The 217,389-nt window shown below is 39.9% G+C and overlaps 6 protein-coding genes across 11 annotated transcripts in view; 2 read left to right on the forward strand and 4 right to left on the reverse strand.

The window, feature by feature from the left end:
- Window positions 1-28,369: 28,369 nt before the first annotated feature.
- chst11 (carbohydrate (chondroitin 4) sulfotransferase 11) lies at window positions 28,370-120,113 on the reverse strand. 2 transcript variants are annotated; one of them, XM_062443954.1, is made up of 4 exons: window positions 119,953-120,113; window positions 51,743-51,828; window positions 29,664-29,893; window positions 28,370-29,502 (listed from the first exon to the last, which is right to left on the reverse strand). In XM_062443954.1, the coding sequence occupies exons 1-4, from the start codon at window positions 120,053-120,055 to the stop codon at window positions 28,878-28,880; spliced, it is 1,044 nt and encodes a 347-aa protein (XP_062299938.1). In that variant the 5' UTR covers window positions 120,056-120,113; the 3' UTR covers window positions 28,370-28,877. The 2 variants fall into 2 exon arrangements, with proteins under 2 accessions (XP_062299938.1, XP_062299937.1); XM_062443953.1 differs by having other exon boundaries at window positions 119,938-120,113.
- A 1,407-nt stretch (window positions 120,114-121,520) lies between these two features.
- LOC134004758 (thioredoxin reductase 1, cytoplasmic-like) lies at window positions 121,521-134,329 on the reverse strand. 2 transcript variants are annotated; one of them, XM_062444139.1, is made up of 14 exons: window positions 134,173-134,329; window positions 131,839-131,911; window positions 131,511-131,639; window positions 131,184-131,326; window positions 129,546-129,661; window positions 129,227-129,452; window positions 129,104-129,143; window positions 128,137-128,225; window positions 127,795-127,871; window positions 127,505-127,658; window positions 127,212-127,319; window positions 126,990-127,085; window positions 124,547-124,681; window positions 121,521-123,172 (listed from the first exon to the last, which is right to left on the reverse strand). In XM_062444139.1, exons 1-14 carry the CDS (start codon window positions 134,260-134,262, stop codon window positions 123,107-123,109), a joined length of 1,542 nt encoding a protein of 513 aa, XP_062300123.1. In that variant the 5' UTR covers window positions 134,263-134,329; the 3' UTR covers window positions 121,521-123,106. The 2 variants fall into 2 exon arrangements, with proteins under 2 accessions (XP_062300123.1, XP_062300125.1); XM_062444141.1 differs by having other exon boundaries at window positions 121,522-123,172; window positions 131,523-131,639.
- Window positions 134,330-135,829: 1,500 nt separating this feature from the next.
- Window positions 135,830-143,032, forward strand: nfyba (nuclear transcription factor Y, beta a). Of its 3 annotated transcripts, none has more exons than XM_062444142.1 (7): window positions 135,830-135,903; window positions 138,140-138,233; window positions 138,340-138,470; window positions 139,742-139,939; window positions 140,071-140,149; window positions 140,243-140,322; window positions 142,437-143,032. In XM_062444142.1, exons 2-7 carry the CDS (start codon window positions 138,140-138,142, stop codon window positions 142,467-142,469), a joined length of 615 nt encoding a protein of 204 aa, XP_062300126.1. In that variant the 5' UTR covers window positions 135,830-135,903; the 3' UTR covers window positions 142,470-143,032. The 3 variants fall into 3 exon arrangements, with proteins under 3 accessions (XP_062300126.1, XP_062300128.1, XP_062300127.1); XM_062444144.1 differs by having other exon boundaries at window positions 140,080-140,149; XM_062444143.1 differs by lacking the exon at window positions 135,830-135,903 and adding an exon at window positions 135,996-136,208.
- A 48-nt stretch (window positions 143,033-143,080) lies between these two features.
- Window positions 143,081-155,646, reverse strand: LOC134004760 (histidine ammonia-lyase-like). The gene is made up of 20 exons (XM_062444146.1): window positions 155,405-155,646; window positions 154,766-154,817; window positions 153,378-153,405; window positions 153,186-153,260; window positions 153,023-153,095; window positions 152,860-152,926; window positions 152,660-152,697; window positions 151,695-151,820; window positions 150,816-150,955; window positions 150,498-150,545; window positions 149,230-149,377; window positions 148,625-148,720; window positions 148,304-148,362; window positions 147,780-147,860; window positions 146,191-146,256; window positions 145,667-145,832; window positions 145,315-145,449; window positions 145,111-145,219; window positions 143,701-143,770; window positions 143,081-143,604 (listed from the first exon to the last, which is right to left on the reverse strand). Exons 1-20 carry the CDS (start codon window positions 155,640-155,642, stop codon window positions 143,545-143,547), a joined length of 1,875 nt encoding a protein of 624 aa, XP_062300130.1. The 5' UTR covers window positions 155,643-155,646; the 3' UTR covers window positions 143,081-143,544.
- A 30,528-nt stretch (window positions 155,647-186,174) lies between these two features.
- On the forward strand, window positions 186,175-207,077 carry podxl (podocalyxin-like). The gene is made up of 8 exons (XM_062444032.1): window positions 186,175-186,675; window positions 200,427-200,903; window positions 202,692-203,059; window positions 203,197-203,220; window positions 204,192-204,333; window positions 204,423-204,466; window positions 204,559-204,681; window positions 205,043-207,077. Exons 1-8 carry the CDS (start codon window positions 186,630-186,632, stop codon window positions 205,235-205,237), a joined length of 1,419 nt encoding a protein of 472 aa, XP_062300016.1. The 5' UTR covers window positions 186,175-186,629; the 3' UTR covers window positions 205,238-207,077.
- Window positions 207,078-210,180: 3,103 nt separating this feature from the next.
- mkln1 (muskelin 1, intracellular mediator containing kelch motifs) overlaps window positions 210,181-217,389 on the reverse strand; it is a 31,917-nt gene continuing 24,708 nt past the window's right edge. For both annotated transcript variants that reach the window (XM_062443606.1, XM_062443605.1), the window contains exons 15-18: window positions 216,472-216,611; window positions 215,082-215,184; window positions 214,830-214,884; window positions 210,181-213,753 (exon numbers count right to left, since the gene is read on the reverse strand). In XM_062443606.1, coding sequence (XP_062299590.1) covers window positions 213,632-213,753; window positions 214,830-214,884; window positions 215,082-215,184; window positions 216,472-216,611 — 420 coding nt within the window. In that variant the 3' untranslated portion in view covers window positions 210,181-213,631. The remainder of the gene's footprint in view (window positions 213,754-214,829; window positions 214,885-215,081; window positions 215,185-216,471; window positions 216,612-217,389) is intronic.

Genomic DNA, 217,389 nt, shown 5'->3' on the forward strand with positions numbered 1-217,389 from the left:
CAGTGTTGCACCAGTTATCTCCTATTTTGCAGGGTTAGGAAAGTTACTTTGGAAATGTAATAGGTTACAGATTACTAGTTACTCTATTTACAGTTTTTTCCAATTGCTAACACACTAAAATGACATGCATAGCACAATTATTTAAACTGGCACACAGAGAGCAAAACCTCTGCTTTACACACATTTTGCAATTCAAAATGACACTTTTTAAATGCACTGAACACGGTTCTCTGCATAAAACACAACAATCTGACATAAAGTCACATATTTGCCATTTCAAAACACTGCCATTCAAAATGACACTACATGAGCTAATTGGCCAATGTATGAGCCACCTAGCCACCACCTCAATGCTTAATTGTTACCACTTCAATCAGGAAGTAAGTTTTTTTTAAACAACAATGGAAAACGTTGCAGAGATAAGAAGAGGAAGAGGGAGGGTGAGAATGAGAGGGGGAGGAAGAGTGAAGGCGTTGTGTTCAGACCTAGCTATGCAGCAAGATGCTTGTGTATTTTGATAAATCCAGACTAGTTTGCCAAATTGTGTTTTAGCACAATTCGAGATCATTCTCTCTCTCTCTCTCTCTCTCTCTCTCTCTCTCTCTCTCTCTATCTCTCTCTCTCTCTCTCTTTCTCTCTCTCTTTCTCTCAAGATCTCTCTCTCTCTCTCTCTCTCTTTCTCTCAAGATCTCTCTCTCTCTCTCTCTCTCTCTCTCTCTCTCTCTCTCTCTCTCTCTCTCTCTCTCTCTCTCTCTCTCTCTCTCTCTCTCTCTCTATGAATGAATGACTTAGAGGGCGTGGCCAGGGAAGGTGTTGAAGCCAGGCATCGGTGATTTCAACAGCCTACCCAATCTGATAGAGTACCTTTATTCAGATTTTCAGCATATCTAACTGAATATAAGAACATGATTCTTATGAAGGAACGTAGTGAAACACAGATCATCTGTGGCTGGTGAGGGCTCCGCGATACAGGGTGCTGAACTTTGGGACCCAGCAGTCTGCACAGAAAGCTCCTCTCAGTATTAGAGCTTCTTCATCTAACAGGTTAACATCCAAACAAGGGCAAGCCGTTGTGAAGAAAGAAACATGTGAATGGGAATTTTGATGCAGGGCATATGAGGCGTAAAGCAACCTTTCCCACCTGTTAAAAAGACAAACGTGCTTTCGTCCAATCAGCAATGATCCTTGTCATAGCAGGTACGTACCCTTTCCGTTAGGAGTTAATGTCGTTGTGTTTTTCTTTTTCTAGTTGTCGTTTGCCCTTCAGGGCCACCGTAGAGTGTTCTCATTAAGCACCAAAATCTAAGTTCAGCTGTTTTTCATGGATACTGACATGATTTATAAGAGAGATCATTTCTTATAAAGCAACATTTATCTCTCATTTGAAAATGTATTCATTAGTTCATGTAGATTTGATGAATAAGTCAAAAGTCTGGCATGAGCTTAATTGATACTGTGACTCCATTTCAGCCCATGTGTGCTCCAAATTAAGCTCACATCATGATTTATTTACAAAATATTTTTAAAAATATTGATTTCAAAGAATTAAAAACAGCAATATATGTATTCAGTAACATGTAAAATATTTAAAAATGAGGAAAAAACCCTCCTGAGTAAAATCTTAAAGGTGTGACTTCAGATGTAACTTCCTTTGTAATCATCAACATTTTCATCAGAAAATCTAATTTAATTCCACATTTTCTCTCAGTAACTGTAATGGATTACACTTACATTTTTTGTAATTAAATGAATTAACATCATTCACCATTTGGAGCCTGCAAAGACAGACCAAGTTCTTAGAAAGACAGAGGCAGTGTGATGCATTAAAGAGACTATGACTGACTTTTCACCTCATCCTCCAATGATGCCATTCAGAGTATAAACACTTTAGACATGGTTGGAGGCCTGGGGCGAGGCTCCAACAGCTAATTTTGATTGTAGTAGTATGACCTACATCAATGTTTCTCAAAGCCATCTGAATAGTTAATAAAAAAACGAACTAAAAGAACTTTATCAGTTTTTACACACAAAACACTCAAGGCTGACCTGCTATGTTAATCAACCTGATATCTAGATATGCTTTGGTGTTGACCTGTCACAATCTGTCTCAAAATTGATTCCGACAACAAAACAGCATGGATGTTGATAGTCTTGCTATCACAGAGGCACTCTTGTTTGTTTGTGCTTTCCAAATGAATCAAAATCATTTCACTTAAACTTCTGCTTGCCAGTTTCCCCAGAGGTCACCTTACTGGCTCTAATACCCCCCAAAGCATGTCACCCCACAGCCTGAAAATCACTAACCTAAATTACATCAGTTAATTCAGATTACAGGCAGCCTTCTGGCTTCATCACCAATGTGACTTCATTAGTTTTAGAACATCTTGCCAAAGGGGCTGCAGTTGAAAATTAGCCGGCCGGCTAACACTGGCACATTTTACAGAAATGTTGACTTCTGTGCTTTGCCCTAATAGATAAAAATGAAAATGACATTTTCTTGTTGTAAATATTAAGTGGAGCTTACCCTGGTCTCATCAGCTGTGGACCAGAGGTCTAATAGTGTCAAAACTTGTTATAATTGAAAACTTACAGTCCCCCTTTGCTCAAAAATGTGATCTTGTTCTTGATCATTCTTGTTGGATGTTTTAGTGTCACTGTGCAGAATTATATATGTACAGAGTTTGTTTTCACAAATACTTGCTGAAAGTGGAGAGTTTCTGTGAGCTCACAAAAAATCTGATTTTAAGGGAGGGGGGGGCTCCAGTACAAGCAGGATTTGTGTACCCCTGGAATGTTCCAACTATTCTATATGTTCTAAACTATTCCATAAAGGTTCATGCGGCTGCAGGTTTTCATTCCGACCAAGCAGGAGCACACCAGGCTTGACTCATTTAATCAACTGATCTCAGTCTTCAGACAGTTGATTGGTCGAATCGTGTGTTCTTGATTGGGTTGGAACAAAAACCTGCAAGCAGAAAGCCCTTAATGGAATAGTTTGGACATGCCTGGTGTAGCTGATTATGGTCCAGTATGCAACTTATACTTATATTGGTGTGATGTGGAAACTTTGAAAGCCAGCAGTGCAAAAACACTGAGAATGGACTTTACAGTGAATCAGGAGACATCTTGTGTCCAGCAGTCAAACTTTTGAAATGAATATATTTACATATTTATAGATTCTGGAAATTTTAATGAGGGCGAAGGAGTAGATGCTATTTTTTCCAAGATGTAATGTGGTAATTTTTTTTTTTCACTTTAAAAACCATAATAGACACACATTATTGTTCCAAGTAGATGTTTAAAGGTACCCTGTGGTCTTGTGTGTTTTGATAAACACTGAGTGTAAATATAACTTTTGTTTGTCTAAAAGAAAATTCCAATGAGCTCAGTGGGATGCTGTATGGGATCAACACTGATATGGTCTGATGATTTCCCCTGGGTACATGTACATCCTGTCATGGAACTAAATGTCCACTGACCAGAGCATCTATGCATTCTTATTGGGTAAACAGGGTACATTCCTGACACCTTGGGGTGACATTCCTCTGGTGTCAGACTGTACATACTCGGAATGTTTCTTTGTTGAATTTATTGAGTTCTCATGTTGATCTGCATTGACCTGCTGTTCCATGTCCTTTTCAAACGGTTGTTACTCAAACAGGCAACATCCCGCTGTCTCAGAGTCAGAGTCAGAGTCATTTCTTTGAAAAAACCCGCAGACAGCTGGTAGTTGGCCTGGATGTGACACTGTGACCTCTGCACCCCCATCACTGTGTCCTCTATCTTTTATACTGACAGTAACTGTACTTTCGACAATGGAAGATCGATAGCGCTGTTGGCGAGGACAGATGACTCAGCCTGTAGTGGGTGCTCAGTGCTCTTAGAGTGAAACACTGGTCGATTTGTCTTTATTTAGGTGGTTATCAATCTCATTTGGCACCAAACCCAAACTGAGACAGCAGGAGGAGGCTGACAGCCATTACTCTGTGGGGAAGATTCACAACTGTGCCACCCTGTGAACGTTGTAATTGCCAGCCGCCGGAGATGGACACCGAAGTGAGGACACATTTCAGGCTGAGTGATAACTTTCCTCTGATCTCCATGTGTCATCGCTAGACTTCACTCTGAAGAAGCAGCCTGTAACTGTCCTTCACCCTCCACCCAACCATGATTGAGTTTAACCTCAAATGACACCGTCCTACCCATGGGACATTTCAGCCTTGGCAGCACTATTTTCAGAATCGCTTCTACTCATTATGACTTTTTGGGAGCTTTTTTTTTTAGGAGTGTAATCAAAAGAGTTCAGATGGATCAACACATATGCAAGCTGTCACAGCTAATTCTTCATGACACATCACACATATCTATTCAACAGCGCGTATTGAAAAAAAGTGACGTCTTTACATTTTTTGGAATGATTACAGCACTGTGTAGCATCACTGTCTGCCACAGTGTCATTCTTAATACTGGATGGTATCAAAGAAAGGATTCCATTCCCACAGACAGCAGCATTAAAGCTTCACTGGTCACAGCACCCCGGTAACTGAGTGGTTACACACCACACGTTTGATTTGATGTCTGGTTTGATTAAAGCCAGGCACCTTTGTTGCATGTCATACCCATCTGTCTCTCCCTTTATATTCTGTCTGTCTATTTACTCCCTGCTGTCCAATAAAGGCAAAAATGCCCAAAAAATAATTATTAAAAAAAAGAAGCTATGTGTGATATGAGAGGTGTCACTAGTAGTGACAACCTCACAAAGAATTATCACATGACTTCAGTTCCAGTCAGCTGTATGGAGAATTTTAACATCATCTTTTTGGTTTTCAGCTGGAATTCTGCTGTTTGGGCTCAGTCTCCTTGACCTTGTGTCATGAAAAGTGGAGTAGGTGCATCAAAATGCAAAGACTGAATGCAGGGCTGAAAGTCAAGGTCTGTATTTTAGAACTGATGAAAACTTGACAAAGGATCCAACAATGACCGAGCAGAAAATTGAGACTTAACTATAGGTCTGTCACGATAACTACTAGTGTAGGACAAGATTGTGATAAACCATATTATTTTACACCACTGATGTAATGATAATAGCATAATAATGCAAGGGGGGATGGGGGGTGGGATTGGAGAGTGGGCGCTACACTTCAGTAAAAACACAGACTGTCATTATGTTTGGGGACAGAGTTATTTACCTTTAATTCTTCTACAGTCTCCACTCAGGACGTACACAGTGAGGAATGGAGGACACTACTTGTTTAACCAATGTGACATGAATAGTCTCTTAGCTGCTAATGTGAAGTGTGGCAATACTGAGGTCAAACAAATGATCAAGGTAATGTCCATGTATCATATGATAGGTTGATATATAAATATGATGCTGTCGAGAATTACGTAAGTATACGATAAGTCGATAACGTAATTATATTACTGAAATACTAACAGAGCTAATGAGGGGAATGAAAAACAGGTGACTAGACTCAACTGCAGGATGGGAGTGATTGGCTGGGAACAGGGCTGACGAACAGGAGTAAAACTCAAGTATGCAACACCACAAGTAAATCAAGAAAGCAAGAACGTTCAGAGATAGTCAAGTAGTATAAACGAGGAAAACCAAATAGTCCAAAACCCTGGGCAACATAAGAGTAACACAGTTAAACCAAAAGAACAAAACACTGAGTTCCAATACCATCAAACAACACCTAACCTCAACCCTAACCCTAACCCTTAAATATGTGGAGTTGGTGGAGACCAAAACAGAGCTAAAAGGAGAATTCATATATTCATCAGGTTTTCAGAAACATGACTGCAGATGAGTGCTAATGTAACTCTATGTCTGCCGGGCAACTGTTTGCTGACACATTCACCATATTCATTTTAATATATGTTTACAACTTTTCGAGCTGCCTCCAGGGTGCCAAAAGAATTTATTACTGCAGCTTATATAACTGTTCTCATGCCTTCCAGTGATGTAGCAACTGTGGTGCATCAACTTCAAGTCAAAAACACAAGTGAAAACCACAACAGTAAAGGCAAACGTCCTGTGCTTCCTTCTATATATCGTCTTAAGTGAAGATTGGCTGCTCTCACCATCTGTATGTCCAGCGCCTGTGGTGTCTGTAGCTCAGCCTCAAGCTGGAAACTGCCTCGGCTCCGACGGCTCATCAGGATGAGTAGCATATACAGTGCAGCCCGAAGGTGACAAGTTGCATATTATAGCTTCTATAGTAATTATTCATGCTGAGTTTGTAGCTGTCCACCCTCATATCCAGTCTGGCAAACAGCTTGTAATTGCAGATCTGCTGCTCTGGGATTCTGTCACCTGTCTGAAGTTTAATTCATGGGAAGCAAAGCGCCATAAAAGGAAGTCTAGTCCAACATCACCATTCTGTGACCGTCCATAAATGTATTACACCAATATATGAGTTGTCCTTACTGTAAGGAAAATGTCATTTGCTAAACTTTGTGGTAGAGTGGTTTTATTACTCTCTCCTTTCTAGTCCTCCTATAATTTTCGGCTCAATTTGATCTCACTCAATGTTTAAACCTGCAGTGCGGAACCTTTACATATAAATGTCCATTACATTCAAGTCCTTGCCAAACAAGTTCACACAATGCTGATGTGATTTTGTATTACTCTTCTAAACTTTCCAAATGTTATCGAAACACATGCAGCAAATTCTGATAGTGTCACGGGTCATTCGGTTGGGGTTGTGTGATGCTCAAAACAATTTATCCACTTTTACAGCTGCAACTGCTGGTTATGACAAGTGGTGTATTCGCCATCGAGCATAATGGGACAAATCCTGGTGGGGCCAATGGAACATCAAAACATATCAATTTAGACAGGATATCTCTATTTGCCTGTCATTCAGGGTACACATAAGAGTGCATTGCATGTGGAGCGCTGGTTGTCCAGTGGTTAGAGCGCATGCCACATAATCGCAGTGTATTGCTGTGTCAGCCAATCACAGCTGAGTCCACCTTTATTCTTACTGCCAGAAGGGGGAGACAAAAGTACTGCAGTCCAGTTTTAATCTCTCTAAATAAATTGTTTCTTATTTTTTTTGGTTCATATTTAACAGTGTTTCCTTATTTAATAGGGAAAACTGCATAAAGATGAATTAACATATATGGATATGTTAATATGTTGTCTTGTCTTGCCTCCAGGCTGTTTTAGCTGTATAAAACATATAAAAAAATAACAACATTTTACACACATTTGTCTTGTTTTGGATGATACTGAAGTCACTTTATACAATATAACAATAGCAATCTTATAATCTTTATAAACTTCCCTCTGCTTCAGAACCCTAACCTAACATAACCATACCTGTAGCAGTGTGAGAACCACTGACAGCTCACATGAGATGGGGGAAGGGGAAACATAATTCCCATGAGAACTTTAATATTTCCTGTGCCATGGGAGCGGGGAAATTGATAGTTCACACAACATAGAGGCGGAGAAAACACATAAAAGCTTCCACAGTAGCCTTCTAAACCATTTCTCTTAGTGCTCTGTGGGCTCTCTCTGTTCATGCTTTAACTTAATTGAAAAAGGGCTCTAAGCAGAGGATTTCTGCCAGTGAGATTTGGTCACAGCTCTTTGACAGTGAAAGTGACATAGCCGAGAATGTGTCTGAGACGGAGGATAATGTTGAGGAGGACTCTGATTATGAGACATCCTTCCTCTGCTGAGAATGAGACCTTTAGAGTTGAACCTCCAGTTGTCTCTCAAACACCAGCAGACATGTTACCTTACAAAAATGGAAAGTTACTACTTGAACGACAGGAAGGACTTAGTGCTGCTAATGTCTTAAAAATGGTTCCAGGGCCCCCCTAGATACACTCTCAGCCATGTCTAAGACCTAAAACCAGCATTTGAGCTCTTTGTAACGCCATCAGTTGGAAGGGATACACTTGAGATGACAAATTGAGAGGGGATATGCGTATGTGGGGACAGTCCGTAACACTTGAATGTGACCCACTTCCTAGCCTATATTGAGTTGCTCGTTTTGGCAGGAGTGTACAAGTCAAAAGGCGAAGCAACAGCAAGCCTTTGGAATGCTGACACTGGAAGGACAATATTTCTAGAAACCCTGTCTCTAAAGACAATCCATGTTTTCTCCCATGTCATACGCTTTGATGACAGAGAATCAAGGCAGAGCCGACAAGAGCGTGACAAACTCGCGGCAGTACGTTATGTATGGGACAAGTGGGTTCAGAGATAACCCTTTCTTTACAATCCATGCCCCCACTTGACTGTGGATGAATGTCTGGTCCCTACAGACAATGCATACCAAGCATACTGAACAAATACAGTATCTAAATATGGACAGCATGTGATGCACAGTCCAGCTATGCCAGGAATATGCAAGTGTAAACTGGTAAATCCCTGGGGAAGTACCATAGAAGATCAGTGCACAAGGGTGGTAGTAGACATGGCTGAAAGGCTGTGGTTCTAATGATGAAGAGCAGGAAGGTGCTTTCACTGACAGAGCCACGGTTGTCTCCTATTGCCTAAGAAAGGGGAAAAAATGTCCTCCTGATGAGTACTAGCACAAAGGTGTTCTGTGCTTCAGGTGTGCTTTTAAATAATCCTCAACACAGAAGCACAGTCAACAATAATAGACAAAAGCACATATAAATCTACTGTATAAATTTACATCAATCAATCAATCAATATTAATATAGCGCCAAATCACAACAAAAGTTATCTCAAGGCACTTTACACGTAGAGAAGATCTAGACTGTACTGTTCAATTTAATTTAAAGACACTCAATATACCCCCATGAGCAGAGCTTGGAGAAAGCAGCAAAGAAAAACTCCCCTTTAACAGGAAGGAACCTAAAAAATATTACATTTGCATTTCCCATAAGATAATGAGTTACAGTTGATGTTAGAGTGCAGAATATATATAGTCTGGCTATTCAATCTCTAAAACTACAGAGGGTGAGTGATCCAGAGTGCATACATTTCCATAAGATAAATATCATAGAGTACAAAGTTCATGCATTTCTTCATTTATAGTTGACTTTTTGAGGTGCATTTGTATTGGGGAATGTGAAAGACACACCTGATGATTTGCCCCTTTTTGCTCTTTTTAAAAAATATAATCTTCTAATGAAGAGTATCAATCAGTATCCTGGTGTACAATGCAATATTGATTTTTTTGGTTTACCCTGGACAGAAGCTGGCACCCAGGACAGAAGCCCTGAGGTGCATGGTGTACCTACCTTCAATTTCTTGGACAATATGTGGAAATATTTTGATGAACTTGTCTGAGTATTAAAATACCAGTGGGTTACTGTGAGAGTGATACAAGGTTCTGGTCCTGTGATTTCTATTGGTTGGTTGTACTTTTTATATCTGTGCCTTTAATTAAAAATAATCAAACACATGTGTGCTAATGGTTTAACATAACCTAAGCTCTATCTGGCTCTTCATCAAGTAACCAATTAGTCAACATCTACAGCGCAGATGTTAATTTGCTGAAGTGGAACTATTGTGTTATTAAAAATAATGACAGGGTTAATTAGAATAATGATAATCCTCTGTGAACAGTGTACTGTACTTTATGCCAATATACATCCACCAACTGTATGTTTCTGTGTGAGTGTGTATGTGTGTTATAGACATGAGTTCTACCACATTGACTCAACAATCAGACCCATCAGAGTATGTGGACTTACACATTTTCTGACATTTTCAGTGTCAGATAAGGCCCAATGTAGTGTCATGTCCATACTTATGTAAAATACTGAGTAAAATCTCATGAATTGAGTGACGTACTTCAACATAAAGGCACCTGATCTCTTGTTTGTTCCTTAGATTGCACTGGTGGCTGAAATGTTAAGAAAACATCCCACCTGCTGTGACTGCTAAAAACATGAGAGACCTGCTGCTGGTGGAGAGCAAGAACACATTGAGATTGATGTGAGTTACTGAGACACACACACACACACACACACACACACACACACACATATACACACAGTCCAGCACTACACCGTACCTGAACTCTGCTCATGTCACACCAATCTGTCTCTAATGAGGAAGAGAGGAACAGTAATGATGAAGTTTTTCTTTCTGTTTGAAGGCTCTGGAGGATTTTGACCCTGATGTCGAGCCTCTTCTCAAGCTGGTGAGACTAGAATCCTGAAAAGTCTTTACAGTAGTAGTTTGGAGTTAAATATATTAAATCTGCTCATCGCATTTCATTTTTCATTTTAGGCATTTCGAGGTGAATTCTTGCATAAAGATGCGAGATTGCAGCCAGAAGGCTCCTCAATTCTCCAGAGAGTGTCCCCTTCTCAGTTAAATGAGTCATATTTTACACACATTTATTATCAGTTACAGTACAGTGGTCATGATTTCTCTGTGGTGTCCTGAAGTGTTTTTGAAACAAACTTTAAATGATTTTAATCTACAGACATCCCAAGATCATCAGCCAGGCGCATTAGTATGCCAGAAAGCTGATAGAGAAGCAGCAGGAAGCCCTCAGCTCCAAACTGTTCCACCAACAGGATGGAAATGGTCCCAAAAGTCAAGTTAAGAGAGATGTCATGGTCCTGTCTATTGAGGAGAAGTTTAGACAGGGTCACATTCCAGGTGTCTTGGAGCTAGAGCTAAAGCTCCAGGAGCTTCAGTCCTGGAGGATGGTAAAATGAATGACAACCCCACCAGAGAACCAGACTCTGCTGAGTATTCCCCTCCACCTCATCTGACACCTCCAGCTGGAGCTCCTTCAGTGCTGGATGGTGAGACTATGAACAAAGAGCTCATACCCCAGACACTTCTTGAGCTGGTTCAAAATAACTTTCAGCCGCTGCAGCCTGAAGAGGACTGAAACTATTCCTGGCATCCATATTGTTAATATTACTGTTGAAAACCATATATTCATTGATAGATTGAAGTTATTTTATTTTTTTTGTAAACGAATGTAAGATAAGATAAAGAAATCAAACAGGAGGTGTAAGTTGGATTCACTGTATTTTACAGTACAGCTTGCTCTTTATAAGGTGTAAGTTATAATTTAAGCCAGCTTTTTTAAAGGTTACAGTACAGAAGCATTGGAGTAGAAAGTACAATATTTCCCTCTGAAATGTGGTGGAGTGGAAATATAAAGTATCATCACATGGAAATGCTCAAGTAAAGTACGAACACCTCAAAATTGTACTTAACTACAGTACTTGGGTGAATGTACTTAGTTACTTTCCGTAACTGCTATGAACAAACCACAAAACAATAGTGGAAAGTTCTGAAAAGAAACTAAACTAATAAACTTCTTCTCTTCTGTTTTGATATTTATGAAAGTACTGTAGATTATCCAGTGTTACCATGTTTAGTTAAGTTTACATTTTACAGAACTGGCAGTTCTCAGGTAGAATTTCCCCCTCTTCAGCCTGCTGAAATATACAGGCAAGCATATGAACAACTGCACTTGTATTGCAGCAACTGATCCACAAGTATAAACTGTTAAAAGTATATCAGTATTTAATAAACCTTTATGTTTAGTATCAAGAAACGTTTAGTTGCAGCTAGTATGGCTTTTGCAAGTTAACACGATTATTTCAAGGGAATATACAGTATTTGTACCATCCACTGTGTCTCATGACTGACAAGCTTTCTTTATGTCATCTAAGTCAATCAAGCTATCAATCTTTATTTGTATAGTGCCAAATCACAACAAAGTTATCTCAAGGCATTTTACACATAGAGCAGGTCTAAACTGTACTCTTCAGGTTTGTAGAGCACTTTACACTCCAGCCAAGCAGAGCTATTGTATGACAGCTGATTTCCATCCAAGTTTAGATAAAATTTGATCCAAATTTCCAGAAAATACCAATTCATGAGCAAGGACCACACCACCAATGAGATACTTTTGACAAATTTATTAACAATATTTGAATGAATCGTTTGTGTTCTTGATGCGGTGTGGGGAGGCTGTATGAAGGTTCCGCTGCAGCGCCCGGGCAGCGAGGACCCCCAAAAACCTCCACCAAGACTGAGTGGATCTTAAGAATGGTGCGATGATGATACGTGGAGAAAGTAATAGCATTGGAATAGGAATGATTAGGCACTTGTCTGAATTCGGAGATGAAGAGAGGCTCTAAGAGGCATCGATAATGAAATAGTTATGGTGACGAGATAGGATAACATGTAGGTTACGTTGAACGTGTGAAAGGGGTGTTGATAATGAAATGGTTGAAGTGACAAGATAGAATGACAGGTAGGTTGCGTGGAACGTGTGAAAGGGACTTTGATAATGAAATGGTCAATGTGATGAGATAGAATGACAGGTAGCTTGCGTTGAATGTGTGAAAGGGGCATTGATAATGAAATGGTCGTAGTGACGGGATAGAACAACAGGTAGGTTACGTTAAATGTGTGAAAGTGGGTGGTCTCAGCTGGCCATTTGGTGGAGAATGATGATCCACCATGGAACCCCCAAAATTGGCTTGCATGGTTCTGTCTGCTGAAGTTTCGGCAGTGGTGCTTGGGGGCAATGACATCCCTGTGTCACTGCCCGGGAGTAATGAGCTGCAGGGATCAGTGTAGTCGAATATGGGTGATCCTGGTACCTCGATGAGGAGACAGCGGGGGCGCTGGCATCCCAGTGGCGGCTGTCCCGGCTGAAGCAGAGTGCTGGCAGCACTCAGTGCCAGAAGCCTCGACTAGAGCAGGCTGCTGTGGCAACTAGAGCCGGATATCCCCGATAAAAGCAGCATGCTGTCGAACTGGGCGTGGAGCCAAGGTTGGATTGAGTAAATGGCGTCGCTGACATCAAACATCCTGGTTGAATTGAAGTTGTGCGGATGGAGTGAAGAAACGTCAGGGGTCATTGGAATCCTGGTGCCAATGTTCTGGTCTAAGCGAAGTGCTGTGATTGGAGTGAGGAGACGGCAGGGGTTGCGGGCATCCCGGGGCCCGATGTTCCGGTTGGAACGAAGTGCTGTGGTTGTACAGATAGACAGCATGGGTTGCAGGCATCCCGGTGCCTGATGTCCATGACAAAGCGAAGCGCTGCTGTTGGATTTACGAATAAAAACAGCATGGGTCGCAGGTATCCAGGTGCCTGATGTTCCTGTCTAAGCAAGGTGTTGCGCTGCGGTTTGAGTGAGGAAACGGCATGGATTGCTTGCATCCTGGACCCGATGTCCATGACTAAGCAAAATGCTCCGGCTGGAGTAAGGAAACCGTATGGGTTGCTTGTATCACAGTGTCTGATGTCCCTGTCTAAGCGAAGCGCTGCGGTTGTAGTGAGGAAACGGCATTGGGTTGCTGGTATCACGGTTTCTGATGTCCCTGTCCAAGCGAAGCGCTGCGGTTGTAGTGAGGAAACGGCATTGGAGATGGATAACGTATGATGCAGAACTGATATATACTACTATCATACTACCTGGCCCCCGCCAGGTGGGGCTGTGGCCGTGGGGCTACGGCGCTCTGTGACGTCATGCGTGCCGAACCGGGCGATGATTGGCTTTGGGGAAAACCCGGAAGCGCGGGAGACCCAGTGGCTGTTTTTGTCGCTGGACTGTTGAAGCAGCTGAGGAAAGGAGGGTTGAGGCTGCTGCTCCAGTGGCTATGCCCGTTGCTTCCCTGGTTTTTGCCCTCGCTGGTGGAGGAGAGGACGCCGCAGATCTACCGGGAGTGTCACATCAGGGGAGCGTGAGTTGAAGAGCCTGCGAGGCCGGTATGTGCACCGCTGAGCGCAGCGACTCCGCCGGGACGCTTTACAAGCTTCGATAAATGCGTCTTCCCATCCTCTGCTATTATAAGAATATTAGAAGTTTATTTCATCAAGACAAACAGTTGGTGCTGTTGATTCTCTAGTCTGGGGACATGAAACCATTGCAGAAGAAGACTGTGCAACTTAAAGTGTAGTCTCTTTGACCACCAGGCCAACATAATACTATAAATTCTTCCTCTTGTTGACTGATGACATTTAGGAAGCAAAATGCCTGAGATCCGAGTGGAGCGATCTGCCTCTGTTCTGTTCATTTAGCCCTCAAACTCAAATGTCATCATTTGCATGAATCAGTGGGTGATTTATCATCACATCAGATAATCCATTCAGCCTGGATATTCTGCCAACAGTTTTCTCCTTTTATAGACAAAAAATTGACTAATCGTATAATATTTTAGAGCAAAAGCCTTCCTCACACTTGTGCACTGACAGTTCTTTAAGGAAGTAAGTGCCTTGCTCACAGGCAAGTTAGAGAAATGGAGTTGTGACTGTAACGTTCCTGGTTTAAAACTAGAATAGATTGGAAGGTGTAGGGGGTAGAGGCCCTTGAGCCATGATTCTCACACAGAATACATGACCTTTAACTGGAATAAAATGTTGAAATAAATCCATATTTTTCAGCCATTCTGATGTTTGAACCTTTATCATTCTGGTCACGAGTCTGCTTTTCCCAGTCGCGGGAAACTCAAATCAGAGACCTCAGTAAATCTGATGTTATCTGTGATCTGTCATAACACAGCGTGAAAAACCATCTTATCGCGTTTTATTTACAGCAGTGTGTCAGTTCAAGTTTCACACTTGTGTTCATACCAGAGGAACTCTTTCCATCTTTGTACAGTACATGTTTTGGTAGGATTATATGAGGACACAGAGTGATTTATGTCTGATCTTGAATCAGGCCTTATCTGAACTTTACAGTTTGCCAAATGAAGGCAATATGCTTGGGGGATTAAGCCTAGTTTCAGAATAAAGTAGTTGTAGTTGTGAATTAAAAGGAGTAATTCAACATTTTGGGAAATACATTTATCAGCTGTCTTTGTCATGGCCTGTGTAACCCAGGTTACTAGGCCCTTATTAGACATCCAGTTATTAGTGAAATGAATAAATTCATACTTTTATGTGACAGATGAATAAATAGGATTTATGATTTAAAATCTTAAAATGTGTCAATAAATAGGAAAAATAATGATGTACACACATTCATTTACATCTGTCAAAAAGGGTGTTTTATTTAATTTCAAAGTGTGGTGAATGTGCTTTTCTTAAAGTGTAGACTACATGATTCAGGTGACATGAGGGAGTTCACATGATGTAATGTAGCCAATCAGACGCCGTTACGTGTCACCGTGTGTTTTTTTCTCTGGCTCTCTCTGCTGGACTGTCGTAGAGGTGACCGCATGCCGATTTCGTTGCTGCAAATCATTTAATATTTGTGCAAGAGAGCAAGATATTCTGGTTTATTCCTGCTTTAGTCGGTGCAGAGAGCCAAATCCTTATTTTTTCCTTGCCGTGGATTGATAGCGGACCGTGCATTCTGCAAAGAAAAACGTGAGTTGTTTATTAGCAGCCATGGCGCTAGCTTAAACTATTAGCCACATGTGAACCTTGCTAAATTTCATTTGTAAAAGAAATACACATTGCTGAACTCCCGTGTCCCTTCTTCTTCTAAAGTGATATCTGGACAGATGAGAGCTGTGTGATCTGCAGAGGATGTGTGTGTATATATATGATTGAGCCTCTGGTGAGTAAACTGTACTGACATTAGTTACATTAATGGAGTAAAATGTGCATTTGCTAGTGCTAATATGGATTAACAGGACATTAAATTCATGTATGTTGTGTTTTAAAAAGAAAAGAAAAATTGGTTGTATGGCAGTGTTTTATTTACATTACTCTTACTCTATGGTTTCTGTGGGAGTGAGTGGCGGTAAAAGAAAGATGAACAGAGAAGAAATGTTAGCCATTTTGTTTCATGTTAATATTAAAAGTATGTTCAGTTAAATTGATGGACAGTAAGAATAGTTATAATGATCATTAAGAAACAATATTATGATGTACATGTGTTATATATGTGTTTATATGCATATATTTTTATGTAAAGGTATATTTTGTGTATGAGAATACTATAGTAGCCTATTTCTTGGTTCCTTCCTTTGAATGGTCCCCTGGTTTGAAGATTTGTATGAAGACTTCTTCTACTGGGATTCTTCCTGTTTTGTAAGGTAGAGGGGAATCTCAGTATCACCAAAGAACTGTGATACTTTCACTGATCTGGGATTTATTTGTGTAAACTGTAATCTCATGTGTCATTGACATTGTCACTAAATGCAAATTGCTAATACCCCTTTCTCCTATAGCGGGTCTAGACTTTTGATTTTGCTGGTCCACAAGGTAATTGGTGCACTGACGAAATCTATCTGTATCACCCAGTCTTTACCACTAACAGTAGGAGCTGAGGTGGGTTACACCTGGTTTTTGGACTTTTTGTGTTTGTTCTCTTGGTTTTCCAGTGTTGTAGTTATGTTTAGGTTGTGTACGTGTTTTCTAGGTTTTGATTTTCAGTTTGCTTTCATGTTCCTGCATTCCTCTCCAGCCCATTTATTTTTGCATACACATCCCAGCAATAAATACATTTATTTGCAACCATTCTTTTGGCCTTTGCAATTGGTTCCACCTACTCCACTTTCCATTACGCTCTTGCAGAGATATGAAGCTGTAGCCAATTAGCCTAGCTTAGCATAAAACAGCTAGCCTTGCTCTGTCCAAAGGTTTAAAAAATGTGCCTTCCACTATCTTTAGCTCACTAATGAACAAGTTATATCTCAGTTATTTAATCTGTACAAAAAACAGTGTAAAAACTTCATGTTGTAGTTTTATGGAGCTTATGTCCCACATTGTTTCTTGGACAAGTGTAGTGATGTATTGGTACAATAGCTGATTATACACCATATACTGTACCTGTGTATCCCTGTGTATACGCACAGCTTCACCTCTTGCCGGTAGCAATGATTTCCTACCTTTGGAAAAGGTCTGTTTCTCCCAGCAACAGCTCTTTATGCTAAGCTAGGCTAACCGTCTAGCTTTTAGCCACCTGCTCTGGTGCTGAGCATGTAGTGTACAGTGGATTTTTAGACATTTTACTCCAAAAACAACGCCACGAGAGGGCTGAGAGTGAACCGAAACAGTAATTGTTGTAGCCGGACAGCTAAACAATGAGTTGAAACTCACTACAAAGCTCCATTAAACTGTCACTGATACCCTGTAGGTTCATCAGTACGAGTGACGCCTCTCGCATTGTACATTGTCATTTGACACATCATTATAAAAATGTCAATAGTAGCAACTTAAACGTGGTAATTTAATTAGTCAAGTTCTTGTTTTATTGGGTGTGTTCATTCATTCATCAAATAGAAATAATCTGTAAGTAAATCCGCCGACAGAAAGCTTTCATTTGAAGTTAAACCTGCTCTTTTGGAAGTTTATATCAAGGCCTTAATTCAGTCCTCCGGGAAACCAGATCAATAAACTCAAGATTAGGTTTAACTGGGGACTACTCTAAACCATATGTGACGAAGTCAGATTGAGTTGACCTCATTTGGCAGCACAGTTGTGTCTGTAGAACATGATAAATCCTTGCCCTGGAGTGTTTTAAGAGTAACTTTTTTGGATAGTCTCCTCAAAAATTCCCACAAGTGTGAGAGTGAAGTGGCTGCCTCACATTCAGTTACAAAGATGTCTTTTATAAGCTCCCAATTAAAAAAAGTCACGGAGAAAGGAAAAGTTCAGATTTGTCCCACATAGAATCTGCATCATTGTATTTTTTATTTATTTAAAACATTCATTTTCATCACTAACTTAACATCATTTTAATCATTTCATGTAAATTCAGTTTGAGTTCTTCTGATTTGAAGTATTTTGAGTTGAAATGAAGAGATGGATTCTGAGAGGTTTCTAAAGAAACATTATCAACACGTTAGCAGGCATCCCAGCATGCATTGTTTCGGAGTCAATTTGTAGTTATAAGAAAACATACATGATAGAAACTTGCTGTGTAATACATATTAAAGCAATTCACCATTGTTTTTTTTACATAACAATAAAAACAATGTAAACCATGATGATGTTATATTGAAATCAGTCCCTACGTCCGTACATTCAAATGATGAATACACATTATCATCATCTACATTATCTTTGTCCTTCACAGCAGCAGCAGAAACTACAGCTTTAAGATCTTTGTGTCAAACAAACAAGAGATCTAAATCCACCAAGTGGAAAGTCAAGGGTTTATACAACATGAAATATTTAGACAAGAAAACTTATAACAATAAAGTGTCACATTTTACAGTGTATTTTTTTCTTTCTATTTCGAAATAAATAAATAAAAAATCCAAACACGGCCTTCATTTCTCTCTCAGAGCAGGCCAGAAGCATACAGTCTGTTTAGGAAGCCTCTCTCTCATTCACTTTTTCTCGGTTTGAATATGATGCTGCTTTTCAACCTCCACACACACACACACACACACACACACACACACACACACACACACACACACACACACACACACACCAGTTGCTGCCGGCCTCCCTTTAATGACAGGGTGTGTAGTTAGAGAGGGTAGGAAGGGCAATGTGTATTTCAGGGCCGAGACCACAAGGTCAGCCAGGAAGAGGAACGCTGCCAATTTTGTGTGTGCGTGTGTGTGTGTGTCTGAGTCTCAGTCTGTGCTGATGGGGGGTCAAAGAGGCTGCCCAGCAAAACAACACCACCACTCCCTGTCATTTTAACATGTGCTGTTTACAGCAGGACACATACAGTGTGTTACTGTATGTAGACATGGAAAAAGATGTTGTCACTGGTTCTATTTCAGACCAAGCACTGAAATATAAATGGACCGCATTGATTCGGTCCTTCTTTTCTACCTGACAATGCAGTTTGTGGGTCAGTGTCTTGCTCAAGGACAACATGTGAGCATGGGGAGCTAAAGACTCAACCACCTCCCCCTGTGATTAAATGAATAGTTTGACATTTTGGGAAATATGTTTATTAAAGTTTGAAACTAGAGGGGCATCCTAGTCGTTATGACTCATGTCATATACTGTGATTGCAATGTCCCTGATTTGAATCTGGTTTGAAAACGCTATCCCTTCATTTTCTGTCACCTCTCTGTTTTCCACTTTCCTTTATGTATCTTATGCATTTAATCTGTATACAAAAATGTGGTTTAGTGATAACGACTCCAGAAAGTCACTACACCTGACTACTATTCACCAAGATACACAACATAGCTCCCTGTTAGTAAGCTACAGTAATGTTGGTATGATTCTTTTTAAATTCCTTCCACCCAAAATAAACAACACAATTGGTCCAAATGTCTGTTAACCAAAATTGACAGTTACGTTTAAATAGCTGTAATAATTATGACCCGAAGTAGCGGCGCGATTTGAGATGATGTCTATGTATGTCGATGATGTTGTCTTGTGGAGTGCCACCAATAGGGGGCCACGGTCATGCGGTCTAACAACGTATTTGGACTTTTTACTTAAGCAAGAGCCAGGCTAACTTTCCCCCCCTGTTTCCAGTCTTTGTGCTAAGCTAGGCTAACTGGCTGCTGGTTGTCCCCTTTTTATATATAGCCTACAGACATGAGTTGTATCAATCAACTTTCTGCAAAAAACTAAGATCATGATTGTTTTAATGTGTTATTTTTCAGTGATGTTGGGTGTGCTCACATTTACCAGTTTGCATTGAAAGACTGGACCACTGTGGGAGCACTGTGAGAATACTGTTGTTTTTCATATTAAACTGTCTTTGGCTGACATTCTGTAGAAATATTGATTGTCTAAAAAGTGTCCGGAGTTTTCTGTTTGACCCAGATACATATCAGTGTGTAACCATAGCGCTGAGTTCAAATCTGGCCCGTGGGCTTGGATACACTTGGCTCCTATCCTCTCCCACCTCTTCTCTCTCTGCACTGTTAACTGTCCAGTAATGTTAAATTTGCCAAAGAATCTTTAAAATCTGCAATATTTACATTGATAAGCATCTGAACTCTTTGTAAAGCAGGAAATAATTAGTCGAAGGGTTAAATTTTGGCCTGCACCGTGACACACAGTTGGCTCCGTGGGTCAGTTAGCTCGGGTTGTGTATTTTACTAACAACGCTCCAATCTGTGGTGTTTCACGGATGAGAGCAATCATCTTTTCCCCCCGTTTTTTTTCATGTGGTGTTTTCTCTTTTCTGTTTTTGCTTTAAAGCGGGCCACTTTAAAAGAACCACTGAATGCAGCAGAGCACAGTGTTGGCGTAATGAGAGGGAGCAGGGTCTTTGCATAGAGCCCGCGCAGGCACGGGGACGGACAGACGTGGGCTCAGATACAAACACAGCTGCTGCAGCTTTAATGAGCCGCGGCTTCAAACCTGCAGGTGTAACAGAGGCAGGAACATGATGGGCTGCTGGAAGATCCAATTTATGTTAGAATCTACCTAATTGTGACCTATCAGATACTGTATGAATGCTGGAAAAGCTCCACAAGAATCTACAGTACTACCATTTAATCTTTCTATATCTGCCTACTGGCTCTCTTGCTGAGAGTTGGATGCTCCAGGAAAATCACTGCATCTGGCCGCTGCTCGCCAAAACATCGCACAAGACTCTGATTGTCTCCGAATTAAACAAGGAGATTGAATGCGTTAATTAATGAGCTTTTGAGGTGTTAGGAGGTGTATTTTTTCACCCCAATGCTTCCAGTTTATACTCTAAACTGAGATAATCTCCTCCTGACATGAGAATGGTATCAATTTACTCTTGGCAGGAAAGCTAATAAGCATATTTCCCAAAATGTCAAACCACTCCTTTAGGCTTAATTAAGTCTATACTTTTCAATATATATCATATTATATTTTCCTTTGTCCGCTTAATGCGTCTTGATTACAGTTTAAAACAAGATTTGGCACTTACATTATGAGGCTTTAAATGGATTAGCTCAAAATTATATCTCTGACATAATGTGCAGTTCTTAAGTCAAGACTTGCAGCCACATTTCAACTTTTTAAACTGGATTTTGATTGGCTGACTCTTCTTCTTTTTTCTGCACAGTGATGGTGAAACATTTAACTGTAGGAACAAGACGAAATGAATATTTGTGAGTGTGATGGAGGGCTTTTAATACCTGTATGTGTGGACTGAATACATTTTAAAATCAATTAAACTCAATTATATCATTTAAATCTGAGTCAGGGTCTTGACTTATAGAGGTAGTGTGGTGAAGGGCTGAAGTGGCAAAATTGCAATGGCAGCAGAAATAATATATGGAAATTACAATAATTGTCTCTGCTTGAAATTGCACTAAAAGCTTCATTTCTTACACTCTTCTGTTCTTTCGCCATTATCTTTAACATGGAGCCTTGTTCTAGCGACGGATGGTGCGTTCAAGTGTCGCGTTGTGTGTTCTGCATCCGATGTAGCCATGCTATTTTCTGTTGCATGTTTTGACCCCGGGGGGGGCAACATCCACGCATGAAATAAGCAGTCAGAGGCGTTAGGAGTTTTCAATGTTATTTTATTGTGAAAACATCAGACAGGATGAGCCGCGGGTCACGCTGCTGCAGGATCGACACCGCACTCCCACACTCAGTACACAGTCAATTATTCATGATTCTTCTGTGAATACGGGTTGAAAATGAACCAAGTACAACAGCGCAGCGAGAGGCTGTCCCGGGAGAAAAAAAGGGAAAGAGAGAGAGATATGGAGAGTTTAGGTGTGTTGCCATGGTGATAGCGAGGAAAGGAGTTAGGGTAGTTTTTCTGAGAATAAATAAATAAATAAGTGGCGCCTGTTTTTTTTGAATGAGAGTGTCACCTTCCTCGGGGGACGTACCCTCTAAGGCAGAGCGGGTACAGCACAAAGTGTCCACACATACACACACACACACGCACACACACAAATACCAACCTACACACACTCATGTAGCCATGATCCAGACGCTCCACTTATAGATACAGCACATGAGGCACTCCGATACACCCAGTGGAGAGAAATGCTGATGATATGGTATAAATTCAGTAACAGACACAGTTAATTTAGGAATCATTCCTCAAAAGGTCACACACACACACACACACACACACACACACACACACACACACACATTAATGTACAGCAGAGGGTGTGTGTGACCTCAGCTTACTGAAGGAGGATGTACAAGATGTAAGGGCAACACAGAGACACATGAAATCTGGCAGGCAATCTCAGGGCACGGCCGCGCTAATGTGGGCATAATTGAAAAATTCTGTTTACATGTGAGATGCTGTCAAACTACATCAGCGTCTCCAGATTGTTCTAGAAAAGAAAAATACTTGCGAATTTGTGCGACTGGGCATGTGCAGGACACAACTTGGGTCTTATTTTTGTAGTTCAAGTGTCCAGCTGTCTGAATCCAGATGATAGTAGTTTACAACATGAGATAATCTAGACTAAATGTATATGTTAATTTACAGTTGACATTGTGTAAGTATGTAATTCTCCCAAAATATGCGAGAATTGGACATTAAACAAAGATACGGTTGGATTTCATAGTGAGGTTGATGTGTTCCCACCTGGCAGCTGTTAACTTGGTGAATAAACTACAAAAATTGAAAGACCCAAATTGAAATAACAATAAAAATTGTCCTTTTCTGTGTCATTTCTGCTGTTCTTGAAAAATAGTTGTCAAACAGCTGGAAAACTGATCACATGACACTCGGGAGCCAGAAATCCCACGATGATTACACCTCAGCGTTTATGAAATAGCTCAATTTTCACAACCCGAGGTGGGTTGTCAAATGTATCCACCGTGAATATTTCTTTTTTTCAGTAAGAGAGAGGGGGGGAAAAAAAGATTCATATTCATCCATATTAGTGTGAACGTGACCCGAGAGCCCAGGAGGCAGCAGCAGGAGAATCAGCGCTTCCCTCTGTTCTCTACATGTCTTGGTGCAGTCACATGGGCCTCTGCAGGAGCTTAGCAGAGTGATACTGCAATGTGTGTGTGTGTGTGTAAGTAGCAATGGGTTTAGCATGTGAGAAGTGAATTTTAGGAGTGTGAATGGAGTTCTTCTCTAGTGACAAACATCCTTGGTGGTGTTAAGAGTATTTGTGATTTAATGTTGCAAAGTGGGACCAGAAAAACAGCCAAAAACTGCTTCTCATGTCCAATAATGTTCATCTAAATTGCTATTTTGTGCTGTTTGATTATTGTATTGTATTGTATAATGGGTGATTGTACCGGTGATCCCAAATGAATGTGTTAAGGATCAACTAATGATTGAATCTACAGAACAGAGTGTGAAATAGCTCAGTGAGAAGCAGAACCATCTGTCCTGCTGGCACACACTGGAGTTATGATTTGAGAAAAGTAAAGAATAATTATTACTGACATTACCAGCTCTCTCTTTTTCTCTGTGTGTGTGTGTGTGTGTCAGTATGGAGGAAGGCCCAGGTGACCACAGCGGAGACAACAGAGAGGCAGCTCTGACTCTTTTTTTTCAGCAGCTCTGTGTCGCTGTGAATGAAAGGCACAGAAAAGCAAGAGTGCCATGTGGTGATAAGCTGTGTGTGTGTACGTGTAGGTGTCTGTGTGTGCATGTCTGAGGCAACCGGAGTAATCAATCAATATAACATCCAAAACATGACAGCTCAAAAAAACAACAACAGCAGAAGTCAATGACATCATGTCTACACTGTACAAAAACATCTGCTTGGGGCTTGTAGATATGTCAGGGATGAAACATACAGAGGAGGAGAGGGGGTCGATAAAAAGTTCCTGGCTTTGTCCCTCTGTGCTGATGATGTAAGGTGTGCTGATACTTTTTCATAATTTTGTGGAACCAACATATTAACCCGAAAACTATAGAAATACTTCAAGGTATCTTCTGCCCTTTGAAGGAACAGTTGGGAAATGTTGGGAAAATGTGCTTTGCTGCAGAGTTAGATGAGAAGACTGACATTTGTCACTTTAATTTTGCCCAATACTTCACTTTGCTAATGATATTCATCAGTTTGTGCTTAGCACTAATTAACAAACAAGCTAACCCAGTCACATGATTATGGTGAATGTTTAACCTGCTAAACATGTTAGTGTTGTCATTGCGAGCATGTTAGCATGCTGACGTTAGCATTTGACTCAGAACCTCACTGTGCCTAAATACAAAGAACTCATAGAACTACTAGCATTACCGTAGAGTTTTGTTTAACCTATTGACATAGCCAGGCTAGTTGTTTCCCACTGTTTCCAGTCTTTATGCTAAGCTAATCGACTGCTAGCTCTAGCTCTGTACAAGATATGAGACAGATAATCATGAGTGTTACTAATTTTGCCCAATACTTTACTGCTAATTAGCTTTATTGCTAATGATATTCCCATCAGTTTGTTAGCACTAAATAACAAAAGTTAGCAAGCGAATATTGCAAATGTTTTACCTGCAACAGAAAATAGCATAGCTACATCAGATCATGCTAGTGTTGTCATTGTGAGCATATTGGTATGTTGACATTAGCATTTGACTCAAAACTCCACTGTAACTAAATGCTGCCTCACAGAACTACTAGCATTACTGTAGAGTCTTGTTTATTTATTGACATAGCCAGGCTAGTTGTTTCCCACTGTTTCCAGTCTTTACGCTAAGCTAATCGACTGCTGGCTCTAGCTCTGTACGAGACATAAAACAGATAATGAGTGTTCATTTTTATTTTCGTCTAACTCTCAGCAAAACAACAAGTGTATTCCCCAATGTGTCGAACTCTCCGTTTCATCGGTAATGATACTGGCACGCTATGACACCACTACTATTTACAAGCTGCGTTAATTTGTGCATAAATAAAAATGAAGGTATAAACACAAATCATCCACTCCTCCTCGAGAGAAAAACATTCTCGGATATGTTTAGAAGATTTCCTTTCAGCATAACAGCAAATATTTAATTCAGTCTAATAATAGACGTCGTTCAAAAACAACATAAATATACCCGTTGGCTTGACTTGAATATAAACACTCCTACAGTATAAAACAACTGGGCAGTGAACGGGCCTGGATTCACGCACACTGTGTGGTTAAGAATAGGGGCAAAGAGCGCTCAAAATGCTGCTGTGCTGTTTCCCTGCTGGGATTTGTTTTACCAGCTCTGTTTGTTTAAGCGGGCTGCCCTTTTCCTACCGGGACGGGAGGGATCATTGACACTGACTTGCTTCTGTTTTTTCTTTTTTTTCTCCTTTTCTATAACGGAGGCCACTTTTGGAGCGCGATGGGAGCGAGGAGAAAATAGAGTGAGGCCTCTGTAATGGCTTGTTTGCAGGCTAAGAGGTCCTTTGTGTATCGTTCGTCTTCCATTCTGGGGGCTAAATGAGCAGTTTTAAAACCGAGGCCCAGTCAGCGTGTTAAAGTGGTGAGGTGCAACTTGCTTACAACTGCTAAATAAGATGCTGCGTGGCATCAGCGGGAGCGCTAATTTGCAAGCTGAGTGTGTGTGTATTTTTGTGGGCCTGACCCAGGAGGAGTGCTGCGCTGAGAATACAGGCATTGTTTCTGCAGGAAGATGACAGCTGGGGCCACAGGCCAGCCCAGAGGCTTTTCTCCTCTATTAGAGCCAGATGTCTGTGTGAGGGTAGATCTATATAAAACAAGAAAACTAAAACCGTTCTCTCATTATAACTCTCTCACACACATGTGCATAAATATGTACATTAATAATACTTCAAAAGTTACAAGAGAGGGAGGTCTGGAGCTAAAATATCCACCAAAGTGTTTCCTGTAGGAAGCGTCTGTGCATTTACAGTCTTGTTTCCATAGATTGGGTTATCGTTCATTTTCAGTTATCCTGACATTTTGTTCACCGGCTTCATTTTTAAGATGCATGGACACAGCCAGGCACAATTTTACAGCGGAGTGGAACCGGAATTGCAGTGTGAGCTATCGTGTAAACAGCTACAGTTTACTTAACTATCACTTTAGTTAAAATTACGTTTTAATCACTGGGGGGGAAGGAAACATGATCTGAGCAGCTATCTGTCAGACACACAGCAGAAGAAGATGAACTCCTGTATCCATCTTCTTTATAAACATCACTAGAAAACTCTCAAATTTTGTGGAAAATACACGTCTCTACTCTTATGTTCTGTATGTGTCCCGTGCACTAATGTGTTGTCTCCTACAGTATGAATCCCTTGTGCTTGTTTGCCTGTATACTTTATAGAGAAAGGTGGAATGGAAGAATAAACACCAGCCAAAAATAGTATAAAAATGGGTCCAATATGGTGAAAATCCTTAGGACTTTAAGTACAGCGGTTAAAACTTGAACCGGTAAACAGCTCTAACATTTACAATGGATCGCTTTAGTTAGAATGTAATCCTAATAATGTTCTAATAGTCACATCTTCTATTTTAAAGCTGTCTTGTGGTAGGGCTGGATTCACCTTCTAGGGGGGCCTGAGGAAAAACGGCGTACTTCCTTTTAAACTCCCTCTGTCTCTGTGCTTTATGTACAATATTACAACACATGTCCTCAGGGCTGCTGTGTGGTAATTTGACTAATCACAAATATATTTCAGAATATGCATGGTGCATTAGCTGAAATAATGGATTTCATAGATTTTGATACCCCTCTTAAAGACTCTTTTACTTATCACACTTAATACTGACCATATTGTGATACAATATGGAAAAACAGAATATGTCTGTTCTGTGGATATTTGCATTTTTACAGTTAAAAGGTTTGTTGCTTTTTCGTCGAATGTTCCTTATCTGACAGTCCCAGGATACATGGTGTCTTATTATCTGTTCTATAGACGGCAAAGCCCTCTTAAACAAACTTGTGATATCGGGCTGTACAAATACATTCGACTTGACAGGGCCTCACTAAACAAATGTATTGCTTTGACCATGTGAGCACAAAAATGCAGGTCTTAAAACCTGATTGTGACTGGGACCATCTTCAAGACAAGACTTCAAGACTTCACTTGATATCGTTCTGACACCTTTTTGCAATTTCACTACAACGAATCCGGTGAACCAACTGTAACAATAGTCAAAAGTGTCTAAGACCCCTGATTTGACTTTAAAACCAGAATTTTGTGAAACTCAGGTTGGCAGACAAAGAGAGAAGTACAGTGTGCTCTAATGCATGAGAAAATGATTATTTCTGGTGTAGTCAACCGCAACAATGATATGCAGCTTTTCTCCCAAAAAATGTCTCTTTTTCCTTTGAAGCCGTAGGGGGGTTGAGAATTTACAAAGGTATAAAAAAAACAAAATGACCCTCTTGCTCTTCAGTGTGAGAGAGACAGGTCAGATGTTGTATCTCCCTCTCCATCCCTCCTCCCTCCTGTATAATGCTTACACAACAGCCTGTAATCCAATTCACAGCGTGATGGAGAGTGCAGTTAACCTTGACATTGCTTAGCATCGCTGACATTAATCACATTACAGTATGAGATATAGTATCTGATTCTGTGATGTGGGCAGTAGATTGTTGATATGAGAGCAGTAGCTAGTTCTCATGGTCTGGTTGGGAGCTGGGGGGGGAGGGGGGGGTAGCAATCTTCCCATGAATTTGTGAAACAGGAATGATGTGCGCTGAACACCGACTGTGGATCTCTAAAGCTCTCACAGTCATTTTTGGCACCGAATGTTTTTGACAACAGGAAATGGAAGACAACTCATAAATCTCTGATGAGCTCAGACACAGAAGGACAAAGCCGTGGGCTGAAACGTACCGTGAGTCCTTCGGAAATGAAAATGTTGTATCGGAGGCAAGTTGAGAAGGAAAAAAGCCAGCATGACAAAACAGAACTCTTAACAACAGTTCAACTTTTAAAATGTCCTAAATTGTTCATCAGCCCAGAAAAACAAAATATTAAATCTGTGTCTCTTATTTTAATCAACAAAGCAAATTAAATAATCTTTTGTTATTGCTGCTCGCAGCAATGCTTAATAAGACAATAAAAACAAAAATAAGCATGAAGACAAATGGATCTTAGTTTACAGAAAGACGTATTTGGAGTGGAGACTTTGTGGGTACAGCCCTGGGAGTTTCCACCAAACACCTGGGTGGGGCTTGTTGGGGGGGGGCGAGGCTGGGTGGGGTTATGGGATCCAGTGCCTTTAACCCGTTACAACCACACAGGGTGTCTCTTTTCTTTCAGCTCAGGGAGACTTGTCACTCACAGCTGGTGTGCCCAATCACATGAGTGCATCTGGTACCTTCTTGACCACATCCTGTGGCTCAAAATGTTAAGGATGCTTGGTGTTACAGGCGATGATGTATTTAGCACTTCCATATGTCACTGCTGCAGTAGGACTCTCCGGTTTCACAGGGTCCTTGGGGTGTAAAGCAAGAGAACCCTTCCGTCAACATATAATGACTGAGAACAGTGACAGAACTTATTTCCTTAAACTGTTGGCTGAAGGCCAAAGTTACAGTTGGAGAGGTCTTGAGAGTGAAGTCAGTACCCGACTATTACGGGGCGTCCTCGAGGCATCTATGAGCCGGTTTCCCTCTTTAATGTATGAATCTAAATAGGGCAAGGTTGACAGGTGCTCTCACAGCATACTGTCAAAGCAGAGGAGGATATGAAATGTGTTTTACAATTTGACGGAGTTTCTCTATTGATCAGGGGAAGGGGGAGATAAGCTTAGCTCCCACGATGCATTGGGGTCAGGGCGCGTGCGAGGCCGCTGTTTGCTTTGCAGAATCTGAAGCAGCCTAATTTGTCAGCAGTTTGTTTTAAACATGTAGGGAACATCATCAGAATCCCTCTTCAAGTCCGTCCCGTGAGGAAAAGTTCCTCTTTTAAAACCTTGAAGACCTGCTTCACCCACATCTTTTAGTCTTTGCATGCGTTTGGTCTGTTCACCCACATTCTCATCCAATCATAGCTCTCTGTGCCACCCAGAGTTGATTGGACATTCTTCCCCTTATGCACAGACAAGCACACATTACCTTTTCTCAGCATCTGTTTATATCTTAAATCCAGACCCCACGCCTGCAAGGTACAACAACAGTTTTTTAAATTTGCTTTCGAAAAATTCCACCCATCACTCATTGTTGCCTCTTCTTAAACAAGGCAGCCATTTCCAGAGTCCCAGCTCTGTCCTCCATTAGTCCAGCCGGAGGTAGCTGGGTGTAGAGTAGTTAAACATGAGGAAGTCCAACTTGTAAAGCTGGTAGAGTTGGATCTGCTGCTGAGTGCTGATATTGCTAAAGAACTGGGCTGCCATGGCATCCGTGGTGCGGGTGGACTTGGCGTAGCTCGGGAAACGCAAGGAGTCACCAACACCCACCAGCCGCAATACGTAGTTGGCATCCTCTTCAAGCGTTTCATATTTGCCCACCAGGTCATAATGGATGTGACATGGGTGGCAAAGCTGGTAAACGGTCTGCCAGTGCTCGTTGAGTGGGCCATCGCGCTGCGTGGCTGGATCCACCAGATACTCAGCAAATTCCTTAAATTTAACATCAGCACCATTGAGCAGCGCATCCTGTGTGGCATTCTTGCGGTAGCGCCGGACAATACGAGTGCCGAAGCGCTTGTGGAAGGATGAGTTGTACTTGAGAGTAAACTTGTTGCGGTATGCGGAGACCAGCCTCTCAAAGGGCTCGCGAACAAACAGGAACTTGAGGTAGTTCTTGAGGCGGTGGTTGATCTCAGCAATGCTGTACTGGTTCAGCGTCTTAAGGTTGGAAGGAACATGGGCTTCATTGGATGGGATTTCCATTGGGTCACTGTGGGGAAAAAGGCATGAGAAACATAAGGACCAGTGACAAAACAATGTACATTCACATCTTTCTATGATTATGAAGGTTCTGTGTATTGAGGAGAGGCTGTAGCAACGTAACTCCCTTTCAGTGCCATAAATACATCAGTCTGTCACCGCTAGACTCACCTGTATTTGCCTCGGCCCGTGAGTACCATCATGACACGTTTCCAGTTTGTACAGGCCACCTTGGGGACGTAACAGTAGATAAGCTCATGATCCTCATCCACCACGAGGTGCTTGAGGTCGCCGGGTGTAAGGACTCTCCGCTTACGGCTGGACGCACTGTAGACTCGACAAGCATCCACTACCTGATCCCTTCTGGTCTGGTGGAGGACAGCTGCTCCTGACAACTCTGGCTGCTCAGGGAAAGACAGAAATGGGGAAAGAGAAGGGGACATTGCAATGAATGTCAAAAGAGATGCTTTTCATTTAGATCCGGAGGGTAAGAGACCCTCAGCCTTTGGATGAGTGATTTTAAACAACAACAGCATACTGTGTACCGCTGCTCATTTTTCAATGGCTAATGTTCCTGGCAGAAGATAGAAGGTGCTAGTTCTGCCTTTTGAAGCACTCTTGCAATTTCCCATCTAAGATATTACAAGATGTTACACAGATCCCTGGCCAGAGTTGACCCAAGGATGCTGAGGTCAATTTCTTAAAACCCTAAACTACCAGGACATCAGTAGTTGCACTTGAACTCTGTTACTTTGGTAACCAAAACGTTTCCAAATATATTGACATGATGACAAATGTATTTCAACTGTAGATATGTATTTCAACACTCTATATAACTTTACATGCAAAGCATTAATAATGGTCATTACATTATTATGTAATAAAAGCAAAAAAATATGGATCCACAATATATTGCACATACTGAATATTATATAATATATTAGATCCCCATTGATGAAAACTATATTTTAGGACTCATTTATTGTTTCTTACTTACTTTTTTATTATATCTCTAAATCCATTTGTTGTCTTAACACCTTTTTCTATACGTGTTACTTTTATAATTTTCTTGGCTGGCTAAGAAAATTATAAAGTGCCAATAAAGCACTCTAAAATGAATGAAATTAACCAAGGAAGAAAGAAGGAGGGAGAGATGAAGGGAGAGATAGATGGGAAGACTGGCAGGCAGATAGTGACAGTGTGTTATTAATCTCAGGCGTTATCATAGTACTCATCTCTTTATAGACTCTATCTTTTTTCCCTATCTGAGTCGCTCCACAGACTATGATGGAGATTAGTCCAAGGGTGTGGAGGAAAATAATGATATTGGAGAATATTACAGATATTGAGTGTTCAATATGCACAGATCCAGTCAGCGGCCATTCATCTGAGGCATATTTCATATTCACTATGACGCTGTGATGAAGTGGAATATAGCAGGGAGAGGGGGGGGGAAAGAGTCTGGAGGCAGAGAGCAACCTGAGGGCTTCACATTTGAAAAGCAGGAATGTTTTCATATGCCTCTTGATTATTTTTCCTCTGGGTCTGAATTCCCCTCCAGGGCAGTGCCCCGGTTTCCTTATGGAATTTAAATTGATTGTACTGTGGCCTGCATCTTCACTCACAACAAGTGTGGCCTTTCAGCGCTTGCCCTAGCCACGGCTGAGAGGGAGAGAGAGAGAGTTGCTGACATGAAATGCTGAAATAACTTCAACCCAGGGACCACCACCGTGCACTTTACATGAGGACAGCTTGACTAAAGAAGTTTGTTTGTATATTTCTTTGAAGCCTCTTCAGCCATGTCTCTGAGTGGCCTATTCATCATGTTTGAGCTACAAGAACACGGGAGGAAACCAATCTCTTACAACTTTTTTTTTTACCTGATGACAACATACAAAAGCAGTTCTGTGAAAGGTCCCACACATGTATGTCAATCACTCAGCAAGGAAACACCGTAACTAAGAACTTATGGCAGTTAAACACATGACCTGAAAATCATATTTTAGAATGGTGCCTTTTAAAAATTCACATTTTATAGTCTGGTACTTTCTTAATAAACTCCACTATTGGAGAGTCATGTGGGTATACTCATAGGTCGATGCTTCTCTGTCTGGGTGAAGAGGTGGGTGGAAGGGTTTTTTCCTACTGTGAATTCCCTTTTGAACAATATTTTCAATGCTATTCAACTCAGAAACAGTCTCATAAATAATTTAAAGATGTAATAAAAGAGCTCCAAAGGCCAGTCAACACATGAAGATCTCAAATCCATGCTACAAAATTTTTTTTATGGAACAAAATGTTTATTCCCAAAGAAATATCTTGTTCACACCATATATTCATCTTGCCAGGTCATCATAGAAATAATGTTATTTAAGGTTCTCTTTTGCCTTCATTTTGTTAGACTTTCTTCATCTGTGACTTATTTACCGTAGCATTAAGTTGTTTTGCTCATAGTACAACCAGTGTGTGCAGACTGTGGCCAGTTTTAAATGCAGTTCTGGTTTGTTAAAGGGGACATACTGTGCATGTTTCAAGGTCTATGTTTTTAATTTCCTTCCTAGAGTTTAAAAAAACTCCTTATTTAACACATATTGGTCTTTTATGGAGCCACTCCGTTCAGCCTCTGTCTAAAATAGGCTGTTTTAGCTTCTGTGTCTTTAAGGCCCCCCTCCCAATGAGCCCACTCTGCTCTGATTGGCCGGCTTTTGGAAGTTGGTTTAGGAGGCTACATAAACAAACTATAATAGTATAGGATTTCACTTCTTTTCCTTGTTCCTTACTCAAAATGTCAACTTTTCAATTACATCTGTACATGTTGGAGCTAAAATCTGATCGGAAATATGCGAATGGACAATGAAAAACAACACATGGAAATACCTTAGCAACAACCTTAGCAACCAAATTTACGAAACGGATGGCCATTTATGGGCATGCCCAATGAGCTGACATTAGCTTCATTGGCAAGGTAGAAAAAAACATTGCGAACAATGCGTTACGAGCAGGTTGAAGCCCTGGCTTTTGACTTGCAGGGAGCATTTCTATATACAATCACCACAAGTTGTGGAACTATGACTATGTTTAGCATATCTGATATCTTAACAGTATGTATAAATAACAAAAAAAGTCGCAAAAAGCAAAATATGTCCCCTTTAATCTGAAAAGGAAAAAAGGGAAGGATGTAGATTTGGGTCTTGTTCCCACTAGATCTACACTTGCGTGCATAACAAACAGATTTTATTGCCACAAGACAAGAACTTTGTTTGCCCACAATATGGAACTCAATCCCACCAGAAAACAACTTCACACAGTTTGGCTCTTGTTCCCACCAGATGAAGATGAAATAAACTTTTAGTTTAGAACCTAGGCTGTCTATACAACTTTATTGCTTAATTGGTTGCTTTTATTTCTCGGAAAGAATTAATGCAGCTACTGACTTCCCTTCTCCATCATATTAACTCTGGTACACTCTTTCCATATCGCCTCTGTTCTAACCTTGTTCATTTCCCTGTCATATCAAACAGCCCTTCAAAGCATTTTGAGGGATGTGCAAGTCGACAAGGCATGATGGATTATGAACGTCTCTGCTCGAGGAGAAAGGCCTCATTTTGCACCCCTCCCACTTCTTCTCTCTTTGTGAGCTCCACACTCCTCCCTATTCAAGCTAGCGTCGATACATCAAAGCCTGCTAAGGCGTAACAGCGCAGAGTGAAAAGCAGCTCTTTGTTGATGAAAATCTCTCCTGTTTTATCCACTCTGAGACATCAAACTGCAATTCACGCAAATGTCGCAGCAAGTGTGCGGCCCAAAGGACAAATGCTGTAATTAACATGGGAGAAAAAGACCAGGGGAGGGAATCTTGTCATCTCCTGTTCTGCTTCAGTTTCCCTCTCCTTATCTCACTGCTGTCCATAGGATTACTTTCTGCCATTTTTATCTCCTCTTCAAACTGCTCAGTCAAGTCTCTTGTGCAGTTTGGATGAAGGCGTGAGGATGAGAGGGAGAAAGAGTAGGAGGAGGAGATGAGAGAGGCGATATGTCGATACAATCTGAGGGGAGGCTGTGATGGAGGTCACTGACCTCTCGCCATGTCAAGCGGTTCCCGTGGGAGAGTAGATATCATTACCAGCCTATTTGCTTGCACATTCCCACCCTAATCCCCTGTGGATATGAAATAGTGGGTCAGCATTGTATAAGAGCTGGCAAAAGTCATAAAACCATAGCTATAAAAGTAGTTAGCAGCCTCTCATCATATGGTCAATTTAGTTTGATATCTTCCGATTGGTCAAAGTCCCAGAAGGGCTTCAAACCTGCAGCTCAGCAGTTTCACTGTGCAGCTGCGCTATGTGATGAATTACTCAGCACGATAGCATATACTGTGTATTGATTCAGATGTGAGGGTGTGTGTGTGATTTTGTTTCCATTCTCTCTGGAAAACGTGTCAAAACTGGGAGAAAATTGAAATGGGAGGGGTGGGGGAAAGAAAATCCTTATGCATATATTTAAACCTAATCTCACCGTAAAAAGTCATTATCAATGTTGTATATGCAAATAGAAAAAGCTCAGCGTTTCTTATCTCCAGATGCCAGTTAAAGTTCAGGACAAGCCCATTGTGCATTCATTTCCCTTCTCAGCTCTTGTCCCTGCATTTGTTGTTAAAACGTGTGAGAAACTGATGACAGGGGGAACGTGGAGATCATGTTTCCATATTTCAAGTCTTCATTTCCTCGCCACGGCTGTGTTATTCTCAATGAAAGTTGTTATGAGTTTGAAATATGATCTGAGAATCAGCGCGGAGCGGACTCTTCCAGACACGGCAGCGATAATGAATAGCTTCTTCCTGATCTGCTGATGTTTGCAAAGAAAGAAAAGAAAGAGACAGAGGAAAATAAGCTAGAAAAGGATTAAAGGAGGAGGAAAGGACCATCTATCTTCCAACTTCATACTCAAATGAAAGCCAGCTGGCCAACTTAACCTGCTACCCCACTTCCCCAAGAGCCTCCAAAGTTCATTAAGTGTGCATTAAGTGTTAATTGAGTTTTGGTGCTTTAATTTATTGCAAATTTCTTAGAGATTTGCACCACCTGAGCACAATATTAACTCAAATGTGTGTGTTATTAGTTGCTGTAATCTTTTTAAGGGCATATTATTTTTAGTTTAAACATAATACACATGTGTAAATGTTGTTCAGTTTTATAAACAAGACCTAAATCTGACTAATACACAAAACCTAGAGCCATGTAGAATCAATTATCGGCCGATATTCACTTAAAAATGTAATATCGGGAAATATCGGTATCAGGTTTTTATAGCCGATATTTGTTCTGTAGGCTTCAGCATTTCTGAGCCTGCATGAACGCAGCATGGGACGTTTACCGGCGCGCGCTTGATGACGTATAACAACAACACGCTAGCCTCGTGGGTTGCTAACTGTGGCTAACAAGTTCATAGCGTCCACCGCCATGTACGCAAACACACAAACAGAAGGTTTACCTCCTCGTTGTCATTTTCTCTGTTATGCTTTCGGCGAGCCGCCTCATGTATAGTGTTGTGTGTAATATATTTAAAGGTATCCTGAGGAGTTTTTGACCACTGGTAGTGCTATGGAGCAGTGGTTTTATGAGGAAGTCCCTGTATCATTTGCACACCCACAAGGATGACACCTACACATTCTTAGTAAAGCCTTTATGCTATTCCAGTGATCAATTGGTGTCAGTAAACAGTTCTGAAGAAGCTACTTTCAAAACTGCAGCTAGTGAAGCTACATGCTACTTTTCACTGGCAACAGTTTTGCTACGACACAACACTTTAACCTAAATTAGCAACATACATTACAAGCATACATTACCAGCATGTGATAGCGACGTAAAAGGTTAGTGGAAAAAATTGCAACACTAGCAACTCTACTACTGGGAAATGTATTCAAACTGTAGCTAGTGAAGCTACAAGCAACAGTTTTACACTTACTGAAAGGAGCAAGCTACATTACAAGCATAACATAGCAACATAGCATGTTAGTTGGAAAAAAATAGCTAGCTAGTTGGAATTATTCTGCTGGGAAGCTACTGGGAAATTTAGTTAAACCAGTAAGTATTGTCTCAGGTTGAGTAATGTACAGAGGATTCAAATGACAGATGGGACTGAAGCAAGAGCTAAAAGCTAACAATGTTGGCTCTCTAATCTAGCTAACTGCACAGTATTTTACTTCAATGTAAATATAGCTAGCTAGCTACTCTAACACACTACAGTACATAGCTAACATAGCTAGCTCTCACTCTCCCTCTCTAAAAATATATATCAGCTCAAAGTGTATGATAACAACAAATTCACACACAAACTTGGATCATATACTGTTAAAACTTACATTTCATTTTGGTAGTTAAAGTTTTGAGCCAAAACAAACATGCTAAATTTTTTTTTTGACAATAACTTTTCTTTTTGGCCAACAGGAAATATTAGTCTGGTGAGAAATCTCAGTATCTATTGAGATGATTAATGGACTTATAATTCAATGCTCCGTAACAGTGACCAAAAATCAAGCTGAGATATTTCTGCTGCGTGTTGCAGTCACGGCTTGAATTAGCATACATATGGAAACAGCTTCCTGTTAATCACTTATTTCTCCGTACTTGAAAAATAGCTTTTAAATACTGTTGAGGTGTAAATGGTGAAAATGAGATGAGAATGTGATTTATAGCCCAGGGATTCTGCAGAGTGTCACAAACACTTTGTTTGGAGACACTTCCTGAAACATCTTTCCCTCTAAGACATTAAAAATGCTTCCTCTAGCAGTCTAAATACTGCAGCAGTCAATATTGCTATTTAGTTGTTTCCTCAATTAATTGTGCAGCGCTGTTTATTTTCTGTGAAGCTATTCTGGTGCTGCTTCTCGAGTATTTACGCCCTCCTGTCTCTGAGACGCTTAAAAGTGGCTGGAAACAGGCGGAGGAGACAAAACGACTGTGTAGGGGAATTGGTGAATTTATGTCCAGTGAATACGGTGAAAGCAAAGTGCTGTTGTAAAAGTTCCCCTCGCTTTAGTTTGATGTCACTAATGTTGGAGGAATGCTGTTTTTTTTTTTCCACTTCTGTTTTGTCTCCTATAACCTGATATGTCTGCATGTCTCGTCTTCTGTTTGAGCATCAGCATCTCTCTTTGCTTTCTAGCTGTGAAGCTATCTAAACAAAGATCAATAGGATTCATCAAAGCATCTCTCTTTCTCTCTCTCATACACACACATACATACATAGAGACACACACACACACACACACACACAGACAGAGTACTAAAGGCAGTCTGTCTCTCAGACTCTCTTCTTACAGACTGGCATTCATGAGAGCAGGCAGGAATAAAGCTGCCAGTGTAACACAACTGTACCCAACAAACACACACTCACATACACACACACACACACCTGATTTTCAACTTGTATAAAGCTCTGTGTTTCACCTGAGCCTCTGTAAAAGGCAACAAGGCGAGGCTCTTCTATAAAACACTGACAATGACAGTTTATGAGATGGATTCATCCTTTCCACTGAGGCCGGCGGCACGTTAACTTTCCATAATGTCATTTATGAGAAGTCGCACCAGCAGAGGGAGACGGGGCCCTGTGCGGGACGAGTCGGCTCCCCGAGCACCTGCACCCACCGCGACACGGAAAAGGCCTGAGGAAATGTTTCTTTACCTTTATTTATCCAGGAAGACGACTGAGAACACACACACTCTATTTTTTTCTTCTCTTTTTTTTGGGATGCCCTGCTTCATATTCATGCAGCTCCACACATTCATACCTGGAAAAAGCTCAGGACAACCACAGACGTCTACTGAGCAGCTTTATTGTTCATGTGGGTTCATGTGTTAAAGGAGTAGTCCGCACATTTAGCATCGCACCTGAACACCATTGAACTCATGACTGGCATTTTTCTTTTAAAAAAAAGGGGTCAAAATCATGGCAGCGTAACTACAGACATTGTCATCTTTAATCCACACATTCTTCTTCCTTCAATACCCACAATGCAACTGAACTGCTGACAGTCAGGTCGCAGAATGAGGTGTGTGAGATGCAGATGAGGAGTACGGGACAGAAGTCTGTTAACATCACTTCTTTCTAACTCCGCATGCCCAGATTTTTGTTTACTTTTACAACTTGTAGTCTTCAGCCCCAATCAACACTGACTTGAGTGACATCACTTGAGGCAATTTATCAGATTTCACGCAGCTTAACATAAAGGCTTCATACAAATGTTTTCATATATGCAGTAACACCTGGAAACACATCCTTTTATCAGAGGCACCTCAATGTGATTTAGTCAGAAATAGTAGGAAATTTGGAGTTTTTAATCAAACGTTGAGTCATCTGAACACATTTGACTACGATGCTAAAACTATTTTAGTCACAGGCCAGCTTTGAACCTTTCTTAAAAGCAGTAAAGAAGGAAACTTTAAAGCTGTGAATCTACTGATTCATGATTTTTTGCAGTGATGCCTGTTACGTAAGGGCCCTGCAGGGACGCAGTGAATGGACACAGTGTGTATACAGGGGGCCAGAAGCACCGGGCTTCCCTGCAGGGGTCAACACGGCCAAACACACACACACATACACATACACATACACTTGTGCAGTACAGTATCCATAATGTGATGCTTTTAAATTGCTGCAGGGGGTGTTCTGTTCGATTCCTTATTGATTCTCAGAACCAATTAGTGATAATAGTGATAAAGATGTGATTATTGGTTATAACTCTTGCTATTTACCTTTCAGCAAATATCTGATGTAAGCAGTGTTGCTCATAATAATGTGAAGAGTGTGGATCTTATTTTACTGTAGGCACCTCAGGGGTGGTTGTGTGTAAAAAGCTGTGGTGAAACCCTGAGGCCTTCACCTCCCCTAAAGGAGCTGTTAACAGACCATCGTAAGAATTTCACTAGCAGGGTTTTAATGGAGAGTTTTTAGTGTGTCATAATGGTCTAACTGAGGCTTTTCCAGCTTGACGGGAATAAAACTGGTGGAAGCACTGAAGATTTTTTTTTTGTTTGAGGAAAATGTTAAAAATTGATAAAACTTTGTGTCGTTGTAAACCAATGCTGGTCCATCCGGGAGGTCAAAAGTCAGAGATCTTGCTCACAGACATTTTTGTATTATTTGGACCATACTGGAATATTTGCATCATTTAGATTGATCACTGCAGTATATTATATGACTTGCAGGACACTATGAAGATCTTCTTATAGAAATCGTCATCATCTATCACTGTTAGTGGACGCTTGTGAGCAGGAACTGTTCCATGTTGGTTCAATTAGGGTGTTTCAACCATTTAATGCAATGTCATTTATACTTTGCATATATAATGGAGACCAACTGCAACGTTGGGACAGTTTTTTAACGTTAACCCCATGGCTATTATTGTAACCATGGCGATGATGGTGGCCTAACTTGAAGGAAGTAGTAACTTTAACTCGCACCACATGTGTCTCCAACCTTAATAGGCCGATTATTTTAATCAGAACCATGATCTTTCCCTTAAACCTAACCAAGTGGTTGTTGTGTCTGAACCTAATTAGACCTTAATCACAGCACTGTCACATCATAAAACATCATTATTTTTTTAACAGTGGCAGTTTTGGAAAGCACAGAGAACACATGTTGTCCTGCTGATTACTGCTTATAGAGGCACCAGATTCAGGTCACATGGTCAGATGACGTATTTGGCCCTTTTAATTTGGACTGGTGACCCTGCATAAAGTCTAGTTGCAGATTTAGTAGTTACAATGATAGATAGATGGTATGTTTTAAGCAGATTTGAAGTGAAAAGTGTCTTTTCTCTGAATCTGATTTTCTGGAAAAGTATCTAGTGAATGCATTTTTTTGTCTTTAGTAGCCAAATACCAACATTGGGAAGCTGATGTGTCCTTGAATGCACCATGAGGAAAACTCTAAAAAAAACAATCCCTCTCACACCTGCAGAACCACATATGAAAAATGCTGATATATGCACATAAACACAACATAAAAACATATAAACACAAAACAATGGTCATTTCAGGTTACATCTGCAGGATACGTGACACCTAGGTAACCCTGACTCTCCCTGTCTCACGCTAACATTAAATCCGTAACCTGAGCTCAGAGACGCCGGCTTTCCCGGGAGAAAGTCAGTCGGGCTTGCGAACGCGCCATAAAACCTCCGATAAACAATTACAGTGCTCTCTCTTTGATTCCTGCACGTCACATTCACAGTACCGTGTGAATAAAACATGACAGAGAGAGAAAATGACATTATGAAGACCTGATTATATGTATTTACTATGTGTGAACTTGTGCTGCTGCACGTTTGTAGACCACAAAGAATGTACTGTATATTTGTGTGTGCGTGCGATTACTTGTGTAAAGACCAGTGTGCCTGTTAGTATATATATGTGTGTGTGTGTGTGTGTGTGTGTATATAACTGTATCTCAAAGAGAAAATGGGGGTATAATTATAGCACCACAGACAAGATTATGACAAACTGTTCTGACTTTCCCTCAGAGCTATCAAAGTTTCTCTCTTCTTCTCTCAGGAGCACTTTACCCTTTTTCCCTCTCTGCATGGCGTGTTTTATCCCTCAGGGAGCAAAAACCAAAGAAGAGAGAGGAGGAGGAGGAGGAAGAGAGAAAAAAATGAAATAGAAGGTTTGTCTTAACACTCATAGGCAACTAAACTCCCAAAATATTAGTTTGAATTGTAAAGGCCTCATTACCCTGAAAGGATATGCTATGATGTTAGGAAACTGCTAAAAGGTAAATGTGATTGTTTTTTCTGTTGCTCAACCCAAATACATGACTCGGCGCATTTTCAAATCTATGTTATTTTGTACCGTTGAATGGGGCTGAGGTTGCTTTTTCCTCCTTGGTACTATTAATTTAGGCAGAAACATAGCAAATGTACCATAGCAACCAACACTAAAGACCTTTTAGACCTTGTTGTGGGCGAATGTGACTCAGGGGGTAAAACGGTTATCCGCTAATCGGAAGATCGGTGGTTTGATTCCCCAGATCCTCCGGTTCACATCTGGAAAGCACTAAATACAAGTGTAAACCATCTCCAAGATGCAGGAAGTTTTCTTCTTGATATCAAGCCAGAGAACCTTCTTCAGGACCTTCTTGATGTGTTTTTTACATTCTTGCGTCCACCCCAGAAACATCTGACCAATGAGAGGAGAGAACATTCTCACCTGGCTGTTATCGATGTCTCTTTCCAGACATGCCCTTTTTCATTTAAAGTCCTCCTCCACTCAATAATGTGTTTTTCTTCTTGTTCCTTCAGTTGGATGTTTGAGCTTCACTGTGCAGAATGATGCATGTGCAGAGTTTGTTTTCACATTCATCTGCTGAAAGTGAAAATATTTTAAGAGGCGGGCCTATGAGCATGATGTGTGATATTACAATTAATCTGGAGCCAATCCTGGTCCAGTATTGCAACTTACACAAGTGTGATGTTGCAACTTGAAGCCTCCAGTGCACATGTACTGGGAATGGACTTTACAGTGAAGTAGACATCTTGTGTCCAACCGTTCAACTGGACACAATGAATATGAAAAATATTTGCATATTCATAGATTCTTTCATTTTTAATGAGGGAGAAAGAGTTGATGCCAATGTAAGGGTATTAAAGTGATAATTATCCATTTTGTTGATATGTGATGTCTTAACGCATGTCAGGAGGGCATCTTTAATGATGTTACAGAGATAATTAGATCATATAATTCAATTTATCACCAGTTCATAAAACCTTTTGGTTTGGTAGTGGAGCAGCACATGGCTGAACAGAAAAAGTACTGTTCAAAATGTTTGATTGACAGGCGATCTTTTCAAGCTCTTTTGCAGCAATGACTGCTGAGGACAAAAATATAACAGCTGAGATTTAAAGTTCATTCAAACACAATCTTCCTCAGCAGATGCCAATTCAACGTCAGAACTTTCAATTTCAATTTTTTAAGGTTGACATGGATGAACAGTCCTGAAAGTGATCTGAAAACTAGAAATTCAGTAGAAATAGAGTAGAGGTTTCTGGCACAACTTCATCTATTTCCAAGTTGCATGAAGAAGGGCAAAAAGTCCACAAAAGTCAAAGCTCCAGCAACATTTGTAGTATAATAAATCAACGTGTTTGGGTTTGTGGCCTTCATCAGGGTCATTGTAAAACACATTAGAAGCAGCATTATGGACTAAATATGATGTCATACGTGTCATTTATTGGATACTCCCCTTGCCTCCCTGCCTATCTGGGATAATGATGGGCCTGGAGTCACATGACCATACATCCAACCCATAACCCATTGGCTGATAAATGTCTGAATGCACAAAACTAGAAATTCAAACATCTATAAAAAAACACATTTTCAGCATTGTGTAAATCATTAGAATTTCTCATTTTCTCATTATAACCATTTTATTACATTAGAACTAACTAACTATTCATTTCTTTCGTCCCACAATGTTACACTTTACAGTTTTTGTCATTACTTCACTGTGCTGCCTAATCAGATGTTCATTTGTATATTTTTTTCAAAATCATTTTCTGAACTCTCCCTGTCATGTCAGGACCTATTTTGCTTGAAAATGAGGCGAATAAATCCCCACGCGAAGAGGAAAGCGAGTGTGAATATGAAATCTTGAGGAAAATCTATTTAAACCAAACGTTTAGAGTATTTCAAAAAAATACTTGTGTTTTTCTGTGAAAGAGCAAAGAGCTTTCTGGAGAGAGATATATGAGGATTATAGGGATGCTGCTGTTGCTGAACCAGATTTGAACTGTGTATATTGTGTCGTCCACAATGTAATTACTTCACGATCGTAAGAAAAGATGCTTGTAATGTCAAGATCATAAAACAATTTCCCTTTGATCCTAATGAAAGAAAAGAAAATCGTATTCTCTGCGGCCCCGTGCGCTGTACGGTCTATTCTCTCTGTGCAGTTTATCTTCACAACGGAGCGCTCGACTCCTCTAAATCCTTTTGTCTCTCTCCCTTTCACCTCCTTTATTCAGCTCTGCTCATATGCAGCCTCCAGAGGTAGACGCAGACAAAAAAGACTAAACCCTCCTCCTCTAAATCCCTTTGTCTTTAAACTGGGAATGACTTATCCAGCTTCCCATGTACACGCACACACACACACACATCATCTTAAACTCACAACCGCAGCGTGTGGCTGTGATCTGGTCTGATGGTTTTACAGCAGAGCAACACTCGAGACAGCTGCTTTGGCTTTCTTTGTGGATGAAAGGTACGACGACGCTTTCAAGTCCGTGCCAGTCCCCGCTGCTTCTGTTCCAGCATAATCAGAGAGGGGCGGGAGAGGAAAAGCTGTTGCCATTATATTGTTTAGATGATTCCATATAATTAGTTTACTTTCTCTTAAGCGGAGGTCGTAATCGAGAATTTATTTAAGTTGGATTTGTTATTTGCACATTATTTCATGTAGCAGAAGTAATGTTATGTTGGAGTCTCAGCTCAAAGCTGCTCTGGTGTGAAAAAGACCTCTTAAGCAACACCTGCAAGCAAGCATAACATCTCCATCCATCCATCCATTTTCTGCCACTTATCTGGGGCTGGGTCGTGGTGGCATTAGGCAGAGCAATGAAACCCAGACACCCTTCTCCCCAGCAACGCTCATCAGCCCCAGGACTGGAGGAGCCGGGAATTGAACTGCCAATCTTCCAATTGGTGGACGACTGCTATACCTCCTGAGCCACAGCTGCCCCATAGGTGTGGATTGGAACTTAGATTCCATCCATCCATTTTTTATGCCGCCTATCCGGGGCTGGGTCGTGGTGGTATCAGCTACTCCTTGGGGATCCCAAGGCGTTCCCAGGTCAAGAGAGATATGTAATTGTTCTGGGTCTACCCTGGGATCTCCTCCCAGTTGGACGTGCCTGGAACACCTCTAGAGAGAGGCTTCCAGGAGGCATCCTGACCAGGTGGCCAAACCTTTTGATGCGGAGGAGCAGTGGCTCTACTCTTAGCCTCCCCCACATGTCCGAGCTCCTGACCCTATCTCTAAGGCTGAGCCCAGACACTCTCCGGAGGAAACTCATTGCGGACACTTGTATTGGTCACTACTCAAAGCTCATGACCATAGGTGAGGGTTGCAACGTAGATTGACCGGTAAATTGAGAGCTTTACCTTCAGCCTCAGCTCTTTTTTCACCAGATCCGGTGCTGCTCCTGTATAATCCATCTCCATCCATCTCACGCTCCATCTTACCCTCACTCGTGAATAAGACCCCGACATACTTAAACTCCTCTGTTCGGTGCAGCAACTTCCTCCCAATCCTGAACATCTTATATGCTCTGATGTAAAGTTTTATGCTGGTCACTGCGGACTTGAATTTGATGTGAACTCTTATAAAGAAACCTCTGAAGTCTCCCAGACTATTCCCAACAAAAGTATTTGTTTTGTTTGGGTAAGTTAACATGGTCCTAGATTTTCTCGTCAATATCGTCTGTAGTTTTCACAGAGGATTTGGAAAAAGAACCTTCAAATAAACCAGTAGCACAAAAGCTACTTGTGTCTGCCTGTGCTTCGAGGGAATTACATTGAGAAAACACACACACAAACACACGCACCCACAAGTGAACTGAAGGGATTGTGCGGTTAGCAGGATATTTGCAGCTGGTGAAACATCCTAGACAGGTATTATCTAGTGGCACAGACACACAGAGACACACTTTCCTCCCTTCAGTGAACACATTCATTTATGAGGCACTAAAATTACCCCTCTCTGTGGAACACGATGCATAATCAGAGCGTATTTATTTCAAGCCATTTCCAATGATAGCTGTTGGCTGTTCCCATAAGGACTGATGACATGTTCATCACCCCCGGAACTACTTGATCAAAACCCCTCATGATCATGAGTACAGGGTAATGATTGAAATGTCATAGATGCAGGCTGGTTTGATTTGAGTTTCATTCATTGGGTGTGTTTTATGTACAGGGCAAAGAGGAGACATCATCATCAAGCAGATGTGTCGTAACATCTCAACTATGTCAAACAGAGAGATGGAAAGTAACTAAGTACTGTACTTACATACAATTTTGAGTTGTACTTACCATTCAATGCTACTTTATACTTCCACTCCACTACATGTCAGAGGGAAAAGTTGTACTTTCTACTCCTCTACATTTATTTGACAGCTTTAGTTACTTTTCAGATACAGATTTGATACAATGGATAATATAACAAGCTTTTAAAATACAACACATAGTTAAAGATGAAACCAGTGGTTTCCAACCTTTTTGTCTTTTGAAGTCCTTTTACTGTAATACTGCATACTACATCACTCATAATACTGCAGTACTTTTACTGTAATACTGCATACTACATCGCTCATTATACTGCAGTACTTTTACTGTAATACTGCATACTACATCACTCATAATGTAGTATGCAGTGTTACAACCTCACAATACTGCAGTACTTTTACTGTAATACTGCATACTACATCACTCATATTACTGCAGTACTTTTACTGTAATACTTTAAGCTCATAATACTTATGTAGTTTTACCGTAGTTGGACTTTTCAAGCAGGACTTTTTTTTTGGACGTTTTTACAATGAAGAAAGCCTTTTTAATGACATGCCTCTAAAGAGTGGGAGAGCCAACCACTGTTGTCCTTCAAGTTTTTGTCCTTCGAGTTCTCATAGGTTCTGGTTATGGGAAGTACCAGTTTACAGGTCATTAAATCCTGGTAATGTCTCTTAGGAGAAGCGTTGGAGAGACAAGTGACAAATAAAGAGGAAAAACCCAAATAAATGAGTGTAGAAACAGGACAGATGTAGATACTTCAATACAGGACACAAGGGCTCATTGAACAGTTTGATGAGTGTGAGTCATACAGTATATTACTGCTTTCACAGTCACTGGATCTCAACTACTGTGAATTCAACACCTTTGGGAGATTTGGCAGTTACATAATAGTGAGCGATCAGACTGAAAAAGAAATAAGTGGGGCCTGTGTTGGTGGGGGATGTTGTTTCAGTTACTGTCAAAACACTGACACACAATCCAAAAAAATCAGAGTGGTATATCATATCTTTGGGTTTAAAAGCTTATCAGATAACGCAGCACAGAATGTTATAATACTCTGAGGCAGGACTTTTACAGCTCTGGGTGCCATCAGGCCTGCACTTATTTGATGCATTGGTGCAATGTTTCTGCATTTGGATCCACGCAGTGACTTCATTGAAATGATTTTTTTTTTTTCATGCCTTTAATGAGTTTCAGAATATCGTTTAGCGTTTCATCCCTCCAGACGAATTCCAGAGATTTGGGGAATCTATGACAAGGAGCACTGCAGCACTTCAACACAACACTTTGCATTGGTTTTTCTTTTCAGTTGTCATCCAACTGTATATAATCCAATTTAGACTCAGAGGATTATCAAAAAAAATGGAGAACGCCTGGTTATAATATTAGAGTGACTGTTGATTTGTCAGTTCTGCTTTTTATTGATTTTTTTTCTTACTGTAGTCTCAACCCTCATTTGTCTATGAAATAGGTCTGCCAAGTGTCTCAAATCACTTACTTCTGTTAGTACACCTCTGTGTAGTATACTGTGTACTTACTTGTGTAGTGCGCAAAATTCGACAGGTTAGTGTTGTCTCGAATCGAACACGCCCCTTGAACACTTACCGGAAATGACGATTAGCTAGTTAGCAGACTAGTGTTAGCATTCACGTTATTATTTGCGGTACTGAATCATTACAGACTACTAAATATGCACTCAAAATATGAAGTGACGTACACTTCATATTTTGAGTGCGTAAGTGTAAGATCGAGATTTGAGACACAGCATTGGTGTTGCTATTTCTGACATGTCCAAATCTATTGGTCGATAAGAGTTTTCTGAGAGTTCAGCCACTTACCAAGCAACCAACATACAATCAGTAGCCAGTAGAGTATAATACCCAGCTTCCACCTGCCCAGATTTCTAATTAGCCAGAGTAATTGAATGAGTAATTTGCCCAAAAAGTCACTGTGATCATTTGTAATTTAAACCTAATCTTAGCTATGACCTTAAACCCAAACAGAATCAGATATCCTCAAAATATCTTCACTCTGGAGGGATTTTCCTCACCTCTCTCTCTTCTTATGAAGACATTTGATCCTCGATATGTAACAAGAGAGATACAGACTCTATTTCCATTAGTGCCAGCATTAGCCTTGAGTCATTCCTCCCTGAACAAACCCACAGCAGGACCTTGCGCAAATCTGCACTTTATTTTCACCAGTCCTGATCTCTCAAACGCCGTTTAACTGTGAGCCAGGCTCTGGCTCGGTAATAATGGTGTCTACATGCCTCTGTGAGCCAGCCTGTGATTACTGGTAAGGAAGAGAAAAAAACATTTCCATCAGGAGGAAAGACTAATACCAGAAACAGAAGGGAAAGTGGTTTTCTTCTCTGTATTTAGATGATATCTGACCGTGTGTGTGGCCACATCAAATCACCCCTCCTGCAGGTTTATTGCATTTGGCAAATCACTGATTCTGATTTGGGCATTGGGGACTTCAGCTTCACTGTAATGTAGTGCAAACACACCAGAGGGTAAAAATAGCAAAGAGGATTCTCTGTGAATTTTTTCCAGGCCTCAAAGACACCTTGTCCCTGCCTACTGTAACTTCAGGCTTCAGCAGGTTGGAAGTGAAGCCTTAAACTGAAGACTTCATTCCAAAATGTTGTTTTTTCCCCCTCTCTCTCTCAGTCTGAGTCTGAGGATAGTAATTGTAAGGAAACCACAGAACAAGTATTAATTGAACGTAAAATATTCTAAACGGAGAAAAAGTGTAGAAAAAGGAGGGGTGCAGACTGGAAGGGGGTGAAATATTAATTGGGGGGTGACGGAAAGAGGGTTAGGAAGGGTTTATTTGGGTATTTACTGTAAGACACAATTTTTTAAAAGATTCCACACATTCAGGACAGCATTTGAATGCGGCACATAAGAAAGTTAGTAATCAATAAATGCATGAATGTTTGTCTTGTCCTGTAGTTGTGAGGACTGTGCATTGACTACATTCTTTAGCTTCCTGACACAAAGGTAATACACTATGTTTTCAATGGATGGGGAAACAGTGAAATCATTCACTTTTGTTGTGGTTGTTACAGTGCTGTTCTGTGTGGTGATGAATGAATTAATCTACCCCCTTTTTTAAAAAAAATTTTTATCGGAGCTGCAGCCTCAACATTTGGTCTTCAAATGAGTCTGCTATCACTCAACAGTGTGTATGTTAAAGGAATAGCCTAATTAAGACAATGTATCTTATTAGTTTAACATGCATATGGAAAGAATTGTAATAAAAGAAGTGTGGTTTTACTGGGAGTTAAACAGCCTTGACAAATAACTGTTTTCAAGCCTTCCTTCCAAGTACTTCTCTGCAGTGACTCTGGCTATAGTTGTGGTTTAGCTGCCCGTTGCACCCTTTCTTTGTTCTGTCTCATCAAACCAGTCTGCTGCCTAATTCTCTCCTGAATCAGAAGACAGGGGGATGTGGTGCAGATTTGTAATTATTTCTAAGTTTTTTTTATTCTTCAAGAAAAGAATAAAATAAAGCGATGTAGAGTTCCATCATGCTACCCTGTTTCCTGATGGAAAATCTACAACGGGTGACAAATTTAAAGGAAAAACTGGTACAGGTCCGAATGCTGTGGGGGGCATTTTGCTGGCATGGTTTGGGTCCACTTGTCCCCTTGGAAGGAAGGGTCACTGCAAATCAATACAAAGTAGTTCTAAGTGGTCTACTTTATCCTATGATGAAACATTTCTAACCTGATGGGAATGACCTCTTCCAGGATGGCAATGCCACCATCCATAGGGAACAAGGGATCACTGAATGGTTTGATGAATATGACAATGATGTAAATCATATGCTAAATGACAGAATATCTTTTGGGGAAATGGTGTTCATCCCTCCAGTAGAGTTCAGAGACTGTAGAATCAATGCCAAGTCACACTGAAGCTGTTCTGAAATGTAGTGGCCCAACACCTTACTAAGACCACCTGATTGCTACTGTGAATTGTGGTTGTACTGTAGTTTAACTAGTAGTGTTGCTACATGTAGCATTGCCACTCTCCAGTACTGGCACTCTGTAAAGGAGAAATGGTAACACACTTAGCAATGTCTCGAAATCAACATGACTTGGGTAAGCTTAGGTCTAGCATGTAGGGTACAGTCACCTAAAACCACACATTGTTGTTTTTTACATTACACATTAAACAAAGGAGATACGACATATTACTACAAGTAGCCTTGATGTGGAGCTAGGCTAGCTGTTTCCCGCTGTCTTCATTTTTGGAAAGACCCCAAACTAAGCACACTTTCCAAGATGTTGAACCATTCCTTTAACCATGTCTTTAAAGCACCAAGGCTATTGCAGGTGCACATAAATTACATCTACTGCATGGAGAGTATCTGTTTTTACAACTACATTGACGGTTTTCTGTTCATTCTTTTTTACTTGTACCATTAGTGTTACCGTAGCCCTCAACCCAAGTCTGAAAGCTAAAGTTAAACACTTGAAGTCAAAATGTCCTTGCCAAAATATGGCAAAAATGTCCTGACTCTGAAGGCCTACAATTCAGCCAGTTTCTCACAAGGACAGACGTACAAAACACACACACACGATAACAACTCTCTCTTGACCACTGACCCCAAGCACCCTGCTAAAGTTTGCTCTGGCTGCAGGAACACCCCCCCCCCCCCCCCCCCCCTGTGCACACAGAAATATATCAATGGGACTTCACATGAGTGAGAATGTGTGGAAAAATCCTCCATGAAAAATAAACCTACAGGGACTCCACGTTTACCTGGTCTAATCTTAGCTGTCCAGAAAACCACTTAAAGCCCCCCCCGCGTGCATTTAAAAGGCGCACGATGATAAATGGCCGACGAAGAAAGAGAAACCGATAGAAAGAATGTGAGAAAGAGGGGAAAGCGTAAGCTCCGGGGTGCTGAGAGACAGCAAAGGACAGAACAGGCAAGAACATAGGGAATAAAGGACAGCTGGAAGTGGGAGGAAAGCGACAGGCCAGGGTTAGTTGCAGAAGAAAGAAGCTGGCAGACAGTAAGTGATAGATAGTGAGCAGGACAGTGATGAGGGAACAGAGGAGGAGCAGAAACTATCCAATTCATCACTGTGATAGCATCACCTCCAGCAGTGTCCCCCTGTCTCACGCTTCTTTTCAGCTGCTGCATCACACTACTGATAGACTGTTCAAGAAAGGGTTGAGCTTCAGCTGCCCAAAAATATATGTATATATATATATGCTGGCTTCCCTCCCACAAATGCTCTCTATCTCTATCTAGAGACTATAAACTACAGATTGTGTATACTTTACATCAATGCCAGCCATTTTCGAGAGTTAACTTGTTGAATTGATTTCCGACCTTCAAGGCATCCATTGGTTTCAGTTCACTTGCTTGAGATTCTTAATCAATCACAGTGAACATTAAGTGTGCTTTGCTTTTAGTCAGAATTACATTATCATTGCAAGCAGGGACTGTTTTGGAAAACGCTCCTCATTGAGGCATTCAAGGACACTCTAGAGGTTCATCCCAAAACATTTTTTAATGGAAAACTGTTACAACCTGTTTTTTTTTATATGCATAGCTCCTACCGTGCATGGGTTCCATGAATTATAATGACGCTGTACTTACTGAAGAAAGTCCAGCGACATCACGAGAACAGGTCCAAAGAGGCAACAAGTACAAGCAATTAGACAAAACCCCATATTAGCCACGATTGTTTGAGAGAGAAAGCTTTTCAATCCAAACCGCTCATTGTAATTTCCACTCTAGCTTAATGCCAGACTTCCTGGTTCAACCTACCATACTTACTGTAATTGTGCACACACACAGTATTCCTGTGCAATAATTACTACTGACAGTATTGCTGACAGTGCACCCACTTTCCATTTGGACCTTTTTGAGACTTTTTGGGCTGACAGCATACCACTTATCATTTGCATTTTTCAAATATCAGTGTCTCATTTAGCATTACCTTTTTAAAAAATAATTAGCTTTTTGTCTTAGAATTTGATTTCTTTACATTGTAGCTTATGAATGCAATACCTCTTGACTGCCAAATATTAAAGTGCCAGTGGTTTATTTTGCCCGTAAATCTAATGGCTGCCTGGGAGGTAGGAAGTCATCATGAAAACGCATGGTATGCTTTGGAAAGTGGTCAGCAGCACCGAACATAAAATACACAAGATTTGCATTTAATGAGCTCAGTTGTGCAAAACCGCTAGTGTCGCCCTTGAAGATGATTAAGAAATTTTAAGAACCACAGTGTTGACGGGACACCTTTTTCACACTTTGTGGGCAACTGTTTACATCATAATCTAGCTTCGTGCTGCTTTAATACTAACCATTACCAATGAGTGTCCTGCTTGTTCTGTCTCCTTACTGTAAACTGCCCAATAAAGCTGAAAGCCTATCAAATCTGCAACCCATAATATGCTTTAATTTCATGCTGACAATCAAGTAGTTAAAGCAGGTGTCATGTTCCCAGATGGCTGCCATTCGTGAAGCTCTTTAAATTCAAACTGTGAAATTCAGATGTTAAATGAAGTGATGCTTCACTGGCTGGAACAGACACTGACAGCACAATAATAGTTCTGTTATTCATTGAGACAAGTGAAAAATGCTACCTGCCGATGCTAAACACTTTATTTCAGTCCTCTGCTCTTTCTTTTCCGTCCTTGAGAGAGGTAAGTGTAAAGACTTCAGTTAAAGCCTCTCTTCTTTTTTGTCCCCTGTTGTCCGTTCTCATTCCTGAAAGATTGAAGATGGCTTTATCGCCTAGGGCCTGTAATGTTCCCTGACTACCGGACAGAAGCCATTATGCTAATCCTTTCCCCTGAAAGTTTTCATGGGGAGTCAGTTTGAAGGCGGGAAGGAGGGAGGGGGGCACTCAGATTGTTGTCACTTGTAGGTTGACATTGAGGCACTAATGCAGGTGTAACTTGGTACATGTAGAGGCTGAGCAACAATCTACATTAAGGAATAAGGAGGCTAAAAAAATTTGCACTCAGAGGCATGCACAACACTCTTAAACCTAAAGCCAACTAGGGTCAACACCTTACAGGACCTTGTTGGGTCAGACATCTGACAACTGGGTGAGGAAGAGTACACAAATAGAAACAGATGAGGGTAAAAAGATAGAGAGATACAAAAAGAGAGAGCAGTTATGTAAGCGTTTTACCCTCCTACCTGTGTGGGGTTGTAGAGCTCCTGCAGGGCATTGCGGGACCCTTTCCTACAGCAGCCATCCACCACAAAGGGGTTCCTCCGCATGACTGCAAAACATAGAAGAGACACCAATAAGAACTGAGGACTTTCAAACCAACAGAGTAACACGGAAAACAAAGTAGTAGATCTTTTCTAGGTCAGGAACATTGACTCTTATGGTAAAGAATATCGACTTTTGCTTTTCTTCGTCTACGGCAGAGGAAGACGGAAGATGAACTAGTGAACCTTTTCTTGGTCAGAAACATTGACTCTCACGCTCAAGAATATTGACTTTTGCTTTTTTCGTCTTTAGCAGAGGTACACAGAAGATGAACTACTAGACCTTTTCTCGGTCAGGAACATTGACCCTTACAGTACAGATTATTGACGTTTGCTTTCTTTGCCTTCAGAAAAATCCAAGTATGCAGTCTTCGCCCACTAAAACCTTTCTGTTAAGACTGTATCTCACATTCAGTCTTGTGTTGGCACCAAAGTCCTGGTCAACAAGTCTATTCATGTTACTACATCCGATAAACACAAACAAGTTCAACATATTCATATTGTGGTGACACATGGACTAAGATACTCAAGGTATACCAGCACAGTAGACTTAGATTGATAAGGGTACATTCCTGGAGATTTGTTTTTGTCCTTCTGTAATGGTGGAGTAGAAAGAAACTTATGATCATTAGAGTCAATCCTTCGCTCGGCTCATTTCCCCTGATTGATACCAGAGTGAAATCTAACTACACTTTGTTTTGCTGTGGACCCCCTGGACCCATCCTCAAGGACACCACATCGGGAACCATCGCTTAAAATGACCAAATGCTGCGAGAAGAAGGCAAAAAAAGCTACAGGGATAAATAATGAGAGCAGTGACTATATGCCAAGGGCGAAGCCACAGTTTAGCGTTTGTTTGGCTGGATCTCAGCTCTTTACACAACTCGATACAGAGCAGTAGCTGCTGGCAGCGGCTCAGTGGGAGCAGGCAGCGCAACACTCCGCCCCCGCCAACACACTCTCTCCAATTACTCTGGATGGAAAAGTGCTGAAAGACGGTGCAGGATCGACAGGAAAGAAAATGAACCACTAACTGGAAGGCCCAGGGATTTAATGACAGTTTATTCCACACGTCATCTGCCTCATGTTCATGGATGAACATGTGTTACATCCATCAGGAAACCCGATGATGAGAATAACAAATAATGTACATTCACACTTCTGGATACATTGCCATACACTATCTCCATTAGTAAACTTCACCAGTGGAGTTTCATTGCACACTGATGATTCATATCACAAATGAATGTGGTTATACAACAATATGAGAAACACATTATTCCTATTTATACTTGTTGATGGATTGTTGTAAGCTCTTCCATTAGGAACTTGATCCTTATGAGCTGCATTCAACCAATTATTTGATGAATTGGTTAATTACTAAACATAACAATTGACAGTAATTCAAGTGTTCAATCAAGCAAAAAGACTAAATGAATATTTTCTCCTTTGTTTCTGTTTTATATTATTGTAAACGGAATATACTCTGGGCTGTAGATAGCTGGTCAGACCAACACAACACAATTGAACCACAGCCAAATACCAACCAATTTGGCCTCTTGGGTTTAGGGGAAATTGACTGGACAATTTTCACTATTTTTCAAGTATTGAACAAAATGAACTTTTTTCACCGGATGATGGTGCTAAATGATTTTCAGAGGACCATCAAAGTCATTACAATTGATCTTTATGGGGAACATGGATGTGTGAACCAAATTTTATGAAAATAAGTAATAACTGTGGAGACATTTCACTCAAATCTACAGACACATTATATCGTATATCATATCGTTAAAAATTACGATACCATCACCAATCCAAGTACCCTTAAAGTGATACTGAAACCAATTGAGTATTCATTCGATACCCATTATTCATTCAGTACACTTGCTTTTATCCGGTGTAACAGGCGTGTAGGGTAGACACACTTTAGAGCGTTTGGGTGGCATCTTGGGTGCTGAACTGCTAAGTACGCTAACTCAACTTCACAACTTCAACACCACAGACAGGTTCTAGATGCTGTGGCCGTGGGCCAATCACATGTAGCATTCAATTGAAGAACACTTGTGTTGATTGGCTGTGAGCAAGTCCATATTTCTAGTTCTGGGTGTACAAAGGATTGATTGCAGGTATCGTTTGATGGGAGACATTTCGATACTACTTGGGAACGATTTATTTCAGTTGATACCTTAAAGGTATCGAGTACCGATACCCAGCCCTACCCACTGTTGAAGTTAGAGTCGGGGAATCATCAAAGTCAATAGGATTCATCCTCTGGGGAAGCTGGATCAGATTTCATGGAAATCCCTTTAACATTTATCAAGATATTTCTGCCTGGAGCAAAGTTGGGGGCTGACTGATCAACACTGCCATCTGTGACAGAAATCACGTGATCCAATAATGTCAAAAAGGAGCTAATTATGCAAATATGCACATAATTCTGAATATCTGTATAATATGTTTGCTTCTAGTTAAAAATGTAAAATTAAAGAGTAGGACAGGATTCAAATTTGCACATCTGCTGTGTAAAGCTGATGAATGTCAGAAGCCTCATTTGTTCAATCCGCACACCTGCTCGCGCACTGAACTGTAAATTTACAAATCTGTTGACTACAAACATGTCAATTTATCTCTGCCTCTCTAGCCAAATCACACTCTCACTATCAGCATGATGAGGATGTTATCTGTGAATGTCAGTGTGTTTTCATCTATTACATCCTATTTTTTTTTGCCGCTGCATTGGCCAAATATCCCTTCGAAAATCAATAAGGTTCCGTCTTCGTCTACTCTCATCTCACACGTCAGAAGAACATCGATTCAAAGAAGAGGATCCACTATTCGCAGGAGGCGGGTGGTGTTTTTAAAATCCTGGTTAAAAATTGAAGAATGGAATGTGCTGAGGTTGGCGCTGACCACAGATATACCCAGTATCTCTGTACGTGAACTGTAATCCCTCTATTGGCCCATACCGGATCCATTGACGGAGCCCTGGGGAGCGAGCTGAGCGCTTGTTAGTGTAACAAGCCTCAACAGACAGCCGTGACCTTCAAACGCTAAGGGGAGGACAGAAAGGCGAGGGATGCCTTTACACCCTTGACACACAAACACACACTGTACACGCATGATTAATCATGCACACACACACATACACACATAGAGAGTGATTGATAACCTTGTTGCTAAAGCTGCTGTTTAATAATGCAGTCCAGCACTCCACATCCTACTGTAGACGATGTAACCAGGCAATTACTTCTTCGTTCTTAGAAGACGAGAGTTCTCTGTGCAATAATGCAATCATGGAATATTTGCTTTTTGGGCTCGCACACGCAGTAAAGCCCGTACACAACGTGCAACAGTACAACATCGACTCCCAGCAGGCTGAATCAGCAGAGCAGTGGTGATTACTGATTGCTGTGGACACATCGGCTTGAGGCGGAGTGCAGGGTAATGAGGATTCGGGCCCTGGTGTGAGAGTGTGTGTGTCTGTGTGTGTGTGTATGTGTGTGTGTGAGATTGTGCCGTGTGGCACTGATGGGTCACAGAGCTGTGGTGATATTTATCTGCTAGCACCAGTGAGCCAGCCACTAATGACGACGGATGCCAAAATAAATCAGGTTGAAAGCTCGTCTGTGCTGAGTGTGAGCACCAACCAGCACATTCAGTACTTCCAGTCATCTGTCCTTCCCTCGAGGGACACCCGAGTTAGTCACTGCGGTGAAAAACAGTGTTTTACTATGTGGTGAATGAGACCATGCTGTTATTTGTAATTAATGGCTTTCTTAATGATTGTCACAGCTTTTACTTTACAGTTTTAAATCAGTAAACAGCCAATAATAAAAACAACTCTTGGGTTGCTAGGCTGTGAATAATCCCTGGGGATGATGTCTGTTTTCCTCTAGCATGACAGCTACTTGCTACTGACTTCTTGTTCATCTTGCACACTGGTGTGCACAAAGCTCTTGTGCTCTTTTTATGCGCCGTAATGCGACTGTTTATTTAGTCGAAATTCATTGTTGTCACGATAACTTTCCGGTTGTTGTTGTCTGATGCAAACAAAGCATAAGTCATGGCAATAGTCTAATAAATCACAACAATTAAGAAATGTATGAGTAGAGTGAAGCAATTGTACCAGCAATACAGCAGTAATATATACATATATAATGTCATGTTGTCAGTGCATATCCACACTGGTGGCTGCAGGATATGGAGAATATGTGAAACTGGTATTAATATGTTAGATGCTGTGATGAAATAGAAATAAATATTAATAAGGAATACAGTTTCCCTGTGTATTATGTAGTGAAATCATAATAACACATAACACAATGCAAAAAGCATCCAAAATGTATTTACATTGACTTTAAGAAGTAACAAGTTGTGAGGTGTTTCTGGCCTAACTCAGGCTCTTCAATAAACCAACGCAAAATGACTGCAAATACAGTCACGTATCAAAGTAAATACCCTCAAGTGAAGCCTCCTCACTTTCATGTCTTGCAGATTCCCAGTGTGAGGGAAGGCTGCAAGCATTCACTGAATACTAATTGAAAAAAAAGAGAGAAAGAAATACATTTTCACATACAGCAACCTTTTTCTTTGTTTTTTTTTAGCAGATTCATTTCATTAAGAATAAAATTTGAAGAAACAGCCCTTATCCAAAAATCTGTTTCAATTGCCTGTTTGCGAAAGCATGCATGTTAAAGTTCAACTAATTTGAGAAAAATCAATTGGAAACAATAACTTTACTCATTCTTCTTGGTGTTTTCAATCAATTTCACAGTTAAACTAATTCCTTTGTAGGTTTACGCTGATGGGACCATCACTGGAGGCAGAGAAAAAAAGGGAAAAGCTCATCTGTCTAAATCCCTTTGTCCTCACATGGTGCATCACTTCACACACACACACACACTGACATATAAGTCATTGAAATCCGTGCACACAAGCCTTATCACTGCACTCTGGTCTGCTCTGATGCCCCCAGGTATGTACACAAACACACACACATTATACACACAGACAGCAAGCAGACACTGACTGAACTGTTTAATCTACCAGTAATCCTGCCTGTGGTCTGTCTGGTGTGTGCAATGCTGCCTTCAACTAACTGTTCATCACACACACACACAGACACTGAAACCAGTGGGACCTACGAGACAAAGCTGAGTCTGTAACCAGTGTACGCCCACCAGGTCAACAGGAACATAAGGTCACCCTAAAGTCCCCCGCCAACACCTGGCTCATTGGTTGGTGGGAACTGAGCCGTAACCATGGAAACCACTACCCTTCACCATTCTCTCACCTGCACCTGCTGGCTGGATTCCTCAGGTCTGGAATCAGGTAAGGTCATGGGAAAGTACAAACTTTTTCATTTCCTCTGTGCTGACAGGTATTGACTTTGTGCTACTGCAAAGTGCACACATACACACACAGAGACACAAACAAACACACTGATGATGATGATAATGTGCTAATAACCTCAAGCATAACAATAAATATGAAGCCAGTGCTCTCCTCTCACAGCCTGTCAAATTTGAAAGTTCCCCTCCACTCTACTGGTTTTATTCTGATGAAAATGTACATTTTTTATGCTTCTGCTACCAGAAGTACATATTCAATAATGTAAGAATACATGTCTTTGAAGGAGAAACATGAATAGTGAAATTGAAGAGCAGTGCCCTTTAACTTCCAGAGGAAGCAACTGGAGCCACATAATCCCTGCAAAGGGAGGAAGCCAAGAACTGAGGTGGGACAAATGAGCTTTAGGCTTTTCCCATTCACTTCAATACAGTTTGATGGTAAGGCCAGAGCAAGCGACAAGCTTTCACTTAGCACTTTTTTTTATAAAATTAAATAGCAGATTGAGTTGCCCAGTTGTCATGTTTTTCTGACCACTAACAGGACTTCTTGGTCCATACAGGCTTCGAAGTTAAGGCTGAAAGTTGATTCTCAACCTTAAAAACAGCCATTTATGGAGCGCCCTGGTGGTCGAGTGGATGGAGCGCATGCCATGTAATCACAGCGTCCCTGGTTCGAGTCCAGCTGGGGACCTATGCTACAGGTCATTCCCTCCCTCTCTCTCCCTGTTTAAAGAGTACGGTCTAGACCTACTCTATGTGTAAAGTGCCTTGTGATTTGGCGCTATATAAATAAAGATTGATTGATTGATTTCCTGTCAGCCTCTCTGCCAGTTACTGTATAACTAAAGGTAAAAAAAACCCAAACAAAACTACAAAAAAAAAACATGGCCATTTATAAAACAATCTCACCACAATTTCCATTTAGTCGCTTCTCTAGAGCTTTCTATCATATAACACACTACCAGATGAATTTGTAATTCCATGATTACTGGTCTAACTATAGCATATTTTATTTTTTATTGTTAAGTCGTCCTTATTTATAACATCTTAAATAATATCCAACAGTTGAAGTAAAAGATGCATTTAATAATAAGGAACTCTGTCAGTGTTGGTTTATCACACTGTAACAGATGCATTTAAATCTTCCATTGTTGTTGGTTGTTTTCTTATCTTTTCATTACATTAAATAAGGGAAAGGTGACCTCATGATGGACAAGACAGTATATTTGTCCATCCTTGACATCATTGTTCAGTTTTTCCTCAATGATAAAAACATTTCATTATTTTTTATTTAGTTATTATGCCATATGCTACATTGATAAATAAATGTGGATATTTGCAGATATTTTGTCTTGGACCTTGTTGATAAAAAAAACTGGTTAAACACATTCATGAGGTTTATCATTTTATCGCAGACAATACGCAATTATGACTAAAGTGAGTGGGGAAAAAAAGTTGCAGTAATTATAAAGGAAGCTTCATTAACACTCAACATTTCTTTTCAGCCTTTCTAAATTGGCAAGATTTGCACAGAAGCACTCAACTATTGAAACATAACTTTCAAGAACTCAATTTACCATCCTCTCCCTCTGCCTCACTCTTCACCCTCCCTCCTCCTCCTCCTCCTCTTCCTCCTCCTCCTCCCCTGGCTGTAATGCTGTGCCCATGCCAGCCCAAACACCAGCAGCCCACTGTGTACCTTGGAGGTAATAGACGCTCTGTGTGCTGCACAAACATCCACACACACACCATTCAGCCTTCATACTTGAGTTCCATCAACCTCTGCTTCTGCCTCTCCATCGGCTCCCTGTCACCACCCGCCCCTGCTGAAAATGATCTGAAACGGTTCCATTTCAAATTCATTAATCCTTTTAAAAGCAGGTGGAGAGAAGCTGTGAAATTCCCAGTTCAGTACAACAAGCAGACCTCTCTGTCATCCACTGCAAACCAGAGGGAACACTTACAGCGTGTCCTAGTAAAACTTAATGCCCCCAAGCTGCTTCCAGGAGCACAACTCCTCTAATTTAAGCAGCATTGTGACCAGGAAGGTCAGAAATAGACAGATTTCACAACTCACTTAAAATGTAGAACGAAATGTCTTTCTTGGCTGAGTAAAGAAAAAAGGACAAAACAGTGACATCCCAACGCAATCATCCAAAGCAGCTGCTGCTGCCAAGCAACAAGATACTAGGACGTCGTAAATCAAGAGTGCCATGAGCCGACAATATCAGAGAGCTCGGGATAAAGTGTGTGTCATGCATATCATCCAAACTGCTTTTTATCGTTTTTGGTTGTGACCATTCTGTCTATTGACCCGGGACCATTTTAATCAAATTTTGAAAAAAACAGCCACAACAGTTCTGCAGTAAAAGTGAAAAATAAAACGCATGCATCAAGCAACTGGCAGCACACGAGTAGATGTAGTAGGAGGACATCACATGTTAAACACGTGCACAAATATCCAGTCAGAAATATGATTTACCCTTCATCTGCCTACTGTTCATGCTTTTATAAGCATCACATTTTCTCAGTGAAATTATACTGCATTCAGTTATTTCTGTGGGTGAAATCTTGAATTGTTCCTGTAGCAATTAACATATAGAAGTACCAACAAGTAGGCCTTACATAACAGACTAAACGATAGGAAATTGGCTAAAATGGAAGGAAAAGGAAATCAAACTGGAGCAGAGAGGAGAGAAAATATATAATATGAGGAAACTAGTGTATAAAAGATACATTATTTTAAAAAGCAACGCCAGTTTGCAAAGAAGTGGTATAAAATCCTGATCCTTTGAAATAAGGACCTGGTTAGCTATTAAACTCTAAAACCCTATTCTGAATTGTGAATTTTTGCTCAGCATAGTCAATACTATATTCTAAAACCTCTCTCAAACGTCTGTTTTGCAGACACGAAATACCCAAACAGGCTAGCTACTTTGAACCATTTTAAGAGATTTTCAGAGCTCTCTTAAATAGTGTTTTTAAGTCAAATGAAACAACAACAGTAGGTTTATTCACAAAGATGCACCAATATGTATTTTACTATTAACATTAACATAGGCTCTAATGACTATGTTTAAAACGACAGGTGTTGAGGACAGAGCAGTAGTTCTCCTCAGTTCTACAAACTGTGTTAGCATTTCACAGCTAATTATTTTAGTTTTACAGCCAGAAACTTTACTGTTTGTACTTTACTGTTTAAGTATCAGCATTCGGCCGCTGTTTTCAGTGAAAAGGCTGATAAACCCACTGTAAATTACCTGTCAAGCCCCAAAGATCAGACAAATAATGCTGGCTACTGAACTAGAGCCAAATATTCCCGTTGGCAGTTGGTAGAGAGCAAAAACAGAGCTAAAAGGAGAGTTAATATAGTTCCTATTTCAAGTGGATACAAAAAATGACTCCAAATGCTGCTTTATGCTGTTGTATGTGCTGCTGTATGTGTCAATTGGCAACTGTTTGCTAATGTGTTAGCCGTAAACAAAGTTAGCTAATAGCTAAGTAGACACAGCGGAGCATTTAGCAGCTAAAGGGCCTCATATTCTTAGGAGGTGGTAGAGACCAAAAATAGAACTAAAAGAGAGAGAATATAGTTTATAAATGTGTCAAGTGGACATGAACATGACTCAAAATGAATGCTAATGCTTCTGCTGTAAATAGGTAACTGTTTGCTAACATGTTAACTAATAGCTTAGTGGACACAGCGGAGCATTTAACAGCTAAAGGAGCAGATTTTTTCTCAGTAGGTGGTAGAGACCAAAAACAGAGCTAAAAACTGTTTTAACTGTTTTTGGTCTTTTGTCATGTGGACACAAACATGACTCTGAATGAATACTAATACCTCTACTGTAAATAGGTGTTAGTATGTATTTCTATATATGGTCAAGTGGCTCAAGCTACGAGCCAGACAGTCTAGTATGTCTGTCATCAGAATGACATACATAGGACAAATTTAGTTGGAAATGCCCCAACTGACCGATTAAAGCGGCTCGTACCTTTCTTGCATTTCACACAGCACTTTGAAAAAAACTTGAACAGCAACAACTCCTCCTTACTTCTATGTCCCACCCCCGCACTCCCTTCCTTTTCGGATCGAATGATATGATTGGTCAGAGTTTTCACAGAACATTATGAGAATGGAATAATGATTAGTTTCTATGCCTGGTGGATCTCTCTAACATTTTAGAGTACCATTACCTTATTAATAGCATTTTAACCTAAACAGAAAAATGTGTAAAAATGTAACAAAGGTAAGGGTAGCTTTAATGGTACCCCTCGGAAAATGTCATACCAGTAAGAGTATAAGTGTCTTGCACTTTGGTCAACTCCGACTCTCAATAGGTAACTGTTTGCTAGTGTTAGCCATGTTAGCCAACTTTATAAGGTGATAATATGAACGTGTTGTGTTTATAGCTTCTTCTATTGCCCCCAAGTGGCCAAAAAAGTGAGTTAATGCTTTAAGCTTTTGAGTAGGAGTAAACGTGAAGAATTTTTACTCTTATCTGTAAGTCGTGTCTTACGAAAAGACAGAAAAACAAACTGAAGTGCACTAAATATCAATCTGGTAAACCTTATGATGTCTGTTTTCAAGAGTCGAGACTGTCGGTTGTTTATTCAACTCAGTAGTCAAGTCTCAAAGTTACCTAACGCAAAACTAGCACTGCAGTAAAGACCGCACTGCACTATTTTCTCGGGGTTTGGCTAGACATAAGGCGTCCTGTAAATAGCAGGTCCGGTCCTGCGCATGCTCAGTACAGGCCCGGCAATCACGCATAACATCTGCTGCCATCTATCAGCAAAGGATTATGAGCCGCTGGAGGAGGATTAATTTGTTGCTAATCTTACCTTCACAGTGGGAGAGGGCGGAGATCCACTTCACACTGAGCTGCACACACATCAGCCAACACACACACACACACACACACACACACACACACAAACACACACACAGACTGATTGCATCTAAACACTGACATACACTACGTCTTTAAAGTTTTTGTGTGTGTGAGTGTGTATTACTCTACAGAAAGCTGAAGTGCTGCAGCCTAATTGGGATTTAAATGAACAATGCAAGCAGAGCAGAGAAGTAGAGATACAGGTGATTAGCAATGTTGGCACAACTTCATTAAACAAAGCTCAATAAGAACTCGGAGAAGTGATTTTCTCAATATGTGCGTGTGTGCAAAACCAATCAACTCTCCAATGATGATTGGCTTTGTGTGTCTCTTCCTGGGTGAGAGTGCTCAGTCTAATCCCCTTAATGATGATTAGTAACATGGCGATAGTACACAAGCAATTACGGCTTTGGCAGTCCTCACCTCAGGCTCAGGCAGAATCAGGAAGAGAGAGACGATCAGATACTGCTCTTAACTTCTTTTCTGCTCAGCTTTTATCATCATTCTGTATCATTATAATCCGACAAGCTTTTGATTGACAGCTATGCAGCAGGAGGCGTGAAGTGTCAATCAATGCACCAATATGATAAGTTTTGCAGTAGAGAGGAATATTTGTCACAAAAGATGTATTTTTTTAAAAATTATGCAACATATCATGAAGGGCATCATCCCACTTCAAGGTCTATTTCGTAACTGTTGTAGAGCTTTTGATCATATCACATGATCTTCATCAGCAGAGCATGGCATGGAATTGTAGATGTTCTTCTCGTTCCTTGTTGTCATTAAAAACTCGTTCTTGACCTTTGAAACAGCAGCTGTCTCAAGCTCAAGGTCCATTTAGTAGCTGTTCTGAGGCTTGGCTTGGAAAAGCTCTAGATGTCAAAGTCAAGAATGAAGTTTGACCATGAGTTTTTAAGCCAACATGGACAGCAAGATCAAAAAATGTTCAGAAATTTGAAGAACTATAAATCTATGAAAGCAGATCAAGCAGCATCTGCTGATAAAGAGCATGTAGATTTGCCAAAAAGCTCCAGAACAGCTACCAAATAAACCTCAAAGTTTGTCAACCGCCGTTTCCAAGGCCAAGAATATCACTACAAAACACCACCTGACCTTAAAACTAGCAAATAGGACTACACCTGTAAGTTTAAGTATTTAGTATATCCAACTTATCTAACTTTTTCCTTCTCTTAATTTCGACACCTCAGACATACCCACTTGGAATTTTTCAGTTTATAAATGAGCTTGGTTTCCTTATTTATTTATTTTTTTTTTTAAAGCTTATCATGTCAAGTTTGATGCCTCTTAAGCGTCAGTTTCTAATCAGTATAGCTTTTTCTGTATTGCTAGTGGTCACGATCAGCCCAGGAACAACATTTCATATCATAACTACTCTACCATACACAATATGGATGCAATACCTATCGTCATCATGGTTTGCATTGTTTTAATTTTGACCATGTGATTCCTTTGATACACGACCCCCTTGCATCTTGCACCTTACACTTTTCTCATATTGGGGAAAAAGAAGGATTTCTGCATTTCTGCGAAGTATATGCTAATGTTTCTAAATAAGTTTATTAAGTTAGTTAGAGTCAAGTTAAAGGATTCATTGGACACTCAGTACTCATTTCACTTCAAGACTGAACTCCCTACTATAAGTGTTGAAAGTGAAAACTACACAATTGAAACTAACAAACGTATCTGATCTGCTAATCAAATACAAATGTATTTTATATAACTGATTATGCAAAGCACAGAGTGAACTCTTTAAATTGATTTTCCACAATCAAAGAATGTAACTTACCATGACACTCCCACTTTTGTTGAGCAGGAGACTTGCACTATTTCAATTTTTTTTTGCGTTAAATGCTTATAATTTATTCTTTTGAGTCCTGACAACTTGTAATTGTTATAACCAAAGAATATAAGTGGGCGTTTTTACAGTCCTGCACCAATGTCAACGACAAATCATGCATTGTTTGCAGCTGGCGGATGAAGTGATTCTAACTCGGCGAGTGCTTGTGATAATAGGAGAGGAGAAGAACTGACAGAATGCATAAGCAGCTGAGACAAAGATAGCACCTGACAGCTTGTAAGACGTCTACATCGTACTACAAGAGCAGCAGACCGGGGCTTTTCAGGCCTATTTTAACACATCAGACCCGTCACTGAACACACTGGAGCATAAAACAGCAGCAGACCCAGCAGGTCAGGAGGAGGCTGCCGGAGCTCCTATACAGTTTACTGAGTTTCACACGCAGACAATCTCTGCTCTGCATTGCTCTGCCATTGGCTTTCATTCATTTAACATGAGGGATCCCATTACTGATGCATTACTCCTGTGCATACAGACTGCGTTAACATGTGCTGCATGTATGCTACAGTATAGATAACCGACATTCGACCTGAGCTATATATCCTGCTGAGCCGTGCTCTCTCTGGGTATTTGCAACCCATTTTTCATCATTCATCATACTTCTTTATTTATAGGAGATCATCGCAGGATCAGAATCATTGTCGGGTCTCTGGTGGCAGAACAGAATGTAACCTGGGTTTTCAGCAGTGTTTGGGTAGGTTTTTTACACAGGCAGTTAGATAATTTATGGATCCTGAAAAACACATTTAATGAATTCAGGCATTATTATGTTAGAATCTTTGAGATAAATGTTGTTTCTGAGAAATGATAAATAAAACATTTGCAGCTTCAAGGCTTCTTTCATTAATTAACTTCATAATTAACGCCTGACGAGGGAGAATACATCACTCGGTATTTAATAAAATGATTATGTTGGGAATCAAACAGGTAAAGCTTAAATTTCTGGGGATGGTGATAACTCAGGAGTGCTGGAGAATGACTATTAATAATCTCTTAATACAGAGATATACAGAATTTATATATTTCACACCTTTCTCAAGGTAATGTGAGGACGTTTCATTTGCTAAAGAAGGCCACAGGATATGGTAGCTCTATAAAAAATTAGGATAGACTTTAGTATATTGTACCACAATGTGAATGTCATTTCCTGCATTAATATACGGGTCAATGACGTGCCTATGACATGTTCAGTCTAACTGCATTTTTTTCAGTTAGAAAAAGGTTTAAATCGATTTTAAAAAATACCATATATATGTAGTACCTTTCCTTTATATGAAATCACTTTAACTTTTCAAAAACCACAAGTTATTAGTAATTTTTCTATTATTTAAAGTGACAAAACATCATGTGGTGCGACCAATAAAACCAATAACTGTATTAAATTCAGAGTAAAATATCACTTTTAATATTAATCACTGATACAGTATGCTTAACTGAATTGTATTTTTAAATTTTTTCAATCATTTTTAAGCAATTTATAGGTAAAATAAGTCTTACATACATTTAAGAAGGCAACTGTGACATAATAGAACATAAATATGAGATTATTATTTACAAAAACTTAAAGGACATGCAAATAATTTGTTTCGAAACACTTAAATTCATTTATTTTAAGATAGATCACGGTCGCACCACATGACTTTTTTAAGGTCAGTTCTAATTCATCGAGATGGAAAAACACATAAAACACCTAATTTACTATTTTAATATGTATTTATGTGTACTCAATCTTTCTTAATGTTTGAATTACTGCAATAGATATTCCCATATTTATTATTTTAAATAAATCCTTATACGTCATTGACCCATACATACATAGAAATCTAGAAAATAATACATTATGACAGAATCCCATAAGAATAGTAAAACGTAAAGAGGCGTGATATTTTATAATAGAAAATGTTTGCATACTTACAAAATAGCCCTATCCTTAAAATGTATTTATTTATTTATTACCTGAAATATATTCAAAGGACGTGGCAGCACTTCTTTTTAACCTGAGTAGTGTCTGCAGTGCTTCCTCAGGCTGCACACAGTACTGACCCATCAAAAGTTAGTGCAGGCTATATGTAGCCTCAGAGATAACCAAAAGGCAAAAAAAGGCCAAGAAAGCATCAATGGTACTCTTAAAGTGTATAGCTGGGAATGCAGATACTGAAAGGCAACCTAAATTAACACATAGACATTTTCTAATCTGGATTTTGTCAGCTAGAGAGTAAAAGATAGAAGACTCAAGAGAATTGTATGTCCACCCAAATAACACAAAAAAAATATTTCTAGTAATATCTAGGTGTGCAGTTATGTTTGGTTTTGCTTTTCCAGGCTTTAGATATCTGTCAAAATGCAACTTTTCAAAAATCCACAGAACTCATTGTCAGCAGTTTTCAGAAGAGCTGTTTCTTTGATAGTAGTTCCAATGAAAATGTTCACAGTGAGGTCTGTGGAAAGAAAATCTAATTTTGCACCATTGTTAGCATCACAAACTAAATTCAATGCACCTTCATTGTATTTTGGTGGAGACAGCAGCAACTATCTGTGTGACTTCATACCACTGGACTTATGAGAAAATCTGCTTTCTTATAATTGAGGTGACCTTTTAAACCACTGTCTGCCCCTGTCAATGACATCATATCCCCTTTTTCCTCATCTGCTATACTCCCGATGTCCCAGGACACCTGAGTCATAGCTGTCCTCTCACTGCCTGACTCAGCACTCCCCTCACTAAAAAGGAAAGGAATTCATGTCCGGTAGCCTGAAGATGGGAACCAAGACCACAGATGTTGCTTTAGCTCTTTGTGGTTCCTTTACGACACCAGGAACTCACGTGGCCAATTACACGTCAGTACGGAATCTTTTAGTAAAGCATGAGTCAGACTGATAGTGGAAACATATACAAGCCATAGGTCAGCTGATGGCTTTAAAAGGGAATGTTCGAGCACAGCCTTTACTGACAGTCAGTGTTTCTTCTAAATGTAACTTCTCTACAAGGGAAAGGTTGTTTAAGACCTTCATGTGACTGTAAATGTGACCATTGAATTCCTAAAAATGGAAACTTTAGGGACATTTCATTGGTCAGAAATTCCTGTATATGTTTCTGCCTTCAAATAAGCTTAGTATTATATGAGCAAATAAAAAATGCAAACAAAATTAAGTTCTTTGAGTTTCATATCAGAAGTCTGAAATGCAATAATGACTTCAGTAGATGGAGGGAGACTGAGGCCATGTGGACTTAATGGAGCTCAAGGCTTTGATGGATGGCAGGAAGTCAACAAGTGATGACTGTTTATAGTCCGCCCCTCCTCTGGGGCAGACACACACACACTCTCACATATACAATCCGACTGAGTGGAAATGGAACAGCGGTGAAATGCGGTCAACCATGGGCTAATTCAGTCGGAAGGTGGCCAAGTGTGGAAGAGACCCAGTCACATGAGAGGTGCCTTCCAGGGCAAAGGAGCAGACCCCGCAATAACCACGAGACCATGGGATGCAAACGCTGCAGGGGGAGGGGGGGTCCTGAGGATGTGTTGAGCAAGTGAGACAGAGAAGAAGGAGAGGATAGGAATCTGCCTGGATACAGACGGCTGGACTGGAGGTTCAGTGAGAATGAACTCACTGAACCGCCTCGCACACGCCCCGTGGGAGTCACACACACTCCAACACACTCTTCATGTCATGCTGCTCTGTCAGTAACAGCACCCCTCTCCACCCCCAATAACACTCCACCCTGTAATAAAGACCGAATGGAAATGAACGAGGACTAAGTGAAGGAGAAAAACGTGCTGGGATCAGACGGAGGTATCTGATCCCCGAGGCTCGACGGGCAGCCTGACAAGTCGAGCTGTCATCCGAAAACCATCACAGACCGGCAGGCAAGGCAAGACCAATCATGGCAAAGCAGGCGGACACAAGAGGCATGCTGGAAGAAGAATCAGATGTAGCGCGGCAGCAACAAAGCCACTTAATTCTCAACAAACTACAGAGAAAATTATCTTTGTCTTCCCTGGTTGTCTCTGTCTGCACTCGAGGGTCTTATGCATAAAACATCTAAAGTTGGAGAAATGCTCTCAGTTGACGAGAGGTCATGAGTAATTCATGAGGGTTTTTAGCCGCGAGATTCCTTCAAGAAAGGGACGATATTGAGCAGTAATGATGAGGACATGTGGGGGCTGAGTGTGTTAAAATGATAGGTGTGTTTAAAATCCGTTTGCAGGGTGAGATTTAAAAGCACAATAAACAGATTAACTCGAGCAAAGAAAAGACTATCCAAAAACTGGTGCTGCTTACTAATCTGACATACTCCTAAAATCTTCAAAGACAGTAGTCACTATATGAATGCATAATAATGTGTTTTGATGCCTTTTAAATGTGTAACAAGTCTTCAGTTGATGCATGAATAAAAGTAACTTTTGAGACATTTAAGAGGAAGATCTCTTTGTTTGGCCTACTGCCACACATGCATCCCAGCCTGCTTAATATTACGTGTTTATTAATTATTAATGAGGTCATTAGTAACAACTTAGAAAACAATCATAAGAATAAATATTTTAATTGTAAAATGGTACTAACCATTTCTAGTAACAGCATACATGTAACAAAATAAGAGTGTACAGCCATGCCAACAGCTATGAGACACAATATTGCTTTGACCTACATACTAATCTCACTAACATTATTACTATGATAATACTAACATGCTGACAGGCATAATGTTTATGTTCACCATCTTGGTTTAGTGTGTAAATGTTTGGACAAATTACAACGTATTAGAAAGAAATGATAAAGTAGGGGAAGGGTTTAGGTATCACAAAAGTAATTACAGTTCATGACTCAGTGGAACATATCAATTATTACTAGAACCAAATTTCAAGGCAATCCATTCAACATGTGTAAAGACATTTCACTTAGAGCCGCAAATGGCAATCTTATGGTGGCACTAAAAGAAAAGTCAGCGGATTACCAAAGTCATGAGGATTCATCATGTGGGAACCATGATTGTCTGTACAAAAGTTTGTGACAATCTATCTACAAGATATTGAAATAGTGAAACAAGTGAAAACTTGTGTCGAACAGGAAAAGTCTGAGTACCCAAATTTCATGGTAATCCATCCAACAGTGTTGATGTAATTCAGTCTGGACCAAGGTAGTGGACCACCCAACCAGCCTTGCCATCCATAGAGTCATCTTAACTGATTATTTGAGCTCAAGGTCTTCTTGCTGGTCTTTTTGAGAGCCACAACCTACAATCCCTCTGCCGTGTAGTCAAACATGGCAGAGGGATTGTAACCACTGTCTCTGTTCACTGTCTGTCTCTGGTTGAACCCTCTAAGGTCAAATTATCTCATGCATACTAACCAATATCCAACATCAGAGCAAAGTTGTGCACATGAAGAGGAGGGTAGGGGGAGGAGCAGCATGTATTGGGTAATTCAAGGCCAGAAGGAGATAATACAATTCCACCTCAACTTAAGAAGAGAACAGACAGTGCTAAATCAATAGAGACCCCCCGAAAAACATACCATGTGGGACTCCCTTACAGGTAGTCAGCACCTACCACTAACCATTCAACACATCTCTGCTGGTACCTTGTCTACGAACCCTTTCTTGCAACAGCAGTGGGTAACACTACATTGGTGAACACAGCAAGAACCCCCTGTAAAAGTGACTGAATGAACACTGGAGAAAAAGTAAATCGGCTGCCTGTGAACATCAGACCAAAACCACTCCCAGCATCCACATGTAATTGAGAAGGAGTCAGTGGACGACCAGAAAAAGACTAAGGAAGACATTCATTTTCAACAGCAGAGACAGAGGTTACCATCTGCCCCCAACATATAGTACAACCACGTGTTATCATGGTAACAAAAGTTCCATACTTTGGTCAAATGATGACAACTGTTAGCTGATGTTTGGTAACACAATGATATGAGGTGAATGCATTCTCTTAAGATAGCATTATCTCTGAATCAAACACTTAATGATAACGTTTTTATCTTGGATAATCCCTTTTTACCCTCAGGCTTGCAATCATTTCCTCAAAGCAGGGGTCATATTGTTCAAATAGTAGATATTTAATTGTGGAATGAAACTCTGCAGATCTTCTAATTCTTGTATATATTCAACAGAAGGTCACCTTGAGTTTTCAGATGAGAACGCTGTTCTTCACTCAGAGAATGTTAATGAATAAATTCTGTACTAAAACTCCTGGGAATGATCTCCCCTTCACTAACATTTCGGAAAAACTCTTTTCCCCAAAGTTTGCTGTGAGGCTGGAAGCACAAAGCCTGAGGTAATTATACTGTAGAAACGCAGCTGCTAACACACTCTATAGTGTCTGGGCAGTTTAACAGTAACTGCAATCTTAGAAAAGCCTTCCAATTCTTAAAATCACCAGCCCACATTATAGAGGCCAAGGATCAAAAGCAAAGGAGCCTGATAATAGATATAAGAAATAAATTAGAATATTACAGTCCTTGGTTCCACATGAAGGAAGATGAGTCAGACACAGCAGCTCCATCAGACATAAGAGGGGAGATGGAGGAAGAGTGGACGTGAAGTGATTCTTAAAGAGTTGAGTTATCAATTCAAGCTGAACATAAGGAGTGACTGCAGCCCTGCCTACAGCAATACGCTCAAGAAGAAGAATGAGGCCCGGGTGGGGCAATGCCCCAGATGCTGCAGGCGAGGGAGGGCTCTGCTCAAGCTAAAACCAAGCTCCACAGGGTGGTTTCTGGGCCAAACTACAACTGAGAATGCAAGGTTGCAGCTCACTTAGAGGCACATTGAAGAACCAATGCCTCGCACACTCACGTTGATAGATAATCAATATTTGCTAGTCAACACACCCCATGAGTTCTTCTGGAATGAATTGTTATGATCTACTTTCTCAATAAACCCACTTTCTGTCAACCTACTTTTACTGCAGTTAGTGGTTCCCTACATTTCCTTGAATGCTTTTTTACAATTTAGAAAGAAGTGGAGCAGAAACTGTTGTATTCAGGTAGGTTTTACATGTGGTGCAGAGAACATAGTCAGGGGTTTGATGGCTGAATGACGGCACTGAAGAGTAGAACATGCCAATTCTGTCTTTATGGCTGATATGACCAGTTTGATCTCGGCTGTTGACATGAACAAAGACTCAATCTTTTGACTTCTGGCAAACATCAAGAGGATTCACCCTTTTCTGGCCCAGGTGCTCATCCAGATGCTTGATACTCATTCCTTTGGAGCCCTTGTGTTGACTTGCCTCCAGACCTCCTCAATCGTGCCGCCTGCCTGGTGTTCAACCCCCCAAAAGTTCACCACATAGTTTTCCTGTGCAGCTCACATCCTGTTAAGTACTGTGGTACATGGTCAAAACCCCATTGCCCCTCTGCCTCTGGGTAATTGCTCAATCTGTCACTCCAAGGACCTTGCGGTTGCTCATCATGGTCAAGCCTCAAGGTTTTGGCCCCACAGAGGTGGAATGAAGTCCTTACTGAAGTTAAGATAGTAGAAATCACTGCACATCTATTTCTTAAGGCTGAAAAACCACCTTTTCAATCTGCACCTCCGCCCTCCATAAAAGTACTTACTCACGACCCTAAGCACTTGCTTTGTAGCTGTCTAAACACAGCTGTTTGGGATTGGGGAAGTTGGGAGGGTTGTTCTTCTAATTTTTGATGACATTTTGCTCTTGCTCCAGCAGAGTTGGAATTCACAAGTTGTGTTGGACAAACGTTTATGTAATGTAATGGAAACTAGTCTTTCCCAGTTGCATAAGGTTAAGACTGAAATCAGGACAGTCAAGCCTGTATTATAGGGTTTACTGCCGACCAGCAACTCATCTGATGTTAACCCAAATCACTAATCTAAGCTGTTGTTGGTATCTTATCCTCACTGCAGTGGGAAAAAAGTTGAACCAATTTCCAGCCATTTACAAAAGAAGTGTAGCTCATGTAGATTGAGTAAATCTTTCTTGGGAGGTAAGTCTGCTGCCTCAAAGAAAACCAAGACATATTTATTTAAAGTAGTATATTATCAATTTAAAGCTTCTCTTCCTTGTAATTGGTTTGCTCACTATACTGAAAAGCCATCAAATGACAGGAGCTGCAACGATTAGTCAGTAAATAGAAAATTAATCTGCAACAATTTTCATAATCTTTTCATCAATTCAGCCATTTGTCAAGCAATATTGCCAAGCATTCTTTGGTTAAAGCTTCTTGAGATTTGCTGTTTTTGTTTTTTGTTGTTTTTTTTACATTGTACTTTGACCGTTGGTTGGACAAAAAAAGGTAATTAAAAACATCACAGAGAGCTCTAAGAAATTGTGGCTGGCATTATAAAAAATTCATAGACCAAAAGATTAAGCAATTAATTGAGAAAATGAACTGGTAGCCCTACAACAGTGTGTATTGTGCATGTCTTCTAGTCCTCAGATGGCTGCATTTGATTCTGGTCAATTTGCTGCTCCTGTTTACGTGGAAAACAGCAGCTCTGGACATGGTATTAATGTCACCAAACATCAAAATGGGCCCCAAATAGCTGTTTTTTAACAGCATGGAGTGTTTAGGGTGGGTTCCTCTAACACCAACAACCACAGGAAACCAGTAAGAGAGAGAAGGAGTGACTGCATGGACATAATAAAAATGACTAACCACAAGTAACAGCACAGGCTATTATAAATCACAACAATTTGTCTTGATGATTTACGGAGCATATTTTTTACTGCGCTATTTGTAACATGTATCAACACCCGGACTAGTTTCATTTAAAACATAATTCTGCTGTTGTGAAAGGCGTGTGCAGCACAGCTTAGCACGACACAAACAGCCAGCGTTGGTTAGGTTTGTTCCCATCTGGATAAACTGAAAACATGCAGCACATCCTGATGTAAACCAGGTGCCAGGCAGAAAACATGACATGAAGAGAAAGAGATTCAGTATGCAGAGAGCTATCTCTAAAGCATTTGAATTTATTAGCATGAAATCATGAATAAAAGCACTTAACGGCGTGTGTGGTGACTAATCCTCAGGGCCCTGTTCTTCAGATCATTGGCTCCAGTACATGGATAAATGAGTTGATTTGATTTGAAAAACTACACATAGCATTAAAGATGCTCTAATCATTATTTTTACATTAAGAAATTATTTAATGACCATGTGTGATGTCAAAGGGGCAGCTTTTAGTGAGAATTATCAGTCGAATGCAGTTAGCTGCAGCTAGCAGAGCATTTGAGTGTCTTTCAGCTTTTTGTTTTGGTTTTATGGCGGTAACTTTGCCGTTCTGGTTCAGTCTCACATCTCATCAGCATTTCTAGCAGTAGCAGGTAGCTAGTTTCAGTAAAATATGGTGAATATAGTGGAGGTATTATTATTAGCAGCTAAAAGACTACATAGTTTAGCTAGGTAGCTGGTGGAGACAAAAACAGAATAAAAAGGAAAATTGTGAGCAGAAACACAATGCTAATGTTGCTAAATCTACTGGATATGTAACTAAGTTCAACTTTATAGGTATGAGGTGTCAATATACTGTTTAGCTTGTTGCATTGCTGTTAAGTTGCTTAATTGATTAAATAAACTTTTAGTAAGACTTGCTTTTAATCTGAGGTTTTAGCAGGTTTGGCTGCATAGCTATATTCTAGCTACAAAGCTGGTTTTGTAACTTTAAACAAACTACTGTGCAGCTGTAGTAAACACATGTTTTAATGAATGTAGTGCCATAGCAGCCAAATATGTGTAGCATTCATTTGATTGGCCATCTATTAATGCTTGGCTTTAAAAACAGCAACATTCACAGTTTAAAGGAAGCTGGCCATCAACCAGTTTGGACATCAAGCTTTAACTAATGACAGAAAGAGCGGGCTGAATTTTATTTTTGTTTCTTAGCCTGATGGGCTGAAACAAATTCTTTTTAGACATTCTTTTCACTGTTTAGACCATCAGTCAAAGCCTTTTAAAAGCTCATAGCTTCTTAATATGAAATTTCTAAGGATAGATGTCCTAAGCATCTGCTGTACAGACTCCTTTTCCCCGTGGACAGCAAATTTATGAACATCAATACCTGTGTGATATCTCTAACGCGCTCGTCCTCGTCTGTTTGCTCTGCATTACTTTTGTTATTTCCACTGGGGCCACCCATGCTAAAAATATATAACTCTCTATTATTGAGACACTTTGGATGAAAGTGTTGGTTGAATGCAGCTTGTGTGAAATGTTTCAAAACCGCCTGAAGTATTAATTATTGAATTTTCAAGTGTTGCAAAATGATAGAAGCTTTACCCATGCGGCCCCTGACCACAACCCAGCTGGGGGCCTTGTCATCACACACCACTGCCTGCAATACGCTAGGCAAGGGCTGCATTCATAACACAGCAGGGAGGGACTCGCCTTCCAGCAGGCTGATGCTACTTCTTAATACTAAATGCCGCACTGTTGCTGCTGCTGGATCAGTTCACTGGGTCAGATTAAAGTATGGGGTGAGAGAGGTCACTGCTGCTGAAACACGCGCACACACACACACACACACACACACACACACACACACACACACACACACACACACACACACACACACACACACACACACACAGCTGAGCTAAGAGAAGACAGAATGGAAATAGATAGATAAGCAGTCAGTGAAATGCAGATCTGTTATAAACAAAGATGCCCAAGGGGTAAAACAGTCTACACGCAACAGAGAGTCATTTTAGGTGCCTGGAATCTGAACACACACACACACACACACACACACACACATCCACACGCAAGCACACACACGCACACACGCACTGTGAAACACTTTCATTAAAGTCCTAGATTTGATAGCAGCCAGCTCATCAGCGTAAAGACGACAACACTTGCTGGTTAAAGTCCTTTAAAACCTTCCACAGCACACTGATCTGGAAACGGCTTAGCACAGGAAAGTACACACACACACACACACACACAGACACACACACACACACACACACACACACACACCAGAGTTTACCTTCCTAGTAAGAGCGGAACCAACCTCTCACTGGAACACAACATCACCCCTCAGTAACCCTTAAGACATACACAGAGGTACACAATCCATTCTCCGCATTATCTCAACATCCTTGGAGGGATGGAGAGTGTGGGTGCCATTAACAGTTTGGTTGACAAGTGGGGCGGATTATGGGGAGTGAGCCTTGACTGTGTGAGGTCTACGCTATGTCACCAGTCATTGTGATTCATGGTGATGGGTAGTGTTGGCGATGCTTGCTGCATAAACAAGCTCCAATAGTGTGTATGTACGATTAAAAAATGTTCCAGGTGAAAAGAACAGTGGATGGCAGACACATACACAAAAAAACCTTACTTTTCGCTGTAAAGAAAATATGGTATGATCTAACATATGAGTATTCAAAAAGGTAGCAGAGCTCATAGGGGTGGCCTGTATTCAGTTTGAGGTAGTACAGATTTGGTCACTTGGGTCCAGACTCAAATAGCTAGACAACTAGATTGTCATTGCATTTTGTACAGACATTCATGATCCCCAGAGGATGCACCCTAATGACACCCTATTCTTTTCCTCTAGTGCCACTTTTCCCATGGGTAGATGTCTTTGACAGTTATTACTGTTAATTGCCATGAAAATGTGTGATTTGCTGACTTTGGATCTAGCACCATTATCAGGTCAAAGTTTCAGTTTGTGAACCTAACCCTTCTCATCAGCCTCAACCTTGTCTTTAGTACTAATAAACATTATAGCTGTGAAACAACAGCATATTAGCATGCTGATACTGTTATAGAACTAATTTAACAGTGAAGATCACTGAGTTTTTGTTTAGGGCAGTGGTCTCCAACCCTGCCCCTGGAGAGCTACTGCCCTGCATGTTTTACTCGAACACACCTGATTCTAATTATTAGCTCGTTATCAAGCAGCTGATGCTTGTCAAGGGCTTGTGGCCATTCTTGGTCCCAAGAGGATAGGGCCCACTAGTGCCACTTCAGGACAAAATCTACATTTAGGATTTTTAGTGTAATAAACACTGCAGCCTCTAGGGGTCACTAGTGGGATTTCAGACCTCTATTCTTGTTTTTTGATTCTCTCTTTTTGTTCTCTCTCTCTCTCTCTCTCTCTCTCTCTCTCTCTCTCTCTGTCTCTGTCTCTCTCTCTCTCTCTCTCTCTCTCTCTCTCTCTCTCTCTCCCTCATTAATTGCTGTAATGTAATATTACAGCAATTTATTATATTATAATGTAATATAAATGCAATATTAAACAGAGCTGGATTGTAGCTCTCTGTCCAGATCTGAACTCACTTCCCTGTAGCAATATGCACCCCGCTGTGACTTCTTACACACACACACACACACACACACACACACACACACACACACACACACACACACACACACACACACACACACGGCTCTTCTTTTTTTTCTTTTTTTCTTTTTTGCTGTGATTTCATTCCAGTTCAGTCTCATTCAGTGTGAATTCAGTGCACTTTCTTTATGTGGGTGTTTCAGTGTAAGATGATGTAAGATGTCCAAGAGAGATTACTTCAAATCTGTGGTGCTGTAACACATCCAAGGCAAAGCACAGACTTTCAAAAGCAAGTGCATACGTGCCTCTACATGTACAGCATGCACACACACATTCAGGTTCCAGCAACAGGGCTCTTTGAATCCAATTTTTGTGCCAATGTTCAGTATCTTTAATTTGGACCATTTTCATGGCAACAGATGAATCAAAATCGGACTAAAGAGTTTTCCCCAGAAATTTTCCTCTTGTGAAAAGGCTTCTGAAAAAGCGTTTAAACGATTTTGGGGGAAACTAAAAACCCTTCATTACATCTGAAATCCGTAACTTTCTCAACACTGCTGTCCTCTCTCCACTGAAGTGATGTTGGAAGCGAAGCAAAGACGTTGGATTCATGGTGTGGGGGCCCACTGTTTGAATTAGCCACTGCAACACTTGCAAAATTGCACCAGCGAGCGAAGTGTGATACTGCTGGGGCTCGTGCTATCGATTTATAAGCATGAAAATACAAACACGGTGTGGAGCTCCTCGCTGCCAGGGTGCTGGCTGTGTCCTAAACACAGTTTTTTGATGCTGCCAGCCAGAACAGGTCCGACCTGACCAGCTATGACAATCCAATCAACACTTCTTAACAGCAGAGAGGATATATTCACAGTGCATATGCTTCTTTGTGTGTTGTGGATATATTAAAGGTTTTATTTCTCTATTGGAAATATAAAAATCAGTGTTAGCTGCCCTTAGAGGTAGGCAGTACCAGAACTGACCCTATCGTGAAATTACCTGACCAGACTTGACCTGTTGATATAAGCCCCATGGCCTGGACTCTACCTGCAATCAAATAGGCTTAGAGCGGTGGGATTGCACACAGTAGGTATTATAGGTGAATGCTCAGGGCGCTGGTGTACTTTAGGGCTGCACAAAAGCCATAAAAAATGTATAAAAAGAAATAAAAAAGAACTGCAGTGATTTGTGCAGATTAGCTAAAAGCATCATTTAACACAACTGGAACAGTATTAGTTTGTCTAAATCTTCTGATACAAGATTTAAAGCTGCATTCATTAATTGTTTAGGCCACATGGGGGCAGCGGAACGAGTTGTAAACACAGCATTGACTCAACAGGAATATCGCTTCATAAAGTCGTTTAATAACTGTGCTATGCTGTTAGTAGAGCAATCACAGAGCAACATTAGCATTCATTAAGAGTCGTGCTTCTGGCTCAGCTGTGATATTTACCAACTCCTGCGAAAAATATCTGGCTGCTAAATGCTCCTCTGTGTTCATTGACTAGTTGCTATAATGATTTGCTGTACTGGACAGGTAGTGTACAGTGGATTATTTATTCATTTATTTATTTTTTTTAGCTGAAAAAAAAAGCTGCCTGTTGCTGTTGCAAAGGTGAAATGAGAGCCAGGAGACTCAGCTGAATCAGTAGAGTCACAGGCCAGAAAACCAAAACAATACACTGAAAGATGCTAAAACGCTTCATAAAACTGAATCAAGTGATAATTCTCCGTAGGTTTGTCACTATGAGCAACACCTTTCACAATACACACACGTCATTTGATTCATTGCTAACATAAGAATATTGATTGTGCATGTACATGTTCATACAGTGATACAGTATACAGACACTTCCTGACTATTTCACTGACTCACTGCTGACTTTGTGTGGGTTACTGGTGCTGGACTCATATCTGGGATAAACCATTTAGATGCAAGAATGAATAATATGTGTATTAATGTGAATAATGTGATGTAATATGTGTATCAATAATGAGAAAGTAGAACCTAATTCAACTGGAAGTTTAACAGACTACAAGAAAATACATGGCCATAACGAACACACGCACACACACACACACACACACATACAGGTCCCTGTGGAAGGATGATTAAAGCTCTCTCTGAGCTGAAATGGAGCCTGTTGGAGATACAGCTTTATACCAGGCAACTGAAAACTCACTGATGTACAGACAGATCGAGTAAGAAGTAAAGAGAAAAAGAGAAAGAGGGAGAGAGAAATGGAGGTGTAGCTATAACAGATGCACAAGCGTGTGACTTTCCACCGTTGGCTCAGTTAATTGGCTTTCTCTGTTCTCGTGGCAAACAATGGTGCAACTTGGCAGCTGAGCCCCGTCCCTGCTGTGCCCGAGGGTCCTGCTGCATAACCAGCCACAGCCTCACTCCTCTCTGTATTGTTTAAACACAGTATTTAGTTAATTTTTTTAAATTGCTGTAAGATGTCAGATTCAGGCTTCAAAACACTCACTTGTTTAATTTGGAATCCTACAGAGATTTGCTTGATAGAGGTGATCCATCACAGCATACATCATGTTGTTTTTAGTTTTTTTTATTGAAAACACATTCAACACAAAACATGTTATTCCTGTTAGCGCTCCTGCAAACATGAACTTAGTGAAGTCAGGCTTCTGTCTCTGTCAGTCTGATAGTTATGGCAAAAGATTGATAATTGTCTCATGGAAGAAACAGTGGATCTGGATCTCCACCAACGTTTAATCAATTGTTCTTTGGCCAGCAGCCTAACTGTTCTCCAGCATTCACGGAACCCCATTAATCAGTTTTTGCAAACGCCATGTTGACAGACAAACTAATAAAAACAAACGTGCGCGAATTAAGTAATGAAAGATTAATGTGATTCAGTCAACGCAACTGCAATGTGCCAGTTTTCTGCTGGTAGGTATTAGAGCCCACAAAATACAAGTCAAGGTATAATAAAGTCACACAAATGCCTGTCAAAAGCACTCACAGAGAAGACCACTGGTTTTAACAATGAGATAATTATTTTGTTATTTGCCTATATGTGTGCATCAGAGTAGCAGAGCTCTGACATTTGACCTTCCGTTCTGTTTCAACGTGGCTCATTAGGCACATCGATTACAGGATAATTAAAAAAATCATGCTTGTTAAAACCCAGATGGAGTTTGAATCCTACACAACAGCTTCATCAGGCTGCCGATAAGCCCTTTGTAAGACAGAGGGGGTAAAACACACACATGTGCGGCAAACGTCATTTGTAATTTGAGGTAGGATGAGGGAGGCCAATCCCCTCGTTAGCAAATTGACCAAAATGCAGCCCACTTATTAACCTTTCACCAGAGAGAGTGCAGGGGCAGAGGGGTTATTTAGTTGAATATGTTAGTCTAGTCTAACTGAAGGTTTGTGCAAGTTAGACTCTACGGCTCTGAAATATCAGCAGCCTAACTGTGCTGTGTACTGATAAAACCACAACACTGTAGTATCACCTTTTTCTCTCAGTCCTGCCCTTCTGTCAGTTTCAACAATTGTTATATAATATTATAAGATTGTGTCTGGACTGCAGTAAATACACATCCAGACCAAACCACTTCAGTAACTATATATTTTATGGGATGCGTACAGTTATGTGATACAGTTTTTACTATAGATGTTTGGTGTAAGCTGGGAGTGGAGCAGGTCATGTGACTGAGGAAATGAACCTGCACTGACCACATCATGCTCAGTCGCTACAGTTATATATTTCAAGTTAAAGTTTATATACTGTGTGTTATGAATAATAAGCATTATTACATTGTCCACACCCAGTGAAAGAAAAGACCTACACAAAATAAGCATATAGCCTAATAGCAGTTCTGTTAAATTGAAATTATAATTGCAATTATAGTATCAAGAATATTGCTAGATCTATATGATTATCCTGCAGTCTTAACCCTAACCCCCCTGTTACAAATTAACAAACACACACACATGCACACACACATAACTGTATAATAGCTCAACTGATTTTCAATGACCTAATGGGAAGGGAGCGTGACCGTCACACTGTGGTTAGGAATTCAATTCCCGCTTGGGCGACCTAAGAATAAAATGTATATATTAACTGCGTGCTGATTTGAATTATGTCAAGCTCATAATAACGCAGTGTAGATACATATCATTTAAGATGATGTTCTTTCACTGTGGAAACATTATGTGATAATAGTGTAAAGGTCAGGTAAACAGGTAGGAGAGGTATAATAAGTGTGTTTACAGTCAGGTTTAAAGCTATGTGTAATATGACTCATGCTACTCATAGTGGCAAACACACAGAGAATCAACACCATCTCGACAGTTCCCTTCAGCTCTATGGAACATTATAGAGTCGTCCAGCTCATTGTTTTAGTTTTACAGGCCATAATCTAACGGTTTTGATCCCAGCAGCTGTTTTCATAAAGAAAAAGCTCAGACAGACTACGTTATCAACTAGCTGGTGAAGCCAAAGGCTGAGATATCCTGACTTTGGATCAAGGTCCAAAAATGAAGAATTCTATGTTTCCAATCATGCATCTACCATCATGACATCATCAGGGTTACTGCCTAAGACTTGACAAAGCTCCTCCAGAGCCACATCATACAGACATTACACAACTGTTTCCACAGGCTGAGTAGCACTGTTTTTGACTGATAAATTGACTTTTTAAAAATAGGAAATCAGGGGAATACATCTTCACATGTATTTATTTCCACTTTTGTCTAAATTAATCTCTGTTACTTTATGTGCACCAAACTGTTTATTTGCATTTTCTGAGGTCATGCGTATTTCCCTTCATTCACACGCCCCCCCCACAGAGCTGCTGTGTTTATGACCTGCCTCATGTGGAGATGTGTATTGTCTAACAGACCTCCCATGGTGCTCTGGGGCCCCGAACAAGTCGAAAAGCCATATGCCACGCGGGAGGTCTCCAACAGAACCAGCCCAGCAACATTGATTTTGGGGAAGCAGAGTGGAGTGGTGTGCTGATAAAGCAGCCTAGGTTCAAATCCCAAGCATCCACCCTGCTGAAGTGACCCTGACCTCTGACCCCTTTGAGGAGAGAGCAGTTCAAAAGCAGTTTTTAAGTTAAGTTTTTAATATGTGTTTGGTATAATCTACAACCTTTCATCAGCACCATCCATCATACATCTAAACTAATGATAGCCTGTAAAATGCTCACTGGGGACCATCTAATATAGCACCATGAATAATGGCTTTGAAAAGCAATCAACTTCAATCATATTTAATGGCGAGTCTTATATTCGTGCCAGCCATCATTTCTCGACTGGTGAATTTCTCCTGGTGGCCCACACAGTGAAATCAGTTGAGGATCCAGCTCAGAGGTATTTCTTTACATCATAGCTAAACCACAATTTTTCTGTGTTTGGGAAATTCCAATGTATCGTATCAACTTTAAGCATCCATTGATTTTCATCTAAATCGAGGAAATAACTCATGAAACTTGCTTGAGTTGTGTAATCCATTACAGATGACATCGATGCATTACTTATTGCTGTAGTTAGATTAAACGATCAATGGCCATTTCCTGAGTCATAGACACACTTAATAGTTTCCTCTATAGTAAACAGTCATTCAAGATTTCAGACATTTATGAGTCACCATCATCTTGTGTCATCACTGACAGATGAAGTGTAACACAACTGCAATTTTTGCATCAATAATGTGACACGATGCACTTTGTGAGTATTAGCAGAACGTCATATAGATGGCATTCCTGAATGTTTGAAGCTACTATACTGTATTAACGTATTGTATATATTTGGGATAAACTGGATTTGAGTCACATTTTGGGTAATATGATGGGTTTTTTCATCTATATTAACATTTTGGCAAATCTGCACATCTCTTGCTACCAGCAAGAAGTAACCACATAGACCAGGCATGTCCAAAATATTCTATAAAGGGTCATGTGTCTGCAGGTTTTTGTTCCAACCAATCAAGAGCACACAATTGACCAATCAGCTGTCTGAGATCAGTTGATTAAACGAGTCAAGCCTGGTGTGCTCCTGCTTTGCTGGAATGAAAACCTGCAGCCACATGAAACTTTATGGAATATTTTGGACATGTCTGATCTACACAGTGAGTAACTGCTTTAAAATAATTAGATGCAGAAGAAGAAAAGAAGATAAGATAAAATATGATACAATAAGATAAAATAAGATACAATATGATACGATACAATTTGATACGATACGATACAAAGTGCTATATAAATAAAGTTGAAATTGAATTTGAAGACGATATTCATACTGTACAGCAATGAATGTGCACCAACAGCTGTATGGAAGGTAGGAAAATTACAGTATAATAATAGTAAATACTTGAGCACAGTTTGCAAAATAGTCAGCAGTGATTTGTAATGAGCTGAAACATGCAAGACCGCCCCAAATGAAATTACTTTTTTTGGGGTTTTGTGGTTTAATGAACTGCAGGACACAAAGTCGCAGCACATGGCATAAGCTTATAGTGTTTTCAGTGCTACCTGCTCACCAAGCGCTCTTTGTAGACGGCCTGTTTAGTTGACGTCAGCTCGCCGTTAGCTGCTGTTGACACAACGCCTTGATCTACGTCACCCAGCAAGGTACAGTGAGTCTTTCAACAGGAGAGAGTGAAAGAGAGAGAGAGAGAGAGAGAGAGAGAGAGAGGGAGTGGAAAGCTGGAGTCAGCAGAAAAAGCTGGGTGTAAAATAACTGATGACATTCTGACAAAGCAGAAGTGTGTGTGTGTGTGTGTGTGTGTGTGTGTGTGTATGTGTGGAGCGGTACAAGGCCATGAAGCCAACAGTATTTCTTTCTGTCAGAACTCAATGTCGCTCCAATGTCAGCTGTTTAAGTGAAGGGATGGCTGGCGTATTGCTATTTTCTCACGCTGCAGCGCTCCTTTCTCCACACGTCACCTGAAGGTCTCTTTTTAAGTCCATCACGGTCACGCTTGTTTTATTTTATTGTTTTAATCAAGTTTTTCTGTTTGTGTAGAAGACTGATCTGTCTGATGTGCCAGGAGAGTAAATATACTCAGTGTGAGTGTGTGTGTATGTGTGTACTCAGTCGGTATGAGAAGCAGGTAGAGTTTCAGACTTTTCGGAGACAGCTCGTTTTTGACAAGCGAGGTCACTTTGGCTGATCCGCCTCCTTCAAGGAGCGAGATTAAAGTTTAGACTACTTATTAGATGTGTTCGGGTGAAGATCAGAAGTTGAATTAATTCGGGTTCGTGTGAGACAGCGATATATTTCAAACAAAATCTCAATCTGCTGTTCAGACTTGAAGCAAATCAACACAAAGTCAGTCGGTGCGAGTGCACGTCTGTTTGTTTTAATGACATCCACTAAAAGAGAAAATATGGAGTTTTTGAAAGTTTTTTTGGGGGGGGGGGGGGGGGTGGCAACGACATGATTTGCAAATTTATCAAAACATAAAATCAGAAGACTTTACAAGCTACAGTCAAAGAGAGTCAAAAGCTCTGCTCAGTTTACCGCTAAAGCATTGCTGGATGAGGCTAAAAAAGGTTTGTCACGAGTGAGGTCATTGATAATCAAAATGGATAAACATGCTCAACACTTTTCGGTTTTGTTATTTATTGTGTACCACTGGAATATTGTGGCTGATGGCACTGGATAAAAGTTCAAGGAGGTCACAAAATAATGAGGATTCATACTCGACCGTGAATATTCGCAGCAAATTTCACAGAGATATAGTTAGGATGAATCTAATGGAGCATACACTTCTGTTTTAATCAATGCAGCTGTCTCAGGCTGCATTATGCATGTAACCCTGTTCCTTTATTCAGATTCAGAATCAGATTCAGATTCAAACAACTTTATTGATCCCAAAGAAGACAATTCATTTAAGCTTTAGACTTCAAATCAATTTTATTGTTCAAAATTCAAATGACCTACACAATAAAGTTGTCCTTTAACACATCCTCAATGGACGATTGGAGCTGCTGCTACACTACTGACACGCTGCTTTCACTAAGTAGCCAATGAAGACATGATCTTAGCCCCGCTACACATCATCAGCAGTATGAGGCAGGATGCAGAACGGTCTCAAGCAGCTTTTATATCACTGGTTGCACATTAAAAGGTCAGATTTGATACTGAACTTTGAACGCGGCGGTGAGGCATAAAATTATAATGCCAAAGCTGGTACTGTTGAGAGGTTCAGTTCATCATTCAATCTAAAAATAAAAAGGTTCACAGCAATGGCACGCAATTCTCCCACTGATTATGTGTAGAGGGCCTTTGTTTTTGTAAGCGTTCGGTTAAGTGAACATTTTATCCTTTTGGCAGCACTACACTAAAGGGCAGGGGGTTACCAAAATTATTGGCAATCATCCTTTGCTTATCGTGAATATATTCACCAATGCTGGTAAAAATTAAACCAGTTGCTGTGGTCATTATCATTCTTAGCTTTAGACTTTCTTTTGTGTACACTAACCACTCACAGGCCTTCTCATAGCTGAAGGGATGAATACCAGTGAATGAATCATTTTTCCTAATATTCTCAAAATGATGTGACTATAGTAAATAAAAATGTGCTGTGTTTGTATAACACTTGATAATATTTCTGTGTCTGAGTGGCCGCTCATCTGTGCATGATCCTCCTCTGGCAACCAGAGGAAATAAACACAGCCTGTCTGCAGCCTTCCTGCTTCCAATTAGCCCCAGGTTGTATCACCTCATTAAAGTTGAGTTAACAAATAGAATAGAAAAACTTAAAATTCATCCTTTATCATATGTTCCTGATATTTTTTTATATGACTGATGTACTGGATGTAAAGTTAAAGCAAAACTTTTACTTAGCAGCGTAAAAAGTGGCCTCAGCAGACAAAAGTGATATACAGGACAGCTCAGAGTCTGGTTGCTGTTATGTTTCCTTCTTTCTTTTTCTTTTTAAGTCTTATGGCTGACTCACTACCATCACCCTACTCTTATGGAGTATGTTATGTCTTTGCTTTTACATAGGAACCTTTCTTTACATCTTGTTTCTCAGGCATTTGACTGTAGTCTAAACAATTTTAGAAAAAGTAGCATTTAGTGGGAAAACAGAAAGTAAGGGTGCGTTTGATACATTATTTGTATTGTTCTGAAGTCAAATGTTTAATTTGTATGAGAATGAAAGGTACTTTTTGTAGATTTAAAAGTGAAATCATTTAGCTGTAAGTTTCCCATGATGAAACATGTTACACCTAGGGGACAAAGTGTATGGTGACATCACTTTTTTTTAGCTCAAGTGACTAAATAATTTGAACTTTAGTGTATCATCCTTTCAATGCTGACCTTTTATTGATTAAAGTGAGACTTCTTTTTGGTGGAAAACGTGCTATTTGCTTTAGGCTGCAGTTTAGCTTGCAGTGATTGAACCAAATTTGACGTAGCAGCCAAATGCGTAATTACATCTTAACGTGATGCACACTGGCCCAAAAACACTTCTTCAATGGACTTATATTGTGAAAGAGATGTCTGTAAATCAGTGGATAAATCAGCGAAATGACTCATGATCAGAATTTGATCCATTTGGTCTGATCACATTTTAAAAGTCTAGAGGTTTGATCTCCATTCAAAGTAATCAGAGGGATAAACCCAGAAGTTAGTCTCTAGAGAGCATGCTCAGCACCCAGCATGCTTTCATCCGGGTCATTTTTGGCTTCACGCGCCACTGAGTAACTTGAAGAGGGCCCCACTTCCAACGCTGTATCCAGTTCTCTTTATACATCCACAGTTAAATGCAGCTGTAAATGTCCCATACTGTATATCATCACTCTGTGATATTCAGAAGTGAGTTATATTTGGCATGAAATGTTGTAATTAGGTTTTTTTTTGAGGCACCCACACTCCCTAAACCAGCCCCATCTGTTCCTGATTCAGTCAGTGGTTTCCTACACTTCCCAGAATGCCAGTCACAAACCCACACAGAGCCAAATGTTAAAAAAAGGACATGAAAGCACAAATAAAATACTAATATACATATTTTTATATGGAATGGGTGTGTATGAAAACAGAACAATGTGATACTGTCATTGTAAATGAGTGACATTTATATTTAGATGCTGTGACTCAACACAGTCTCCAATAATAACATTTATAGATTGTTAGGACAGAGTGAATATAGTTTACATCCAAAACAATGTTAAGTGAGGGTGTGTCACCATCTATTCATGGGCACTACTGTGTGTCATAACAAGACTTGAATCTAAACACATCTGGCTGCAGAAATATGATCCACTGAGCTGTGGGTATGACATGTAGGCATAAGGAGTGGTAATGGTGGTATCACAAAGTCACAAAAAGCAAGTTTTCCAGTTGACAAAAACAAGATATTTACCCTATACACATCTTGTGGCTGCTCTGCGTTCTGGTCTACTCTCTGGTCTACTGCTGTGGGTGGAGAAATGTGTCCCTGCCCAATTCTCTGATGGATTTCTAACTGTATGATTGCTGACTGTTGGAGCAAAAATGGAGGCTCAAGATAGAGGCTCATTTCTCTATAATCTTGACTGACCTGAGACCTGGTTGTTGAAAAGTTTTCACCTCTCACATTGATCACTTGACCAGTTTGCAACCTTTGAGTAATCAGGTTCTATCTGGGATCTCAGTCAGAGGTTTACAGTTTTCACATTTAGCCAAATAACAGATAATTGTACAATAAATACTTCAATACAAAAATACTGTCACAGTTGTTTTTTTATATATCAGTATTTTATATATATTGCTGATATAATCTACCTTTTTAAATTCTGAGAGTTCATTGTCTGAAGAATTATACGCTTCTCTCTCCTATAGCAGAACAGAAAGCAGTGAATTTGTTGAAAGAAAGAGTACACAGATTGCCTAATTTGTCAGTGTCAGAGCTCTGAATGTAGCTGCAGTTATCATTGTGTCAGCTGCTGTACACACACACACACACACACACACATACACACAAAGACAGCTAGCAGCACAGCACCGTTAGCATCAGATAACTGGAATGTTCGGTAGCTATAGCGGCTAGAAACCCAAGATTGTCATTATATTACTTCACATTCAAATGTTGTACATAATTGCTTATTGTTCTACCAGTTACTGTAGCTTAGACTTACTGAGAATGCTTTTATTGTTATAAATATGTATAAGCATGAGATTTGTAGCTAACCGTTGCAAGCTAGCAGTCCAGTGTACTAGCTTAGTCAAAGACCTAGCGTTGTTTGTCTGGAACTTCGGGGAGAGTTGTGATGTCTGATGATATGAATAGTTTATCTTTGTATGGTAGCCAAGTTGGTCTTTGTAACAGTGTCGCTGTCAATGTATCTGATACATTCATCAATTCTGACCTTTTAAAACCTCAAAATATAATATCATCAAACTTGCAGTTGGAGCCATATAGACAAATTAAGCTAGATGCTAGTAGACAATTGGCCACCTTTACTGTGGTGGCACTGCACTAATAAGCCTGTTCACAATAATATATGTCTAGGGTTTTTATTTTAAGCACTTTTGCCAAGAGATTTGTCCAAGAAATGAGAGCCTGTCATACTGTATATTTAAAGTAGACACTATTTATCAAATGACATTAAAATAAAGGTTATGATCTACAAAACTTTTCAGCTGAATTTAGGGGCACAAGAACCACAAGCTTCTGCTCTATGAAATATATTTTTTATCTTCATAAATCATTAAAATTCTCATGTTTTAATACATCTGAGCGGCATCTACAGAGACATACTAAGGACTGTGTGTTCTGCCTACAGCTGAGAATGAGCCACCACCCCGCTGATGCAAGCTTGGTACTAAATTTCCTGGCAGATATATAACTTATAGTCATGTCCAATTTGTATTAAATGATTGATAGAATGATTGTATTAAATCATGGATTTTAGTTAATTAAATCATAAACTAGCAATAATTCCTGCTGGGTTTAGCTACAAGTTGCTCCACACAACCAGACTATGGAGGTCAGACAGAAGCGCTTCGTTAATGTTCATTTTTCCCAAAGCCAGTGTGATAGCTTATTTCACACCAGTGTTTTTAAGACTGAATGACCTCCAATATCTCTAAAACTACCTTCATCTGTCCACTGTGATTAACCCAAACACATAAATCAGCTGCCAGATTTCATTCATAGGACCAAATTAGAGAATGACTTTGATTTATTAGGATTAATTGGCCCATTATGCACAAAACAAATGTAATAAACTTATATCAAATATTTATTCAACCTGTAAAACATCATATTATCTGCAGTAAAAAGAAACTGTGAAATGGGTGTTGCTTCTAAGGTCCAAATTAGAATTATTTGTAGGAGTAGTTGTGTTTTTTCAAGGTAAACCATTCTCATCTGTGTGCCAACTTTCTTTCTGTTCTCCTCTCTCTTTGTTCCATTCAGAGGCTGAAAATGAGATTTCTGCACAAAGCTAATGAGCTGATTTTATGGGCTCATTTTCAGCTTTGCTCTCACGCTCTTGTTCTTTCAAATGTACTTTTCGGCTCGTCCCGGTCCTTGCCCGTTTTTTCCAACATACAATCGTTTCTTCTCGCCAGCATCTCATTCATCCAGCTCCTCTCTGGGGTACAGCCCATGCGATTAAGGGTTTTGTGTAGGTGGGGGGGTGGTGGTGGTGGTGGTGGTGGTGGTGGTGATGGCTGAGTCCCGGCGAGCGCTGCACAGAGCCAGATCAGCCCCCCTCCTGAGCCACAGCTGGCCTTGGGGACTAAATATAGAGGAAAACGCTAAAGCCGGGGCAATCCAGACAGAAAACAGAGGGTGAAACAGATACTAAGGCAGAAGGAAGGAAGATCGATTTAGATAAACCCCAAAGGCTTGTTGCAGCAGAAGAAAGAAATATAATAACGATGGTAAAGAAGAGCAGAGCATGAGTGCATAACAGTGCATGTTTTACCATCCTAATCTCCACAGCGGATTGAAGTGATTTAAGACGCACTGCTGGGGACAACCCTGGCAGTGCTATCTATCTGTGCTCTCTGGCCCGAGGCTGAAGAGGCTCAGTAGATCACAGCGGCAGCAACACTGTGGTCAGTCCTGCTAGACTGCAAGACACACATTGTAACAATGAGGCTGCAGTACAAGGAGAAGGACCTTTAGTTGAAGGAATAGTTCAACATTTTAGGCAATTTGCTTATTTCGTCCTTGCCACATGATACGGACATCTGTCCTATTAAATATCTAGTGCCAAGACACAGTTAGATTTGCGCCAAGATTGGCTCTTTTTGAGGGTAAAAAAAACTTGACTATTTCCTGGTGGAGCACAGTGATTTCAGTTGGTCTTGTTGCCACTAGATGACTAATCCACACAATTCTACATGAACCTTTTCATGATCTCACTGAATGATGATAAAGCCAACAACATGGATGTGAAAAAACCCAAAAAATAAGTATGTTTCGATAATATTGATGATGTTACAGGGTGTATAATGTGTGATCAGTGTGGCTGCAGTGATATAGCCAAAGTAGTTGATGAAGGCAGCTCATCAAGATCAATGATGGCTCAAACTTTCTTTGCGACTTTACTGATGACATTATTTTGTGCCAAAATCATCAAAGAGAGCTGGAAGTAAACAAAGCGAAACAGACTTTCAGTTTAGATTACTTCACAGCCTCAGCAGGAGCACTTCCTGTGTCAGCTCTATTTGTGCTTTGTTGCGTGTGTGACCGATGCTGCTGAAGCATCAAATAGAGAACGAAGGAGCCAGTTTCAGCCCAGTTCCACCAATCGAATGTTTGTTGGGAGAAAAAAACGGAAAAAACAACAAACATTAGTGCAGTAACAGCGCTGACAGGAAGAGGAATGGGATTGATTTTACAGTAACACCAGCTCAGCAGCCAGGCTCACTTTAGAAGAGGAGGGACTTCCCTATTCCCTATTCCCTACTAGACGTCTACGCAAGCTGTCGATGGTGATCGAACAGCTGGTCAACCAGACAATAGTGTGATTTAACCCATAGCAAAACACAAGCTGCATTTCTCACGTAAATCAAACACACATCAGCTCAGTGTGTGTGTGTGTGTGTGTGTGTGTATGTGTATACATTTAAAACGTATGCAGCATTAATGGAATAAGCAGTGATGCACTGGAGGGTGAAACCACTTTTATTCAGTTTTGCATGCTTTAATGGGTCAGTTCATCTAAATTACAAAACAGAAAAATAAATTGTATAATTAAAGGAAAAAAGATTTAAAGCTGCAGTGATTCACTTTTGGCCACTTGGGGGCAGCACGAAACACTGAAAACACCACATTGACACAATATCACCTTCTAAAGTTGACATGTTAGTAAACAGCAATATTAAGAGTATTTTTTTTGTCAACCCCACAAATGTAAGTCCAATATTCACCCTCATTTTAACTATCATTTGATCTGGAAACACTGTTAACAGTAACGGAAACGGAAAACCAACGAGCTTAAAGAGGCTAAAAATCTCTGTTGAGCTGAAGGGAACAGCTGGTGAAGGTGGTGATAATAATCTCTGGGTTCATCACTAACACTAAAAAATCTAATATTGATGAATTAAAATATTGATGGAAGCAGCTTTAAATCTTTTAGAAGAAGCACCAAAAATACAAGAGGATGCTTTAAAACAAACCTATCCTGGATATGTAACTGCCTATCTTTTAGCTCTTAACCTTGATTTTGCCTCTAAGCTTCACCTTGAGCTTTAAACTTAGCAGTTAACACTTCATAACAACGTCTTCATTGCCATAACTTCAGTCAAGCTGTGTGTGATGATTATACTGAGCAAACTAAATTCAGCATGACATAGTCTGCAGGAAGTTATAGAAGTTTAAGAAATAGAATTAGAGCAACTGGTAAGTTAATGAAAAGCCTGAAACTCCTAATATAGCTATAAAACCAAGTATTAATGTGTGAAATAGACTCTCACTGCTGTTGTATCACAACCAGTGTTTTTCGGCTCTGAGAGAGGACTGCGGATTTATTCCACTTGTAAATGAGAAGCTGGAGCACTGTGTCCAACATGAAAAACAAAGATGTTTGAAAATCCAGAAAGAAACTACCAACCGTTTATTAACCTCCATAAAATGCAAAATTGCAAGGTAGCCTAATCTTTTTTTTTTTTTTTAAGTGTACCTACACGTGTGCTTTTAATACCGGATTTATTTCTATCAGAGAGGATCTGTCCATAAATACACGTTAGGATGAGGAAAAAAAAGAAGACAAGTAAAGCCATGATGACAGATTGATTGGAGGGAAATGATAGGACGGCTGTGGTGTAATGCTGTGGCTCCTCCAATCACGGCCGGCTGTCTTTGAAGTGCGAACATGTTGGGCACTCTGAGGGCTGTAATTATAAAAGCCTTAATCAGCAGGGAGCAGAGGGGATATGGTTTTGGGATGATTTATGAGTGTGTGTGTGTGTATGTGTCTGTACGCTTCTAGATACTGCTGCTTTCTGAGCCAACACACTATTAGAGAAACTGCTGTGTGTGTGTGTGTGGTCTGTCATAGACTACTACTGGGGACAATTTTCAGACTTCAGACTGAAGTTAATTGGGGACAACTCTTCCAAATGGGGACAAAAGCTGGTTCCCTATGAAATTTCCCTTCCTAAAGTCTATGAAACAGCCCCAAAAGTGACTGTGTTTGTGTGTGTGTGTGGTTGAAAATAGATTCAAAGTGTGTATGTGCATATTTAAAAATGGATATAAAATGAGTGTGTATTCTTATGGATGGTGTGTTTGTGCACCTAAATGATTTCACACAGCTAAAAATGGATATAAAATAAGTGTGTATGTCAATAATGTGCACATATGTGTGTGTGTGTGTGCATCTGCGTGTGTGGTTGAAAATAGCTGGATAGTCAGTTTTTTGCTGGTTGTGTGTATACAGCTGACAATAGATTCAGACAGTTAGTGTGTATATTTTGAGTGTGCGTATTAAGCTGGTTTTAAGTAAATAGGGATGGGTAAATATAATGTGTGTAGTTATATGAGTATCTGCACAACCAACGATGGGTATTTAATATTAACAATAAGTGTGTAGGAGTGCATTAGGGTGTGTTTATTTATATCCACGCACTGGAATATGTGTAAATATAGCAGCAAGCACACTTCATTATAAAGATAACAAGACGAGTCACATTATTTATTTCCACAGTCTTCATCATTACCTTTTAATTGTTTTCAAGGTAGGTAGAAAAAAAACTACATTGTGTGTTTGTGCGTGTGTATTTGTGTCATTCTGTTATTGGGTTGTTTATTGCAGTGTTCCTCGTCTCATACTGGAGTGCATGTTGTCATTTTCTTCTTCATTAGTTTCTTCCTCAGCAGCAACTGCCACTTTGCTTTCATCTCTGCTTACATTTAGGGAAATCAATATCTTATTACGCCTCCAAATGAAATGAACCTATTACCTTTTTGGCTCTCTTCTCAATTCCCTTTTCATTATATTTGGAGTTTCACATACACACACAAACAGATACACTATCTTCATTAACAAGATGGATGTCGCCTTTATAGACTGGTCTGCAGTTTGTTTGGATGAGTGCAAAAGTTGAAGAGTGACTTAAGTTCAGTCATGATGCATCTGCAGGATAGTAGGAAGTTGAAGCCTGATGAAGCCTGAAATGTCTGGACATTTAGAACACTTCTTAGTGTCAATGATTTGTTCAGTGACTCAAGCAGTTTTGGCTTTGTGCGCTGCCACAGTTCAAGAATCAGCATATTCTAACATTTGCTGATGATACAGTGATTATCATACATTTACAGTAGCAGAAACAAGATCACTAACATGCTATAGTTAAAGATTTGTGATCATTGTGTCATCAGTCATTCCTTAATTTCAATGTTGCCATCAGCCTGGTAGATGATTACAACTATGTTTTAAATCACATGTTGATTTTATTTATAGGAAAGCTCGACAGCATCTGTATTTTCTTAGAAAAATGAACTCTGTTATTGTTTGTGGATCCATGGTGATTCTGTTTTATTGCAGTCTCATTGAATCTCTTTTTATACTTTTGCATTTTGATGTGGTATGGAAACCTCAGGCTGTTCGACAAAATTAGATTGTTGGACAGTCTTGTCAAAGAGTCCAGTAAAATGACTGGATTGTGCCAGGTTCAGCTCTCTGACGTCTATAGTAAGTATACTCTTAGGAAGTCTGAGGCTGTTCTGACTTGCCCAGATCACCCTTTGTCCAGACTTACTTCCATTTGGTTATATTTTAGTCTTTGGGTGTTATATAATCCAAATGCAATGAGATTATTTCCTAGAAAGAGGGTATAAATTGTGTCTGTTATCTTGTTTGTGTTTACTGTATTGTCAGTTTGACTGTTATTACTGTTTTGGTTTCTTAGGACTGAGGTCACCTTGCTGCAAACCAAATTTCTCCCTTGGGGACAATAAAGACTCACTGATGATTGATGGACGGCTATTTCTGCCAATTGGAAATAAACTGGAATGTGAAATTTTAAAATGGGGACGTCGTCTCCTTCATCATGAAAAGAAGCATGAGAAAGAATGGCCACAAAAATGGCAACAACACAGCTGTATTGATAATTGTAAGTCTACTTAGTCTACTAAGAAAAAACTACTTTTAAATGCTCAGATTTCTTGGGCTGACACTGAATGCAGGCCTGCATGTGTAAAACATTGTGGACTCCTGAAATAATGTGATACTAAGATTTAGGGTCAAATCCACTAAGAATGCACTGCACCAGCTAAGAGCACCATCAGTTGCACAGCATTTGCATCTGTTATCTGTTACCAGTTTTAAGGTTCTATTCATAAAAAATATTGTGTTAATGATAGCACAGCACAAGCACACCCATAAAGTTTTGCAGCTGAGTGCAATGTTCCCTTGCTTTGTGTGTGATTGAGTAAGTGGATCTGTTTCTGAGACAGATTGGTCCATAATAAAAACTGCACTATGAAAAAAATGACTGAGGCAGTTCTGAAACGGGTTGGATTAACGTCTAAATCTTACAACAGTGTCTTTCAGGTGTCACTGAATATATGTTTCACAGAAACATCAGTACTGATGTTAGGTTTGTTTCCCACAGCTGGCTGTATGTCACAGCTGGCTGCAGCATCACACAGCAGCTGAAATGATAAGGGTGTCTCCAAACTGAAAGAGGCTGTTGCAACAGCAGTAACCTCATTAACATCGGATCAGTCATGATCTGATGTAAAATTGATGTTCTATGTTTTGCTTAACACTTACAGGTCAGCTCTTACACTCAGATTCCAGGTTTATACGATGGGATTGTTTGTAATAAAACTGTATGAATGAATCCTGAGCTCCGCCAGTGCTGTTATTTTTATTTTTAAATCCGACATAGGCAAACCATGACAGTATTTGCTTGTAAGTACAGTTCACAGTGCATTTCACCCTTTGTGAAACCAACTGGAGTTATTGAAAGTTACGGAATAGCCAACCATGAAAAATAAGTTTTTCAAATGTTGTTTGAAACAGTGAATAGACTCAGCTGATTTGATGAAAGGGGGGAGATTGTTCCATACTCTGGGTGCCAGATCAGCAGCTGGTTTTTTGGTTTGGTACGTGGTATGGCCAACAAGTTTTAGCTGGATGACCCAAGTGACTGCTCTGTAGTGTAAGGGTTTAGTAGCTTAGAAATACAGGCTGGCGTTAAACTGCGTAAGGTCTTATAAGTGATTAAAAGAATCTTAAAATTGACCTTGAAATTTATTGGCAGCCAATGGAGTGAGGCTAAAGTAGGAGTGAGCAGCAATTATTTCTATAAAAGGGCTGTCTTTTAACTATTCAGTCTATAATATTTCAGAAATTACAACAAATACCTATCAAAAATTAGCAAAAGCCAAAGTTTAATCTCAAGATTCTTTACTTAATCTGACCAGGGACCAAAGAAACCAGAGTCAGACTCACAATTTCTTCTTATTTTTAAGTGATAACTGACGAAAATTGAGATTGATGAGACAGGAAGAGTATTTGATTGACTCCTTTTTTCTTTCAAAAGGCACCAATAATTCTTTCTTCATTTTTTCCCCTTCTTATATCAAACCCTCTCTCTCTGTCTGAATATCAAATAAAAAACTGCAATATTTCCCCGGCACTGCTAAGCCATTTAATGAATTCACACCAAGTGTTACTCTATAACCTCTATATCCTTGCTTCATCTCACATACCTGGCAAATATGACAATTTAATGCATGGACAGGAAATGATGCATAGAGAGTGTAGAAGAGAAGAGCTAATGAGTTGGATCATTATCGAGCTTAGCTGTAGTTTTGACCCACTTCGTTAAATGTGAGAAAGAAAACCAGCCTTTAGTGGCCTTATGATGACTTTCAGATATACCCTAAGCTGGATTTCCAAGGTCCTTACCAGTATCAGGGTTTTGAGGGTTTTAAACTATGTGGTGACTCAAAGTTGATAACAATTTCTTAATGCTTGGCGGTAAGTATTACTTGTCAGAATGTGCGTCAGTTCTCACACAAACAAAACTCCTCAAACCTATTCTGTATATCTGTTACACTTCCTGCCTCTCAAGGTTTGGCACAACAGCCCTGATTCATCGCCAACCAGCCAAAACAGATGAGCTCACATCTTGAGAGGTCACTTTGACTAGAAAAGAACTGGTTCGTACCACGTTTTGTCCGACCATTTGGGAAGGCAAAAGGTTTCTAGATGTTCAGAACAACCTCAGTCAAAGGTGGAGTGAAAACCAGACCTTCAAAGTGTGTGTGTCAGGATGCCAACCTGCTCATCAGATGGAGACTAACCATTCACACACATTGACACACCCTTGGCACAGACGTCAGGAGCAATTCGGGGTTAAGCATCTTGCCCAAGGACACATTGAATGCCGATCTTCCAATCGATTGACAAACTCTCTACCTCCTGAGCCACAGCCGCACCGATATACCCGCAATGTCCTTGGTTCGAGTGTGGCAAGGGACCTTTTGTTGCTTGTCATACCCATCTCTCTCTCCCCTTGTTTCCTGTCGGCCTCTCTGCCACCAATTGTTCAATAAAAGACAAAAAAAGCCCAAAATAATAATATTATAAAAGTGGATTTCAGAAGCATCCAAAGAGCAGTTCTGATGGAGTATACTGGCACCTTGACACAACAGCTGCCTGCTACTGTTCTTACTTCACACTTTTCACACGTGGTGACTAACACAAAACACAGGGAGTAGGGGGGGGACGTGTGAACGGAGGGCCTACGTTTTCTGACCCTTTGCTTGATCTTTTGTTTCCCGAAGAAACAGGAAGACAGATCGCCGGAGAAGCTGCCAACTTCAGCCTTCATTTGTTTATTGCTGCACGCCGTCCTGAGCACAGAACACACAATGACAGCAGGACGGCCAAAAACATGCGACAAATGCGTCTGTCTCCATGTGGGCACCGAGCCATTGCGGCTATTTTAGTAGATGGCAGTATTTTCATTTCTTTATAGAGCGTCTGACAGGAAATGCATAGACCTAATTTGCAGGAACATAGTTTTAGCCTGAGTGAGAGATGGATGAAGGGCACAAGTACTGAGTCATTTGTATGTGTGTTGTCCCGCCGTGTCTGTCTGGACTTCTCTCTCCGTGCACTCAGATACCTATAATGCCGCCAGCTCTTGCAACACTGCAGTTATGCACCGCTAAATTATAGTGTGTGTGTTTTTTTTCCAGGACTGCAAGTCTTCTTAAAATAGACAGCGAGGGAAATTATGGCCCTGTGTGCCCATGTGTTAGCGTGTGCTTGCGTGTGTGTGAGTGACTGAGCATGATTCAGTGAGCCGCTGAACCCTGAGGGAAGCAGCAAAGGGAATATAGAGAGCAGCGTCTTAGGTGTGTGTATTGTCTTTCAGTTAGATCTACAGCTGACCGCAGCCATGACTTGGCAGGAGGATGTGTTGGAGAAATCGATCCAGGGTGGCACCGAAGACAGAAAACATGTGTCCAAGTCATCACAATTCAGAATCTTAGAGAGAAGACAGTGGATGTGAATGGGTGCAGAGAGGCAGGCAGAAATAAGGGCTGAAAGAGAGAGAGAGGGAGAGAGAGAGAGGGAGTGAAAGAGGGCGAGGCAGAAGAAAGAAAGCGAAAGAGCCAGCCAAGCAGTATATCGTTGATTTACCTTACTGAAGGCCTGGTAGTGGTGTCTGAAGAGTAAATGCACTATAATGTAGGCTACATTTGCAAATCACTAATTCTATCAGTGCAACATGAGTCATGTCACACTCCCCCTACTCCTCTGAGTTTCTCTTTCTCCGAGTTTCTCTTTTTAATTACTTTGCAGTTTCTTGATCAGTGTGAAGCTGCTGTGGTTGAAACTCAATATTTCCTGCAGCTGTTTCATATTTAAAGGAAGAAAGAGAAAAGAAACTATGCCTCTGAGCTGCTGAAGGCTTTTTTTTCTTCTTTTTTTTTTTAACAAGAAAATATTAAAGGGCATGAAACTAAAAAGTTGTAACAGAAAAAGACCTTAAAATAACACTGTAACTTAGCTGAAGATTAACAGAGGAATTTACATACTTGCTATGGAGTAGTTTTAACAGGGGAAATAGTAGCAAATAATGAATAAATTAATGAACAACAATGACACAAACATTATATAAAACAATCTAAAAAGTTGGCAAATTAGTGATTCTAGCATGATTGGAATCTGCCATGAAAATGCACCCAATGCTGAATTTATCAAGACGAGAAGAAAACATGGAGGAAGACTTGAGTTTGCAAGACAAGCAAACAACATCAGCAGTACATATAAGTGGGAGCAGATCAGAAAACTCAGAAAAAATATAATATTCATGAGTATGTTTGAATTAGTGTATAATCCCATGAATATAATAATTGTTCTGTTTTCACCTCACCACTAGATGCCACTAAATCCTACACACTGCACCTTTAAGCTTTTCTTTAGGTCAGGGCAGAAGTTTATGTATTTCTTTCTTTATTTCCCTCCCATATGTGAAAGAGGTTTTCCTCGCTGTAATCATTCTTCCCGTTCATACTGACTATTATAAGGTCCTATTCAAATGTGCTTTCAATGGAAGTGATGGAGCACAAAATCCATTTAAAAATGCATTTAAAAGTTTATATATTGAAATGGGAGAAGCAGCAGGACCAGACAATAACCCAGACAAAACAACATCACGGACAGTAAATAAATAAATTAAAATGTGGCTTAGTACTAGAAGCATGTGTGTAGCAGGATGGTACTTAAGACTGGTTTTACAGTTAAAATAAATAAAGAAGTGACACACAGAATTGCAGAGAATGTGATGCATCGTCTTTATCCATTTCATTTAAACCTCATTTCCTTTTATAGCTTATTGCCAGCGCTACGTGGAAACCTAATGACTCCGAATTAGGTAATTTTTCATATATTTAAATCCCAATTTAAGCAGCATAATGTTCTCTATGGGTTAAGAAAATTATACATACTTTGGCTAATGAAACCCTTTCAAACCTCATCGGACTGATTCAAAAATACACCGTGGCCGTGCAGTAAACAAGGCTGCTGCTCAGCCTCTGAAAAGTTGACATGATGAGGGTGTTCATCTGACACTGATGGTAAATATAGACAATTCTCTTTCCTTAGCTGTAATTTATCCTGTACAGAGGAGACGTATACAAACCTTTCGGCACAAGGTGAAAGCAGACTCCGACAAAGCTTTTCCAGACACGCTCACTGTCAGAAGTCACACTTATGCTATGGACCCCAGCCAACCGGTACATCAGTCTACTCCCATTGCAACCCTCCCTCCCTATCACCATAGCAACTCCATCCCACCAAAACCCAAAGCTTTGTTCATTTGTTTCACCACTCCTCTTCCATCTCCCTCCGTCATTCGTTGTTCCTCTTTCTACTTGACGCTCCCTCCATCCTTCTCTGCTTCTATCAGCAGGTAACAGATGTCCCGCCAGTCCACATAAATATCCTCTAATCACCGTCGCTGGTTATTCATGAAGCTCACAGACGGATAACCTTCGGGAACATATACCATTCGCACACATGCACACACACACACAAGCACAGATGGGCCTTCTCAGGCGGAGAGTGACAGATTACTGTGTGGTTCTCCTGGGCTGCCTGGTGAAAGCACCTGAGCTCTGAAATAAGGGACCACAGGAGAGAAGAGGAGAGGAAAAGAGAAAAGAAGAGAAGAGAGTTAGGAAAAAAGGAGGAAAAAAAGGATCAGGGATCAAAGTTGAAATGAGAAGAAAGGACAGGAAAAGCCAGAGGCGAGGAGAGAAGACAGAGTAATAAATAAATAAATATCTAGTCGTCTCCATTTACAAACACATAACCATGAAAATCTATCTATGTGCGTCAAGTATCCACGACATGCAGGCTTGATATAATTCCAAAAAGGTTGCTTTCATGGCGTACAAGGACAACTGTGTTCAATATACTCAGTCCATATGGGGCAACTGGTGGCCTTAGATGCATACCATATAAGTCCCTGGTTCGATTCTGACCAAGGACGATCTCCCTCTCCCTCGCTCTCTCTCCTGCCATTTATTGTCTGTATCTCCGCTCTCATGATCAAATAAAAAGTATGACTCAATTCCTCCATCATTGATCTATATACTCAGTTTCATGTTGCTTTACCAACAAGTTAATTAAATGAAAAATATGTCACTTACACCTGACCTTGAGGAGGCAATACCATTATACATAAGTACTGTATTTAGCTATGAAGTGGATAATGTATAAAGATTTGGAACATAGAGATCAATGAAAGTGTTTTGAGTTGCCATTTTAATATCTTCTTATCTGTGAGACATCAGTTGACAATCATGAGAGAAATGTCACACAATGTCCATCAACCGATTTAAAGGTTTTGGAAATTTAGGACCAAATTCTAACATTGTGACTGTTGCTACAACCCACATCTACAAAACCAACCAATCAGAGAGCAGTGCAGATTGACTCTGCTGTCATACAGAATCTATTTACACTACTCTAACACTGAATGATTCACCAAGCATTCATCGCTCTATCTCACAGCCTCAAATTGATATCATACAGCTTGACACCAATTGTGACCAATATTTTCTTAGATCTATCTCGCACAGTGTGACACATAATAAACCTGTCCAATATTTATTGTTGAACGGTCTGAAGTCGCCTGGAGTCACCATTTGAATTCAATGAAACAGCTGGAGATTAAATATTTACTAGTGAATAGATTCAATTTTAAACGGAGTGTTCCTTTAAACCACAGACTTATGCTAGAAAAATTGAATCGATTCCCTTTTAAATTCCCTCTGCTTCAACTTCATCAGTAAGTCAATTCCTGCAGTGTTGGGTTTATTTGTAACAGGATGTCTTATGTTTTATTCACTCACCATATAAAGAGTTGATGCAGCAACTGAAGCTCAATAATCATGCAGGGATCTCTGGGATGAAGAAGATATAAATTCATGGTGGTATGAGAAAGTACAGAAGGGTTATACAAGGTAGACTGTGATAGTAGACACAGTAAGTTACCCCTTTCTGTGCTCCATTAACCTTTCATACCAAATCTGACTCATGTAAAGCTCAGGACAAGATTATATAACCTGCGCTGACCCATTTATATCAAAGAGAAGAGAAGAGAAGCAGACTACAATGGAGATCTAAGGAGCAGACAGCTGTCATTAACCCTCTGGTATTATGCTTGTCTGGATGTGGTTTGGCTGGAGCCCAGCTCTGACTCTCCAGTACAATAAACAGACTCACAAACAACTCTACCTTGTCTTTTCAAAGCCGCTCCATGTAGCCTTTTCAAGTCATAAGTACATTCATTCTGAGACATTATTATAATTACCGTAGAAGAAGAGTGTCTATCATAGAGGAGCTCGTCTGCCTCTCAGCTGTGTCTCGCTGCGTCTTACTGTCAGCATTTGATTTTTTTGGAGGGAAATCAGCACAGAGGTGCATTTTACAGGACAAAGCAGGAGAGGAGGCTGCCTTGCTGAGTTAGATAAGAGGATTAATATCACTGTCATGTCTGTGCATTAATTATGTTGCTGGAGCCAGGAAACGGTTAGCTGAGCATAAAGACTGGAAGCAAAGGGGGAAACTAACAGGTGAGATTACAGGAAGTCACTGTGCGAAGCAGCTGGTAACCGAGGAATAGTTACAGCATGAATAGGGATGGGAATTGTAAAAATGTTATCTATACCTGAGCCATTATCATTTGCTGGTTACCGGTCCAATTCTTTATTGACTGCCTTATTATTTCCTCATGAATAAAGGAGCCCTCATCATTTTCTGTGTGGAAAAAAGTAGGCCTACACAATGTCAACGTGATTGTTTTATTATCTCCACTGTTTTATCAAGGATCTTGCATATTGATGAATATATGAAACATGACTGGTACATAAGATAAATGGTCCACAACCAAAAGTTAACTGCATTAATTAATGACTTAATTACTGTGAATTAATTTGAATTTGTAATTAATTAGTCTCCTGTCTGTATGAGACACCAAGACGCTGAATGGGTGCAGGTTTTTTGAGGTGAAACAGACTGAGCACAGAGTTATTTTCTATTTTCTTTTTCTCACCTCAGAGTAGGTTTGAGTTGCTTAATGTTACAGTGTGTGTGGGTCAGCTGATTGGACAATTTGGAACCAGTACTTGCCTGGAACTGGTTTTTGCTTCCCATCCCTCAGCACATAAGAGCCGGAAAAAGCAGCAGTTTAACCACAAAGGGACATTCACTTGTTCACATGTAAATGATGGGTCTGGAAGGTTGGCAAACTGCTGTAGCTGGCAAGCTAACTGCTAACTCGCTAGCCCGCCCAACTGGCTAGTGCTAGTCAATCACAATAGCTCCCAAAGCTTCCCTCCATTTTTCTCTCTACTGTTCTTTTTACTTCCTCTGAAGGAACTTTACTAAACTTACTTTACTGAAGTGATTAAACAGAGCTCTCTGAGCTAGCAGGCTTGCTAATGGACAGTCTTCAAACCACTGCTCTTTAGTGGAGCAGTTTCTGTGATAGAGGAGGTTAAATAAAGAGGAATGGTGCAACACAGCTAATAAGCTACTATAGCTCCCTCCATTTTTGACTCAATTGTCAGTGCTGTCAAGACTGCTTGCTATTGGTCAATGGCACAAATTTGCAGGTAAAAAATGATAAAGATGGAACTTTATGGGAAACATAAATGTGGATATACATGAATCCACTGATTACAGCTAGTCCTCTGGAACATATTGAATTTGCTGTGAAATGTTGGCGTTTAAATCACAGTGTGTCCAGACCTTAAAACTGCAACCTGATGTTTTTACTCTTTTTGTGTACAGCTAAAGCAAATTAGACACTTGTTCATCAATCTACCACAAAGGTGTTGGAAAGCATATTTTTGAACTCTGAAAAGAGCAAGGCTTGCCCTCATCTAAGCTAAGCTAATTTCATACTTGCTCTTCAGCTAATCAACGAGAAAGTGCAACAATACAAAGTACATAGTGTGGTGCGGGGGAATGGTAATGGAGAAGGTATGCAACAGCTCTGTGCTTGACGTGAATTGGTAACACATACTGGCACTTTTTACCAGGATATTTACCAGCTTTATCTTGTCTCTATGTGAAAATATTTGATCTGAACTGGCTGTTAGAGTTTCTCCAAACAGCACATATGGCAGAAGGAGTGAAAGCCGGAAGATAAAAAAAAAACTGCTTCCTTCACGTTTATCTGTCTTCACAAAGCCACAGGAAAAACAAACACACCCAAAGTGAGACCAGAGATGAGAGAATATGTCAACATCCTCTTCGTGATAGGAAGCAACAGGGTTTAAGGAAAATGTGGTGGTGATTTTGAGAAATGCAAGAACTAACAATACCATGTGGATGAGACAGAAGCCGCCAATCATCTCAGCCAGGGGTTAAAAAAACGACTTTACAACCTAATATCTGTAGATCTGTTCATTTAGAAAAGCTTAACTACGGTCAATTCTAATAAAGAAAACCTTTAAAGGATGTGGAAGGACTATCTGCTCTGCTTTATTACTGTCCATTAGGTCTGGGATCTATTTTTTCTATCTCCCCATCTGTTATTGCTGTCTTTTCTTCACTCAATCTCTGCATCCTCAATGCCATCGCCTGATCTCCATTCTTTCGACCGCTGTCATAACTTCCTTTGTCCTTTTCTGCTTCCTCTATTTCTGCATCTGTTTCTTTCCACTTATCCTTCCTTTCCTGCTCCCTCTCCTCTCATTCATGTTCAGGCATGGTGTGTCCTGGCGTGACCCTGCCAGACACTGCACCACAGACGCTACGCTCGCAGCGGTTTGGAGGGGAGGTGGGATAGAGAGAGAGAGAGAGAGAGAGAAAGAGAAAGGGGTTCATGGGAAAGTTTTACTTTTATTTTTTCTTGGTCATCAGCTAAGCCAAAGATGGCCCTTTTGGTCAGGCCATCTGTCCATTGGTCTACATGTTGGTCTAGAGCATTTGTGCGATTTGAAATATGGGAATTGTGTGTCAAAGTTCCTTGAAGTGGAATTCTACGAGAAGTCACTGCTCAAATTTACTTTGCCGCCCTGAGCAAACACTGATCAGCAGAATGTTGAAGGGTTTCATTAACAGAAGCTAGAGTAGCTTATCAAACAGAATGGCAGGGATATGTACTTGCTGTTTATAGGTCTGTCACAATAACTATTTTTGTTGGACGATATATTGTCCCAGAAATAATGATGATAAACGATATTATTGTTTCATTTTAAGATCATTTAATGCTGCAATTGAAGTTAATATGATACAATTGGTTTAAATGCCATACTTACTTATTTGGGAGGTGCCACGGAGAATTTTGAGTTTCTAGAAATGTCTGGAACCATTTATATGTGACGCTCACAAAAAAGGGATATGAGTTAAATAGTTCATATACACATGAGTAAATTTCTGTTTGTCTTAAAAAGCAGAATGTTGACAAGTGTCCTTGACCATAGCTAGAGTAGCTCATCAAACAGAATAACAGGGACATGTACTTGGATGAATTTAGGGTCATTGTGTTACCTTGGCTGAAGAATGACATTGCTGATCAGTCCGTCATTCAGTTGGCGTTTCTATAAATGGCTCTGTCCAAGACTTTGGTCTACATCCTTTTAGTTATATTCTGATCCAGAAAGGTCGATTACCAATGATTTTGTGTCTGTGATGTCAAAATGTCACCTTGACCAACACTTTACTCCATGATATGGTATCCACAAAACGGTTGGTTATATTTTCTATTAAATTTGTTACTCAATTGACCTTTCTATAGCCCCTTTCCACATGCCTCAATTTCCACTTATGGTGCATGAAACATCAACACCTATGGTCTTATTGTACAGTCATGCTCCCCATAGAATTAATCCTTTCCATTTTGGACATTAGCTCAACTGTACCGCACCCTTCAGGTCAGATTCATCAATCACATAATGTAATAGGCACATTGCTCCCAAGAGAATCAGCAATCTTTCTAAGAGAATAAGTTCATTTGTGTAGCAGGATTGCCTTGTCGAACTACACTATTGCTTCATCTTCAAGGTTTGTTAAGGCAGATGTGTGTGTGTGTGTGTGTGTGTGTGTGTGTGTGTGTGTGTGTGTGTGTGTGTGTGTGTGTGTGTGTGTGTGTGTGTGTGTGTGTGTGTGTGTGTGTGTGTGTGTGCGCAAAGTGTATGCCCAGTTCTTGCTGAGTCAGTGATGAGGAGAGTTTTGTTTGCTTGGCTCTGCCAACATGTCCGCCCTGACCCCTTTGGAGGGACATGAGAGGAGTCTTTGAGTCTCAGTTGGAGCGGCCAGCTGACCAGGCTCTGCGCTGCTCTGCCATGCCGCACTGTGGAGTCTACAGCAGGCCGGTGGCAGCATCCACCGCTCCTCAGGCCAAACCGGCCACGCTGGCAGACGGACTGTGGCTGGAAAATCTCCCCCGACACTGAGCCCAGATGGAGAGATAATGGGATAATGGGAAAGAGAGGTGCATAGGCAAGGAGACAGAAGATGGAAAGGTATTGGGGAAAATGAGGAGGGGGTGTGAGGAGGCTGTACAATTAATCAGGTAGAACTGCACATAATGGTTTAATCTCAGCAGATTTTAACTGTTGTGTCAGCAATTTGAAAGAAAAGTAATTTCACTCTCCATATCAGAAACTGTGGAGGAAACTGAGAACTGTCAAGAGACTGTGACAAACAGCAAAAGGAGAAGGAAAATACCTGCTCATCGAGGTAACTGACCAAACCTAACAGCTTGCCTGAGACACTTGCCTGATACTCTTTGTATCTTGTGTGTATTGGAATTCCATTGGTATTTGTATTTTTCATATTCCTGCGAATGAACTGGCAAACTTGAGACATCACAGCTGTCAGGTTTTTTGTGTCAGTCTCTGCGAATCAAAGAGGCTCTTATATCTAGCGCCAAAATCGACCTTCAACACTCATACAGGGAAAAAGATCCATCAAGAAAGAGACACTGAGACAAGTTCTCACACTGGCAGTGGCAAAAATTAGACTACTAAGGCAAGCAGGAAAGTCTTACTTTACTTTTTTAAAGGGCACTGCAGTGATTCAATGAAGCTCTATAAAGTCGGGGGACTTTTCAAAAAAGGCATGATCAATATGGGGTAAGCTCCAAAAAACACTGGGATCCCACATTTCCTATAAAGCAACTGAATCGGTAAATTAAAGCCCACTTGCCTGTTTTTCAAAATGAACGCCCAAAATGTTTCTGTTATAAATGTGTAGTCTAAAAGCTGAGATAACCCTGATGACATGGTTATATTTTTAGACTTGTCAAAGCTTCCCCACAGCAACAGAAGACATGCAACTTTTTTCTCTCAGAGGCTGACTAACACTCTCCAACACTAATAAACTGACCTTCATGTGTAAAATCACTGGAATTCCCCTTTAACGGGTCTAAATTTATCCCAACCGTTGCTATTTTTATCATCTGGAAATCTTTAACTGAAGTAGAACAAGGAAAAAGTAGGTACACTGACAAAGTTAATTGTGACACCTCATTACAAAATCCCTCCCAGAACGACCAGAATACCAAACACCGATGACAATTAGCAGTCTTTAAAGAGTATCCGAGAGTGGATTATTTCTTTCGGTGAGCAGAATGAGTCAAAAATCCAGAGAGGCAGGAGGAGGAAGAAGAAGAAGAGGAGGAGGAGGAGGAGGAGTGGAAAGTTCCTCCCAGTTGATCTGTTAAGTGTCCCAGTAGCAGGCCAGTTCGAATGTTCCTCCACCAGCCGTTTAATGAGACACGGTTCAGCCCTCCTCCACTTAATTAAAGCCATGATTCACTTCTCTTACGCCATGGTGTCTGCAGCCAAGGACGCCATCACACGCTGTCACCCACTTTCTTTTCTCTCTCTCTCGTTCTCTCTCTCTCTCACACACACACACTGTGCACTGTTTTGGGTTGACTTTCAAAGAGCGGAGCGCCTCACCATGCCCAGTTACTTTCCTTAATTCCTAAAATCAATGTGTTGACGTTCTGAAAGATAAAGAGTCCAGCCAAACACACACACACACACACACACACACACACACACACACACACACACACACACACACACACACACACACACACACACACACACACACACACCTTGCCTTATCCTCTGGAGGAAAACATGTCACAGTTCGGACATACTGTACACTTTCTCAGACTTTCTGAGTGCTTACACACAAACACACTCCCCTGGCTCCTTGCACTCCAGAGGTAAACACTGACTGTGAGATCGGGGCCTGAAAGCTGTTCAGTCACCACCTAAAAATGCCCCTGCTCTCCCTTGCTCCGCTGTTATTAATGCCCAAATGTGGTTAACACGCAACGCTCGAGCTCTGGAGCTCGGGGCTAAAACCTAACAACCAAATCAATATTTATCGGCAGCGGCGGTGTGATTACATTCCCATCTCCGCCTGCTCCTGAGGGCCCTGTGGACGAGCCGGGGCAGCCGTGCATAATGACCACGGGGATCTATTCCGATCCCACCGTACACATATCAACATCCCGACACTCTCCGCACACACGTACACACACCTAGTTAGTTTAAGATCCTCAGACAAAATATACAGTAACACTGACACTCCCACCCCCACCTCAACCTGATGCATCTCATTTAAAGCTGCGCTCAGATTTCTCTATAATTTTCTCTATAATTACACAATGATCTTATCAATATGACGTCTCATTCCACATAATTAAGATCTTTTTTTTTTTACCTTATTTGGTTCAATTAAAATGATTGGGCTATGAGAAAGAAAGGTTACTCTGCTTTTAGACTGACATTTTTGCACCCTGCTTTTAACAGATCTTGGTATCTCCTATTAAAGCAATTTTATTACACAATGACATCATGCATTTGTTTTGCATCATGGGAAATGATCCAAATGATTAGCTTAATGTAAAAGCTTAAGTACAGTATTGTTCCAGGGTTTCCCACAGTGTTATAGATAGATAGATAGATAGATAGATAGATAGATAGATAGATGGATAGATGGATAGATGGATAGATAGATAGATAGATAGATAGTCTTCTCTGATAGAAAACTGAACATCTTTGGATTATGAACTGCTGGTCAGGGAAAAAAACGACATTTGAGGGCTGTGGGAAACAGTAATTGTTATTTTTCACCTTTAACTGTCATTTTATTGACCAAACAACTAATCAATTGATCGAGTAAATGATCAACAGGTTAATCAATAATGGAAATAATCTTGAGTGGTGCTACATCATGGACCGAAGGCCATGTATTTAATGAGTTAGGCAATTATCTAGTGAATATGACAAGACGACATGTGTCAGCATCTGTCTGATTGAGCTCAGCAGGTGACCGATTGATAAATGGCACTGCACCCATGCTGTGCAGTAATTCACCAAAATTATAGAAGCAGTACGTCGTAATGTTGGAAAAAAGAAAAAGAAGGTTTTACAATTGGGGGAAAAATAGAAATAAATAGCACAATCAGATGCTGATGTGTGAGAAAGAAGCATGAGAAAGTCCCTGACTCCTCCACTAACCAGTTATGGGGGAAACCATAAAAAGAAATCTAAACAACTTCATGAAACAATCCTTTTAATGTATTCTTCACTTCAGGTAGCAGCTTCCACATGTTCGTAACATGCTAGTGGAGCCCAAAGAATGCCCAATCGGCATTCACTTTACAAAAGACACAGAAGGTGCATGTTTTAACTACGCAAAAATGCATCTGCCGTATAGATCTAAATGCGTGTGCAAGTGTGCGGTCGCTCCACAAAGTCGCGCATTAGTTATTTTTGTCCTCGTAAAAAGTTTTGCTGCCGGAATCTTGGCGATGTAGCGAACACTTGCGGCTTGTTTGACCCAGCTAACATGAAAGCTTCTTCCAGTTTGAAACCTTATTTTGTTCAGTCAGAAGATGGCGTTACTGTTGGTTTACGATTCATTAGTGGAACAAGCGGAACTTTACGAGAAAAAGGTCGGCTCCAATTTACTCTGGCTCCACAAACAAACTGATAACAGTGATTCCATTGAAAGCACCGATTCCGGTGTGAAATCGGGCTCTTATTAATGCTGTCATGAGTAAAAGTGAACTTGTTTTGTAGAGTAAAGTCAAATTCAGAGCATAAATTCGGATGCCACAACAATCCTTAATGATCTTCCTGTCGCTACAGACAAGAACAAATCTACTCTGCTTCCAGAAAGTTCACAAATCAACTCCAATCAGTGGAATGTTAAATGGTTTCCTAAACTGCAGCAAGTGTCCACAGTAAGCTGGACTCCACAAAAGCTGAACCTTTTCACCTCCTGCATTCGTGCCATTCTTCCAGAAGAACCACATACTGTACGCCTGAGGAGCATGCTGTTTACTTCATGAAATACTCAGAATACACGTTCGTGCCGTCTTTTAAGAATCCAAACATCCACTTTTGTTTGGAGTCTCCATTACTGTAAGCGCTGGTCCCTTTCCTTCCAGTGGGGGACACCCTTTTCCTCTGCGCACACACACACAAACACACACACACACATTACACAGACTCACAGACATGCCAGATGTCAGTGTGGAACATGGAAGTCTGACAGATGGTAGCCATGTTTCAGTTTATTGCTGTACAAGGTTTTAACCCATTATCCTGCCTGCACACACACGCACACAAACACACACACACACACGCACACACATACCTTAAAACCCAGCACAATCACCATAAGAAATAATACTTTAAAAATCTAAATGTGCCGATGCACTTAAGCCTGATTATGTTTGGTGTTTTGGTTTCACTATCTGTTCTCTGCCTTTAGAAAAAGATGGATGGATACATTTTACAACGCGTTCAAGGCAGATGTTGGGGCGTAGAGAACGCCGCTAGCGCTGACATTTCCTATCATTAACGTCCCCGCAATCCTCTGGGATCACGATAAACCCCCCCTCAAGAACATCTGTTAAATAAAGATGTCTACACCGCAACACCTTTCACCCATTTGTGCCTCGACATGAGGACACACACACTTACCGCACTGCTTGATATTATAGTTTGGTTGCAATCACACACTTGTATAACTTGGATCAGGAGGGTCACACAGACACAGCAGACTTCTTTTCCAGACAGACGCTGATTTTTCAAAGGGGGAAAAAAAGGCTGGGTGACGGCACTTTTCCCATGTGTCTGCTGCGTCTGAGAGATTGTGTGTGTGTGTGTGTGTGTGTGTGTGTGTCTGTGTGTCTGTGTGTGTCATATGTGTAAATCCCTTCAGCCAAGGAGGCCTCACTGATGACACACAGATGAAGTTATCAGGGATGCAAAACTGGAGGCGGTCAGGTCTGCGTGGGCCATTCCTCCCCTTTTTCTCTATATTTCTCTTAGACACACACACACACACACACACACACACACACACACACACACACACTTGTTCGCTCTGAAGGACAGTGTCTGTCTATTGTTTCTACTCAGATAAAGACTGTTTGTTGTTCCGAGCTATGGGAATGTCTCACTGTGTCTGTTAATGACTTAATAGTCATAAAAACTGTGTGTGTGTGTGTGTGTGTGTGTGTGTGTGTGTGTGTGTGTGTGTGTGTGTGTCTTCTACTTCTATACTCACAAGAGGAAAAAAAGTCCCCACGAGGCTAGGAAAATGAGGAACTCTTCCCCAGTCTAGGTTAACTTCTTTCACAGGATATATTAGATCACAATTGATGTCCAAAAAGTGTGTGTGTGTGTGTGTGTCTTTCCTCTGGGCAGGCGCTCGTGCAGATGGTCATCAGTAGTGAATGAGGAGTCTTCAGCGCCGGGCCTCCGGCTGCTGCTTGACCCAAACTCCAGACGGCCGGGCAGCAGAGTCCGTCTGCTCAGAATTACTCAGAGAGAGACTCAGGAAGACACGCGGAGCACTTAAAGCCAGGGGAGACACTACGTTGTTTCAAGTCTGATTATAACCAGAACTTGCCATGTTTGGCTGATTTTTGGAGACTTTTACAAGCCTGTGCTAAAGAGTTCAGGCCATAATGAACTTGTAGTGTAAGAAGCAAGAGACCGAAACATTACTGGCTCAAATGTATAATCACTTGAAATTAAAAACAGTTGTATTTTTGTTACCTTAGAAGGACTCCTTTATATCTACATAGTAAGCGGGTCCTCTTCCACATAGGCCGCCATGTTTCACCGCCATTTTTCTACAGAAGCCCATAATGGACAAACCAAACACTGACTCTAGAGAGGGACTTTTGCGTTTTTTTTGCAGGTTTCGCTGCCACCAAAGTAGTAGTAGTAGTACCTTTATTGTCATTATATTGAAGATCAAACAACAATAGGCATAAAAACATTTAAGACCAATTTAAACACAGTAGCTTCAGGGAGCACCATGAGCGCTGCCATCTCCCACACACTTGGAAGGACAGGGTTAGGGAGGAGGGGTATTCAGTTCGTTGCAATCTATAACCTCACCACTAGATGTTACTAAATCCTACACGCTGGTGCTTTAAAGGGAAAACACATCAACGCTCAAATGATATTTGGCATCTGTTGCGTGAGAGTGAGCGCAAGTGTTTTGTGTTCCCTCAAAATCTGCATCGCTGATTAAAATGTTGTTTACTGTTTGAACTCTGAAGGGATCGGTACGATCAAAAGTGTTGTCCGAACATGTGCAAAAGCAACCGTTTACCTGTTCTGACAAGATAGACCGAGGAGAGATTAGATGCACTGTTTAAATGTAGATGATGGAGGAGATGTGTCTCAACTCTACACACCTGGTCAGTCACTGCATGAAGTAAGTGTAGTTGCTAGTTACAAAAACGTACTGCTGCCTTTAATTAATGATGTTTTTAAGCATGAGAGACGCTCACCCTAATAAATCTTATCAGCAGTTTATCATGGAGAGATTCTGCTGCCCGTTGCTGTTTTCTCTAACTGACTGTGCACAAGCAGAGAATGAGTAAGATGCTGAGTTGTAACTCTTAATCTTATAATTCATATTTGCTCATGTGCTGTATATAAAGCCTTTTACTCAATATTTATAATTCACTCAGGAAGCTGGCACGAATAAAAATTGAGAATATAGAAAGAGACTCTGCAAAGTAAAAACTTTTTTTTTTTTTAAACATCAAATTTTTAATAGACTGATCTGATATGTGAATAATCTCCTCGGCAACTTCAAATTTGTCTCATTCACAGAGTTTCATATTTTATTAAACTGATATATTATACATTCAGGCTCTCTGCTGCTGCTGCTGCTGCCTTTACATTCATGTGATGGCATTCAATTCAGACAGGTGTCATGTTGAAAGTGATACAGAAATACAGTTACAAGGTTTGACTTTGTTACACTGAAGATTTTAATGTAAAAGTGACGTTGACAGTTCACTTAACATTACTGGAAAATGCAGAAGTGAGGTGCATAGGTGTCTCTTAGCGGTCATTTTAAAAAAAAAGAGAAAAAAGGAGGCTAAAAAGCTGCAAAAACTGACAGATTTTAACTGTGGCGGCTTCTTTTTTATGCCTGTAAAACATTCTGAAAGATGCTGATGACATAAAAAAAAAAGCCAGATGCTACTAATCTGGGTGTACCACTATTAAATGTAGATGCTAAAGTCATAGTGGGACACAGCAGGGGACCCGCACCCCCCCCCCAAACCTCCACCATTCCCCTCCCTCCCTCCCTCCCTCCCCTGATGTGCAGAGAGTTTTGATCCGGGATTTAGCAGCAGAGCCCGGGCAGGAAAACAGCAGTTGCACTAAGATCACACAAACAGGACGTCCGGGATACACTCTCACAATAAACGCACACACACGCACGCACACACACACACACACATACAGAGTGTAAAGGAGTGTGCTGGCGTAAGGGACAATGACTGGGGGGCTGCGCAAACAGACCCGCTGACATGACTGCAGTCACACACGCAAACAAAGGCTGTCTTTTTTTTTTCATCTCTTCGGGTCATCGCCACTCTCAGCTGCATTTCTCTGCATGTGATAAGATCAGAGAAGCTCTGTGTTGCACGCTAAAAAGATGGACGCCCCCATCTGATACACAGCAAACAACAGGCACAACTAAGTGATAGAGAACCACTAAAAAAAAAAATGTAATTATGTGCAGAGTTCTCACTTTTTTCCAAAATGTGAAACTATTCCTTTAACGTTTGTGGATCAGAGATTGTGATTTTGTGATGATGAGTCGTCATATATAAAAAGGACAAACCAATTATTAACCACAGACAATAAAGAAACATTTAGTCCTGAATGAGAATATCCAACCCCATCTTCCCAAATACTCCTGATCTCCAGTGGTGTTAAAACAATTAGGCTATTCTTCTTCATTCTTATTGTTTTTTATCTTTAAATAAGTTGTCAGGCAAATATATTAAAGTGTTTGTTGATTCCAGCTTATCAAGTGTGAGGCTTTGCAATTTTTCTATGTTTTACATCTTAATATCTTATCATTTCTTTGAAGTCGTCTCCTAAGGCTCTTAAATCTTGTAATGAGCATTTTTCGCGTTTTTTTTAAATCTTTTATGGACTCAACACTTCAATAATTAATTGTAAAAAAAGACACATTAATCATTAGCTGCATCCCTAAACTCCTGTTTTACACCAACAACTTCAGTATGTTGGTATATATTTCCTGTTTTGTTTTAAGTATTAAATGTAATCAATCAATGGTGTATTTTTTCAGAATAAAAGTCTCTGAAGCCAGATAGACAGGTTTTTTGAGGATTTGAGCCCAGGTCTGCAATTAAAGGCTCCAATGTTTGAGGTCAGCGACCCCAGCGACCCTCTCCCTGTACTACTAGTGTTACAGCTGACGCTACCACCACGCACCAGTGGAGGTGAGGAATTTCGAGTTTCCCGTAGAAATTCCAGGCAGGAATATTTCATTCTTTCTCAAGGCTTTCCTATTCCTTGCTTCGAACCGGCACATCTTTGTTCCGTGTCTGTCGTTATGGAAATCTCTCCCTCACACACACACACACACACACACACACACACACACACACACACACACACACACACACACACACACACACAGGCATACTGTACACACAGTTTAAAAAAAAAAAAAAAAGTCTGTGTCAGGGCACAGCTGACCGCTCAAGAGGCACAAGGGCTTTGTGGCAGATGTGAAATGTGAGCGTGCAACTTTGAGGTCTGGGCACACAAGCAGGTTACTACTCACAGTTACAAAGCTGAAAAAAAAAGACATATTACAGTGGGTGAATAGAGCTGCAGCACACACACACACATACACACACATTTACTCATACTCCAAAATATCCCAGAGGCACTTCACAAAGAAAATCAAACAAGCAGCCCACAGAGCAAACTGCCTTATTAGCCGTGCCAATCTCAGCAGTTATACAGCGCCTTTAAAGGACCAGCGGAGCAGACTGATGAGGCAGGCTGGTTCTGTCACTGCCGTAGAGTCACCTTAGGCTCCGACTGAATTCACAGAGACAAGATGGAGGTGGAAGGGCACAGGTCCACCTAAACTAAACGAGCCGGCCCTTTTGGCTGAAATATAATAACAGACGTGACAACCTCCATTTGGCATGACTGACTGGGAGGCTGTTTGTGTGTGTGTGTGCGTGTGTGTGTTTGTGTGTATGCAGCTGTAAGCATAAATGCTTCCAAAAATGTTCTTTTTGGAAAAGGCTTGTGCTGCCTGACATTCATGACTCAATATTTTAAGCAGAGCTGCTGTCAGTAAGCATCTTAAGTAACTTGAGTGATAGTCTAACGTGAGCTTTCTTGTGAGGCCAGCAGTCATTTGGTCAGAAGAGTTTTTCCTTTTCTCCAAATGTGAAGTATATTTTATTTCAATTTGGACCAAATTTATTGTACTTATTTAGACTTTGGGCAACTAGTAACCAATATTAGATCAGAATTTGGCCAAAAGCATCTGGTAGAAAGCTCTATTGCGTATATAATGCAATACGCAACTATTGCGCGTATATTGATGTGTCAAACATACGGCCCGCGGGCCAAAGCTGGCCCACCGAGGTGTACAATCTGGCCCGATTATTTTTCTGAAGTAAATAGATTGGTTTACTATAGTAAAGCTATAATATAAATATTAGGCTATATTATTTGTAGGTTATTATGCAATGGTTTTACTGGTCTGGGGCATCTATGTGGCTAAAATAAGTTTGACACCCCTGCTTTATATAGATAGCCTAGATAGCCAGATGGATGGAGGGATGGATAGATAGCAGACATCCCAACCTGCAAAAAGTCATTTCAGGGAGGTTCGTTCCGGTGGGGGGGGCTACACTTGGTGTCGGTCCGGGGGCGGGTGTGGTCGGTCTAATAAGCGGCAACCCAGAGCTAGAAGGACGCTGTCACTAGTAACTCTCTAGTGCCGCGCTCTTGCTCGCTCACTCCAGTGAGATTGTGTTTCATTTGCGGGCGTCAGGGAGCCGCTATTGGGAGAGTTGGGATGTCTGAGATAGATAGATACTTTATTGATCCTTCACAGGAAATTGCTTGGTTTATAACAGCTACATGAAAGTTAGATGAAAACTGTAATCAATTACTAATTAGGCTACATGTTTTTAATTGAAAAAGTCCTTCTAGCAGGAAAGATAAGTTACTTTCATTCTCAGCTCAGTTCATTAAAGTTGTTGACCTAACTCCCAAATCCTCCACAACCACTTGTTACATCCTCTGTATTTAAATGTATGTGTATTTTTCACTGTAGAATATTTTTTCTCCTCTTATGTTGACAGCTAACTACCTGCACCAATCTCAGGATCCTGCACCATGCTTAAAAACAAGCTAACGCCAAGCTAACACCAAGCTAAAAGCAAGCTAACGCCAAGCTAATGACACGGAGTTAACACCAAGCTAATATTAAATTAAAACAAAGCTAATACCACGCTAACACCAACTAATAGCAAGCTAACACCAAGCTAATCCCAAATTAAGAACAAGCTAATACTACGCTAACCCCAAACTAATGACACCGAGTTTACACCAAGCTAATATCAAATTAAAACAGAGCTAACAGCAAGCTAATACCAAGCTAACAACAAGCTAACGCATCACTCTTTCAACTCAACACAGAGACAAGAAACTGATAGTAAACTCCCAGTAAAACAAACAAACAAATGTTAAAGTAACAGAATGTTATTGAGATTAGTAACTGTAACATACTGAATTTAAAATAGCAAAACTTTTTTTTTTTAAGTAAGCATTACTGCCCAGCACTGACAACAACAGGGGAGGCTGCACTTTCTCAGGTTGATAGTAAAGTAGTTTTGACTGGAGCAGCTTTTTTTCTGTGAATTATTCAGAGTAATGGAGACAGTTTTTGGAAAGTTTATAAGTTTTAAATACTTTTTGCAGCATACAAGAGCCAAACTCAACACCAATCTGATTATAGTGAGATGGCAGCCGAAATCTCACAGACAAATATCCCAAAAGCTCAGCAGGTAGAATGAAACTATTTGCATAACTAGATAATACAAGGAGTAAACAAAAAATAGAGCCTGTATATTTGCAAATTGGGCAAACTGTCGCTCTAAGTAAATTACTTTTGAATATAAATTTTATTCAGCCTGCATACAAATCATCCTCACTGTCAAGATAATCCAACACAAAAAGTTGGCTTATCCCTTTAACACAGCGGTGCAAATAGCCTAACTGGACACTGAGCATGAGAACTGGCTCGCATTATGTTCTGCTGCCTGCCTGCTTTCTGTCTGCTTTAGCACTACACATTAAATAAAATCTAATTTGACGTGCTCCCAAACTGTGGTTGAATCCAGCGCTGCAGGCTAATGCCAGTTTACCCACAGTCTCTGCAGGTCTGTTCTTTCACTTGCTTCCATGCCAGGTGGAGGAGTCTGTGAGTGGTTTTATTTGCACTGTGAAGATCTCTTTTCTTTTAGGATATAGGCTACTAGAAGCCTTGGAGATTTGCTCGGTGTGTGTGCTAGTTAAGGTCAGTGTGTGATACCACTATATCTTCCCTCCTCTTCTGTCTCTTTTACAAGAGGTCGCGACCCCAAAGGTCCCGGAAGAGAAGTGTGAGTTTACATTAGGAGGCCAGACGGGATTCCCAGGCCCACTAAACATGCCTGAACCACGGAGACACTGCCTGGAAGTTTATCTGATGGACAACAATGGTACTGCCCTGTGTGTGTGTGTGTGTGTGTGTGTGTGTGTGTGTGTGTGTGTGTGTGTGTGTGTGTGTGTGTGAGACAGAGGAGAGAGAGAAGAATAGGGAGAGTAAAAATGGGAAAATGTGTAGATAGGAGCATTACGAAAGAGTGATAAAATCTTTTCAGAAAGAAAGTAGACAGATTGAGACAGAGATAAGAGGAGGGATTGTAAAGGTTATCAACACACACACACACACACACACACACACACACAGACTATTCGCTGGTGTCTGTCTCACCTGTATAATCACGTAAACACACAATGCAGCATTAAAACTTATTTCCCAGCTCATGTACACACATATACACACCCTGCGCCCACACACACACACACACACACACACACACACACACATACACACCCTGCTTTACACGTCTCCTCTTCAATCAGAGCAGCCTGGATGCAGCAGCCTGTCATCACAGAAAAAACCCATCCACTTCGTGACCCTTGTGTGTGCATGTGTGTATTTGTGTGTGTGTGTGTGTGTGTGTGTGCGTGTGTGTGTGCGTGAGTGTCGGGCATAAGCTGACGCAATACTGCTGGAGATTGGCAGAACTCCGACAGCAGGATCCAGGGGTCCTTGACAGAGGTTTAATGGAGTCTCGGTTCAATTTTTACAATCAATTCCCTCACTGGAAGTTCAGTTAATGATGTACAGAAGAGATGAGGTCTCACTCTGTGCAATATCCCCCGCTACAGGATACACTGATGTAATTTTTTTTGGTGCTAAATCACATATGATTACAGGGGCTCTTTCAGTCCGAGGTTCCCTTGAGCAGGATCTTATTAAAGGCTTAAAGGGTCATTTCACTCAAATTATAAACAAACCTAATTTTATAATTTGGTAGTTAGACTCCTTCAGGGTGTAATTGACCATGATTTTAAGTGCCATAGATATGTAGGATAATATAGTGTATATAGCCCTGACCAGTACAGGGTTTTTTTAAGGGTTGATACTAAGATTTGAAAGTTTAACAAATCTGATAGTGCTATATCAATATTAATATATACAGTAACACAGTAAATATACAGTCAAATTGATACCTCAAATCCATTCTTTTGTCAATGCTCTCTGTTGATACTGTTTCTAACTATCTGGCATTTCTCTACTTAAATTGCTTGTCATTGATCAGCTGACCTATACATTGATACCTATATATAAGAAATGAGCTGATATTAGCTGATATATCTGTCATATTGTACATGTATTTGCTTGTGAATGCTTTTACAAACAAAATGAGTGTATAATGAAAAAAAAAAAAAGAGCTCATATATCATAAAAAAAACATGAAATATTTCCTTATTTGGTGTATTAAAAAGCACCTTCACCATGTGCACAAGCTCAGTTTATGGCAAAGGAAAGTTGATGATGCAATTGTTATTATTTTACATTCAACACTGAAGTAAAGCCAAGATTAAAACCAGACTTTAAGTAAATGAAGTCCAATTACTAATGTGTTTATTGGTCGCTGACATGCAAAAGTTTTGGAACCCTCCGATCCATTTCCAAACATTGATTCAGTGATTTAGTTGTTTTTCTTACAGCAGTAGACATAAAAGAGCATTAAAAAAAAGTGACAGCGTAGTAATATTACGGCGAAGCTACGTGAAATCATATTGGTTCCCTGAAGAAGTGTACTGTAGATGATTTTCTTTGTGGGGATTAGACATTTCAATTGTCCTCCGCTGCCAGCAGCAACACTGGTGACTCACACTGAGCCGGTGTATCTACAGAGAAAAGCCTCCTGAATCAGAGCTGCGACAGTGTGTCAGGTGTAGTTTCATGCTGCTGTGGATGATATTGCTGTCTGCTTCTGCTCTCTGTTGTATCTCATGATGCATCTCTCTCTCTCTCTCTCTCTCTCTCTCTCTCTCTCTCTCTCTCTCTCTCTCTTTTTTTTTTTTTATAAACCCCCCTCACTCAGATTACTGTAGATCTCTATGAGGTTTCTCTGCTCTCACATCCTCACCTGTGGAAATGATGTTTACTCTGTCACTGGACCTTTAATACTAACATATTCTATGAGAGCCAGAGGGCATCATGTAAAATGAACAGAGCATATCAAACGCTGACTCCAGCATCAGCATGAATTATCTTTTCTTCTTCCTCTGACTGATTCATCTTTTGTTAAAGTAAATACACATAAAGCTTTTTCTTTATTCTCCACCTTCCAGTTAACCTGTTGTGCTGCAGCTTTGTCAGCTTTGATTTTGGCGCACATGGCCTCTGCTGGACAACACACGCACTGATATCACATCCACGGGTGCTGATTCATTTAAAAAAAAAAACGAGGTTTGTCAAAGCACCAAATAAATCCGATCCTCTTAATTGAATTGAATTTGATGCAAAATCTCCCCCAGGGACCCCCGCTGATATGGAGTGGATGTTCATTCTTGTGTGATGAATTATTAAAAGCGATCTCCCCTCCCTGCGCGCACAAATCACAGGACATCAGCCCTTAAACGCTCCCTAAAGGTTTATATTTATGTGTCGAGCCAAAGTTCATTCTCTCCATTGTTGCTTCATCTTTGGATGAAATCTGGGGTCGCTTCAGACTGACACGTGCCCACCTTTGCCCAATAAACCCTTTACCGTGCCACGTTTCTGGAGACAAAAAGCCTCACGCTGCCATCTCCATGCCACTTGTCAGCTGAGGGGTTGAAAAGAAGAGAGAGAGAGAGAGAGAGAGAGAGAGAGAGAGAGAGAGAGAGAGAGAGAGAGAGAGAGAGGAGAGAGAGAGAGAGAGAGAGAGAGAGAGAGAGAGAGAGAGAGAGAGAGAGAGAGAGAGAGAGAGAGAGAGAGAGAGAGAGAACAGCGCCTGGTTGCTCGCATCCAATCACACCCAAACGCGCAATCCCACACTTCCAGCAACAAAAAGCCGGACAAAAGCGCAACAAGACAATCAATCCCAGTGTCCTGTGATTGTGCCACATTACTGATTTAAAACAGTGTGGACTCCTTGCTGGATGATTTACGCGTTCACGCGGCAGAAGTATCAATTATGTATGTGCTGCATTACTGTACAGTTGTGAACAAATCGATGTGTCAACATGCCAGGAGGCTGAAAGACAACATGCAATACATCAACACGCGCACGCACACACATCCGAGAAAGAAGAGAGGAGAGAGAGATCCTACCTGGTTGGAACATACTTTGGAAATAAAAGATGACCAGAATAAAGGATCCCAAACAAGTGGCAAAAACCATCCGGCATATCCTGCTCATCCTCATCAGTTCGCTAAGAGTCTGTTTCATGTCGGGACGGAGAGGCTGGAGGTTGCTGCTCGCTTTGTGAGGGAGTGAAGGGCCGGGTTTTTTTGTCGGGGAAGCTCCGGGGCTCTGGTGGTACTGATGAGGATTGTCCACCGGTCAATGAGCTGAATGCATCCAACACGGAGCGTACCACTGCTGGGTTAAAGGAGGGGTGGAGCGCATTGGACGGCACGATGGCACTCCCCTCCGCTCCGAGGAAATGAGCGCGTCCAGATGTGCGCTTCAATGTGTGATCACCACTTTAAAACTGACTGTTTGACAGTTTACATAAGAACAATAATAATAATAATACAGTATTATTATTAACAATACAGTGTAAAATATGACATCTGTTCAGAAACATACTGTATATCTTTATATCTGTGTTGAACTGCGTTACAAGTACTTTTAGTTTTCTGGTTAATTAATAGGCTGCTGTACAGTGGCTCTTATTATCTAGCTCCCAAGGCTGCGTTATTACTCCCAGGGGCCCCTGGACACTGAAGCTCAGGTCCCCCAAACAACTTTTATTCATTCTGATTGCACAATGCTGCTGTCAGGAGGAAAATCTAGTAACTCATATTTTAAATCATCATCATAATCAATAGAACGTTCAAGCCTTGTGTTATATTTCTGAAGACCTCTCTCCCCTGGCCACCGACAAAAAAAGCGCACACATTTGAAGACTTAAGGGCCCCTGGTCAATTACCCAGATTGGCCATATTGTAATATATGTAATAATAATACAGGGAACAATAAGCAGATTTTATGATAAGTATACTAGATACTAATGCAGTAGTGGCAATAGTTGTAGAAGTAGTTGGATGAGTGATAGTAAGATTAACAAAGTACATTCACTGAAGTCATGTTATTTAATGCATTTTTTATTAAGTGCATTTAAAGGGTGATCATGTATTTTGTTAGTAATAGTTGTGAAATAAGTGCAGTGGAATAAAAAGTGTGTATAGGTTTGAAATATGAGAATACTCAAACAAACTAACCTACTTCAATCAATCAATCAATCAATCAATCAACCAATCAACCAATCAATCAATCAATCAATCAATCAATCAATCAATCAATCAATCTTTATTTATATAGGACCAATATTTCATGACATCTCAGATGCAAGTGTTGAACTTGTTAATTTCACTGCAATGATACAGTCACAGTACTGGTTAATTGGCAGACTAAGATCTTATTGGATGATAGATATAGATATATAGACAATCTGATATCTGATAATAGATAATCAATATCAAATTAGCTCCACATGAACCAGTTACAACATCAAAACACTGAGAATACTCCTGTTCTTTTACTCAAGCAGAATACAGAATCAGTTCAGAATCTACAGTTGCATACTTCAGATACCTCACAATCACATCATTCTCACTATACTGCTTCCACTGAGTTTTAGTGGTAACAGTAAAATGAGAATAAGTAGTTGTAGTAATACCATATATGACCACATATTGTAGCAGTAATAGTTATAATACTGGCAGTAATACCAGTTCTTGAGGTACTATTCATTGTAGTGGTACACCTAATAGTAATAGAGGTAGTGTTAGTATTTAGTGTTAGTAGTAGCAGTAGAGACAGTAATAGCACTCGCAGACATTATAGTGATAGTAGGATCAGTTTTATTGGAATACGTTTTTTCAGTCCACACATCTGTCTCAGTTTTATTTCTCTTTCTTTCCAGTCTGACAAAATGCAGTGAGGATCGCTTCATTTATCTGTTTCACATACAGCTACAGTGCCACCTAGTGGTGTAAGACCACACACTGCACCAGAATCAAGCAGTGTCTGGGGTAAAGCAGGCAGTGATAGATGGACCTCTTTGCAGCGTCTTAACTTTGCTGTGAGACCTGGATAAAGTTACACAAGCTGTTTTGCTTTGATCAAATTATGCTCTAATAGCATTTTCAGGCACGTGCCAAAAGAGAAACTCCCGTGCACTTTTTCTAATTAGAATATCTGTCTTACTCGACACAAGCCTTGTGTGTCAAGCAGAGAATCAAAAAGAGGTCTTGGAGAAAACCTTTGAAAAAATTAGCATCTAATTGTTCTGCTACAGTGTTCAGCAGACGACAGCACAATGCATGACAGTACGGGCTTTAGCAGGGATGGATGGGAACCTCTGGACTCATGACAACACATGAAGAGAATTTAAAATGACACCCTTGCGAGGGTATAGATGTACATTTTTTTAGATTCAGATGCAAAGTGCAGAGCCATGGCCGTGGGAGAAACTTTGAGGGTCAGCGCCACGCTTTGAGGAAGTATCTGCACCCTGGTCCCCGCATTCATTCGTATGAGACACTTCATTTAATGATACCGATGAATATTCAACAGTTGTTTTTTAAGACAGTTGCTACGCTTGGCGGCGCTGAATCAGAGAGAGAATATAAAATAGGAAAAACAAACGAGGCAGCGCATGAGGAACTCTGGCCTACTGTCTCAACGAAGGCGCCATATGCATCAATTAAAGCGACAGCATTCGCCGATAAACACTATTAATTTGGGTAATTCCATAATCCTCGTCTAGTTCATTACATGAAATTAAGGTTGTAAAACCCTGGAGGCTTGTGCTGCAGCAGTAAAAACACAGAGTATAAGCCTGAGCTCTTACTCCGTGTAAATGCGTCAAATCCTAGAGTCTTATCACTCTCCTGCAGCCTTTAAAAACTCAGCTATATTAAAGCCTACAGAGGCTTTTCAAAGGCAGAACCTTTGGGACCATCTTATCGTCTTTAAAGTCGAGAGCTATAAGAATGCATCAATCGTACTGTACATGTGAAAGTTACGCTTGAAGTGAAACGTTCCTAAAAATTGCAAACAAACACAAACAGACATGAAACAGGAGGTATGTCATCAGCAGAGCATCAGTCCCCACCCGCCTGTCAGTCAGGCTTCAGGTGAGGACGTCATTAGATGGTCAATTTGCCGTCCTGCTGATGTTAACTGCTCAGAGTGTCATCCCCCGCCGTCTTCCCCCGCCGTCTTATACTGTTGCTACAGGCGACAGTGATTGACAGCAGGGGGCTAACCTCAGCAGTTCCCCCTCACCATCAAGGCCTCGGACATACGCTGAGTTTGGGTCAAAGAGGTGAACACCTGGAGAGCAGAGAAAGTACCTTATCAGCATGAGCACACAGCAAAGAAGACACTTTGGCATAGAGAAACGTGTCAAAAACTCGCCATGTAAAGTTCTTATGGTGGACATTTTAGCAAATAATTGCTTATGTAGTCATTTGGCAGACGGAGGGCAAAGTTATCCCCAGTTTATCTGAAGACATGTTCTTGTCCAAGTCATTTATCTGCCACTACCCTGCTTTTAGAAGAGTGGTAGTAGGCAAATATCTGGCTCATTAGCTGCTCAATGCAGCAATAGATTTGTCCGTCTTCCATGTGGTGTTGGACAGGTAGTGTACACTGGTATTATCAGAGCTTTTTTTCTTTTTTTACTGAAAAAAGCTGCTGCTGTGTCAGGAAACAAGGTTAATGATAGGGGGGGTTTTCAAACCGTAAAAACAGAAAAATTTGTCGAAATGTGCTAATGCTCCAAAAGGCTCTGTGGAAGTGAAGGTAATAATTTTCTGTGGGTTTCGCCACTGTGAGTGACATTTTCACATTACACACAGTCATTTTCTCCACAGTCAAAAAACAACAAAAGTATTCCATGTATTGAGATGAAAATGACTAAACACAAACTACATCAACAAAGAGGAAAAGTGGTTATATGTTGTTGCTAACTAAAGATATAATGGACAGTATTGAGCTACAAATCAATATGACAAACCTTTGTAGCAGTGTTTGTAATGGAGTTTAGTTACATCAAAGTTAAAGCATTTTTAAGATGGAAAGTCCAGACCCAATCTCTGACCTCTGACCTGTAACACATACTGTCAATAGAGGGTGAATAATAACAGCTCCCTCCCTCAGAACAATCAATTGACCTGATCAATCAGTCCAGTGGGTGATCTGATGGATACCAATTACATAACATCCACAAACTCCTATTTAGATGACATGGCCAGGTCCAGTGACCTCTGTTTAACACCTCATTAAATGCTTGATTAATTAAGTTTTGAAAATGTCATCTATTAACCTGCCCATGTACTGCGGGGGTCAGCGGCCGCAAAGATGAACTGTGAGCGATGGGGTTTATTAAATATTGTCCATGAATAATTCAGACGGGGGGAGCGTTCAGAGAAGGAATCTCATTTGAATTCGCTGCTCTGGCATTGACCCCAGACGGCAGAGCTTTTTCAAGGACTGAGCATGGTAATGTCTCCAAACTGAGCTCTCAGCACAGTATCTCAAAACACAGTGTGACAGGACATCAAGGAGGTGATGGTGAATTAATAGCATTGCTAGGGGGGGGGGGGATCAATAGGTATCAAAAACAGCAGGTGAACATTTTGTGCCTTGACAGCAATCGAATAACAGCTATTTTTATGAAATAGGTGGGAAATAGGGGGCGCTGACCTGGGCTGATCCGGGGTGGAGGCCCACAGTGGCGTCCAGCTGTCGTTTTGTGAGACCATATTTCATTGCAGCAACAAAGCCTTGAAGGATATCTCCAGCGTTGGGGCCCATGGCATGGAGACCAACCACACGTTCCTGTTGAGACACAGCAGTGTTGTAGATGGTTCACCAACAGTTGACTTCATAGACTTTGATGTGTGAGTCAGAGGCACCAATCTCAAAGAAGACTCGATAAGTACAAGTCAAAGGTTTCAAGGTTCTGACCACATAGGTTGTCATTTGAAGCTTGGGTCAGCGTGGGAATGTCAAACTCAACACCAGATTAAAACCTTCAGTATACATATAAATACAGAGATTTATCTGGTGGTGATAGGTTTAGTCAGCATTCTGCAAACTTGTTTGGAAAGGGCTTGAATTATAACATTTAAATGACGTTCATTCATAGATAAAAGTTCCACACTGAGGGTTTAATGTGTGACTTGTAATGTGTAAGTCCAATTTGTATCCAAGTCCTTTGATTTCTCACAAAGTCTATGTCCAAGTTTTAATGCCTTGATTCTTATATCGGAGTCAAAATCTTGTCAGCAGGGTTATGTCCAACTCAGTGGGCGTCAGTTAGAAATCAAAGGTTGAATGAAGTCCTGAATCTTCATTTCTCAAGTCTGAGCCTGGTTCAAAGTCCAAATCCCTCTTCATAAATTCCCATGGCTGAGTCATATCAGACCAGAGCTTTGGTATCTCAGCGTGAGTCTGAGTTACCACGGTTTTGTGTAAACCTAAGTCACCAAGGTCAGGTCAGAGTCTCAATTCCTCAGTGAGTTACTTCTGAATCATCACCACCACCACCATGTCAAAGAAGTCTGGATAACTCAATGTGGTTTCAACGCCCTAAAAAGTTTAGTTCCCATGTCAGAGTCATAGTCACTCACACGGTGTCAGAACAACACATTCTCATAATTAAAAAACCACATCGCTCCATTGTACCATGCACCTCTGAACGACCCATTGGAGCGTTGCTTTCGGTATTAAAACCTTAACAAATCACTGTTTAAAAATAATGAAGTTTTATGGTGTGACAAAAAGTGTCTGAAGGGTCTGAGTGTAATTCACACAAAGAGAATCAGTGTAAATGAGTAAATGAGAACATTGATATTTAACACAGTTATCACCGGCTTGGCAGACGTGCTGAATGCCGTTATCTCAAGTAGTGCCAAGTCCACTGTGGAAAGAGCTAAAAATATATTAAAAGGGGGGGGTGGATTAATGAGGTGTGAGCTATTACACAACTTGTGGCATTATGACTAATTTTCCCTGTTGGAAAGCAAAAAAAAAAAAAAAATCTCTTCTTTTCTAGCTAAGGTGTTGCTTTTTAGACCTATGAAGGAGGAGTGTGAGGTTCATCAAACTATGTAGATATGTCTGGACCTTTAGAGTACTGTATACTTATATCTAATCATATATAGTATTAATTATCATTAAATGATCATATAGCTGTTGTAATAAAGATATTATCTAAATGAATCTCTCAAATGTTAAACGAGACAGCATACAACAACCTACACTACGACAAACGCTAATGCTCAGTTTTTTGTTGAAACTATTTTAATTCAACTTTATAGTTAAACTGCAAGGCCCTAGTTGGAGTTGTTCTATACTGTCAGGTCAGGTGTTCCTGTTATTTTGTCCACCAGTTTTATTAATCCATTTTTATACGCCAGATTAAAAAAAAAAAAAAAAAAAAAAGCACACCAACAAAGACAAGCTGGGGTGCGGGACTTTTGTCTCCCCCTTCTGGCAGTGACAGTAAACGCTGAGAGGGCTGGTAAAAATGGATATGTTGTGACAGTGCAACAGCTCACCAGACCAGCAGGATTTGTCCCAGTATGTCCTACGGCCAGTACACCACTGGCTATAACCTACTGTTGTGGCAGTAAAATTGTGGTGGCAAAGGCTTGCTTGAACGCAGGTTTAATGGATCATTTAGAGGAAATGTTTTCCATTCCAGGTATTGAAGCAACACTAATAAGTTTTGACTCCTTGGGGCAGTGCAACAAGTTGTTAACAATGAATGAGAGTTTAATATTAACTCTCCTTTTAGCTCTGTTTTTGGTCTCTTCCAACTCACGACAGAAATATCTGACTCCTTAGCTGCTAAATGCTCCACTATGTTCACCAGCTAGTCACTAAATGTGTCTGATAGTTGTCTGGTTCTCAGCAGGTAGTGTATAGTCTTTTTAGAGACAGCTACCTGATGCTGCTGGACACATGATGTGAGTGACTGTATCTTTCTACAAAGCTGAGAAGAACTTCAGAATTAGGTGATTATCTCCCGGGGGGGGGGGGGGGGGGGGTTATAACTAAGAGTGACACCTTTCACATTACCTATAGTCCTTTTATCCAATATCGGTTAGTGCGGCTTTAACAAATAAAACACGGTGCGTACGTGATCTGGGATGTGACAGATGACTTTAACATAGCAGGAGTTTTTATTCCTGCCAGGAAGAGTCCACTCCATCGGCCAGTAGTAGCTGTGATACACCTGCAAAAAATGACACACAGTTTGACTTTAAATCTGAAAGACTTGAACTCCTTACATTTCGAGTGTGCAGGCTTGTGTGTGAGTGTGCGTGCGTGGGTGTGTGTGTGTGGGTGGGTGTTTGCGAACCTCTATTGACGCTTCTCCGAATGTTAAGTTAGCTTTCTCCTCAGACAGACCGCAGGCAGCATATTCTACTGGCGTGAGCACAACAGTGGGCACGTTGGTGTAATCACACTGTGAATGAAAAATGATGAAATGATAACTTTATTGTTTCTCATGCAACATTTGGCTCATGTACTAGCTTTAAAACAGATGCATAATCACACAGTAAGTAGACTTTTTAATTGAATTTATCTGACTTTCAAAGGATTCATGCAGATGCTGTTAAATTAAATATGATTGGATAATAAACTGTTTACCAAGATGCTGTCTCCTGCGTAAAGCCGACGGGCCAGCAGCGTCCCAGAATGCACTGAGAGGCCTGTTGTGTGGGGGCGACCGTGCTGCACCGATCCAATGGCATAAATATGATCTACACTGGTCTGATCCCGCTCATTCACCAGGATTCTGCCACTGCAACACACACACATGCACGCGCACACACACACACGCACACGCACACACACACACACACACACACACACAATAGTTTAACACAACCTGCCACGAACAAACCGACCAAAAATGAATGTGGACTGACTGGACGTACTCCTGGCTGCACTGCACCCCGACACACTGCAGGCCGATGTCACCGGTGCAGGCCTTCCTCCCCACACAGAGCAGAACCTGCACACAGATAGCACAGAAACACACAATGCATCAGGATATTTCTCACACACGGTCTTGTTATTTATGGGTTGTGAGAATCCTCCACCCACTTACACCAAGATAAGAACGAGGCTTTTTGACTAATCTCTAAATGTTGACTTTTTTTGAAAATTTGAAGATTTTCACATGACCTAACAAATATGACACAAACTACGTGGGGTGAATGAACAACTGGTGGAAATCAGACAAAATAAATAAAGATTAACTGGCATAGATCACATACTGTGTCAAAGTCTTCCTGTTTAGTTTGGCCATCCTTGCAGACAAAAGTCACTCTGAGTCTCCTTCCTCTGGACAGCTGCTGTGTCGTCACTGCAGAAACACCTGATTTATATATATATTTTAAATACTTTCAAATTCAACACAAATATCTGGTTCAAATCAGAATTTAAATTGTAATTTACTTTGAAGCTGTATTAGACTCACATTGAGTTAAAAAAATCCAGTGGATCATTTTTCATGGCTATACTATCACATTAAATTAAAACTAAGTTCCATATTTTATATTTTTTCTTATTAATGCAAATCTCAACAATAACTCCACCCTAAGTGTGTGTGTCTATCAAACCCAAATATATCGTATTCCTCTGTGCCTCCATTGTTGTCAAAAAATGACTAAAAACACATCAATGAGTCACAATGTTGCACTAGGCTACATGTTCCATCATTATTACCATAAACACACACACTGCTGTTTATTTTAGTCAATACCACACACACACACACACACACACACACACACACACACATACCGTCCTGCTGCTGGAATTACTCACCAGAGCACCAAATGTGATTCAATCTGCAGCTGAAAATAGTCCATTTGCTACTGTTTGCTTACTAAAAACTACACTGAGCCTTTTAAAGAAATTAAAGTACATATTTTAGACCCATTTGTGAAGTCTTCAGTAGAAGCCAATGGGCAGGCAGACACAATAGAGATCAGGGATGTCACAAAGTATCAAGACAGACTAAAGCATTGTTGTTGTTTTTTGTCTTTTAAATAAAATCTAAAATACTGCCATATGTTGAGCTGCCAAAGGGTTACATTTTGAAGATATTCTGGTCAGAACTGCGTTTAATTTTAGGAGTAAACAGATAACAGAAACAATGCACATTGAGTTCATTGTGAATTATTTTGGGATATTGTGACAGTTTCCTTCCTCATCCTGATGAAAGGCTCCTGCAGTTACCTGAAAGGACATCCTCACAGCAAGCTCCAGCCTGCTCCACCTAAAAGACACAAAGAGACATTAAAAGATTTCAATGCTTTCTAATAGAGATGACATCATTCCTTAATTGTCTTTACTAAGTACCTTAGTGAGGGAACAGTGATAAAGGAAGTCCACTCCGGCAACTAACATGTGATTTTCTATCTTCTGTGCCATTTTCTGATCAAACCCCGAGAGGATGTGTGGTTGCGGCGTGACGGTGACCGGCTGTCCGAGTCCAGACAGGAAACCTGCGCACTCCAGCCCCTCTGCGGAGCCGCCTACCACCAGGGTCCGACCCGGAGGGTGAGGCAGGGACAGCAGATCCTCGCTGGAGGGAGAGGTGAGGGAGTTCATTAAAGGAGTTATGTAAAGCGGTGTTTCTTTATTTAAACATGTTCCAGTTTCTGAGGTGTGGGTCGACCTGGTTATGCAGTACTGTCTGTCTCCGGGTACGCCCAGATACTGAGGTCTGTCTCCTGTAGCGATGACCAAGGTCTCTGCTGTCAGCTGCCTTTTAATCCTGTTTATACCTGTCACCTGATTGGACAAAAATTGATAAGAAAGACAGCTTACATTGCTTCTGAAACTGCCCCATGTGTTTTTTTTATTGTTATATACACATATACAATGTTCCCTCTGTTCTTTAAGTTCCACATGTAGCTACTTCTCGATTCCTGCCTCCATCAAGAGGAATACTGACCACTAGATTCTGGTCCTGATACCTCTCTATCTATATTGAAGTAACTCAATACATCTTTAGCCACACTAGCAGTTACAGCCTTTCTTTTTAGAGGTCCTCTGTTTGCCTGTGTTTTCGCATATTCATTCATATTTTTATTGTCTTCTATGATTTAATTGGTTGTATATTTTTAATGCCATTGTCTTTAATGTTTTCAGGTTTTGAGAAAGGTGCTATATTAAATAAATGCATTATTATTATCATTATTATCATCACAGTTATAGTGATAGCATTGCCGTCTGTCAGTCAGACAGAATTAATTATACGGTGGATTGGCAGGAAAATTTGCACAAACATTCATGTTCCCCTGAGGAGGAATCTTAATTCAAATTCAGATTCAGACACCTTTATATATCCCAAGGAGGGCGGTTCATTTGCAGCTTATCATGTCCACAATCACACAAACAACATCCAATGTGTTACATGTCAAAAACACAGACCAACAAACAAAGGTCAAATAACAGGAAGATAAAGATAAGATGCCTAAAGGCAAATAAATAGCAATAAAAAAACTAAAAAATAGACATTGGGTCTGTTATCAAAAGGTACAGTCATTAAAAATGTCATTTAAAATGACTACTGGCGGAGTTTAGTCGCCCGATAGCAGAAAGAATGAAAGATTTGGAGTTCTCCTCGAAGGTACATGATAGCAGCAGCTTGAAGGCATCACCGAGAACTCACAATATAAAACGTGATCAGGTTGGCTGATCATATTTGTCGGAGCTATTTGTTGTTCTTGTTAAATTAATAATTAAATGTTAATTTATGTATTTTTTTGTTGCTGTTTGTTTGGAAGAATACAGCTTAATTAGTTTGATTATAATGTAAGTGTTATTTTAATTCATTTGACTACTGGTTAATGCTTTTGTTTTTTAAGGTACTTGGCAGTTTGGGGCACAGAGGTGAATTTATTTCTATAGGTAGACAGGTAGAGGACCAGCAGGCATCAGGAAGGGCATATGTTTTTTTTTACCAGGGCAAAAGAGATGCTATTGTTCTTTCTTTCTTTGCAATATGTTAAAATAAACTAATGAAACATCATGCTTGCCTGGTGCCTCAGTGGACGTTTGATCTTGAGTTTATTTATTTATTTTTCTTCCTTTTTTTGTATTTCCATTTTTTATTTTTCTCAAGTTGAGGACAAATCACCACTACAATAATCTTTTGCTGATCCTCTGACATTTCATTTATCACCACCAGCTGGTCAAGTTGTTAAATATTCAGTAAAAAACTTGACACCCACTGCATGGATTTGCACCAAGTGTTGTGCATATTTATGATCCCCAGACAATATAACACACTGAGGTGGGGCTTGTTTACCTGCACTGTGTGGGGCGCCACTATCTCTCCAGCAGCATTGAGGTACAAGACTCCGCAGCTCTCCAGCTCTCTCTTCAGCTCTAAACTGCGAGACTTCACCTGCTCCTGCACAGCTTCCACCAGCTCACTCCAGCTGTGCTGCACTGAAATAACAGCACAGAGAACAGAATAACCCTATACTGCTCATTTGCTGCTGCAATGAGCCATGTTCTTACGTTAAGGTTGATTCTCAGAGGTTTGATTTTAAGCTCTGAATCATTTATACTTAACATTTTAAAGGTTGTGTTAACATGACTTTGACCGTAATAAATAAAAATAGCACATAACTGTTTAAATTACCCTCCTCTTTGAGCCTCCAGCCATATTTCTGAGAGTCTTTAATAGCTTTTCCAAGTAGCGATGCCTGTTGTAGAAACTTCCTGACACTGTCCAAGTTGACACTGGAACCTCCAAGCTCTAGAGGAAAAAGAAAAGTAATGGTGAAGAAAGAAAAGGAAAGAAAAAAAGAGAAGACAATTTCAGTAGAATTTCAAGCAACAGTAGAACTCAATAAAAAACACAGTGTATGATACCTAACATGTCTACGAAAGCGGAGGAGAGAGGAGAAATGAGTCATAATCACCACACCTCTCCACACAGAGAATTAAACACTCACCCCTCTCTGTGCCTCTCGGAGTTGGAGCCTCGAGGTCAAGGATCAGCACCTTTTTCCTCCTCGCTGCAGCTTCCTGGAGGAGCGAGAGAAGAGGAGGAAAAAAAAACCCAGAATAAATTAGAGCAACAGAGTCAGACGGTGACAGAGAGAGAGAGAGAGAGAGAGAGAGAGAGAGAGAGAGAGAGAAATGAAATATTTAAAACCGGTTAAGCATCTGTCCTTCTCAACAGTCCCTGCTCTTGCCCCCTTCATCTCATTTCCACTTTTCCTCTCTAGAGCTGCCCACAGATTATTCCATTACCATAAAGCCCATTAATATGATAATTATCTGAGCTCTTGCTTGCGTTCATTGACCAGATTAGCAGTAATTATGAGGTTGAGTTGGTGGAGTGTCCTTTTTAAAACCACTGGGAGAGAGAAGCAGGAGTTGCTGGATGCACGCAAAGGATGAGAGGGGGACTTACAGCTGTGGAAAGTACACATGCAAATGAATGGAGAGCTTAGATTTTAAGCTTTGAATTGTGCCACCAATAACCAGGATACTATCAGGAGGGGTTATGTGCTTAGCGTACTTAAAGGTGCACCCATTTAAATAATTAAATATATACCAGACTGCACACCGCACTGTGACTTTAAGATTTGAGGAGTTAAGTGTGCTCTGGTGTGTTTGATATGTCTACATTTATCATAACAATCTGTGGGTGTTTTGCATGTTTGCTCTGGATTTAATTGTAAGCTCAGAAGAATTAAGCCTACAAATATGCTCACAGCATTCTATGAATATGCATATTTTCTTCCCTGTGTAGGTGTGTATGCATCAAAATCTAAAATGTACTTTTAATGCAATGTTTGATGTGACATTTGGGTTACTGTGCCATGTGTGTTGTGTGGCAGTCACCTGTAATTAAAGCTTCCCTCCAGATATGTTTTAAGGCATGCAAAAAAAAATCTGCTTAAAATAATAATTTGCATTTGATGTAACTATATTGTTAAGAACTCTTAAAATGACACTTAATCCTTCTACCTATGAATATGCAAAGACTATTCCTAGTGTTTGTGCACTGGAGGCTTCACGTTTCCACATCACACTTGTATAAGTCGCATACTGGGTCATTATTGGCTCCAAATTATTTGTGATGCTGCAAATCATCTCGAACGAACACGTGTTAAAGTGGGATTTAAGGCGAGCACGGAGAAACTTTCCTCCTTCAGGAGATGAATGTGAAAACATACTCTGCACGGTAAAGAGAACAACATTATGGGACAGCTGTGGCTCAGGAGATAGATTGGGTCGTCCACTGGAAGATCGGCTGTTTGATTCCCGGCTCCTCCAGTCCACATGTGGAGTGTCCTTGGGTAAGATACTGAACCCTGAATTCATGCGCCAATGTTGTCTCCATGTGTATGTTTTTAAGATTCAAGCGATTCTATTGTCATGTGCACAGCAACACAGCAGATGGCAACATTGATAGCGATGAAATTTGTCTTCTTGGAGCTCTAGTTCCAATTACAGTATATAATGATATGAGTATAAAATGAGAGAGGAAAGGAAGAGAGAGAAGAGAGAGACAAATTACAATATATAGGAATACATTATATTGTGCATTGGTACGCAGGTATTGTGTTGCACATAAGTGATGGGTGATAAAATTATAAATATTGCCTAGTAGGGAAGGGTGTTTGTGTGTTGGATGGTGGTGAGTAACTGTGTAGAGAGAGAGAGTGAGAGAGACTGTGTTTGTAGTCTGTAGACTGGGTGGTTTGGGTCCTTGATGATTTTTCCAGCTTTGCCCATGCTCCTCTGTATGTGGAAGTCCTGCGTGGATGACAGTTCAGAGCTGATGATGCACTGAGCAGCTTTGATGACTCTCTGCAGGGCTTTGTGGTCCTGCTTGGAGCCGCTCCCACACCAGGCCATGATGCAGCCAGAGAGGGTTACAGAGTATCTTCCTCTCCATGCAAAACGGCCTTAGCCTTCTGAAGACTGTGCTGGTTCTTGGTCCTCACCACCCACCTAGTGTGAGTTAAACATCTGCTAATCTATGTGCACTGGTGTGTTCTCACCCTTACCTGAGGAAGACTATTATTGGTCAAACATTATCATGTCAATGCAGAAATATAGACAAACAGAGAAGGAGATAGCAGTATGCTGGAATTTTTCTGTCTTCTCATGCAACTAGAACATTCCAAATGCTATACTGAGTGCATGAGAGAGTATTTGTGCAAAAGAATGGATTTATGCTCTGTCAACCCTGCTTTTTCTCAAAGCTTCATAAAAAGACAGAGAGAGCAAAAGACAAGCTCTCTGAAAAACAGAGTAAGAATTGTGCTGACCTTTGCCACAGCCAGCCCTCCTGACCCCCCTCCAATAACCAGCAGGTCGTAGTCATAGGACCCCAATGACGGCACGGTCTGAGAGTCCATGTTTCACCGTCACAAGCCTGAACTCTGAGAGCCGTATTCTGGTATTAGATCTAAAAGCACAGACACACAAAATCAAAGCCAAAATAACCCTCAGTGAGGAGGGACTTTGGCCCCTGGACTCTCGGACAGCAGTAGATGTGGATTGGGTTAAATGACGTCAGCTGACCGACACTTTTGATTGCCAATACTGAGGTTTTTGGAAGACAGCTACAGCTAGTCAAAATGTGTAATTTATTACACAAAATTGCAAGAAAGTTGTGTTAATGTGTTTCTTGACTTCAGAATGTAAAAATACACACAGTGTTATAATATGGAATCCAATCAAATCATCAATCATTGATCACTCAGCAAAAATAAACAGTCATCAAATCATATCTACCATGACATGACATGACACTGAAGTTGACTCTGAATAAAAATGTCATATTGTAACTAAAGTGTATTGACCAGAGTTTGACAGGGGGGGGGGCATTAAAACATTTACAGCGAACAGCAGGCAAATTGAAAACGAGTTTGTTTCTTTTTTTTTAAAGAAATCCTGCTGCGTTTTACAGGAATGAGCTTTTAATAGTTATTGTGACGTTCGCAGGGCGACATCTGGTGGTGAAACTCTTCAATATCAACTACACGTCAGCATTTTCAACTCAACAGCTGTCTTTACAGAATACTGGGAAACTTGGATTTAAAACAGCGTATCATTAAAACACTGAATAAACAAAGACTATACGAAACATAAAGATTCAGTGCCGTTAGCAACAAACTCTGACATACATACACGCTGACTTTTGTTGGCAGTAAAGCTGGTCAGGACAACACCGTTGCTTCTATAAAAATGACTGAGGTGAAACGTTAACACTGTTGAGCTGTTTTCTAAACACATACAATGTAAAAATGTAGAAAATACGAGATAAATATGCACATGCAACCCCTGTTTCATTGTTTACTTCGTTATAATTTGACATGCTTTCTGCTGACCCTTCGATACATGGCTGCAGGCAACAGTGGAGTGGGAACTTTTGAGGGAACAGCCAGACAGTTCTCTTACACGACCAGCGGAGGGAGGGTGAAACATTTCTGGGAAACCTATTTGCTAGAAGAGATGCGTTCCCGTGCTGCAATAAATATAGGACTTATGCAAACACAGCACAATGACCACACGATGTGACTCAGAAAAAGAGAACTTTTGAGATTTTATATGATCTATTTATCGTAACAGTGTAGCCTAGTGAAGATGAATACACATCAACAAGTTGTTGTAAATGTTCTCTATTTAATTGGACATATAGTTTGGAATAATGAATGCACGCCTGTATGTATTTTCTCATTCTGTGCTTGCAGAATACAATAACTTTTTACTGTGTCATTGCCGTTGAACTAAAATAGTGGCTATAATACGAACGTGCTTGCTCGCCTATTAAATATAATTGAAGTATATGTCATGTTTACAATTCCAGAAATATGATTAGAATACAAGGTTCCACTTCTGAGCTTGCGAGGAGTCCCTGAACGCAGCGCAGCCCTCTCCCGGTCAGGCGCAGTAGTGCAACAGCGGCTCCGCGCTGGGACTGGTCCTTTCGCAGCCATTTTCTGTCCAACCAAACAGCCGTCTCAGGAAGGTAACCAACCAGGGCTTCATTGCAGGTTTGTGCCTGGCTCCGGCCAATGATTGCTAACCGATTTCTCGTTAGCTCGAATGGAAATGTCCGTCTCTGTCTGATTTTTTATTTGTTGTCTGCGTGAATGAGGGCTGCTCATCAGGAAGTATCCGGCGGGCGAAACTTAAAAAATGATTGTTAAACATTTCGGCCGCGGCCTCGTCCTCCTCTTCCTCTGTTCTCTACGACAAAGAACAGGCCAACGCAGTCTCTGCAGGCGCGGGTTGCAGTGGATTTACAATGAGAATGTGTCTAAGGGAAATATGTGCCTCAATAGGTTAACTGCAGAAGGTAATAGCCAGCTGGACAGCCTCTTCTTCATTGTGCTGAACTCAGTAGCTTTAATAAAACCCGCGGTTTACATCTGCTAGCATATGTTAGCTATAACGTTACACTATACAACGTAAACTGTCCTCACTGCGGATTTACAGCCGTCAAGCTAACACGTTTTCTCATTGAAGTTACAGTACTAACGAAAACAGTACACTAAAGTCAACTAGCAGCTCCAGTGTCCCTAATATAGAGCCAAAATGAGCACTTTCGACCTAATACATTGCTACGAACCCGCTAACATATCAAATGCAACCTGCGTGTTATATGGAGGGGAGTTATATTCCGTCAACCCCTCCTCTAGAAGAGGCTACAGCGCTAGCCAACATTAGCGGGTATCTTTCGAAATGAAAACACATAATGACCTTAATGCAACATTTGGCTCAATACCAGAGTAGCAGCAGCTCTGCCAATCAGTGAGCTCACGAACACAGAGGCCGGCTGGTTCGTTATGTGCGCGCGCATACACAAACACAAACACACAGACAAAGCAAAGCGCACACACCGGCGCCTTTTAATGAATAAGTCTCGTTTGAATTTATGGTAGGCGACTTTTAAAGCCAGACAACTGCAACCATTTAGTTAGTTTCACGTCTACGTTGTAAAAACGTATCAATTTTCAGTTCTGGGTAATATGGAAATGATATGAAAAACAAGCAGAAGTCCTTCATTCATTTAGGTGTACAGTCACCGACCTATTCATTAGGTACGCCTGTGCCAGCTCTTCCATTCATTCTACCTTTTTTTATTTTTTTTATTTTTAGTTTATGCCTTTTCCGTTTTTGTTAACATTGTCAAAAATGTGATAATTGTATTTAATGTTTATTATTGAGGTCATACTAAGTGGTGGTGGTGTGAGGTGCATTATATTAACTCTTGTTTTTCTTATATTTTGCCCTCCTCATGTATGTTAATGGAGTGGACAAAATATTAAAAACACCATTCAATACAATGCACCCTAGTACACCACCGTCACCCACTATCACCTCAATAATAAACATAAAGCAGAATTATTACCTTCTTCACAATGTCAACAAAAACTGTAAATGTATAAGGTTCATACATGTAGAATTTCTAGCAGAGCTGTTGTATTGGCCATGCAGCTAGGCCAGTGAGTGTATGTAGATGTATGCTAATCCCATGTTGTGTGTTTCAAGTATGGAGAATTGATTTACCTCATCTTACTGTGCAAAGCAAACGACTCAACATGGCTTTAAATTTCAGTGCATGTGTCTTCAGTTTATGTGTCAGAAACCTCAGATGTGTTTTTTTTTTTTTAAAGAGTTGACGAGGTTGTGGTTGAAAACAGATACACATGCCTTCCACATGAATTCATAACAGTATCACCAACATGTATAATCTGTTTATGGATGTCTTCCAAGTAGAAGCAAGTTCAAATGTAATCTATATGCTTTAAAAATACTAAATACTACACGTGACAGCGGCAGATTAAAATTCAGATGGTGTACATGCACAGTATGGTATGAAATTTAATGTGCGTTGTTTTTGTTATACATGGAAAATATATATTTGTAGGGTTTGTATGTGTGTGTGGGAGTATTTTGGCATCCACCCACACCTACAAGTGATGTTACTCTCTGTGCTTTGTTTTGTTGTCCGCGCTTGAAGTGATCTAGGTCAAGCTTTTCAGAGTGCAGAGAAAAACTACAAGCTGTCATTATTTATTTCATTTTTCTCTTTTGAGTTCAGCAACACAGGCCCGTCGTTGAATCCCATAGGAGATTTTATATATGTGTGTGTGTGTGTGTGTGTGTGTGGGAGGCAAGAAGAAATATCTCTCATGTCATGTGTCAGATGTGATTCCACTCTGCTTGCTACATGCACAGTTTCAGAAGGTGTAATGAGACAGTGTGTGTGTGTTTGTGCTGCAGATGGACGGAGACAGCTCGACTACCGACGCCTCCCAGCTGGGCATCACTGGGGAATACATGCCACCCGGTCACTACGTGCTCCAGTCTCAAGATGGTGAGGAGGAAACCATGTAACCAGACAAATAAAACCAGCAGACTAGTGTGTGTGTGTGAGTGTTTTAGCTCACACTCAAGAGTGGTTTCTGTTTGTTTTTCTACAGACGATGCTGATGACAGTCTGAACGATCATGACGACGGTGGTGTGAAAGAGAACTACAGGGAGCAGGACATCTATCTTCCTATCGCCAACGTGGCTCGCATCATGAAGAATGCCGTTCCACAGACTGGAAAGGTTTGTGAATAATCTCATTTATGAATGTTTTATATTAGCCTTTTTTTGTATTATGTCTGGTATGACAAAGCTAATAGAACACAATTTCTTATAATAGCAGGAGTTATTAGGTTTTTCTCAATCTGAAGACTTACAGTATGTCCGTCTCCAGGTAACAGATGATTGTTGTTTAAAGAAAGTTTTAAAAAAATTATGTTTTCCTGTGAAACTCAAAAGGATTTTCCCTCCTTTTCTTTTTCTTCTTCTTAAGGTCAATTCATGCTTCCTCTTTTTTTTAGATTTATTTTTAGCTGCATTTCCAAATCCGTCCCACTGGAGCTTTTCCTAACGCTCGTCCTAATGACCTGAGCTGTGTGTTATTGGAAAGTGGGGCAAAAATATCCGTCAATCCAAGCAGTCTGCTATTAACCTCATAAATATGTGCTTTACACTTAGAATTGAAATAGGACAGTCTAAGCAGCTTAAGCTCTGCTCCCTCCTGTGTATTTCTGTGTGTGTGTGTGTGTGTGTGTGTGTGTGTGTGTGTGTGTGTGTGTGTGTGTGTGTGTTAGTACCTTTGATCATCTGAGCCAGCGATACGATGTACATGATGTCAACCAGTGAGAGAAACACCGCCTCTTGTGTTTGAGAAATCAATATATATAAAAAAAACCCAAACATGCATTTTATAGCTCTGATATGAACAGACTTGTTTTCCCTGATGAAAACTGAAGTCAGTGTCGTAGAACTACTCCCATTCTTGATTTTGAAATAGAAAACCCATCATACCAGTGATAAAAGGATGATCTTAAAATGCTGACAAACACCCAAATCGAGTCAGATAAAATGTAATTACTAATAACTAATAATTACTAACAAACATCAAAAACTGAACATATGACAAGCACGTTTTTATTGCCAAAAAGCATAAAGCTGTTTTTACTGACTAACAGATGATCTTCATTGTTATAGAAAGTTTAAAACAGAATTTTCCTTCTTTATTGCCAGAATATTGAGTGCTGTATTTTTCCCAAACCGGCCAATAGGAGCCGCCTCTTAATTCTCCTCTAAATGAGTGTTTGTTTTGTATAATTATCTTTTTATAATTACAATTCTCAACATGACATTTACAGCTGTTAAAACATGATGGATTGCGCTGTTATGAACTCATTAGCGACATAATTAATGACAAAATTAAAAGAACGACACAAATAAAACAAACACTTCTTTATTGCCACAGGCCTGAGGCAATTCAACTTCCTCCCTAATGCGTTTGTTCACATTTCCCACAGATTGCCAAAGACGCCAAGGAGTGCGTGCAGGAGTGCGTGAGCGAGTTCATCAGCTTCATCACATCAGAGGCGAGCGAGCGCTGCCACCAAGAGAAGAGGAAGACCATCAACGGAGAGGACATCCTGTTCGCCATGTCCACGCTGGGCTTCGACATGTACGTGGAGCCGCTGAAGCTCTACCTGCAGAAGTTCAGAGAGGTCAGAGGCAGTTCATGCTTGATGTTACCACGGGAACACAAACTTCCTGTTTTGGCCATCTGATTTCAAGGCATGGAAATAGATTTGATTATTTCCAGATCACGCCATGTTTGTCTGGTGTTTTTTTCCAGGCAATGAAGGGGGAAAAGGGAATGCCCGGTGTGTCGGTGGGAGAAGGCCTGGGAGAGGAACTGACAGACGAAAGCTTCTGTAAGTGGAGCTTGAGTAGAAGTTGTCACTCTCAATCTGTTCTTTATTGTGTGAAGTAAAGTCTCATTAAAATACGTTTTCTCCCTTCATCAGCAAATGCAATGCCAGCTGGGATTATCACAGCAGATGGACAGCAGCAAAACGTCATGGTGTACACCACCTCATATCAACAGGTAAGACGCACACTGAGACAGCAGCTCATTGCAGCACTGAAGTTCCTACAGGGTCCCTGAGGATCCTTAAATAGTCTAAAAATGTCTTCAATTTAGTTTTTGCTATTCATGGTCTAAAAATGTGTTTAAATGTCTGGAACTGTAGGAGTTAAGGCTTTACATTTAATATGAGCCGGGGCAGAGTGAATTAACGTAATTATATTTTTTCAGTTTATTTATCATTATTTTACATAAATCAACATATTAATTAAAATTTTAAAAAATGAGCAGTTGGAACTATAATGAAACTAATCGTTAGTTACAGTCCCATATACATGATTTCAAAATGAGCTCCATTTCAATCCACTACAACAGTAAAATCCTGCTTCTACATTATTATATCTCATAATATATTATGTATGAGTACAACAGTCACATGTGGTAATGCATACTATTACTGCAGTGATTAGTATTTTTACAGGAGTAAAGGATCTAAATACTTCCTCCACTGTTTGCTGAGCAATTTTGATACAAAACATGTTCTTATTATGACAGAGGAGAAAAGCTTTACACAGAATAAATACATGAAGTTATCCATATATAAATGATAACATAACTTAGTGTTGTGCTTATCATTATTGTAATTTCAATAAAACTCATAACTGTGTATACAGTAGTCTAATTTGTCGAATTCTTTTACAGCAGTGGTATTACTTTTTACTTAAAGAGGTATCAAAAAGGTCTTAAAAGTCATTAAATTTGTTCTTAAAAAATATTCAGATACTCTGTCTTACACATTAAGACTGAGTATTGATGTCACTAATCCAGTCGATTCAGTGTCATTTTCAGTTTGATTCAATATCGATTCGGTTGGGGAGATTTCAGTTGAATATGAAAGAGATTCTGAGAGAACTTATAATTATACAATGAACCCTCAAACCTGCTGTATTATTATTAATATTAATTTACGTCAATAATTGACCCCAAAACAGTTATATTCATGTACTTTTTAATTTAACATCATACTACAGCAGTCAACACTATATAGTAGTAGACTCTACAGTCTGAATATTGAGTGACCAGATCAAAATAATATCAGTGCTGTCTTTAGTACAGAGACGTTACACATCATGTGCACACAAGTGTGTTATTACTTTATTAAGTGAGTGTGTCAGGATTATATCTGTGGGTTTAATGTAGTGAAAGGACACAGCAAAATCTGTACAGCAGTTCAGCCCCTGCATATCTGTGTGATGCTTCGTTAAGTGGTTTAGGTGATTTGTGGTATTTCCACAGTATTTGAACTCCATTTTTACACAGCTTACATACAGCTTTGCTATTGTCCTGCTCTCCTCTGTCCTTCATAGTTTTTAAATCTGGAAATGAAACCAGACGTCTGCCTTCAATGGAGCAGCTCCCGCCATGTTTTTTTTAATTCAACTGAGGTTCAGTAGTCTCTGTTGCAGCCAGATGTAGCATTTAAGTATGACACTATGATATGAATGTGTCATCTGAACACTCCTTTATGAAATATTCTTTTTACATTTTGAGTAGAGACTTTAGATACTTGGGATGAAATAATCAACTTTTTTAAATTAGACTTTATGGAGTAAATAATAATAATGATAATGATATTAATAATTAGATTGATACATGAACTCACTTTACAACAGAGTTTCATAATTGGTTCAAACGACAGACTGGATGGAGGTTTGTTGGGCAAACTGAGCATTGTTGCAACAGCCCCAAACATGGACCAATCACACACACAACATCCGAACAGTCCAACCACATTCACTCCTTAACTGTTTAATAACACAAGTGTGGACAACATGCATAAAATAAGACCCCTAAGTGTTTTGTACCGATGATAACTGTGAGATTATCCTACACACTACTGTAGGTGTGTTATATAACCACAACTCTTATGTTTTGGTTGAGTGTTGATCATGGTTTCAACTCTTCACTCATGCTCACATTTATTTACAATGACTCAATCTAAGCTGTTGCCGCTATATTATCATGGCATTACTTTATCGTCAAGTAGTATTGTTGTAGATAGCCTTTTTTAGATGATCTGTTCCAACTGTCATCTAAAAGAGTAACCTGAACCTCTCCTCTGGATTGTGTTGCAGATCCCCACCGTACAGCAGATCCAGTTCTCATGACGAGACCTTTCTCCGAGCCTGAAAACAGCGGCCTGTGCTCGCCGGATGACCTCTGAACCCCACCCAACCCCCCGCCACAGTGTCAGGGTCATCTATTCGCACAGGGAGGGAGTGGGGCGGCGTCTACTGAAACCCCTCATGTACAGAGAAATCACTACCTGTTGAGTAGAAAGCGTAGTTTCTAGTTGTGAGGTACCAAATGTTTTGGAGCTCATCCAAACCAGCTGGGAAAAAACGTGAGGCTTTTAAAGGCTAGTGAGGCTTCTTTTAAAAGCTAGTCTTATCACATAATTTAGTGTTGGAATTCTTTTTTTCATGTGCGTGTCTGTACAAGTGTTTGCTTTTATGCATATTTTCTTTTGGTTTCTTCGGGGATGGGTGGCAGGGAGGGTGGGAATCGGAGGGGGGTGTTGTATCGGAAGCTTATTTTTTAACGTCTTCTCTGTTTGAACCAAGAGAAGCAACGTTGTTACTGTCACACCAGATCACGCAGCTCTTTTGTAAGTTCACACAAATTTACCATGTGCTTTAATGTTATGTAAATCCTTTGAATAAAAATTCAGAAGTGATGTGTAAACTTCTGGCATTTTGTATTCATTTATTTGCTGGTTTATTTAACAGGGTTTACAGTTTCACATCAATAAACATTGCTGTAAATGTTCCAGAGTTAGCCAAGAAGCTGTTTTACATCTGTATTCTCTGGACAGATGTTACAGAAACACCCTTAAAACAGTATTTGAGATTGAAATGACAAAGTGAGTAATCATTAATAAGCATACAGAACAATAATAAAAAGAAAAATCATAGTTCAGGACGACCTTATACTTCATTTTCAGGTACTATTTAAAACATCAAATGCAGAGACTCATAATACAAGATATGCAGAACAACCAAATGAGAGATATTAATGTTAATAGAAAAATGATTAAAATAAGATCACATGCTCAGTAGTTGATAGCGAGAGAAGTACTGACAGACTGAGGACAGTAAGGTGCAATTGCGTATTAATCTGTGCTAATTAAGTAAACTTGAAGCTGTATCCTTCCTCTGTTCGATGTCTGTATTGGTTTATCCTTCATGCCTTCAGCTTCTTCTTCCTGTATTCATCCATGTACGGCTCAACGGTCTTCCAGACCTGGCAGCAGAAAAACACACGAACCGTCGAGTCGTCACAATATCGACACTATGCTTTTTCAGTAAAATGTTTGGTTAGGTTCGGGGGAACACTTACATTTTGCTGTCTGACGAGCACGTGAGCAGCTTCTATGTCAGGACTCATCATGCGGTCTCTGTCCCAAGGACTGCAGGGACAAGGGTTACTCAGGACATGCACACAGGGTATCTACAGGTCTTATAGAGCCTTAAGCACTGAAGTCAGTTTCATCAAAAAAGGCCTCAACAGCAATTAAAAGGTTTTCAATTTAATAATAATGTTACTTATTAAAAACTATTAACGGATTTTAGGGCTTATCATCCTACTATTACATTCTACTGTACTGTATGTAGTATTAAAAAGGTCTTGGTAAAGCATGCAGAAACCTTCACTTTACATTCTGACCAGACAAAACTGTTTGTCTTTGTGCTATGTGCAGGATAAGTGGGAACTAAATGTCCTCTAGGCAGAAAATCAGGTTTCTAACTGTCAAATATGACAATTTGCTGTTTTTTGGTTGATTATCATTGACTGTTGGTCATTTTAAGACATCACCTTAGGCTATCAGAAATTATGCTAAGTACTATTTTGCCGTTTTTGGGTTGTTGTTTTTTTACAATGTCTTAGATCAGATTATTCATGATTCATCAAAATGCAGTGTCATCCGGCAACACACTGAATGAGAGTGAAATAGTGCACATTCCAGGTAGCTGGTAGCTGGTAGCTGGTGCCAATTCAGTGTTCTTCACAGTTGGATGATGTAATTACTGGACCTGGACCTTCCTTCAACTTTTATTCTCCAATCCCCAATCGAAGCCCAAAGCAGCAGGTCACACCAATGCTTTGTCGGTTTTTATTTTGGGGCATTTTTTGCCTTTATTTAAACATACTTGGCATAGAGGCCAACAGGAAACAGGGAGAGAGAGAGGGGATTGACCTGCAGCAAAGGTCCCTTGCCAGAATTAAACCTGGGACGCTGCCTTTATATAGCATGCGCGGTAACCACTCGACTACCGAGGCGCTCCCTTGTTATTTCTTTTTACAGATTTCTATCTTTGAACACGAAAATGAACATCGCCCAAATGTGTCACTACATTAATTGCTGATAGGACAGAAATTTGACAGTTTTAGCTACCGTGTCAGTATGTTGGAATTCTCTCCATTTGCAGCATTTCATTTATATAAATACATAAAAACATTACAAAGTGCTTATATATAAACTGTTCAGAATGCAGCAACATGGATGGCAGTAAAAAAGACTTGGATGATTTGTGGTGACGACGAGTGAAATGTATCAGTTTTTTCAGCTTTTTGAACAGCTGCCGTGTATAATTACCAACTGTTATTTTTGGAAATGTACGGCGTTGCAGTTGAAATCAGTCATCATGTAGTCTAGCTGAGGTATACATGCCAAATGTCAGCAAATACCTCAGAACTACCTGGAACTGTAGCCTCACTGTGTTTTACAGGGGAACTGTCTCGTCTCACCTGACCACAGAGCGCAGCAGCTGGTAGACCTTCTCCAGAGGAGCAGTGGATTTGAGAGGACGCAGGAACTCCAGAGCCTGGCAGGCAGCCAGCAGCTCTATGGCAAGCACTGTGGGACAAAAGCACACGTTCATCTGCTTCCACAGACACATACTGTGTATACTGTTTACCAGTGTTTCTATTCTGAGGCTGGTGGTGTATCACCTTGCTCCACATGCTCCACGACTCTGAGGGCTTTGCGAGCAGCCCAGCCGCCCATCGACACATGGTCCTCCGTAGCTGCACTGGTGGACAGGGAGTCAATGGAGGCTGGGTGGCACAGAGCCTTATTCTCTGACACTGCAAGAACAGTGTTTAAATTAATGCAAACTGCAGTTTAGAAGTCACAGAACTCAACTTTTAAAGGAAGAACATGTTTAAAAAAATGAAGATGACTAAAACCAAAGAGTCAGTTTAGGCTGATTTTCAAACCTGAAATAGTAAATGGAAACAAGTGGAGGGTGGGAAAACACAACAATTCAAATTGTATAGTATGTTTGGAAAATTGGTGACAAACCTAAGGCAGCAGCAGTGCAGTGGGCGATCATGAAGCCAGAGTTCAACCCTCCTTCTTTGACAAGGAAGGCAGGCAGCTCACTGAGGGACGGGTTTACCAGCCTCTCAATCCTCCTCTCACTGATACTGCCCAGCTCATGCACAGCTATAGCCAGGTAGTCCAGGGCCTGAAAAAGCATAGACGCACCACATATTCAACCCCCAGAAATTCACTCAAGATGACAAAAGCATTACATGCCAAAGTGGAAGGGAGGAGTGTCTATCTGATGCCCTAAACAAAGGCCCAGGAAAAAGTCTTGATTTCCTGCCAAAACTGCCAACAGGGTATGAAACCCTGCCAGGCAGAGACACGATTCATGATCGTTTAGTCGATGACTCTTTGTGTATGACACCTCCTCTCCGCATTTTGTCTGCCAACTCAAACACACATCACCCAGACACCCAGCAGGAGGAGACACAGACAGAGGAAGATAAAGGACAATGCATCACACAGGGCTCTCTTTGATTAGTTCAGTGTGACTTTACCTTGGCTGGATACTCCCCATGGAAATTCCCTCCAGATATTGTCTGCCCAGTTTCTGCAAACACGAGCTGGAGAGGCGTTAAGGATTCATAAAGCATCAGTGTCTTGTTGGGCGTGTGTGTGTGTGTGTGTGTGTGTGTGTGTGTGTGTGTGTGTGTGTGTGTGTGTGTGTGTGTGTGTGTGTGTGTGTGGACGGTGAAACAATGACACCTTGTGGTCAAAGTTGGGTATTGCAACCTGTAGGCGCAAAATTCCCTTAAAGTCCCTCCCGACTTAAAAATGTTATTGTTCCTTCACTGTGCAGAATGATGTATGTGCAGTTTGTTTTCACATTCATCCGCTGAAATTGGAAAGTTTGAAAATCTGATTTCCATTATGTAACTTTTATAATTTGTGACATGGAAACCTGAAACGTCCAGTTCACAAATATATGTTCATATACATAGACTCTGGAATTTCTAATGAGGAAAAAAGAGGTGTCTTTTTAAGGATTTTAACCTGGTTATTAATAAGAAATAAAGTCAAATAAATAAATAATTAAAAAAAGAAAAGAAAAGAATTAAATGCAGCATAGTATTTATTAGCAGTATAAACCTTTAATAAATAATAATGTACTTATAAGCAGATTTTCAGGTATCAATTCATGTATTTGTTAACAACTATAACAAAAACACAGTTATACATTTAAAATATGTCTAAATCAGACAATTATTTGTGTTGACCATAGACTGTATATAAGAAAGTGTTGACAAATACTGTACATTAATTACAGTACATTAAAACACTTAAAATCGCCTTATATTCACATTACTTATAACTACATTATAATGTATAAACAATTTATTAATATATTAATGTAGCATGTATAAATGCTAATTGGGGGTTTCTGTTTTTGATTGTAGAAACAATGGGACAATCCCAGTGGGAAGTGGTTCAGTCTGTGTGCTTCATTCTCAGTGTCTCTATGTCAGATCTGTTCAGGAAGGTTTGTCCTAGTTAATACTTTTCATTTGGCAGCAGGGCAAAGTCAGGCGTTTCCAAATTCTATACAAAGGCTCTAAGGCAATCTGGCTTTTGGTTTGTAAGAAATTTCCCACAGTGTTTAATAGCAGGGGTTGACCCCTGCCTGGAACAATTTCCACCTCCGTAAATATCATAAAAAAGAAACGCACTTTAATGAAATATAACTTTATCCTTCAGCCTAAAACAAACAGCAAAGCACACATGCTTAGTGTGGCCAGTGCTTAGGCTATAATTTATGAACTACAGTGGCATCACATCAGCTAAAGAATGTCCCTCTGGAACTCTTGGATTCTAAATATAGATTAATCATTAACCCATGTTGAGGTATATTATTCAACATGTAAAGCTTCAATAAAGTTTTAAAAAGTCAATATTGTCTCTTCAATAAAATTGGCTATGTAAAAGGCCACATCCTGGAAACAAAAGGAAGTGGCACTTAGACAGACAATATTGTCTAACACATCATATCATTTTATGGGCTTATTTTGTGCTAGTGAGGAGATCGGAAAGTAAAGCTGCTTTAAAAAGAAGCAATATGAGGAACACGAGACGTTGTTTTGAAGGATACAGGGTTGTCAGTGGCACTGTTCAGCTCAGTGGAAATCACCTTGTGGACGAACGTGATGGTGTCGTTCACCACTCCATGAACCTGCGACAAGTAGAGACAGATTAAGAGAATCAACCTGCCTCTACACCCATTTCATTATTCTCATTTTGCATTATTAATGAGTTCAACTCCACACCTTTCTATTTATCTTTCAATCATTTAAAAGACACCATAAATACTGTAGAATAGAGACCAGGTGCAAGTCAGCACCAAGACGAGGTTAGATCTGTCAGCTATCAAGAAATGTCCAGCTGATATGAAAGCCTCTAACCCTAACCATCACAACTACATACCTAACCCTAATCCTTACCCTGAGCTCAACCAAAACGAAGGTGCGTCAGAAAGTGAAGACTGGCCAAATATCTTCACGTTCCTGAAATGTCTTCACTTCCTAAGCTTATAACATTCCAATTGATTCTCACAATGATAGCCATACAAGTACACAAACACACACAAACACACACACACACACACACACACAATACCTGTGGGATGCAGCGCAGGGTGTAGGCATCCTGAACACGGTCAAATGATTTCTGACTCTCTACAGGAAGAACATAATAAGGAAATCAGAAAGGAAACTGTAATACATTATGATTACACTCATTGTTCTTTAAAGGGCCGCTGTGTAAAGCCTGTGTGTGTGTGTGTGTGTGTGTGTGTGTGTGTGTGTGTGTGTGTGTGTGTGTGTGTGTGTGTGTGTGTGTGTGTGTGTGTGTGTGTGTGTGTGTGTGTGTGTGTGTGTGTGTGTGTGTGTGTGTGTGTGCGTGTGTGCGTGTGTGTGTGTGTGAAGGTAAGGGCTCAACCTGAGATCTGTGAAGGAAAGATTTTGGAGTCTAAAATAGAGCGAAGCCTCTCAGCCACCTCCATCTGACCAGGGTGAGGTCTCACTGCATGAATAGCTGCAACACAACAGTTAGATTATTTACAACAAGTATTTGTGTAACAGAAGGTGAAATGGAAAAAAATAAAACTTTTGTGACACTTAAATCATTCAAATATTAAACTGGCCAAAGGGCTAACCGTAACCATAACCTTAACCCAACAGCACTAGCATTCATTTGGTTTTGTGAAAATGTGTCGCCCTGATAAATTTAAGTCCAATATTCACTCTTCTTGTAGCTCTGTTTTGGTCTACACCAATTTCTGACAAAAATATCTGGTTCTTAAGCTGCTCAATGCTCCACTATGTTCATGATGCTATTCGCTTAAATTTGCTGCTAGAAACAATGCCGATGAGAGCTGTGGGACTGAACCAAAACAGGCAAGCTGCAGGTTGTAAAAAACAAAAAACAATAAACTGAAAAGATGCTTAAACACTAGACTGGAGGGGAACTGATCAAGTGATAATTCTTTTGGTACACCTTTCACATTGTATGTAGTCATTTGATCTACGAAGTGCTATAGATACCGCTGTCGAAGGCCTTTGTGGTGCCCTTCAGTGCCTCCAGAGTCAGGGCAGCGATCACGTCTGCTTGTCTGGTCACGGCGATAGCTCTCTCCACAGCCTCCGACCCCAGAGACGAGATCAGCTGAGTCCCATTGATCAGAGCCAGTCCCTATTCAACAACCACAATCATCAAAATAATCTAATCTAATCAACTGAGATATAATGAACATGTACCATATCTGCAAAGCCACATTAAAGGAAAACTACACTTTTTACACTACCTGAATTTAGCTTGAGCTATCACTTTTGCTGGCAGGTCCAACAAGGCAATTAAACAAAAGTGTTCAGACAATCCAAGAGGTTTTTTAAGCAAGCCAGAGGTTACACTAGATTATTTAAATCATTTTATTGGTAAGTAAAATTGAAAATGAGCATTTGTGCGATGTGTGCGCGAAACTATGACAAATTCGGTCGGTCAAAGTTGAATTAGGAAGTCAATCTGCAGGCTGTTCTGGGCATGGGTGCAATATATTAAAAGTGGTAAATACAGGTGATTGCCTCTCAGGCTTGCTGGCAATGTGTCTTTGTGGTCTTACATGGGACCATAAAGCATTCCCCATAGACTACCATTATAAAAGAGAAATCTGTAAAACTTTTACAGGTACTGTACATGACACCTCAGACTCAATTATCACTCTGTGTGTTATAAATATTTAAACCATGAAGGTTTTGTATTTACAGAGTCTGGGAAACAGATGATTTATAATTTAACTTTCATGTAAAGTCTAAGGTCCTAGCAGGAACGCCAGTGGCAGAAACACTATGACACACCAAAAAATGTAAGATAATCATGGCTTATGTGCAGGTTACAATGACCCAGTTGTGGGTCATTGTAACCTGCAAGGCGAGGGTAACTTAACAGATGTAGGATCGCTTGTCTGCTTCTAAGAAAGTACAGTAATTAATGAAGTGTATAACACAGCTGTTGTCAAAAAACTGGTCAAAATGCTCCGCTCAGGCAGTCTGACTAGAGAAATATAAGATAACGAATGAAACACAGCTCTATTATAACATTGCAGCTTTTGTACCCTTGTTGAGAATTCTCAACACACCACTTAGGTAATCACTGTACATTCCCCTTTGTGTTTTCTTCCAAATAAATGATTCACATGGGGGTTTGTTTTCAGCCTGTATGATTATCTGACTATTCTGTCTTTGTTGAGGAAGTAACTAATGGAACTGATGACTGAAAGAAAAGGAAAATAAATAACAGATGTTAAGCCAACAACCTCCTTTGGTTTCAGCAAAATTGGTTTGAGCCCATGGCCCTCCAGCACCTGTAAAAATAACACCAAACATGAACATGATCAGTTAATCAATGAATCTGTAACTTTGGAGAAATGAGAACCATTTTTACTAAGTCATATTTATTAATTGCTTTACAAATTAGGCCATAAACCAAAAAATATGTTGGTGGACAAAATATATTTTACAAACATTGCAACCAAACCAGCAATATATAAACTGGAATTGTTTCTTATTAGAAAGTGGTAAGAAAAAAATAATTTCATAATTGCAAAAATGAATAAAACTGAAAGGAAACTCACTGCTTTGGCATCTGCCCAGCCACTTTGTGGTGACCACATCTTGCCCTCCCCCATCAGGCCCAGGGTGAGGTGGGCCAGGGGGGCCAAGTCTCCACTCGCCCCAACCGTGCCCTGCTCTGGCACCCAGGACAAACAGGATGCTGGACCACACACAAACACACGCACACACACAAATATTTTATTTTACCTGCGCTACATAGCATGAAGCAGAATATGTAACATTAATAATTGGCATAGAAGTTCTACTTACATCTACACTGTAGTGAGTTATTAACCATTTATAATGTGTTAATTTACTGCTTTTACTGTAAATACTAAAGAGGGTAGGTCAAAATGAAGTGTTACCTGTCTGTACATTAGGAACTGACAGCTTAATGCCAGTTAGCTAGCTAGCATAAGATGACACTAATGCTAAAACTTTGAAGAAAATTGCTTTGGTTTACTTTTTTCGCCCTGTTTTGACTGTTTAAAAAAAAATGCAGTTAGTTGTTCGTATATCTCTTGCCTCTGGAAATAATGCTAGGTTATAGGTACGGTAGTTAGCCAGGCATGCTAATATCTGCAGTTTAGGTTACAGCCTACAATTTTATCTATGTTTTTTGGTTGGGGAAAGATGATAGAAAAAGACACCGCCTTCCAAACTCTTTAGACATCACTTGTAGCTCTTATTAGAATCCCATGAACACCAGTTTGCATGCATGCATATAAGTCCAAAACTTGACAGGTCTGCCATGTCTAGTCACTATTCCTGAGCTATGATTGGAAAATCACCATTCAGGGGAAGGCTAGGTAAAGCAAACTGTAAATTGGAGCAACTTTTTCAATATGTAACTAGATAGAAAAGAACAGAGTACAATGGAATAAAATAAACCATGTTACCATTGAAGGCTTTGATCATAGCACCAATTGTTTCCTTGGAGACGCCACTGTGGCCCTTCGCCAGGACATTGATTCTCAGGACCAGCAGCATGCGTGTCCTCTCTACGCTCAGTGGGGTGCCCACTCCTTTCAAACAGACACACGTACACACATGCACTAAAGGTGAGTGTGTGATTTTAGTTCTGGCTACTACAACAATCACGGTTGCTCACATTTATAAAAGTGTAACCATCTGCATCTCATTCAGCTGTAAATGGGTCAGTGACAATAAGGGTTGGCAAGATGAGGTATTCAAAAATATGTTAAAACTAGTTTTAAAAGCGGCATCAGGTTCGTTAAGATGTACATTTTGTATTTATGTTGGTTTTATGTAATGTGAAATGACATTTGCACCATTTTTTTTAACCTATCGTAATACTGAATGCTCCTGAAAATGTCAAATGGTGTAACCACAAAAGAATGATAAATATTAAATATTTTATCCACCTACAGTGTATTTAAGTGGACTTATACAAATAATTACTTCATTAAAAAAAAAAAGTAAATGGTTCCTGATTGACATGATACCCCCGGATGAAATGTAATATTTAGAACAATTGTATTCCATTACCTTTATTTAATATAAAAAAATTATAATGCAAGATCATGTTTTTATGGGTACACCATTTAGACATTTTTGCCATAATCCTCTAATATATTCTCTCAAAATGGATTAAAAGCTGAAATTTTATGTTGGGTCCACAAAAAAAGAATGTGTGCAAGTTATTCATACGTTTATTTTCACATTTTAACCCCTTTAAATTTGACTAAACCACATGGACACAAATAATTGTCATTGACCCACATATATTCCATGTAGAGTATGTGTAAATGTGAAGATGACCTATGCCCTCAAGTCATTTATTGAAAGCCACAACTCAGAAAATGTTTAGCTTCCAATATTTAGTAAGCAGGTGTAAACCTACCGGCACAATGAGAGCGAACCAGATTCTCCTGCAGCTGCCTGCATGTGGAGAAAAGAACAGGCAAGTACATGAAACAGAATCATTATACTAAAACACACTAACACCATCAGGGGTAACGGTGTGTTTAATTGACTGTGCTTGGATGCTGTTCCCTCCCAGCGCGTTGATTCCTGTTACTTATTTATAGCAACCAGACTTACGCAAGTTGCTCCTTTGGTATGAGCGTCCGTGCAAACTTCCCAAAACCAGTGTTGACTCCATACACCACTGCAGTGAACACATAATATACACTGTTGAAGTATTTAAAATAAGCTATTATGTTTCAAATCTGAGAGAAAGGAAGAGGGAAGAGAAACACCATACCTCTGTCTTCTCTTATAAAAGTATCGATAACCTCTCTGCCCTTTTTGATCCCTTCCTCGGCCACATGCGTTAACTGGGACAGACAAAAAAATTAATAAAACAGCAAAAATCTGCTTGTTTTTCTTCCACTTTCTCTCCTGATGTCTAAGTGATATTTCCTCACCTTTATTTTGAACAAGCCTTGGCCCAAGCTGACCAGATCAGCTGTGGTCAGACTGTTACCGTCCAGGGAAATGTACTGTTGGCAACAACATGAGGAAACACTTACTGTAGCTACACAGAGGATGTACATTTTAATTGTTCATTGTTTTTATTTTCAATCTAAAATATATGCAAGCATATGAAACACACCCACCTCTTTAGGCTCTTGATAAGATTGTTGACTGTTTTGCAGCAGGTTAAGGAAAGTATTTCACATGAATAAAAGATATGGTGAGAAACATATTGCAATTAATATTAAAATAATAAGCGGAAGGTGAAAATGAAGAAAAAAATTAAATATCTGCACAGTTTTCCAACTAATTTCACTCTGTCGGTCTAGAATATTGGTCCAGAGTGAGATATCTCATCAACCACTGAATGGATTGCATTGAAGTTATGTAAAGACATTATTATTTCTATCACATTTTCAAATGTATTTATCATTATTTGAGGTTTCACTGTTGTTCTCTTATTCAAATAATCACTCTTAGTCCCTAATATTCATATAACAGTAGTCAAAATTTATTATAACAGTTGGAAATTTGGAATAAAATTTGCACTGTATTTGAATGGAAACTTGGCTGTTTTATACCCAGAACATGATGATCTCCTGACTTTTTCTTTAGCACCACCAACAGATGGAATTTTTCAGTCTCATGAAGTGGAAGTACTCAATATTTACAAGATGAATTGGCACACAGTTTTGTACAAACATTCAAGGTTTCCCAGAGTCCTACTGATGTTGACGATCAGCTGATTTTTTCCCCCTAGTGCCACCATGAGGAAGTTTTTTTTTTTTTATATATATATTGAAAGGATTGCCCTGGAATTACAACAGTGATGTTCTCTCAGGATGAATTGCAATAACTTTTTGTGCTATCATGAGATCAAAATTTAAATTGGTCATATGTCAACATTTATGTCCAAATTTAGTGGTCATTAGTTTAAAGTTCATGTCAAACTGATGACATTCCCATCAGCATCACCCACCTGTACTTCATGTTTAGTGCTAATTCGCAAATGTTAGGGTTAGGGTTAGGGTTAGGGTTAGGGTGCTGCACAATGATCATTCAGGTTCAAGGTTACTTTTATTGTCTTAGATTGGGGGGGGAAAGTCTCAGATGAAGGAAATTGCTGCAACATGAATACCAAACATTACATGCATGCTGACACTATAGCCTGAGATAAAATAACCACGCAAATTAGTACAAAACTGCTCACTCTGTTTAAAACGACTAAACTTCTTTACATGCTTAAATAACACAAGATTTCTTCTTCATATTTTTTTATGGGAGTGAGCAAGGATACAAACATATAACCTTTCAACATATTTGTTATTCCTTATAAAAAATGTAATCACATCAATTAGATCTGCTTAAATTGCTTGACCCCTAATTTCTAACAGCAAAATAAATAATAAAGAAATTAACAATAAAACAATAAAAAGACACAAAAAAAAGGATTCCCTCATTGTGAATCCACAGCACAGCATCATATCAAACATCTCTGTTTAAATGTTTGTTAAAGACAGTGGAAGGATACGCTGCTGTGGCCCGTGGAGAAAAGTCATATTTGCCGCTCTCCCCTGGAAAGACTAAAAAAAAAGAAAAAAAAAAGTTTCATCAGTCTCAGAAGTTGAGCTGGAAGTTAACGGGGGGGGGGGGGGGGGGGCGTTATGTACCAATACTGATAAAAACCGTGTCATCTAAAAAGTGAAATATTGACAATACTGGGTAAATAATGCAACGCCTCTTCACAGAAATCATATATTTTTATTGCTTTGTCTATTGTCACCAACGCCCAGCACACACACACACACACACACACACACACACACACACACACACACACACACACACACACACACACACCTTGTGAATCTTTTATTTATTAGTTTATTAGCCTTGTACTATCTATTAACTGTAATTTTTGTACAGTTATGGTGACAGACTATCTCAACATCTCACTACACTTGTATTTTGAGTGTAATTCATTTGCCAGAAAAGAGACAGAACACACACCAAAAGTTAAAGATGAATTTGATTGATAGCCTTATTATTATTTTCAAATATCTATAAATGTCACAATAACATCCTTAATTTTTTTTTGGCCGCAATGATCTTGTACTGACATTTTGATATTGTGACAGCTCTACTATAAGTGATGCATATAGATCCTTACCCAACTGCACAAAGTCATTGTCCTCCAGAACATCCTCCGCCTTGTCCTTGAGTTGCAGGAGCTCTCCACCCCGACACCTCAGCATGCTGAACTCCGACTTCCCTGATGCATCCTCCAACTTCTTGGCTTGGTAGTAGCGTCTCAGGGCCTCGATCCCCAACAAGTGGACAGATCCCGAGGGGCTGCCGAAGGGGACCCTAAACCACTCGCCCCGAACACACACGGACACACAGGGCATTCTGCAGAGAGATGAAACACTTGGCAAATCGAGAAGGTTGTGCAGAGGACTTGACAGGCTCTAGTGCTGATATCCTGGGGGCAGAAGAGGTAGGTCCTCCCACAGTGACTCACTGAACTTGTAACGCATGAATATAGATACAAACATTTACTCAGTCCTTCTTTGACTCATTAACAATCTCTATTCAATTTGTGCTCTAAAGTCTGGCCATAGTTCTTTTTACCTTAGTTCTGCCAAACCACCAACCACATTTTTATAGGTAAAATCATATGAAATATTATAGGTCTTTCAATGTCTATGTGTATATGTGCATGTTTTTTTGTGTCTTGGTATGAATTCCAATGAAGTAGATTTTCCAATTGAATAACATAGTTACGCTTGTTGATGCTACGCATGTTGACTCTGAAACGCTCTACTTACTTTTACTTTTGGTTTACTAAACAATGGAAGTGTCAGGTGTCCAGTGGTCACAGTACTATTGTTTTTAATGATTTTATTAGTAATCTCCTGTGTGTGAATTTTTAAGGGGCACTAGATGCTCAAAAAATCACAAAAATTGGTACACACATTGGTACACACTGGCAAAAATTGTAGAGTTCCGTAGTGATTGGGCTCAGGCATGGACAGTTCACCAAACACAGGGTCATGCAGTGGCGCCCCTACTTACTTTTAGCCTTTGGTTTAATCAAAACAAAATGTAGCACACACATCAGACCTCATGAACAGTGCAAAAATATACAGTGATTGGGTTAGGGTTAGGGTTAGGGTTAGGTTGCATGTTGAGCAGGCTCCATAGTTCCTCTGATATTCACACCCTAATCTGGCAATACTGTGCAGATATTTAATTTTGATATTCATCATTTCAGACATTTCATGTTGGCTTTCATTAGCTCCACCCAACTGGAATTAGTATTTTACATTTTGTGCATGTTCCCTCTATTTTATGCAAACTTTTTTGAACTCCTGCTACAGGGTTTAGCGGATTCATTTGGAATTTGCTTGGTATAACTGTCAGACTAATGTGATGCTAAGTTGAGGAAGAAAAGTCAATACTTGGAACAATAATGTTAACAGTCATGTGACAACACACTATTTTAGGCACTTTACATAATGCCTGCATGTATATATGTGTATGTTTTTCAGCATCTTGCTTATAGTGATAACAAGTCTGCAACACTCTAATAACTTTTGCTTTTGGTTTACTCAAAATGAAAATGTCTAAGAGTGTACTCACATTAGGCCCAGCTGCCTTGAACCATACCCGAGCACGATTGTCCCCCCTCCCCACTTCCCCGTTGGCCTGCTCTCACATTGCATATATGGAGCACAATGGAGTTCAACATTTTATCTACTTTGTGGCTATTTTGGAATAGTTTTGGGCGCGGTGACACACATCCCTCACACATGCCTTATAGAGCCTTATCAATTATGCAACAGAGCAATTAAATGAGACAGTCGCATCATTGACATCACGGTTAGTGATCACACTAGATGCATACCATGCTCAAGTCCAACTGAACAATGCCTGACCCCACCTCTTCAAGCAGCACGGAACAGAGCAATCACACCAGTGAAATGAGTGTGGGAATGCTATTGTTTGCCTAGAGTGACTACGCCCGGAGTCTTCGTAAGGTGAACAATAAAATGTTTTGATTTGATAACACAGTTGGATGTTGATTCTGAAACGCTCTAATTACTTTTACTTTTGGTTTACTCAAAATGAAAGTGTTAGGTCTAGTGGTCACAGCACTAAAGGTGTGAGGAACCTATTGTTTTTGAAGAGTTTATAATTAATATTCTGTGCTATTGAATTTTTGAAGGGCTTTGGATGCTAAAAAACTCACGAAAATTGGCAAACACGTCAGAACTGGAAAAAAATTGTAGAGTACTGTAGTGACTGGACTCGGGTGTGGCCAGCAGACTAAATCATAGGGTCATGTTGAGATAAAGTTGCTTGGATGTTCATGAAATTCAGTGGAATCGTTGATCCCATCATTCTGGGCATGATATATTTTTTTGAAATGTTTTTGGCTGACAAGTCGTCAGTCATTTTGGATTTCATGCAATTCAATTCTCAGATCCCATTTGAGGCCTTTAGGATGCACGAAAACTCACAAACCTTTGCACCCATGCTTGAACTAGTAAAGTTTTTTGATTCAATATCACAATTTGGCTTTGGTATGGCATGTCGGCTCTCTAGTGCCCCCTACTTACTTTTACTTACTAGTTACTTTTAGCCTTCGGTTTAATCAAAACTTCACAAAATGAAGCACACACATCCAGTGTTGTTTTCGTCAACGATGACGAAATCATTTCGTTGACGCCACTTTTTTTCATGACGATAACGAGACGGTGACGAGATAAACATAGCTCTCTGATGACGAAAACATGACGAGACGTGTGTGAGTTTTCGTTGACGATACCAGAATGGACGAAAATGTTAGTGGGTGATCTGTCAGACGTTTAAAATGCGTGACATTTCTGCTTATTGTGTGTGTCAATTAAAACCTAAAAAGTATCTGCTGCTGCCTACAGTCTATGGCTGCTGTCCTTGTTTGGTCACGCCCACCACCTGGCGTGCAGCGCACAACGTGCTCAACACGTCACACTGTTGTTACTCATCAGACAATGCACCATGATGGCGGCGGCAGTTTCAACACAGGGCCTCGTTGGTCGCAAACTTAGAGACGACATATGGGTGTATTTTAAATATAACCCAGCAGTTAATAAAACAGAGTGTATTGTGAAGGAAGACGGTGACAAATGTGGCCACAAAGTAGGCGGAAAAAATACGACCAACCTTAAGCGGCACCTTAAGGCTCGCCACAAGGATATTTTTTTGTATAACTCTCTGGTATAACTTACAACCTACCTCACTGTACCTCAGGAATTAATTGATTATTTTATTACATGGTTTGCACAAGTTAAAGATAGAGTGGGGTTGTATGATATCTGTTGTAATTGCACTGGCAGACAGGGCCAAGTTGAGCATATGTGTTCCAAATCCATCACTCATATTTTGGGCATGTGTATGTTCATTGTACTTTAACAAATTCTGAGAAATAAAGCCACAATTGCTGAAGTAGAATGTTTTTGTTTTTTGGCTTTTTTGGAGTAATGAACATTGATTCCACTGTTACCACTTTATCTGTGTGTAATACACAATCCTTAGATCAGAAATGTGCCGTTGGGTGGAAACCTTATATGTCTAAAACCATTCCTTTATTATTGTTATTATTTGTGAAAATAGCAGATCTGCAAGCTTACAATGTGTTGAACTTATAGATCTGCTGCTATTTTCACAACTTATGTGTGACACTGCCCAACAGCAATCTCCAATACTTATTGACCTAATTTAATTTGTTAAAAGACTATACTTATTTTTTCTTTTTTTTTTGTGACTAAAACTAGACTAAAACCTTTTTGACTTTTCATCGACTAAAACTAGACTAAAACCCTTTTGAGTTTTCGTCGACTAAAACTGGACTAAAACTGTCCTAAAACTGTCACATATAGAAGTGACTAAAATGTGACTAAAACTAATAAGCATTTTAGTCCAAAAGACTAAGACTAAGACTAAATCTAAGATGGTTGTCAAAAACAACACTGCAGTGAAGTAGATTTTCCAATTTGATAACATTATTAGACTTGGGCGTAGCATGTTGACTCTGAAACACTACTTACTTTTACTTTTGGTTTACTAAACAATGGAAGTGTCAGGTGTCCAGTGGTCACAGCACTATTGTTTTTAATGATTTTATTAGTAATCTCCTGTGTCACTGAATTTTTAAGGGGCACTAGATGCTCAAAAAATCACAAAAAGTGGTACACACATTGGTACACACTGGCAAAAATTGTAGAGTTCCGTAGTGATTGGGCTCAGGCATGGCCAGTTCACCAAACACACTTTTTTGAACTCCTGCTACAGGGTTTAGCGGATTCATTTGGAATTTGCTTGGTATAACTGTCAGACTAATGTGATGCTAAGTTGTGGAAGAAAAGTCAATACTTGGAACAATAATGTTAACAGTCATGTGACAACACACTATTTTAGGCACTTTACATAATGCCTGCATGTATATATGTGTATGTTTTTCAGCATCTTGCTTATAGTGATAACAAGTCTGCAACACTCTAATAACTTTTGCTTTTGGTTTACTCAAAATGAAGAAGAGTGTACTCACATCAGGCCCAGCTGCCTTGAACCATACCCGAGCACGATTGCCCCCCCCCCCCCTCCCCACTTCCCTGTTGGCCTGCTCTCACATTGCATATAATGATCTGGGCCAGTGTGATTTTTTTGTGTTGAAGAAAACGCCCTCGCACAGCACAATGGAGTTCAACATTTTATCTACTTTGTGGCTATTTTGGAATAATTTGGGATAAACTCTGATGATGTTTGAGCAAGAAAATGTTTTGATTTAATAACACAGTTGGGCTTGGGCTATAGCATGTTGATTCTCAAACGCTCTTATTACTTTTACTTTTGGTTTACTCAAAATGAAAGTTCAACATTTTATGTACTTTGTGGCTTATTTGGAATAGTTTTGGGCGCGGTGACACACAGCCCTCACACATGCCTTATAGAGCCTTATCAATTATGCAACGTAGCGATTTAATGGGACAGTCACATCATTTACATCACAGTTAGCGATCACACTGGATACGTACTGCGCCCAAGTCTTAGGGGTCAAACTAGCTTGGGCATGGTATTGTTTGCCTAGAGTGAGTACACCCTAAGTCTGAGTAAGGTAAGTGTAAACTCTGATGATGTTTGAACGAGTACATTTTTCCATTTTATAACACAGTTAGGCTTGGGCGCAGCATGTTGATTCAGGAAATGCTCTTATTACTTTTACTTTTGGTTTACTCAAAAAAATTTTTTAAAAACTCACAAAAATTGGCAAACACGTCAGAACTGGCAAGACATTTTTAGAAATGTTTTCACCTGATAGGAATTTTGGATTTTATGCATAAATGTTCAATTAATATAATTATTCATAGTGTTTACAATTGGTATTTAGGGCACAGCAGTTACTGAGTTAGCTTTGGTGTTTTCCTAATCCTTAAGTTTTCCATTCTTACTCTCTTTCAGTCTACTGATGAGCTCTCCTGTAAAGAGATTAGACTTTGTTCTTAAAAAAAACTACAATAATTATCTCACAATCGAATCAAAGTTAAAGAGCAGAGCTGGCTGGAGATTCCTTTTCCTGGTCACTCATTCTGACAATCATCTGTATGAGCTTCAAGGTTGCTTTTTTATTGTATTAATCATTAATTCATAAATAAATGAAACAAGACTATTTTTGTTCCCCAGACTCCAGTTACAAGAAGAACATCCATTCATTTCATCTGTACACCTTGAGAAGGCCGCCGTTACAAAACAATGTCACAAATAGGGTCAATCTCAAATATTTTCTTTTCATCTTTCTCAAGTTACCACTTTGCAACGGCAGCCTCTACTTATGGAAGTTGCTCATAACTGATGACTGGATGCAAAAGTGATAACATTATCAGTGACAAGGTAGTGAGAATTAATGATTCTGGTGTAACAGCTGTAGCCAACGCATCTTGATCAAACATTGGGGAGGCACACCTTTCCTATACAGGTTTATTGGCAGATATACAGTGTCTATAAAAAATATTCACCCCCTTGGATGTTTTCCCCTTTTATTGCTTTTAAAATTGACTCATGGTCTGTATAATATGGCCTTAAAATTAATTTACAAAAAAAACTTCTTTAATGTCAAAGTGAAAACAGATTTCGACAAAGTATTGCAAATTAATTAAAAATATATAATGTAAAATAAGTGATTGCATTAATATTCACTACCTACAAATCAGTATTTAGTAGATGCGCCTTTGGACGCAATAACAGCACTGAGTCTGTGTGGATAGGTCTCCTTCTTGGTTCTTTGCTACTGAATTGGAAGCATGAAATGAATTTGATATATATGGTCACCAAGGTCGAACACATACCTTGATGGGACAGACGGACAGACAGAAAGACAGACAGACAGACAGATAGACAGACAGACAGACAGACAGACAGACAGACAGACAGACAGATAGACAGATAGACAGACAGATAGACAGACAGACAGACAGACAGACAGACAGACAGACAGACAGACAGACAGACAGACAGACAGATAGACAGACAGACAGATAGATAGATACATCCAGGCTTCAGGAAATTATTGCTCTCTATGCGCTGCGGGCGGAGAGGCGAGCGCTTATGGACCGTCTACAAAGTGCAGTACCAAAGCAAAAAATATTCAATATCTCCACTTTTATTCACTGTAGTCTCAAAAAAATCATGCTACACACCAACGGTCACCTGAAATCACACTACAACAGTTATTTCATAAAAAATCTTTTTGCATATTCTTGGGGAATTTTATTGTGAAAAATCGTCAATAGCGTTAATATTATACAGTGTAGGATGACCAAAATCATGCTACACAACAAATGTCACCTGATAATCATACTGCAACAGTCATTTCAGAAAAATGTGTTTTTGTTTATTTTTGGGGAATTTTATATTGAAATATTTTCAATAGCGTTAATATTATACAGTGTAGGATGACCAAAATCATGCTATACAACAAGGTTCACCTGATAATCATACTACAACAGTTATTTCAGAAAAACGTGTTTTTGTTTATTTTTGGAGAATTTTATTGTGAAAAATTGTCAATAGCGTTAATATTATACACTGTATACTCACCAAAATCATGCTATACAACAAGGGGTCACCTGATAATCATACTACAACAGTGATTTCAGGAAGAAAAAAAAAAAGTGCTTATTTTTGGGGAATTTTATTTTGAAATATGTACAATCGCGTTAATATTATACACTGTATACTCACCAAAATCATGCTATACAACAAGGGTCACCTGATGATCATACAACAACAGTTATTTCAGGAGAAAAAAAATTTGCATATTTTTGGGGAATTTTATTGTGAAAAATCGTCAATAGCGTTAATATTATACACTGTATACTCATCCAAATCATGCTACACAGCAAGGGTCACCTGATAATCATACTACAACAGTTATTTCAGGAGAAAAAAAATTTGCATATTTGTGGGGAATTTTATTGTGAAAAATCGTCAATAGCGTTAATATTATACACTGTATACCCCATCCTGAGGAGGGCGGAAAGGGCGCAGCTCAAGAGATTGGTTGGCGTGGGACTCAGACCAGACCTTACGATGGAATGCAGGATTAGGGCGCAGCAGCACTCCAGCATTCCCAGGCAAGAAGCGGCAGCACTCTTCATGCACGGAAAGGGCATGTAGCTCACCCACCCTTTTTGTCGACACAATATCCAACAAGAATGTAGTCTTGAGCGAAAGCCATTTCAGCTCAATCGTTTCCAAAGGCTCGAATGGCCCATGTCGCAAGGCTGACAAAACCATCTCCAAATCCCATGGGGGTACACCCGGCCTCCTGGGAGAGGGAGCAACCCTACAAGCCCCCCTAAAGAACTGAGCAATAAGGTCACAACAACCCTGTGCCAGTTTACAAGGCCCGCCTTTATGGCTGCCACCGTCCCCCTCAACGTCGAGGGAGACTTGCCTGCCTCTAACAGCTCCTGAAGGAACTGAAGGATACCAGGGGCCATACAGGAGAGGGGATCCACGTGTCGTGAGGCACACCATGATTGAAACAACCCCCAACGATAGGAATAAGCAACCCTGGTCGAGGGAGCCCTGGCCCCCTGCAAAGTACCCACTACAGACTGGGGAATCCCAAGGCTAGAAATTCGGCCCTCTCAGGGGCCAGGCCCAAATCCTGAGGCCCTGGGGAAAAGGATGAAAAAGAGTTCCCTCGGCCTGGGACAGGAGGTCCCGGCGAATGGGTAGCTCCCACGGTTGTCCCTGAAGAAGGGGTGGAATCTCGGCAAACCAAATCATCTGGGGCCAATTGGGGGCCACCAGGATGTGGCTGGACTCTCTGTAGGAGTTGGTGCAGGAGGAGGAAGGGAGGGAAGGCATACAGGAGGCCCAGTGGCCACTGATGTGCCATCAAATCCGTCCCTAAGGGAGGATTGTCCCTCCCCATGGAGAAAAAGAGGGGACAATGAGTGTTCTCCCTGGATGCAAAAAGATCTGCCACGGCTGTGCCGTAGCGATCCCATATTCCGCTCACAACCTCTGGATGCAGCTGCCACTCTCCGGGGAGGGGTCCCCCCCTGGAGAGCTGATCTACAGCAAGGTTCTCCCGACCCGGCACGTATGTGGCCCTCAGGAACTTGAACTGGGGATGAGCCCACTCCCATATTGCCCGAGCCAATCTGCACAGACGAGGGGAGGGGGAACCTAGGCCCCCTTGCCTGTTGATATATGCCGCCGCTACTGTACTGTCTGTTCTCACCAGCACATGTACATCCACATCCTGTAGCTCTGGCAGGAAGTGCAGAAGAGCCAGATGGATAGCCTGCAGCTCCAAAACATTTATGTGCTGCGCTAACCAGGGTCCGTGCCAAAGGCCGCTGATGCCCTTGCCTTCGTGGACAGCCTACCAGGGATGCATCTGATGACACCACCTGGCGACGCAACACAAGCCCCAGTACCGTCCCACGTGCCAAGTTGGTCGGCCGCCGCCACCAACGAAGAGCCACACACAGTCTGCGCATCACCAATACGCTGGCCTGCAGATTCCTCTGTGGGCAAAATCCAAGGCCCAGGAGGCAGCGCTGCACTGGGCGCATGTTCAGAAGAGCCAGGGGTATGACATGCACTGTGGCTGCCATTAACCCCAAGAGGCGGAGACATAGCCTCCAGGTCACCCTGGCCCCAAGCCGGAACTGGGACAAGCAAGCCCTGAGGGCGGCCTGTCTCACAGGAGTCAAGTAAAGAGTCCCTGCCCTGGCATCCAAACACATGCCTAGGAACTCCGTGGACTGTGAGGGCTGGAGCCTGCTCTTCTTCCTGTTGAGGTGCAGGCCTAGGTACTCTAAGTGCTGCTGGAGACGAGCCTCATCTCTGCGACACTGCCCCTCCTCGTGGGGCTGGTACCGGCCCCGCCGGAGCATACCAGACATCTCTTGTGTGACAGGCAAACCAGTGTCACGAGCCGCCACGCTTTCACCAGCCCGGGTAGCAAAGACAGTCGCAGCAATCCAGAGAGGGGCCCGTAGACCAGCTCTCCCAAACTCAAAGTAAGTGGATATTGTGCACACAAGCCGTCTAACTATGTACAGATGTTTCAGTTGTGCAAATGTAGCATGATTTGGGTGAGTATACAGTGTATAATATTAACGCTTTTTACGATTTATCACAATAAAATTCCCCAAAAATATGCAATTTTTTTCCCTCCTGAAATAACTGTTGTAGTATGATTATCAGGTGACCCTTGTTGTATAGCATGATTTTGGTGAGTATACAGTGTATAATATTAACGCTATTGATGATTTTTCACAATAAAATTCTCCAAAAATAAACAAAAACACGTTTTTCTGAAATAACTGTTGTAGTATGATTATCAGGTGACCCTTGTTGTGTATCATGATTTTGGTCATCCTACACTGTATAATATTGACGATATTGAAGATTTTTGAATATAAAAAATCTCCAAAATTATATCAAAACTAATTTCCCCAAAATAAATGTTGTAGTAAAATAATCAGGTGACCCTTGTTGTATAGCATGATTTTGGTCATCCTACAATGTATAATATTAACGCTATTGAACATATTTCACAATAAAATTCCCCAAAAATAAACAAAAACACATTTTTCCTGAAATCACTGTTGTAGTATATTATCAAGTGACCATTGTTGTGTAGCATGATTTTGGTGAGTATACAGTGTATAATATTAACGCTATTGACGATTTTTCACAATAAAATTCCCCACAAATAAAAAAACACATTTTTCTGAAATAACTGTTGTAGTATGATTACCAGGTGACCCTTGTTGTGTAGCATGATTTTGGTGAGTATACACTGTATAATATCAACGCTATTGACGATTTTTCAATATAAAATTCTCCAAAAATATGCAAAATATTTCTTTTCTGAAATGACTGTTGTAGTATGATTATCAGGTGATCCTTGTTGTGTATCATGATTTTGGTCATCCTACACGGTATAATATTAACGCTATTGACGATTTCTCACAATAAAATTCCACAAAAATATATCAAAACTAATTTCCCCAAAATAAATGTTGTAGTATAATTATCAGGTGACCCTTGTTGTGTAGCATGATTTTGGTCATCCTACACTGTATAATATTAACACTAGTGACGATATTTCAAAATAAAATTCCCAAAAAATATTCAAACTTTTTTTTTTTCCTTAAATCACTGTTGTAGTATGATTATCAGGTGATCCTTGTTGTGTATCATGATTTTGGTCATCCTGAACTGTATAATATTAACGCTTTTGACGATTTTTCACAATAAAATTCCCCAAAAATATGCAACAACACATTTTTCTGAAATAACTGTTGTAGTACGATTACCAGGTAACCCTTGTTGTGTAGCATGATTTTGGTGAGTATACAGTGTATAATATTATCGCTATTGACGATTTTTCACAATAAAATTCCCCAAAAATATGCAAAAAGATTTTTTTTCAGAAATGACTGTTGTAGTATGATTATCAGGTGACCCTTGTTGTGTAGCATGATTTTGGTCATCCCACACTGTATAATATTAACGCTATTGAAAATATTTCAATATAAAATTCCCCAAAAATAAACCAAAACACATTTTTCCTGAAATCACTGTTGTAGTACGATTATCAGGTGACCTTTGTTGTGTAGCATGATTTTGGTGAGTATACAGTGTATGATATTAACGCTATTGACGATTTTTCACAATAAAATTCCCCAAAAATAAACAAAAACACATTTTTCTGAAATAACTGTTGTAGTATGATTATCAGGTGACCTTTGTTGTATAGCATGATTTTGGTGAGTATACAGTGTATAATATTAACGCTATTGACGATTTTTCACAATAAAATTCCCCAAAAATAAACAAAAACACATTTTTCTGAAATAACTGTTGTAGTATGATTATCAGGTGACCATTGTTGTGTAGCATGATTTTGGTGAGTATACAGTGTATAATATCAACGCTATTGACGATTTTTCACAATAAAATTCCCCAAAAATATGCAAAAAGATTTTTTTTCTGAAATAACTGTTGTAGTATGATTATCAGCTGACCCTTGTTGTGTGGAGTGAATATAGTGAAGACTACTGTGTATAATATTGATGCTATTGAAGGGAAATCAATGGAACGACAGCACATGATATTGAAGTATTATACACAAGCACATTTTGTAACAATAACTGTTGTAGTGTGATTATCAGGTGACCGTTGGCGTGTGGAGTGAATTTGGTGAGACTACAGTGAATAAAAGTGGAGATATTTTTCGTTTTGGTACTGCACTTTATAGACGGTCCCTAAGCTCTCGCCTCTCCGCCCGCAGCGCATAGAGAGCAATATATTTCCTGCAGCCTGGAGGACGATTCGTTTTGGCGAAAATGAGTTTGTAGTCAATAGTCTACCTTACCACGATAGGGAAGAGGCATTTTTTATGTTTTAACAATGTTTCGTTTGTGAGCTATTGATTGCTGAAGTTCGAATCTGCCAATCTCTTTCTAACTTTACCCAAGTAGTTGACGTGATGTTTTAGTATTTACAGACCAAACATAGCTGACCCAATATATGTTAAAGCGCACAGACGATCAGCTATTGCGCTGTGGCAGAGACACACAGTATGAACACAGATCTGAAGCCTATAGGATTCACTAACTTTGGTGTTTTTCCACTGGATGGAACAGAGGATGATGCTTTGTTTGACTCTGGGACTGACAGTCTGAGGACAGTGAGCTTGGTGAGACTTACAGCACAGTGCCAGCTGTGATGAAGAGTTTTTGGGACTCTAGTAAGCAAACAGATACACACTGTATCAGATATGTTAAGTTATCGTGTAATTTTCAAAAGGCTTAATTGGAATTTAGCCTAATCTGAACCCGGTCTGACCGGTTCAGTTCAGTTAAGCAAATCATTACCGGCCCATTAACCATTAACCCAATGTTAGTATGTATTTTCTGCTGAATATAGTCCAGCGGCTCCTTCACGTCTGGAGGCTGTCTGACAAACCTGTTAAAGAATGACCAGAATAACTTTTACGACCTTACCAAGAATATCCTATTCTACCCAAGATGGGCATTGTACTATATTTGAGCAACTGTGTCGAAGGTATAAATATTAGGATTCTTTAGACAGTCTTTGTCTTTGTCTGAATGCATGACGGCGAGAACCGAGCTCGTATTAAATCATGCATTAAGCTGAACTCCTGATCTGACTCATCATTGCCACAGTTTTCGCACTATCACCCAACACACTGTTTCAGGTGTGTTTGATTGTGTTTGTAATAAAAGTTGACTGAAAATGTTTTGGATTATAAACATATGTGTTTATAAATGAATAACTACTGGTGCATTTAAAAAAAATAGTTTAATAGAAAAGCGTTTTCCCCTGCATGACATCCCCCAAAATAGCCTGCGACTTATACACTGGTTTTTACGGTAAATGAATAAGAACTATATACAAAGACCTTGAAGTTACCCTGCATTATTGTCAGCCATGCAGCCTCCCCAGCAGACTTCAGTAATAAACGAAGCACTGAGCACCACCAACTGGTGAAAATGATGCAAATGACCTGAGCCTGCGTACATTGCATCTACTTTAGTGGACCTGTCCAGTTTGTAGTACAGATTTACACCGATATACTTATAGCTTTGTACCATCTCAATGTCCTGTCCCTGGATGTTGACAGGATGAAGAGCCGTTGATAAGTACCTTTAAAAATTACTGTAACTAAATCAAATTAAAATAGTATAAGTTGGCAATACCTCAGCCTAATTGTCCCATTTCACTATGAGGGCATCATGTAACACATTTAGTTGTCACATGAGAGGACAGAAATGATTGTGATTGTTTATATAGAAAAAAGGGATTTAGAAAAAATGACCCTGCTCACAACAATGTTTAGGTTATGTTTTAATATACACTGTAAAAAATGTCACTGTAAAATAACGGCAGCAGATACTGTATATTGGATTACAGTATATGACAGTAGAATAAATGGTGGGTTTTACCGTAATTTTACAGTATATGCCAGCATTTTACTGTTTATTTACAAAGGGTGATAACATCTGTTACTTTTGCATTTAATTCCTTTAATTCCCACAAGTAATAATAATAATAATAATAATAATAATAATAATAATAATAATAAATAATACACATTCAATAAAGCATTGCTGTGTTTTATTTGTAACATTTCTATTACAAAACTGACAAATGACTGCATTACCGTGACAGTGCAAGTGAAAGGGAGAGAGAAGAGATGACCTCACTGAAGCTTTTGGCTGGTATTCTCAGTCATCAGTGATGAGTCCCTTTAAACCAATGTAAAAAAAAAAATTCCCCCCCCCCTTTCTAAATATCTAGAAAGCCAGCCATACATTATTACAATGGAACACATTAAAATGTATTTAATCTGGTTTTAATGTTAGGCTAATCTTGGGACTAACAAGCTGACACACATCACTTCTCCATCTGCTGAGACACTTCCAGGTTCCAATTCCAGGTCTCGTTCCTTCTCATGATTGTACAGTCGGATCTATAATAGTCCAAGTAAACACAAGTTAGACTTACCTTAATAATGTTAACTTTTGGCTTAGGCTTCAATTGAGCCTAGGGATACTGTAACATTACCTTATTTACAGAACTGTTAAATAAAAAGGCTGGAAAATACAGCAGACATCAAACCAGACAGACCAAAATACTAATTAGGACATTTGCGTGAGAGTTTATAAACCACTACTCATTTCAGCTGAGGTTAAATTCACTAAACTGAATAAAATGTTGAGTTTTACTGTTCCGTTTACAAAAAATTTTTTGTAAAATGCTTTATAAATTGTGGTTTATTTGGTAGTGTGAATGATTTTACTTTCCAGGTAACTCCAAAGATTAGTCATAACATCTTCTTGACTTTAGCCACTGCTACATTCAGGAGTCAGCTGGTTTAGAGAGAGACTTGGAGGCTGTGAGGAGAGGACTCCATGCAGTCACTAAAACTAATATTTAGATAGCTGTTAAGGTCATTAACTATGTCCCAACTGTCAGCTGGCTGCTAATTAAACCATAACATCCTCCTTGTCTTTTCTACACGTTGCACATTGACTGTGTATAATCATGGACATCATGACATCATGGCTCCTCAAAAGAGAAGCTAAAACATCTTGATCACCCTCTGGTGGCTGGCTGCAGTATAGGTCATTAATTCTGACCCCTCCACGTTAGAAGATGGGACATGAGTCAAACCAAAATAAATCAAAGTATACATCAATTAATTTGTTTTTAAAGATGGTTTCTGTTATAGTATAGTGTGTATCACACTGATGTTTGTCCAAGTGCTCATGTTTTCTGAAAAATTTATTTTAAAATATTTAAAAAGGGTGTGAAACATCATGATTGACAGCTGTGACAGCCACATTCATCCTGCCTGACTCTACTGCACACACTCTGGCTCCAAAAGTTGCCACACAAGCAAGATGAAAGATTCTGTAAACAAGATATTCTGGCTTCATTTTTGCATAGAGGTAGAATGTGGAGACATGTAGTCCATATTTATATACAGGCAATGGTGTTATACATAAAGGAACATGTGACTGTGAAGGCTTTTAAGTTGTTTAAAGGAACCTTTAACACAGCTGAGTATAAAAAATTAACTCACGAGTAATGTACCTGATTACTTTGTGCTTTAATCAGTAAATCACTGTAATATGTAATTTGTAAGTGATTCCAATCTTCAAGTGACCTTCATCTTGTAGTTTGTAGGGGTCTCTCATGTGAAGTACTGTACATCCTTCTCTGTCACTTGGAATAAAACCTCCTGTACAGATTACTATCCATTACATAAAATCCAACTTGTGTCCATTCTTAACAGATTTTTTTCTAAACTACATTCATTTAAAAATACCCTTTTGGGGTTACAGGAAACTACAGGAAACTGTTTGGGTTGTGAATCATGCATTAGTTGCCTGCAGTCCTGGTCACTCTCTGACATCAGGTTTTATTGTGCTAGCTAAATACCTCACTATACACGTAATGTAAATGTAAAATGTCATATTTCCTGTGTGTGGCCCCACCTCAGGGCCCCTTGGTTGGAAGTGGTCTCCGTCAAGCCCACGCCCACGTGGCTCATTTCCTCCTATAGAACTGAGGGGATCGCCCCTAGCCTTTTTCCCCGGGAAGCTCCTGTTGGCTGCTTCCTGAGCCGCTCCTTCTCTGTGAATAAACACCACACTAATGTGTCTGCCTGCGAGCTCGTACATCCCTTGACGGACAAATAGACAGACACTCTCACAATAAACTGGCTGCACATCGATCTTCTGTCTGAGGGGCTATTCTCAACAAAGACACAGCCTCCTCCCTTTCCTTTTCCTCCATTTCTACAGTTTTACCCATTTGTCTGTTCATCCTCCCGTCCGGCCTTTCCCTGGTTGTATTTAAGACACTTTATAAATAACAGCAAACAATGAGAGCAGAATTTAGATCCAAGTTCTTGGTTTATGACCAAGGTATACTGTGGCTTCGTAACCCACTATACAATTGACCCCACAACACCCCACTATACAAAAGAAAAGCTAAGACACTTATGATTTTATGGTTCTTGCCAATTTGTGGGGTTAAAAATGTAAAGTTTGATTGCTGTGCTAGAAGAGAAGTTATAATGTCATGGAAGTATGAAATGCTCAGCATTTTCCATTGCATTCTCCTTATTGGGAATTGTGTGCAATGTTGACATTTTATCCTGATGCTAGCAGAGGTCACAAGGTCATCAAAAACCATTAGAGTCACCCAATAGTGATATGACTGAAAAACAGTCATTTTAATAAGAAGCCAGCCATATCTTTAATGTGTGTAAGTATACCAGTCTGAATGTTAGATTTTGGATTTAACTGTGGGAAGATTTTGAGCAGATGATGGCACAGAAGGGAAGGTTAAAAATGTATTATCAGCAATCGTTATCTATGGACCTAAGGCAGGGCAAAAAAGAAAAAGGTAACAAAAAGATAACTCTATTACCACATACCAATGGGTTAGTAATGGGCAGATGTGTCAGAGTTTCGGAGCTGATTAACTAAGCTCAACAGTTATAACTGGCAAACATTGTCTGAATTACTTAAAGCAGTTATACATTATTTTTTGGCTACTTGGGGGCAGTGCAACAAGCTGAAAATACAACACTGACATATCATCAGACATGTAGCAACATTAGCATTGATTTGGTGTCATGTTTGTGTACACCTGATGAACCGAAGTCCAGTGTTCATGCTCCTGTTAGCTTTGCTGTGAAAATGTGCACATTTCAGGAGAAATGTGATTTTACATCCTTTTATCTTTACATCTTCTTGTAGAGCCGGTCCCATGAAAGTCAATCAGAGACATCTATGAAGGAAACACTTCCTTTGCACACATGGACAGAAAGAGCATCTATTCAGAATTATATTTTCTCATCTGAAAAAACAGTCTTATTGATTGGGGAACGTTGGGGTGGACAGTAGATGTCTGCTGTGTATCGGTCCGACAGTTTGCGGTGTCAGTCGGGGATGTAGCCTCAGAGTAGCACCTCCAGATAAGTCTGTGTACCATATCACAGGCAGATAGAGGTATCTGCTTGTCAGCTCAACCCCTGCTGTCACTGGTTCCTCTGCGGCTCCTCAGTCTGATAGCTTCCTCTCAGACCTTGCATCTGGAGAATGTTCCTTCTATGTGCACACACCTTGCCCCCATCCTTCCACTCCTTTCTTAGGCTATCCTACGTCACCTCCTTCCTCCCTTAAACCTTTGAACTCTCGTCCTCCCCATCCATTCTGAGAGGGAAAGATGATTGTGTGAACTGAAGGAAGGAGGGTTAACAACAAAGCTCTCCACAGACAAAGTAGAGGAAAAGGCATTTGCTCGGAGCAGAACTCCCTGACACTAAGCTTTTTCCAAAACACACACACACATGCACTTAATACTCCAGATGCAGCTCCACTTGGTACCAGGCTTCTGATAACAAGGTGTGGAGGGCTCTGCATCCTATCATTACTCTCATGTCATGGCCCCTCCTACACTCTATGCACTATGCAGAACAGAGTAGCAAATGTCGAAGAACATATTTCTGATGAAAGATTTGCAACTCTCACTTCAGCCATCACCCTATCAAATATTGTTCATCCTTGAAGCTAAAAATCATCCAAATTCTCAAACAGTCACCAGTCAGGAGCTGCAGAGAGACAAACAGGGGTAAAGGGTAGGGTCTTAGTTCTTCAAAAAAAAAGAAGATGTTTATGCATATTTTAGATTGGTACATTTTTGAGTGTGCTATGCATGAATCAACCCTAGTTTACCATATCTGTCAAGAGATAGTGGGGTGTTAGTTAAGAATTTAATCAGTTTGTTGAAATCTAACTAGTGAATCATTTGGTACAAATTCATGCTGTGAAGCCAAACATTACTCAAACCCACAGATTTTATTGTAAACTTTATTAGAGATTCCAAAGATTCCAGGGATACCAAATGTGTCACACTGAATTTGGAGGAATTTTTTTTAATGAATTGACGCACAAGACATCTAGAATATTTCCATTTGAGGGGATGACCAGGCTTTGGCCAAGCTGTCAGTCCACCACTGACCCTGATTTTAATACTTTGGTTTATGACCAAATATCTGCCGACCAACTGACATTCCTATCAGGAACAGCTCTACTATTTGCCAAATGATAGCAATACTAACACAAAACTAAAAGAGGCAATAAACTTCCAAAGCACTGAAAAGTACAGGCTGACAATAATCAGCATATGCAAAAAAAACATGCAAACATACCCTATCTCTTTCCCGTTCTTCCTCTGTTTTTCCTCAGGTAAGTTTGAGCACACCTGTGTATAGAGATAATGTGTGATAACTAGCTCTGACACTTCATGCTCAGCACAAACCGAACCAGTGTGCCAAACTGAACTGTTGATGATAAAGCCAGCAGAACCTCATCATCTGCAAAAAGCAGAGATGCAATCCTAAGGCCACCATACCAGACAGGGTCCCCACCCTGGCTGTGAACAGATTTGGGCAAGGCCCATGGTGGAGCCCAATGACCACAGAGAACATGCTTGACTGTCTACCAAGAATTTAGAAACAGCTATAACTATGGTTACACTGCATCTGAATGGCTCATAAAAGTTCATTGTGCTGTTAATATCTGCTTGACATTTTTAAGTTGGATTCCTCCAACATAAAGCAGAGAGTGGACTGAGTAAAACCTAACTGGAGCTTGATGTCTGAGTGCTCTGTCTATCTTGACACTGCCATTGTTCTTTAAGGTATAATTATATTCCAAAAAGACTCAAGAGTCTACAGTCATGCTAGCTGCTCTGTGAAGTATAGCAGGTGTGATTGGTATAGTGTGTTTGCATGTTAACATGCTAAATAGCACTAAACACAAAGTGTAGCAGAGGCAGATGGGAAGGTTATTAGTTTTGCAGGCATTTGGTCATAAACCAAAGTACTGAAAAAAAAATGACATTTTGACCAGATATTGATAAAAGGTCAGGACATTAAAAAAAATTACAATTCATCCTCTTGTCACATCCTATCTGTAGTTTCTGTTGTGTTTTAGTACCTGTATTATTCTTGAAAGATTTTCTGTGTGTGTGGTTATTTTTTTACTTCCTGTGTATTCCCATATTAGTTGATTTCCTTATGCGTTTCACCTGTGTCTTGTTTTACTCACCTGTGTCCTGTTTGTAATCAGCCATGTAGGTTTTCGGTTTTCGGTTCAGTCTCTGTTTTATCCTCTGTTTGATTTCCACCTGTTTTGGTCCTGTTTTATTTTTGCCTGTATGGAAACCTTTATTAGAGACATTTTCTTCAGCCTCAATCAGCCCTGTTTGCATTCTCTGCGTTTGGGTCCACCTGCTCCACTTCTCATTCCTGACACCTTTGTAGAACATGAATGACAAAATAGACCTAAAAAGTCACTCTCATGGTGGAACAAGAGGAAAAGTCAGAGGATCATCTGGATTCATCATCAGGGAACCATGAATGTCTGTAGCAAATTTTGTGTTAAGACATCCAGTAGATCGAGGGTGACTGAATCACTAAAATCACAAGGGTTAATCTCCTTAGCACCCTGAATAGTGGTGCCAAATTTGATAGTAATCCATTGTCATTCCAAACCACACATTTCAATTTCATGATGACACTGAAGAAAAAGTCAGAAGATCCTCTGAAGACAAGGACTATCTACAAAATGTCATAGCATCCATGCAATAGTTGTTTGGACCAACTGACATCACAATCCCTAGATTTGTTGCTAGCAGGGCTAAAAATGCCAAGTGGACACATTAGAAGAAATTGTCTTGTAATATAATTAATTTTCTTCACTTGTTTTTATGCACAGTTGTGCTTTTGAACACAGTATCTGCACAGGTGGTCAAGATGCTCCGTACATTATTTACCACCATAGTAGAAGTGGTTGGGGTGAAATGAGGGTGTTATGTCAGATGTGTGTATACTCTCAGTCTGATTAGCACTGATAAATGTCTGAGTGTGTGTGAGCACACATGCATCACTGCCAGCAGCCATCGTAATTCCTGCAGCTGGTCAGAGGAATGTCATGTTAGCTTTAGCTTTCAAAGTGGTTTGATCTGAGATCTCATTCCAAAGAAAAAAGGTCAATTCCTGCACACACTTATTTGACATTGACTTTTTTCTTTGGATTTGGATCTTCAGGGGAATTGATTTCCTTCGCCATAAAAGAGACACAGTAAGTGTTGTGCATATTGCCTTCTACATATCTTGATGCAGAAGCTCCTCACACATTTTACAATCCATTACTTCCATGTGGCCTTGATGATGCACTTCATAAGGCCATCCGGATCCAGGACAGACTTGGTGTACATATATAAACGTCTAAAAGAAGTGAACATAGCCACCATGACATCATCCATTGGTTTGTAGACTACTGTTTTGAAGCCTCTAGTTTGGCATTTTGGCCATTGCCATCTTGGTTTTTTGGAGCCAGAAGTGACCATATTTGGGAGGAGGCAGGAACAAACCCTAATGCTAGCCTAGCTAGCTTGGTTAGCAAGGTGCATCCATAATTCACATTAACTGTGATATTAATTGGGATACTAACAAAACAAACTAAAGAGCCCACTCCTTAGAGGTCTTTTACTATAACTGAATGATGAAAAAACACTTTAAGTTGAGTTGCTTCACCTCTATTTAAAAAAAAAAAAAAGTTTTTCTGGCATAGACACCTTTATTAGCAGTAGAGAGACAGGAAATCACAGTAGAGAGGGGGGGGGATGTGACATGCAGTAAAGGTCCTCCGGCCGGGATTTGAACCACGGTCCGCTTTGTTTATGGCATGTGTGCTCTTAACCACTTGACCACCTGCGCACCCGCTACATCTCTATTTATCACTGTGGTAGGCAACTTGTCAATCACAGGGTGGTCAAACCTTAAAACATACCCTGTTTTATTGTCTATTTTGCTCTAAATGGGGACATAATTTACATCATGATGTATTGAAGAATACTTTAAACTAACGATTGAGATCATAAATGCATTAGGAAACTGATTACTGAGGTAATAAATAAAGTTAGAAATAGGGTCATATTCTCATAGACTTCTTTACTGACTTATTTTTGCAGCCAGTAGGGTCACCCCCTGGTCGCCATTAAAAAGAATGCAGGCTCAAGGCACTTCAACATTGGCTTCACCTCATGGACCTGGCACCTGGCACCACCCTCTTGTGTACGCATCGGCAGTTCAAACGTGCCGTCAAGTCAAGGAGAGAGGAAAGGATGTGTCAGGAAGCTTCCTGAGTATGACATAGTTTGTTACTCTTGTCACTGGTTTCCCTTGCCATGAGTAGGAAATATGTTTTTCATCTACTTTGATGTTAACTTTAGCTTCCTGTAGACTGCTGATCACAACAGCTTTTTGTCTGAGACTGCTCACTGGCTTTTGCCAATGCAAGTTGGACCCATGGTTTGTACTTAAAGACTAACACGAGTGCCAATATTTTGAGCTGTCATTCGGTAAAATTGTCAAATTCTAATAAAAACTAAATAGAGTGAAAACATTTTTACTGAATGAAATAAAAGGTTTGGATATTTAGATACCAATCAGTTTCTTTGACTGCACTTTCTTCATGTTTATTGTCATTTGAAGACATGAAACTCAGTCTGTCCTTGATAGAAAGAGAAGAAAAAAAACCGCTGTTGGTATTTCCTGAAAAGTTTCTTATTTTTTAAATGATGAAATCACTTTGTTCTACCCAAAAGACTATTTGTCATGCAAACGTCATATACCAAAACCACTGGTATGCATAAAATAACAAACACTTCATAGTTATGTCTCCCTTAAAATTTTAAGGCCTCAACAAGATTTATAATAATCAAGATACATAGGCTGTTGCCTCTTATTTGAAATTCCAGTGCTGTAAAACTTTAAAAATTCGATCTACAATGATGTGTAAAATTGCAACATTCACAAAAGGATATGCATTGTAGTGTGGAGTAAAATATACCGTAACCCAAACTGCCCCATGAGAAATAAATAAGGCTATTGTTCTATTTTCCAACGTGAAATGGAGGAAACTAGCAAACTGTGCTGAATAAGCAAATAATCATGACCCCAAACCATTTGAGAGGGATTGTTTGAAACTCTACATGGATATATATATATTAACTTGCCAGTCAAATGAGGCAGAAGATGCACCAAATGAACTTTACTATTTCATTAGTTAGGCTAAAGTTGTGTTTAATTCAATAGTTTTTCTGAAATGTTCAGCTTGGAAACCCTCCAAAACCGCATTTGGATACTCAGGTTACGTAAAAATGTTCCATTGATACCAAAACTCATTGTAATTCAAGGATAGGCTACATTACTGCTGTTAAAGAAAGAAATAAAACATGTAAATAAAATTCATTCTCATATTCATCGTATCAGCAGCCGGTGTCAGAACTGGCTGGTATCTGATTTTTCACACCAGGCCAGCGTGGGTCACCCTGCTGTGTTTGTGTGTAACGTGTGTACTGTTAGAATACTGCTGGTACCGAGCCGTGCCCTCTCATGTCCGGCGTTTGGAATTCTTCAGCCGTGAGCTCAGCCGCTCCGTGCTGGCCGGCCCGGCACTCCGGTGGTTTTTTTTTTTTTTTTTTTTTTTGTCCTCTCCGGGCTCGCGGCAGCCGCTCGCTCCCGCCCTCGCCTCATTAGCCTGCTACAATGAGACGGGCATGCCAGGAATGTGAGTGCGCATTCTTCTTCATATCTCCCAAACTCCCCACCAGTAACCTCCTCGGCACCTTCTGGGTCTCCTTTAAACACTCACTGCCCCCCCACTCCCCCTCTCATCCCTCCCTCTCCCCACCGCTGTCCTCTCTCTCCTCACACTCCTCCACATTCACATAGCGTCCCCCCCCTTACACATCTCCTCTTCCTCCCCTGTGGTTCCTCTCCTCACTAGGCTCATGCCTCCCTCTGCGGTGCTCCTCGCTGTATCATAGCTTTCTGAAATGGTACCAATCGCAGGGAGATAAGATTGTAATCCTCCCATAATTTAGTGCATATTTTTGTATCTACTTTGAGTGGATTTATGGCAGCTACCTCTGACATCTCTACTCAGAAGAGAGAACGTTTTCTGTTCTTGCTTTGAAGATTTTGCTTAAAGTTGTGACATAACTCAAACTTTCCCATCATCATTCAGGATTTTGTAATGTTAAGTAATTGTGTACATTTTTTTCGTTTTAGTTAGTTTTTTAGTTTATGTTCCCTCACCATTTTTATGAATCTTCCTTATGTTGTCGCTTGTTGTTAGAGCATTCTTTCCCCAGCAATGTTGTTTCATCCAGACTAACATCTCTCTGCTTAGGAACAGTGGTGTTTTGAGCTAAATGCTATGATCGTTCTTGTTTGTTTGAGTGCAACATGAGATTGGCAGGTGGATCGGAGCAGCAACATCACATATGTGGATGCTTTATCAGACTTTGATGGGGAAGAAGGAGCTGAGCTTGAAGGCGAAGACCCCGATTTATCACTTGACCCACAATCCAAATAATGAAATCACTGAAACGAATGGTCAGAAACAGGTATGGGTAAGTGTGAACCGGTTCAGTTTGGAACCAGTTCCAAATTGTCCGGAACCATCGGGATCATATGCCTCTGAGCTTATGTTATCGATGCCCGGGCCTGTTGACTGGATGGAAAAGGTAGAATTAATCTATGAAGGCATTGCAGACTGACTGTTTACAGTGCGACATGCTAAAGTTAGCTTCAGCTGTCTTGTAGTTCATCTTAAAAGCGGTAGCAAGCATATTTTGATTTAATGAATAAATAAGTACTTTTGTGAGACAAACGTGAAGTTTACTGTGAACTTTCTACATTGTTAGCGTGTCAATGCTAACGTTAGCAGAGCAGCGAAGCTAACTTTATTAGTAACAAATGAGAGCTGCTGACCAACACACACTGCAGCATTAAACAACTTAAACCAACTCTGAGGTGAAGAAAAGAACTCATTCTGTATCACCTCAACAACCCTGCACCTTCAGTATATTGGACATTGATGACTTTCCCCCTGGAGCTAACGGTGTATATACAGATAGATACATACAGACATGAGACTGTAAGATGGTTTCAAATGAATGAATTCAGTTAACTTTTGGTTGCAGACCATTTATCTTATCTACCAGTTATGTTTCATGTATTCATCTGTATGCATGGTCATTGATAAACAGTGGAGAAAATAACCAGAGTTATTGTCATTAGTTTTTTTTTTTTTTTTTTTTTTTTTTTTTTTTTTTTATACATTTCAGTTTAGTTTTAGTTAGTTTAACAAGCGATGAAGTAGTTTTAGTTTAGATTTAGTTTTAGTCTTAGTTTGCCAGGTATTAGAAGAAATATAACTGAACAGGAAACAGTAAAAAGGGAGAAAACCAAATGACAACAAAATCATGATTTTATCTGCAATTCAGTTTAGTTTTAGTTAGTTTTGCATTGTTCGTTTTTTTTTTTTTTTTTTTTACTATTATTTTTATTTTTATTTCAGTTAACTAAATTATTTTTTCACCGCTAGTTTTAGTTTTAGTCTTAGTTTTAGTTAACTATAATAACCCTGATAATAACAAAGTTGCGGTGTCTCTGAAAACCTGTGTAGGCTAACTTTTTACCACAAAAAGAAGTGATAAGGAATTGATAAGGGAATCAGTAAAGAATCGGATCCATAAGCAGAATCAATAATGGCATTGATATCAATAATATCTTATCAATTCCCATCCCTAGTTAGAAATGAGTTTCCTTTGCAGAGTTTCTGGGCTGAGCCTCATGGCCAAGGTCAGGAGCTCGGACATCCAGAAGGAGTTTAGAGCCACTTGAATTAGGCTCAGGTTTTCCAGATGTGTCCGAGTGGGAGGAGACCCTGGAGACCCTGGGGCAGATCCAGAACACGTTAGAGGGATTATATACAGTATCCCTCTGACCTGGGAACACCTTAAGGGTCCAGAGTTGGAGGATATAGTTAAGGGAAGGGATGTGTTGGGCTACTCCAGATGTTCAGTGAAGTTTCAGTGAAGATTAAGACAGTTATGACTCATTGTTATCACATTAACAACACTCTTCTCTTTGGGGTTTAAAAGATTTAGCAATACAGATTTAGGTTAAAAGTATTGAGCAAGCTCTGACAGTTGAGTGCATACATATGACATCACCATATGTGTATGTAGCCATGCTCCAATACACTCATCACCAGCTAAAGAAAATATAGAAAATACTGTTAAAATGATGCTGAAAAAACAGATCCAGACTGATACACAGTTTTCTGAATGAATGATGATATAAAATCACAGTGTTTATACAAACTTGACCCCAGATTACCGGAATGTACTTTGAATATCTTGGGAGTTTCATCAAGCTGACAGATGTTTCTTTAAAATGTATTTCAAATATAATGCCACTGTGGCTGCTGTCCAGACGTCTGAGAACAGACTGTTACACCCAGATGCATAACAGTCCTATCAGTGAAATAATTTGCCAATCAACAAGTAAATCAAAATAACCGAGACTGAGAAATCTCATAGAAACACACACAGACATACACATGAAAGATAGGGCTCTAACACAATGTAAGATAAATACCAGTGCGCACACATATGCAGAACACCGTGTCAGACATCCGCTGTATATACACACGCCGCTCACACACAATTTCACACCAGTCCCGAGACCACTTAGTGTAACTTTGCAGATCTGCAGTCCGAGCGTGACCGCCGATGTCGTGATGGTGTGTTTGAAGCTCAACCTCCAAAGCTTTATTAATGACTCCTAACTGTTCCAGTAGGAGGGAACACCCAGGAAAACCTCCACACCCCTGATCTTATCTTGACTATTTTTTTCCCCAGACTTCCCATAAACATGACAGAGAGAACACATATTACGCCCCCCCAAAAAGCACAATAGCACTTAGATGTGATTGTTGTTGCATTTTTGCATTCAGAGAAAGATCTGGATTAAATTCAGTGGCAGAGAGAGAGATTTGGAGCTAAATGAATGGAGGCATAGTAGAAGTGCCCTGAAAGCAATTCCTGGGACGTTTGTGAATATCCGTCGTCATGGCTACAAGTGACTGAGTCAATTCAGTGGTACTGCAGGGCAACAATCTGGCCAAACTGGCCCACTTTTAATCCAAAAATCAAACACAACAGCAGCTGGACCAGTGTGCCAGTTTTCTAGAGTGAATTAAACTGTCATTGTAGGCTAATGGAAAAGGAACTAATGAATATTCATGATTTTAAACTGCCAGCACAAGAAAGGACACAACTTGGAGGTGTCGTGTTTCTGTTACATGTGCACAAGTAATGCTTTAAGGAGGAATCACATAAGCAGGAAAATCACCAAAATGCTATTACAGTATATCAAAATGCTGCAGAAAAAGAAATACAGAAATTAGAAATACACAAGAATAAGCATATTTAAGTGTTCACCTTTACATACCATTCATATTCTGACTTATAATTAGTCTCTTCATCAATTCATATTCATAAATTCCCCATCAGTCATTAATAAATGTTTGATTAATGCTCCTGTTTGATTCATCTGATGGAAAAAAGACATTCACAATCACTATTTTATGGTCCAGGAAAACATTTGATAGAATACGAAGAATACAACAAACATCTCTTTTTAATAAACACAGGTCAACTTGTACATCAGCTGCACAAAAATGAAAAATGCATGTGATAATGATGTATTTTATTTCCATTTTTGTATACTGTAGGTCACATTAGGAAAAGACCGGCTAAAAGAAATGTGTATATGGTGTTTTTACACCATGTCAAATGTCAAAATGGGTCAAATTAGACCCTGAACAGTATGTAAGGGTTAAAAAGGAAAACAGGCAAATTTAATCTAATTATTTTTTATGCCTGATTGACACCTGAACGCCTCATATAGACAGAAGATGGTTAAGTCAGCAGGGATTGCTTAACTTTTGGAGTTTGATTTGATGTTTGAAGTCAACGCTGGAAAATAGGACAGTGGTCATTGCTGGTTAATGTCAAGACACCACTAATGTACAAAACCTGAATCTGCTGGTGTTTAAATACACATCATGAAAATGACCAACGTCCACACGGAGGTTTTCAGATTGTGTTCATGATCTGTGTTCATACTAATAAAGTATTTCTAAATAATAATGATAATAAACTTTATAGAGAAAAATAAAAATACAATACAATAAAACATCAAATAAACAAATGCAATTAGACAATTTGTAAAAATTAGACATTTAATAAAAAATCAATTAAAATGACACTAATTAAAAGCTAGAATAAATAAATATGTTTTCAATATAGAGTCATCTGATAAAAGCTGTGCTGTGTGATATGGCACGTGGCCTAATGCTTAATATGTGTATCACATTACTTGAACCATACAACATCCACAGTTTGACATGTGTTGCATATCATGCCCTTCTCTGCATGTTTCCTGTCTGTCTGCGCTGTCAAATAAAGCCCCCCAAAATAGTCTCAACAAAGAAAGCGATGACTGAGAAAGTTAGATGTGAGAGATCTTTTTCAGCTTCACTGCAGGGTTAGGTTATTGTTTTCTAAAACATCACTAAAACACAAGGCAGATGTTTTGACATCTGAATCAGCGGATAAGGCCATACATTTCTGCTTAGTTCAGTTTCTATTCACATAGAAAAAAAATTGAAGCAAAACTGAGACTGTCTTATTAAAGCTGTGTTTAAAGGAGAAAGAAAATGGATAAGATGGATAGATGAGAGGAAGAAAATATTTTCAAATGGATCAAGCTTGTTGTGGACAGTGGCGGAAAGTACATTTACTCTAGCATTGCACTTAAGTACAGTTTTAAGGTACTTGTACTCAGGTATTAAGATTCTGCTGCCTTTAAACAGGTGTTTTGATACCTTTATCTGTTTGGCCCCATATCATATATTAGAAGATATTGAAAAGCAAGTAAAAGTACAGGAATGAGTACTACAACTGTAGTCAAAGTACACCTGACCTAGGAATGGTATGATTCTGGCTTATCAAATGTTCAATTACATGATGCTCTACTAACATTGATTTAAATGTTCCCTAGTTAATATTCCCAGTGATGTCCATAAAATAATGACAAAATAATCTGCCCCACAAATCATTCTGCCCCCGCCCCTGACTCACTCTCAAGCACCTAGCTGTCAAACAGAGGTGGTGGAGTGATAGTTATTTAGTGAGCAGTATCTACTCTTTCTCATTTATGATCATAACAAGTTATACTGAATGTAAATACAGCTGACCCTAAAGTACCGGCCTGTGACGCAGCAAGCAGGGGCGGTTCTAGGAGTTGACAAGATCCAGGGCTTAACCCCAGACCACCCAGAGACAATTTTTTTGTGGGGATGGTTCAATATGTAGAATTCAAGTTTTCTGCGTTACAGTATGTAACTAATGTAAACATTAGTAGTAATATAGTTTATTTAGTAGATGTATTTTGATCCTTATTCACCATTTTCCAAAAAGAATGTGCAAAGAAATACATGAATAACAATAAGGCATTAAATCAAAAGGATACAAAAATATTACATTAAAATTAAATTTACCTGAAAAAGTATCAGTCAGTTTTGTGACCCAGTTTTTATATGGGCCAGTCAGGCTCTTATTTGTCAAAATGAGGAGCCATGAGGGACACTTTTAGTTTAGGTAGGGTAAAGTAGGGTAGGGTACTTTTATTGATCCCCCTAGGGTGAAATTAATAATTGAGACAACAGTATTCTGTTAAAAGTGATAAAAAATAAAAAATAAAATACTATATACAATACAAACAATCTCCAAATACTATATACAGGAAACCATAAATATACGATACATTAGTGGGAGCCTATTTATGTCCATGTTGTCTGTGAGAGCAAATATATCACACCAAGAGACTTTCAGCCAAAAATTAGACTAGTCTACTCTACAGTAACAATCAAATGAAAGCTAACCCTCCTCTACAATTTTTCATTATTTTGCTAACGTAGCGTTAACATAACAACCAGTGGTCACTCGTGGTATTGCAGTGAAAAATCCCCTCTGCGGCCCGAAAAGCATTTTCCCCGTAGACCACCGTTATAAAAGAGACGTTGGTAAAACTGCTGTTAGGACACCTCAAACAGTAGACAACGTCAGTCATGAATCTTTCTATTAGGAAGTTTTGATCCATGGAGGGTTGTCAAAAAAGTCATTCAAAACTCTGTGACGTCGTCTCAATGTAAAAGTCTGTGGGCCGAGCGGGAACTCTCAGGTGTGGCCAGCAGGGGGAAACACTACCACAAGTATTCTGACATTCATAACATGGGAGAAAACCCCGGAAGCTAGAAACTTTTTTTTGGTGTATGTGCTAGCTGAGTAATTCTCATAGGCTTGAATGGGAGCCATTTTTGGTCAGGTATCCAGCTCTTATAATATATCCATGGTACTGAGACTTTCAGTTACAAATTTCCTGAACATTTTTATTGTAACAGTGTGTGTCACCTTAACTGAGCCACCTGGCATCTGAGCATCAATGGCAACCTACTCTCTACAATCCACCCTCTCGATTACTGCAACACACTTTCATCAGCCAGGGCTCCCTTGACCATCTCCAGCTGCTGCTACTCCTCTCATATCTGGGACAGTATGAGATGATACATCACCCCTGTGCCTACCTCCCTGCACTGGCTCCCAGTTTCCTTTCGCATTGATTAGCTCTGATTTGTTGACCTGGTATGTGCCCTCTTGAGTTTTAAGCATATGGAGCCTTACTGGTCACTCCCATGTCTACATCCATCCATACATCCAGATATATTCATGTGAAGGGAATATTCCTGAGCAGTTTCACACTTACTTTAAAGCAAAATTCACAGCTTCATTCTTACTCAACTTGTCAATCTTCAGATCTTCATCCTACTAAAGTTCTCACTTGCAGAGGTCAGTTTTTAGATAAGATTTAAGGGGACCAAATTATAGTACAGCTTTTCCCACCTGACAAAAAACTGTTCCTCTTTAAAAGGTTATAAAAGATGCCTAAAGGAACATTTAACTGCTGTTTTGTAACTGCTTTTCTCCATGCATTTTTTTCTGTTTTCTATTTGTTTCACTCATAGCTTTCATGTATCATGTACAGATGTTGAGGCCAATGTCCCCCTCACACACACATACACACACGTACATGTTCACACACATTTATACTAATGTTTCTGTTTTTATTTTGTCATTGTTGTTATTATATATTTTATATTGTACCTATTTGGTTTGCTCTCACTTTTATGTAGTCATATTATTTTCTGTAATATAATGAAATGTTAAAATTTTTCAGAACCCTCACACTCTGACACTCACTGCCTGCTAATATCAGACACACTAAATCTCACATAAGCTTCTTTTTGAACTCTTGTTAAAACTTTTTTCTTTATGTTTGGAAATGTTTGGATTGTTCTATTTATAATAATATGATTTTTTAAAAACTTTTTTTTACTTATATGCGTTCTTCTTCTTCTCATTATTATTATTATCATTATTTTATACATCATGTAATATTACTTCTGTGCATTTAATACTAATAGTAATACCAATAATAATAATTAATACTACTACTAATAATAATAATAATACATGTGTGCTGCTATGTAATAATCTGCATTGGTATGTATAAAGTAGCAGTGGAAACATGGACTGGAATTCCATTGATTTGGACATTTTCTTAATAAATAAATGGAATGGATTTGATGATGAAACACTGACTGGGGATATACTGATGCACTGAGTTTCCACATGGTGAAAGTGAGGGTGGGGGGGTCTAAACTAATCATTTTTTTAAAAAGTAGGTGGGGCTTGTTCCCCCCCTTATATAGTAGCTGCGACACCCGTAGAGGATGTATCTAAGTAACAAAACCCTGATTTCTCATTCTCGGTGAGCCCAAATTCCAATTGATCCCAGTGCGGAGAGGAGAGCCCATGTTACACTACGCTGAACTGTGGGAGACAGCGAGAGAGAGAGAGAGAGAGAGAGAGAGAGAGGTAGAGAGACACCGGGCAACAACTGTGCAGCCAAGGAGACCACAGAAAAACTCCCACTCTGGACTTTTCCAAATCCCCCCACTCTGCACAGAGAGGAGAGGAGAGAAAGAAGCAGCAGGGACAAACAAAAGCATTCTTGGCTTTCAGTTTAAAGGAAGAAGGGGAGAAAAAAAAATTGAACAATACCTTGGTCGAGATCATTTACTTTGAGATACAAATTGAAGGAGAAAGGCGTGACAGGACGGCGTCAGTCAGCAGTCACACTCCGGGTTTATCATCTGGGAAAACATCTCTAAACATACATATTAACGGATGATAGAAACATCTGGCAGAGGAAACGAGCACCAAACAGGATGAGAGCAACGATGAACACCACATGGCTGATGGTGCTTTCAGTCAGTGAGTACACGTTGATTTCATGAATTAAGAGAATATTACCTGGATGTTTCTCATGGTGCGCGCAGTGTCACAGCTGATGGATGCTTTATTTGCTTTGGTCTGGAAACATGGATTTTTTTCTTTATGGTGTTGTATTATGTATCTTATGGTTCAGTATTCATCCAAGTCGGTGTATGTGGTTCTTTGAAAGGAGAAATGTGAGGCAAGCATCACTTTTACGCATGGGTTTAAAGACAGAAATCAGCCATAAAGAGACAATGAGAAGAGTACGCAGTGTGATGCAGCAACAGGTGCGCTCAGCAGACTGTTAGAATAATCACCCTTTCTCCATTTATCACACGTGAATTCACTGGTGGAGGAAGTTTTTAAGATAAATAAGTAGAAAAGTAAGTACAAGTAGCAAAGTCAATAGAAAATGTCTTTATTATGAATACAGGTTATGAATTTTTAAGTGTTATTTGAGGAAAAAGTACAGGAATGTAAGCAGTAAAATGTACAGTAGTTACTTAAACTATCAAATGTTGGAAGATGGAATTAGTAGAAGTATTAAGATCCTTTACAGAAGTTAAAGTTGGTATAACAATGTAAAAACAGCCCGTTTACAAGTAGAAGTTGTTCATTTTAAATATTCTGTTACAGATGTATAATCAGAATGACTTAAAGTGGCTGACTTAAACTACAGTAGTAACTTTACCTTTAACTACTATGTTGGCACATTTGTATGACTGTGTGTGTATGTGTATGGTTGCGTGTGTAGTACATATGTATTTTATCTCGCCCTATTATTTTACTATTTATTACTTTTTTTAAATTGAGCTCCATTCTCTGCCTTGGGTTGGGAATTCCGTTGTATTCTATACAATGACAATAAAGGAATCTAATAATCTAATAATGAAGTGGATTTAGGAAAATCAGTAAAAATCTTGTTGTTGTACAATGAGTTTCATATTATATTCAGTACTTTTACATAAGTTGAAGTAGGTACAACAATGTAAAAATACTCCTTTAGAAGTAAAGGTCCTTCATTATAAAAGTTATCCTTAAGTAAACATACAGAAGTATTATCAGAAAGACTTAAAGTGGCTGTAAGTAGTTATAATGGAACTAATCTTAAATACTTTATAGTGTATTTTATTTTGATCTAAAATTTTAATCTGAAAGAAAATGAGCAATGAGAAACTGTGCATCCAAACATACGACTGTACTGTAGTCCTACAGTATATGATAGTTCAATACACAAATACACAAATATGTTTTTTTATATGATATGTAGGTCTATGTCATACAGATCAAAATCTATTGTTATGGCAGTTCAGTACTGCATATTCTGATTTAAATCATTTTATCAAAGTATAAAAAAGTGGATGAGAGAGAAAGAAAAGGTCATTCAAGGCAGAAAAGTGAGTAATTTAACCTGCGCAATTTGTACACTAGATTCTAAGAAGCAGAAAGTGCTGACAGATGCTGTCTGAGAAGGAGCTTGAAACACGTTGTAACCGAAGTGGCTGCCAGTTCAAGGGGTTTTGTGTTCATTTAGCCTCCGAAATGCCTGATTAAAATACTCAGTGTTCGGCACTGAATAGTTTTTTTCTCAACGTTTTGTGCTGACCTCTTTGGGTAAAGCCAAAATTACCACCGTGTCTGTATAGATTGTATAAAATCCATATTAAATTGGGCATTAATGGCACAGTAGAACTTTGAGTTTAAACATCTGCCCCTTCAGCTCCCCCCCTACCATCCCACAGTTAAGGACTCCACAATCACACCCCCTCCTATCCTCTCCATCCTGGTTTAAATACACACACACACACACACACATACAGACAGGCCTCCGAGCGCTGCGTCCAAAGACAGAAGGAGCTGAATAGTGAAGTGCACCCCTGACCTCCCTCCCTGGCTGAGAGGCGAGGAAAGTGTTTTTCTTTAATTATGCACCTGCTGCTTTCTCACCATTACAGTAGGTGGATTCAGATGGGAGGCTTTTATTTTTTATTTTTCAACCGTGTGAAAGAAAAAGCGTTGCACAGGCCCAAACCCAATCTGAAGGCTGTCAGCACTTTTTTTTTCTCTAAAGATAAGACTGACAGGTTGTGTGTGTGTGTGTGTGTGTGTGTGTGTGTGTGTGTGTGTGTGTGAACGTGCATCTGTGTCTGTATGTTTAACACCCTGTTATCACATGAAGGGTGGAACAGCGTACTGTTTTCTGCGCAGACAAGCTTTTTTTTTGTCTCAAATTTGTGATTCTGATTTCACTTAAAGAGTTTAAATATATTGCGTATGACTACTTTTTAAAAGACAGAGCTTCAGAGTGTCAGTTTGGCAGTTGGGCGTACACTCATCCTAACAAAGGGTGTTGGATTAAATGATGTTTTAACCTATAACATCTTGACTCCATCATAAGTGTGTGGAAAAAATATTTCTGATAAAAAAACAACAGTCAGAAGTTAGGAAGCCACAGCAGTTCTTCCATGCTAGCCATATTGAACTAAAATGTTGTTTGTCATATAGCCTCCAAAAAGAGCCACATTATTACTTTTCCACAAGTATTTTCAACATAAATATGTCTCCTCGAATAAGCTACGGTTTGTTTGCTCACATTTTTACAGTATTTGAGGCTGTATGTTGGTGCATCGATGCTAAATACTGACGTTAGCATGCTAAAGTGTTCACAATGACAATGCTAACAGATTTTTACCTTGTTAACTGTCTTACTATTGCGTTAGCATGCTACATTTTAAAAAATTAGTAGTGAACACAAGTACGGCTAAGTCTGAAGGGAATGTCATTCGTTTTGCAGGTATTTGGTTATGAATAAATGACAATAATGGACAGATTGAGATTGGGAATTTCTACCTCAGGGTGGCGCTACAGGACAAGTCAGGGCTTCATAGCAGTTCAGTTGTTTAGATATTTCAAACTGTATTAACCTGTTCATCACTAGAGCCCCCACCGACAGGGGCAAGACCGTCTCTCCTTAAATAAGCATATCACAGGGCATTTAAACACACAACAACATAGACACATGACATACTTTTTTGTTCAGAAGAAGCTTCGCTAGTAAGCTAGCGTAGCCATTTCTAGCTAAATTAAACACAAGTCAAATACCAAGCTCCTAACTGAGGGAGTAGCAAAAAGCAGATTCCTAATTAAGAGGTTAAATTGGTGGATTGACAAATGGAAAATAGAAATGGAAATATTCTTTGTATAGTTTATATATATATTCTTCATATTTCATATCTCTGCTCACTAGAGTTTAAAATAAAGTGGCCCAAATCTCTGAACTGACCAACATTGCCCGTCTTAGCTGCTGGTGTGGCTAAAAAGTCATACAAGGATTGTCTTTCGCCCTTTTGGGATCATAAATATATAGAAAAGAGTGCTAAATACAAGTCTTAAGGTCCTCTTGCAAAATGTCCTTGGTGTCACAAGTCCAAAACATTTAGGTTTCGTAAATAATCTACCCAAGATACATTTCTGTATTAATGGAACACTAACCAAGGCTATTAAACCTGGGAACAAAAGGTGTGGTTGCCAGGAGGACACACTGATGTAAAGGTTCATTAGTGAGACTGTTGTTGCTGCCAAGGAGAAAGAACTCAATTTGTGTCTACTTGTGCTTAAAACATGGTTTTCACAGTCAAATTTAGTCAACAGCAGCTGGTTTTGATCATACCATTTCATTTCTACAGTATTTGCAACAATGTTCTTGCTTACTCCTGAAAGATGATGATGATGCTTAAGTGATGTGTCAATTGGGCATCATTGGAAGTCTATTATGGTAAAATATAGTCAAGATGCTTAAATTATAAACTCTGAAAGGATTCAATGGAATGCTTGATGGTGATGTCAGTGCTTAAATCAAGTATTTGGAGCTTGGACTGTAGGAAGACGCAGTATCAGTCCCCTCCAGGACTTCCTAACCCCTACACAGATTGTCTTTCTTCTGTGTTTGCGGGTTCACGACTTGTCCATTTCCTACAAGATAAAGGGAGTCAGGGTTCCTGGCCTGTCCGAACACGAAGCGGCCCGGGGCAGACGCTGCCTTGCCTGGCATACTCGTCTGGTGTCTGTTTTGGCCAGCACACATGGGAGAGAACTGAGAACAATAGATGGGGAAAAAAAAACGTTATCAACATCCCGGTTCCCAAGGAGGGCGTGGTGGCAGGAGACGGCCTTGAGCCCCCCCATCTCCCACTCAGTCACAGGGAGCCTTTTGACGCAGCTGGATGGTGGATAAACAGGCAGAAATGATGTGGTGGAATGTGTTTTTTTCTAGTAGAAATACTCCTTCATAAATAAAAGTATTCAAAGATATACACAAGAAGTTATATATAGTGTGTAAGAAGCATTTTAACATCAACTGGCTGAGATGGAGCTTATTTGAACTTCTTTGTACTGTATGCTGTCAACCCTAACTGTAACCTATCACAACCTTACTTCCATGCAGCCCATTATTTGAAATGGTTTTAGTACACAATAAAAATCTACTTGCAGAATTAAAAGTTGCTTGGTGAACATTTAGTCATTTCGTCCAATAAGGTATGGTTGCGATTACAGAAAGATTATGATTGTGGCAGATATACCATGATAAGGGTATGGTTAGATGACTATAACACTTAATTATTATTGGTGCTAAATGTTGGGTTGGGTGCAAAATTGTACTGTTAAGAATGTAAATGCCAGGACTGGATGATATATTTCATATCCATGTTTACTTGAAGGCACCACCATGTAGAGATTGTAAGGCCCTAACTCTAAAACAAGACTTTGGCATTCTCATGATGGATAAGTCTATGCAGAACTGATTTTCATAGGTTACTGAAATGACCTTAAACCCATCAGTTTAAAATCTGGGACTACTGAAGATCTCGGGAACCCCTTTTTAGGAACTGTTCGCTGTGTCCAGATGCAGTAGATCCATGTTTTTAAAGTCCAGGCATGGCTGGCATGTGGACGCAGGTTTCCTTCAGGGAGGAACCAGCTCGCTGTAAATCCCAGCGTTTCATCACTGTCCGATGCTGTAGATAAAGAGCCGCTCGCCTTCACCTCTACTCTAACCCCGCACTCCCTCCTTCTACCCCAGCATGCCACGCCGCACACCCAGGTGTCCATTAATCAGGCCCGCGGCTGGTACCGTCGTGGACCTTCACTCACCTCCTCCTCTCCTCTCTCTCTCCACTGACTCCCCTCTCCATTCCTCGCCTCCCTTCATCATCTCTTCTCTCTCAGCACTCTTTTCGTCTGTGTCATCAATTTGTTTGACCTCCCCTCACTTCTCGTGTTTTTTAGGAAAATAGAAAGTTGTTGCTCCATTAGCTGTAAGCGAAGTGTGTGTGTGATGAAGCGATGAGGCATGCCTACACACTGAGACACTCCAGATTCTTAAAGGTTTGGTTTACACATATAAAAGACATACTTTCTCTTACCTTTAGTGGTCTATATTCATGTAGATAGTTTTAGTTTTGTTATAGCCTATACATATATATTGTTATAGCCTATACATATAAAAACATAGTATATATATATATATATATATATATATATATATATATATATATATATATATATATATATATATATATATATATATATATATCCTATGTTTTTTTTTATTTGGGTGAACTGAACCTTTTAGTGATGTTGATAATAAATCTGACTACAGATAGATGGCATCTTGAATTCCTGCTACCCTGTTGCTCAATGTATCCCTATGTGTGTGTGTGTGTGTGTGTGTGTGTGTGAGATGGGGCTCTATAACATTGAACTTTTACCATTAGCGCATCCCACAAGTTGTATAAACACACATACCAGTCTGGTTTCCAGGGACAGGGAGTGTGTTGTTTGTGGATAATGTGTGCCAGGGTGTGTGTGTGTGTGCGTGTTTCTGTGTGTGTGGTCAGTCATTTCCATGTGGCCGTTAGATTTACAGCGTCTCAAACCCCTCTTCATTTTCTCTCCCCCCCCCCCCTATTCCTTCTCTCCTCCCTTTCACTTGTCTCTCCTTTATTCCCGCAGAGTGTTTTTACATTCACAGCTCCTCACCTCCCTTCACTGCAACACACATTGTAAAGCAAAGGACACCCCTCCCTTACCCCACTCCTCAAACCACCCCACCTACCCCCATCACCCCCCTCCCCACCCACAGTCCCACAGAAAGCTGAATTACCTCTCACAGTATAACGAGGACCTCTGAAAGGCCCCGGCTGCAGCAGGGGTCTGCAGTGAGAGAGCAGCCCCATCGTTGCATGGCTGCACGTGGGACCGGAGGGGCCTTTGTGTGGGCTGTCACCAAGCTAACGGGACAGCTTTTGTCCCGCCGGCTCTTTGGAGCGACGGCTACATTTATTTATTTACTCTCTCTCTCTCTGTTTGGCGCACACAAGTGCATGTTCACGCTTCACGCTCAGACGCACATCAGTCTGGGGTTACAGTCTGAAAGCTGAACGGATAACTGGCTGGATAGTTGACATGCACACACACACTGTAACACACACACACACACAATATCCACCAGTATCCCACTGGTGGTATGCTCTTTGTCTCTATATTCATTGTATAGTTTTTGATAAATACAAACTTTAATAACTAACAGCTGCAATCCAGTACTAAAGCCTAATAAATTAGCACATTGTCTGTTGTTGTGAATGTTTTCTGTACTAATAGAATTGATAACAAATATATTAAATGTTTGTACATGAATACCTGATATATAGGTATTCAGTATTAGTATATTGACACGTCTGTCCACATACTTTGGACTACTTTTGGACTTCTGGGTGTGTTTTTCATTATTTGGGCTCCAGTTAAGAGAAATCAAATCAAATAAAACATGGTTTAAATTACAACATTAAGAATTCCTTACTAAATAAGAGACAGTCAAAGTTTTCTTTTTTTAAAGGATGGAGAGACTTTGTAACAACAGTTTGGGTTTTGTCCTTCACCTTTTGTCCTATTTCAACACCTCTGGGATGAACTGGAAGGACAACTGTGAGCCACTCCCAAGCAGAAGATGGGTTGCTGAAAAGTAGACTGAAAAGAGTACAATAACGAAAGGTTAACACAAAGTTGGCTTAGAAATGAAGTGAACGTCATAGATTGGTGATATTACTAGATGAGTGGATGATTTATTGGTGACTTTTTAACAGTATTTGCTTAGGCAGGGACCAATAAAAATGTCCTTTCTGTCTTTCCGATCCTCTCCATGTCTCTGTCTGTGTGGGGCCTTGTTCCTTGAGGCTTTTTTTTAACAACATGGTGGTCAGGAAAAGAGGACAATTGAACTAGTCTCCACCCTCCGTCCAGACTGTCATTCTCCTTTAATGCTTACGGATGGTGGTTGTCAAACTGGACAGGATTGGGTTGACGCCTTCTGGAACCAAACAGTAGGACCCCCTGTAGGGAGGGCAGGGAGAGAGAGATAGAGAGAGAGAGAGCACACCCTCTGACCTCCTCTGGCCCTCCACTTAGTCTCAGTGAATGTAAGCCAAACACTGTCACGCTCCACAGGTTCACTATGAGACCAGCTTCAAAGGTAGTTCAGGTCACTGAGGGCAGACATGTAATACATTTGATGCAAATAGTCATTTCCTTATAAAGGCTTTAGACTCTCGCCACTTCCTATGGGGGACGAATTGTGCCAAAGCATTATCAATTAAACTGATAAGTCAGCTGACAATCAACCTCACCCACATCAAAACTTTATGTACTCAGACCTATTTCTAGCTATATTATAATTTTTGATTAATAATAATTTTTGTCAACTTATTTTTTCAATTCATTTCATGTATTCACCCACAATTATTTAAAAATCAAGCAATATGTCAAATATAATGAAAGCAATTCATTATTAAAATTAAGTGTTTTATTTAATTAGTTTTCTTTTGATTTACCAGATTAATTGATCATACAAGTAATATTCACTGTTATTTGCCACTTGGGGGCATTGGAGCAAGCTATCAACCCAACAACATATTGTCATATAAAATTGCTATTAAACATGTTAGCAAACATAGCAACATCCAGCAACGTTAGCATTCTGTCATAAATCACCTAGTGTGTGTCCTGTCGACGGTATTTTAAAAGACATCGTGAGATATGAGCGGCTCTCTTTGGACAGGATTTAAAAAAAGATATTTTAAAGTCCTGTAGTGAACACTTGGCTAAAAGGAAACATTTTGCTTGCTAACGTTTTCTGTTTGTCATTTGATGCTAAGCACACAGCATACCGTGAGTTTATCAGAGTTTTTTCAATGCACACTGCTGCTTATAGAACAAAGGTAAATAATAGTTATTTGACTCATTGTTAGCATACAAACACTGATTAGTGCAGATTTAGCTTAGAGTTAGCTTTGGGGCAAAGAGGGGCAAGGTAGGGCTAGCCATGTTTTTTCATCTTAAAAGCAATATTCACAGTGTTTTTTGCCACTTGGGTGCACAACTGACATAGACAATTATTGTCATAAAAAATTAATAGCAAAAATGTTAGCAAACATCAAGCAGCTTCAGCATTGTGAGATTGTTTTGGTCTCCAACACATCCTAATGGAAACATTTTGCTTGCTAACGTTTTCTGTTTGTCATTTGATGCTAAGCACACAGCATACAGTGAGTTTATGAGTTTTAGTTTTTTCAATGCACACTGCTGCTTATAGAACAAAGGTAGATAATAATTATTTGACTCATTGTTAGCATACAAACACTGATTAGTGTAGTGCAGATTTAGCTTAGAGTTAACTTTGGGGCAAGGTAGGGCTAGCCATGTTTTTTCATCTTAAAAGCAATATTCACAGTGTTTTTTGCCACTTTGGTGCACAACTGACATAGCCAATTATTGTCATATAAAATTAATAGCAAACATGTTAGCAAACATCAAGCGGCTTCAGCATTGTGAGATTGTTTTGGTCTCCAACAAATCCTAATGGAAACATTTTGCTTGCTAATGTTGACTGTCTGCCATTTGATGCTATCAGAGCGTTTTCAATGGCCACTGCTTAGAACAAAGGTAGATGATAGTTATTTGACTTATTGTAAGCATAAAACACAGTTTTGGGGCAAAGAAAAGCAAGGTAGGGCTAGCCATGTTTCTTCAACTTGAATTAAGTAATTGACATATTTCTTAAGCTATTTCAGTTCTGCATCTGTCAGTCTCTGTTGTACATAGCACAAGCTAAAGGCAGCTAACGAGAGATTTTAGTACATTTTTTGTTGTTTGGTACAGTAGCTATTAATTAGCTAGCAGGCAAAACTTGTGTTTTATGTTTTGGATGACTTTAGAATCAACATAGTAAGAAGTGATGGATGTTCTCACTTGTACAACAGTTATCACCAGTTTCTGACTTCTAAATACTGTTCATGTCAACATCCAAGTACAACTTTGATTTTTCTGACATGGCTCCAAATAGTATAGAAGTGTAGGAAAAGCAAAGAGGCATTGCTCAGGTCATCTTAAATCCATCATTCTGGGTAAATAAATCCTCATTTACAATTAATTCGATAGACACAATATATAGCCTGGGTTCTGGTGTACTGATGTCAAAGATATTCAAGTAAGAATTAACGCTGATAGATAGGAAAAGTTGAGATTTATAATACCTTCATGTCGTTATGCAAAAGTGAATCCATAATATATCCTTTCTTGGAGCATCCATCTTACTTTTGTGATGTTATTTGGAGCCAGAGTCTTAACAGCAGAGTCAGGCGGTGGGATGACAGCCCATTTGACACATCCCCTCAGCTGTCCCGCTGCTTGATGGAGGATTAAGAGCAGCTGCCAATCATGACACGACACCATACACATAAACACAGCAAACTAATTGACATTTATTTAGATAAGGCACAAAATTATTTTCGACAAGACATACACAGACCCAAAGGCCCAAATCAACAGAGCTGTTTCCTGTCACTGAGGTGAGCCAAGAGTTAGAGAGAAGAGCCAGGGAATGAACGGCAGGTCTGTTCTCACAGCCTCTGACCCTCACTGAGTCCAGAGGAGCAGGTCACACCTGGACACAAACTGCATGACAGGAGGACAATGCTACTGGATGTGCACTCTGGTCTGTAGTAGTACTGAGCTCCATACACTCACACACAGGTCAGAGCAAAGTTGTATTATTATGGATATAAAGGAGGCATTTTCCTTGTTTTTACTCTGCTCTGATATTAACTGCTCACTTGAAACAGCCAGAAGTGTGATAATTGATACAATCTTTCACTTTACTAGAATATTTCAATTTGATGCTACTTGTACTGTCATACAATTCCTGTTTACTATATTTATTTGACAGCTTTAGTTAACGATTATTTTACAGATTAAAATAAACACGATCGACATAAAAAAGGGTAAAGTACATTGCATTGTTACAGATTAAACTAAATTACAATGTCAAAGGTTTAAATCTACTTCCATCCTGACCGACTGCAACATTGAAACGCTTCACACACGCTGCGATATCATCACTTTTACTTTATACTTTATACATTTTGCTGCTTTGCAACTGAGTATTTTAAATGATAGTCTATTTTCCATGTGACAAAAAGGATGTGAATATATCTTTCAGCAAGTCGAACGCAGTCTTGTATTATCGTTCTTATCTTTTGTCGCTGTTCTCATGATGTTTATGAACTTTTATTTGTTGAGGGAAGTTCACTGAGAGGAAGCTTCTCTTTTTACAGAAACGCCCTGATCACATTCACACAGTCACACACATTCACACTTGAAAACTGCCAAAGTCCAAGCACAGTTTGACCCGTTAAACAGCATCTTTGAGCAGTTGGGGTTAAGGGGTCCTCCCCCACTCAGATATATCGTGCCGGTGTGGGGATTGATTGACTGGTGACAAGCTTAGACCACCTTCACTGACCTGAAAAAAAATGTCAAAATTAAAATACAATAAAAAAAAAAGAGAAGGGGGGGAAGCATATAGGGCCTTATTCAAAATAAGGTACCTATAGTGAAAATGAAATTAATTAAGATGCAGGCAGTGCAAGTGGATTTGACAGACTACAGGTGGTTCAGTGTGTGTGTGTGTGTGTGTGTGAGAGAGAGAGAGAGAGTGTGCGCGCGTGTTTTTCTGGAGGCTGTGTGGCGAGGAATGTGGTGGGTGAGGTAAAAACAGTCTTGGTACTGATAGCGACGGGTGCTGTTGCTCGCTAAGAAACAGATGCGTCAGTGACAGCCGGGGTCAGCGGGAGTCACGCCAAAAACAAGACGCCACACCTGAGGGGGGCGGGGGGGGGGGAAAGAACACAGAGGACAGATGGATTTAGCTGGAAAATATTTTTAGAAGAAATCACACGGTGTCGGAGGGTTAGGGAGGATAGTGAAGAAGATCTGAGCACTGCAACACTTTATTCTGAGTCAGCAGCCCGTGCGTCATCCTTGGAAAAAATTCCTCTTTCTTGATATGATGTAATGTTGAAAAACTTTCCAGTTCCATTGCTGAGAGGAAGACTTCACCCATATCTGCACAGTTGTTGTTTTTCTTAAAGCGGATTTGCAGATGTATGTGTTGCATTTGTGGGTAAATTAATGGACTGATATTAGCAGATCTTCTAGTAAAGTCAGATGCTCACTGAAGCAGACATAGATAGGACTGTCACGATAACTACTTTTATTGGACGATATATTGTCTCAGAAATAATCACGATAAACGATATTATTGTCATTTGAAGACCATTTTATTCCACTGATATAATGATAATAAAATAGTATAATAATATAAAGGGGATGGGATTGGAGAGTGGGGGCTACACTTCAGTAAAAACACAGACTGTCATTATGGTTGGGTTATTTACCTTTAATTCTTCTACAGTCTCACATATACACCATCTCCCTCTTGCTGTTACCACTATAAACATGGCTGTCTGACTGATATCCTCACTATGTGTTTGATATTCTGTCTCCTTCTGACTCCAAAGGCCCTCACGGAGCAGATCTTACATGCCTTCAGAAAGCCACTTACAGCAGCAGCACATGTACACTCAGCTGAATCAAAGCTCTGACAGGCTCACTCTCTTAATAACAGTGTTTAGGGCAGCAGGCTGAAGGCTGATAAGTGATGTGTTTGTGCTATTACAGAGTCAGGACAGGCTTGGCTCCACCAGCCTCCACTTTACCAGAACGTGCTCTTATCTTGCAAACTCCTGACACCAATCTTAACGTTGCGTTCACAGGCTGTGGGAATTACAGCTTCAAGAGCTTGTGACAGTTGAACAGCTGGAAGGAGGGACACTGATGAAATCCTTGAAAATCTCCCCCTGAAATACTGCATGAGGTGAAACATATAGCAGCAGAAAAATGGAATTACTCAAGAAAAGTACAAGCGACTCTAAATTCAGTACGTGCATAAATGTAGTGTGTTTGTATATGTGAGTTGCGATACATGATGTCCATTGTTATGGTCCTCTGAGGAAGTGTTACATAATGTCCATGTCATTTAGCATCACTATATTTAAGTCATTTGTCACCGCACATGCTCGCTGAATATCCAGTGGCTGTATATGTGTGTGTGTGTGTGTGGATGCAGTGTACTGTAGATGGGTGGAACCAGAATGCGTCGAGGCTGCGGGCGGCTGTGTGGGCGAGGTGGACGCCATTGTTTTGTGGCCGTGAAGTCATACTATGATTGTTCCCAGAGCTCTCGAAAAAGGTCGTGGATGTGGGTGTGGTGTTTCCAGGTTTATTGTGTGCAGCATCCTGCGCTGGTCACTATAAATAGAGAAACAGAAGAAGACGGAGGGCTGTAGCCAAAGCGCACGACTGTCCAAACAGCAGGAAATCTAGAACCAGAGGTCAACAAGGCTCTACCAAGAAGACTTTGATTGTACAGACGAGAGGATTCATTAAAATTGAGTATTTGGTACCACTTTACAATAAGTCTACCCTTTGATATTGGTTGATAATTGGCTTGTTAATTAGGTTGTGAACCATTTCTAAATCATAGAGGTAACAGTGACCATCTGCTTGTCAATTAGCGATCCCATTTGCATCTGTAATGCTAAATCTCAGATTGGATTCTTAGCTTTGTCTCCATCAGGCAGCATCCTTGCTTTCCATTGTGTGTTGAGTGGATTCTGTTCAGTCTTTTTTAGTGGGAGTGGGAGGTACTGGGAGCTGTGGTGTTGTACAGTCTGATGGCCGATCGTATGAAAGAGCCCCCCAAGCTCTTTGACCTTTGGATAAAAAACGGATGGATGGAAATTTAGGTTATTACTCATTTGAAAGGACGACCAAACCACGAAGAATTATCCCCCAACTGCTGCTTCCTCAGGTCTACAGAGATTTAACATCTCAATCAATCAATCAATCATTATTTATATGGGGCCAAATCACAACAAAAGTTATCTGAAGGCACTTTACACATAGAGCAGGTCTGGACAGTACTCTTGAAGTTTAAATTGAATGGGAAGAAACTTCAGGCAGAACCAGGCTCTAAGTGGGCGGTGTTGGGGTCCTTGCTTTAATTTTATAATCCACAACTTCAGTGTTTTGGTTGAGTCTAAGTTCTAAAGTACTAAAAAGAAAAAGAAGAATATTGGCCCTCAATTTGCATGGTGGCTAAAACATGATTCCAGCTCTTTCTAATGTTTTTGTGTCTGCTGGGTGTTTAAATAAGAATCAAGTATTGTGTTTTCAGGTGGTTCCAAAATCAATTAATACTTGTTTAATGTAATAAGATATTACCACTGATTGGTTTTCATACTATCCATTTAGTAGTGTGCTCTAAGTAACAATTATGTTTTATTCTTCCTCAGGCTTCCTACTTCACAGCGTCTGTTCACAGAATGCTACTGCCGATATAACCCACAATCCAAACTCTACTTCCAATTCGAGCCAAGAAGATGATGCATCAACAACCAACAAAACTGTTCCAACCATTACGGTGGGCACTAACCCTACCACCACTGCAGTAACCATCCAAACACCAGCAACCGTCCCTATCTCAATAACGGTTCCTAGCCAACCACCTGTCCTCCCTACTACTACTGCTACTCCTACTGCTGATGCTACCAACAACCAACCCGCTACCCCTGCCCCTGCCCCTGCCCCTGCCCATACCCCGACTACATCACCTGGCAGCAGCAGTTCCATGAATCCTGCAACAACGCAGGCGAAGACAACGTTAACTGATAAAACCACCTTGGCTCCAGCGACTGTCATGACAATGAAGTCCGACACGACGGGTGATGTTACACCAGGACAATCCACACCTTCCACCATTGTTACAACAAGTAAGTACTGCTCTTTGTTCACTATATCCACAACCACATTAATATAACACTGATCCACCTGATAGGAACAATGATATAGGGTCAAAAGATCAAACTCTGAAAGGGGATAACTCTCCTAAAACAGCTGACTAGAATCTTGACAATATACATTAACATTTTCTTGCAACAGTATCTCAACAACTCAATTCAGATTTGAAGAAATTGAATGAAATTTCAGTGCGCCATACTTAATGAGAACTAGGGGGATCAAGAGGGTCCCAATGACAAATGTCTGCCCTGAACAGTTTAATCAGATCCTGACTGATCAACATGGTAGGGAGCTAAAATTCAAATCTGAAATTTAAAACATATATAGGCAATAACCCAAATGTTCCAATACATGACTAGTAACCATGTGCAATATTATTTGATTTGATATTTTACCACTGTTAGCGTAGCTAAACACATCAAGCACTAAATAACAGGGTTGGACACATAATATATAACTATATCTAAGAGTTAATCACACACAACAGGCCAGTGAGAAGTTTGTGTTATAGAGGAATTAAAAAATAAGGATATATATGGGTCAGTGTCAAATAAGGATTGGCAAGATGGGTAATAAAAAAATATGTTAAAAAATAGTTTTAAAAGCAGCATCAGGTTGGTTTAAATTTACATTTTTGTTGGTTTTATATCATTTGAAATGACATTTGCACCATTTTTTTAAAACCAAAAGTAAGACTGAAATGTCAAATGGTGTAACCACAAAAGAATGTTACATATTAAATATTTTATCCACCTACATTTTTGTAATGTATTTGAGTGGACTTACAAATCCAATCATTACAAAAAAATAATGTAAATGTTTCCTGATCTCCATGATTCTCCAGACTAAATGTAATATTTAGAACAATTGTATTCCATTACCTTTATTTAATATAAAAGTTATAATGTAAGATCATGCCAAACGAGTTGATATGGTGTTTTATTGAGAATTTAGTTTTTTTAAGCAAGTTGAATTATTTGGTACAAAGTTTTTATGGTTACACCACTTAGACATTTTTGCCATAATCCTCTAATATATTCTCTCAAAATGGATTAAAAGCAGAAATTTGATGCTGGGTCCACAAAAAAAGAATGTGTGCAATTTTTTCATACGTTTATTTTCACATTATAACCCCTTTTTAAATTTGACTAAACCACATGGACACAAGAAAACCTCATTGACCTACATAGAGCGAGGGGTTATAGAGTTATGTAGCTTTGAACAACACTTCAATTTAAAGTCACTGATAACTTTTTGTGTGTTTTTGGTTCAATCACTGAAATGATTATGCTGGTCAGTTTATTTGTGTGTCCATGTGTCTCAGTCTCAGACATTTTACGAGACAACTTTGACAAATCATCGGTAAACTCTGTGCAGATGAGCAGATGAATGACATATTAAAGGAACAACCAGCTTCGTCTTATAGTAAAGGGTTGTTCCACCATAAACCCTTTAGTGGAGGGGATGAACAACATTCTGTATGTTCAGTATGCCAAATACTAATACTTCTGTGCTGTGCTATATTGGTTAAAGCAACAATTATATGGAACTGATACTGAAGCTTAATTTAAGTTTAATTATACAATCTCATTGAGGTCAAAATAAGTAGAGATAATACTTTTATCTTTAGATTCCAATGTTTTCAAAATTGTGCGAGACAACTTAGATAGTGATACAAGTGTCACTGATTGGCTCGGAGGCGTTTGCATCATTAACCGGAGACAATAAGTTAACTGTTGCTGTGTTACTCCTGGTCGAAGGTTTAGGGGTAAAAACTGGGACATCCGAAAGTGGCACAACGGAGACAACAACCCAAAACCAACAAACAACTAAGACCACAGACCTGGCTGGGAAGTCAGAAATCACCGCCGCCACCCCCTCCACCCCCTCCAACCCCTCCACCACCCTTTCCGCCACCACCAGCGCCACCGCTCCCGGTGCTCCCGCCGCTACAGCCGCTCCCGGCGCTCCCGCCACTCCCGCCGCTACCGCCGCTCCCACCACTACCGCCACTGTCGCCACCCAGACCAGCAGGACAGCAACACAGCCTGCAGCAGTAACCATTTCACAAAATGCCAGCACCATCATAAACACAACGACCATAGCAACTCCCTTTGAAAAGTTTGAGGTAAGATGTAATAATGAGGAGCAGATGCAGCTACTTCTTGACTTCACTTTACATCAAAATTTGAGAAAAAAAGATGCTTAATGAGACTCAAAGGTCGCTGATGCTTGTGACTAATTTTCTTTTCTTTTTGTTTGCAGTATTCTCTAAACAATGGAGAAAAGGTAAGACTTTGCATTATCCAGAGATGGCTATCTTTAAATCTGTTTCAGGCATGACTCTCATCAAGCTTCTGCTATTGTCTTGCTATTGTCCCCCCCCCCCACCACCACCTTTCCTCACTAAAATTTACACCCAAATGTTTCCCCTGAGTTCCCCTAAGGAACTTATCCTTCTGATAACGGCATGACATTTCCATTAACCTCAGCAGCACTTTGCACTAATTTGCACTTTATGGCAAGTTAGCCTGCTAACTATCACCTCTTAGTTTTGTTCTTTTAAAAGAGCACGTCTCTGCACAGTGTCATTAAGTTACTTTATGAGTAGTGAAGTCATTTATTTAGTAGTCTATCATAACTAATAGACATGATGAAATGTAATAGTTGACCTTTTTTGGTGTGCCATATCCAAATATGACTGAATTTTACATAATCTTTATCAATCTTTAGTATCATTTTGTGTGAAATCTAACCCTTCAAACTAATCAGTTTTGGTTTTGTTTTTTAGTTTTTTTTAAAAGCAAATTATTTCATTGCAATTGTGTTGGTTAAAAAACAAAAAAAACATGACTTGTAATGGAGGAGACTGGGTGGATCTCTGAACCAGGACAGGACAGGAGGCAATGAAGCCCAGTATAAAAAAGAAAAAAGAAAAAAGGATTCCAGTCACTGGGTGGAAAAAGTGTCTTAGTGAGAAACCCTTCCTGCCTTTCACTAGTTTCCTTCGTTCCCACACCTCTTCGTATACTCACCCTCTCCCTCTGACTACACAGCTGTGTAGTTCCATCATACACCAGAAATAATCCACAGCGCAGGACCTTCCTGTCTAACCTCTGCCGAGGCCTGGTGACATCTCATCAGCTCATGAAATATATATATGTATGTGTGTGTGTGTGTGTGTGTGTGTGTGTATATATGTATATGTAAAAAAATGAATTTAAAAAAAGTTTTTAAAAAATGTGTGATTTCACCTTTAGAAGGAGGGCGAGGAAAAGATCCTGGTGCAGTTGTGCAAGCGGCTGTTTACACAGCTGAACTTGAAAGATGGAAACTGCAGTCTGACATACAAGAAAGACCAGGACAAACATGAGTTAGGCTCAGTGGAGATAAGAGGCACAGGTAACAAATCTTCCTCCTCACTTCTTCAGTTCAATTTAAGTTCAACTGAAAATGTTATAATCTAACTGCAAACAAACTGTATCTTACAGTGAAGGAAGACATTGCTGCCCAGTATTACAAAGAAATCACCAAGGTAAGAATTCACATGTGGATGCTCTGTAAACAATTTCAGGGTTAAGACCTATAAATGTGACCGTAAGTAACTATTTTCTTTTTTTACACTAGGAGAAAGCAACAGATAGCAAAACTCTGATTGCCATCCTGGCCTCCTGTGGAGCTCTGCTGATCATGATCGTCATCCTCGCCGTGTGCGCTTCCCACCACCGCAAACCGTACAATGAGAACCAGGCAAGTGGAAACTCTCCTATTCAGTCTTCTCATGTGTCTTAGTTTATTTTGACTGCAGCTGACTGAACTATTAGAGGCTTTGCTGCCTTAATAATGCAAAATAGCCAGAAGTATTCCATTCAAAAACCATTATACAGACTCTACAGAGTGAGGTAATGATACATTTAATGTCGTGCATTATTTTAAAGACTATAGTGAAAGACAATCTTGCTTTCAAACCTTGATTTTAAATTTGATCAAATGTAAATGTAAATTCAAGCCATTTCTCTAATGCAACCACCAGAGGGCGGTTATTGTTCATGTGTGAATCATACATCTTTAACTTCTGGCTCACTTATCTCATCCGCTTTAATCTCCACAGCAACACCTGACGGAGGAGCTGCACACAGTGGAGAACGGTTACCACGACAACCCCACGCTAGAGGTGATGGAAGTGCAGCCGGAGATGCAGGAGAAGAAGATGGCGCTGAACGGCGAGTTCAACGACAGCTGGATCGTCCCCATTGACAACCTCCTGAAGGAAGACATACCCGACGAGGAGGACACCCACCTGTAGGGACGAGTGGGGACAGAGGAGAAACTGAAACTGCACCCACCCGCCTTCCACTCCTGACCCGGGGTCCTTGTCTCTGTAGCCAGAGAAGACTTTCTCAGATAGAAACACATCCTACAGAACAACCAAGCCACTATATTCACCTTCATTATCTGCTCTATGTGATGTGTTTCTGCTGTGTTTTGGTATGAAAAAGAAATGAGGATAAAAAAAAATTTAACACCTTGAGGAATGAAACCAATGAAATCATATGAAGTGGCTTCGGAAAAAGAATGGACATTGAAGAATTAACTAAATCCATCAATAATGTGCCTTTAACGTTGGTTTTACAGAAATATGTGATATCTCTCACTTCCTACAGAGCACAATTGAATTTTTTTTGTCATCATAAAATTTCCCCAAAAAGAAAATTGCGCAGGTAGGATATTTTTTTTTGCCTTTTCTCTTCATGTACTCAACAAGAGAAAGTGGATTTGTACACGAGCACCTGTAAATAGAGTATTTTTATATATTACTTTCCTCTGAGAGCTGTGATCTCATAAACTTGTGGCTTTGCGTCATCATGTGGCTCCAGGGGTCTGAGAGAGAGGATGAAGATCAGAGAGGTAGCATCGACGTCAGCTGCCTTGGCCGATCTAGAGTTACTAACGTAGATAGATGACCTCAGGATTCTTCAAAGCGTCCTGGTGATTTTCCACGAGTACGTGTCAGATCTGAGAAACATGCCAGTGGTTGTACAGGCTGTGCTGGTACAACTGAGCATTAAGCTTACTGCTCAAGGCTGAGTTTGAAAGAAATCAAAACAAATGAAGGTTTTTTATTCAAAATGCCAAGAGCCACGTTTAGCATGAGAAGTGGACAGAAATCATTACCTGTTTCCTCTCTGGCCTTTCAAAAAAGAAGAAAATCCTTCAGTGTTCTTCAAAAAAAAAAAGCTTTGTATTCATTAATAAAAACATAATGCCACATTATTTCAATGCCTTACTTCAGAACTTAAAGGATAATTCCAGTTTGTTACATCTTGGGTCTTATTTGTGTTGATTAAGATAACACTGTACTGACCAAAGTAGTGTTGTGATGTGGGAAGACGCCAACATCGCTAGGACTAGGCTTGGTATCAGTACTCGATACCTTTAAGGTATTGACCAAAATAAATCGGTACCAAATAGTATCGAAATGTCTCCCGTCAAATGATACCTGCAATCGATCCTTTTTGCACCCAGACCTAGAAAATATGACTTGAGAATATGACTTGAGAATATGACTTGCTCACAGCCAATCAATGCAAGCGTTCTTGGATTTAATGGGATGTGATTGGCCCACTGCCACAGCAGCTACAGCAGTTCAGCAGCCAAGATGCCACCTAAACGCTCTAAAGTGTGTCTACCCTACACGCCAGTTGCACTGGATAAAAGCAAGTGTACTGAATGTGTAATGGGTATCTAATGAAGTACTCGGTTGGTATCGGTATCACAGATTGGTACTGGTGTGGTAATTTTTAAAACGACCCAGCCCTAGCTACAACAAAGTCTAACAGGACAAGAAACATAAGCAGTCAGACTGTTATACGACAGTTCAGCCTGATTATATATACCCTACTAGATTTGGAGGTGAAAGAAACACATGAAATATTGATGAGCTCTCTTTGAACATGAACGTTGTGAGCAAAACTAGGGCTAGTACAGCAGGTCAAAGTTGAACCAGGGTCCATTAAACAAAAGTGAAGATTGCAAATTGTGGCACAGACTCACGCACGTTTTGCAAATCCGCTGCTCGATTTGATTAGTGAAACTGTCAACAGTTAAGGGTGCAGTATGTAGAATTTAGTAGCATCTAGCAGAATGGACTTAGATAATAAGAATCATTGTGCAAATCAAATACTGTCTTTAGAGGGCATTTGCATATTCCATCGTAGATTCTCGTACATGCATGGAAGGGGGTGGGGGGGATTGAGGTTGCAATCTGCATATTCACCACTAGATGTCACTAAATCCTACACACTGGTCAATTAAAGTGTCACAGTTTGCATGTTGCAAATTTAGTGAAACTGATCCATATTCTGTAAACTAAACATTGATGGATGTTTATGACACAGTCTGGCTCATGATTTTATGGTTCACCTCTGTTTTCTTGTCTAAATATGGCTGCATTCAGACTGAAACTGCCCTGCATTAAAACAGTGCAAGCAGAAAGACAATCCAGGAAGTCCAGCTGGAGCTACAGGTTAATGACGGTTAAATAACTGTTCAACTGCTTGACAGACCACCTTGTGTTGTTTAGCCGGAGCGGACTGTATTTGAACCACTGTGTCAGCACACTGCTGCCATTTAAATGAATGAGAGGGCGGCATTTTTATCATGCAGGTTGCCAAACTCAAACCCGTCTGACTGCTGGTGTTTGTGACGGCAAAACATAAAATAACCGCTGTAATAAGTTGTAATAAAGTGAAATTATCCTTTACAGTAACTATTCCATTACAAAATTATTTATTGAAACCAAAACCAACAGACATTTGTTTCTTTTAACTGATGTTGCATTTTAGGGAGAGTGCAAAACTGAATGTATACTTTGCTATTTAAACAGCAGTAATACCACACAAATTCAGACTCCACAGAAAATCAATCATATTTGATGCTGACTTTGCTCTTCTGATATTCAGTACTGACGCTGTGCCAATAATTTGGCGCAATCTCTAAAGAAAACACTGTAAATAATTTGACACTGTAGTTTTTTTCCACTGTTGCTGGAGGGTTTGAGTCATCTGACTTCAACCTTGTAGCAGAAAACAGGCACACTTTTGTTTAAACTTGTATTTTTGGATCCTGTTCAGTGTAATTACTTCCCTTTAAACCAGTTAAGAAGTTAATATATTATTTACTTTCACTTCAAACTATAAACATGTGAATCCATCACCTTGGGCACTCCAATCCAACCTTTGATTTTGTTATTGTTTTTATCATTATTATGATTATTATCATTATTATGTGTATATGTGTGTACAGTTTCACTTTCATTATAGCTGTGCCATTTTCACCAAAGTGCGTTATTAGTCATTATTGTATTTATGGTTTGTTTGCTGATGAAAGCATACAACAGGGGTCTGACACACTGGAAACTGTATATTGTAAATGTTGTTCTACCTGTTCAATAAAGGACTTTTTTTTTTTCCACTTTGGTTTTGCAGCTTTCTTCGTCCATACAGCTTTAATATATCTCTCAGTAATGCTCGAGCTCAGCCACAAGGGGGCAGAAAACACCAAAGAGACGTTAATTAAGAAAACCTGAACAAAATACAATCTTTATTCATTATGTACATTACATACAATGCAATACTACAAGGCTTTCTACACATTCACTGTATCCACAGAGTAGTGCTCACTGATCTGAGAGTACCAGCCTTACAACTCCTGAGTCCCACCCAGGGGTCCAGAGAAGGGTAAGATGGAAAAGTGAAAAAAAAGGAGAGAAAATGAGAAAATATCATTCCATCCAGCAGACATTTTGTGGAGGATAATTACCCTAAAACAGCAAAAAGAAAAGCAGTATTTGGCATTGTGGGTTTTTTTTCTTTTTTTTTTTAATACAAAGGTGCTTTTAATTATTCTTTTTAAACACAGTTTTCTTCTGGCACAAAACAAAATAAACCCCACAGCAACCTTGATGAGCCCTAAAGGTTGTCAAAATATTATAAATAATCCCTCGCATAGTAATTTAATCTTCTAAGCAATTGAGCATTGTCTTTTTCTTATAAAGAATTACAGATCTGTGTCATTTTTCGTCTGTGTCAGGGCAGCAAAAAGCATTGGCAAACATGTACAGACACACAACACACATGCCGTCCGTGTCTTCCAACAAAAACGTTAACACACAAAAACTACCTAATAATTAGAATGCTATCAAGCAGCAGTGTTCCTCTGCTGTCTGAGCTGTCAGAGTAGCTTCTGCTAAACTGTGCCAAACAACTAGAATGTGAGTGTGGAGTGAAAAATGACTCATCTCCAGTGTCAGCCAAACAAAAACCAGCAAGATTAATACGTACGGTGATGATTGGTGCAGCGGCACGGCACCCGCAATCACCGCCTACAACATCTTGAGAGGATTTTACATTTTATATAATAGTGCATTCGATGGAAAGTTCTTCATGTTGTAGAATAAATATGCACGCTGTCAATTTCATAAAGAGAGCGAAGCTAGCGAGCGAGTGCAATCAATGTAAAGCATCAAACAATTCCATTCAAGTAGGAAATAAGGAGCTCTTGTCTGACACTTAAAGGACCATACCTGTGTTTTTTGCTCAGCCCGTTTGCTACAAGTCATGTACATTTATAGGAAATGTTCAACATTTTGGTAAGATGCGTTTAGTTACTCTCTTGAATAGTGCTAGACGAGAAGATTGAAACCACTCATAAATTAAGCTACCGCCAGCAGGCAGTTAGCTTAGCATAAATAAAGGGAACCGCTAGCCTGTATCTATATCAAGGTAACAACATCCAACCACCAGCAGCTCTAAAGCTCACTAATTAACACATTATATCTTATGTGTTTAATACATACAAAAACTTAAGTGTTAAAATGACAAGTTATTTTATAGGTGATTATGTGCTACATTGTTTTCTGGCCAGGCGCGGTAACCAACTGTCAGTGTAAGGTTGCCAGACAACCAGCAAAGACTTGAGTGTGTTAATTGGTAAGCTTTATAGGTCCTTCTAGACATATTTACATTTGGACTGAGCCAGGTAACCCATTTCCCATTTCCAGTCTTAATGCTAAGCTAAGCTAACTGACTGCTAGCGGTAGCTTCATATTTTGCATACAGGCATGTGAGGTATCAATCTTCTTATCCGACTCATGGCAGAAAGAAGAAAGCAAATAAGCACATTTTTGAAAATGTACCAAATCTTTTTTCACTTCTTTTTTAAACTTGTGACAGATAACCAATCACAGTGAACATCAAGTCTGATTTTGTGTTTATATATAAGTGACATGATTTTTTTTTTTTAATACTTTATAATGTCATTATTTTTTGTAAGTCTCTATATGGTTCCTCTTAAAAATGATAAGTAGAATTCTGTGCACTGAGAACTTTTGCTGCTGCAGTCTCGGTCTAGGAGGTCCAGTACCTCATGGTGGTTAATGTTAGCTGACTTTACTGTAGATAAAACCTTGTCCGTGTCACAGACATTACTGAGCCAGTTCACTCACCTAATGACTCCTCCCTTCTGGTGACACTTAATCCACTGTTTAGCATTTATCTAGCCTTACTTTGTGTCTTTCATGTATTATTATTACAACCAAATCACACAGCTAATCCTTCTGTTTTCCTGGTGATTTGTATTCTATTATTTTCAACATTTTCAAAGTTGTTCCTCATCTCTTAAAGGCTCCTCTGTCCATCTGGATTTAAAAAAAAAAAAAGCTTTCCAAAATTTGACTCCATTTCCTAATTTGATGGTAGCTTGAAATGATATACAGTATGTTCTTAATTATTTGTATGATGTGAACCAACATGAAATAGTTTTTTTTATTGGTTATATTTCTCTATATTCTTGTTTCTTTCCATTATTTTACATTTTCATACAAAGCAACACCTTTACATTGTTCCTGTGTTCCGCTACATCATTTCTGGCTACCAGGATTAGAAAGATCTGGAACTGGTGAGGCAGGTTAAAACTCTTCTCTAATCTTTTTTGCAAAATCGAGCAGCAGATAGAACATACTTTCATTCAAATGGTTTGAAAATATTTCAGGCTATCCAGAGATAGTGTTTAACACGATGACATAATAGTCACTGTAGTTTGCAAGTGTTAGACAGATTTGGTTTATGTTCCCAGTACGAGAATTATCGCTAGACGGGCTTTTAATACATGGTCCCTTAGTGTCAATCATTGCCTTTATAAAGCCACTGAACTGGACTCAAACTAGTTCATGCCTTGAGTCTTCAACTTGAATCTGTACAACTTCACCTCTGAATTTGACTTTGATCACCGATTTGACCATGAACGTCAGTCATCGAGTCCCATAACTGAACATCCAAGCTGTCATTAAAACATTTCAATTTTGCTCTTGTTGAGGTGACCTACTGATTTTTTCCTCAATGTTCATCCAGCTCAAAGAAAGTAGTATTGATCCTGTACATCACACACAAATTATGTACAAATTTTGCTTAACAGTCTTAGTTAAATGTGTCAGAGATGATGGTCACATAGTGTTCTGATGCATCACAGTTGTTATAAATGTACTTGGATAGTGCCTTCATGTGACCAATGAGCACAGTTTTTTTTTTTGTGGATAGGAAATTAGTGATTTGACTGAAAATCTATCTGTTAGTGTCTGACTGAGAGTCACGGAAGACGATAAACAAGAAACATGATGAGACGGGACTTTGAGGGAGCAGTAAGCACCAATAAACATCGACCCCGAAAATCCCCCTGAAACTAATTTGGTGACAGCAGAGGTAAATTATGTCTGTGATGTGAGCGAGACCCCGAATCCTCCAGGGCTATTGACCTTGGATCTCCATGTGGAAGATTTGGGCAGGGTCTGGCATTAGCTCACTATATTGCTTTCCTAAGTTCTGTTCTGATGTTGTTACAGGCAAATAAACGTGCTTTAAAGTCACAATTTTCTCCCTAAAAGTTGGTTTTTGGTGATGTCAAACCCCAAAAAATGTTTTAGTTTTTCTTTTTCTTTATAAACAGAAGCTTGTTACTTATGAGCCTGTGTGATGACCCTGACTAAATCTACCACACAGACACTTGGTATATAAATCTTATGTGGCTGAATTCATTAAGATGTGTCTGTTACATTATCTTTAACCATGGCCACTGGGTATTAGAAGTATTCTGATTGGAGGGCAGGTCTTGGTTTAATAGCATAGAACGAATGTTATTAGTGTAAAATAACAGATTAATGCCTGCTAAAGCTATTTTTGGAAAGTGACCATGGTTGTGCTGGATGAGGCGGAAGTTCTCTGGGTGTTCTAATTGACACTGTTGTCTACTTCACAAAACTATCCAGGTGGACACAAAAAAGGGGATAAGTAAATTCTGGCTACTAATTTGTCACACTGAGGGAACATCCTGTCGACACACCGGGACAAACAGACTTAAAAATAACCCTTTCCACTGTAATTATCAAGCTGGATTACTGGCACTAACACTTCAATCACACACCAGCTGTTTTAATATAGGATGAGATTTTAATGTAGAGCCAAAAGGTTACTGCGTGTGCCTTTTTTTTGATAAAGAGGGACAAGAAAGGAGGAGAGATGCAAAAAGCACCGTCGTCAATCTGAGAAAAAAACTCTTATATGTATATTTACATATTCTGTACACCAACCACTTAGAATGAAGTCCATTAATTACTGAGGGAATGTCTTGGTAGTAAATGTTAATTTACCAGCCCGATTTACAGGGATAACAACCAAAACCATATAAATGTATATTAAGATATATATTCAACTTTCTCTTTAAATCAGTCCTCTATTGTTCAAACACTTTAAAAATTGTTTTTTTTTTGTTGTTTTTTCTTGCACCTTCGCGGCCGTCACAATCATTAATGGGGGCGTGTGTAACAGGAGATCGAGCCAGTCAAATTGTCTGAATGAAAGCTTCAAATGAGCCAAAGACGCATGAAAAAGTACTAGAAGAACAGATGAGCTTGTAGTTGTGGAGAGTGAATGATGGTTTCCTCTATCGTGTACAAACCAGTCCTGCCTTCAAATAAATTAAATAGTGGTGAATTTAAACTTCACTTTTTTTGGGGGGAAAAAAACCCAAAACAAAACTTAGTCTGAGCAAATGTCATCTCACCATCTGTTTTGGCCCGAACACAGATGGATGCCTGTGATCCGCTGTGTGGGCGTTTGTGTGAGTACAAAGCACAATCCCGACACTTGAAAAACAGAAATTAAAGAAAGAGAGAGGGAGGGATGGAGAGACTGCAAACAGTCCTCTTTTTTTGGCTTAAACTTTTTGTAGGGGGGGGTGGGAGGGAATGAAAAACACAAGCGATGTTTGGCAGAGTTTGGAGGGGGTTTATCAGGCTCTAGGAATTCTTGGTCAGTAAGAGAAACCAAAGGGATATCTTGAGGGGTTGGGGAAGGGGGGCAAAAACAAACAAAAAAAACCCCAAACACACACACACACACCCCTTCAGGTCGCTGTGGAGTTTCACTCGTATCCAAATCACACAATGTTGTTTTACGCGTGTGTTATACAACCCTGACCGAACAGCAGGAGATCAGGGTGAAGAAGTGGAATCCCGCGAGCAGGGGTTCAGAAATAGAAAAATAACTGGTCTCTGTCTCCTCCGTTCTATCCGGTGCGTGTGTGTGTGTGTGTATGTGGAGGTGTTCAGTCAGTCAGTCAAGTCCGGTGTGTGGGTGAGGATGATGGGCTAGAGGGTGATGAGGTCTACCAGGTTGCCCTTGGGCGGCGTCATGCTGTCCGGGAAGAAGTTGACGAGCGTGTCGAAGAGCTGCGTCCGCTGAGCGTACGTCTGATCGACGTCTGAGAAACCTGAGACACCAAAGGAAAGAAGAGGAGAGGAGAGTGAGTTTGACGGAAAGAGAGAATAGAAGGATGAGAGGCGAAAAGAGAGACATGCCTGAAACAGGAAAACAACTAATTGAATCCATATCAGCTTACAAAACAAGACAAGACGGAGGGCCTATGATTTGTTAATGAGTAAAATATGTTATACAATATACACACATATGTACTTAAAAGAAAAAGTGATTAAAATACACTGGGATCAGCAGCACAGAAGAAGAACAACAACAAGTGCACTGGCAAATATCTGCTTCTTTGATAAAAAGTTGAAGGTAGTACTGCAGACATAAGTGACTAACTACAACTCTCAGGGCAACAGGTTGGCAACAAAGAGGCAGTCACGCTTAAAATTCTGTTATGTGTGACATAAGCTGAAGGTTCTGATGTGATGTTGTTAAAAAAGACAATACAATCTGCTGTCAATTTAATATCTGATTCTGGGTCAGTTTGGGATGAACTGACACAGTAACTACTTTTATTGGACGATATATCGTCTTCAAAATAATCACGATAAACGATATTATTGTCATTTGAAGATAAATGTATTGAATAACTTTATGTATGAAGCATTTTTTGTTTCCCTACAGCTCTCATGGATGCCTCACATATATACAGTAGTTTCAATATTCCATTATCCAGCAGAATCTTGTTTCTGTGTTCAGTAACAGGCTAAATCGTAAAACTCTTGTTATATAATAATATCAATAATAATAATAAACTTTATTTATAGAGCACATTTCATACAATGGATGTAGCTTAAAGTGCTTTACAAATAAAAAATAAAAATACAATAAAATAGAAAATACACAAATAAAATAATTAGACATTGAGTAGAAATAAATTAAAATGAACTACCAGATTAAATAAGATTTCAGCTGTTTAGAAATGTTCTTAGAGCCCAAATCTTTTTTAGCTTTAGGTTGAGTATTCCATCATTTTGGAGCCCAATCAAAGAATGCTCCACTTCCTGTTTTCTCGTGTGCATGATTGCATACATGTGAACAAGTGGTGTTTTGTGTTTGGTGTAGTGATCAGACTCTTACCCAGAGGGATGAAGTCAGAGCTGGACTTGAAAAGAGCCGAGGGCAGGAGCTGGAACTGAAAAACACAACACAAATATTCCAGTCACTTCAACATTTAATCATTCTTCATTTTAATCTTTGTTTGTCTTTCTTTTTTTCCCCCCTCTACATTCTCTAACACAGTCATTTATTCCAGCTATTTCTTTCCCAAAGCCAACACAGCCAAAAAGGAAAAGAAAATATTGACATAAGATAGAAATGATGAAGCGGTACCTCTTTGGTCTCATCAGGGTCTGTGTGGTCCACGGTGAGTGACAAGTCGTTCTGCAGATACTTGAGCGCGCTCAGTGGCTCTGACTGGGCTTTCTCCTCGAACCTGGTCAACAAAAACACACTGATGATAAACAGCACACATGCAGCACAGTGTACGCACACAGTGGGGCTGCAGTTACAACATCCAGCCACTAGATGGCAACAGTAGCAAAGCATTCCCTTGCCCACAGCTCAGCGTTCACTCTCCCATCATGACCAGTGTGGAGGACTGTCTGACTCTCCATAACTAGGTAAAAGGTCATTCATGACATAAAAGCTATTTTACCCTGAAATATTTGTTATTTTTCATCTTCACAGAATGACACACTCCTCTACAGTCTGCTCTGCTGTTGAAGGTCAAATATAAAGAAGGTAGTAAATAAATGTATGATAGTATTAAGAAAGATATGCATATCTGGAGTGACTGTTCAGTGAGATAAAATCAACACCTATTAGTGTCCCTAATATCTACATTTGAAGGATTATTCTTCATATTCAAATATCATTTAAAAAGTGTATACTCTGTTCAACTGTTATTGTTAACAGGTATGTTTTAATGACACTGTTCAAGCTGGTTTAGAGGATAGTGTTGTTACACTTTTATAAGCATTAAATGTGACATGATTATCACTGGACAACACCTCATCTATTTAATACCAGTTTAAAGATACTGAGGAGAATTAAACTGACCTGATGGAAAATCACAAGTATTTCTGTACCGTGTTTGACAACAAGTTGAGCTTCCAATGAAATGCAGATGTAATATCTATAAAAAAACATCTGTAGTTGAGAAAAATGAATTCCTTCAATGCGTGCACTACAGTGATGACTGTTCTATTAAAGTTTCATTGAGTCTGTTCCTGTCCTCCTGTTTCTAGGCCTGGTTCATGAATCATGTCAACAGGAACAGGCTTGGCTGGCTTCTCACAGTGGTCAGTAAAGTTGTTGGGGTGAGTCAGCTTGTAAGCAAGGCCCGGGCCATATTTGACTGTCCTGAACCCCCCACCCGCCCCCACCCCTCCCTCTGCACAGGGAGTGTGACCTCCTACCTTCAGGCTGTAGGTACACAGTTCCTTCTCGGAGGACTGAAACATACAAAGTCTCTTCTGTCTGTGCAGCAATTAGTAGCCTCAATTTGCACATGTGATCTCTACACCTAAGCACTTCATGTATTCGGCTTTTAACTGTTCTTTGCACTTTATTTTGAAGGTATCTCACCGTGTATTGTTTTACCCTGTGATCTGTCTATTATGTGATGTACATCATAGTCCTGTCTGGAACCCTTGTTGGGTAATAAAGTTTGACTTGTCTAAATGACGCAGCAGCAGTGGGAGAAATAAAGAGTGCAGACCTGTATTTCCTGATGAGGTATCTGCAGTGGCGGAGCAGGTACTCCTTGGAGGGCCGACACAGTTTGAGGGACCAGAAGTCGTCCAGTCGCATCTTGGGAGAACAAGACTTGCCGGGGTTTCCACCAAACAGGTAATGCACCTGGAAACACACAAATATCATTTCATATTCAAGTTTTCAGTCTTTAAATACACACACCTGATCCATGCTTCTTAAACTTACAAAACAGGATGGTTCTGCACATTCAGTATTGCATTACAGGTGTTTTTTAAGCTTCATTTAGCTCAGCATCATCTCTAAACTCAGATCAATGGTTGCCTGTTAGCTATAGAGCTGATTTTACAAGCTGTTAAATGATTTGGCCCCCTCTTATAACACACATATCCTGTCCAGATATCACACTGTCAGAGAGCTGACATCATCTGACTAAAAGCTTCTGTCCGTCCAGAGATCCAGAACAAACTGTTACGGAAACATTTCTCTCTCGCTGTCCTAAAAAAAAACAAAAAACTTCTGGAATTCTCTTCCTCCCACCATCAGATTCTTTCCCCGACTTTACTTAAAAACACATTTCTGATCATTAGCTGTTTTAAACTGCTCCTAACTTAATCACCTCAGGTATTTCTCCTGAAGTCTCTGTAGTTCTATATTACCACTAAAGGCTCTGTGTGACCAAGTACCTTAACTACTACATGTACTATTACTACTACTATTCCTACTACTGCTTCTACTACTACTCCTATTTCTACTGCTATTCCTACTACTTTTACTACTCCTATTCCTACTACTACTCCAACTACTGCTTCGGCTACTCCTCCCATTACTACTCCTACTACTATTCCTACTGCTATGACTGCTACTCCTACTGCTACTGCTACATTTTTATTTTGTTTTTATTCTCTTCTATTATGTTTGTTTC

Source organism: Scomber scombrus, chromosome 22 (assembly GCF_963691925.1).
Source record: "Scomber scombrus chromosome 22, fScoSco1.1, whole genome shotgun sequence".
Classification (NCBI taxonomy): Eukaryota; Metazoa; Chordata; class Actinopteri; order Scombriformes; family Scombridae; genus Scomber; species Scomber scombrus.

Coding starts and splice junctions, on each gene's coding strand:
- chst11 (XM_062443953.1), bottom strand. CDS start 120,055: ATGAAACAGACTCTTAGCGAACTGATGAGGATGAGCAGGATATGCCGG. Junction 51,829..119,937: donor CCAAAGTATGTTCCAACCAG/GTAGGATCTCTC, acceptor TATGTTTTGCAG/TCATGCGGAGGAACCCCTTT. Junction 29,894..51,742: donor AGCTCTACAACCCCACACAG/GTAGGAGGGTAA, acceptor TTCCCTGAGCAG/CCAGAGTTGTCAGGAGCAGC.
- LOC134004758 (XM_062444139.1), bottom strand. CDS start 134,262: ATGGACTCTCAGACCGTGCCGTCATTGGGGTCCTATGACTACGACCTG. Junction 129,453..129,545: donor AGACAGTACTGCATAACCAG/GTCGACCCACAC, acceptor CTCTCCCTCCAG/CGAGGATCTGCTGTCCCTGC. Junction 129,144..129,226: donor ATCACTGTTCCCTCACTAAG/GTACTTAGTAAA, acceptor TGTGTCTTTTAG/GTGGAGCAGGCTGGAGCTTG.
- nfyba (XM_062444142.1), top strand. CDS start 138,140: ATGGACGGAGACAGCTCGACTACCGACGCCTCCCAGCTGGGCATCACT. Junction 138,471..139,741: donor CCGTTCCACAGACTGGAAAG/GTTTGTGAATAA, acceptor CATTTCCCACAG/ATTGCCAAAGACGCCAAGGA. Junction 140,150..140,242: donor ACTGACAGACGAAAGCTTCT/GTAAGTGGAGCT, acceptor TCCCTTCATCAG/CAAATGCAATGCCAGCTGGG.
- LOC134004760 (XM_062444146.1), bottom strand. CDS start 155,642: ATGCCCTGTGTGTCCGTGTGTGTTCGGGGCGAGTGGTTTAGGGTCCCC. Junction 154,818..155,404: donor CAATGACTTTGTGCAGTTGG/GTAAGGATCTAT, acceptor CTTTTTTTTTAG/TCTTTCCAGGGGAGAGCGGC. Junction 145,450..145,666: donor CTGCACTGCTGCTGCCTTAG/GTTTGTCACCAA, acceptor CTGTTCTTGCAG/TGTCAGAGAATAAGGCTCTG.
- podxl (XM_062444032.1), top strand. CDS start 186,630: ATGAGAGCAACGATGAACACCACATGGCTGATGGTGCTTTCAGTCA. Junction 200,904..202,691: donor TTCCACCATTGTTACAACAA/GTAAGTACTGCT, acceptor TCCTGGTCGAAG/GTTTAGGGGTAAAAACTGGG. Junction 204,682..205,042: donor AACCGTACAATGAGAACCAG/GCAAGTGGAAAC, acceptor TAATCTCCACAG/CAACACCTGACGGAGGAGCT.